Source organism: Crinia signifera, chromosome 2 (assembly GCF_055691185.1).
Source record: "Crinia signifera chromosome 2, ASM5569118v1, whole genome shotgun sequence".
NCBI classification, from domain to species: Eukaryota; Metazoa; Chordata; class Amphibia; order Anura; family Myobatrachidae; genus Crinia; species Crinia signifera.
Genome location: NC_139218.1, coordinates 136,879,042 through 137,167,399, shown reverse-complemented (window position 1 = coordinate 137,167,399; position 288,358 = coordinate 136,879,042). Strand labels below are relative to the sequence as shown.

The following is a 288,358-nucleotide window of genomic DNA, read 5'->3' as shown; positions in this document are numbered from 1 at the left end:
ATCTGAGGAATCTGGCCCAGAGAGAGTGAGGGCATCGGAGCTCTAACTCTGGTCTGTCATCAACTTAGAGACAATAAAACTTTCACACTACTTATCTACAAACTAATTTAGGACTCAATTTACAAGCTCATTCTGTTATTTTGTTTTGTTTTGATCTTAAGAATGTCCATCTATCACATCTTGTTCCTACTCTGCTGTGTATATATATATATGTGTTTCTTCACACACCTTGTTATACCATGCCTGAGGAAGAGACCTAAGTAGTCTCGAAAGCTTGCATTTTAACAACATTTATTTTTGTTAGCCATTAAAAGGTATCATATTTGCTAGATTGCTATTTTGTTTTTCTCACTGAGGAACAATAAAACTGTGTGCACTCCCTCGCTCATGTGGATCTAGAACAGGCAGGGACACACACGGCTCTGGCGCCAGAGACCGTGTCAGTGTACTGATTGGGGACCGTGTCCAACGGAAACCCCAATGTAGCCAACAACAAATATATATACAGTTTGTAAGTGGGGAGGGGAAAGTGGGGTATTAGACACACTAGGTGTGTAGTTAGTCGAGCGTACGCTTTCGCAAAAAAGCTTCCTCAGGACCTGAGGAAGCTTTTTTGCGAAAGCGTACGCTCGACTAACTACACACCTAGTGTGTCTAATACCCCACTTTCCCCTCCCCACTTACAAACTGTATATATATTTGTTGTTGGCTACATTGGGGTTTCCGTTGGACACGGTCCCCAATCAGTACACTGACACGGTCTCTGGCGCCAGAGCCGTGTGTGTCCCTGCCTGTTCTAGATCCACATGAGCGAGGGAGTGCACACAGGCACACCTCAGACTCAGCTCTGCGGTTGGAACGCAGGTTGTGGAACTACTGGCTCCAGCAAGCCTAACAGCAGCACTGAAACGGCATCACATCCGTGTTCAAGCGCGTGCTGGTGGCTGCACTAAGTGAGCCTCAGGACTATTGTGATACATTGTATATGATAAAGTTACAAACCTGACTTATCCACATTACATGACTTTGGTAATATAAACAAGTCTTCCGTGCCACACTATATCTATTATAAATAATAACGGTGATAACGGGTAGTGGGGTCCCGCTAGGTGAGGATTCTTATCCTTTTTAAAAATCACTATTTGTTGTCTTATGTGTTGTCCAGTCCTTTTTATATCTTCGCAACTATTTTAAATGAACTCAATAAAAGTGATGTTTTACTAAGTATTATTTCTCTAGGTGCACCAAGAAAAGGCACTCTTTTCTGTCCTCCTTAAAATATCCTGTCTGTGCCTCTGGTAGCACACCCTCGCATTTACATATATTCAATTAATCAATTATGCTATGAGGGTCCACCCGTTTGTTACAATAAATCTACCTCTGTGCGACTGACAAACCTTTCTCTAAACGTTCTCCCAACAGAAGCTCCCTGGGAGTCCTTTTACATGTGATAAATTGCAAGTAAAAATGGTACATCAAGTGCCAAATCAGATGTAAAGACTACTGTATGGTGGCCATTACTTTAATCATATTCTACTCCATACTTCTTTTGATGGCACCAAATCCTGCGTTCCTTAATCTAATATCATCTACTGATGAAGCTATGGTTAATGTAACTGGGTGCTACGAATCCCTTGTGGCACCATATACATAAAGGATAATAATAAGGATGTGCTTATGGGCCAGTGCTTTGGACTTGCACCCCAGACTGAAAGTTGCCAACCCCTGGTAGGGGAATAGATGGCAATGCGCCTAGCATCTACACAGTGTTGGGGGAAACTCTGGCACAATCCTGCATCTCCAGGACTGCTAGGCACACCCTCAGAGTGATGAAATGAAACAGTGGTGTGTTGTGAGGCCACCCCCCATACCACACACTATCCCATGAAGCCGCACACCATTTTTGGGATCAAAATTTCAGAAAGTCAGCATTTGGGTAATAAGGGGGGGATGCAGGGTATACCCCCCCCCCCCCCATTGTAATCTTAATTCCAGAACTTCCAGCCCTTGAGAATGGCATCGGTGGTGACCACCAGCCACTCCCACGACTGAAGAGAGCAACCCCACTGAAGCAAGTCCACTTCTGTCCACCAAAGCAACGCTGTCCTTGTTTCCAGAGTTAAGATCACTTTCTCTGATTTCATGGTCTTGGGATTTCCCGACCAACATGCCAGAATGTTCCACTGAAATGGTCGAGAATGGAATCTGGCATACTTTAGGGTCTCGAAAGTTGCCACCATCTTGCCCAATAACTTTAGACAATGCCATACCGATGGGCCGGGTGACCTCAGAATTGTCCAAACTAGTTGACAGATGTCCCTGGCCTTCATTTCCGGAAGGAATACCCAATGTAGATGTGTATCTAATATGACCCCCCAAAAACTAAAGTCTTTGCGTAGGACACAAGTGAGACTTTTGAAGATTCAGAATCCACTCATGTCCTGAAAAAAAAAACGAATGGCTACTGACAGGTTCTGTTGTAGTTTCGCCTCAGACTGTTTTGAACAGCAGGTCTTCCAAATATGGTATGACCACTATACCCTGTAGTCTGAGGGCAGCTGCCATGACTGCCATAATCTTTGTGAATACCCTTGGGGCTGTAGCCAACCCAAAGGGAAGCACTTGAAATTGCAGGTGTAAGTCCCCTACTGCAAAACGCAGTAAGGATTGATGTTCTCTGCAAATCTGCTCAAACAACATGATCAGCCAAATAGGAATGTGTAAATACGCGTCTTGAATGTCCATAGATGCCAGGAATTCCCCTTGTTCCAGGCTCAGCAGAACCGACCTCAAGGATTCCATCCTGAAATGGTCCACCAAAAGTGGCGATTTATTGACTTCAGATTCAAAATTGACCTGAATGAGTTGTCCGGCTTTGGTACTAGGAAAAGAATGGAGTAAAACCCCTTCTTTCTTTCCTCTTGCGGCACTGGAACTACCACGCCCTTCTCCAGGAGAGACTTCACCGCCCCCAAAAGGGCTGTTCTGAGGCAAGTCTCTCTGGGCAACGGTGTAGGTTAGAACCTTTTTGGAGGAACCCCTTTCAGGTGTATCCTGTTACCCTGGGACACCACATTGAGGACCCAAGGATCCTGACCTAACAAGGTCCAAGTGTCCTGGTACTGCAAGAGGCGACCTTCCCACCCTGTGTACAGATTGGGGAGTCTCCAACCCATCATGCTGAGGGCTTCTACTCACCCTTGGGAACCTGTTTCTTTGTAAAGGCTCTGAAGTGGGATTTTGTAGCTTTTCCTTTTCCAGCAGCAAAACGTCCTCTACTGACTGACCCCTGGATGACACAACTCCTATAAAGGAGGGCCAAAAGGAAGAACAAAAAGCAGCAAACCTAGACGAACCTTGTTTGGCTGTTGGTGTAGGAAGAAAAGTGCTCTTCCCACCTGTTGCTTGCTTAATAATGGCTTCCAATTCTGAGCCAAAAAGTAATTCTCTCTTAAAGGACAAGGCCTCAAAATTCTCCTCGCATTCACTGAAACAGCTGATACTTTTGATAGCATTTTTACTGCCTCTTGACCAGCCTCGCAATTATATTCTGCGGCTGCCTTTATCTTCTCTAGCCAAAGCCAAGGCCTCTGTCTCTGGTTGCAGGAAAGAGCACAGGGTATTTGCCCACACTATCATAGCTTTGGACACCCATGGATAAGCAATCACAGGTCTAAAAGCATAACCCACACCTTCAAATACTGCTTTTAAGCAACCCACCATTTGATTATCAACAGGCAGGGTTGGATTAACAATGGGACTGATGGAGCCTCAGCTCCAGGCCAACTCCAGGCCAACTCCAGGCTAATTTTGTAGCTGAGGGCCAGGGCTTTTTAACAAGCCAAGCCCCGCGTTGCTAGCCCCCCGGGAACCGAAGATACCGCTAGGCAAAGCTGTACATTTTCTCCATAGGATAACATGGGACCCGCTAATTCTGACCTCCACCCAGTTCCAGCGGCTGCCAGTTCCCCCTCCAGCCTCACAGAAGCTCTAGGTTGATCTCAGTCTAACTCAATTTGCTGGGCCTTCAATCTGATACCTGGTCCATATGGGTAATTGGTTCTAGAGATATTGCGGGTACACCAATTTTTTTTCATTTCTGAAATGTAATTTCATGGCTGATCATGTTGTTTGAGCAGATTTCTCTGGAACCAAACGGACCAGCTTCATGGGACCAAAATCATTTGAAGCCAACATGTAAATGGGTCAGTTGGTTCCGAAGATATAGCTGGTTGTTTAAAGGGGAGCGGGGGTGGTTTTCTCTCCCCCTCACACCAGAAATAGCATGGACTAGGCTGGTGTGAAAGAGGCCAGATCCTGGGACCATTTTCCCGGGTAAATCCCTGCATTTTCTGGTGTGAAAGGGGTATTATTTCAAACAGCCGGGACATGCAGTGCTCTGAATACTGCCAGGCAGCCCACTGCTCTCTGCCTGGCTGTCAATGGCAGTCATTTCTGCCCGGCGGTGGCTGTCCCCCAGTTACCGTGAGCATGTATTCCCCCTTGGCAATGAGCATGTAATCCCACATGGCAACGAGCATGGAACCCCTGGCAATGAACATGGAACCCCTGGCAATGAACATGGAACCCCTGGCAATGAACATGTAGGTAATCAACACTTATGTAGCATAATTTTTAATAGGCATTATGGTGTTTGGCATAATACGTAATGGAGATTATGGTGTGTGGCTTAACATGTAATGGGTATTATGGTGTAAATTTTACTGCGCGCCTTTGACACGCAATGTCCCTATTTATGAAGCATATTGTGCATTATTGCTCAATCTGTTTGGTATAGTGCAGGCATGTCCAAACTATGGCCCTCCAGCTGTTGTGAAACTACAAGTCCCATCATGCATTGCCACCGTTTTGCTATTAGGGAATGCTAAAACTATGTCAAGGCATGCTTGGACGTGTAGTTTCACAACAGCTGGAGGGCCACTGTTTGGACATGCCTGGTATAGTGTGTATTTTTCCTTAATCTGTGTGGCATATCGTGAATTGTGACTCAGGAGGTTATTCTGATCGTAGCGGCCAAACGTGCGTACGTTCCATATTAACGTACGCTATCCGTACGCGGCCGTTGGGGTTAAGTCCACCCACAACTCAGCCGCATACGTACGGCCAGAAACAACGTCAAAGGGGAGTGGCGTACAATTGAGCGTACGCCAACGTACACGGACGGGCCAGCCCTTACACTCCGACAACTGGCGTACAACAGAGCGTACGCCACCGTTTACGGACGTCTCTAGTCCGTCTTCCCACCGACTTCTTGCGGCTATCTGAGCGTACGCCAGCTTGCACGGACGGGTCCCTATTGTTTTCAATAGAAAACTCAGCTTATGTCACCGCTCGTGAGAGTGAGCGTACGTCCGTGCACGCTGGCATACCCTTCACATATATGGACCTGCAAATCTTGCCTTTCAACTACAAATCAGACAATTAATTAATTATTCTAATTGTTATTCAATTATTGTTTTCTATTAACTCAATTGTCTACCTTAATAAAGACCCTAATAAAACAATATTTTAACCCTCATTACATGTATATTTGTTATGTTCTAATGTGGCATTTTAATCACTATCTATGTGTCCCCCATATTGCTGTTACTTTTAAATCAAGTTATGTTGGTGTTTCTGTATATGTACTAAATTATGTCCATAATTACTTTGTCCAAAATGTGTAACATGTATACCTACCCTGATGTTATGTGTGATGTTTTAATCTAACAACATTAAACATTCATGCATTTTCACTATGTGTTATTTTACTCAAAAACACACACATTCACACATCAATCATTACCCCTCACCTCAAATTACAAATATAACTTACATTACACATCTGTATGTACCTACCCTTACAAGCCCTCTAACATATTTATTATTAAAAACACAGGCAATTTCTAACAGAATATAAACTTTTATTTTTAACAAACATAATAGGGGGGGGGAATAAAAATAAATTAAATGAGGGCCTCCAGTTGCCCAAAAAGAATACATAAATATAGGAGGGTCAGGAACATTTCCCTCATGATCCGTGCCACCTCCTCCTGGTGCTGTTCAGTGTCTGTAGTGAAGGGATAAAAAAAAAAATTAATATATAAAATACACAAATGTTTGTTGTATTTGTACATAATAAAAAGTTGTGAGTTATGTGTGAAGGCCACATACATTTTTAAACTACATTGAAGATGGGTCTGCTGTAAACACAGTACTAAAAAATAATATGTTAACACACACATACTGTACATAGTAAATAACATTAATTAAATTACTCCTTCTTGGATGAATGTATGCTGTATCCCAATTGGTAGTTTGGTTTTGGGGGACTCTCCTCTAACCTCACAATTAGGCTGTGCTATTTAAGGGTTATGACATTGTTGCGGCTTAAGCACTCCTTACTATTTTAAATTTAGGACATTGCTGTACAAATTATAGGCCTAAAGCTATGTTTGTAAAGCATGCATCCGCATGGCCTCACACACTATTAACAAAACAATCTCTAAATTTATGTTGCACATCATGCTGGGAACTGGAGTTACCCAACACCTGGACCCACATAACTACAACACCACTAATGTCGGATATCTCATTGGATGTACTGTTATGTCAATTATTCAAGGGGTGAGGCATGGCCACACTCCAAAAAACCACCAAGGGGACCCTTGTTCCTGGAGAAGGACAGGCCACACCTCATGGTCGCCCTGCAGTGATATGTTGCAACTAATGTTGATGTTGGATACACATATGTGGTTGTTGTGATTGTTTATGTGTAGAAATGTGTAGGTAAACATTAGACACATTATTTACTTACGGCTAGTTGAGCCATCCTGGTCACCGCTGGTTGGGTGTGCGGTGGTCGGGGGGGTCAGGAGCAAGGGGGATGGGATAGGACTTTGGATACTGGTAGTGGGTGTGAGTGGGGATTGGAGAGGTTTGGGGGTGGGTGGTGGAGAGGTGTAGGGGGGTTGGAAATGGGGTGGGGAGGGGGTGGGGGTAGGGGTGTGGGTGGGAGTTGGGGAGGGGGTGGGGGTTGGGGAGGGGGTGGGGGTTGGGGAGGGGGTTGGGGTTGGGGAGGGGGTGGGAGTTGGGGAGGGGGTGGGGGTTGGGGAGGGGGTGGTGGTGGGAGTTGGGGAGGGGGTGGGGGTTGGGGAGGGGGTGGGGGTGGGGGTTGGGGTTGGGGAGGGGGTGGGGGTTGGGGAGGGGGTGGGGGTTGGTGAGGGGGTGGGGGAAGGGGATGGCGAAATTTGGTGGGTCCCAGCTTGACCCATTGTCTCCTCCTCTTCCTCCTCCTCTTCCTCCTCCTCTTCCTCCTCCTCTTCCGGCTGCTCCGGGGCTGCCTGCTCCTGGGCTGCCTGGTCCCGGGCTTCTATGCGGGCTCTTGCCCGTGCTGAAATGTTCATGTTGATGGCATAGAAATCGAAGATTGGGTTTCATAAAAAAGGGGGAAAGAAAAATTCACATTAGTCATGCTCATAACCTTCCAAATTATCATTGCTGTTATATTTCAGACATTTATCATGCAAACTAATTGATATGCTACACCCAAAAACTGAGCAACTACTTAAACCCCCCCCTATACACCCCCTATACACCCCATATACACCCCCTATACACCCCCTATACACCCCATATACACCCATATACACCCCCTATACACCCCCTATACACCCCATATACACCCCCTATACACCCCCTATACACCCCCTATACACCCCCTATACACCCCTATACACCCCATATACACCCCCTATACACCCCCTATACACCCCATATACACCCCCTATACACCCCCTATACACCCCCTATACACCCCCTATACACCCCCTATACACCCACATACTCAGGAACATATTTATAAAAAGTACAGAAAACATTGCAAAAAAACGCAGACATACTAGTAAATAAAAACTTACACCGGGCAATATGGCGGCGAAGTGTCGAAAGCAACACTGGCTGCCGCCGGCGCAGGTCAGACCATCGCCGCTCAACTTGGGCCAGGCTCCTGCGGACGCCGGTCCGGGCGAAGATTAGCCGGCGGGCAGCAGTATACGCCCGCCGCTTGTCCATGTTGGACACATATGGGCCCCTGGGCCCCAGGTGACGGTCCATGACCTCAACCAAGGCCAACAGCTCCTGTGTCGAAAACGCCCTAGCCCTGGTTGAAGTCATAGTGGCAATGGCGCAGTTAATAATTGCAGGTACATATATCACTTTTGGTGCTTGCTGATTGGTGTAAAAAATTGTTTGTTTGGTATTAACTTTATTAATCCTTCTTACATTAACAAACTGGATGCGAATAGAAACTTACGCGGACCGTTCCGATATACACACACCATAACCAACAGCATGCATTCAATGTATAGAGAGGAACTGTATATACAGTGTGCGTAAAAGAATACACGCAACCGTCTACTAATAAATACGCTGCTAAAAGGGGCGCAATACACCGATTTCCATGGAGAGACGTACTGTATATACAGTGTGCGTAAAAGAATACACGCAACCGTCTACTAATAAATACGCTGCTAAAAGGGGCACAATGCAACATGTTGGTGTATGACAATTTCATACTCATTACATATGTAAGGAAAGCATTATAACGTGATGTTTTGAAATGTGACTCACAAAGCATACACGAACTCCAACAGATACCAGCTGACAACACTCATCATTGGAATGACAGGTGCACACATTTCACGATGTAGCACACAATGCTCCACAACCTGTGTATGTGCATATACAGGTGATTGATCAGGTGCGTGGAGACCTGCGTAATTTAAGCGGCAATTATCGGCGGGAAATATCGGCGTAAATTAGCAAGTACATTGCGGGGAAAAATATACGCCCCCTTGTTCATGGCGGGAGATTAACATATAAATATTCAGTCAGATGCAGGCCAGAATTGCTGCAAACATGTCTAACTCAGACGATTCCGCAGCTGAGGACGCTCTACAGAGAGCACAAGCAGAATCCCTGCTTGAAGCTTTACAGAAGAGGGAACAGGAGCGGAGAAGGAGGGCTCAAGAGAGAAGTAGCCTGCAAGACCAAGCGGGCCCCTCACTAACAGGCCCTGTTCAACCTCCACCAGCTCCACAAGGGCCAAGCAACCAGCCAGAACAAGAGGTTGCATCTCTCCAAACAGGTGTGACCCAGCAGGTGCATGGTGAGAGAACTGGGGCCACCAGAAAACGAGCTGCAACATCTAGGGTGAGGACTGAGCAGGATACCACCACCAAAAAGAGAAACCCTGCATTTGTAGAGGCAGAATTAAGAATTTTAGTGCCCAGAGCACGCGAATGGATAGAATTGCCAACCAGGAAGCCGGGTGCCAGTGCAAGAAGAAACCTTTGGGACAAGATCACAGAGGAAGTGAACCAGGTGTCACCAGTGGTCAGAGATTGGCAATCGGTGAAGAAAAGGCAAGTGTGTTTGTCCCCCTGATAATGTCATATGTGTGTACATATGTTACATGTATGTTTTGAGAATAATAGAAAGGTGTGTTTGTAGATAGTGCTACACTTCAATGTCACATGTGAACACAACCATGTCTAATAACCCACATTGATATATGAAACATGCACCATTGGTGTGATGTGAGGTTATGGGCACAGTTCTGCTCATGTGAAGTATGTGAAGTATGTGATGGGACAAGAGAAAGTGTGTTTTGGAAAGAGTTGTTGTAAAGGTGCCCATACACGTTACAATTATTGTATACAATATTGTATACAATATCGCATCTCATAGCATATCGGTTTAGCGATGAGTACAAAAAGTATGTGCAGCACATACTTTTTGTACTAGATCTCATCTCATCTGATCTCATCGCAAAACCGATATGCTATGAGATGCAATATTGTATACAATAATTGTAACGTGTATGGGCACCTTTACATGTTCCGTATGATGCAACTGAAACAAGAATGAGCAAACTGTGCACATGTAGCTGGTGAGAAACTACACATCCCAGTATGCCATCCCATAGTTAAATGACTCCATAATAACCACACTGCCAAGCTATGGTGGAATGTGTAGTTTCACAACAGGTGGAGGTGCCTAATTTGGCCATGGATGATGTCATTTCTGCATAGTGATCTATGTATGTGCATTTAGTGGCCTAATGAATGAGATGAGACACTGAAATGCCTCCTAATGGAGACATTAATGTGTGTGTGGGACACATATGGCTAAAAAACATAAGATCACCCACACTAGGAAATGTCACGTAGTCATGATGTTCACTATTTGTATTTTTAAACTTGTAGGTGGACAGACTTCAAAAGTACACTGAAGAGGAAGATGACTGACCGGTACAACCACAGCATGTCCACCGGGAGAGGTCCTATGCCCGATACTTTGGAGTATACCCCCCTGGAGCAGGACGCCTTGGACGTCATTGATGTGGCCGAGGTCAGGGGGATCTCCAATATGGACAGTGAGCTCCCGGCGGAGGTCTTTGATGCTGCTTTTGATGGTAAGTCACAGTAATGCATTGTATTTTGAAAGATATTTTTTAGTGCGTATGTGATGGTGACATTGTTTTCAATTATTATCCTAGCAGAAGCAGAAACCCAGGATGAACCGGCAGCATCTTCCTCTGCAGAGCCACAGGTGGAGCAAGTGGTCCAGCCTCCACCAAGAAGACACCCCCAGCCCCAGCCACAGGAGACATGGGATGAGAGCGTGATGGTGATGCTTGAGAGGATCGAGCAGCAAGGGGTGGATGCTGCGCTCCGTCAGCAGCAGATTGGGGAATTTTTGGAGGATTGGAAGGCCACAAACAGGCAGCAGTGTGAGGCCTTCAACCGCATGAATGACACTCTGGCGGCTGGCATGCAAAGCATTGGCCAACACCTCAGCCGCCTGAATGACAACTTCCTGAGTTGGCCATCGATCCATTTTCGTGCCATGGGCATTAAAGTTCTTATTTTGACCTCTACAAATGCAGGATAAATTTTTGGTGGTGTGTATCTTGCTTAGTATTCACCCTGGTTGTTGCAGTACGTATTCTGGTGTCCCCATTTCTTTCACCATTGCATTTGCAGGGTAACACATGTTTGGAGATATGCAACCTCTTGTTCTGGCTGTTTTTTTATTTTTGTGTCTATTTTATTTGTTTATTTGATTTATGACATGAAAGTGTCAAATAAGCTGTGATGCTGAACAGCAAATAAATTTATTTTACCAATTAAAACAAAATTGTTGTATGTGTAATTTCTTGTGTGAAACAAATACTAGATTTATGTGTACTTACTGACCAGGGTATTTTTGAACATTTGTTGAAGTGTGGTCGAAGTTTCCCATGTGTAACCCTCTCCATGGCCATTCCCATGTTCCTATCCAACTTTTCCCTGCTAATTAGTTTGTGTCAGCACATGTGCAGAGCAACTTAATAGGTGAGAAAGCAGTTTGTGTGCAGGTGAGGTAGCTCCTACAGTAGTAGGTACATAGGCGTGCGCACGGGGGGTGCCGGGGGTGCACAGGCACCTCCTAATGCCCGCCGGCACCCCCCACGCGATTGCACGCAAAATGTGCAGCAGCACCGTTACCCGGCGGTGGTCAGGACAGCCTTACTTACCTGCTGCCTGCCACCGCCGATCTCAAGCCCGCAGTACACATGTGGTACCCTGAAGCGGGTCCCACTACTCCGGACAAGTCCTAGTGGCCCCGCCGCAGAGAGGGGGTTAATGTCCCTCCCCATCACTGTGGGCGCTGGGAGCCAGAAGGCGGGACTACCCCGAGTGATAGACAGGGAGTTGGCCGGCCGGGATTGGTGGAGAGGATGGCGCGAAGCAAGGCAGGGGGCGACGAGGTCAGAGGGCGCAGGAGAGCGGAGTGGTGTGTGTGATACCCAGTACCTGAAGCTGGTGAGAAGAGGCGGATATGGCCGGAGAAGGTGCAGGATAGAGAGCACGGCAGCAGAAGTGAGGAGAGGCGTCCATCAGCTGCAGGGACGGAGGTGCGCGCTGCCTTGGGAGTGCGAGTGCGCGGCTAAAGAGAGTAGCTGTGAACGGAGGGGGAGCCGCGGGACCTGTACAGCGACAGCCTAGTGGCACATCATGTGGGAGAGTCCAGGCGGAGAGCTGCTGAAGGAAAAGCAGCAGCGTGCAGCCGGGACCGGAGTGAACAGAGCCCACTGCCGGGAGGCTAGCTGGTGGTGAGTTCAGAGACCTAACAAAAACCCCACGCTGGTGACACCAAAAGGGTGCCCGCTGTACCCTCACGTGCAAGAGCAGACCCATGCCCAGATCCTTAACCCCAGGTGGAAAGAAAAGGGAAGCGCAGGGAGATGACTCTGCGGAGATTATCTCCCATTCCTGATACAGCTCCCATGATAGACTGTGACCAATTAACCCCTCTACTACACCCTGACCATTTAACCAAGGATAGAGGGAGAGGAGGGAAGAGGCTGCTTAAGTACAACCACCCAAACCCGCACAAACACAGACCCCCTTCCATCCAAAGTCCCCTGTCATCCATGGTAGGCACCCTCCCCTCCGAGGAACAGCAGAGACTCTGAATTAGGCCACATTTGGCTTGCATCCAACAAGCCTTGTGTCATGGCAATTCTAACCTTGAGATAGAGTGGTCGGAATACTTAGTCCACGCAAAGTTTTCTTGGTGTTTTTTGTATTTGTAGCCAAACTGATATAAAGGAACAGGCTAATTTGTGATTCCCGTCTGTGCTGCCTGCAGTCACAGGGAGAAAGCAAGCTAGGTTAGGTTATTATTCATAGGAGAAAAATTAGCAATTAACCCCTTGAGTGGTGGGTTTTGCTGGGGCAGGACAAACCTACTAGGGCAGGTTTGTCCTGCCCCAGCAAAACCCACCACAGATATTAGGAAGCCGCCGCTCCCCCCCCCCCTCTCTGCCCGTCCACTGTCCCCGTACGGCACTTACAGTATGTGGGATAATATGTAATAGGCATTAAGACGTGTGTGGCATATGCTGTAATGGGCATCACAGCATTTTGCATACTATGTAATGGACATTACGGTTTTTGGTATAATTTGTAATAGGCATTACGGAGTGTAGCATAAAGTTTCATAGGCATTATGGATTGTGACCTAATGTGTAATGGGCATTATGGAGTGTGGCATAATGTGTAATGGGCATTACGGAGTGTGGCATAATGTGTAATGGGCATTATGATGTAAATTTTTGATGCGCGCCTGCCCAAACTGTTTAGTTTGTATTGATGCCCAGTAGGTGATGATAGACATGCCCAGTAGGCGGTGATAGACATGCCCAGTAGGCGGTGATAGACATGCCCTTCCAATGGTGCACCCCCTAATAAAATGGGCTGCGCACGCCTATGAGTAGGTACTGTAAAAGCAGGTCCAGAACAATGCTTTCCTCATGGAGTGGATGAGGCAGACAAACAAGGGTCAAAAGGTACATTTGTGTAGGAATGCATATGTGTCCTCCCTAAAAAAAGATGTGTGAATCGGCCAAACATGAGAAAATTGCTTGTGAACAAACATGTATAAGTTTTTAAATATATATGATTTTACAGTGTCATAAGCAGATGTAGGAATCCTTTGTTAGAGAGATGTGAGTGCAATAATGTGATTGGTGGCATCTTACATCCAGAGTGTAGTCAAATCCAATTCATAGCAGATCAGATAGTGGTACAGTTCTGTATTTTGGGTACTATACAAAGATTGTGTGCAAAATAGTGGGCATGGGCTTAAAACATTGCTGAAACATCCTTTGTAGGTGTTAGATGTGGTTTATGTTATTGTATCATAAATACAAAACCTATGTTTGTATTAGAGTGAACACGTTGACACATGTCGACTTGTGTAGATTGAGTGTGCTACTGTGTAAAGTCTATGAAAGCACGTAGTGAATGTGTATAACTGTTTAGCAAATACCTACCTTAGCATATATAAGCAGGTCTTAAAAAGATTCTTACCTTAAATTAAACAAACCTTTAAATGTAGAGAAGTATAGAAAGATAAGCTTCCAATGTGTTTGAGTGCTGTGTGTGGCTTGCAGGTAGTGAAATCATGGTTTGGACTTAATAGACTGCAGCATTGGTTATTACATTCAGGTGTATGTGTTTGAGTAGTAATCAGCGTAAATTAGCAAACCCAGGCGCACGCTGGCATGCGGTATCTGTAGGGGTGGTCTGAGATGGCGGTTGGCGGCCGCCTGTTTTGTGTCCGAAATGAACGGTGCTTTAGTCGATCGTGCGGTAGTAGCACCGCTCATTTTTGGTGCACACCCCCGTGTACGCCCATGTTTACGCCCATTTTCCCTCATTATTTCGGCCGCTCCCCTCAACACGCCCCTATGCCGCCCCCAATGCCCGTACTCTCGCGTTTTTTTTATGACTGAAGTGCCGCATCACCCCGCAAGTATTTTAGGACATCGGCATCCTGCGGGTGCACCTTTGGAGTGCACCCGCCAATATATCTCCCTGCATTTTTCTTATGCCAGCCCCCTGGCTTTTCCAGGCATATATAATTAGTTGAAAGTATTTGCACAAATACAGACACACCCTTGAGCAGACCCCCCAACCAGAACACTAGTCATGCCCCCACATTATTAGGTGATGGCCACAACCCCTATTATTAGGCCCTTCATCATTTTCAGCTCCAGGCCCATTTAGACCTTAATCTGGCTCTGTCAACAGGGTCTTTAAACGCAGCACCTCCTTGCACAGGTAAAACTGTAGCTTTTGACAATCTAGCGACCGAAGCATCTGCCAAAGGAACCATTTCCCACAGCTTCACATGCTCCTCTGGCATAGGATATAAGCTCCAAAACCTTTTAGGCATTAGTATCTTTTTATCGGGCGTTTTCCAAGCCCCTCCTAACAAGTCCTGCATGCCCTCATCCGAGGGAAAAGTGATTGCGTCTCTGCGCTGTCTCTTTAAAACTCCCTATATTGGAGTTTTATCCCCTTCAGACAGATTTAATGCCTGTTTCACCGCCAAAATTAAATCCTCTATACCAGGTACAGAAATATCCATATCCTCCTTCTGGTCCCAGTACATCTCAGGCCCACACTCCCCCTCCTCCTCTGAATCCACATTGAGGATAGGAAGAGAGGCTACAGAAAGTCAAGAAGATCCCTCAGGCTCCTTAGAAAACTGCTCCATGAGAGCATTAAACTTATGAATGCCCTGCGTAGTGTCCTGCATTACTTGTAAAAGGGCCGACTCCCCCTGTGATAGGGGAATGGAGCCAGTGGACTGTTGAGAGGATGACAATGGTCTAGGATATTTTACCAACTCATCCCTCTGTCTGCTTAAAACTTGCACCGAAGCAGAGGCAGACCTTCCCATGGCAGCAGCCCACGCAGGCTCAGGCTGTTCTACCCTCTAAGCTTGTGCTCCTCTGGGTACGGCTTCTCAAACAGGGCAAATATCCCCTTAAGAAATCTGTTCTGGAGTTAAATTAAGTCCACAAATTTTGCAGCAATTTAACAAGGCCAACGCTCCCTCCCCCATACCAGCCAAATGCCTTTCTGTCATGTTTAAATACACAGTGCAAAATGTCAGGCGACTGTACCAAGCCAAAGTATGCCAGAGTACTTATCTGTCTGCCGGGGACCCTTTCTGGTCAGTGGGGGTAGCGAGACCCAGGAGAAATCCAGGATTTCAGAAACCTCCCTTCAGCTCCGCACAACAAGTGCTTCCAAAGATGCCAAAACAGAGTGCAAGAAGAGACCAAAAATCCCTGCTACGGCGGGGTCCGTGGCTCTTTGGCACCATCTATCCCCTGTGAGCCGCTCCTGTCTTGTGCTTTCTCCACTGCCTAGTCTCTCCCCTCAGCCGGGGACCACTTGGAATTGCCCATCCTCTGGGCTCCTGTAACTGGCTGCAACCTCCTAGGAGTTCAGCCTGCAAGCCCAGTCAAAGATGGCAACCGCCATTGAAGAGGTGCCCGTCACCCACGACCCCCCCCCCCCCTGCGGGAAGCCGGCTTCGGGATCCCCCAGGGCCCAGGAAGCTTCTTCTCAATGAAGATGAAGAGCGCTGTGCAGAGAGACCAGACAGTGTCTCTGCACGCAGGGCGCTGACATGATGCGCATCTGTCAGCCCCTGCTGCACTGTCAGTGTGAGGATTCTCACAGAATCCTCACACTGTGCTTGTACCTAAGCATAAAAAAGTTAATAAAAAACAAACACCTAGCTATCTCTCTTCTGGCTGCAGCAGCAGCCCGTTCAGCATAGCACCCACTCCTGTGGGCACCTAAAACAAACTGAGGAATCATGGGATGCAGAAGGGAGGAGCCTGCCTCTCTCAAAGTTTAGCATAGGTGCCTGGCTCCTTCGGACCCCTCCACCATCCAAGGTCAAGCTGTGTCACCAGGATAGATGAAAGAGAAATAATGCCAACCTGAGAGTGATACTCTATAGTTGTTGGGAGAAGTCATTAGGAGGCTTGGGAAGATTCCATTTAGTTCAATGTTCAACATGTATCCACACCCACATAGAGGTGGAGGCTTCCCTTATAGATTGATAAATGGCCCCTGACTCGCTATTGATAAATAGACACCAAAGTTAGGCAGCTAAATTCTAACTATTTACATCAGAGGCATCATTAAAGCATACTTGCCTACTTTTGAAAGTTTCAGGGATATTATAGTTGGTAGTAGAATTTTGCACAGAGCCCCATTGAGGGGACGTGACGTACTCCACCCACAGGGCAGTCTAGTTCCATATATGGAGAGATTGTGAAAAGAGTTTGTGAATGTGGCACCTAGAAGCGTGGGTGTGTACTGCTACGTCTGAGAGGAGTCGTTAAAATCACTTATATCCAAATGTAGATGAGCCCCAAAGCAGTTAGTAAGAGCTATTATACTTGCTAAAGTGCTGGGATATAGTGCTGATGATTCAACTTCAATGTATCTTTTTCTAATTCCTTTTTTCCACAAAAATGTAACAGTGTCATGTGGGCTAGGTGAAATGAGGGAGATTGCTAGACTAATGAGGGAGAGAGGGAGATCGCTGTTATTTCAGGGCGTCTCCTGCAGAATGCAGGAGGGTAGGCAACTATGCATTAAAGGATTAACAAAGCTTTTTATAATAAATAGTTATGTCAAATTTGCCGTCTTTTACTTCATACAGTTATTTATTTAGTTATGAAATACTTTTGAAGTAACAAACTATACTATTTGTTATTGTATATATTCTTTGAAAGCAGTCAGTGGAGGGTCTCCTGCGGTACATATATTTATGCATAGCCATGGTACAACTTTAGTGTGTTGCTATTTCAATTACATTTCAGCAACTTGAGTAACTCCACCAGCATGTTTGTGACGAATAAGTACATTGGTGCTTCTACTATTTAGCAGGGGTTTGTTTTTTTATCTATCCCTTAGTTACTTTTCTACATTCGATGTCTCCGTTACTAAGCAGCCATGTGAGTAAAAGGGTCTCATTATTAAGCTTCTACCAATCTCACTTCACTCAAGATTCAAGTTATTAATGAGACGTCTCTCTTGGAGAGGGGGATGCAGTGTGTTAGAAGCTCAGCAGAGGCCCAGACTGGGAGGTCATAGGTCAAGGGGCAAACAGGGGCCATCATTCTTTGTAGCTCTGCACTGCAAGATTTAAGAGAAGATGTTTGTGCATTTATGTGTGTGGGCAGCATAAGACGGTGCTGTAAAACAATACATAATGTACAAAAAACTGGTAGCATTAAAGGACATATCATGGTTGCCAACTGCCCCTAATTTCCACATGACACAGTCATGCATTTGAAAGACTTGTCCCTGGAAATGTCTGCCCATGTAAATGTCCCTGTGTTTTAGTATTGACTAACCATACATTATCTGTCTAAATTTTACAATGTATTCAATTGTTAACATCCATTCCTACCAGTGGTGGCTCCTACTTCGGTGTAGGAGGGGTGCTGACGCTGGCCAAAATGCTGACCCCCTCCACTGCCGCCACTGCTGGTCCCGGCCAGTCCCCGCTGCTTCTGCCCCTGCTGGTCTCCACTGGTTCCACCGCAGCCACGGGAACTGAATATGCGCAGTAGCTTCCTTGGTACTGCGCATACGCTGGTCACAGCTTCTATAGACTGCTTCGGCAGCAGCCTATAGAAGATAAAATATGGTCATGGCACCTGTACACTGCAGGTGACAGGCACCGGGACCAGCGCATGTGCAGTATCAGCCTCAGTACTGCGCATGCGCAAACCCCAGATCTTATGGGCTGCAGCCACAGCAGCCCATAGAGGCATCCCAGAGGGAAGGAACACCTCCCAATTGGACTGCCTTGGGTGACTGGCAGGTGGAACTTCCAATAGGTAGTTACTGACAGTCACAGTTACAGCTAGTACATTCAGGTGACAGGATCGCATTTTACAATGTGATCCTGGGCAGTAATATTCTGCCCAGATCGTATTGTAAATGCAATCCTTCATAAATGGGCCAGTAAATGCCTTGCGCATAGGCACAGTATCTATTTATACCCTATTTTGCTTAGCAGAGCACTATGAGATACTGTGACTATGGGGCGGGAGGAATGGACAGCGTCCGAAAAATATTACTGTCTCAATAAATCAGTACAGTTCAGATGTATGCATATCATAATAAATATCCGTCGGCATCAGCACATTATATATGCACCTACATGTAGTTTATGAGAAGTCATTATCTTCAATGTGTATTTGCACCTGCTCATATGCACAGAAATGTTGGTCTACATGAGCCGCTGTAATAGGCATATGTCCTTACTGAACTTGCCCTATGTTAGCATGCCTCTTCTTTCTTTTCTTCTTTTCTTACTACCTTCCATCCATCCATCCCACATTTCCAGTGGTGTAAAGTTGTAAATGCCAGATAAAGGTCTGCAATTGCACATTTGCTTTCCCAAAATGCAAGTTGCTAAATAAAATATGCAGACAGGCACTGTACCCACTCAGCCTCAGTCCCACAGTGTGTACCTATACAGGACGTTATATTTATTATCACAATGACAGTGACTCATTTTTTTTTTACAAAGTTAATTAGTAAATTCACATTCATGTTCATTTACGTTATATCTGTAAGAAAGAGATCTGAATGGGATTGAATATTTAAATTAAATCCCTTTCAGTGTTTGATTGCATTTCCAATTAATGCACATTTGATTTTCAAATATATACTGTAAGTATTCAGTATGAAGAACCATACTTTTGAGGGTATACACTGCCACCTTGTGGCTGATTGGAAACATAACACAGTGTGGGAATCAGTGAAACAAAATACATAGTTGCAAAATATGTCTCTATTATCTGCTAGAAGGTGCTAAATAAATGAGAAGTAAAATCTGATTGGTTGCTATGGGCAACATGCCATCTTCAATATAAATCCCATCTTAGTAAAGCGCTGTACACACGGGGCGATATATAGCCGAGCGATATATTGTTGTTTTGCTGCTGTTAATATGATACCCATACCCTGAAAACTTCATCACATATTCATCTATATAAAACTTCTCTGCCAATTATATATTTTGTCAATCTGCCCTTAGTTCTCCATACACGTGGTCACACCTTGTGTTATCTCTCTAGGGGGCCCCATACATTAGGCCATTAGGATTTACCACATGTAACCCGGGGAAGCTGCAGACGGGGCAGCGACAGGAGAGCAGGGTCCGCGGTAGCGGCATGCGGGGAGCAGAGACAGTAGAGCAGGGTCTGGTGTAGCAGCAAGCAGTGGGAGAATTGAAAAAATATATACTCAAAAGCCTGGGCTGCTGCTGATTGGCTAAGCTCTCAGCTAATCAGCCGCCAGCCAGTCTTTTGACTAGGTTTTTTTCTATTCACCCGCCCGCCGCTACCCCAGACCCTGCTCTCCAATCCCCACTCCACGAATGCACACTGCTCTCCTCTGGTATCCCACCTGCAGCTCCCCTGGATTCTGCTCTCCGGTCCTCGCCAGCCGCACCAGGGCCCTGCTTCCCCGGACCTCACTCCCTGCCGCACTGACGGCTGCACATAATTACTGGGAGCTGCACATGTCTTATGTGTAGACCGTCTGACCTCCGGATCTGATCTGATGAGCACGGGACCACGCATCGGATCAGATCGGATGTCATACACCACAAAATTTGGGCTATTTCACCCAATTTCTTGGCCCGATTCTCCAGAATTGGGTGAAATCGGGCCCAAATCGCGTAGTATATGGGGGCCTTAACTCCACTCTTTCCTAAGTTGTAAGCGCCTAGGAGCAGGGTATTACTCCTGTTCCTCTTATCTAGCAATTTATTGATAGCCTTTACCTACACAGCAGCCATTTAGGGCCTTATTCTGGTTGAGTCGGTAAGATGTTTACCAACACCAGTGAGCCCGCCCTGCCAAATACCTGCCCGCCCCCCTGCTGCCATTTCCCCTCGCAACCCTGCCAGGGGATGTCTAAAGAAAAGACATCCCCTTGCAAATGGGGAGTTGCTGAAAATCTTATAGAAATGAATTGATAATATTAAATATGTTAAATAATTACTCTACACAGAAGTGCATTTGAATTTTTTTTTCATAAGTACTAATGGCCAGGGACATTTCTAAATGTAAAGCTGTTTCTGCTGTTTCTATTCGCTTATGCGCATGTGCGAACAGACATGGCGTTAAGTCGCTGGCCCATTTGCACAGAGCAGTAAGGGTGCGGGGCATAAGGCGGCGGACATGATTCACACCCGTGGGAATGCCCAGCGTTTCATGGGCTTCTCCATGAAAATGCTAGCTGTTCCTATGGTGATTCACCCCTGACGCAGCTGCCAGGGACAGGCAGCTGACATCACCGAATGTCAGCTGCCCGCCCTCTTCCTGTACCAAGGCGCCGAAACTCTGAGACACCAGAGAGTGTCTAAGATTTGCAAACACCTTAGAAATCATTCAATGGTCGGCGAACATCGAATGATTTAATCCCCACACACAAAACATCCTTTCGCATGCATGCAGGGAAAATCGGAATACATGTGGGCAGTGTTTGGTTGGCACAGAGCTTTGCGAGTCAATCAGAATGACCTCCTATGTGTATAAGGGGTGCTAATACTGTGCGAAAATGTGTATAATATACCCTGCCAATCTTCATGCTAGTTTACTGGAATGGCACCTTCGGATTTATATGCTACTTTGTCTATCCTTTGTGCGGGTTATTATATTATGTTACAAACTCCATTGTATATTCGTATATGATACCTACTATACTGTATTATTGTATACTCAATGTGTGCTATCTTCAATAATTATATCATTTATGTATCACTATATATGCTCTGTCTTGCTACTCAAGGTTTTTGTGTTATCTAAAAAATAAAATAAAAAAACACTTAATTTAAAAAAAAAATCCTGCTACTTTTTTAACTGTCCATTTGCAAGTTGATTGAAAGGAAGCTGTCGCTTCAGGGTGGTAACTGGGCATTTTCTGGGAGTGTCAGGGAAAGCACAGGCATGCCCAGGCATATTAGGCAAAGGCGTGTGACAATAGAAACAGGCCAAACAGCCTGTTTCTATCGCAGCCACTGAAAAAGTCCTGGGCTATGCACAAACTGCACAGTGGAAAAATCGTGAGCAGCTTGCGAATGGATTTGCAGCTATTCCCCCGATACAGACTAGGAACTGACTGTAATGGTCCATGATTGTCAAAGCATACTGAAAGCCAGGAACTTGGCTCAAGTTTGGCCTGATCTAGCACTACCAACTCAGCTGAATGGCTACTTGGAATTGGGTGAAGAGGGTCTTTCTGAGAGGATTCAGCTGGGCATTTTAAGTTGCAGCTCACACAATTGCGACACCATTTCTCCACATCGGCCCACATTCCAATCCAGAAGTACCGCCTCCTCAGCGTCGCTTCTGTCTTCTGGGTCCCTGAAGTGGCCAGACTGGTTGTGATAAGCGTTGAGTAGGAAGTTGGCTCACTCTCTTGGTACCACAATCTAGTGGATGGACTGGTGGGTCCCAGGATCAGGGCTAGGGCGAATGACAAGACCTTGGCAAAGGTCTAGACCAGGCCTGGCCAACCTGTGGCTCTTCAGATGTTGTCAAAATACAAATCCCCTCATGCCTTGCCACAGTTTTTCTATAAGGGAGTTTTAAAACTGTGGCAAGGCATGCTGGGATTTGTAGTTTCACAACATGTGGAGAGCCACAGGTTGGCCTGTCCTGGTCTAGACGGTTGCGGTGTCTCAAAAGTTTGACCAGCTCTGGATCCGCTTTGGTTCTCTGTTTCTTAGTCAACCAGCCGTTTTGGTGTAGAAGGTCTTTGAGGCTTCAGATCACCGGATCTTTGCTCTGGATCATTTCCCAATTGAACCTTAACTGGTGTTGAGGGCTTGTCCCTCTGGAAGGTGGCAGGGGTGTTGCAGCGAGTTCTGGCTGAACTCAAACAGAGCCATGGGGGTGGTGAACCCTGTTTTCTTCAGTACCCACTGGTCAAATCCAAGGTTAAGAAGTAGACGACAGTCTTCAGGGCAGTCTGGGACTCCTCAAACCTTCTGTAGTCGACACAGAATCTTACATTGCCAACAGACGGGTCTTCTCTGAGCGTCAATCTGACCAGTGGGGCATTGTCCTGACCCCCGTGGGGCATCCTTCTGTCAGCTGCCTCTTTCTGCTGAGGCACAATGCCATCCTCCGTGCTTAGCTTCTGTCCGTTGCCGATGCATATCTCATAGCTCCTTCATTATCTCCATGACAGCACTGGTGAGAACCTCGATTAGATCTGGTGTAGCTTGAACTTGCTGTGTTACTGTACTTTTGGCTTTCCTGGATTCAGGCACTGGGTACAACTGGGTCTCTTCATACTCCTCATTGTCAATCTGCGCTGCAGCGGCTCCATATTTTGTGTTGTTAGTTTGGTTCATTCCCAGTATTTCCATAGTGGCCACCTTAAATTCAGGGGAGGTGCAACAATGACTAGTATTGATGGTAAGATGTGGAATCAGACAACCTATCACAATGAAATATTAATAATATATATATATATATATATATAGCAAATGAGTGTCAAAAGACACAGATGGGGCGGCACTCCAACGGAATTCAGTATAGAATGAAACACAGAGCCACAATGTAGTGATCTAACGTTTCGGCAACTTAATGCCTTTATCAAAGACACAGAGAAGCATACAGAAACACTTACTTATAGGAGGTGACATCCATGCTGATTCCGGAGTTCCCACGCTCGCAGCCAGGTTTGGCGCCCAAGACTGACGTCATCGGATTCCCCTCCGTGCAGTCAGCTGCTCAGCTTAGCGCGTTGCTATGGGAACCCTCCGGAGCCTGCAAAAACCAAGTGACAAATGTGCAATATTAAATGTAACATAGCAACATGTTAAGAGCAAAATTGGAATGGAAACATGGTAAAATCGACATAGCCAGGCTGACGACATGAAACCAAGTCGGCAGCGGACAGAAACAAGGCATAGATACGGATCCATGAGCATAAATGCAAATAAATGTAGCCTATATGCTGTTAGAGACAGTGCATCATATATCAAAAAGCGGAAACATGTAGCAATTTAGCGGAGGGACAAAGGTAAAGTACATGTAAAATAGAAACATTTAAAAATAGGAGATGGAGAAACGGACACATGAGCCATATGAGCTAAATTGAAAGAGGAAACATATAATAACAGGGTAAATTGCCTGTAATTAGAGAAAGCAATTGAGGGAGGAATACTCATTGAGTCCAGCTGGTGCGATAACGTTCAATTTAAAAATCCATTTGGCCTCTAATTGAAGCAGTCTCTTATCACGATCGCCACCACGCACATTGGCAGCCACCTGGTCGATCATTTTGTACTTGAGTGTTGGCAATGTGTGGCATTTGTCCCTGAAGTGACGCGCCACAGGCTGTTCGGCTGGCTGTCCCTCAAGGGCTTGCTTAATTGAAGAACGATGGAGCCCCATACGCTCTTTAAACGTTCTGCTGGTCTTGCCCACGTAAACCAGTCCACATGGGCATCTTATAATGTAGACGACGTACCGGCTCATACATGTAAAGATGTGCTTAATCTTGTATCTGTGTCCAGTATGAGGGTGCGTAAATGAGTCACCCCGTTCTAGATAGCCACATGTAACACAGCCTGTACAGCGATAGTTGCCAGGCTTACGTGAGAGGAAATGGGATGCTTTAGCAGTGGAACCCAGTCCAGTCACGTCTGCTTTCACAAGTTTATCACGTAGACTGGTTCCTCTTTTGTAGCACGGCATCACAGATACATTTTTGAGTACCGGTAATTCAGGGTCCTGGCAGACCAATGGCCATATCTGCTTGACTGTTTTTACCAATACAGAGCTAGCCGTCGTATATGTATTGATAAAGGGCAACTTTGCTGGCAACTTAGAGGGGACCTTGCTCCGTAGGGTATCCTCTCTGGGGATTGCAAGGGCTTTGGCTTTAGATTGTAGGAGCATCTCACGATCGTAGCCTCGATTTTCAAATTTATTAATCATCATGTCCATTTGCTCTGCCGCTACTGCTGGTGCGCTGCATATTCTTCTGACGCGCAGCATCTGCGAAAACGGCAGGCCACGTTTAGCAGCAGGGGGGTGATGGCTAGTGGCTTCAAGGAGCGTGTTCCTATCTGTGGCTTTTTTGAACACAGACGTTGACAGACCGCAGCCATCAATGGTGATTTGGACGTCAAGGTAGCTTATGGTTGATGCACTGTAGGTTGAAGTGAATTTGATATGTGGGTCTGCTGTATTGGCGTACAGCAGTACATCATCCAGTGATGCCGCAGGACCAGTCCATATCAGCAGGATATCGTCGATGTAACGAACGTAGAGGGCGGTATGCGCCACTGCTGCTGGATGTGATAGGATGAGTTTCTTCTCCATGGCAAACATGTATGCATTGGCATACGTCGGGGCTACGCAAGATCCCATCGCGCAGCCCCGACGTTGCAGGTAGTGGGCACCATCGAAGTAGAAATAGTTTCTAGTGAGCGTGAGCTCTAACAGATGCATGTAGAAGCTCACCTCCGGACCAATGAATGCTGGATTGTTGCTGATTAACTCCTTAGTAGCCTCAAGACCCTCACGGTGGGGGATGTTCGTGTATAGACTAACCACGTCTATGGTACACAGGATCGTGGTCTCAGGGAGGTTAGTCAATTGGTTCAGCCTTATGATGAGGTCCGTAGTGTCCTTCAGGAAGGTGCTTTGTGCTTGCACTACTGGTTGCAAATAGGCATCCAGATATTGGGATATGCCATAATACAACGATCCTCTAGCCGATATAATTGGGCGACCCGGCGGCTTCTGTGGATCTTTGTGGATCTTTGGCAGCGTGTAAAGCAGGGGCGTTAGTGGGTAGTGGGTAACCAGAGCCTCCATACATTTTTTTGAAATGGTTTTGTTTTTCATTGCTGCTTTGAGCAGGCTGTCAATCTCCAGTTTGAATTTAGGGGTAGGGTCAGCGGAGAGACATTCATATACTTCGCTGTTGGACAGCTGTAGGTAAATATCCTTTTTGTAGAAGTCAATGTCGAGGATTACCACGGCACCCCCCTTGTCTGCCATCCTTATGACGATGTCATCGTAGTTTTGTAGTTGCTTGAGTGCTGCACTTTGCCGCTTAGACAGGTTGTTGCGAACATGGTCTGTTCTACGCTGCTGGACAGTGCTTTCTTGGTCCAGCATTCGTGACAGGTACAGTATGTTCCTACTCCCATCCTTGCTGGCGGGTCGCCAGAACGTACGCGCTGGCGACCCGCCAGCAGCCACGCCAGCGAGGAGACTGAGACGCGCGTGCGTCTCACGCGCACGCGCGTCTCAGTCTCCGTCGCCAGCGCGACGGAAACCCTGTCCGTCTCCGCCTCAGGGAGACGGGCAGGGTTAGGGGGGTTAGGGGGGGGTGCGGGCAGGCGGCGGGGACCCCGGGTTACCGCCGGCAAGCCGGCGGGGACCCGGGGGAACGGATGGAAGCGCCGTCGGAAGGGGACGCGCGCGCCTCTCGTGCGCGCGCGTCCCCTTCTCACCATCGCCATGGCGCTGGCGGGGGATGGCGGCTGGCAACGCCAGCGCCATCCCCTGCCAAGATGGGAGAAGACCCATCTGTATTTGATGCTGGCATTGCTGGAGCTGGGATCAAAGTTAGATGTTGCTCTAACTGGCAGCATTTCAGGCTGCGCTTGGGTCTTACTGATGCCAAAGTATTCTTTGAGACGTAGTGAGCGGGTGAATTTGAAATGTTCCACCTTCCCTTGGAAGGCATCATAGTAGGTGGTTGGGACGTAGGATAAGCCCAGATTGAGGACCGAAAGTTCATCTGGGGAGAGGGACCTCTTGGAGAGGTTAAAAGTTACTTGTTCCCTTTCCTCCCTCGCCTTCGTTCGTTGCCACTGATGCCCTCTCCGGGTGCGATGCCCAGGGCGCCTAGCTGCGCCCTGGTATGAACCCCTAAAGGGGGCCTCTGCGATTGGGATGATGAATGAGCGCCTTGCTCCCTGTCACTGGCTGAGGAATTGCCTGTGCTGGATCCATCTCGATATCCCCGGTCTCTGCCTCTGGCTTGGAATCTCCTCCGACCACGCATATTCTGCGTCCGACCTGTGGGGTTGTTAGCCCATTCGTATACTCGATTTTCTGAGTAATCACGGTTAACTGTTTCAACTTTGTCGCGCTTGAACTGTATCAGTTCTCTTCTATATTTCTCTACTTGCGTCGACAGTTTGCTGGGCCAATCCTCCGATTTGTCTACTGCAATGGTCGGCATGTGTGTAGCCTGGAATGCCGAAATTTTTTCTTTGGCTAGTTCCATCTCTCTGGTGGCCTCTTGGATGACCAGTAGCATGAGGTCAAAAGATGCTTTATTCAGAATGGCGGCCCACTTGTGGCAAAATTCCACATTATGCCGCCCAATTGTGGGGGCATTCTTAATGCGAAAGCCTCGCGGAATTTTTTTATCCCTATAGTAATCCGACAAGGAAATACTATGGAGAAGGAAGTCAATTTCCCTTTTCTTCAAACGCAATAATTGGGCATATAAACGTTCTACTGATTCTTCGCCACCTGCTACTGACATACTTTGTTGGACCAGGATGCTTTCGGCCTCAGAGTCAGAGAAGGTATGCATCCTTCCACTCTGGAATACGATTCTTCCCAGGCCATCTGCATCTTGATGCTCCATGTTTGTGAGGGTGGCTGATGCCAGTGAGTAACACCCGGGAGTGAGGGTATCGTGAGGTATAGTGCAGGGGATGCGGTCCTTTCCTTTTGATAAATAGGACGGTGCCTTGACAGGATGATGGCAGCTGTGGCTGTGGTTCCCAGCTCCAGTATCAATACAAGTCGAGATTGGGTCCGGCACTTGGATAAGCAGCAACAACCGGGGTGCCCTCCCAAAGGGATGTATAGCAAATGAGTGTCAAAAGACACAGATGGGGCGGCACTCCAACGGAATTCAGTATAGAATGAAAAACAGAGTGACTCATTTACGCACCCTCATACTGGACACAGATACAAGATTAAGCACATCTTTACATGTATGAGCCGGTACGTCGTCTACATTATAAGATGCCCATGTGGACTGGTTTACGTGGGCAAGACCAGCAGAACGTTTAAAGAGCGTATGGGGCTCCATCGTTCTTCAATTAAGCAAGCCCTTGAGGGACAGCCAGCCGAACAGCCTGTGGCGCGTCACTTCAGGGACAAATGCCACACATTGCCAACACTCAAGTACAAAATGATCGACCAGGTGGCTGCCAATGTGCGTGGTGGCGATCGTGATAAGAGACTGTTTCAATTAGAGGCCAAATGGATTTTTAAATTGAACGTTATCGCACCAGCTGGACTCAATGAGTATTCCTCCCTCAATTGCTTTCTCTAATTACAGGCAATTTACCCTGTTATTATATGTTTCCTCTTTCAATTTAGCTCATATGGCTCATGTGTCCGTTTCTCCATCTCCTATTTTTAAATGTTTCTATTTTACATGTACTTTACCTTTGTCCCTCCGCTAAATTGCTACATGTTTCCGCTTTTTGATATATGATGCACTGTCTCTAACAGCATATAGGCTACATTTATTTGCATTTATGCTCATGGATCCGTATCTATGCCTTGTTTCTGTCCGCTGCCGACTTGGTTTCATGTCGTCAGCCTGGCTATGTCGATTTTACCATGTTTCCATTCCAATTTTGCTCTTAACATGTTGCTATGTTACATTTAATATTGCACATTTGTCACTTGGTTTTTGCAGGCTCCGGAGGGTTCCCATAGCAACGCGCTAAGCTGAGCAGCTGACTGCACGGAGGGGAATCCGATGACGTCAGTCTTGGGCGCCAAACCTGGCTGCGAGCGTGGGAACTCCGGAATCAGCATGGATGTCACCTCCTATAAGTAAGTGTTTCTGTATGCTTCTCTGTGTCTTTGATAAAGGCATTAAGTTGCCGAAACGTTAGATCACTACATTGTGGCTCTGTTTTTCATTCTATACTGAATTCCGTTGGAGTGCCGCCCCATCTGTGTCTTTTGACACTCATTTGCTATACATCCCTTTGGGAGGGCACCCCGGTTGTTGCTGCTTATCCGAGTGCCGGACCCAATCTCGACTTGTATTGATACTGGAGCTGGGAACCACAGCCACAGCTGCCATCATCCTGTCAAGGCACCGTCCTATTTATCAAAAGGAAAGGACCGCATCCCCTGCACTATACCTCACGATACCCTCACTCCCGGGTGTTACTCACTGGCATCAGCCACCCTCACAAACATGGAGCATCAAGATGCAGATGGCCTGGGAAGAATCGTATTCCAGAGTGGAAGGATGCATACCTTCTCTGACTCTGAGGCCGAAAGCATCCTGGTCCAACAAAGTATGTCAGTAGCAGGTGGCGAAGAATCAGTAGAACGTTTATATGCCCAATTATTGCGTTTGAAGAAAAGGGAAATTGACTTCCTTCTCCATAGTATTTCCTTGTCGGATTACTATAGGGATAAAAAAATTCTGCGAGGCTTTCGCATTAAGAATGCCCCCACAATTGGGCGGCATAATGTGGAATTTTGCCACAAGTGGGCCGCCATTCTGAATAAAGCATCTTTTGACCTCATGCTACTGGTCATCCAAGAGGCCACCAGAGAGATGGAACTAGCCAAAGAAAAAATTTCGGCATTCCAGGCTACACACATGCCGACCATTGCAGCAGACAAATCGGAGGATTGGCCCAGCAAACTGTCGACGCAAGTAGAGAAATATAGAAGAGAACTGATACAGTTCAAGCGCGACAAAGTTGAAACAGTTAACCGTGATTACTCAGAAAATCGAGTATACGAATGGGCTAACAACCCCACAGGTCGGACGCAGAATATGCGTGGTCGGAGGAGATTCCAAGCCAGAGGCAGAGACCGGGGTATCGAGATGGATCCAGCACAGGCAATTCCTCAGCCAGTGACAGGGAGCAAGGCGCTCATTCATCATCCCAATCGCAGAGGCCCCCTTTAGGGGTTCATACCAGGGCGCAGCTAGGCGCCCTGGGCATCGCACCCGGAGAGGGCATCAGTGGCAACGAACGAAGGCGAGGGAGGAAAGGGAACAAGTAACTTTTAACCTCTCCAAGAGGTCCCTCTCCCCAGATGAACTTTCGGTCCTCAATCTGGGCTTATCCTACGTCCCAACCACCTACTATGATGCCTTCCAAGGGAAGGTGGAACATTTCAAATTCACCCGCTCACTACGTCTCAAAGAATACTTTGGCATCAGTAAGACCCAAGCGCAGCCTGAAATGCTGCCAGTTAAAGCAACATCTAACTTTGATCCAAGCTCCAGCAATGCCAGCATCAAATACAGATGGGTCTTCTCCCATCTTGGCAGGGGATGGCGCTGGCGTCGCCAGCCGCCATCCCCCGCCAGCGCCATGGCGATGGTGAGAAGGGGACGCGCGTGCACGAGAGGCGCGCGCGTCCCCTTCCGACGGCGCTTCCATCCGTTCCCCCGGGTCCCCGCCGGCTTGCCGGCGGTAACCCGGGGTCCCCGCCGCCTGCCCGCACCCCCCCCTAACCCTGCCCGTCTCCCTGAGGCGGAGACGGACAGGGTTTCCGTCGCGCTGGCGACGGAGACGCGCGTGCGCGTGAGACGCACGCGCGTCTCAGTCTCCTCGCTGGCGTGGCTGCTGGCGGGTCGCCAGCACGTACGTTCTGGCGACCCGCCAGCAAGGATGGGAGTAGGAACATACTGTACCTGTCACGAATGCTGGACCAAGAAAGCGCTGTCCAGCAGCGTAGAACAGACCATGTTCGCAACAACCTGTCTAAGCGGCAAAGTGCAGCACTCAAGCAACTACAAAACTACGATGACATCGTCATAAGGATGGCAGACAAGGGGGGTGCCGTGGTAATCCTCGACATTGACTTCTACAAAAAGGATATTTACCTACAGCTGTCCAACAGCGAAGTATATGAATGTCTCTCCGCTGACCCTACCCCTAAATTCAAACTGGAGATTGACAGCCTGCTCAAAGCAGCAATGGAAAACAAAACCATTTCAAAAAAATGTATGGAGGCTCTGGTTACCCACTACCCACTAACGCCCCTGCTTTACATGCTGCCAAAGATCCACAAAGATCCACAGAAGTCGCCGGGTCGCCCAATTATATCGGCTAGAGGATCGTTGTATTATGGCATATCCCAATATCTGGATGCCTATTTGCAACCAGTAGTGCAAGCACAAAGCACCTTCCTGAAGGACACTACGGACCTCATCATAAGGCTGAACCAATTGACTAACCTCCCTGAGACCACGATCCTGTGTACCATAGACGTGGTTAGTCTATACACGAACATCCCCCACCGTGAGGGTCTTGAGGCTACTAAGGAGTTAATCAGCAACAATCCAGCATTCATTGGTCCGGAGGTGAGCTTCTACATGCATCTGTTAGAGCTCACGCTCACTAGAAACTATTTCTACTTCGATGGTGCCCACTACCTGCAACGTCGGGGCTGCGCGATGGGATCTTGCGTAGCCCCGACGTATGCCAATGCATACATGTTTGCCATGGAGAAGAAACTCATCCTATCACATCCAGCAGCAGTGGCGCATACCGCCCTCTACGTTCGTTACATCGACGATATCCTGCTGATATGGACTGGTCCTGCGGCATCACTGGATGATGTACTGCTGTACGCCAATACAGCAGACCCACATATCAAATTCACTTCAACCTACAGTGCATCAACCATAAGCTACCTTGACGTCCAAATCACCATTGATGGCTGCGGTCTGTCAACGTCTGTGTTCAAAAAAGCCACAGATAGGAACACGCTCCTTGAAGCCACTAGCCATCACCCCCCTGCTGCTAAACGTGGCCTGCCGTTTTCGCAGATGCTGCGCGTCAGAAGAATATGCAGCGCACCAGCAGTAGCGGCAGAGCAAATGGACATGATGATTAATAAATTTGAAAATCGAGGCTACGATCGTGAGATGCTCCTACAATCTAAAGCCAAAGCCCTTGCAATCCCCAGAGAGGATACCCTACGGAGCAAGGTCCCCTCTAAGTTGCCAGCAAAGTTGCCCTTTATCAATACATATACGACGGCTAGCTCTGTATTGGTAAAAACAGTCAAGCAGATATGGCCATTGGTCTGCCAGGACCCTGAATTACCGGTACTCAAAAATGTATCTGTGATGCCGTGCTACAAAAGAGGAACCAGTCTACGTGATAAACTTGTGAAAGCAGACGTGACTGGACTGGGTTCCACTGCTAAAGCATCCCATTTCCTCTCACGTAAGCCTGGTAACTATCGCTGCACAGGCTGTGTTACATGTGGCTACCTAGAACGGGGTGATTCATTCACGCACCCACATACTGGCCACAGATACAAGATCAAGCACATCTTCACATGTATGAGCCGGTACGTCGTCTACATTATAAGATGCCCATGTGGACTGGTTTACGTGGGCAAGACCAGCAGAACGTTTAAAGAGCGTATGGGGCTCCATCGTTCTTCAATTAAGCAAGCCCTTGAGGGACAGCCAGCCGAACAGCCTGTGGCGTGTCACTTCAGGGACAAATGCCACACATTGCCAACACTCAAGTACAAAATGATCGACCAGGTGGCTGCCAATGTGCGTGGTGGCGATCGTGATAAGAGACTGCTTCAATTAGAGGCCAAATGGATTTTTAAATTGAACGTTATCGCACCAGCTGGACTCAATGAGTATTCCTCCCTCAATTGCTTTCTCTAATTACAGGCAATTTACCCTGTTATTATATGTTTCCTCTTTCAATTTAGCTCATATGGCTCATGTGTCCGTTTCTCCATCTCCTATTTTTAAATGTTTCTATTTTACATGTACTTTACCTTTGTCCCTCCGCTAAATTGCTACATGTTTCCGCTTTTTGATATATGATGCACTGTCTCTAACAGCATATAGGCTACATTTATTTGCATTTATGCTCATGGATCCGTATCTATGCCTTGTTTCTGTCCGCTGCCGACTTGGTTTCATGTCGTCAGCCTGGCTATGTCGATTTTACCATGTTTCCATTCCAATTTTGCTCTTAACATGTTGCTATGTTACATTTAATATTGCACATTTGTCACTTGGTTTTTGCAGGCTCCGGAGGGTTCCCATAGCAACGCGCTAAGCTGAGCAGCTGACTGCACGGAGGGGAATCCGATGACGTCAGTCTTGGGCGCCAAACCTGGCTGCGAGCGTGGGAACTCCGGAATCAGCATGGATGTCACCTCCTATAAGTAAGTGTTTCTGTATGCTTCTCTGTGTCTTTGATAAAGGCATTAAGTTGCCGAAACGTTAGATCACTACATTGTGGCTCTGTGTTTCATTCTATACTGAATTCCGTTGGAGTGCCGCCCCATCTGTGTCTTTTGACACTCATTTGCTATACATCCCTTTGGGAGGGCACCCCGGTTGTTGCTGCTTATCCGAGTGCCGGACCCAATCTCGACTTATATATATATATATATAAACAGTCTGTAATGATCAGCATTCAAGTGGTTAATCTCAAAATTACGGGCCTGGGTGCCTGCCTATGTGCAAGCGCACAGCGTATATAGTAGCAGAGACTGGAGGCACTCCGAGGACTTGTATGAAATGAAGACACAGACACGGGGGTCTGGGGGTGACGTTTCAGTCTTTTAATGACCATTTCCGAGCTCAAATAAACATAGAAAAGGTACATACCTAAATAGCCTTCACCAACACTGTGACCAGGTCGTCAGCTCCCCGCCGCGCATCGGGTCCAATGACGGCACTATCCAGCGACGCACACCAGCCGGCATGCCCGAATTAGGCTAGGTTGCTAGGTGACCTGTGTAACAAAAATTAGCATAAGTGCATCTGCTAAACCTGCATAAATACATTTTTAAAGACCTTATTAGTACTGTAATATCATTTTAAGGAAAAAACAGGCATGTATGCACTGGCAAATCACAGAAAGGGCAAAAAGCTGCATGCTTCATTCAGTCCTGATGGAGCAACCGTATTGAGACGGTTAATCCACCATGTCTCTCTTTGCAATAATTTTTTGTCCCCTTAGGGACTTGGGGATATGGTCGATTATTTTATACAGCAATGTGGCAAGCCCATGTTGAAATTCGCAAAAATCCTGTGGGACAGGTTGTTCCGAGGGACCGATCTTGCCCTCTAGGGCCTGTCTGATGTGAGATCTGTGCCCTGCAATGCGCTCCTTGAACTGTCCTGTGGTTTTACCCATGTAAAGGAGCCCACATGGACAGCGAATTATGTAGATGGCATGAGTTGTACTACACGTTAATACATGACGGATGGGGATACGAACTCCCGTATGTGGATGTGAAAAGCTGTTCCCAGTCTCAAGGAAACTCCAGGTAGTGCAGTTAATACACTTATAACAACCCGGTTTCCTAACTAAAAAGTTCTGTGGGGGGAACCTGTTTTGATACATCATTATGGACCAGCCAATCTTTTAAATTACGAGGTCTTTGATAACTGCATAGAATGGTGGTATGTGAAAACATCTTTAAGTCTGGGTCTGCAGGAATCATCGGCCACAATTTTTTAGTAATTTTGACTATGGCATTGCTTGAAGAATTACATTTTTGTACAAAGGCAATTTAATCCCCAAATGGAGTGGCAGTTTTAGCTGTGAGGGTATCTTCTCGGGGAAAGGCCAAAACTTTAGCCTTCGCTTTAATCAGATCTTTCCATGCATATCCTCTGTTGAGAAACTTAGTCATCATGAGGTCCATCTCCCTCTCAGCTTTCACAGGATCTTTGACGCAGTTACGGGCGGTAACATTGGAGGGATCCGTGAGTGCACTGTAGAGGCCGGCGGCCATGATATTTGCCAGTGTGGAAATTGCTGTGAAATCTTGTGGTAATCTGCTGATAAAAACTGTGGTACGCAGATTGTATTTATACTGCTGTTTTTAGCATGTCTTTTAAACATTAAAAAAATGATAATGCACTATAAGGCGCCCTTTCTATTCCTTGTAGTGTGGTGTTTTGGGTCCTGCAGGAATCAGGACGAAGAAAGGAGCTGCGGTCTGAAAAACAAAGACAAGTGCTTTTTAAACAATCAGTATACTCACCACATGGTGGATTTTTAAAGCCTGTACCAGCGCACCTAATCTTGTACAAACGGACAGCTGTTCACCTGACAGCTGTTTCAACTGCATGGCAGCAGTTTTCATCCTCTGATGAAAACTGCTGCCATGCAGTTGAAACAGCTGTCAGGTGAATAGCTGTCTATTTGTGCAACTATGTTTGTACAATAAAATCAATTTATTTCTTCTACTACATACCCGTGTGCCGGTTCCAATCCTTTCCTGTAAAAGGGGGTAAGTGCATTTATATATATATATATATTTATATATATATATATATATATATATATATATATATATATATATATATATATATATATATATATACGGTATATAAATAAGGGCAACCAATATAATATAGTGATCCCAAATATATGTGTATAAAGATACAATGTAAAACTTGGAGAGGCACTCCTTAAGACATTCAATAGCAGTGCACGCCCATCGCTCCCATGTTGGGGACAAATACACAAACGTCCATGGCGGCACTCGGTCAACAACAAAATTCACATAGACTGTTCAGTGAAGTCAAGTTTCAAAGCTATTTATTTCAGCTTCTTCATTGGTAACTAATACTATTCAGTGAGCTGGGGGAAAAATGTCTTGTTTTACTTACCCAGTATTAACCCCTCCCTCATGCACCTGAGTAATATTACTGAACTAATTGAGCATCTACCACTATCTGTATGTATGTTGTGAGAGGCAGAAGTGAGCTCATATTGGGAGGAGATATGGGTCCTGATATGCCACATGGAGTAGTCTGGGGTTGCTCCAAGGTAGGTAGCTCTTAGTTTGGATATATCAAGTAAGGAGCCATTATCATGTGGCTCCTTGCTGGTTAATCGTAGACCCAATTTAGGGTAACGGTGGTGTGGGGTGCGGTGCCCCTGGACTGGATGGGCTGGGTGGCTTTAGTGCGGCATGCCCTTACATTCTATTAACACTTTCCCCTCACTAACACTATCTCTCTCTTATTTTAATTACATTTTATCTCTCTCTTTATATATAGCCTCGGCTTCCTATCACTAATTATTAACACTTAGTATCTCACTGGCATGCCGCACTGGGCCTCCTAGCTTATGATAGTTTTTTTTGGGAGGGGGCCACACCCTGCACCTAGATATAGCGCTAGGGACCCCCAATATACAGAGAAGCCTTGACGTGGCTTGGGGGCATAGCATACATCTGCGGAGGTATATGTAACCAATATCTCTGAATTCTATTATCATGTAGTGTTCAAGATTGGTTACTAATACTATCCAGTGAGCTGGGGGAAAAAATGTCTTGTTTTACTTACCCAGTATTAACCCCTTCCTCATGCACCTGAGTAATATTACTGAACTAATTGAGCATCTACCACTATCTGTATGTAGCTTCTTCATCAGGACAGGAATCACCTGTTCTGATGACAGGTGATTTCTGTCCTGATGAAGAAGCTGAAATAAATAGCTTCGAAACGTTGACTTCACTGAACAGTCTATGTGAATTTTGTTGTTGACCGAGTGCCGCCATGGACGTTTGTTTTATAAAGATACATGCATGAAAAAATATAAACAATCATGAAAAATAATAATACAAATACATAAAAATAGAATATAAATAAAAACAAAATATATAATAACCATGATCATGACAATATTACATTTTAGTAATAGCTATTATTAATAGCAAAGACCACATTATTATAATCATGGTAAAGGGTGGCCTCTAGTGGCTCAAAGTCAAAATTACATATAACAATTTCATCTCAATTCATAACTAGATATTATATCTACAGATATGGATTTTGTTTTTATTTCTGTATGTTAATTATCTGCATTTTTCTCATTTTTGATTAAAACTTTATTTCTATTTAAGCGCAGTTCTTTTTTATACTTAGAATTTCAATATGGATTAAGTAACCACATCTAAATTGTGGCTTGAATAGAAAGTTTAGATACACCACAGTTCAGTAGCGCACAGCAGCCATTTTGTTTCTATAGGTTTCTGACACCTCAACATCCTTAGTTGGGCCCTGGTTGCTTCTCCTCTGGCCCCTTCAATGAATAAGTGAATCAGTGCTTCATTCACCTGTTCCACCTCCCGTGGAGCTCTGGCTTGAATGGCCCGCATCGCTAATCCTAAAGCAAACTCCCACACGGTTTCCTGTGACTGTTGCTTACAGGCAATTGCCATTTTAGTTTCACGATCAACTGTGCATTTAAGATATCAGATAGTTTTTTCAATATTTCTTTGGCCGATTTTCGTTCAGTATCCGACCAGGACCTGAATTGCCATAGTGCTTGCCCTTTTAATTGGCTGGAGACAATCTCTGCACATTGCTCCACACTCAGTGGGTATAACCTGAACATTGAGCGTAGCTTTTCTTTGAGAGAGCTTGTTCCTGGTGTACAGGAGTCTCCTGAGTATGTTGGTAGCCACGGGGCCCCAAAGTAGTAGGGCATAGTGTGTGGTGCAGTTGGAATTGCTGCTGCTGTTTGTAAGGGTCGGGGACCACCTTGCCTGCCCTACCTCTGTTGCCTCGAACTGATGTTGGCAGACGTGTGCGGAACTAGGCTTCGCCAATAATAGCCGCGTCCGAAGGAGCCGGTTAGTCCAGCTCCATCCCCAATGCCACCTGGTCTTGAGATATACAACACGCCCACCAAGGCCAGGGGAGAGCAAGGGGACCGCTACCTACAGCCCACAGTCGGCAAGGGGCCCCGGATTCCCAAAGGGAATGTCCCCTGGGAGAGGACTGATGGTTTGCCTGCAACAATGCGAAATGGTGGTATATAAATAAATATATAAACAACAGCAACAATGCTCAGCAGATGTTATATAATGCACAATGGCAACAATGCTCAAAGATGTTAAGAAATACACAATGGCAACAATGCTCAGAAGATGGTATGAGATAAAGACAAATGGCAACAATGCACAGAAGATGATATGTAATAAAGATCAAGATAGGAAAACAGGAAAACCTTTCAGCAGGCCCCAGGACCAGGAACACGACAAGCTCTAGCAGGGCAAGACGCTATAACCGGCGTCAGATGGAAGCCTCAGCTGGCTTTTATTTGAAAACGCCGCCTCTTCAGGCGGAAGTGACGCCTGGAGCCGCGTCCCCTTGCTGCAGAGTGTGCGGCAGAAGTTCGGGGCGTTGCTAGGCAACAACCCGCCGCTTCCGCCCCACCACGCCGGAGCTTCGCCGGAACATGGCCGCGGACCTGACGCCTGCAGCGCAGTAGCTGACAGGTGAGTCAGGGAGCGGCACTGCTGCCGGCGCCTAACACTGTTGGTGCTTCAGGTAATCCTCTGTGGTTTGGAGTAGAGTCTACGGGCTATTTTTTGTCGCCTGCATCTGGTGTGTCTTGTGGCTGCAGCATATAGCCGTTCACAGGGGTATCTGCAATCCTATTCAGAGACACCAAGTTGTAATAGACCTCCTGTGATGAGGAGATATCATACCTGTATTCCTTCCTGGTTGATGGCTGGTGAGGCGCTTCTCACACATTCTTAGCATCATTGATGTGTTTAGTAAAAGGTGAGCGGATTCCTTACCACCCCATCGAAGTTAGGACTGCCCAATTGAACTTTTACCTAACAAATCTCTCCCAGAGGATGAATATTTCCTATATCTGTTATATTGCTGAAAATATCAGTACGGGGTTTATTCGACCATCCTTCTCACCAGCTGGTGCTGGGTTGCAGGGGTTTTTTGTAAAGAAAAAGGATGGAAGTTTACGTCCATGCATTGATTACTTGGGCTTAAATGAGATCACTGTAAAGAATAGGCACTCCTTACCCTTAATTCCTGAGTTGTTCGACAGAGTGAGGGCTCCACCATCTTCATGAAACTAGATCTTCCAGGTGCCTACAACTTGATTTGTATCCGCTCTGGAGACGATGGAAAAATGCATTTAATACCCAAAACAGACATTATGAATATCTGATCATGCCCTTTGGCCTTTGTAATAGTCCAGCAGTCTTCTTAGAGTTGAAACCCTTTTTGAGCTAAATTTGGTTTTTCTCCTTTTTTACCTTTTTTCACCTTTCTTCCCCCTTTTGGTGCTGGCATAATAATATTATGTATTGTATTTTAACTTTATTTTATTTCTCTTGCAGATCTCTTTTGTGAAATGAAGATTTTTGTACACAATATCTGCTTTCCCTGTGAACAAGCAATATAAATACATTAATCTGCCCTGAGCTTTGAGGTATCGCTACAATGAATGAAGTGGAACGCAAGCGCGAGCTGGCTGGAACGCATAGCTACGTTCAAACTACTGAGCCGCGATCAATTCCGGCCATTGGAAAGCATGGGGTGACGTACTTCCGCTATATGGAATGCACCGCCATTTTGGTTTCGCATGGAATCCGGATATTGTATGCCGATTAGCGGCACATGTTATGTATTGTTTTAATGATAGGGGTATATATGCCTTCCTGTGGACATTTTAAACATGCTTCTGAAGAAGGAACTTGTTTTTCCGAAAAGCGTTAAGCATGTTTTATTGGCGTGTGGACTTTTGGTTTCCTGGTAGCAGTTACCAACGGCCGAGGAGGATCCTGGACTGAGCCCCCCCTTGATTCCGGACCAAGGGACCCAGAACAAGAGGCTGCTCCGAACATCTTCATGCCTGTTGTTTTCCCTGGAACCATTATTTTTACGCTTTTAATAACGTCAACACTTTGTAAGTGTATCTTCCAGATTAAAACCTTTTATACCTGATTGATCTGCACTATGTCTCTTACTATTATGTCTTCCCTTTATGCATATTAGGGGAGAACGTTTTTGGATCTGATTGGAATATTGAAACCATCCACAGTCTTCCACAAGAAAATTTCCGACCATGGCTCTCAATTTGTAGCAAAATTCGAGAGGGCGCTATGCTTCACATTGGGAGTGAAATTACATTTCTCCTCTTCTTATCATCCACAGAGCAATGGTCAAACTGAGAGAGTCAACCAAGACTTAGAGACCTTTTTGAGAATCTTCATTTCCTCCTCTCGAGATGATTGGTCAGATTATCAACCCTTTGCAGAATTCGCCCAGTGCCAGTTGCAGATTCCACTTTACGACAATTCTCAAATGTGGAGGCATATCCACAAATCTTTACACAAGACCTCACAAAGATATAAGTCTTTTGCTGCTAGAAAAAGGAGAGTTGTTCCTAGCCTATTTCATTACTAAAGCCTTTCGTATTAAATCGCTTTCAAACAGCCCTACCAAAACCTCCTAAGATTCAAGTTTCCCAGAAAGAAGAATTTGAGATACGTAAAATCATGTAACTATCTCTGCACATGTTACATCAGCCCCACCTGCAGTGCATATGGTTTTGTCCATTAAAGAAGGAGTTTGCTTTTGCAAACCAAACTGAATCAGCCACTAAGCTGCAATTCTTCAAACATTGGACTGCATATTTTCAATATTAAATCCTGAACCACAAGACTGAAAATTAAAGACCAGTCAGCCTTACATCCATTGTGGTGAAAATATTAGAAGGAATAATAAGAGATTTTCCAAAATTTCTTAGAACAGAAGAAGGTGATAAGTATGGCTCAGCATGGGTTCATCAATAATAGATCATGTCAGACTAATTTAATTAGCTTTTATGAGGAAGTCAGTAGGGGGCTGGACTTAGGGAAATCTTTTGACGCGGTGCCTCATAAAAGGTTATTAATGAAACTAGGTAATTCTGGTTTAGGAGATAACATTTGTAATTGGTTTAAAAAGAGGTTGCACAATTGGGGAAATAGAGTGATGTAAATGGCATACATTCCAACTGGGGTAAGGTCCAACGTGGAGTTCAATATTGGGACCCACCTTGTTTAATATATTCATTAATGATATAGGAAGTGACATAGTGAGTAAAATTGCAATATTTGTAGACGACACAAAATTGGGTAAGGAAATTAACTCAGGAGAGCATGTGGATACACTACAAAGTGACTTAATAAAAGTGTAAATGTGGGTGGAAATGTGGAAAATGCAGTTGAACATTGATAAATGTAAAGTAATTCATTATAGGAACAAAAATGAACAAGCTACTTATAGGCTAAATTGAGTTATTATAGAGAATTCTGATGTAGAGAAGGACTTGGGGGTCATTATAGATGAAAAATTGTGTAATAGTGCACAATGCTCAAGTGCGACAGGAAAAGCACTGCATGCATTAAATAGAATCAAATTCCTTTATTCGTCTCACAATGGAGAACTTTGCATTGATACAGCAAGGTTCAAAGTGCAGATAAGAGTAAAATAGCATAATAAGAACACACATGATAAGAAGTCCAGACAATATAAAATCTAGAATCTAATGGGCCCTACACGGAGCGAAATTCAGCCACTTTCTGAGCGATTTTACTAAACCACTCAGAAAGTGGCTGAATATCGATGTGTGTGTAACCCACACAGAGATATGGATGTGCGGCCCTGTGGGTCCCAATTGCAGACATGCTGATAATTTCATAGTGGTCACTCGGAAGGCCCTGTACATCTCTGCTGTGTGGTGGCCTTCTGAGCAATTACTGAAGGGGCCAGTCCGGCCGGTCACACAGGCACCTCATCCCTATATTGCCAGATACCTGGCCTCCCAACTCTCTCTCAGATAAGCTGCGGCAGCTTGTGTGTATTGCTGTTTTCCCTGTCGAATACTGAGCAATCCAGGCTCACGGCATCACATGGAAATAAAACAGCATTCATCTCACTCCCGCCGCCAATTATATATGTTATCCATACCCATATCTGCTAATTAAATTATTTCCGGATCAGAGATGCCGACATACTGTGTCAACACTACCATATACCTATAGCATGGGTCCTCAAACTGCGGCCCTCCAGATGTGGTGAAACTACAAATCCCAGCATGCCTTGCCACAGTTTTCCTATAAGGGAGTGGCAAGGCATGCTGGGAATTGTAGTTTTACAACATCTGGAGGGCCGCAGTTTGAGGACCCATGACCTATAGGGTTAAGATAGCAGTTCTAAAAAAAACACATACTTATCAGCTAACTACCATACTGAAGGGAGACATACCCTGGAGCCCCACGGTGTGAGGATTCTATATCCTTTTTATATGTCATTGTTTTGTTTAATGTGTATATGTGTTTTATATGTGTATTATATTTTTATATTATATAAAAGTTAAATTTTAGAAATTCTCTAGGTGCACAACACAGAGACATTCTTTTCTTTCTTGTGTGCCAGTAACCCTGTGTTCTGTGGTAGCACACCCCTTATCAGATATATGTCAAGCTGAATTAGATCTATTTAGGAGGGGTCCACCATAAAATTTACCCCAGATATTTTCTGTGCGACAAGTCACCCCCCAAAAAATTCTCCATCTGTGCACAGTATGTGTGTGTGTGCTGTTAGTGAGAGTGTGTGTGTTCCTTTTGACCATATTGACCATATGTGCTCATCTACAAAGTGAATGATTTCTTGTATAGTGGGTGAGGGGATATAGAGTCTTCTATAGGGTTTTGGACCTGTTGGAGTAGTGCCAACACAGAGAAAAAGGGAGTTGTCATAGCTTTTGTATATTGGGGATCCCTGGTCTCCTGCTCCCAGCCCCTTATACCTTAAATGTGTAAATACAGAAGCGCTGACAAGCAAATCCGCATTATTAAAATATAAATTGTAAATATGTTTGATACAGTGCCGTCTTTCCCATTGGGCACGATGGGCAGTTGCCTAGGGCCCTAGGTCCTAGGGGCCCAGCCCAATGGGAAAGACAGTGGCCGGGGTCCGGGGATCCGATCACCCTCGCTGGGGGATCCGGGCAGCGGCGGTAGCTAGGAGCCTGAATCGGCGAAGCGCTATTTGTCGGAGGGGCGGGAAGCGCTGTTGCATTTGAAAAGATTGTCGGGAAGCTGATTTCAGCCAATAAGCATCCGGCCAGTCTTTTCAAATGCAGCAGCGCTTCCCGCCCCGCCGGCAAATAGCGATTCGCCACCTAGCTACCAGTGAATTAGTTTCAGGGGTACGGGAGCCGGGGATCCGATCACCCTCGCTGGGGGATCCGGGCAGGGGGATCAGGGAGGTTGCGACGGTAGCTAGGAGCCCGAAGCACTATTTGCCGGCAGGGGGGGCGGGAAGCGATGCTGCATTTGAAAAGACTGCCGAACGCTGATTGGCTCAATTCAGCGACCTCAGTCTTTTCAAATTCAACAGCGCTTCCCGCCCCGGCCGCCGCCCTGACCCCCTGCCCGGATCCCCCAGCGAGGATGGTCGGATCCCCACCACCCGGCCACCGTCTTTCCCATTAGTGCTATTTGCCGGTGGGGTGGGAAGCGCTGCTGCATTTTAAAAGACTGGCCAGACGCTGATTGACTGAATTCAGCCAATCAGCGTCCAGCCAGTTTTTTCAAATGCAGCAGCACTTCCAGTGAATTAGGTTGCCCAGGAGCCATTCCTAATGTTAAGACGGCCCTGGTTTGATATATGTAATATCATAATTATTTACATTGAGATAGGAATGCCCCTATACACCAGGAAATTAACTTGCAATTTGGGCTATTTTCCTGCAATTGCAGTTATGAATCGCAGAAAAAGTGCCCAAATTGCAGGTGAATGACAGCAGGTCTGGTGCAATGTGCCATCCTGTGCACATTGCATTAGAGCCCCCAAATGGCACGAGCAATCTCTTGGATTGCTTCTGAGCCGGGCATGCTTGGCTGGGATCGCATGTGATATATCCCATGCAAAAGGACCAAATGTGATATATCACATGTGATCCTGCTGCCCGGAAAGGTCATGGACAGCTCAAGGTGGGATGGCTGGCGACTTCCCCCCTCGGGTAGTAGTAGTAGTAGTAGCAGTGTATTGCCACCTTTACTGGTTTATACCCAGTTGCACTTACCAGTACTTATTAAGTATTGGATATACCTTCTGATATATTTTATTAAGGATATGTGTAATAACATAATGACCAATGTTTGGGGGGGGGGGAGACAACACGATAGCACCAACGTTTATAAGTGAATTTGAATACTTTTTTTATTCCCCTGAAGTCGCCTAAACCATGCATGTGCAGCCACTGTGTCACCACCCCATCCTAGTGTTCTCTCCCAGTCACCCCCACCCCTGTGTTCACTTCACATGGGTGTAGGTCGACATGGGTCAAGGTCAACATTTGTCTAGGTCGACATGGGTCTAGGTCAACAGGTCAATAGGTCGACAGAAGCATTAGGTTGACATGGGGTTTTTCACTGTTTTCGAGCTGACATGTGCCGACAGGCGGTATTTCATGCCCTACCATCCACTAGGGCAGGGCTGGGCAATTGCGGCCCTCCAGATGTTGATGAACTACACATCCCAGGATGCTTTGCATTAGTTTTGCTATGTGGCCATGCTGAAACTAATGCAAGGCATGCTGGGATGTGTAGTTCATCAACATCTGGAGGGCCGCAATTGCCCAGCCCTGCACTAGGGCGTGGTGGGAGAATAAAATAGTGTGCCTAGCGTATCGAGGCACCATGCTCGAAGCATTGCAAACAAAGCAAGAGATGCAAGGGGATGTGGTGCACTTCAAACTGTGTCCATGTCAACTGTGTCGACATTCGGGTAAAAAAACTGTGAAAAACCTCATGTTGAACTTTTGACTGTCGACCTTGTGAGGCAACCGTTCATATGCAGCAGCTGGAGTGTACGACGGATTGTATGATGGATTGTGAATTCATTGTGCTTCCAAAAACCACCAATGACTGCCGTGGAGTTAAAGGGAAAGTTGGACACAATCATGATTGTAAGACAGATCTTTCTGATGTATGGCCACCTTAAATCTCAGGAGTGTGGCCAGATTGCCCAGTAATTCAAAGTCTGTATGTTCATTTTATATATTGTTGAAGTCAGAGCAGGGCAGACAGTAAATAGTTACTTTGTTGATCGACCCCGCAGTGCGCACAGGCAGCCAGCATGGCATCTCTCTCCCATTCGGGGTCTGTGACCGCATGTGTGTGTATTGGGCAATACGGAGTGTTCGATAATGTGTTGTGGGCATTATGGAGTGTCTGATAACGTGTAGTGGGCATTATGTAGTGCGCCAAAAGGTGTAGTAGGCATTACGGAGTGTACCATAAGGTGTAGTGGGCATTACGGAGTGTACCATAAGGTGTAGTGGGTATTACGGAGTGTACCATAAGGTGTAGTGGGCATTACGGAGTGTGCCATAATGTGTAGTGGGCATTACAGACTGTGGCATAATGTGTAGTGGATATTACGGTGTGTGGCATTATGTAGCCATGCCACTATTGTTATGTAGCCACTCCTATAGTTTCATTTGACCACACCCCTCATGACACATGGCCATGCCCACTTTTGCCGTGTACTAATAGTGCCACTAAGAAATTATTTCTACTTGTGCCACTGGGTACAGCATTCCCTTTTGCGGACATAACCATGTTTTACTAGGCCGTACACCCTTTTATAGAAACCACACAACAACACCCCTTATTAATTGTGGTGCCTTGTAATTTTTTTCCAGGATCTGCCCCTGTTCCAATGTATTCCAAACTGTACATCCCACTATATAGCAGGCCCGCCCGTTACGTGGAGTACGCAGCTGCATACCTCCCAACTGTCCTGTTTTTCACAGGAACATCCTGGTTTTTAGGACGTTTCTGTGTCCCTCCCGGGGACGGTAGTGTCCCACGGTGGGGAGGGGGAGCAGTTGGTAGTCCACCCCTGCCCTCTGTGAATAGACACTGTGCTTATGCGCACAGCGTCTATTCATGCAGCCTGACGGTCTGGGGACATAGCCAGCAGCTCCCAGAACCGCTAGTCATGCCCCCACAGTGGCAAAAATGGGGCGTGGCCTTTCGGCAATAGGCCACACCCCACAAAATTTTGGACGCACGTCTCTGTCGCTCGAAGCATCCTGCCTCCCTGTTCCTCAATGTTGGGAGGTATGCAGCTGAGTAAGGTGCCATATTGATCAAGGGGATGACTGTGTCTTCTTCATTGCTGTCAGTACCCTGCTTACTATAGCGGCTTAATCAGCTGCAGCTCTCGTTAATGTATTCAGAGCAGGTCCGAGGCTATTTGAAATCTCACGTCGACTCACAAGCCAATCAGGAGCCACCACTAGCGCTCCTGATCATGTATGAATCAGTATTGCAGTGTGAGTCTGTTGACCGGTCCATGCGGAAGGCTGGCCGAACTCAGAAGATTTTTCGGTACTTGCGTAGTTTCAAGGCGCCACCTTAAGCTACGCTGTCAGAGTAGGCCAACGGCAGCCTAACGCAGTCAGCGTAGTGTCCCCGTGGCAGCCCTGCGTAGTCAGCGTAGTGTCCCCATCAGGCAGTGTAGTCACCATACTGTCTCTGCGAGCTGCAGCTGTCCCCTGTGTCCCTGGCAAGCCTAGTGAACGCCTCTCACACAGCGCCGGTAACCACCAGATCCCCTGTGCTGGTGGACGGCGGTGGAGAGGCGATCATGCAGGTGCCTGAGACAGTGGCGTAAGTTAGTCCATGCAGCCCGGAGGCAAGATAAAAGTTAGTGCCCCCCCCCCCCCCCCCCGAGAGAGATAGAGATAGATAAAGATATATCAGAGAAAGAAAGAATGTTAGGGAGAGAGAGGATTTCACAGACTCACCGTCTGCCGCTGCAGCGCCTCCCACTCAGATCCCGGCTCTTAGTTTGCGCGTGGACTCCCAGCTCTTCATCACTGTTCCACAGTGACATTGTTGGCAGGCCGACTTCCACCCCAGCTAAGTGACAGGGTGGAGTGGTGACGTTGCCGCAGCCTCATACACGCAATGGTACAGGGGAGGGGGCGGGGCGCCAGCACGCACGCACCACTGCACTGCACACAAGGGTACGGGGAGCAGGGGGGATCGCTTACCCGCACCAAACAAGGTTACGGGGAGGGGGCCACACGTCCGCACCACTGCGCACAAGGCTACGGAGGAGGGGGGCCGTGCTGTGCTGCATATGCATAATATAGCCGCATGTCGCTGAATAAGATAAGTGCGACAAGCGGCAGCACCTATGTTATGCAATACAGCGCGGGCCCCCCCTCCCCCGTAGCCTTGTGCGCAGTGGTGCTGAAGACCTTTAAAAACTGTTCTGGAATCTGGTGTATGTTCTGGTCTTCTCCCTAATGTAATCAGGTCGGAACATCGGAGGCAATGGAGCCACTGCCCCCTTTAAGCCTGGCGCCCGGCGGCAGATGACTCCACTGCCTCCGGGAGTTCCGCCACTGGCCTGAGACACACAAACATCTCATACGCTTGTGCGTCTCAGTAATTTGTGCGGCAGGGTACGGCAACCCTGCCCGTGTACGCTTCAGGGAGACGGTCAGGTTTAGGGGTTCGGTAGAGCGTGTGTCTCATGCACAAAGGAGGGGTGCGGTGCACAAGTGCGTCTCATGCACAATAAAGGACACATTTGCCAGTGCTCCATGTTACATACATGCAAATGCCTCCATTTCAAACCCCCACCATCCATGTCAGGCCAAAGTGTGGTGAGGGTATGCGGTACGCATCCTCCCGACCTGTTCATACCCTTACTATCCACACTGGCGTGGAACAGATTTTAATTGTGGTGAGCGCAGCGAGCCACCGAGCCCGAAGCATGGTGAGCGCAAAGAGCCCCGCGAGGGTACCGTGTAAATTGAGCCTGAAGCATGACGAGCGCAGCAAGCCCTGCGAGGGGATGTAGAATACACGTCAAGCAATCCGCATCCCCGTACGGGGCTCGCTGCATTTGCCACGCTTCGGGCTCGTTTTACGCGTCCCCTCGCGGGTCTCGTTGCACTCCCCATGCTTCGGGCTAGGTGGCTCGTTGTGCTCGCCACTCTTTAGAAAATCAACTCGACGTGGATAGTGGGGGTATGAACAGGTCGGGAGGACGCATACCGCGTCCCCTTGCCATGCTTCGGGCTGACGTGGATAGTGGGGGTGTTTAAAAATGGTCACTGGTTCCCACACAATGTAATAAGCGCTGATACAACGCTGACTGACTACGTTAAATGCGTAATGCTGACTAACTATACTAACTGCGTAAGCTCTGGTCAGACGCGAATGTACACACAGTCGCAGAGACAACTGACTACACTGACCACGCGCTGACTATGCTGGCTGCGGGAACACGACGCGGAGGCTGACTACACTAACTACGCTAACATACCTCCCAACTTCTGTGTTGGGGAAATAGGGACACTCGTGCGGCGAGGCCGCGCGAGAGCCCGAAAAGGGGGCGGGCGTATGCAAATGAGGGTGCGGTTTATGCTAATTAGCCGCAACCTCATTTTCATACGAGAATAGACGCTGTGCGCATGCGCACAGCGTCTATTCTATTAGATTGGGGGGTCTCCCAACTGCCACCCCCCGCAGCGGAACAATGCCTGCCGCGGGTGGGACAGCAGGACAGCACCCGAAAATCGGGACTGTCCCGCTGTAATCGTGACAGTTGGGAGGTATGCGCTAACTACGCTGGCCGCAGGAACATGACGCTGATGCTGACAGGGACACTACGCTGACTACGTAAGTCCAGAGTTGCCCACCCTTCCGGAATGGTGGGCAGCCCTCCCAGATTCTAGGGGACCCTATCGCGATCGCGGCATCTTCCCCCTGACCTCTGCATTTAAATGCCTCAATCCGCGGGCCTCAGAGGAGGGGGCGGGGCTAAAATGTCCACAATCGCGTCATTTTAGCCGTGCCTCCTATACGGAGATCCGTGAATTATGTTATTTTACATCCTGGGGGTGGGGCTTAATGAAGTCACACTCAAGACCCATCCCCTGAACTATTGCTGGAAGTCTCGTGGAGATTGAAAAAGTTTGAAAATCTGCGTAAGTACCGATTTTTCAAATGGGCAATCGTTTACAAGACAAAACCATGCACAAATTATTACTGCCCTATGTATTATATCTGCCTTCATATTATTTACCTATGGCATACCTCCCAACTGTCACGCTTTCCGCGGGAACGTCCCGATATTCGGGGACGTTCCCGCGTCCCGTCCGGGGCTGCCATTGTCCCGCGGTGGGGGGGACAGTTGGGAGCCCCCCCAGCTTCCCGAGAATAGACGCTTCAAAAGTTGGGAGGTATGCCTATGGTTCTTATCAAAACACTTGTATTCTAATGAAAACAGACAAGCCCAGGCAATTCTCTGCACATGCAATATATATATGTAACCACCTGAGGGAACTATTGGTCTACTACAGGAAAGAAACAAGTAATAATTATAACGTCACAACTAAGCTCCCTGCATAGCAACAACATAGCAACATCAAGTAAACAAAACTGCAGAGCATGGAGAGCATGGAGAATTCACAAGGTAATACAGGAGAGTGGCAGGATAACTGCTAAGGAAAATGTACAGAATACCCTGACATACATGTTACAAATATAGTGCATTTATTTAAGATTTCAGGAATATTTAATAATAACAAGCATAATAAAAATTAAAATACCATTAGAGACTGATAAATTGCAATTATCTTTTGAACTGTATCAGTTTTAATAGAAGCATCTTTTACATTATTTGTTACTATAAATAAATAGAACCATAAATGTAAATGATTGGTACATCAGGTATGCGGTCGATAGTTTGACAGCAGTTAGGTTAACACTATTGGTCGACAGGCAAAGGGCATATTTGTCGACTTTGTTTTCTCCCCTCCGGGAGAAGCCTGGAGAGGAGACTTTCAGCGTGCTTGAGGCTGCTGTCATCAAGCCCTGTCCCCATCCTCTAGAACTGTCGCGATTTTGCGGGTGTGCGTGGAGGGGCTAAAATGTCACAATTTGAATATCTTAGCCACTCCGTGTACACCCGCGAATGCCGTCATTTAATCAGCAGGGTAGGAGGAGGCTGGGGGGAATGCGCAAGGATTGCCCTCCCTTCCGGGGGGCCAGGAGGGGGACCCAAGTTTCGGGAGCCTCCCAGCCTTTCCAGAAGGGTAGGCAAGTATGGCAAAATGTCGACCCATGAAAAAGGCCAACATGCATTAGGTCGACATGGTCAAAAGGTCAACACAAGCAATAGGTTGACATGGAAAAGGTCAACATGAAAAAATGTCTACATGACTTTTTATTTCATACTTAACTATCCATAAAGGGAGAATATAATAGTGTGCCGAACGTAGCAAAGCAAGCCATACGAGGGGAGGTGGTACGCTTATATGATGTTTTTTTCGACTTAGGTAGACACCATAAGACATGAAAAACTCATGTCGACCCATTTTTAAGAGGACATAATGCTCGCGTCGACTTTTGACCATGTAGACACAATGCATGTCGACCCTCTCCATGTGTCAACCTTTTGCCTGTTGACCAATAGCGGTCAACCGATTGGCTGTCAACCTCCTCCTGCTCCTCCCCCTCTTACTGTTGACCATACTCGTACATCATGCACTGACTAATCTATACCATTTTCTCTGTCATTTTGCAAAGTTTTCTGTATGTTCTACAGTCCTGGTTCCCAAATTTTATAGAATCCCAGCCCTTTTTCCCCATGGCGTTCTCAGGCTGATAGTTGCTTATTGATAAAGTAATAAAAAAATTATTAAATTGAGCAAATTGTGCTTAGGTGTTATCCTTCAGGAATAGGAATAGGTTGGCATGTTCTAGTACAGTGATGGGTAACCTTTACACTCCAGCTGTTGCTGAACTACACATCCCAGCATGCATCCGGGGCAGCACGGATGGTGTAATTGTTAGCATTACTGCCTCACAGTACTGAGGTCATGGGTTCAATTCCCACCATGGCTCTAACTGTGCGGAGTTTGTATATTCTCCCCGTACTTGCGTGGGTTTACTCCGGGTACTCCGGTTTCCTCCCACAATCCAAAAATGGTAGGGCTATTGGCTTCCAACAAAAATTAACCCTAGAATGTCTGTATGTGTGTGTACATGTGGTAGGGAATATAGATTGTAAGCTCCACTGGGGCAGGGACTGATGTGAATGAGCAACTATACTCTGTAAAGCGCTGCAGAATATGTATGCGCTATATAAGAAACTGTTAATAAATAAATAATGCCCTGCTACAGTTTTACTATTTGGCCATGCTAAAACGGATGCAGGACATGCTGGGATGTGTAGTTCAACAACAGCTGGAGTGTCAAGTTTAGCCATCACTGGTCTAGGAGGACAGTCAGTATAGATGAGTCCTTTTAGGCTTGCAGCGTGGCACAGCATGTGGATTTCCGGGCACTTGCCCAACAGAGCACACCACACTGTGGCACTGTATGCACCATGCAATCCGGTGGGAACCCATATGATCAACATACATTAGGTTGACATGTTCAATAGGTTGGCAGGTAAAAGGTAGATAGTGCTTACGGTTGACAGGTATAAAAAGGTCAACACACATATGGTCGACACAAGTTTTTGAATGTTTTTACATGTTTTTGAGCTTCTGCTTGATTTACCATCCACATGGACTATGGTTATTAACTCCTTGAGTGGTGGGTTTTGCTGGGGCAGGACAAAGCTACCATCAACCAGGGCAGGTTTGTCCTGCCCCAGCAAAACCCACCACAGAACGTAGGGCAGCCACCCCCCCTTCTTTGTCGCTCCCCCCCTCCTGTTGCTCCCCCCGCCCCCTCATTTCCACTCCAGTCGATCGTACGCCGACGCTTCCCTGCCGCTGCCCCTGCAGCCATTCACAGCAGACAGTGACCAGGTAGCAGGCTCAGGGATGTTTGGGGTGGCTCGGGAGGATTCGGGCGCCCAAACTCCCGAGCCCCCCTGAAACGCACCGAACATCCTCGAGCCTGCCTTCTGCTCATTGCAACTACTGGCGGTGGGGGCAGGGGAGCTCCAGCATAGCTGGAGCATTGGAGTGAGGGGGAGCGTCAGGAGGGGAGGGGGGAGCGACCACTGTGGGGGGTGCCCAGAGAGGTGATGCACCAGTGGTGCACAGCTGCAGGCTCACTGGCGCACACCTTCGTATTGGTGGTATGCCCGGAAATTCTCCGGGACATCCCGCTGCGGCAGCGCAGCTGAGTCTGGAAAATTTCCGGCCATGCCACTAAAGAGGTTAATAAACCTTGCCCATGAGTCAGCAGATCAAGGCAGGCCATGATCATACACATTTACATATGATCATGAAACATACAGAATGGCAGCTTGCGTTGACCTTTTCTGTGTCAACAACTGTCTTGTCAACCTTTTGATCGGGTCGATCTATTGCAGGTCGACCATACTGGGTTGATTTAATGACTAGTTACTGTAGATCTTCTTTACAAGACCTCTGTTAGGTGGTGGTAAACAGAGTACTGGGCCACATATTTATGTCTAGCAGTCACCAGTACTGGTTTAGCATCACATTGAAGTTAATAGTTGAACACATGGCACCCTGGACAGAATTTTTTGTTTAGTTGTAATTTTATTTTTAAATCTTCAGGACCGGTGAAGAGAGTCTGCTTTGGTAGCACACAGGAAAGGCAATGTTACCCATATTACTGTGCCCCAGACCGCATGGGTCATAGCTTATCTCCTGTTATGGGAGCTCAACATCTCGGCCCTGGATGCTACAATAATGAAGAGGTGAGTGTCATAAGGCTGTAGAAAAAGTAAAATGGGAAGAGGCATAAACTGATTAAGGAAGAATACCTTTGGTGATACATTAACATACCTCCCAACTTCTCCCGAAAAAGTGGAGCGGCCCTGTGAAAAGGGGGCGTGGCATCGCAGGATGACATGTCCTCCGGCCGCGCCCCCGTTTTCCGCCGGTCGTCGGCACTGAATAGACGCTGTGCGCAAGCGCACAGCGTCTATTCTTGGCAGGTTGGGGGGACTCCCAACTGCCCCCCCCCCCCCCCCCCCACCGCGGGACAATGACGGCCCCGGGCGGGACGCGGGAATGTCCCCGAATATCGGTAAGCGGGACAGTTGGGAGGTATGCATTAATAACACTTTTACAAATAGGCGTGCACACATTGAGTGTTGCTGTGCACACCTTATGAACACCTTCCTGCCACTAGCAATACTAGCAATACCTGTTACCAAAGACTTTTGCTTTTTAGAAATATATTCCATTAAAAGAGGCACCTATCCAGGGGTGGACTGGGCCGGGTGGCAGGGTGCCACATGCCCCCCGGGCCGGTATGTACTGGCTGGGCCTGGGCCGGCTGTGTGCAACTTGCACATCCCTGCTGCCGCACGCAGCCGACAGGTCCAGCAGCACACAGGCTTCCTGGCCGCCCGAATGTAAGGCGACGGCCCCTCCAAAAATGGGCGCGGCCTGGGAGGAGACAGACTAGTGTCTGTCAGAAGAGAACAGCGCGGCCAGCGCTACCCGGAAGTGCGGATTCGGGTAGCACTGGCGCACTGTTTAAATTGAACCCCTTGGCAATGAGCATGTACCCTGTCTCACCCCTGTCAAAAAAATATTTCACTCCCTCTGGAGTGCTACATGCCCTTCCTCCAGCAATGAGCACGTAGCACTCAATAGCAACAATCATGTAATTTCCCCTAGCAGTGGCATAACTATATTTTGCTCCCCCCGGCCAAAAATGTTTGTGCCCCCGCCCCCACCCCCACACCATTTTAAAGCCCATTACATCTTATACAACATGCCGCCCTGCAGCGCCCCTTGCACGGCTTGTACCCCTGTAAAAACGGCCCTGCATGCAGTGCCTGCCTCTCCCTGCAGCAGCTAATCATCCTCTTAATTTGCAATGTGCCCACCGCAGACCGCAGCGGCGCTGGCTCCTCCAAGCTACTGCGGGGTCTGCGTGGCGCTATAGTTACACCACTGCAAATACACATGTATAGAACACAGACATACACATCACATATACATGTAGTGCACTTACACTGACATCTTGGGGGAGGCTGAGGGAGGATGCCACAGCAGCCAGTAATTGCTGCCAAATCTGGCCAGCAGCACATTTCCTCTTTAAACCCCCCATCCATGGCATAACCCCACGATTCGGGGGTCGTGGTGAGGGGGTGGGGCTAATATGACACAATTACATGACAGGTAGTGTCATATTTGCTCCACTCCCTCGCCGCCAACTCACGAATTGTGGCAAAAAGCCGCGAGGGGGCGGGGCTATGGACGCTCTCACTGTAGAATGATAGATGTCAGTAATTAAAGGGGCAGCAAAGTGGGGCGCTGAGTGCCCAGGGAAGCAGAGCTGGGGGGCTGGGCAGCTGGCTTTGGGACCACTAGGATGGTGAGGACCGTGACGGCTCTCTCCAGCAGGCAGTACAGAAGGGGGAGTGGCAGCCACAGTGGATGGAAGGGCAGGGTGGAAGTGGGAGCTCTGGCTGTCTGTGTTAGGAGGCTCATGGGTTGGGTCACTGAGCATCCTCACACAGACAGCCAGAGGCGGAGAAGTATACTTATTGCCTTCCTGCTGCAGCAGAGCTTGAACAGGACTGACGCCTGTCTCCGGCTCTGAGAGCGCCGTGACCCAAGACCCAAGAGAGCTGGGGAGCCCTAATTAAACCACTATCCCCTAGCAATGAGCATGTAACGTCTCCCCTGGCAATGAATATGTAAATCCCCCATGGCAACATGAATGAAACCCCTGGCAAGATGCATGTAACCCATGGCAATGAGCAACGAGCAATATTCCTCTGACAATGAGCATGTAGGTATGTATCAGTTATATGGTATAATATGTAATAGCATTATTATGTTTAATGGGCATTACAGTGTGTGTTATTATATTTAATTGGAATTGCAGTGTGTGGCATTATGTTTAATGGGAATTATGTTATTGGCTTTATCTGTAATGGACATTATGGTGTGTGGCATTATGTTTAATGGGCATTTTGGTGTTGGCATTATGTGTAATGGGCACTACGGTGTGGCATGTGTAATAGGCATTACAGTGTGGCATTATGTTTGATGGGCATTATGGTGTGTGGCATTATGTTTGATGGGCATTATGGTGTGTGGCATTATGTTTAATGGGCATTACAGTTTTGGCTTTATGTTTAATGGGCATTACGGTGTGTGCCATGTGTAATGGGCATTACGGTGTAAATTTTTACAACACGCCTTCGACGCGCACTGTCCCCATTTCTGGTGTATAAGTGTGTGGGGGAATGATTGTTTAATCCTTCCTGCATACTAGAGGGGAGAGGGTAGGGTGGTGAAACGATGTTGATGGTGCTGGGCCACTTGCTTGTGTTGCCCCCCAAGCTGAAAATTGCCAGCCAGCCCCTGCACCCATCCATCAATTACTGGATATGTGTTTTGTATTGTTAATTGTACTAGACCAGGGGTGGCCAACCGGTCAGAGGTAAAGAGCCGAAAATATCGGTAGTCAAGCTAAAGAGCCGACATCATGCGTGCGCCGAAGGCGCATGCGCCAAATTAATGGGGCGTAGCCTATTTTGACCCCTTGGGTGGGTGTGATACAAATATGCCTCCAATAGTGCAGATACACATATGCCCCCAACGGTGCCAGGTATGCACCACACGGTGCCGGGTATGCCCCCACAGTGCCAAAAAGCTGCTATGCCCCCACAGTGCCACAAACTGCTATGCCCCCACAGTGCCACAAACTGCTATGCCCCTAAAGTGCAAATTTCCCAGCAGCAACACTCACCGTTGTTGCTAATGCTGCCAGGCGGGGAGAGGACAGTCTGGTGTCCCCCTGCAGTCCTCCTGTCATGTCACCGATGGGAGGAGAGCACAGCACACCGCACGTCTCCTTCCCCCTCACTTCCCTGTGACTGGGCCACCCACCAATCAAAGCTCACTGGCCGGCTCCTGATTGGCTGCTGGCCCACGAGCTCTGATTGGCGGACGGCCCAGTCACAAGGATGTACAGTAAGGGGTAGGAGAGATGCGCGATGCGCGCTCTCCTCCCCTCAGAAGGAGAAGGGATTCAGGGAACCGGCAGCAGGGGGGACTGGGACAGACGGTGGGCGGCAGGCAGCAGTGGGAGCAGGAGCCGCACTTTACAAGGGGAAGAGCCGCATGAGGCTCTAGAGCCACAGGTTGGCCACCACTGTACTAGACCATTGTCATATCACTACATACAGTACCCCCATCATCCATATATTTTTTTACTTTATGTTCATGTAATGTTACACTGGGTAAATAGAAGATTAAAACTGAAGTAGGCAGGAGATTATGGTGTGGCAGAGAGATGTTTTATATTGTAGCGAGTGCCAATACATGATAGTAGACACGCCTGATTGGCAGTGTTAGACACACCCAATGGGCGGTGTTAGAGATGCCCAATAGGTGGTGCTAGACACACCCCTTTGATGGTGCACCCCCTAATAAAATGTGCTGTGCACGCCTATGATTTTACACCAAAAATGCCGGTTCGCACCTGGGATTTTGGACTCAGGAAAACTGCTGGGCTGCCCCAGCCTCCATGCATAGGCATCCATTCACCTCCTCCCCAGCTCCGCTGCTGTCTACATAGTACAACCTGCCTAACCTCTGGACTGACCGCAAGAAACTGTAATCCAGAGGTATGGGCTCCCCCATTCATGGGGGTATGAGTATGCGCACCGCCGCCCCTCGCGGGCTCGCTGCGCTCGCCACGCTGGCGCCGTGCTAGGAAACAAGTACCGAAAAAACTTCTTTACAATCAGAGCAGTCAAACTTTGGAACTCTCTTCCTGGAGAAGTGGTGTCGGCAGACACTATAAATACGTTTAAAATAAGGTTGGATAAACATTTATTGGTTAAAAACATCCATGGGTACGAATAAGTAACAATCTGTCTTAAAAATATCAGAATATACTATACAACAAGGGATAAGCTACTATAAACATAGGTTGAACTAGATGGATGCAAGTCTTTATTCAGCCTCACCTACTATGTATGTAACAAAACAAACGGTACTTGTGTATTATTTGGGCGCCCAAGATTTCCATTGGGTCCCATCGTACAATCAAAAATCGGGTCCCATCGCATCGCATGCGATATGATCGCATGCGATGCGACCCGATTTTTAATTGTACAGGCACCCTGATGCCTGATTCCTATGTTAAATGCCCCCCAGACCCGATTTTTAATTGTACACCCACCCTGATGGGTCATTACTATGTTAAATGCCCCCCCCCATTGTTAATGCCACCCCACTATCAACGCCAACCCGAAGCGTGGCGAGCTCAGCGAGCCGGCGAGGGGAGGCGGTACGTGTCCTCCGACCTTTTCCTACCCCCACTATCCACGTCGGCATGGAGTTGATTTTAAATAGTGTGGCAAGCACAGTGAGCCACCTAGCCCGGAGAGTAGCGAGCGCAGCGAGCCCCGTGAAGGGACGTGGATTACTTCACATGTACGCCACACTTCGGGCTCGGTGGCTCGCTGCTCTCGCCACACTATCTAAATTCAACTCCACGCCGACGTGGATAGTGGGGGTCCTCTGAAAAGGTCAGAGGACGCGTACCGCCACCCCTCGCGGGCTCGCTTCGGGTTGGCGTTGATAGTGGGGTGGCGTTAACAATGGGGGCCATTTAACATAGTAATGACCCATCAGGGTGGGTGTAAAATTAAAAATCGGGTCTGGGGGGGGCATTTCACATAGGAATAAGCCCAAATCGGCTATGATCGCTTCGCATCGCATGCCATTATAATGGCATGCGATGCGACGCGATATAAAAATTGTACAGTCGGGTTTTAAAAACCCTGAAATCGGGTCCTATCGGGTCCCATCGCATACCTTAATTAGAGGTATGCGATGCGATGGGCGCCCAGATAATACACAAGTACCATACAAACAAACGCTCACCTACTCGGAACAAAGCCAGTCCCATGCTGATAGCACTATGGCTCATCCCAACTCTTGGACAATGGATGATGGGGTTATAAAAAGTAGAAATGTGTTGTTTACTTGCACAAAACTATCTATGACAAAGCTTACTGCGGACCTCTGTCATAGCTAGTTCTAATGTTATCCAGGGATATATCTCAAGGGGCATAGGTAGTAGGGTCCGATTTTGCCGGAGGTTTGAAATGGCGGCTCAACTTGGAGGTTTTTTTTTAAAGCTGTAATAATTTCCAAGGCATGGTTTGACTCTGAAAATTCGCGGCCAGCATTGAGGTTTGAATGGGGACCTAAATCCCGATGGTGTTGTGATGATTTACTAAGGCCAAAACTACCAAAAAACTGCAGAGAAAGCACATTTTAGAATAGAATTGAATATCAAAGCATCATCAGTGTCTTATACCATTGAAAGAATAGAATAGAAACCCCAGATTTAACAAGCAATGTTTTTGAAAACCAATTAATGAATTAAAGAAAAGGTAAATCAATTGATTTTGACATGCAAGACTGCTTGACAGGAATATGATCCAACTGAGCTAAATATGATCCAAATGGGCTAAACAAAACTATAAAAAATGTTAAACATAAAATAAACAAAACAAAACCACACCACACTGTCACAAAAAAAAAACATGAAAATACAGATTATATGGAAAACACGCCTCAAATATACAATAAACAGAAATTATACAAGACAGTTGTTTAAAAAACATCACAATTAGCAATTATTTCATATTTTTCTCCTACTTTTCTACAACTTTCTCCTTAAGCTTCAACTCAAAAGTAGCCGGCTGTCTGTTCCTATGACATCAACTGAATGGTGCTTTCTATAACAAATAGAGTACTACAAGTAAATGCATATGAATAAAATAGCTTCTGAACCACAGTGGTCTGTTTCTATTATGTAAATTTATATGAAATCACCATTAAATGAATATAAATGGAGTAGTTTCTAATCCACAATGGTTTCAATAGAATTCTTTACCATATAGAGCACTCCATGGCGGGTTGTCATAATCTGACAGTGAGTGACGGCAGATTATGTTTAGACATCAAAATCACCCTTTGTGTAAATTTGGTCCATTATGTTAATTTATCAAGAAGTTACTATCACAGTGCACATTCTAATATGTAGTTAGCAATGCCGTTAGGTCTGCTGGTAGAGAGTGACGGAATCGGACACATATATAAAAAAAGCTTGATATATTTGGAACCCAGACCTCCCTCAGAGCATTGTATCTGTACTGTAACCATTGCTATTTAAGTTTTTTTTTTTCATCATTCCAAATAAATTTGGAAAAGGCTGGTATACATAAAGCTATCTTGGCCATGGTCAAATATAGGCAACATTTGCATACATACAAAAGCTTGTCAAAGATAAAAAAAATTACAAAAGCAATCTTGCCAATTAAAAAAATATATATAAACTAGTAAGCCGGCTTGAAGCAAATGCTTTGATCACTAGTCTGCTACCTTGTGATTACCTCTGTGTTTGTGCCTTTGTGAGAGAGAAGGAGATGTAGTTTCACTCGCTGCCAACAGATGGTAGTGTTTCGGAGACACACAAATAGACATTAGACATATACAGTATATAGATGATCAACTAATCGCGGTGTAATAAATATTCCAACATATTTAATCTGGGAAATAGCTATACGAAAAGAAGAAAGAGGGGAGCTAAAAAAAAAGCATTTAAGAAATGCCTGGTAAAGGTAGCAACTCAGCTTTATCTATTTGAATGCAATAGCCCAGAAAAATATCCTTATTGTGCATTCAGGGTAAGAATTGCAGGTACCAAATAAACCAGATCAGAAGACTGATGTTTTTGATATGTAAAAAGAAAGCCATGAACAATAAAACTATAAAATTAAAAGTCATGTAGAAAATTTCAACGTTAGTTGTAAAAAATATTACACAACTTTGAAGCATCTGTTTGAAAAATAATGTCGGAAGACTTCTGCCACTCTGATGAACTCTTTTTATAAAAAGCAATAACATTATTATTATCATCCTTTATTTATATGGTGCCACAAGGGATCCACAGTGTCCAATTACAGAGTACATAAATGAATTGACAAAACATGAAAATAGTGACTTACAGTTAAATACAATAGAGGACAAGTACAGGGTGCATAACCATAGCTGCATCAGCTGCATCAGCAGAGGACACTGGCAAAAAGCGTGGCAAAAATTAAAACCACTTGATTTGGTGCCATCAAAGATAGCTTAAGTAAGGCAAGGAAAAGCTTATGAGGAAAGAGGGCCCTGGCTCATGAGAGCTTACATGCTAAAGGCATATACATATTTCATCCTAAACTTATAAGATGGGAGCAAATAGTAAATAATTCTTTAAGACCTTTGGCTTCCTCCATGGAATATCCTTGAAAAAGAAATAGTCTAATATAATTCTAGTGCAAATTGTAGATTTTTCAAGACTCTACCCAAGTAACCTCTTTGTGTACACAGTTCAGGCATCTCAAAATAACAATACACGATGATCCACACATTGAACCTACTCTGTGCACATGTTCAATAACAATATAGAACTTAAGTCAGATATTTGTGACAATTCCAAAAGTAAAAAGTTTAAGGGGAAAATTGACTAAGATGTGTATTCTACTTCACATGTGATGTTGCTATGGGCAACCAATCAGAATATACTTCTTATTTATTTAGCACCCTTTAGAAGATAGTAGACAGGATCTGATTGGTTGCCCATAGCAACATCACTTGTGAAGTAGAATACACATCTTAGTAATTTCCCCCCTAAGAAAGAAAGAACAGTAGCTCTGGCCCTTTCAGAGATTTGGGAAGATTTAAAGGGCCCTCTGGATCTGTTCTTCAAGTCTAGCTTGATCTAGATTTGCAGCTGCAAATTTATCACAATGAATAGTGTCAGAATTCAATTTAGAAATGTCTTGAAAGGCATCTCCCAAATGAAGCTCTGAATCCTGAAGCTCTTGCACATGTTTTTTAGCCTCAGCCAAACACCGGTCTGCATGATTTTTTTCACAAGAAAACTGAATAGTGACTCTATTGCAGATTTATATTCTGAATTCAATATGTGATTAGAATCTTTCCATTAGGCATAGTGTGTTTGTGACAGTTAAGGTGCCCATACACCGTGTGATGATCGCACCCGTTATGGGCTGGATCACATTGCATCGCAACGCATGCGTTTTGCATGCGATTTGCATATGGTGCGATGCGAGGGCAGTACAAAAAGGATGTACTTTTTTTTTGTACTGTGTGATGAGATGCCTGTGGGAGCGCACATCACATCGCACAGTGCAAACGCACCATGTATGGGCACCTTTCACTGCCTTTGGACATTAGAAAGCAATGACCTAAACATGAATCTCTTATTCCTGAACAGAAAAAGTGTATTTATCTCCACTGCATATTAAACTGGGACTGGTAAAACAATGTGTAAAAGCAATTAATAAAAAACTCTGCTGCATTTATGCATTTAAAATCTACATTTTTAAAACTAAGTGATGCAAAAAAAAAATTGCAGCAACTGTCAACCCACTGGACAAAGCTACCTGGATGTTAATCCACAATATCTGTTCTTGTTTTCTTGGAAATCATAAACTACAGTATTTAATGCAGTGAATTCATACAAAGCTATGGGATGCAACATTTCTTTAAAACTTCACTTCTTGGAGGGAATACAATTAGCTGAAGATATAGCCGGTTAAACGAGATAGCCGGTTAAAGGGAGGGGGGGGGGTTTCTCCCCCTCACACCAGAAAGTCCAGGGACTAGGCTGGTGTAAAAGGGGCCATCCCGGTAATGTCCCTGCATGATCCTGGGACCATATTCCCGGGTACATCCCCTTTTTTTTATTTCTTTGATAATGAGAGAGTTAGTGTACAAATTTAATATTAGTCTAACTTTCTGGAATATCAATCTGGGACACTTCTGGTCTATCCAGGTTATTTATAGACGGAATCTTCTGACCATGATGAGCAAGGCTATCTCTTCCATTAGGCTCAGTGGGCAATTGCCCAGGGGCCCCAGTATTCAAAGTACTCATGGCTGATAAACCTTACATCCCTACCCAGCAGGACTGACAGTTTATAGGTTTCCTTACTGTGTCATAATATGAATTGGGATTACTATTGTGTGTCCATTCCCCTTCCCAGTGAGACAATGCTCCTTGTTGTGGGGGAGGGACACCCTAGCTCTTTTTGAAATAGGGCTTCAAAATATCTAGTTATTGCTCTTGATGGGCATTTTAATAGAAGAGAGAAGACCTGCGTGCATCCTCGCCCTTTTAGGCCCTCTACTTTTTACTGGCAGCAGCAAAGCGCTACAGAGTATGAGCCCTCGTATCAGACCCTAGATATTATTAATTTATTTTCTTATTTATTAACAGTTTCTTATATAACGCACACATATTACGCAGCACTTTACAGAGCATAGTTATGAGCAAAAACACAGTACAAGACAGTTCAGAACAAGTACATGGTAAATATGGATAGTTGCATCAGGGGACAGGACACTGAAGCAATCATCAGGGTGGCAGTGGTTTATATATTTCTAAGAAAGGCACATGAGGAGAGAGGGCCCTGCTCGTGAGAGCTTACATTCTCACATTCTACATTCTGGACATAATGTATTCCCAGATGATATTGCTCCAGCCTCTTCAGGTAAAATCCGCCACTGTTCTCTGCCTAAGTGAAGCCAGATGCAGTCTTTGAGACTGCTCTGGCTTCACTATGCCTGGCAGTGACTTCCTATTGCAAGTCCGACCTGCCATTCACCCAAGGCAGTATTATTGGAAGGTGTTCCCTCCGTCTGGGATGCCTCTATATGGGTTGCTGAGAGGCAGCCCATAAAAAACGGGTTCTGCACATGAGCAGTACGAGGATGATACTGTGAATGGCTGGACCAGGACCCTGAATATGCCTCTGTGGACTGCAGCAAAAGCAGCCCATAGAGCCTGGGGCCAGCACATGCACAGTACCGAAGCAGCTACTGCGCATAGGCTGGCCCCACGGAGAGACTGACACCGGCGACGGGGAACGAGACTGGCAGGGGCGGTGACCGGGATCAGCAGAGGTAAGAACCGCTGCTGACCATAACATATTGCTTAAATACATAAAACATTTTCTACTATCACAGCCATGACCCTGGTGTACATGATATTTTCCAGCCATTTAGAGATGGGGTGGTACTGGTGGTGAGGTAATATCATACCTCCCAACTTCTTGACTGCTGGAATAGGGACACTCGCGCGGCTAAGCCGTGCGTGTGCCCGGAAAGGGGCGGGTCTATGCAAAATGAGGGCATGGCTTATGCAAATTAGCCGCAACCCCATTTTTCGGTCGCGAATAGACGCTGTGCGCATGCGCACAGCATCTATTCAATCAGCTTGGGGGGGCTCCCAACTGCCACCCCCCGCAGCGGGACAATGCCGGCCGCGGGTAGGACAGCGGGACAGGACCCGAAAATCGTGACTGTCCCGCTGAAATCGTGACATTTGGGTGGTATGTAATATGGTCAGTCTCCTATGTTGGTTACTGGGGGATGTACGAATACAGTTTTAAAACATAGCATGGCACTTTGTAGATGTGCCAAGTTAAGCCCTCTTAAGGCCTATGCACAATAAGTGATTTTGATCCTACCTTGTTTTCCCGTTTTGAGCTACTTTGAGTGCAAAATCTCCTAGTGTGTATAGGCATGCGATGAGTGGGGAGTGCAGATGCGCGCACTTGCATCATCGCCAGCCATTGGGCGGTATTCAATGAGTGTATGTTCTTAAACCATTTTGCGCTGCTAGATGGATTATAGCGATTAAGTATACCACTGGACAGATGGACACTGGACACACTGTTATGTAATTCAGGAAATTATTTTATACATAAGAAATAAAAAATAATATACACAAGCATATAAAAATGACAATATTAAAACAGGCAACAAGTAATCATATAGCTTAAATGGCCATCAAGAGAAATAAGAGGGTCACGTTTGCAAACTTTTAGTAGGAGCTCCTGGGAATGGTTAATGGTTAGTAACAGTCATGTGAATGGTGATGATAAAGTTTATGGAATGAAATGGAGTATGGAATGGATGGGAGTAAACAGCCAATAGCACTGTCAGTTAGCTGGTTAGTATGGCAGTCACTTGCCGTGGATAAACGCTGGGTATAAGAAATAAGTTGAAATACTTCACCCTCCGTTGATAATAGGATAGGGGAGCTTCTGATGGGATGCAGGCTCACCCAGTTATAGATTGAAGCTGGGACGGGGAGCGGGTGGCAAGCTCAACCCGATTGCAGGGTCCTGGTGACGCGGGGAGCAACGCTCTACCCGTGATGTTGTAGATGAAAGTGGGAAATATGACATCCACTTAGTAGTCGGCTTGTAGTAACACCGCACAGCGGGAGTGGGATCTCGACCGCTGACTTGAACTCAGTGGCTGCTGCCAGATGACGGTGGATCAGCGTGTTGTAGACCGCGGCAGACCAGCCCAGGTGGGAGTCAGTTGGAGGAGGAGGACCACGTGGGTTTGCAGACGTGACGTAACCTGTGACGTCGACGCGTTTCGTCTCGGAGGCGGAGACTTTTTCAAGACGGAAAAAGTCCGTCTTGAAAAAGTCTCCGCCTCCGAGACGAAACGCGTCGACGTCACAGGTTACGTCACGTCTGCAAACCCACGTGGTCCTCCTCCTCCAACTGACTCCCACCTGGGCTGGTCTGCCGCGGTCTACAACACGCTGATCCACCGTCATCTGGCAGCAGCCACTGAGTTCAAGTCAGCGGTCGAGATCCCACTCCCGCTGTGCGGTGTTACTACAAGCCGACTACTAAGTGGATGTCATATTTCCCACTTTCATCTACAACATCACGGGTAGAGCGTTGCTCCCCGCGTCACCAGGACCCTGCAATCGGGTTGAGCTTGCCACCCGCTCCCCGTCCCAGCTTCAATCTATAACTGGGTGAGCCTGCATCCCATCAGAAGCTCCCCTATCCTATTATCAACGGAGGGTGAAGTATTTCAACTTATTTCTTATACCCAGCGTTTATCCACGGCAAGTGACTGCCATACTAACCAGCTAACTGACAGTGCTATTGGCTGTTTACTCCCATCCATTCCATACTCCATTTCATTCCATAAACTTTATCATCACCATTCACATGACTGTTACTAACCATTAACCATTCCCAGGAGCTCCTACTAAAAGTTTGCAAACGTGACCCTCTTATTTCTCTTGATGGCCATTTAAGCTATATGATTACTTGTTGCCTGTTTTAATATTGTCATTTTTATATGCTTGTGTATATTATTTTTTATTTCTTATGTATAAAATAATTTCCTGAATTACATAACAGTGTGTCCAGTGTCCATCTGTCCAGTGGTATACTTAATCGCTATAATCCATCTAGCAGCGCAAAATGGTTTAAGAACATACACTCCTTTGTACTTTATGAGTTCTAGCCAACTCATATAAACCATCTGCAAGCAGCAGTGGATTTATTATACTATATATATACTCTATACGCATTGTTTTTAACAGCGCCAGATAATTGTGCAGTACGGTGCTCGCACCTACCTGCATAACCCACCCCTCCCCTTTTTTGCGGTATTCAATGAGCCTGATTCACCATGTTTTTATGGCGAATTTGTGCTGTTGGGGAATTTTTGACTAAAACGGTGAATCACCCTATTCAATGACCACATGGCGAATACATTTGAAGGTTTTTTTCGCCATGATTCACCGAGTAGCAATCGCTATCTTTTTATGGAGAAGTGGAATGTGAACTTTTAAAATAAAGTGTTTTGTTTTTTTACATTTGGTGTAAAAAAATCAGGAATTTTATTCTGAGGAGGGGCATGCTATTTTTATTCATGTGCTGTAAGCACATGAATATATATTTAATTTTAAAACAAATATATTTTTTTTTTACACAGCAGCCAGCAGGGGGCGCCGGAGCCGAGCCGCTCATTAGATATTCATTCGTTACGATCGGGTGTAGTGAATATACGCGGTCCCCTGCTGGCACCCCCGGGGGGCAGCCTGTGCTGCCTGGCACCCAGGGAGCCCACCTCCCACCCAGGGGAGCCGAGAGAGGGGGGGAGTGGGTACTAATTACCCGGGCCCAGGCTTGCTGAAGGGGCCCCGCAGGGGCCCTGGTCTGACCCCTCCCTTTCCCCTCCATTCCTCCCGGGTAGCAACAGTAGCACACACTTCTACAGCATGTGCTGTGCTGACAGCAGGCTCAGCATGAGCATCTCACTGACAGCGTGAGAGGTCATGCTGAGCCTGCTGTCAGCACAGCACATGCTGTAGGTGTGTGCTGCTTCTGAGATTACAGTTTTTAGAGTTTTCTTTCACTCTCCTCTAAACATTTTGGGGGCGTGGCCTAAGTGTGGGAGGTTCCCACAACACACACACTTAGGCCACGCCCCCAACATTTTACCGGGGCCCGGCATTCCTCTCGGCTGCCCTGCTCCCACCACATACGCTCTGGGGCAGGCAGAGAGACTTCCATCTCCCTGCCTGCCACCGTCCTCAGGCTCCCTGCGGCGTTCACCGCAGGAGCTCATATTCGCCAGTCAGGGGCAGCGAGCCCCTGACTCGTTGAATACCGGAGCCGCCGAGGCTCCGGAACGTGGCGAATGTGCAGCGAATCCTAAACAGGATTCGCTGCACCTCGCCGGTATTCACATTGAATACCGCCCATTGCCTTGTATTACAGGACGAGCAAAACACTTATCATAGTCTCCTACTATGGAAAGTGGTTCACCTCCCCCCCCCCCCCTGGAAAATCGCTGGGCAATGTGAAAATAGCTCAGTGTGTATGCAATGAGTGAATTATCAGCGGTTTTCAACACATTGTTCATGGGTAAAATCGCCCAGTGTGTACCCAACTTTTACTGTTCTGTATTTGTTTTATTTAGAAAAATATTTCTTCCATGACTAAAGTTGGAATTTGTTGTGTTCTCCTAGTTTACCAACTTCAAGCATCTTCAAGAAAAGAAACTACTGAGTAAGAAAGGCTACTGTGTGGGAGCCAGGACAGCACCACGCTTTCCCTTAGTTAATAAGGTATTTATTCTAATTAGTGTAAATTCACAATATAGCTAGCCCTAAATATTAATATTAACTTAATTTCTCTTACAGACAAAAAACAGCTACTGTACAACTGTAATATTTCCTGTTTGTGCCAGTTCACATTTTCTGTGAAACTTGTGTTTTCCAGACATTAAGTCCTGGTCCAGCGGAGTATCAGCAATACTGGTCCAAAGAGCGCACATTCTCAGAAGGCCATGCACCTTTCAATGTAAATGCAATACGGTTTCCAGGAAAAGCAGCAGAAGTTTCACTTTATCCTAGGTAATATCTGCCTCCATTAGTTGCAAACTAAAGACCTTATTCTAGTTCACAGGTCTTCAACCTGTGGCCCTCCAGATGTTGTGGAACTACATTTCCCAGCATGCCCTGACAGTTTTGGCATGCTCTTGTAGGAAAAAATGTGGCAATGCATGCTGGAACATGTAGTTTCACAACATCTGGAGGGCCATAGGTTGAAGACCCATGTTCTAGTTGATTCGCAGCCTTGCGAGTCCACCAGATGCCGCCCTGCAAATGCTGATACACATGCTCCACCCACGCACACTGCGTTCGTACACACGGGCTGCAAAGTTGATGTTAAAGGTTACTCTGATGTAACATTAAATGTGCGTGGGCATTCAGAGGGAAGTGGACGGGCAGCTGACATCCGGTGATGTCAGCTGCATGCCTTCGGCACCCACATCACCAGACGATTTCTATGGGAACACCCAGCATTTTCATGGGAACGCCCATGAAACGCTGGGTGTACCCATGAGCACAACTATACACCACTGCCGCCCCCCCCCCCCCCCCAACCGCAGCCTGTTTGCAGTGCCGCACGCACTTGGCGGATTCACATGCAAAGAAATGCGGCTGCGCATAAGCAAAACATTGGACCCCGTGCGAACGTACGGTCCTTGCAAACTGACCAGAATAAACCACTAAAGGTGCATACACACTGGGCGGTTTTGGCCAGCATGTACTGTATGCAGAGCAATGATTGGGAAATCGATGGGCTGAAAATCTCTCAGTGCAAACACATGAGCAATTTTCCCGGGGGTGGACGACTTTCCATAGCAGGACTCTATGGAAAGCCAGCAGATGAGCAGCGACTGCCGGTGATGATGCGTAAGTGTGAATCAGTGCTCACTGCTCATCGCTGGGTTGTACACACTGGGCAGATTTTGAGCTGAAAGCAGCTCAAACAACAAAACTGAGCTGCTTTCAGCTCAAAATTGCCCAGTGTGTATGGGCCTTACGGTGATCATTTTACTTTCAGTACAGCATTATAAGACACAGAAACCCATCACAAATCATGCAGCAGTGAATTCCCCTTCAGTAGCTACTAAGCAATCAGCTCAATTCTGCATTATGTCAATTATTGTACAAAAAAATAGGCAAGATCCAACTTGGAAATCATTGACACAAAAATTATCTGCATTGATGAACTGAGGATTTTTAACATGTAGTATTATTGGAGAATCTGGTATCAGGCAATAGATGCATGCATGGACCTCATAACTTTTTTTTTAGCATATGTGCAAATCAGTGGCGTAAGTTCGTTCCAGATGACCGGAGGCAAGATATATATTGGTGCCCCCCCCACACACACACACACACACACATATATACACAACACAACACAATAAAACCTTATATAAAATATATATTTATGTTAAGAAATATAGATAGATAACACATATATTTCTCAGAACTCAGCCACAGAAGCAATATTGTTGGATTTATACTTGCATGCAGGAGAGGTGCCCCCTCGGGAGCAGGAGCCCGGCGGCAGATGACTCCATTGCCTCCCAGACTTCTGCCTCTGGTGCAAATCCTGTAAGCCAATGGTTGCTCGAACGCTCTGCAGCCGTCCACCCATCCCTTTATTGCCCGCCGCCGCTGCTTCCCTTCTGAGGGGAGGAGAGTGCATTTCACGTCTCTCCTTCCACTCACTGTATCCCTGTGACTGGGCCAATCAGGAGCCGGCCTGCGAGCTTTGATTGGCTGGCGGCCCAGTCACAGGGAAGTGAGGGGAAGGAGAGACGCGCAATATGCTGCACTCTTCTCCCCTCAGAAGGGAAGTGGCGGAGGAGGAGACAGTAGGGATGGCCATCGTTGATATTGCCATTGATGGCAATAGTGCAACTGGCCATCGATAGTTTTAAACTATGCAAAGGATGACCATCACTATTTTTACCTATTAGTAGTCATCCATTGTGTATAACTGATTGGCCCGTGGGCCAATGAAAACACAAGGGTGTGGCTTCACGGTTGTCGGGGGCGGAGATATGCTCGGTGCCCAGGCACTTTGAAAAGAAAAAAAAAGAAAAACATAATTTTGCTGTGCCATCGATGGAGGAAAACCATCTGGTTCTCCCCCATTGATGGCAAAAGTATTTGCCATCGGCCATAAATCATTAATGATTTTGAATCGATGGCCATCCCTAGGAGACAGACAGAAAACCAGCAGGAGGACACCAGACTCTCCTCTCCCTGGCAGAAGCAGGAGCAACAACAATGAGTTGTGCTGCTGCTGGGGGCATACCTGGCACCGTGGGGGCATACCAGGCACCGTGGGGACACCACGGTGAGCCATGGGAAAACCCAGCATTTCATGGGCATCCCCATGCAGATGCTAGATGTTCCCATGTAAATACGACCGAGTGTCAGCTGCCCGCCCTGTCTTCTCCACTCACTTATATATGTGAGTCCAGAAGAAATCATACGATGGCTGGGGACCATTGAATGATTTCTTCTGCCACAACTATACGGCGGTGGGGAGTCGTGTGTATTCGCCAAGGTGGCCTTTCTGGGACTCGGTAAGCTGTGAGCTTCGCAGCTTACCGAGTCAACCAGGAATGAGGGCCTATCTCCCCTGCAATTTTTCTCACTATTTCCCTCTCCCCTACTGCCTCTCTCACTATGGGGTCAATTCAGACATGATTACACACCCACAAATTCTCAGCAGCCAGCATTCAGTCAAGCCAGCGCCCATCTAGAGTGAAATCCTGCTTTTCAAATGAATGTGATCACAATGGGTATGGATATGTACAGCTACTAATCTATTTGCAGCCATGTGAATATATCCAAAATCAATTGTAAGAGGCTCACCATCTCCCCTGTGCCCTCTCTCACTATCTACTCTGCAGCCTCTCTCACTTTCTCTCATGCAGCCTAATTTGCTATCTCCCCTGTGGCCTCTCTTACTATCTTCCTTTCCCCTGCTGTCTCTCTCACTATCTCCACTGCTGTCTATGACCCATGCAGCCTCTCTCGCTATCTCCTCCACAGTGGTCTTATTTGCTAACTGTCCTGCGACCACTCTTGATATCTCTCTCTCCCCTACAGTCTTTCTATCTCCCCTGCAGCCTATCTCACCCCTCCACTGCTGTCTCCAAATTTCCCCTGTGGTCTGTGTCTCCCTCGCTATCTCCCCTGCAGCCTTATTTGCTATCACCCTGCATCCTCTCTCACTATCTCCCTCTCCCCTGTGGCCTCTCTCGCTATTTATGCTGTCTCTTTATCTGCCCTGCAGGCTATCTCACTATCACTGAGGGCCTTATTTTGGTTCATTCTTTCTGACAAAATCCTTCTTAGATGGGCAAAACCATGTGCACTGCAGGTGGGGCAGGTGTTACTTGTGCAGAGAGAATTAGATTTGGGTGGGGTTTTACTTCAAAGTGAGATCTATATTGCAGTGTAAAAATAAAGCAGTCAGTATTTTCCCTGCACAGAAACAAAATTACTCACCCAAATCTAATTCTCTCTGCACATGTTACATCTGCCCCCCCTGCAGTGCACATGGTTTTGTCCATCTAAGAAGGTATTTGTCAGAAAGAATGAACCAAAATAAGGCCCAGAGTGAGAAAATAACTACATATTAATCAGATAATACAGAGATCTTGGTTGCATATATCTGCAGATATAGGGCTAAGCCCCCAGGCCGTACGTCAAGGCCTCTCTGTCACTGGGGGTCCCTAATACTGGGTATGGGTCTGGGGTGTGGGCCCCAAACATGCCGACACAGGCTGAGTACTCCAGGGCAGCACACAAATGAAAATTATTAAGGGTTAATAAGAAGCACATAAGTGCTATGTAGGGAAGTGAAGGTGGGATTAAAATACAAAATATATACAATGTGATAGGAAAAATAAGAGTTAATAAAGTGTTAGGGTGTGCTACCCTGGAGCAGACCAGCCCTACCAACACAGGGGGCACCACACTCCCAAACCCATCCCATTTACAATAACATATATGTCTGGGCTTAATAGCCCAGTGTAAGGCCACGTATTAGGGACCCCCAGTGACAGAGAGGCCTTGACGTGCGGCCTGGGGGCTTAGCCCTATATCTGCAGATATATGCAACCAAGATCTCTGTATTATCTGATTAATATGTAGTTATTTTCTCACTCAGTGTGCAATTGGGATACAAAATGTTTTTTTTTCCTAGACAGAATTACCCCTCCCTTTTGGCACCTGAATGACACACCTCTGATTGAGCAGCTTACCAACAAAAGTATTTCACTATCACCCCTGTGGCCTCTCTCGCTATCCCATCTCTTGTGCTGTCGCTCTCACTATGGCCCTTATTCTGGTTGGTGCGGTCAGAGCCGCACACGGGGCTCCAGCCGCACAAACCAATCCCCGCCCACCCTACGGATCGCCACGGCCGTCCGTACACGGACGGCTGGCGATCCGCATAAAAATGGTGGAGGCTACGCCTCCACCATGGTGGGAGCTGCCCCCTGCATTCGATGGTCGTCGACCATCGAAGGCAGGTCCGCACGCCGCGGCAGCTCCCGCAAGCTGAGACCACACGGACAATCGTCCGTGTGGTAGCTTGTATGGGGGCTGAAAGCTGACATCCGGCGACGTCAGCTTTCCGCCCCCATGAGCTGCGTCATGCCCTCATTTCCATGCATACGCCCCGCGTTTGCATGGGAACGCCCATGAAACGCGGGGCGTACACATAGGGAAATGAGGGGATGAAGCCCCTCACTCCCCTATACGCCCCCTTTGCGGCGTAGTAAATTTATGTGCGGCGAATTCGCCTGCACATGCGCAGATTGACCTCTGCGCATGTGCAGACGGAAAACATCGGCGGTACGGCCGCACGCGGGCCGTACCGCTCGAATCGGAATAAGGGCCTATATGCTCTTTGGACTCTTGCTCCCCTGTGGCTTCTCTCTCTATCTCTCTATCTCCCATGCTGTCTCTGTCACTATCTCCCTAGTGGTTTCTATCTCCCCTGCTGTCTTTCTCACTATCTCTCGTGTGAGCTTTATCTCCATGCTGTCTTCCTCACTATCCCCTTGCCCACTTCAGTCTCTTTCACTATACCTCTTTCCCCTTCAATCCCACTCACTTTCTCCCCTGCAGTTTCTCACTATCTCCCACTCCTCCGCTGTCTCTCTTACTATTTCCATGCCCCCTGCAGTCTCTCTCATCATTGACTTCACTGCAGTCTCTTTCACAATCTCCCTATTCCCTGCTCTGTTTCACTATCTCTGCTGTGGGCACTCACTATCTCCCTCTCCCCTGCGTCTCTTTTTCTATTTTCCTCTCCAATGCAGTCTCTCACTATCTCCCCTACGGTCTCTCTCACTATCTCTCCACCCTCTCCCCTGCAATCTCCCTCTCCTCACTATCTTCTCAGCGGTCTCTATCTCCCCTGCGGCCTCTATCTCCCCTGTGGCCTCACTTGCTATCTCCCCTGTGGACTCTGTCTCTCCCCTGCTGCTTTTCTGTGTCTCACTCTCTCTCTTCCCTGCTCTGTCTTGGTATCTCTCTCCACTGTGCTCTCTCTTTACTCTGTAAGTTCTCTCTACCCCCCCCCTCGTGCTATCTCTCTCCCCTGCGCTCTCTCTCCTGTGCTCCCTATCTCTATCCCCTGCACTATCTCTCGCTTTCTCTCTCCCCTGCGCTCTCTTGCTATCTCCCTCTACCCTCTCTTTCGCTATCTTTCTGTCCACTGCAGCTTCTCTCACGTTGTATATGCAAAGTGATCTGTGCACCAGACCACCAGCATTCTCATACCCAACCCTTTGAATCTGTATTGAAGAGATATACTACATTAAATACATTAAATTGTACAGAAATTAAAATAAGAACATTGATAAATACGCCACTTAGATTTTATCTCAAAGTTATGAAAAAGTGATGCTGCAGCTTCATTAGCACAAAACTCATTGGGGGAAATTTACTAAGATGGGAGTTCTATTCCATATGGTATGTTGCTCTGGGCAACCAATCAGAATGTACTTCTTATTTATTTAGCACCCTCTAGAACAGTGATGGCTAACTTTGACACTCCAGCTGTTGTTGAACTACACAACCCAATATGCCCTGCATCAGTTTAAGGGCCAGATTCTCTAAGCTTCAAAAGTGATAAAATGGAGAGTGATAAACAGCCAGCCAATCAGCTCCTGTCTGACATTTTTCAAACACAGTCTGTGACATGGCAGGTAGGAGCTAATTGGCTGGCTGTTTATCACTCTCCATTTTATCACTTTTGAAGCTTAGAGAATCTGGCCCTTAATATGGCCAAATAGCAAAACTGTAGCAGGGCATGCTGAGGTGTGTAGTTCCCCTCCACCCTCCTGTTCCCACAGCACTCTTCTTGTATTTCAACTACAGATCTCTTACTCATCTACAATCTATACCTGCATCTATTCTCATTCACTTCCTTATATCTCAGCTGTATTGTGTACTGAAAATTGTGCTTTAATTTTGTTATGTCTAGTTCTGTGTACCCTGTACTGTTCTTTTGTGTTCTATATGTACAGTACTGGCTGGTGCAATCACCATGTGGCGCCGCTGATTGTCTGCCTGGGTGCTGCACAGCTCAGTAATTATATGTTCCCCATGTCTGTGTCCCTCATTAGAGTACATCTAGTATATATATATATATATATATATATATATATATATATATATGTATCAGTACTGTTACTGGCTACCTAGCTGGCTGTGCAATCACCATGTGGCGCCACTGAATGGCTGCCTGGGTACTGCACAGCTCAGTAATTATATTTTCCCCATGTCTGTTTCCCTCATTAGAGTACATCTAGTACATATATCAGTACTGTTACTGGCTGTGCATTCATCATGTGGCGCCGCTGAATGGCTGCCTGGGTACTGCACAGCTCGGTAAATATGTTCCCCATGTCTGTGTCCCTTTATTAGAATGCGTCTTGTGCATATCTGTATGTGTGATGTACATCTGTACTGCCATTGTTGCCTGTTCCTTGTACTGATAACCCTTTCTATTGCAGTATGTGCACTGTTATTTTTAATGTCTGTAAAGCGCCTTGAGTCCTGTTGGAGAAAGTGCGCTATATAAATAAAACTTACTTACTTACAGTACTTACATCAGGAGTGTCAAGGTTAGCTATTACTGCTCTAGAGGATAATAGACGGGATCTGATTGGTTGCCAATAGCAACATTGCATGTGAAATAGAACACCCATCTTAGTAAATTTCCCCCATTGTCTCTGTATGTAGTGACAGGCAACTGTAGGAAATTGTTATCAGAATATATATTTTCCTGTATCAATATTAATTCACATCATTCTAGTCCTGGATCATATGAGCATCAAACAGAGCAGGGCAGAAAAGTATCCTGGCCTGGAAAATTTGGATCCCCAGATTGGTCAGCTGTGCCAGCTCCTAAGAAGAAGACGGTTCGTGTAGAAGTAAGAGTTACAATTCAGTCTTTTTTTTAATACAAGATAATATAGTCTGTAATCACTGCAGAAAAATGATTCATAGTTAGGGGGGTATTTAGTGCCTGCCGATATTTCTGACAGGGGAATTAGCAGCGGGCACTTATTCAATGCTGTTGTTCCCGACAGCATTGAAGAGGCAGCTCAACAGAACGGACCCAACTTTAAAAGCAGTCGGGTTCGTTTTGCCGAAAACGTCTAGATCTCGACAATTCATGGCCGTTTTCGCCGATATGCCCCCTTTTCACCACTTGCCAGACGGGACATTGAATCACGTCTGCTGATAATGTGGCGAGCGAACCAAAAATAAGCCAGGATTCCGACAGTCGGAACCCAGGATTGAATACCCCCCTTAATCTCTGCTTATTTACACAAAATGTCTTTCCAAGTACAGGAATCACCTGCTAATCCTGTACATAGCCAGGGATAGAGGAAAGACTGAAACCCTGACCCTTTTTCAATCTATCATAAACATTTGTATTAATGTGATGTAACTCATACAATAGTGTCAGTTTCTTAATTGTTTCTCAAATGTTAGATAATTAATATAGTGATTTTCTCTGAAATTATAACCAGAGCTTGTATGCCATTTAATCAACTAACAGATAAGTATATGTATGAGGGTATGTAACAATATAGCCATGCTCTAAACATAGCTAGCACAATGTAAACCTGCAAACTCATTCTACACTAATATCATATCATAGAAACCTAGAAATTGACTGGTTCATCTAGTTATGTTTTTTGGGATTTATTTATTTATTTAGTTACTTCTTCTAAGGGCTCCTTTTAACAACAAGGCATAACTCATAAGTACTCACTAAATGGGCTATGTCCTCCTTCCAGAATATAACAAACAGCAGTCGGTAAACTAAGATCACCACTGGTTTCATTGTACTGTTTATACCATCTATAGATGGTGATAACGATACAGCTCTTATTGCTGGCAATAACAACCCAGCAACAGGCTTTCTGTCTTCAAGCAAAGCCTCCCATGCATTTCCAAGACTCTGTCAGGTGAAGTGTCATTCATGTATACAGAATTGCCGTCTCATTCGAGCATGTCAAATGGATACTGCAAAAGAGGGGAGTGTCACTGGACCTTGCCAGAGCTGTATGTTATATTATATACCAATTGTCAGGATCTGGACTTGCTGTTTGCCTGGCAATGACTCTGGTGGGCCAGTGGAGGGCGCTGGAAACTGGAATACAGGTGGTTTTATGTAGCGAGAGTTCATGCACAGATAATTGTTAACTGGTAGCACTAGAGCACAGTCACTGTGGTACTCTGGAGCTGGAAGGTGCTGGGATGCTGGAAGAACTTTAGAACGATGGACGAACCGATGTTATGACTAGAGAGTGGTAAGAACAGGTAGCTATATAAATCACAGTCTTGGAACTTAAGGTGCAATACCGGTTGGTGATCTGATATATCAGGTCTCGGTCTGGGAACCGAGGGTAACTGAATTGGCCTTGGAGCCAATAGTAGCAGAGTCGGCCTGGGAGCAAATGGCAGTAGGATGGGCCTGGGAGCCACATCTTGCACAAGGTATTCCTGGACTGGGCACAGAGGATAGTAAAACACCCTGGAGATAGTGGCAGCAGATGAAATAACCAGGGAGCAGGTAACAGCGGGGCCCAGGTATCCGGATAGCTAGAACAAGCCTGGAACCTTGGGAGCTGATACTGGAGATTATCACTGGAATGGACAATTGTCCGAGGCACTGGAAGACTCTGGAAGGCATGCTTATATTGCCCAAAGTGGGTACTGGTTGCCTGCTGGCCACAGCAGCAGTTTGGACAGAATCAGAAAGAAGTCTTACTTGGTTTTACCTGAGTCATATGATCACTGGGAAAAGTGCTGGAGATGCTGGATAACTGTTCAGGAGTCAGCTGACTACAGGTGTCATGGCATCGCCCATGTTCCTCAGGGCCCGCAGGGAATATCAGGTGAAAGTGGCCACATGGGGAAGTCTCAGGGACATCATGATAGCCAATCTGCGGTGTAATGCTGGGTACACACCAGGACGACTAGGGCCCGATCCCCTCAATCTAGATCCAATTCCGACGAATTGGATGTAGATTGTGTGGTGATTGGGCCCTTTTCTGTCCTGGTGTGGACCGATACCAATCCGATGCGCGGTCCCGCGGGTCGGTCGGTCGTTATTGAGATCCTACCTGCTGCAGGTAGGATCTGAATGACGACCATACAGCCGGGTGCGGGTCGCAATCGGATCGGACCCGCTCACGGTGCACATCGTGAGTGGGTCGTGCCCCCCCACGTCACCGTGAGCGGGTCGAACGAGACACTGATGACCCACTCACGATGTGCATCGTGAGCGGGTCGTCCTGGTGTGTACCCTACATTAGACACACCAGCGTGCAGGTAAGTGGTGTGCGCAAACAGCGCTATCACTGCGGTTCCTGACACCAATAGCATATCTATTAGTATCAGCTGCAGCTGCATCTTACCTGAGTTGCTGGCAATATACCCAGTCGAGTTTCACAAATACTGTCACCCTTGTCGAAAAAGCCGATAACCATCCCTTTTTGCAACTTGAATAAATCACCCTTTTTACTATGACAGCAGCAAGTGATATGTGTGGAGACGGCACACCTTATATACACCACAAGTCAGTGCATGACACATGATGTACTGTACTTCATGGGCTATACGCTGCCAATGTCAAATGTAGGAGGTGGTCATTATAATGTGACTGAACTGTGCAGTATTGTTTTTTTAGTATGAAGAGTAGAATAAATGGACTTTAGTACAAATAGCTGTTTAGTTGATGCAGGAAGATATTTACTAGATTGTAAGCTCCTCCGAGCAGGGCCCTCTTCGCTCCTCTTGTCAAAGCCCTCTTCTCTTCACATTTCACTCACAACTCTCCTATACTCAAACACTCAGTGACCATCTTTGTCCGCATACTCATCTCCATCATTGGCCTCAAGCCTCTAGTTGTATGTTGATTGAGTCCTCACTACTTATATTTAAGCTGTAATGTGTATTGAACTGTGGCTCTCTTTATTTGTACTCCTAGTTTTGTTATTTATTCGGTGTTATGCCAAGTTTTGTCTCCCTGTACTGTTCCTTTCTACGGCGCTGCGAAACACTTGTGGCGCCTTATAAATAAAATTGTAATAATAATAATAATTTGGAGTAGTCCCACGCAGCAACAGGACGGTAGGCGGCTCTCTCGCATCCTGCCGCTACCTAGTGAAGCAGCAGGATGAAGTTATATGCAACCAAAATCCAGTTATGATGTCACGGGGGGGGGGGGGGGCTAAAAGTACCATCTTACATCATTTATGTCCCACCCCTACTTGTGAACCAACCAGTCACGGGCATTTGTCCTCATTGGAGGTGGGGCCTAATGACACTACAGTGCAGTCTCTTGCTGCGCCTCTCAGGACCTCTTCCTGATAGGAGACAAACAAAGTAGATACGTATGCACATAGTGGGCCAAAATGCAATAGGGTGCGAAAATCAGAAAGTGAGGGATTTTGGAAGTTTCCCTATTTTTTTAAAGCAGCAATCAATTACATGGCAAAATCAACCTGCTTTTTTCACTGTCAATGATTGCTGCTTTAAAAAAAAATAGAAAAACCCTCCCAAAATCTCCCACTTTCTGATTCTCACACGTACTGCTGTAATTGGTTGTTTTGCATTTGATTTTCATCTTTGGTTTTGCTGTACAACAATGAATTTACATGGTCAGATTATTTTTTGATATATAGATTTTCACTGTGTTTATTCTCCTTTTCAGCTGATAACAGACAGAGAATTGCGGAAGAACAGGAATCGAGTGGCATATCTGAATTTATTTTATTGCTAAATGAATAAAAAAAATTGTAAAAACAGGTTGAGTATCCCTTATCCAGATATCTGTTATCCAAATTATTCCGAAAACCATACGTTGCAGAAAGTGAGTTTTCTAAAAACCTACTGGGGACACCTGTACCAGCACTACTGGGGACATGATATATAACTGGCACTAAATATGTACAAGAAAATGATTGCTTGGCAGTGGAGGAAGTACCGGAGACAACGGAGTTGGTTGCCGCCGGGCGTTTGAACTTAAGGGGGCACATGACTGTCTCCATTGCCTCTGGTGCCCCAGTCACTTACATCAAGAAGCGCTGCAGTGACATCAGGACACGGAGCAGCGGTGGCGCATTTGATCGAGCAGTAGGACTTAGCAGTCGGAGAGAAAGTCCTACTGTCCGTGCCTGTCATCCACGCTGCAGCTGCTCAGGTTGAGACTGGAAGACAGATGTGCCAGGGCAGTGACAGAGTGCACACACCTGTATCACTTTTCAGTGTGTGGCTGTGTATGTGTGCAGCGGTGTAGGGTGCAGCCAGCGCACCCGGAGCAGGCTTATGTCACAGCGGCCCCCCTCACTCCCCCCCCCCTATCCACCCACACATTGCAGTGTACTGGCTGAAGTGAACTCATCACTGTGCAGCCATCACTGTGCAGCCATTAGCCCGCTGTTACCTGGAGGAGACGGGGTTCCCTTTCATCTGTCGGTCAGCTGAGGAAGTGAACTCCTCACTGTGCAGCCAACAGACCACTGTTACCTGGAGGAGGGGGGGTTCCCTTTCATCTGTCGGTCAGCTGAGGTCAGAGACCTGCGCACAGGCAGCCGCGGGGTTGAGCAGCGATGACTCACTACAAGCTCGCCCTGGCCGGCACATACACACAACGGCGCACAGGACACAGCAGGGGGGCACCCTGCAAAACCTTTGGCGCTCGGAGCACAAGCTCCACCGGCACCACCCTAGCTACGCCTCTGTATGTGTGCGCCTATGTGGCTTTGAGTGTGTGGGGAGTGTTTGCCTGCGCATTTGTGGCTGTGTGTAATCATGTATGTGGCTGTGTGTGTGTGTGTATATGAGGCTGTGTAAGTGGCTATGCATGTGTTCATACTGTATGTGGCCATATGATCCTTAATTTGGCCCCGCTGCAGGGGTGTTATTTTGCCTCCGGGCTCCTGGTGAACTTACACCACTGTTGCTTGGCATTCAAATTCAGTGCCTAAGATAGTATACAAACTTTGTTTCATGTTTTGAAATCTTGCTTTATGCACAAATAAAATATATTTGTGTGTATTTCATGTGTTTGTACAACATAAATGCAAGATACCTCAAGATACATCATAATCATACATATAAAATATTCTGAAATATGGAATAATCCCTTATCCAAAATTCTTCTGGTCCCAAGCATTTTGGATAAGGGATATTACACCTGTAGTTTTATACAGTATAATAAAACAAATTTATGGAGGAATATTTGTATTTCATAGTTTTACAATGTCTTGTATAAATGTTAAATATGACATTTTTTTTTATTTTGTTTTCCCCATTGCTGATCAAATCTCCATGTTTGCTTATACAGCCAATCGCAACCTACTGTATCTAGCTGATGTAACAGGACGTCAGCCGCTCACCCAGTTCTCGGACCCGGTGCCCGGCCCAGACTGACCCACAACAAAACATAATAGTTTTGATCTTACTTTTACACTAAATCCATCAGCCCGGTGCCCACCGCCCATGGGCACTGGGGACAGCACCGGGCTTCAGCCCGATCAGGGTTAATTCTTGAGGGGGGGACACCATTTTTTTGGGGGTGGGTCCCCACTCCCTAGGGTCTCTGTCTGGGCTGAACAGTCAGGGGGATTAATGCTTTGGCCTGATGGGTCCTTACAATGTTAAATGGCCCCCCATAGTCAACGCCACCCCAAGGATCAACGCCAACCCGAAGCGTGGCGAGCGCAGCGGTACGCGTCCTCCGACCTTTTCATACCCCCCCCTATACACGTTGGCGTGGAGTTGATTTTATATAGTGTGGCGAGCGCAGTGAGTTCGAAGTGTGCAGAGCGCAGCGAGCCCGCTAGGGGACGCGGAATAAGAGCCAGAAGCGTGCCGAGTGCAGCAAGCCCCGCTAGGGGACGCGCAATACATGTAAAGTAATCCGTGTCCCCTCGCGGGGCTCGCTGCGTTCGCCACGCTTCGGGCTTGGTGGCCCTTGCTGAAATCAACTCCACGCCGGCGTGGATAGTGGGGGTATGAAAATGTCGGATAATGCGTACCGCCGCCCCTCGCGCGCTTGCTGTGCTCGCCATGCTTTGGGTTGGCGTTGATAGTGGGGGTGGCGTTGCCAATGGTGGTGCATTTCACATTAAAAGCACCCAACAGGGTGCTTGTACAATTAAAAATCGGATCACATTGCATGCCGCTATATTGCATGCGATTCGATTGTATAACATGTAATACAATCAAAATCGGGGGCGCCGTGCTAGGAAACAAGTACCAAAAAAACTAACTTTTTAGAAAAAAAATCATATTATTGTAAAGTATTTAGTCCTACCCAGACAAGTTCTGTCTGTGTTCACATATTGAAAAAAACATGCTTTGTGGAGACATATGACACACAATGGTATGGTACACAATACAGTTCCTTCTGGGGACCAATTTGGTCTACATTTCTACACACGATTTGTATTACAACACTGACTGAAGGTGTTTTGTGGGGACATCGTGAGAGTCAGGTGGTGATAATTTACCAGGAAAAATATAAGCCCTAAATATTTAATTTATGCCATTGGGATCTATACATTTTAAACGTCTTTATTTCTTCCTTCCTCATAATTCGGTCTAATTTGTTTTCTAGATCTCTTTTTATGTAGTATTTAGAACTAAGATTTATCAGAAGCCTAATTTAAATGCTACTTTAATATGTATTTGATTTTTCATCTTTCCCCCCTATTCCCCTTCCCCTTCTTTTTGTTTTCTGTATCCCAACCCTTTCCACAGGTAACAGAACAAAACTCTCAATAAAAAATATTGATGCAAAAAATAAATAAATTTGACCTTGCAGTACATACAATGCTTCATACAATTTCAGTTCATGGTGAATGCTTGGACAATGGGACGTCCCAAAGCAGTCCCTCTTTACCAGTGGGAACACTCCCGAGCCGCACTTAAGGCCCCTCGCCTGAAGGCAGCATCTGTCAAACCTATAGAATTTAATGAAGGAATGTGCAGAGGACCAGGTATCAGCTTCGCTGAGACCAGCACTGGTTGCCTAGCCAATAGATAGGCTTGATGGATTGCAAATGGAAGCAATACTATGAACATAAATCTGTAGTGTTCTAACCACATCTAACAATTGTTAGGAATCCACAGTGGAAGAAGAAGATGGGTTTGGAACAAATGCTGGCACAACAATCTCTTGTGAGGTAATCCATTCTCGTGCATAGCACTGCTCTATCTTCATAGAACACTATGAAAGGAGCACAATGAGACAAAGCCCCGTCAGAAAACCTACGGGCTAATGCGATTGACAGAAGGAAAACAGATTTACAAGTGAGTCATTGAAGATCTACTGAATCCAAAGGCTCAAATTGAGCACCCTGAAGCTTCCGAAGAACTAGGGGTAAATCCCAGGGATGCACTGGAGGAACAACTGGAGGTTGAAGATGTAGCACTCCCTGTAAGAAGCTGCAGATTGTAGAAGATGCCACATGCCACTGAAATAGCCCTGAGAGGGTTGAAACGTGCACCTTTAATGAGGGAAAATGTAGGCCCAATCTAAACCACTTTGCAGGAATGCCAGGACTCGATAAAGATGGAAAACTCTAGGGTCATAATGGTGTAGAACACACCACTGGAAATATTTTTGCCAGCATCGTCTGATCGACCCTTGAAGAAAAACCTCTGGAACTCCCAATAGCCACCCTGTCAAACTGAGCTTGACCAGATTGGGTTAATGACACAGTCCCAGCAACATCATGTCTGGTTGGAGAAGGAGATGCCAGGGAGGAGTGATGGATATTCTGTGAAGGTCCTCGTACCAGTCCCATCTGAGCCAATTTGGGGCATCTAAAATTGCTGTCACCCATTCCTTTGTCACTGGAGGGAATATGTACACTAGCTTGAACAGCTAAGGGGCCGTGAGGGCATCCACAAGACATGCCGCTTCCCAGTTTAGTACCCCTGGGATGTACACCACTGACAGGGAAGGCAGTAACTGTTCGGCCTAATGGAGGATTGCAGAGACATCCCACATGGCAGCTCGACTTTTGACACTGCCCTGTTGATTTATATATACAACAGCCTTCGTCTGCCATGGAGCTTCATTCCCAACTGACAGACAGCACAAAAGATCGCTCGTAGCTCCAAGATGTTGATGGGCAGACGAGCTTCAAAGTTCGTCCATGGACTCAACTCCACCGACTAAAGCTCAAATCAGCCCAATCCTGACTTACCATACAGCAATCCCACTGAGAAACCAACAAAATAAATGAACTGCACTAAGTAGGAGATATCAGAGGATTTTATATTGAATATTCTTGCAAAAGTGCACAAAAAGTGATGCCCATCGGCAAGTCAGACATGTAGGGGTAAATTTCCTAAGATACAAGTTTTTAAAGATAGGATGTTGCCCATAGCAACCAACCAGATTCTTCTTAATTAATTAGCACCTTCTAGAAGATAATAGATAGAATCTGATTTGCTGCTATATTCAATAGAACTCCCATCTTAGTTAATGTACCCCTTAGTGATTTTACCCACTAGTGTACATTAGTCATTAGTCATGCCAATTGGGCAGATATCATGGCATAGTCTGTCACCAGTCAACAAGAGGACCATATATAGATGATCACAAATACAGTGTTTGTAGTTATTTTAACACTTTAACTGTACCTCTATACTATACTATATTAGTATTGGCCAAAGAATCATGCGGTTGTTAAAAGTAAACACAGATACTCATTGAAACATATCTTTAATTACCATGCAAATTCCAAGATCTGAATAATTACATGTGGTAGCATTTGTAAGAGAACAACAGACCTGTAAATGAAAGTATAGTGCAGATACACAGATATTAACAAACAGCATGCAGGGAACACAATAGTATAACCACAGTGATACTATCACAAACGAATACACATTATAACTAGCTGTGCCTGCCTGTTCCTGTATTTTTAAATATAGGCATCACATCATTATATTGTTGTCCAGTAATTCCAATTCTAAATATAATCTTAAACACAAGTATAGCAAACTTTCGAAAATAGAATGATATGTTAGTACACACACACACACAAAAAATTACTAATTCTTGCTGGTGTGTTGGTCACATCAATGAAAAAACTATAGTCCTGAGATATGGACAGATTAAAATGAAATATACTGTAGTTCATGCTTTGTCATTTTCATACTACTATTTATAAGTGAATTTTCACTGGCTCAGTGACAAGTTGTCAGACAATAAAAAACTATAGCAATGTGTCATAAAACAGTGAAAATATTTTACTAATAGTGTAGCTTTAATAAAATCAGTGACAAGCCAATGCCTTTATTTTGTGTCAACACACTACTTGAGTGTTGCTAGTTATTAATATACCTGTTTGCTGTTTCTACTCATTTTCTCTGCTATAAGAAAAATATATCTTTAATATAAAGTGGCTAGTGGACATACAGTATATAAAAATTTATATGGCAATTCACTGTGGACAAGCAGTGTGAACCATACTCATTCTCTATCATTCTGCAATTACACCCTGCCTAGACATGCAAAGCTAGACCCCTCTGCATCTCTCAGCGTATCTTTTGCAAACACAATACAAAAGTAAACAGCATTTCTTTTGTCATGCACTTTTCCCTAGAAGTATTTTCTATATCCCTTCACTCAATGTGGCTAGTATTTGTGTACCTTATCATCCACTGCACAAAGTGCCAATGCCAGTCTCCTCTTGTTTAAGTTAATAATTGGAAGTAATTTCCAAAGCATAAGATGTCTGCTGTGAGACATACTATAGAACCATATCAGGAGCTGTCATGCTCCTTAATTTGTGCAAATATGCCTGGATTTCCATCTAAGTGTACTTGGGTTATACAGCAAAATGTGGTGTGCATTGTGGTGTGCATGGGGGAGGGGGGGGGGGGGGGGGGGGGGGGTGTGTGTTACTGAAATTCGATAAAGGGATGAAAAGAGTGCATTTTTAGAGGAGGTCCTTCCAGTCCTGAAGGGTGCATGGCCATCTGCCCACTGCAAGGTAACTTATATTAGGTACCAGTTTAGAGTGAGAGGCTTTGGCCTTTGTGCTATGTCTTATAGGCCCTTATTCTGGTCGGTGCGGATATATCCGCGTGCGTTCGGGCCGCCGATGTTTTGTATCTGCGCATGTGCAGAGGCGTCTCTGCGCATGTGCGAGCGGGGCGTACGGCCAAATCCCGCATGATATGTGAACACTCCGAACAGGGGGTGGAGAGGGCCGTGAAGGGCTATTTGGCCTCATTACCATATGCATACGCCCCGCGTTTCATGGGCGTTCCCATGCAAACGCTGGGCGTACGTATGGTAATGCAGTCGTGACGCACGTGTAGGGGGCGGACATATGACATCGCCGGATGTCAGCTGCCCGCCCAGATCCCTGCTTTTGCACGGAAACATGTCCGTGTGGTCTGAGGTTGCGGGAGCTGGTGGAGCACTCGGTCCTGCATTCGATGGTCTGCGGGGGGAGGTTCCCTTAGATGGAGGAGGCGTATTCCGTGAAAAATACAGTTGGCGATCCGTATGGAAGGCGGGGTTTCGCACGCATGGTCCTGGCCGCATATTCGGATCCGGCCGCACCGACCAGAATAAGGCCCATAGAGACATCCATTTTGCACTTTAGGGGAGAATATTTATAGGTTTGCTCTGAGCAATGTATTAGAAAGCTGCATACATATATGCTATAAATGATGTTGGCCATAAAAAAAAAGACTAATCTAGCATTACTTTAAAGAAAACTTGTATTTTATTGAACGGGGTGGTAGTAAAGTGGTAGAATTTTGCGATGATTACAGTATTGCACAGGTTGTTTCTGTAGTTTTCTGTTTTTTTCTGTGCACATTGTAAATGACCTCCATATTATTTTCTTTTTATTTTCATTGTTTTTTAATAATATGTATTTTTTACTGAGAATGAGTGTTATCTGCAGATGGATTCTCATGATGCTCCTTCACCCAACTCACTGTAACTGCCTCAAATGTTCCTATTACTCAGTGCATCTGTTCTTATCTTCCAGCCTAGCAATGATCAGTCTCCTCTTTGTTTTGATAAAATTTGATATAACTTTACCTCATGTTATGCCATATAATATTCTTCTTGTGTTACATCACCCTTTCCTCTAATGCTTGTGGCTCTACTCTACCTGTCCTTAAAGTTCCTCTCCACTACTGCTTTCTTATTCTCAAGATCTCCACCCTTCCCCTAATGCTCTTTTGTCATCCACATATAGTGAACCCCATGCGCTTGGTCATTCACAACCCTGACTCTTCTCCCCATACAGAGTTCCTTCGTTAGTCAGGGTCCCTTTTTCTCTTCTCTTTAGACATCTTCTTCCTCTGTGTTCTTGCCCAGTCTACTTCCCATAGACAGGATTTCCTCTGGGATGGTCTCAAGCTCCTCAATCTGCAGAGCCTGTATGATCAGCATCAGCTCCTCGCACAGGGTCTCATAACGATACCTAACACGGATGTCTGGCACATTGGTTCTGCGGATATCATTTGCCTCTGGACCATCACGCACGTAATTAGGACCAAGCCAGTAGCTCTTCACCTGTCACACAGGAAATATTAGAGTAAATTATTTAGCAGGACCATCTCTCAATGCATCTGAGTTTGAACACACCAGATAGATAGATATATATCTGAATTAGTATTAAAGGGGCAGCTGTCACAGGTTTCAGGTAAATGAGCTTATCTAGGGTGCATGATAAAGCTATGATCACAGTAACAGAGGTTAATTAAAAATCAACCAAAATATATAGATACAGAAGTACCAACACACTCGCCATTTATTTAAATAATTAAATAAAGAATGGGGTTTGTATGTGTGTATATACACACATACAAACCCCATTATTTAATTGATTATTTGAATGTTAAGGTGAGTCAGTTTGTTGTAGCGAGTGCTGGGCCCCCTGTCTTTGACTAGACTAGTTATACAGCTAGTGATGTCGGGCTCGTTCTGCCGAGATACCATGCTCAATGCTGTCGGGGAAGACAGCATTGAATAGGGCCAGGCGGGCATCTCCCCGATGGGAGGTGCTCGCCGGAGATTGAATATCCCCTTATTCTGAAGAACGGACATTAATACTTCCTCAAAATTCTGATGAATTGTGTCAGCTGAATGGACTAACTGTACGAATTGGCTAGTTGGTACTTGTTAGAAGCGCACTCCGATAACCCCCATCTGTTTCTTTGTACACCCCAGGCTCTCACTAACAGGAGAACCTTATCGGAGGAGCTGCTACCTTTTTTAAATTTAGCGCACTACGGAGGTTAACACATTTGTTCATATACATATATATATATATATATATATATATATACAATAATTCTGTATTGCCTACTTTCCCATTTTGATACTTATTTATGGAGTTTATGATATTAAGTACAGTACATTGGTTTATTTGCACTCTACCTCAAACAAAGTAAATCTTGTTTACTTTAAGAACGCCAAAAACAACCCAATGTAAAATAGCAGTTTACACAACTTCAGCACTTACATTGACTATAAATTAGAGAACTAGAAATTGTACCAATTATCGAATGACTGCGTATGCATGCCATACGCTTTGCACAAATGCGTATGGATTGTAAACGCAAGGGAGCCGCAGTTTGATAGAAAGCTGGCATTTGGGCTGGAAAATCTGCCATTTCTGGGTGTTTTGAAAAAATGTAGGCGTGTCTAGTAATTTTCGAGGAGGGTATGTGATGTCAGAGATGACCAATTCCAGCCTATCTCAGTCGCAGATTAGTTCAAGTCTTATACCTACTCACATTTGATGTTTCGGGGATTGTAAATGGCAAGGAAAGTTTTTTGGTACTTCCTCATCTCTGCGGCCACCGCTATGCCAGTTACATTAGCTGCTACTTAACTGCTACCGTAAGGATTTTCGGCGAGGGAACTGTTACAAATCTGCTCTAGAGGCATTTTTTGAGGTAAAAGATCTTTACTATATTTAATTTACCGCAAACTGAGGAGGATGTGGTGACTTTTTTGCAGCAGACATTTTACCCCTCCGACAACTAAAGGTACTTTCACACCACCCTCCTGTGTCAACGCCACCCTCCTGTGTCCACAACATCATCTATTACCTTTAGTAAAGTTGTGGCAAGTGAAGCAAGCCACCGAGCCCGAAGCGTGGCAAGCGAAGCAAGCCTGCAAGAGGACGATGATGCTTAACGTAAGTTCCGTAGCGTAAGCGGTGGCCGAAAAGATGAGGAAGTTATTTCTTTCTTTCTGGGCAGCGGATTTTTCTTTGCAGTCCACTACAAATTCTCTATTTAGCAATCCATGCTGAATTAGGGCCCAAACAGGTAGGCTTTTAACACTGCAAATACTTTTCCTAACCACAAAATATAGGGAAAGACTTCATATTTGCTATGTTGTATACTACTAATCTGTTTGCAAAAATATTAGAGTCTGTTTTTGCTTCATGGCTGATGCTATCATTCTACATAATGCCCAGATACACAACACTTTTGTTGGTAAGCTGCTCAATCAGAGGTGTGTCACTCAGGTGCCAAAAGGGAGGGGTAATTCTGTCTAGGAAAAAAAAAAAACAATTTGTATCCAAATTGCACACTGAGCGAAAAATAACTACATAATAATCAGATAATACAGAGATCTTGGTTGCATATATCTGTAGATATAGGGCTAAGCCCCCAGGCCGTACGTCAATTGCCCAGATACCCTGATCCTCTTTTTGATACGGATGATGGTTATGAAACTATGCATTTGGATAGGAGCAGTGCAGTCACATAAATGCATACAACTCAGTATATGGTTATTCAGACATGGCTTCAGGCGATAACCGAGGCGTTCTTAGGTGTTTGAAGAGAAATCATGTGACCTCAGCTATTACCCCATTTAGACTGTTTCTATCGCTCACACTAAGTGACTCCTGTGCTATCCACAGACTGCGCACACTTGAAAAATCATTAGATGGCAAGTGAGTTGCAAATGGATTTACAGCTATAAGCCTGTTTTGATGGGACATTCTATTAATATTGAGTAAGTATTTATTGTGTCACCTTGTGAGGAAAGCCGCTCATTAAAACACTGTTTCTTGCAAGCTCACACATGTCACAGGAGCTCAGTTTCCATACTTGGGTTGCAATGCTGTATTCTTCCATTAGAGGCTCCTGTAGAATTTATGAGATGGTATCAGACATGTGCACAAATCTACAAACATCATGCATTGGGCAGAACAAAAAAGCCTTTATATCCCCTCCACCCACAATACCTTTGTGAAATGAAATTGTAGTGGGTCATCTGTAGAAAGTGACACAATAAGGCCACGTGACAGGAAATCAGGGAGCGGATTCCGGTGATAACTCAGGAACAGACTGTTATTACTTAAAGGAGACATGGCAATGCCAATTTGTGCCAGGTAATACAGATACTGCAAAACTGGGGCCTGAAAAAGAATAAACAAACATAGTGAGAAGCAATGAAGGGAGGGTAATAGAGGCTATTGGGAATGAAAACTAAACAAATAGCACACATCACCAGTAAGAATACATTGTGGGGGTACTATTGTTATATGGAAACAGGTTAATACAATGCACTGAGTGGAGTTTGGAAGTTTACTGCATGTGTTTTGGTGTTGTCCAGTTGTGTACTTCCTGTGGTTGGAGGGTTTTGAAATGACAGAACAGGTTGTAAGGGTTGAAGTTCCTATCTGAAAGTCATGGGTTCAATTCCCACCATGGTTCTACGGTCCAAAAATCCTCTGGTTGGTTAACTAGTTAAATGGAGCCCATGATTTATATAATGAGCACCTTAACCAATCCTGTTCCTCCTTCAGTCTGTAGCTGGGAAATGTCTGTATCCCTTTTTTTTTTTTTAAGCCTACACTATAGTTGTATGTCTCAATACTATATTGACCTGCTATAATGTTTTTGTTAAACTACTTTAATGCTGTTATCGTGTGCTCCCCTCCCTACCCACTTCATTGCTTTCCCTGGTTGGATGTTTATTAATTACTAATTCATAGTGCACCGTATACTGCAGACAATAAGGCATAGCTAAGCAAAAGTGTGTGTCAGTGTCTTTTTTTTTTTAACACAGTTTATTGGGTGAATCACATAAAATGACAAGCATAACCAAGTACAATGACAGTAACAAGTCAGCAAATTAGTTTATAGCACTGAAGTGTTTTAAATGAAGAGATAAAAGAAAGGAGCCTCACGACGGCGGTGTGGTAGACCGCCTGTTAGAGCATTCTAGCGAGGTAATTGGGAAAACAGAGAGAACAACAGAAAAATAGCAAGAATAGTAAGAAAGAAATCAGATAGGAAAGAGAGGGAATGAGAAAGAGAAGGAAAGGGATAGAGAAAGACAGAGGGAATGAGGGAAGGGGTGACCTCCGATTTGAAAAATAAAATGGGGGGGGGGGGGGGGGGGGATTTTGAGAAGACAACCAAGGAGTCCAGATTTTATTAAATGTTTTAAGGGTATGACGTATAATGGCTGTTATCTACTCCATTTTATATTCATATCAAGTACGGGAAATAATCGCTTGTAAAGGGACTGGGGAGGGTTTTTTCCAATCAACAGCAATTTGACATGTCATTGCAGATATTATATGGCGAAATAATTTATTCTGGTGATGAGTAAGAGTGGGAAGAGTTAAGGGAAGCATGAAGTATTTGGGATCAGGGGAGATAGTCATATCAAATAAACTCGAGATTAGAGTAATAACTTTCCTCCACGTATTAGCAATCATCAGGCAAGCCCACCAGATATGTATAAACGTACCCTCAGCGGTACAACCCCTCCAGCACCTATCCGAAGTATCCGGGAACATTGTTTTTAAATGGGTTTAGTCAGTGTCTTTTGTAAGCAGCACATACTAGGTGCACCAATGCCTCCATTGTTATGAAACAGTACAGAAACAAGATTTTTCTTTGCTGGCCAAGAGTATTATTATCATAGGGGTTATTCTAGTTCATTCTTTCTGACAAAATCCTTCTTAGATGGACAAAACCATGTGCACTGCAGGAGGGGCAGATGTAACTTGTGTAGAGAGAATAAGATTTGGGTGGGGTTTTTCTTCAAAGTGAGATCTATATTGCAGTGTAAAATAAAGCAGTCAGTATTTTCCCTGCACAGAAACAAAATAACTCACCCAAATCTTATTCTATCGGCACATGTTACATCTGCCCCCCTGCAGTGCACATGGTTTTGTCCATCTAAGAAGGATTTTGTCAGAAAGAATGAACTAGAATAAACCCCATAGAGACAAGATGATATTTTAAGGATATTCAATGCTGTAAAAGGGCCATCTCATTACTTGTATTCTTCAGGCATTGTCCTATACCTGTATTGTGAACCCGCCTATGCCTTTATGCTGCAAGTTGACAATGCAAAACTGCCAAATGTAGTGAAGATAGACTTGATGTGTCCTCGCTTTTATGACACATATGTGTCCTCATACATAAAGCCTCAAATACACCATGACATGTAAGATGCCAGGTTCTGTGCAGCTCTGCATCTTATTTTCAACAACTGGCCTGAGCAAGGTTTCTCAAGAGCAGAAGGAGGCTCAGGTGAATTGTTGCCGCAATATGCTGGCCAGGTTTGATGGAGGTCACTAAAACTCTGTCTGGGAGATCATCATTGTTGATGATTCCTGGCTCTTCAATTTTGACCTAAGATCAAACAACAACAGTTGGCCCAGTGGACTGCAGTTGGAGGTGCATTGCCACAGAAGTCTTGACATGAAGGCAGTGCAGCCAAGCAGATGGTGGCTGTTTTTGTGGCGAAGACTGGTCATGCACAATAGCTACCTTACCACTCGTGCAGCAGTGTACAGTCACTGGTAACTGGTACGTTAAATGCTGGAAGCCATTTCTGGGTGCCAACCAAGAAGTCACAGGAAGCGGCAGTGGAGACCTTCATCAGACTGGGCAGGCTGTTTCAACAAGTGGTTTGAGTGCATACAATTTTTATAGACTACTCTGGTGAACACTTTGATCAAATGTAACATTCACTTTGTTTATACATTTAATACTTTTTGTGCATTCAGAGACTTATTAAACCCCTGGTATGCCATTTATTTTACCCAAGATGCAACAGTGTGTTCTGTACTTTACTTGTTTTTATACAATTTATTTTCTCTTACTGGGACAAATGTATCAAAGGTTGGAAAGAGGTCAAGTGGAGAATGATAAAGTAACAACCAAAAAGCTTCTGTCATTTTTCAAAGACAATTAGTACAATGACAGTTGGAAACTGATTGATTGGTACTTTATACTGTATCCTCCAAGATTTGATAAATCCCCCGTATCTTGAACATCTGAAAACACTTTGTTACTTCCTGTTATAATTGCCTAAGAACTTCACCTTGACTACTACTGATAATGACCTCTAACACCATCCTAAAATACATCTCCTTTTCCACTACCCATCTGTGAAATTCTTTCCGCCTAAAAACTATCTATAAATAAGCTTGTCTCTTAATTGAAGCTTAGGCCACTCTAAACTTTCACATTACTTTGAGGAAAACAATAAAATATATTGCGCATAAAACAGTTGTCGGTAAAAAGGTTCCTTTGACTCTCACCTACACTAAGGGGGCAATTTATGTCATGATTTAAATTAGACTAATAAACCAAAATGAAAATTGAGATCCATTGATTCATTCTTAACTGTAACAAAGCAAAAATTAAGACTGCAAGTAAGGTTTTACATTTTTAAAGAACAATGATATGTTCTAGATATTTGCAGAAACTAAATATGGCTGCTATGAAGATGTATGATATTGTATTGTACTTGTTTGTTCTAAAAAACTTTAGGTTTTAATTTTATATGATATATAAAGAGCACTACAGTAACTTAGTACCACATTATCTATAAATAATAAAGCCTACTGAGCCCAGATTACTAAACACATAATTAAAGGTATGCAAGCTTCTTATATACTAGACTTTTATTTAACCATCAAACTAGTTGGTTGGATAGAATGCAAATCTGGTCTGGATGGAACAAATGTAATTTGTAATTCAGTAATTTTTTTCCAAAATATGGAAAAAGGACAAAAACTGTCCTTCAGACAAGGTACTATAGTTGAATATGTTTGATTTAAACAATTTGACTGAATATTTTTGTTTATTTTCCTGGGTTTGTGAACAAATTGCTTATTGTTATTTGATCCCATAGAGTATTAAATTTTCAGTCCAACCAACAAACTAGATGAAAATTGGTCTAGTGTATGGCCAGCATAGGAACATTGCTTACCTCAAACTATCCTTTTTTAGAAATAAATATGCAGCAATATCGGTATCAATCAAGCTGGTGCAAAAAAAATCCATACTGGAAAAATCATTGGATGGCAAACACCTTGGGACTGCATTTGCAGCAATTCCCCAATCTAGCTAATTTTCACAAGCCGTGCAAAGCAATTTGCAGACTTGTATGGGGTAGGATTTCACTCAGACTGGGCAGCGGCTATCTAGCGGTATCAGGGGAGATTAGGGTACAAAAAGGGATATTACCAAATCATATTTCTGACTATGCACTTACACAGAAGGATTACAGTGTAATTATTGTGTCAGTCCAGAGATTCATAAACTATAAAACAAAATCTCTAAAAAGCATCACCTTGCGCAACAGGAGCCCATGTGAGATGTTTTGGGAAAGCATGAATGCAGACACTAGGTGGTGTATAGGTCCAGCTTCTCCACAGTGCGGCCGGAGGACAAACGTATGGAATCCACGCTGCCTGTTACCAAAGAGATGGAAGGAGAATTGAAATTGAAAAGTAAACACTGAAGCACAAATATATTACATAGAACAATCAAATGATTCACATGATGGTATCACAGATAAAGGGTGGGATGTAATAGGGTGAGATCCTGTTGGCGTTACAAGATGACAATCTTTTCCCAAATAACCAATAGAGTGTGTCAGGAAATGAGGCTGGACATGTACAAATCCCCAAACATTCTTCTTTTCCTTAATCACCTGCCTCATTTGTTCAGATACTTTCTCCCACCCACCTTGCACTGCCACAGAGTGCCGCCTCACCTATTCTTTGATCACCTGTTCCCACTCCTACCTTCAGGTTGTCTCAAAACTTTTGCAAAGTGTGAGTATATCTGTTACATTTATGACAATTTAATTCATTTTGATAGCTACTTGATTAAAAAGGAACAGTAAAATATTAAATAGGGTTGCTATAAATCAGGGGTAGCCAACTCCAGTCCTCGAGAGCTACAACACGTCTCCTCACAAAATCACAAGTGAGGTAATTAGCTCCACCTGTGGATCTTTTAAAATGTGTTAGCCAGTAATGACCTGTGAGGTGAGCTGGAAAACGTGAACTGTTGGTAGCTCTCAGGGACTGGAGTTGGCTACCACTGCTATAAGCCACCAAGATATAACGTACACCTCCGTCTAGCATGTTAATATGATACACAGTGAACACACAAACTGAAATTATACTGAAGATCTTGCTTTAAAAGTGATCTTTCTATTGATGGATATGCTTATACCTGCGCAGGTGGTTGAGCACAGTCATGTTGGCATACATATAGTACAGATAGTAGGAATATGGTGGGTTTTCGTCTTCCTTCCAGTTCTCAGGCAGCGGGCTATCCATATTAAAAATATGATGTTCTGGCTTTGATTCATCATCTACGCTGTCAAAACCATCCATCTAAAGAAGATACATAAACATGGCAAGTATAAGCAAATGAAGTTAGTATGTCACAGACACAATATACTTTCTTTCATGTAAGAAGCCGTTCTTGAAAGCTGCAAGGAAATAAATCACCAGTTTTTTGAGCACGCCGACACTGCAGACTAGCGTTCTTCTGCATGCTGGAAGACACCGCAGGAAATCCATCAATTCTGAGAGATAACTGATCGCAGGAAAAGAGCCCACATTCCATGTGACTTGCACAGTATATGTGGGCCTTAACACAGGCTTCCTTTCTCTGTATGCATGACTCAGAATGGTACACCAGAGAATACATTCATAACAATCTCATGTTCACTCCCACATGGCAGAAAAGTCCCATGCAACTGCATAGTTGCTACTCAGATCCTGTCACTGCATGCAGCGGGCGGCGGCTGATGGACTTGCAAAGCAGCGAATTTCGCAACCTTGGTCCATTGTCGGAATGATGACCCGGTCAAAATGCCGACATTTAAAATGTCGACATTTTTAAAAAAAATGTACTTTTTGTTTGTGGGAAGGGGGGGGGGTGACTATGTTGACATTGGATGACATGGACACCGTATAAGTGTACACGCCCCCTTGCCAAGCTTTGGACATGCTTTTATGATCTAACTCTGTGCCTACTTGGATTCTGAAGTAGTTGGTTTAAAAAAAAATCATGAAAACCCATGTTGACTTTTTGACAAGTCGACATTTTAAATGTCGGAAATTTTGTCTGTCAGTAAATTGACTGCATCCCTCTGGAACCTGTCTGGTCAGGATAACATTTATGGGTTTATGAGAAAGAAATTTCAGTTAAGACTGTCATGGGCCCTTTACATTAATTGTGACAATTCTGAGATATGGAGATGATTGCCACAATTAATTTTAGATGTGTGGGCTCCCCCTTTTGGCAATCCCAATCAAAAATGAATAGGGATCGCCAATCGATTGCTTAATCAGATTTTTAAACATGTTTAATAATCTGGTATTATCGGCAGATCTTTTCTATATGTGTGGGCATTCCCAATTCATCTTCTTTATCTATTTACATTATGAACAGCTGAAATGACAATCGATTGGGCAATTTCCTGATATGAAGATGCAATCTTTAGATGAAAAAATCTGCCGATCACTGGAATAAATCTGTAATGTGTGGGCAAGTCAAATAGATTGTAGAATACATTTATCTGGCAAAAAAATCCCTGGATCTGGAAATCCATTAATTGTGATTGCTGATGTATGGGGCCCATAACTGCTATTTCACACGCTCTGGCTCCTGCCGGACAGCGAAACCCCGCACGGTCAAAAGCCGTGCCACACACTGTAGTTATTAATGGACACAATTGTGTCCATTCACATGGCTGGTTGCAGCCGGATCCCACCACTGGAAGGGACGGCTGCCGGGCTGTGGCCATCCCCTCCATTGTAAACTACTGTGTGCTGCATGGCTTCTTGGCCGTGCAGGGTTTCGCCGCCCAGCAGGAGCTGGAGCGTGTGAAATAGCCCTAAGGGCAGATATTTTCCTGACTTCTTGTAAGTCATCTGACTGATGGATACTGCAATCACACACTCTTTTGCCGACAATGGTAGCCTTCCTGTCAGTAATCCATCTGGCAAACAACAGTATACTGTATATAGTACTCACATGCTCCAGAAAGAGGTGTAGTTCTGGGTGACTGGCTGGATTCACAGTGACTTCAAACAGTGGCATGAAAATATTCTCCAGGATCTCTTGAAAACTATTCACTTGCTTCTTACTACGAAACACATCGCTGAAAGAGGTGGGGGAAAAAAAAACCATTATATGCATTGTAAAGAACAAAGAGCAAATGTACTATGCTTTTTTTGTGTTTTGGCACCATCTGTTCCAAACTACAAGATGGGCCTGATTCAGCTTGGATAGATACTCACTGCAGCTTATCACATGCAATCCTTAAGAAATGCAAATGCAGAATGCATTAGCGATCCCAGTTTAGAGGAACAGCACAACCATTGGTCTTGGTCACAGGGTCCCTCTGCAACCGCAGAGTAAAGGTGCCCATACACTAGTGCGATCTGGGCCCTTTTTACCCAATTCTGAAGCATCTAGCCAAGAAATCGGGTGAAAAGTGTCAAATCGCATGTCTTTCTTCTCCGATTCTGATCCGATGCGCAGTCCAGTGCGCATCGGATCAGAGCCGGAGATCGCAAGGGCTGTCATCAAGATTTATCATATTCGTCAGTTCTTGATGGGATCGCATACAATGCACTGCATGCAAAAGGACATGATTCCATGTACCCTATGCGATCCTGCCTCTCAAAAAGCTGCCAGGGAGTTCAAGGGAGATCGTATGTGACTTCTCCCCTCTGAGAAGTAGCATAAGTGTATGGGGGCGTTAAGTCTAACCTTACTCAGGCTGCCTGTCACAGCCATGCTTGGGTGGTCAAGGAATCTGTGCCTTGTGGCGCAGTCCTTGGCCTGGCAACTCATGGTAAATGGGAAAGGCAGGCCCCCGTTTCAGAAAATGCCAGCTGCCTCAATTACTGACACTACTTATATTATCAAATTTAAATAGGGGCAACAAAATGTATGTAGTTGAAAAAAGGGACCCCACAAGTAGCTATGTATTAATCTAGGAACCCACCAGCTCCTTGTACAGGAGGGGTCTACTGCTATTTAGCTTTGTGCCACCCTCTCTAGTTGCAGAAGCCCAGTTATTTCCTCCCATGTGTTTGTCTTTATTAGAAGCATGCAACCTTCCACTAGGAGGTAGGTAGGAAATATGGAAAATGTCTGTATATCATTGGTCACATCTGAGATTAAATAAAAACTACTTACTAGAGTCGTGGGATCTGCACAAGCCATCGTACATTGTTAGAATGCACTTTATGATTGACAGCCCAACTAGCTAAACTGTCCCATTCTGTGCGAGAACGACCGTATATTGAAAGACGCAGTTCTGCATTCTGATATTTACTCTCTTCCAGATCTGACATCACTTCCTACAAAACAAGGACAAGACAGCTGACTATACAGATCGCCACGTCTCAGAAGATCATCAACAAGGGAAAAAATATGAAAGGTACATACAGAAAGAATGTAAATATTTTCATTTTTATTAGGCGTTATGTACGAAAAATAATTTTTAAGTGCTTTTTGCAGATGACATGGCTTTATTCAGGTGTGTGGATGATAATAAATAACACCCTCTCAGAGAAAGGGAATGATGATTTGATGTCTGCTTTGACTAAGAAACCAGCCAACTGGCTAGGTATCCATTTTCAGGGTCAAGATTGTAAAGGTAACTAAACCACTGTAATCAAGCCATTCAGATATTGATCCAGTTTCAATGTGCTCAAAATGTATATAAAATTTCATGAATGACCTTCTATTTTCCTAATTAGAGGGATATGACCATAAGACATTATGGGGGTAATTTACTAAGATAAAATGGGTACGAATGCACCCATTCGTACCCATTCAATTTTAAATACGGCAGGGACCCGCACATTTACTACCGGCCGAACTCAGCTGATTTGGTTAGAATCCGTGCAGGCTTCTCTGTGTAAACCCCACCCCCTCACCGGTATTACCAGCCCTGGGCTCTTTGAGACTATGCTGGTTGCAGAAATACAGGGGAACAAATTGCATAGGGGTCCCCCTGTACTTTTTTAACAGGTTTATTTATAGTTTTAAGTACTTGTGTACTTTCACGGCTCCCACGATGTGCATCATACAGTGAAAAATCGCATTGCGATCTGATGCGATGCCATTTTTCGCAGAAATTATGGACATGAGTTGACATCATGTAAAATGCACCCCAAATGTCATTTTTCACACTGTACCACCCCCACTATCAACGCCAACCCGAAACGTGGCGAGCGGCGGCGGTACGCATCCTATGACCTTTTCATACTCCCACTATCCACGTCGGCGTGGAGTTGAGAATAGAAAGTGTGATGAGCGCAGCGAGCCACCGAGCCGAAGCGTGGCGAGCCCCGCGAGGGGACACGGATACCTGTGAAGCCCGCGAGGGGACACGGATACCTGTGAAGGTATCCGCGTCCCCTCGCGGGGCTCGCTGCGCTCACCACGCTTCGGGCTCGCCACACTTTCTATTCTCAACTCCACGCCGACGTGGATAGTGGGGGTATGAAAAGGTCGTAGGACGCGTACCGCCGCCCCTCGCGGGCTCGCTGCGCTCACCACGCTTCGGGTTGGCGTTGATAGTGGGGGTGGTAAAGTGTGAAAAATGACATTTGGGGTGCATTTTACATGATGTCAACTCATGTCCATAATTTCTGTGAAAAATGAATCTCATGCGATCGCATGCGATTTTAAAAAATGCACAAAACCATGGGAAAATCGCATCGCATGCCACTACATATGGCATGCGATGGGAGCCGTGAAAGTACACAAGTACCGTGTTTTATAATAAAGAAAAAAATACAAATAAACATGTATGCAAATGATCCATGAAAAGAAACAGGAAGAAAAAGAAATAGCATACATAAAATGTAGGGATTTCCGTAACTGCTCCCCCAAATGTGATGAAGTACATTAGCTTGAGTAAAATAAGACAATTGACATGGTAATCAAAGGACTAATGTAGCAAGAGATCAATAAATCTATATCTAAAAAAAAAAGGAATATAGAGTCAAGATAAGGAAGAGGGAAAAAAAGAGCAAGAAGAGCAAGAGAAAGAGGTGTATGGGGGGGGAGGAGGAGGAGGCTGAGTCCGTGGCCAAATTATAGGTATAAAAGAAAAATAAATCAGAATAAAAATGGCTACTCTTAATGTGAAGCAGGGGAAGGGTATGGATCATAGGATAGACAAGAACTAGGTCGACACCACTTGGTCGACATGGCTGAATGTCGACATTCAGCTAGGTCGACATGGGTTAGGTCGACCGGGTCATTGTGTCGACACAAACATTAGGCGGTCAGTCAAAAGGTCGACATGGGGTTTTTCACTTTTTTGTCCCGAATGTCGACACAGTCCGCAAGGACACTGAAACGTAGCACAGCGTCTGCTCACCATGCTTCGGGCACTATTTTATTCTTTAACCATGCCCCAGTGGATGGTAGGGCATTAAATACCGCGTGGCTCAAAAAAAAAAGAACTGTGGAAAAACACCATGTTGACCTTTTGACTGTCAACTTTCCTTATGTCGACCTAATGACCCTGTCGACCTAACCAACGTTGATCTTCAGTCATGTGTAACCTTCCTGCATGGTGACCTTCAGTCATTTCGACCTTCATGCATGTCCACATAGTGGTGTTGACCTAATGCTTGTTGACCTAATACTTGTAGACCTAGTGACTGTATCCCCATGGGAAAGGTGTATCTAAGTATTAGCAAAGGGTCTAAAAAACCAGATGGGAGGGCACCATGAGGGGTAGTTTTATTACACAGGGACCAATCACACCATACTGCAAGGAATTTATGGAAGGTATTGTGAAGATAACACGATATTTTCTCTATGGCTGCCACATGCCATATATTCTGTATATAAGTTGCTGGCGAGGGGGTCAATTCATTTTCATGGTTTGGCACTTAAACGATGGGACTCATTCAGTCTGTGCATAGATAACTTGTCTGCAGCCTTATCTAGACTCTCTATAGGACAGCCTAGGAGAAAAGACCAGGGTGACTTGATTATACGTATGAACCTCGGGGAGTAGATGGGGAAACTTCATCCCAGAAACTAGCAATTTTTTAGCAAGACCACCAAATATGTACAGATAGAGCCAGCTTCATTCATCCCTACAGCATGCCGTGTGTTTCCGTCTTGGCGTGTGAGAAATGGCCGCCTGCGAGGATGAGATGCTCGTGCTCACACGCTCGAGCGGGCCACTGCCGCGAATGGGGTGTGCGTGCGTCTTACACGCACATACGTTCCATTCTTGGCAAATAGCATGCCAAGATGGAAAGACGCGTCTCGCTGCCGGGATGAATGAAGCTGGCTCCATCTGTAGGTGCCCTCCGAACCGCAACCTCTCCAACAGCGATCAGAAGCAGCAGTATACTCTTTACGTAGACAGGTAGGTATTAGATGCGTCAGTCATTGGGACTTCCCTCAGCCCAGGGGAGCGCCACCTCTGGCTGTGCAAGGCTCCATAGACGCGCATGTTATGAATTTAACATGGGTTTCTATGGCCGATTCCTATCATAGAAGCCTATGTTAAAGTTTTAACATAGGCGTCTATGGTGGGTGGCAATTCAGGCTGACCGCAAAGTCAATTTGGTAATGCTCTCATTCTCGGGGAGGAGCTGCAAGTGTAACTTCTTCAGTCAGGTTTTTGCAGGGTTTTTTTTCAAACCCTAGATGCCTACAGTACTCTGGACCGAAAAGGATGCGATTTTTTTACAGGTACCCTTAAGATTCTACAGGAGAAATGGATTAAACCTATGTGTCAAGATAGGTAAGTATGTATGTATGTATGGTGTCTGTAATAAGATTATAATTGAGTATGTGTGTTTTATTTGGGTATTGGTTCCGTTGTGGGATTATAAGTCCCAGTGGGCCCATTAATGCCCCGCATGCTGGGACTTGTAGTTTTATCTTTTTTTAACACTTTATTTTACACTATCAGCCAGGCGCCCACCGCCCAGGCGACAGCCTAAGGCTTTAGCCCAAGCCCGGGATGTCCTGGGGGAGGGGGGGGGGCTTTATTGGTCTATTTTTTGTCCCCTGTATTTTTGTAACCAGGATCGGGTCAAGAGCCAGGTGTATTGATGCCCCTGTCGTAAGTGCTACTGCCCGTTTGTAGATAGGTATAATGGCGCACCTGTAGTTTCATCTCATCCTTTATACATGGGGAGCAGTATAAGCACTCATAATGTGTGCTGATACCACCTCTTCCCTGTATCGAACCTTAATACATCTACCCCACATTCTGTAGCATGGCAGTTAGGAGCTGATTGGTTGGTAATTTTTCTCTCTCCACTCTCCATAATGGATGAGTGCTGTGTGACTCGGTAGTGCCAAGTGTCTTTTACTGCAACTTTTTTCAATCAAAATATGTCTTAATCGCAAAGCGTAATTAAAAGCTAGCGATTTCACCAGGTTGACCGTGAAGCATGGACGACCTCAGTAGGGACTGCAGGAACCTGCAAAATCAGGGGTACACACTGGATAACCCGGCCAAAATTTAGTTCTGATTCAGCAGGAAACAACATATTGTGTTCCAGTGAATTAAATCAGATTGCCTGTCACTGCCAGGAAATATTCATTACATTTTTACAGAAGAAATTTGCATTTAAAATCCAAATTTCTCAAATGAACTTTTGTTTTTAGATTTAGAGTTTTTCTTCTATTTGCATGTGAATAGCCACTGTGCTTTTATGTATTACTGATGTTCAGGGGAAATTTCATGGGGTTGAGTTGGAGAGACTTTACATATAAAAACCAAAATCTTGTTTTCTATGTAACTAGTTACAAAGAGTACAGGCTTAGGGCGATATTTAACTCAAGATTCCAACTGTCGGAATGACCCGACAGTTGAAATTTTGGGTAGGTTTTGTTCTGCTTGACAGATACTCAACATGCGGAATTCAATATTCTGCTTGTCGAGTATTGAGAAGTGGGAGTGTCTGTGAAAATGGCCACGATTTGTTGAAAATCGGACGTGAATTCGACAATCTACAGCCATTTCTGACAAAACAGATCAGACTTGTTTGAAAGTTGGATCTGTTTGTCAGACTCCACCTTCAATGCTTTCAGAAATGGCAGCATTGAATAGGCCAGGCTTTCCCAACCACGGTCCTCAAGGCACACCAACAGTGCAGGTTTTGGTAATATCCAGGCTTCAGCACAGATGGTTTAATCAGAATCACTCAGGTACTAATTAAGTCACCTGTGCTCTAGCATGGATATCACTAAAACCTGCACTGTTGGTGTGCCTTGAGGACCGTGGTTGGGAATGCCTGGAATAGGCGGTAGCTGCTATTTCCCCTGTCAGAAATAATGGCCAACATTGTAGTCTCCCAAAATATGAAATATTCCAAATAACAGAATTTTTGGTACTTGTTTCCTAGCACGGCCACAACGATCATAATCGCGGTCATCGGGGGTAAAATCGGGGCCATCGCGGGCATCGCATGCGCAAAAAAATCGGGTGCAATGGGCCAGACGCGATGCCCGCGATTTCCCTATAGAGAACAATGTTAAATGCCTCAATTTACCCGCGATGACCACGATTTCCCATAGGAAACAATGTGAAATGGCTCAATTTACCCAAATTATCATAGGAACAATGGTAAATGGGCCAAAAACACCCCTGAACATTGAAATGTCCCCCCAAAAGTAGTTTACGCCACCACGTGATCAACGTGAACCCGAAGCGTGGCGAGCGCAGCGAGCCCGCGAGGGGCGGCGGTACGCGTCCTCCGACCTTTTCATACCCCTACTATCCACTAGGGCGTCGAGTTGAGAATAGAATAGTGTGGCGAGCGCAGCGAGCCACCGAGCCCGAAGCGTGGCGAGCGCAGCGAGCCCCGCGAGGGGACGCGGATACCTGTGAAGCCCGCGAAGGGACGCGTTTACCTGTGAAGGTATCCGCGTCCCCTCGCTGCGCTCACCACGCTTCGGGCTCGGTGGCTCGCTGCGTTTGCCACACTATTCTATTCTCACTCCACGCCCTAGTGGATAGTGGGGGTATGAAAAGGTCGGAGGACGCGTACCGCCGCCCCTCGCGGACTCGCTGCGCTCGCCACGCTTCGGGTTCACGTTCATCGCGGGTGGCGTGAACTACTTTTGGGGGAACTTTTCACTGGTCAGGGGGGTTTTTTGGGCTTTCTGGCCCATTTACCATTCTTCCCTATGATGATTTGGGTAAATTGACCCATTTAACATTGTTTCCTATGGGAAATCGGGGTCATCGCGGGTAAATTGAGGCATTTAACATTGTTCCCTATGGGGAAATCGCGACCGACCCGATTTTTTACTGTTTTCAATGCATTTCAATGGAAAAATCGGGGGCATCGCGTCGGTCGCGTCGCAGGCCACTAAAATTACCCCCGATGGCCAAGATTTGTGGCCGTGCTAGGAAACAAGTACCGAATTTTTTAGCACAATTGAGATTGACAACTTTAATTTCTGATGGTCCAATGCACACACACTAGGGCAGATGTATTAAGCCTAAAAATAGATAAACGTGAGGGTGAGAAAAGAATGATAAATGTCCAGCCAATAAGCTCCGAACTGTTATCTTGTAGACTGTTTGACAATGGCAGTTAGGATCAAATTTGCTGGACATTTATCACTCTTTATCACCCTTGTGTTTATCTCTTTTTAGGGCTTAACCCATGTGTCCCACTCTGTTTATGCACACAATTATTACAAATATTGTATAAAATAAGTTTCAGGTTATGTGTACAAGGTTAATATGATACATAAATGAATTTTGGGTACTTGTGTATTATCACGGCACCCACCTTTTCCATCGTAGGGCATTGTACAACCAAAAAAATCACATCGCATCGCATGCGATGTAATCGCATGTGATGCAATGCGACGCGATTGGACCCGATTTTTAATCGCTTAGGCACCCAGATGCCTGATTCCTATGTTAAATGCCCCCCCCCCCGACCCGATTTTTAATTATATACCCACCCTGATGGGTAATGACTATGTTAAATGCCCCCCCCCCCCCCCCCATTTTAACGCCACCACACTATCAACGCCAACCCGAAGCGTGGCGAGCGCAGCGAGCCCGCGAGGGGCGGCGGTACGCGTCCTCCGACCTTTTCATACCCCCACTATCCACGTCGGCGTGGAGTTGATTTTATATAGTGTGGCGAGCGCAGCGAGCCACGTGTTGGGACGCGGATGACTTCACATATATTCCGCGTCCCCGAAGCTCACCACGCTTCGGGCTCGGTGGCTCGCTACACTATTTAAGATCAACTCCACGCCAATGTGGATAGTGGGGGTATGAAAAGGTCGGAGGACACGTACCGCCGCCGCTCGCCACGTTTCGGGTTGGCGTTGATAGTGGGGTGGCAATAACAATGGGGGGGGGGGGCATTTAACATAGTCATTACCCATCAGGGTGGGTATACAATTAAAAATCGGGTCTGGGGGGGGGGGGGGGGGGCATTTAACATGGGAATAAGCCCAAATCGGGCATGATCGCGTCGCATCGCATGCCATTATAATGCGACGCGATATTAAAATTATATCACTTAATTAGTGACATGCGATGCAAAGCGATGGGCTCCGTGATAATACACAAGTACCGAATTTTGGGTATTTACATAAACTTTGTTTCATGCACAAAATTAATAAAAAATATTGTATAAAATTACCCTAAAGGCCCCCTTACACTTGTCCAACTTATCTGAGGGACAACTTGGACCTGATTGACTTGAGATTTATCCTATGTGCAGAAGGATCAATCTCTTGGTTAGACCCAATGCGCATTGGGTCCTACACATCAAGCACATCAGGGGCCAAATGTAATAGGGTGAGAGTTTCAGAAAGTGAGAGATTTTGGGAGAGTTTTCCCATGTTTTTTAACCCCTTCTTGACAGAGCTAGTTTTGGCGTTCCTGACAGAGCCATTTTTTTCGAATCTGACATGTCTCACTTAAGTGGGGATAACTTTTTTTGCTTTTACTTATCCCAGTGATTTTGAGATTGTTTTTTCGTGACACATTGTACTTCAAATTAGTGGTAAATTTGGGTCGATACAGTCTGTGTTTTTTTGTGAAAAATACCAAAATGTCGTGAAAAAATGGAAAATTTAGCGATTTGCAAAATGTAAAATTTTCTGCTTGTGAGACAAATAATCATACCACTCAAAATAGTTAATAACTAACATAGACCATATGTCTACTTTATATTTCCATCATTATTTCAACTTCCTTTTAATTTTTTTGGACACTAGGAGGCTTACAATATGAATAGCAAATTCTCAAATTTTCAAGAAAATTTCAAACACTGATTTTTTTAGGGACCAGTTCAGTTCTGATGTGACTTTGAGGGACTTGTATGCGAGACACCCCCATAAATGATGCCATTTCAAAAACTGCACCCCTCACAGTATTCAAAACAGCATTTTGGAAGTTTGTTAACCCTTTAGGTGTTTCACAGGAATTAAAACAAAGTGTAGGTGAAATTTCAAAATTTCATTTTTTTTGCAGATTTGCAAATTTAATACATTTTTCTAAGGAACACAGTAGATTTTACTAGAGAAATGTGACTAAAAATTGATTCCCCCAATTCTTTGGTTTTCATAAATATCCTATATGTGGCCCTAGTGTGCACGGTGACCAAACCACAGGCTTCATAATAGAAGGAGCACCTACTTGATTTTGGAGCCTCCTTTTTATGAGATTATTTTTTAGGCACCATGTAGGTTTCTAGGCACCATAAGATGCTAAAAGTTAGGTACCCCCCCACAAATGACCCCATTTTGCAAAACTACACCCTTCAGGGAATTCATCTAGGGGTATAGTGTACATTTCAAACCCCCAGGGGTTTCACCAATTGTGGTACAACTGGGCAGTGAAAATGAAAAAAATTAATTTTTCATTTTCACAGCTCAGTTGTATCAAAATTGGTGAAACCCCGGGGGGTTTGAAATGTACACTATACCCCTAGATGAATTCCCTGAAGGGTGTAGTTTGCAAAATGGGGTCACTTGTGGGGGGGTTCCACTGTATGGGTGTTTCGGGGGTCATTCAACCAGAATCTGTGCTGCAAAATCCAAAAATCACTCCTTCCCTTCTGAGTCCTGCCATGCACCCAACTGGTATTTTTTGGTCACACATGAGGCATTGCCGGACTCGGGAGAAATTGGGGCACAGATTTTGGGGTGCTTTGTCTCCTTCATTCCTTGTGAAAATGAAAAATTTTGAGCCAGATCTGCATTTTTGTGTAAAAAAATGTAATTTTTTACACAAAAATGCAGTTCTGGCTCAAAAATTTTTATTTTCACAAGGAATGAAGGAGACAAAGCACCCCAAAATCTGTGCCCCAATTTCTCCCGAGTACGGCAATGCCTCACGTGTGACCAAAAAATACCAGTTGGGTGCATGGCAGGACTCAGAAGGGAAGGAGTGATTTTTGGTGGTGGAATGAATGGTGGGTGCTATGTCGCATTAGCAAGACCCCCGAAGCACCAATACAGTGGAACCCCCCCACAAGTGACCCCATTTTAGTCACCAGCTTTGGGAGGGGGGCTGGCGCTGCGGCTGGCGGGGGGGTGGGAGGGGTGCTGGCGCTGCGGCAGCCGGGTGGGTGGGAGGGAGGGGGGCTGCCGGGTGGGAGGGGGGGGGGGCTGGCGATCGGTGGTAAATGGTGCGGTATATACACACACACACACACACATATATATATATATATATGTGTGTATATATATGTATATATATATATATATATATTTATATATATACATATATATACACACACACACACACACACACATATATATATATATATATATATATATGTGTGTATATATATATATATATATATATATATAAATATATTTTTTCAGTGCTTATATTGATTTTTATTACTTTTCCTGCAGCTTGATGCTGCTGCTGCTGCTGCGGGGGGAGGGGGGAGGAGGGAGGAGGGAGGAGGGCAGCGCTGCTGCGCTGAGCTGCCGGGATAGCCGGGGAAGCTGCTGCTGCTGCCGCCGGGTGAGTGCCCGGCGGGTGCTAGGGGGTGGCTGCACATCGGTGGTGATCGGTGCTGTACTTGACAGCACCGATCACCACCGATCCCTGTGTTACCGAGCGGCTTAGCCGCCGGTAACACAGGAAACGCTGTGAATGGCTGTTCAGATTTGAACAGCCAATCACAGCGATCGCCGACCGGGGGGGGCACCCCTGCCCCCCCTGGGCGGCGAGGGGGGATGTCTGCTGTCAGGGACAGCAGACATCACCTAACTGTCACTGCGTCTCTAGACGCAGTGACAGTTTGAAGTCATGACGTACATGTACGTCAAATGTCGGGAAGTACTTCCCGACCATGACGTACATGTACGTCAAATGTCGGGAAGGGGTTAAAGCAGCAATCAATTACACTGCAAAACCAGTTTGATTTTGCCATGTAATTGATTGCTGCTTTAAAAAACATGGGAAAACTCTCCCAAAATCTCTCACTTTCTGAAACTCTCACCCTATTACATTTGGCCCCAGATTTTGTCAGACATTCCAAATTACGGGAAACTCCAATATGCAAAATACCTCTGGCCCTGAGAATTTTGGATATTGGAGACCCAACCTGTTATTTACCTTGCTGTCATTTAGCAACAGACAGGGTATATCACACAAAGACGCAAATTTATTTTCTTAACAAAATCAACAAAGAGAATTTTTTTTTCAAATTAATGACAGGCTAAAATATGAATATGCTTTTCCATAATTATTCTTTGACTACAATTAAACAACTCACAGAACTTCTGCAAAGGCTTAATCGACTGTTAATCTTAATATGTAAAATTCTGACACAGTTACCTGCAGGGCCGGCGCCACCACTAGGCAGCCTTAGGCATTTGCCTAGGGCGCCGGCCACAGGGGGGCGGTGCAGAGCTGCAGATTAAAAGCAGAAAACTAGGTACCTGACTGACGCGCGAGGAGCAGGAGGAACAGGAAGAAAGCAGTCACCAACCCTACCTTCTGGGAAACAGCAGGTGAGTCCGCAGCCCCCCCACCCCCACACCTGGAGGCTGGTCAGTGTCATCAGCGGGAGGCAGCGCCTGCATCGCCCGCCCCCTGAAGCTGTTCAATTTCATCGGCGGGAGGTAGCGCACGCACCCCCCCCCCCCCCGCCCCCTGGAGATGATCAATGCCATTGGTGGGTGGCAGCGCCGGCATAACACCCCCACTGCCCCGTCCGTGTATCTGAATCTGCGGGTGGCACCGCCCGCATAACTCCCCCACCCCCTGTCCATGGATCTGGATCAGTGGGTGACAGCGGCAAATCTCTCAACACCATTTAAAAAAAATTACTTGGTTTGGGAAGGCAGTAAGGGGACCGCGGCGCTGTAACAGTACTGGGCGGCGCTGTAACCAGGGGCGGATTGGCCATTTAAATCACCGGGAACTTTCCCGGGAGGCCGGCCGCATGTGAGGTCAAAATTTGCATTTACCCACCCCCAAACATGAGAGAGGTGCCTGTGTGTAGCTGTGTGGCATGCCCTGCTGGCTGCCTTAGCCTGCGCCTGTCATCATCATAACTGTATGACAGGGCAGGCTGCAGCAGCGCTGGCAGCAGGATCCCCTCACCACTCGTTCCCTCTCTCATGCACTTGGCTGCCCCTGTCAGTGTCAGCTAGCTACAGGCAGGCAGCGTCCCTCACTCCCCGTGTGTCCCCGACTTCCTGATCTAAACAGGAAGTCACATGCACACGATGTAACTGTGCACTGGAGGAGCCCTGCTGCTCAGCCAGCCTCAGCCCAGCAGTAAGGAGAAGAGCTGCAGCAGCCACCCATCAGAGCAGAGACCAGGCAAGTTCTGCTAAATATAATCGGGGGTGGGGGGTGCCACATTAAGGATTGAGGAGGGCTGAGAGTGACATATTAAGCTTTTTTTTTTTTGAGGGGGGGGTGTCACATTAAGGTTTAGAGTGGGGGGGGTGTCACATTAAGGTTTAGGGGGAGGGAGGGGGGAGAGTGCACATTAAGGTTTGGGGGGAGCGGGGCACATTAATGTTTGTGGGGAAAGAGTCACAGTAATATATGCTGAGGGCAAGAGGGAGAATATCACAGGTAATGCTGCCTGGGGGGGGGAGTGTCAAAGTAATGTGCCCCATATATATACTATAGCCCTGTCCTCAGCACCACCGGTAACCCTGCCGGGTGTATGTATGTATATATGTATGAGAGCGGCAGGATGTATGTATGTATGTATGTATATATGTATGAGAGCGGCAGGGTGTATGTATGTATGTATGAGAGCGGCAGGGTGTATGTATGTATGTATGAGAGCGGCAGGGTGTATGTATGTATGAGAGCGGCAGGGTGTATGTATGTATGAGAGCGGCAGGGTGTATGTATGTATTACAGTGATGTTGTATGTATGTATGTATGTATGTATGTATGTACTGTATGAGAGCGGCAGGGTGTATGTATGTATATATGTATGAGAGCGGCAGGGTGTATGTATGTATGTATGTATATATGTATGAGAGCGGCAGGGTGTATGTATTTATGTATGAGAGCGGCAGGGTCATGTATGTATGAGAGCGGCAGGGTGTATGTACAGTATGTATTACAGTGATGTTGTATGTATGTATGAGAGCAGCAGGGTGTATGTATGTATATATGTATGAGAGCGGCAGGGTGTATGTATGTATGTATGTATATATGTATGAGAGCGGCAGGGTGTATGTATGTATGTATGAGAGCGGCAGGGTCATGTATGTATGAGAGCGGCAGGGTGTATGTATGTATGAGAGCGGCAGGGTGTATGTATGTATGAGAGCGGCAGGGTGTATGTATGTATGAGAGCGGCAGGGTGTATGTATGTATGAGAGCGGCAGGGAACATGTGCATGTATGAGAGCGGCAGGGACTGGGTGTGTGCATGTATGTATATGTGAGAGTGGCAGGGTGTATGTATGAGAATGGCAGGGACCATGTATGTATGTATGTATGTATGTATGAGAGCGGCAGTGACCGGGTGTAAGTATGTATGTATGTATGTATAAGAGCGACCGGGTGTATGTATGTATGTATGTATGAGAGCGGCAGGGTGTATGTATGTATGAGAGCGGCAGGGTGTATGTATGTATGAGAGCGGCAGGGTGTATGTATGTATGAGAGCGGCAGGGTGTATGTATGTATGAGAGCGGCAGGGTGTATGTATGTATGAGAGCGGCAGGGTGTATGTATGTATGAGAGCGGCAGGGTGTATGTATGTATGTATGTATGAGAGTGGCAGGGTGTATGTATGTATGAGAGCGGCAGGGTGTATGTATGTATGAGAGCGGCAGGGAACATGTGCATGTATGAGAGCGGCAGGGACTGGGTGTGTGCATGTATGTATATGTGAGAGTGGCAGGGTGTATGTATGAGAATGGCAGGGACCATGTATGTATGTATGTATGTATAAGAGCGGCAGTGACCGGGTGTAAGTATGTATGTATGTATGTATAAGAGCGACCGGGTGTATGTATGTATGTATGAGAGCGGCAGGGTGTATGTATGTATGAGAGCGGCAGGGAACAGGTGTATGTATGAGAGCGGCAGGGTGTATGTGTGTATGATAGCAGCAGGGTGTATGTATGTATGAGAGTGGCAGGGTGTATGTATGTATGAGAGCGGCAGGGTGTATGTATGTATGTATGTATGTATGAGAGCGGCCATAATTAAATGGTTGCCGCTCACATGAAGCCACTGCCAGAAATTTTCCAGGGCCACTTTTAGTCTCCAATCCGCCCCTGGCTGTAACAGTACTGGGGCATCAATCAAAGAGCAGCCTTCCCCCCCACCAATGTTCAGCTTCTTCTTGTTAAGGTATGGCACATTGGCACTTGCAGTAGTGGATGCCTGGGGGAGGGGATTATAATATATTTGTGTATGATATATATATATATATATATATATACACACACACATGTATATGTATATACACACATGTCTAAAATATCTATCATCTGAAATATACACACAGAAGATTTGGAATGTTTCCTGTTTGCAGCAGGGCCCTCCTTCCTCCATGAATGTCTGTTTTACCCAGTTTGTTCTTGCAGAGTTCTCAACATTTGTAAAACGCAACGGAATCTGCTGCGCTATATAAGAAACTTTAAATAAATAAATAATGCCTCTTTCTTAAGGGTTAATGGGGGGGGGGGGGAGTCAGAAGAGGTTTTGCCTAGGGTGCCAAAAACTCTTGCACCGGCCCTGGTTACCTGGGCACAGAACACTAGGGGGGTACATTCAAAAACAATCATTTTGTTTTGTGTGCTTTGCAAACCTTCACAAACTGGAAGTAGTTTTTAGCGTAAGCATACATTAGTGCATGCTGCAACTCATTATACCACAGTACCAATCCCTATAATGGAACAATTTTACGCTCGTGGAATGCATACCAGTTATACTATATCAAGCATTGGGCTGGCCTCTGTTATTGCCAAAACGTCAGCCACCATCTATTGTACCAAGGCTGATATTGAGTGCTGCGGGTCTATTATACATTGAGGGGGGGGGGGGGGGGACGACATTACATACATTCTATTGAGACATTATACACATTACATTGAGAGCATTAAGACATTACATGTGGGGATCACATGCCCGCCGAGCTGCACAGTGCCTAGGCAGCCATCAGCAGCACCACTGGTCATTGCAGCAGGCAGGTAGGTAGCAATGGGAAGCGGTCATCTATTAGAATGAACTTAGGTCTACAGTCATTATGTCGACCCCACTAGGTCGACTGGCAGGAAGGTCGACCTGACTTAAGGTCGACATGGGCCAAGGTCGACATGACTTAAGGTCGAATTTGCATAAAGGTCGACATGAGGAAGGTCGACTGGTCATAAGGTCGACATGGGGTTTTTCACTGTTTTCTGAGCCGACATGTGCCGACAGGCGGTATTTCATGCCCTACCATCCACTAGGGCGTGGAGGAGGTTATTAAAGCTGTGGCGAGCGAAGCGAGCCACCGTGCCCGAAGCATGGCGAGCGAAGCGAGCGATGCGAGGGTCCGATTCTCATTGCCAACTGTGTCCATGTCGACTGTGTCGACATTCGGATAAAAAAACAGTGAAAAACCCATGTCGACCTTATGACGTCGACCTTCCTCATGTCGACCTTTATGCAAATTCGACCTTAAGTCATGTCGACCTTGGCCCATGTCGACCTTAAATCAGGTCGACCTTCCTGCCAGTCGACCTAGTGGGGTCGACCTAATGACTGTAGACCTAAGTTCATTCTGATAGATGTACCGATTCCGTAGCAATATAAGCAGGGACAGTACAGTTATCACACCGGGCACACATACCCGCCGAGCTGCACAGCGCCCAGGGTATTTAGGAATAAAACTGATCCAATATACTGATGGAGAAAAGATACATACATATGGTGAGCTAAAAACATATCCAATTACAAAACACATGATAAAAAGCCATCTCACATACAATCATCTGATGTGTTTTGAGCAGTGGGATGATTCAGGCGAGCCAAAATGTAATCCTAGTAACTGCCTATTACATTCCAATAGCAGTAACTGTGTACGACAGGCCCATAAATAGGTCATCATCACACAATCATTCTTCTAAAAGAAACTGGATGATGGTGGTGCACTTTCAGTACTCACTGAATAACTCAGTCTGAATAATTCATATCTACAGGAGTTCCGAAAAAGCAAGCAGAAGTTAGAAACAAACTTATTGATCTGATGAAATGTTGGATTTAACTTTTTCAAACTCAGAAACTTTTTATTTTTTTAACTATAGTTAGAGATCAAATTGTTGGTGGTTGCTGCAAAGTCGCAAAAATGTAAAAACAAAAACATTTGATTTCAAAATGAAACCTTAAATACACAAAAGCAATACATACCATAAACAAAAAGTCATGGATGCAATCCATCACGCCGCAGGCTTGCGTTCTATCACACTGATGCACTCCCTGACCTTGCAAACTGTGCTCCTTTACACTGACGCAATCTCTCACCCCATGGCCTGTGTTCTATCGCAATGACAAAATCCCTCACCTCCCCCCCCCCTGTCCTGCGCTCTATTACACTGATGGGTACTTGTGAGTTATCCGGGCTGCCGATTTTGTCCTTAAGTTTGGTTAACTTAAGGACACCCGACCGACGCGATGCCCACGATTTAGCTCCAAATCGGGGGCATCGCGTCGGTCGTGGCCGTTATAAGGGGCCGCGACGCGATGCCCCCGATTTCCCATAGACAGTAATGTTAAAAGACACGATATCGGGGGCATCGCGTCGGTCGTGGCCGTTATAAGGGGCCGCGACGCGATGCCCACGATTTCCCATAGACAGTAATGTTAAAAGACACGATGGACCCGATTTCCCATAGACAGTAATGTTAAAAGACGCGATGGACCCGATTTCCCATAGACAGCAATGTTAAAATAAAATTACAATGTGAAATTGGGCAATATGTTTTAAAAAAAAAAATTTCATGGCCCCCCACCACCGTTAACGCCACCCCGCTATTGACGCCAACCCGAAGCGTGGCGAGGGGACGCAGACACCTGTGAAGCCCGCAAGGGCTCGCGGGGCTCGCTGCGCTCGCCACGCTTCGGGCTTGGTGGCTCGCTGCGCTCGCCACACTATTCTATTCTCACTCCACGCCCTAGTGGATAGTAGGGCATGAAAAGGTCGGAGGACGCGTATCGCCGCCCCTCGCGGGCTCGCTGCGCTCGCCACGCTTCGGGTTGGCGTCAATAGCGGGGTGGCGTTAACGGTGGTGGGGGGCCATGAAACATTTTTTTTTAAAACATATTGGCCAATTTCACATTGTAATTTTATTTTAACATTGCTGTCTATGGGAAATCGGGTCCATCGCGTCTTTTAACATTACTGTCTATGGGAAATCGTGTCGGAAATCGGGTCCATCGTGTCTTTTAACATTACTGTCTATGGGAAATCGTGGGCATCGCGTCGCGGCTCCTTATAACAGCCACGACCGACGCGATGCCCACGATTTCGGGCGCGATGAAAAAATCGGCAGCCCGGATAACTCACAAGTACCCACTGATGCATTCCCTTACCCCACGTTCTGTGCTCTATCGCACTGACACACTCCCTCACCGTGCACAGTCTGCACTCTATCACACTGACCGGCTTCCTCACCATGCAATCTGTGCTCTATCACACTGATGCAATTCCTAACCTCACAGCCTGGGCTGTATAACACTGACACACTCACTCACCTTGTGGCCTGTGCTCTATTACACTGGGGTGCTCCCCAATCCCGCAGTCTAATCCTGGCCCTCCTCACTATTGCCTAAACCCCTTACCCTACTACCTAACCCCCTGCCCGGCGCCTGACCCCTCCCTCCCCCACAGCTTAACCTTCTCTCCCTAAGGTCTTTTAACATGCACACACACACGTCACACATGCAACACGCACACACACTCACTCTTACCTTCCAAACAGGTAGTACAGAATGTCACTGGGTAGGCCCCTGAACTGCAGCAGCCTTTACTCTCACTTTTGCTCCCTCAGAAGCAGCAGCCTGAGTCCCCATGTAGCCCCGCCCCCTGCCGAGTCTCATGTCTAGCTCCCCCCGCGAGTCCCTGTAAAGTCGGAAGCAGCAGGATGATGAATAGGGAGCACCCATCTCCTGCCCAGTACTTCCCTGCTCTGCAGACTAGGTGTGTTCCAGGAGGTGCGCCCACAGTGCAGATGCGAGGTGGGCAAGGCACCACTGGCACACACCTAGTTACTGCCCTGCTCAGAGGTATAGATAGCAGCTTTCCTATGGTATGATGGTGTGGTCTGACTGAGCTGCGCTTACCGCTTGGTCAATGCATTTTAACCGGACACTGCAAATAGTGCCCAATGCACACGCATTCACTGCAAACCTTGGACAGATATGGACACTGAATGCTGCCTTGCAGTAATGTAGGGGTTTTAAGATGCATTGGGCGGTATTCAATGTGAATACCTGCGAGGTGCAGCGAATCCTTTTTAGGATTCGCTGCACATTCGCCACGTTCCGGAGCCAGCGGGCTCCGGTATTCAACGTGTCAGGGGCTCGCTGCCCCTGACAGGCGAATATGAGCTCCTGCGGCGATTGCCGCAGGGAGCCTGAAGGAGGGTGCCAGGCAGAGAGATGGAAGTCTCTCTGCCTGCCCCTGAACGTTTGTGGGGGGCAGGTGGGCTCCCCAGGTGCCAGTCAGCACAGGCTGCCCCCCGGGGGTGCCAGCAGGGGAGCGTATATTCACTACACACGATCGTAACGATCGGGTGCAGTGAATATATGAATATGTAATGAGCGGCTCGGCTCCGGCGCCCCCTGCTGGATGCTGTGTAAAAAAAATAAAAAAAAAATAATAAAAATAGCATGCCCCTCCTCAGATTAAAATTCCTGATTTTTTGACACCAAATGTAAAAAACAAAACACTTTATTTTAAAAGTTCACATTCCACTTCACCATAAAAAGATAGCGATTGCTACTCGGTGAATCATGGCGAAAAAAACCTTGAAATGTATTCGCCATGTGGTCATTGAATAGGGTGATTCACCGTTTTAGTCAGAAATTCGCCAGACAGCACAAATTCGCCATAAAAACATGGCGAATCAGGCTCATTGAATACCGCCCATTGTGTTGTAAAATTCAGAGATTCTGATCGCATTTATGCCCAATATTTAAGATGGAATGCTTTCACTACAAAGGCACAGCCAGTGAAATCAATGACCTTTTAAATATTGGGTATAAGCACAATCAGATGCATTGTGTTTTATAGCCAGACTCTCTAAAATAATCCCAGTTCTGTCCTGCGTTCATTCTGTATGCTTCTCTTGTGTGCTGTTGGCAGGTTCTTTATATAGTTCAATGGGTAGATGTATGAAGCAGTGATAAGGGCAGCAAGGGATTGACCCCCACCATGGCCCTAACTGTGCAGAGTTTGTATATTCTCCCTATACTTGCGTGGGTTTCCTCTGGGTACTCTGGTTCCCTTCCTCACTCCAAAAATATACTGGTAGGTTAATTGGTCCTTACAAAATAAACCCTAGAGTGAATGTGTGTGTGTGTGTGTGTGTGTGTGTGTGTACATGTGGTAGGGAATATAGATTGTAAGCTCCACTGGGGCAGGGACAGATGTGAATGTTCAAGTATTCTCTGTAAAAGCGCTGATGGAGTGGAGAAGTGTGCCATGGCATGCTGTATAATTTTATAGAATGCACTTGATTAATGTTACTTGGAAGCTGTTTGCTTACCATGGCACATTTCTTTACTCTTATCATTGCCTCATACATCTAGCCCACTGTTCAGTGAAGCTGCATTCACTAAACCACAGCTCACAGTGGACTATTCATAGAGCTAGGATAGTTCCAGTTTGTATAAGCCTTAACAAAGGCTCTCCCTTAACTTCTGCTACAGATTAAGTACACATTAAATATTTGTATCATGGGTTGCATTTTATCACAGAACTTCAAAATAGTGTAGCACAACTATGCTAATTATTCTTAGCAAATGCCAACAAACATAACCAATATTCTATGAATAATATGGAAATATAACTATTTCTGCTAGAGGGAGCTATTTTGATTTAAGTAGTAAATCATTTAAGATTAGCCAAATAATTTGTCAAACCATTATTTTAACCTGACAATGTTGGCGTTTGCTGTTATCCATTCCATGCAATAATTTAGAGGTACTGCTAATGTATTACAGGAAAAGATCTATGTATTAGAGGAAAACAACACCCCTACCTGCAGATACTTCTTAACCATCAAATCTAGGGATGCCAATCCCCGGGCATTTTTTAAATCCCAGGTTTACAGCCCCCTCTAGTCACTGGCACTCACACTAGGCATGGGGCTGGGCAATGGTGGCACTGTGGCAGGCAGCAGGAGTCCTCTTTTGGTCTTCCTCTTAAGCATAGTGTAGCTGGCAGGAGCGATGTGGCGGGTGGGAGCGATGCAGTGGGATGTACAGCGTAACCTCTGACATCACACCATGCTACACACTGCCACACAGCTGGGGCCAGTGGCAGCCGGGCAGCCTCGGAGCAATGTAGTGCAAGTGCTAAGTGCTGCCTTGCATTTAAAAAAAATGTGTGCATGCGCTAACTTATATATCCCAGTATACAAATCCTGCCAATTTGAAACCACAATCCCAGGATTCGGCTGATCCCGGGATCCCATTGTTTCTGTACCACAATTTAGATTTCATATGGCTCCTGGTTCACCCATTGCCGGCTGTGAACAGCACAATCACACATTTGTAGCAAGAACCTAATGAACTCTGCAAAGACAGCCCTGTGCATTCTAACTTAGTTCTGCATTTACAAATTCCAGCAGGCAAAGGCATGGAAAGTGCACTTGGCTACAGGTCACTGTAAATACTTCTATCCCATGCATGTCATTATATCAACCACAGATTATCACAGTTTCACAGTTTGGGGAAGAGCTAGTGCTTTACTTACTCCTGGTAGCGGACAATAATCCAGTCATGTTGTCATAAACACTGATTTACTGTAAATTCCAGATATCAACAGTGAAGTATGAAGGTCTAATTATAGTCCTAAATTAAAAAATAATTTGAATACATGGTTCAAACATGTGTCCTGGTTTTTAAATATTTGCAAATAGCATTTCCCTGTGACCAATCAGTTATAGGTAATATTAGGTCCATTTTACACTTGCACTGAGCTAGCATTAGCTTTTACCTTGATAATGTGGGCAAAGTATTTTCCAGATACTTTATTATCTGTCTTGATGAATATTTCTCTCAGAGTGGACTCGCCTATTGGATTGTATTTGGCATTAAATTTGTCAAAGCGATGGAAGGTATTTCTATCCTGTAATAAGACATAGGAATCATATTTTAGATATAGGAGACATATTTTTACATATTTACTGCAGGCTTATCTTGACAATCATTTTCTTTATCTAATGACAGTAAAATGTTTGTTTATAAAGGGATTTTTGTAAGAACTTACCGTTCGAATCCCTTTCTCTGATATGGTCCTGGTGACACAGCTCAACACTGGGATGTAGGAGGGTCCGAAGGAGCCAGGCACCTATCCTAAAGTTTTCAGAGGGTAGGCTCCTCCCCTACTGCATCCCGGACTCTTCAGTTCAATCTTTCAAAGCCACTGGAATACATTAACTCAGTACAAAGGCCTGCACATATTATATGCACATTTTTTAACAATAACTGTTTCTTTAACCAATTTAACATGAACATCATGAACACTGGCATACTTACTGAGCGTAAGGGAGGGATCGCTGTGTCACCAGGACCATATCAGAGAAAGGGATTCGAACGGTAAGTTCTTACAAAAATCCCTTTTTCTCTTTCAATGGTCCTGGTGACACAGCTCAACACTGGGACGTTCCAGAGCCGGTCCTTTGGGTGGGTACGCTCAGGTCTGCAGCTCTCAGCACTGCTCGCCCGAATGATGCGTCCTCCGACGCGAACTCATGGAATCTATAGAATTTGGCAAAGGTATGAACAGATGACCAAGTGGCAGCCCTGCAAACCTGCTCAGCTGTCGCCCCATGTCGAACCGCCCAAGAGGTGGCAACTGACCTGGTGGTATGCGCATTTATTCTGGCCGGCACAGGCCTTCCAACTTTAGTGTATGCAAATGCTATAACAGAGCGCAACCACCTAGCAATGGTCTGCTTAGATGCAGGCCAACCAATTTTGTGTATGTCTTACAACACTAACAAGGTGTCAGTCTTTCTGACACTCTTAACTCTGTCCACATAAATGCGTAAGGCACGCACAACATCCAAATTTCTCAATCTGTCCCTTTTTCTAGAACCCTCTGGGGGTTGAAACACAGGTAGAATTATCTCCTGATTTAGATGGAAAGCAGAGACTACTTTTGGCAAAAACTGAGGTACCGTCCGAAGAACTGCCCTATCCTCGTGAAATATCAGGAAAGGAGACTTGCATGACAATGCTCCCAACTCTGACAATCTTTTAGCCGAAGCCACTGCCAACAAGAATACCAGCTTCCATGTGAGGAACTTAAGGTCCGCCGACCTTAAAGGTTCAAAAGGTGCCTTCTGAAGGCATTCCAAAACCAGCGACAAATCCCAAGGCGCTACTGGTTGTTTGTATGGAGGTTTCAACCGAGACACCCCTTGTAGAAAAGTCTGAATTTCCGGTAAGATAGCAATCCTTTTCTGGAAGTAGATGGACAAGGCCGAGATCTGCACCTTTAATGATTGAAGGCTTAACCCAGAGGAGAAACCATCCTGTAAAAATTCCATCATTTTTGCCAACTTAAAACGAGATGTGTGTGACTTCCGTCTCTCACACCATTGAATGTAAGTCTTCCAGACCCTATAATAATTTGCCGAAGATACTGACTTCCTGGCTTTTATCATGGTGTGAACCACTGCCTCAGAGAATCCTTTATTTCTCAGAATGGCGGTCTCAACAGCCAGGCCGTCAAAATTAATCGAGCTGAATCCAGATGATTGAATGGTCCTTGTCTTAGAAGGTCTGGCCTCAGAGGTAGACGCCACGAGTCCACAGACAATCTCTGAAGCCTCGAGTACCAGGACCTCCTTGGCCAATCTGGGGCCACTAAGATCACCGGAATCGCCTGGGCCTGTATTTTCTTTAAGAGTCTCGCCAGCATTGGGACAGGCGGAAAAACATAAAGGAGATTCCCCTCCCAGGGGATAGTCATGGCATCCACTGCTTCTGCCAGTGGATCCCTCGTTCTGGCATAAAACCTGGGCACCTGATGGTTGAACCTGGATGCCATCAGGTCCACATCCGGAGTTCCCCACTTCAAGGTGATCTGATGAAATACTTGAGGGTTTAAACTCTATTCCCCTTCCTTGAGCTCCTCCCTTCTCAGGAAGTCGGCCTCTATATTCTCCACTCCTGGTATGAATATAGCTGATACTGCTAGAACATTCTGTTCCGCCCACAGGAGGATTCTGGACACCTCCCACATGGCTAGTTTGCTGCGTGTACCTCCCTGGTGATTCAGATACGCCACAGCTGTGGCATTGTCGGTCTGAATCCTTAAAGGGAGGTTCTGTAACCTGTTTCCCGCCAGAGAAATCACTTTACAGACAGCCCTCAGCTCCAAAATGTTGATCGGTAGAGCAGACTCCTCTGGAGTCCACAAGCCCTGCAGCCGCAGGTCCAAGACTACTGCCCCCCAGCCCCTCAGGCTGGCGTCGGTAGTTACTACCAGCCAGTTCCAAGTCCGCAGTGACCGACCCCACTGAAGGGAATCCACGTCTGTCCACCATTTCAAAGAGTCTCGAGTATCCGAAGACAGCACTATCTGCTCTGACTTCATGGTCTGTGTGTTTCCTGACCAAACCGTCAAGATGTTCCACTGGAACACCCGAGAGTGGAACCTGGCAAACTGCAGCGTCTCGAACGACGCCACCATTTTCCCCAGCAGCTTGAGGCACCTCCACACTGATGTGCTCCGAGAGCTGAGAATCTCCTGGACTAAGGCGACCAGATCCCTGGCCTTTGCCTCCGGGAGAAATACCCGATGTAGATGGGTATCCAGAATGACTCCCAAGAATTGGAGTCTCTGTGACGGCACCAACTGAGACTTTTGTAAGTTTAACAGCCAGCCGTGAGCCTGCAAAAAACTGATGGCTTCTACTAAATGACTCTGCAACCTGTCTGCTGACTCTGCTTTGAACAGCAGGTCGTCCAAATAAGGTATCACTGTGATTCCCCTGGGCCGCAGCACAGCCGCCATCACAGACATTATTTTTGTGAATACCCTCGGCGCAGTGGCCAGACCAAAGGGCAACGCCTGAAACTGTAAATGCAGGTCTCCTATAGCAAACCTCAACAGGGCCTGATGTTCTGGATGTATAGGAACATGAAGATATGCGTCCTGGACATCCATGGACGCCAAAAATTCTCCCTGGTCCAGGCTTAGGAGCACTGACCGTAGAGACTCCATTTTGAAATGGTCTACCCATAAATGGACATTCAGAGACTTCAAATTTAGTATTGGTCTGAAAGACCCGTCTGGTTTGGGCACCAGAAACAGAGTGGAATAAAAGCCTTTCTTCCACTCTGCCCTGGGAACCAGAATTACCACCCCCTTCTCTAACAGGGAGTGAGCTGCTCTTAAAAGAGCTGTACGGAGCCGAGCTTCCTTTGGTAAAGACGTGGGGATAAATCTTCTCGGAGGAAGACCTTTGAAGGGAATTTTGTAGCCCTGGGCTATAATGTCTAACACCCAGGCATCCTGGTCTAGAGAAGCCCATGCGTCTTTGAAATGTGATAGACGCCCCCCCACCTTTGCCGGGCAAATCCCCTGACAGTCATGCGGAGGGTTTGTCCTCCCCTTTGGTGACAGGTTTCTTGTGAAAGGAGCCAAACTTAGACTTCGGGGCCTTGCCCCTGGAAGACTGAAACTTTCCCCTAAATGACTGTCCTCGAAAGGACGCACCACCTCTAGGGGAGGGCCGAAAGAACGGCCTAAAGGCAGAAAATTTGGATGTCTGCTTAGCCGTGGGGGCAGGCAGGAATGTACTTTTGCCACCCGTGGCCTGTTTAATGATCTCTTCTAATTCAGATCCAAATAACAACTTTCCTTTGAAAGCTAATGTTTCTAAGGCCTTCTTAGACTCATTGTCTGCTTCCCAGGCCTTAAGCCAGAGTACTCTCCTGGCATTAATAGATACTGTGGACACTCTGGTCGCTATTTTGAGCGCTTCCTCCTCCGCTTCCAACACATACTCTGCAGCTGCCTTAAGCTTCTCCGCCAGCAGCAAAACACCAGGGTCCGCATGTAAAATGGTGCAGAAATCATTAGCCCACTCAATCATGGCCTTAGAGACCCAGGCTGAAGCAATAAGAGGACGTAGGGTAAATCCCACCCCTTCAAATATAGCTTTGAGGTTACCCTCCAGCTTTTTGTCCACAGGATCTTTGAAAGCTGCACCCCCTTGTACTGGTAATACAGTAGCCTTAGACAGACGCGCCACAGAGGCATCCACAACTGGCACTTTTTCCCAGAGCTCCGCATGAGACTCTGGCATGGGGTACAGACTTAGGAATCTCTTAGGCATCTGCAGCCTTTAATCAGGGGTTTTCCAAGCCCCTTCCAACAATTCCTGTAAGCCTTCATCAGAAGGAAATGTAACAGCCTCCTTACGCTGTCGCTTAAACACCCCTTTAGCAGGAGTCTTATCCTCCACTGACAGTTTTAAAGCCTGTTTTACAGCTGTAATAAGATCCTCTACCCCTGCAGATGAGGCATCTTCCAAATCATCACCCTGGTCCCAGGGAATGTCAGTATACGCTCCCTCCTCTTCATCTACCATGAAAGGCACTGAGTAAGACCTTTTAGGGGTCCCAACAACATCAACATCAATTTTGTCTAGTATTTCACTAAACCTGTTGATCCCTTTTGCAGTATCCTGCATCACCTGTATTAAGGCAGGATCTGCCTGGGTAAGAGGCAAGGAGCCAGAGGACTGCTGAGATGATGGCATAGGTCTCTGAGATTCTACCAAGACATCACTCTGTCTGTCCAATAACTGCACCAAAGCGTTCACTGACCTGCCCAGGGCACTAGCCCACGCGGGTTCAATCTGCTCTGCCCTCTGGGGTTCACTCCCCATGGGTCTCACAGCAGCGCAAGCAATACATAAGCCCCCCTTGGCCATCTGCTCAGGGACAAATTTCTGTGTACACACATTACAAGCGCTCAGTGTAATAAGGGCTCCCTCCCCCAAAACCACAGCTTGTTGCTCAGACATGATGTAAAGTAACCTACACAGTGCATACAATGTACAACTAGCGATTATACCTGGGTCAATGCACGCAGTCACTTAGCTGTCTGTCGGTTTCAGATGCGGGGAAACGATGCCCAGGAAATCCAAACACTCTGCCAGGATCTGTAAGCCAGCTCAGCTCCGCTGCAAGCGTTCTGAAAGGCGCCAAAAACAGAGTGAGGGAAGAGACCAAGTCCCTGCTGCTGCAGGGTCCGTGACTTTTTGGCGCCAACCACCCCCAGTCAGCCGCTCCCTTAGTAGGATTTCCTAGTTCCAGTATCTCCCCCTCGGCTGGGGACCACTTGGAACATGCCTGTAACAACACTGCTGTCCTCTCATATCAGGAGCTCAGTGTGTAAGCTCCGCAGAAAATGGCCGCCGCCATCACGGAGCGCCTGTCCCCCATGATCCCCACCTAAACGTAAAGCCGGTTTCAGGACGCTCCGGAGCCCAGGCAGCTTCTTAAAAGAAGCTGTAAGCGCTGCACAGGGAGGCCAGACAGCGTCTCCCTAGTGCACAGCGAGCTGACAGGACGCGCTTCTGTCAGCTCCTGCTGCGCTAGCAGTGTGAGGATTCACTATGAGAATCCTCACACTGTGCCTACCTAGCTAGAGTAAAATTAATAAAATAATAAAAATCCCCTAACTACTCTATTTCTTCAGCTGCTCCCGCAGCCCTTTAGAATAGCACCCACTCCAGTGGGCACCTAACACGAACTGAAGTGTCCGGGATGCAGTAGGGGAGGAGCCTACCCTCTGAAAACTTTAGGATAGGTGCCTGGCTCCTTCGGACCCTCCTACATCCCAGTGTTGAGCTGTGTCACCAGGACCATTGAAAGAGAAATTGTTTTATTGAAATACATATTTCCCTGTTTATTTTTTATGTTTATTATTGAAATATATTACAGGTGGAGTATCCATTATCCGGGTATTTGAAAACCTAAATATTTCCCGGCAACGTTTTTCATACTCCCCTGGTCCCGCAACGTCCAAGGCAGCCATCGTGTTCATCTTCAGAGGCATCCCCGGTCCCAAGGATGTATTAAACAGGTGCGATGGTGACGTCACGGCGTCACCCATGCAATGCATCCTTGGGACCGGCAATGCCTCTGAAGACAAACACGATGGCTGCTGTGGGGGACCACTTGGGAACCAAATTAGTATGTAAAATCTGTGGTCCTGAGCATTTTGTATAAGGGATACTTGACCTGTATATACTTTTAGACATCTAATATATACTTTTCTCTCGTTTAGAATATGGTATAGGGCAGAGTTTGCCAAACTGCACAAGTATAGTTCAGGTTTTAAGAATATTCATGATTGAGCAGAGGTGATTTAATTAGTACCTCAATCAATATTCTAAACCATCTTTACTTAAGCATGGATATCTTTAAGATAGGAGGGAGAGCCGACTGTAAGCATACTCACAGCGTCTTCTCCAGTTCGGGGTTTCGGTTTTTGCTGGAGGCCTACTGGAGAAGAGGACAGACCTGTGGGACAGTGTGTGGGGAGGTGAGTATGTATGTTTGCATGTGTGAAGCAGTGTCTGTATGTAGGTATGTTAATAAAGCTCTAATGTTCTAGGTGTCGTGTATTTATTGTAACATTGTTTATGCAGTGGGACTACAAGTCCCAGCGGGCCTTTTAATGCCCCGCATGCTGGGACTTGTGGTTCTCCGAGTCCATGCATGCAGGGGAGGCTTGCTGGGACAAAACTTTTATAAAGCTATCTAAAAAACACATATAACTTAAAGTTGTACTAACCAGATGATCAAAAAACAGACATAAAACACTGTGCCTATGCCACTACACAATGCATCAGGTGCAAACAATTTACAACTTTTAAACAGCATTTTATATATATATATATATATAAGCAAGCAAAGAATCCGGCACTCCACAGCTTAACTTAGATAATACTTGCTCCGGTGCCTTCCCAGGTCAGCGACCAAAAGTACTGTGGATGGCAATAAGGCGTCACTCGGAGACTGGATACAACTTCAAAATTTATTGTGTGGTGACCGACACCAGTGTTTCGAGACAACAGCTCGTCCTCAGGAACCCTGAGGACGAGCTGTTGTCTCGAAACACTGGTGTCGGTCACCACACAATACATTTTGAAGTTGTATCCAGTCTCCGAGTGACGCCTTATTGCCATCCACAGTATATATATATATATATATATATATATATATATATACTTTCATAAAAGAAGTCTGGTGTAAAAGAAACCTTAGCTCACTGGCTCAGACATAAAAGTAATGTTTGCAACAGGTTAAACATGCCACTGACTACAAGTAATGAGAGACTAGATCGGGGGCATTTTGACAACACAAATACCAACCAATGGGGCAGATGTATTAAGCCTTAACAAGAGATAAATGCAAGGGTGATAAGGAGAGATAAACGTCCAGCCAATCACATCCTTACTGACTTTTTTCAAACACAGCCTGTAACATGGCAGTTAGCAGATGATTGGCTGGATGTTTATCTCTCTTTATCACCCTCACGTTTGTCTCTTGTTAAGGCTTAATACATCTGCCCCAATAAGACTACTGTCCAGCATCACTGGAGTCTGTTAGTGTGCCGGGGATGGTTGCATGTACACACTGGCCACTAGCAGCCACAATCTAACAGCATTTACCAATGGACAATGATCAAACAAGTTTCAATCTGATTACTACTGAACATTGGATGCCCCATGCTTGAACATTAGTTAAATACCACTTATGATATCACCCTCTTTGTAGCCAGTTTGTGTCTCACCGCATGCATATCCAGAGTGTCCACACTGAGGTCATACGCTGTTATATTCATGTTCTGAAAGACTTGGCGTAGTGTCTGCTCTTTGCCTCCCTCCTCATACACAATCTCTTTACTATTCTTTTTCATAGCACGCTTGATAAATCGCAGCAAATGCTTCTGGTTCATACAGGATGCTGCATGAATATGTGTGTCCACCTGCATGAGAAGAATGACAGTTAAGCACAACACTATAAGAACAGCAGGCATTGGCCAGATGTTGTTAAATTACACACCTTACGTATGTTGTAAAAGTCTCTGTGTGGCACCTTCTTCTGAGCTGCTAATTCCTTCATCTCATTGAGCAGAACATGCATCTGGAAGCGGGAGCTCAGGTATTGCAGCCGGCGGTAGCAAAATGACTTACTGTTGGCATTTAAGAGCAAAACAAAAAGGAAGGAGATGACAATGGCAAAGCAGGGGAAAGTTTGATGGCAAAGCACAAAGCAAAAAGACTCAAAAAGACGAAGGGTATCAGAAGGATACCAAAAAGGCAAATAGAATTGGTGTTAGCCAGTGGGGGCACAAATCTTATCAGCTGTGTTTCCTAATAGCACATGACACACTTTCCAGGAAGAAGAAAAAATTATATTGTTAATGAATCATGTGTTGGATCCATCAGTGCTGTAAGCTACTCACATGGGGCCATTGATAATAAGAGACATCAGGACATTCATATCAGCTACAAATTCCTGGAGATCCGGATATGGGAGATCCAGCTCTGTGCTCCTGAAAGAGAAAGCATGGCAGGAAAATGGCATGACATATCAAACAAGGCAGAAATAGCAGAGCAAGAAAGGGGACTGAAGGCTTAAGGTGGCCATACACTGCTGCATGTCTCGCAGCAGTGTACAGGGCAGCCGATACCCCGCGGCAGGGACGCATGCGATCCATTATAATTTGTTGTGATGGATCGCATGCGAATCTGCTCCCCACCCGGCCCGCCGGCGGGAGGTCCGAGGTCGGGTTGTCAGACCGGCAGCAGGTTCGACCACGAGTCAGCTCCGATGCACATGGAACCAAGCATCGGACCTGCGGGGACATCAAACTGACCCGATTTGGGCCGATTTGACGACCTGATTCGTCGGAATCAGCCCAAACCTGGCCCAGTGTATGGGGGAATCTACTGTATGGGCCAAAGGTTAAGATAGTGTCATGAGTCTACAGTAGTGTAGCAACATAGAATACTGTACAAAGAGATGACTTGTTCTAATGACAATAGAAGCCTCTACCCTTTTAAAAATGCATATCTAATGATAACTGGAAGTGAAAAGACTGAAAATCGTTCTCTTTGCAGAAAGAGGGGAATAGTAAGCAGCGCCCTTCTTAATTAAGCTCCACATAATCATCAATAGTTTGATAAAAAAAAGATCAGCGCAAACATTAGAAACCAACAATAAAGATTCGTACATGTCAGTGACATCGCGCTTTGTGTACACATAAACCACGCCATCTACCATCTTCAGCCCAAACCCCAAATCAGGAGGCATTGTGCTGGGGTCACACACTTCATAGGGATGCTGATCAGAGAACGGAGGGTGCACAGAAGCATCTATAATAAAGGATAAATTGGATTAATATAAAAAGCAACAGCATATGAAAATTCATTAAATATATAGACGGTGCCGCTGCTGTTGTTGATTTGATGTGTACACATAACACAGGTATGCAATTCGCTGCAATGGAAACTGGCATGCACAAATGCACCCATACAAATTGCCCACTGACGTCGGTGCGGGGCAATTCGCAGCCTTGCGAGTCAACCAGAATAACCCCCTAAATTACATGAATTTTTACCTGGAGCCACAGGGGTGTCAGCACTTTCTTCCTGTATTGGGCTGTCCAAAATATTGTCACTAAGTTTCTTTAAGTGTTGGACAGTGGTCTTGCAAAAGCTTTGCATGGAAAGGTTCATGTACTTGTGACGAATAAACAAAGCCTTTACCACACTTTTGCTAGCATCCAGCAGATCTGTGAATGGCACCTGCAAATAAAGGAACAGGACACACTATGACTCCGAGGCCAAGTGAATGTTAGAATAAACAAAGACAAATTACAGATGAAGCAATTGCTTATTTTTGTGAATATTTTTAGTACTCCTATTAGTCGTGATGATTTTGCAAGCGCGGATCATTGCAGCCGGAATTTTCACCAAAGTACACATAGGGCAGCAAGTAATTTTGTGTAAATTTGGGCTGAAAATGAACGGTGCGAGAACAGGTGCCATTGCCGGCATTTCAACGCTGTGGCAACGACACAGCGCACCCATTGCATTTAATAGCAGCATGGACAGTGTAATGGTTAGCATTATTGTCTCATAGCACCAGAGGTCATGGGTTCCATTCCCATCATGGTAGTAACTGTGCATTATCTCCTTTACTCTATCCCCACTTAATCTCTTCACCAGGCTTAATACATCTGCCCCAATGCTTGTAATTTAGCTAGTGTCTGATCACCAGTGCAGTGTTAAGGACAGTCCCAAAAACTTACCCCACACTTTTCATCCCCCGAGATGGCCACTCTCAAATATTCAAGCGTAACCTCATTAGAGAAATGATCCACTAAATCCTCATGTTCCTCTTTGTATAACCTGAGAAAATAGCAGGGGCGGAAAGAGAAGAGAGGACATAAAAATAATAAATTGGATGACATTGACAGATAAATTGGTTAAAATAATACATGACACAAATGAGTTTGAAAATTAGAGAGAAAGTAAAAGGAGATACGGTCACTAGGTCGACAAGGGTAATGTTGACATGCATTGGATCGACCACTGAAGGTCGACATGCATGAAGGTCGACATGCGGTTAGGTTGACAGGGACAATAGGTTCACAGGCTAGGTTACATTCAAAAGGGCAACATGGGGTTTTTCACTTTTTTTGGAGCATGTGCCGACAGGCGGTATTTCATGCCATACCATCCACTAGGGCGTGGTGGGAGAATAAAACAGTGTGCCGCGCGTATTGGAGTAACGTGCCCGAAGCATGGCGAGCGCAGTTTCCATGTCGACTGTGTTGACATTCAGGATAAAAAAGTGAAAAACACCATTTTGACCTTCTGACTGTTGACCTTGCCCATGTCGACCTAATGCTTGTGTCGACCTAATGACCCTGTCAACCTAACCCCATGTTGACATTGATGCATGTCGACCTTCAGTGGTCGACCCAATGCATGTCGACCCTATGACCAGTAAAAGATAGAGGGGAAATTTAATAGGATGAGAGATTCGGTAAGAAATCTCCAGTTTCTTTGAAGCGGCAATCATTTACACTGCAAAACCTGTTTTTATTTTGCAGTGTAAATGATTGCCGCTTTTAAACTGGAGACTTCATACCAAATCTCTCACTTTCTGAAACACTCATCCTATTAAATTTCACCTAGAGACTGATTAAGTTTTGGTTTAGGAAAACAAAAAATGGAGTAACTCACTGTAAGTCTGAGCTGCTGTCAATTTTCAGAAAGTCCTGTTTAGCTCTAAGTAAAATATCAGGTTCAAGTCTATGGAAAAATCAACAATGAAAAAAAGAAAAGATAGATTGGGACAGTTAGAAAAAGGAGAAAAACTGAATGGGAAATCACATTAAGTGGGCTGAAATAACATAGAAATATAATTGTGCTATTATTCCATTAACTTCTAGGGCCCTTATTCAGATCTGATCGCAGTACAAATTTGTTCTCAAAATGGGCAAATCCATGTGCACTGCAGGTGGGGCAGGTGTAACATGTGCAGAGAGAGTTAAATTTGGGTGGGGTGTGTTGAAACTGAAATCTAAATTGCAGTGTAAAAATAATGCAGCCAGTATTTATCCTGCACATAAACAAAAGAACTCACACAAATCTAACTCTCTCTATACATGTTACATTTCCCTACCTGCAGTGCACATGGTTTTGTCCATTTTGTTAACAAATTTGTACTGCAATCAGATCTGAATAAGGGCCTATTACGCATTGATTCTCTATATAGCACTGAATATGTCTTACAGTTTCCTTGTTGTTCAACTCATATGCAATACACGTTTCCACTACTTTTCTGGCTAATCCATGAACATCTTTTGTAGGGTGGAAAGTTTGAACTCATCAATTGGCGCGAGAACATGTAACCTCACATCAAACTCACTAAAGATATTCTCTCCCCAGCATAAGGCGCCATTCACATGTTGCCCATATACTGTAAAACTTGAAACTTACCCACTCTCTATCACCTCCCAAACTCCCCCCCACAAACACAACCAGCCCTGGGCTCTCTGAGCCGGCCCTGGTTCAAAAAGAACAGGAAATAAAACCTGTATTGGTCCACACATTTAATTAACCAGGGCCGGCTTCAAAAGCCTGGTGCTGATTTATTAAATACAAAGGTAACCCTACACTTTTTGTTCCATTTATTTTTCAACCATGGGCAGGGACTTAAGGTACAGATGTGTCCATATACATCTATCCTCCATGCAAGACAAGTCACGTTATACATAATGCTTGTGCTCCATATGACTTTGTAGCTTCAGGCTCTATTTTTTTCAACTTTTCCTCTGTTAAGTAGCAACCTTTTCGACAAATGGTCCGAACAAGCAGCTTCTGTTGATTAAAATGATAATGCGGCATACTCAGTGTGTAACTGCCACTGTATCTGCACAAGAAATAGAACAGTGTTTCGTATTTCGTATGCAGGTACAGCCACAGTCACACACTGAATATAGACATGCCGCAGATCATTTTAATCAGCATAAGCTGCGTGTGTCCCATTTGCTCCATTTTGCCAATAAGGTGCTATATCATGGAATAAGTCACATAAAAGACGCCCAGCACTACTGAGTTGCCACATGACATGGTGCGACTAGGGCTGTTTAATGCCAAAGGAGGCTAGATGTGCGTGGTCACATCTGTAGGAGAAAGGTCAGGGGCTAAGGCAGACATATTTTTTCTGATTTAAAAAATTGTATTTACATTTAAGCACAGAGAAGCACTGTACAGTTTGTATTGATCTGTGTAGGCTTCTTGCAAACGCGCATCTTGTAATGAACTCGCAGTGAGATGATTTCATACCCACAAAAACTCAACTTCTATTACATTTCGGAAAAAGGAAAAGAAGATTGAGCAGCGCACATGTAATGAGAACCAATGAAAAATAATAATTGATTGGATAATCTTTGACACAATTTTAATTAATAACCATATACAAGTAAAATATCAAAGAATGTCAAAAATAATAAATAAAAACAATTGAGGAGAACCCCCTTTGGGTTGTAAATGTGCCGGAGAGTCCGTTCCTATAGTACCCCTAAGAAATTACAATATAAGTAGAACAATTACCACCCTTAATAGGGTACGTGTGTCCTCCGCCGAGTTTCCACTGGGTCGGTCCAAGATGGCACAAATTAATGACAGTTTACTAAGTGTAGTGCTTGGTTGACCCCAAGATTAGATGACAGGTGATGTGGTACCACTTGGGTAAAACACACTGAGGTAAAGTCCTTGATGGAAATAATTTTGTAAATCCAGAGGTTGGTTCGGAGGGCTGAATTTATATACCCTAGTGTACAGGTCACATGACTCATTAGCCGCAGCCCTCACATGGACAGCTAACCACCTTTGATAAAGCCACCTTGAGTGGTGAAATGCTTCAAGAAGCTGCTGGGATACCCCCTATTCTATGCTTTTAACCCCAGATAGCAGTCCGAACCAACCTCTGGATTTACAAAATTATTTCCATCAAGGACTCTACCTCAGCGTGTTTTACCCAAGTGACACTCCTCTGGTACCACATCACCTGTCATCTACTTTTGGGGACCAACGAGCACTACACTTAGCAAACTGTCTGTAATTTGTGACATCTTGGACCGACCCAGTAGAAACTCGGTGGAGGACACACGTACCCTATTAAGGGTGGTAATTATTCTACTTACAGGTATACTGAGATTTCTTAGGGGTACTATAGGAACGGACTCTCCGGCTCATTTGCAACCCGAAGGGGGTTTCCATCAATTGTTTTTATTTATTATTTTTTACATTCTTTGATATTTTACTTGTATTGTTCTTAATGGTTATTAATTAAAATTGATCATCCAATCGATTATTAGTTTTCATTGGTTCTCATTACATGTGCGTTGCTTAAACTTCTTTTCTGATTTTACACGGCACTAACTACCCCGTAAATCGAGCAGCTGCCGGAACGTCCACTCTTGGCAGGCTCCCCCAAGTTCTGCCCCCCCAAGGGACAGTCCTAGTTTTTTTACCCATTTCTATTACATTTCACCCAATACATGTATGACCTGACTAGCTCTATCTCTTGGGTCATCGCTCATGGTAGTACATTATTTTGGAGCTGTATTTCACATGTCTTCATCCAAATGAGATGCCTCATAGTTTTTTCTATTACCTGTAGAACGTTTATTGGACTTACTTAATGTCTTGGCTTATCTGCCGCTCAAGCCGCTGTCTTCTTTCCTCAAGCTTCTCAATGGGGCTCTCTTCTGGAAACTCATATGGTGCAGAACGCATCTCGCTGTCAGCGAGGGAACGACTGAAGAGCTCCTATGGGGTAACAAAATACTAGGTCTAGGTCGCACTGGTTAAGTGGCATAAGGAGGAAGCGGAAAGAGAAATTAATACAGGAAATATTATCATCAGCATTATTATTATTATTATTGATACCTCTGCTATTTCCTTATATTTCCCCTCCATGGATGTTTTTATTTCCCGGTTCAGCTGCTTTAAACTATGAGGAGTACCAGAAAAGGACTTTGCAGACTGCAGCAGATGGAACTGAGGTCCCCGAAAATCTAAAAGAGAAAGCTGAGGTTAATTTATCAATCTCGTTACACAAACATTAAATTCTGGTTTTGCATTGTCCCGCAAATCCAATGTATATTTCCTAATAAAAAGTCCTTCTCTTAGTCAATCAATGCAATAGTCTGCTGCTCTACAAATTCTGACATCTTGCTCCACACATACTGTACAAGCACTTAGGTATAATTCTGGGTGTACATGTGCTAATCAAGGCAAGATGCAGAACTAAGCACATTTGGCGCTGCCCCTCAGCCAGTTTGCCTCCTACAGTGCTCTAACAATCTAAATTGCTTTTGGAAAGGTCTCAGGACATATTTCTGTGTCAACAGCAATCAAAGGGGACAAATCAATTAAATGTGAGTTTCCCTGCACCACGAGCCAGCACAGCAACAGCCACATTTTAAAGCACGGATGGTGTAATGGTTAGCATTGCTGCCTCACAGCGCTGGGGTCATGGGTTCGATTCCCACCATGGCCCTAACTGTGCAGAGTTTGTATATTCTCCCCGTACTTGTGTGGATTTCCTCTAGGTACTCCGTTTTCCTCCCACAATCCAAAAATATACTGGTAGGCTAATTGGCTGCCAATAAAATGAACCCAAGAGTGTGTGTGTGTGTGTGTGTGTGTGTGTGTGTACATGTGGTAGGGAATATACATTGTAAGCTCCACTGGGGCAGGGACTGATGTGAATGTTCAAATATTCTCTGCGCTGCGGAATATGTGTGCACTACATAAATAACTGGTAATAAATAATAAATAAATGAAAGCACCTCAAACCTGACAAAAGTGCTCCCAACCAAATAGGGCTTTTTGAGAGCAAGCTGCTCGATCCATCGAGAGATATATTGCAGAACAAATGATCTGCAGATATATCTATTAGTGTGTACCCTATCTAAAGGATCATACACACAGGAATGATGGGGGAAATTACTGGGCTGAAAATCAGCGATTTGCACCTGTCTAGGCGATTTTCCCAGGATGGCAGGACGCTATGGAAAGCCATCCACCCCGTTGCTAATATGCTGGTTATACCAGCAGATGAGCGCTGGCAGCTGGCGATGACGCTGGAGCGCGCCTCAGCACTCACTGCTCATCGCCTACCCATACACATTGAGGCACCATCCACATGGACACTGATTGGGAACGATAATGTGTGTTGAGTGCAGCAGTACAGGAGCGATGTGTCTGGCCGAGGCATTGCGAGTGAAGTAAGCCATACAAGGGGACACAGTAGACTAATTGGGAGCCCATGGTGTCAACATTGATACCAAAATAACACGAAAAATGCATGTCAACCTTTTAATGTGTCAATCTTTTCCGTGTCTATTTTTTTGCTTGTGTCTACCTTTTCAGTGTAAACATAGTGCATGTTGACCTTTTGGTGTCGACCTAATACACCCCACACCCATAACTGTTCATAATCATTGTAATTTCAGGCAGGATGTGTTCTTTTCTTTAGAATACACAAGTTTTCTAACAAACATGGAAATTATAACATAAATGATCACTGGTTAGAAATGTAATAAATTATAGTTACTACATATATATTAGGACCGTTGTTTGTTGTATGGCCCATATATATATATATATATATATATATATATATATATATATAAAGTGAGTCTCAGAACGGCACTCAATATGGTTCAGCAGAATGTAGCAGCGGTGCAAGGTCCATATAGTTTAAGATATAGCACTTACCCAACCTCAATAGGAAAGGACCAGACCAGCACTCAGTTCGTGGTGAAAAAAAACGTGTGTATTCAAATGAAGTACAACATGGTTAGACAGACAACAGGGCTGACCCGACAGCCGTTTCAACCGGAACCCTGTCCGGTTTTTTTCACCCCTGAAGAAAACCGGACAGGGTTCCGGGTTGAAACGGCTGTCGGGTCAGCCCTGTTGTCTGTCTAACCATGTTGTACTTCATTTGAATACACACGTTTTTTTTCACCACGAACTGAGTGCTGGTCTGGTCCTTTCCTATTGAGGTTGGGTAAGTGCTATATATATATATATATATATATATATATATATATATATATATATATATATTTACTTTACATGCCTGCTTTTAGAACGCTGATCACGCCAACTAGGTGTTCAAGGCAGCTAATCCCGACCATAATGGTTGCAAGGAGACCCATTACATGCCCAAATGGGTGACTTTTCTCATCATTTCAGCTTGCCACACCCATTGGCAGAAACATTTGAATACCATCAAAGGATGCGCACGAATGCCAGCAAGCATTTGATTCGAACCCTATATGTTCATCATGTGGGAATATAGACAAAATGTAATCTTCTTTCCCTTAATAATTAAACGTACAGCAGTAAAGTTGAATTTGCTCTTGCGTATAAAACTCCAAGATGTAACACCCTGTTCCTATTCCATAAGATCATATTTTTCTGAAATTATTTCCCGTTTCCAATGTGTACTGTTTCTTCCGTCAATTCAATAAAAAAAAAAATAGTAGTCCCTCACGCACAGGGATATGGTTGCTCAGTGACCATATCCTGGCTATTCTAGCTGCCCATACACAGTGCAGTGTGCTGTAGGTGCGATTTGAACTATACAATGGTGCTGTAGAATTTGAATTTCAGTGCTATGCAATTTTGCTATGCAATGCCATTGGAGCAGGGACTGATGTGAATGTTCTACTATATTCTGTAAAGCGCTGCGGAATATGTATGCGGTATATAAGAAACTGTTAATAAATAAATAAATTGTACATTATATAATTAGCTCATATGTGCTGCAACAGTGATGCGATGCGATTTAGTACAAAAAGTATTGTCTGCACATCAGTGGCGTAACTAGAAAGTTTGCTTCCCCCTGCCAAAATGTTTGTGCCCCCCCCCCCCCCCCCCTGGCATAATGGAGAAGCTGAAGCTGGTGAGAGGAAGAGAGACCAGCAGACACTGCTGCTTCCCTTGGCTCCAATGCATCCCAGGCCACCCTAGAACGCTCATCCTGTACACAGTAGCCAATAGCCGTCTCTGTGTACAGTCAATTGAATCAGTGGGGGCATTTGTCGTCTCTGCCATGGCCGCACCTGCGCTGTGACTGACTCGCCTCCAGTGCTCGGCAAGTGGGCTGCGGCAGGCAGCAGCATGTCAGTGCGTCAAGCGGGGTGCCGGCGCCCACACAGACCCTGCTGCCACTTGCTCCCCCAAGCGGCAGCTGGGGCTGCCTTACATTAGTTACGCCACTGCGGCACATACTTTTTGTACTATACAATTTAAAGTACACAGGAGCGTGCCTCGCATAGCATAGCATCGCAAGCCCCACAGAAATGGTGCGATTTGAACTACATGCGATGCGTTTTGAACTTAAAAGTTCAAAGTGCATAAAATAATTGCACCGTGTATGGGCACCTGACTATCACTTTCTACTAACACATCAGTGCCCATTGCTTCTCCTACCTACTGTATGCACATCACTGTGTCTTACTTTCCATACCATGAGCCCTCTTGCCATACCCAGCCTCACTCATGTTTCTAATAAAACTATAATGAAAATGTTTAATTCTTGCCAACATTCTAATTGATCTTTTTTCTAAAACTTATTTTCATTCCTTGAGTCTGTTATGTGACCATCCCCACACCTGTCAGCCCTGCTTCCTAGTCTGTGGGCCTGTACAGTGACCGTGCCTCATACTATTGTGCAGTTACCTCTTCACCTATCCCAGTTGCTGCCACACTGTATTTTCACACTGTAACCTGCTGTATGACGGCTACACTGACCTGCGGACCCCTGTCATATTTTCCTCCTGCAGAGCCCATCTCTCTGTGACAGCTCTGCCCTCTCCTCCATAGTACTCTTCTCTGGGCTACTCTTAACTATCTGCTGTACAGCCTTCCCTCTGCATCTTCCTCGCCTAACCTTTACTCTTCAAGCGGCCCTAGGCTTCCCCTCTGACATGTAACCCTCCTCTCTATCCCTTTTCCCCGCACCGGCCCCATCCTTCCCCGGTTATTGGGACTAACCGTACAGCTGTTCCAGAACTGCTGCATAAAGCCGGCTGTCTCCCCCTCAGCGCTGCCAATCTGTGGAACTGCCCAAGCCGCAGTCCGGGAGGGACCGGCTGCATAACCAGAAGGGACTGTACCAAGTGACGGATCAGAGGGGGGAGAAGCTGCATATGCAAGATCAGCTGCTTGAGCTGCTGTGACGGAGGAAAGGAAGCAGTCACACGGGGGAGAGACAGCCGCGGTCTCTCTGAGAGAAAGGAGGCACGGAGAGAGAGGATGGGGCACACGCACAGACACGGGGGTAAAAAAAGGAAGTGATAAAAGCAACGGATTCATTTACACAGTGACACGCAGCAGCAATTACAGCCCTGGGCGGCGTATTATACACAGCAGCCAGGCACACACAAGGTGCTTGTTGTGTAATAGGCAGCGCAGGAGACTGACGCTTGGTACAGTATGTACAGATCAGATCTCTGTGTATAATATAATACAGCCTCTGTGATGCTGTGTACACTGGCTGCACTGCACATGAAGATGCAGTTGTGCAGATGAGGAATTAGGGTTAGCAGCGGCAGGAGGGGTGTGAGGGAAAGATTGGGGTTTATATAAGAGAAGACGTGAGGTCAGTGTGCCACATAAGAGGAGAAGGCCAGCAGTTCAGCAGCAGGGGAGATTAAAGATACAACAGGCGGGGATGAGAGGGGGGCTCAGCTCTATACAAGAATAGTGTTACAAAACCTAAAATAATAGCGTTGTGCTACAGCAGACCGTGGGAGGAAAGGACATGCCTGGGAGGGAGAGCAGCTGTTGGCTTTATTTTAGGGTGGATTATAATACTTGCCCAGTTTATTGTTGTCTGTATGGCAGGTAGCTTGTTTGATCATGAACTAGTGAGCAAGGGAAAATAAGTTTGACAGTATGCATACATACAATATAATCCCCCATATCTACAGTGAGACGTCTTCATAGACAGCAAGGAGTACATTACTCAGGGGAGCAGGTACTATTTACCAGGGCCCCCCCATTCCCCCTCCGTCCCTCCTGGGCAGCAGCACGCACCACCACTAGGCAGCTTTAGGCATTTGCCTGGAGGGCGGCAGTTGGGAGCAGGTCTTTCCCCCCGTGAAGCTACTCGGCGTCCGCCGCTGCATCACACACACACATCCCCCCTCTGGAGTGACTCAGCGGCCCTCTCAACATCACCCGCTCCCCAGGTGGAGAGATGTGGTGGCCCGCCCCTCATCGCCCGCCACCCCATCCCCCATGGAGTGACGCCGCGGCAGCAGCCGCGTCACACCAGTCCTGTCTACAGCATGTGCTGTGCCTGTCAGCACAGCACATGCTCTAGGTGTGTGCTGCTGAGTATACTTTTTTATCACCCCCCTCTAAACATTTTGGGGGCATGGCCTAAGTGTGGGAGGTGGCCACACCTTCTGCACATAGGCCACGCCCACAAAATGTTACCAGGCCCAGCATACCTCTCGGCTGCCCTGACATGGGCCAAGACAAACTATAATAAATATTTGTTATGGACACACACATAAAAAAAAATCCCCACAGGAAAACTGTTAGTAATTATGTGCAACATGACCTAAATTAGCAGTGATCTGTCTGCATTCACTGCTGTTACAAGCAAAGCAACCAGAGGCCTACTGTACATGAAAACAGAAGGTCATTTTCATCCCAGAGCCAAACTGGTATGAAGATTATCTATGATTAGAAGCCATCAATAGGTGCCCACCAATGGTATATGGTTTTATCATTTATGGCAAATTCTTTCCCTCCATCGATAGTTGTCATGGGCACAATACTTCAATTGTCATGCTTGCACTTCAGTGCAGCAGACCACCTATACTTTCAGACAGTAGCTCTGCATGGCCGCCCCTGGCTACAAGTGCAATGGCTTATAGTTGAACAACACACACTAAAGGCCCCCATCCACTAGGACAGTGGTCAGGGAACTCGGTCCTCATTACCCCACGCAGTGCATGTTTTGCAGGTCTCCTCACAGAATCACAAGTGAAATAATTAACTCCACCTGTGGACCTTATAATACGTGTCTATGAGTAATAAGTACACCTGTGCACCTGCTGGGTTACCAGCAAAACATGCACTGTGTGGGGTAATGAGGACTGAGTTCCCTGACCACTGCACTAGGGCGAGGTATTGCATGTTGTACCTTGCATCCAATAACCCGTGATCTCAACCGACAGCTGCCGGGAGGCATGATCGCATATGATACGTTGTATGCGGTCCTTTTGCAAACAATGTATGTTATGCATTCCTAGAAGGATCTGCGATGCAAGGCACCTTACATCACAATCGCTAGTAAATGACATGTGATTTGTCACTTTTTATGCAATCTGCCACAGCAATGCATCAGAATCACATAAAAAGTGGCCATATAGCACTAGTGTATGGGGGCCTTAACACAGACAGCATGTTTGAAATGTGCAACATGGGTCCACCTCACTGTTCTGACACTGGCTGTATTGAGCAGTCTGTATATAAATATATATATATATATATATATATATATATATATATATATATATATATATATATATATAGTCCAAAATTAATGGCACTCCGGAGGCAGTTTTTCAGCATATAAAAAGATTGTATTTATGGAACAAGCTTTCGGGGTTCTACCCCCTTCGTCAGGTTAAACAATCCTACAGCCAAGGATTGTATGTATGTAGGATGTAGGATTGTTTAACCTGACGAAGAGGGTAGAACCCCGAAAGCTTGTTCCATAAATACAATCTTTTTATATGCTGAAAAACTGCCTCCGGAGTGCCATTTATTTTGGACTGTATGTATGACTGTATCTGGGCACCGGGGCTTGCTGATTATTCTGGATAGGAGTGCCGGCTGATTTTGGATTACTAATGGTAAACTTTGTAACTGTGGTCCCAGCTCTCCTGAGGTCATTGACCAGGTTCTCCCATGTATTTCTGGGCTCATTCAGCACCATTTTCAAGATCATTGATACCCCATGAGTTGAGATCTTGCATGGAGCCCCAGGTCGAGGGAGTTAGTGATCTTGTATTTCTTCCATTTTTTTTATAATTGTGCCAACAGTTGATCAGAGAGATGTCTAAGGACACCAGGGACAAAATTATGGAGCTGCACAAGGCTGGGATGAACTACTCGACAATATGCACGCAGCTTGGTGAGAAGACACCAACTGCTTGCATATTGTCGAGTAGCTCATCCCAGCCTTGTGCAGCTCCACAATTTTGTCCATGGTGTCCTTAGACAGCTCTCTGGTCTTGGCCATGGTGGAGAGGTTGCAGTCTGACTGTTTCAGGGTGTGGACAGGAGTCTTATACAGATAACCAGTTCAAACAGGTGCCATTAATACAGGTAACGTGTAGGGATGGCCATCGTTGTCATTGCCATAGATGGCAATTCTGCAACTGGCCATCGATAGTGCTAAACTATGCAATGGATGACCATCAATATTTTTACATATCGATGGTCATCCATTGTGTTTGATTGATTGGCATGTGGGCCAATCAAAACACGGGGGCGGGGCTTCGAGGGTGCTCCATGTCCCAGCACTTTGACAAAAAATAGCAAAACGTCGTTTTGCTGTTCCATCGATGGAGGGAAACCATCTGGTTCTCCCCCATCGATGGCAAATGTATTTGACATCGGCCATGAACCATCGATGATTTAAAATCATCGATGGTCGATGGCCATACCTAGTAACGAGAAGAAGTAACAGGTCTGCGAGAGCCAGAAATCTTGCTGGTTGGTACTGTAGGTGTCCAAATATTTATTTTCCGCAAGAATATACAAATAAATTGTTTAAAAATCATACAATGTGATTTCCTGTTTTTTTCCCACATTCTGTCTCTCACAGTAGAAGTGTACCTATGATGGAAATTACAGACCTCTCTCATCTTTTTAACTGGGTCAACTTGCATCAGTGGCTGTCCAAATACTTTTTTGCCCCACTGTATATGTCTAGTGACCATTTGTGTCTCTGAAACACTGCCATCTGTTGGCAGCGAGTGAAACTACATCTCTTTCTCACACATGCACAAACACAGAGGCAATCACAAGGCAGCAGGCTAGCTTTCGAAACATTTGCTTCGAGCAGGCTTACTGGAGTGTATGTATGTATATATATATATATATATATATATATATATATATATATATGAAACCACTTCTTCTGTACCCTATACCATTCCATAATGAGAGACAATATTCCAAGTAAAACCATATGATGCACCCTACAAGCCAAAGAAGGTGCCATAGGCCATTGGCTCTGCAACCTGGGAGGCTGCACTGCATCTTGTTATTCCCCTGATTATACTTCTACTATTTTAAATTAAAGGAGAAGTTATATGCCATTGAATTCAACATAAGCCATAGATATACACTACAGATAATATTGTTTATGCATTCTCATTGTACATTATTTGTACATTTAGCAGTGTGTCATGTGTTCTCCTGTGTAAAGTGCCTAGAGCTATTCTATTACAGACCTGCAATCAATACAAGGCAGCAGTTAATGCTGATTTCTGCTCACACCCTCCAGAGACCAGAGGTTGGGAGCAGAAAACAGCGTTAACTGCTGCTTTAAGGATTCCCACAGGTTGATTGCAGGTTTCCACTTGAATATATCTGTCATTTTATCTAGAAAAAGAGAAGGATAATGCAGCCCTCAGCTAACTGAATTTGTTTTATATAGTATCTATCCAAAGAAAAAATCATGCAGGTACTCAAAAAAAGAGAAATAAGGTGATACCCCACAACTTGTACAAATATAAAAATGTGCAACTGGTGGAGCAATTCCAACGTTTCGTATTTTATTAAACTTTTTCCAGGGTCCCAAGATGCAAATATTCAACAAATCGTTTTTTTAAAGAATTCTTTAAAAACAATGGAAATATAAATTATGCAAAAGGACTCTTTCGACTACTGGAATAAAAATTTATTTTAAATGAAAATTTATTTTTTTCTCCTAAAATACTCATATTTGGTACCTCAATCAGTCACAAGGGGGGTTATTATAGTTCACTCTTTCTGACAAATTCCTTCTTAGATGGACAAAACCATGTGCACTGCAGGGGGGGCAGATGTAAAATGTGCAGAGAGAATTAGATTTGGGTGAGTTATTTTGTTTCTGTGCAGGGTAAATACTGACTGCTTTTTTTTTACACTGCAATATAGATCTCACTTTGAAGTAAAACCCCACCCAAATCTAATTCTCTCTGCACATGTCACATCTGCTCCACCTGCAGTGCACATGGTTTTGTCCATCTAAGAAGGATTTTGTCAGAAAGAGTGAACTAGAATAACCCCCCTAGAGGTGACATCTGCCCTCTGAAGTTCATAAGGATATCTTTTCTCACAAAACATAAGGTGACATTCTATGGGATGAGAGTTTTTCGCACGTCAGTTTTTCGCCCATTATCGCACTTTTTTTAAATCGCATTTTTGCCTTGGATTCGCATATTTAATGAGGTGCGTGTTCCGGCAAGAAAAGTGCGATTGAGTGCGATAATGGGCGAAATTTCGGCATGAAAATGTGCGATTTTTAGGCATGAAAATGTGCGAATTTGAGCTTATGTGCGATTTTGGGTTTGTATAAAAAAAAAAAAAAATTGCGTGGGGTCCCCCCTCCTGAGCATAACAGGCCCTGGGCTCATTGAGCCGGACCTGGTTCCAAAAATACGGGGGTCAAAAAGCGTAGGGCTCCACCGTATTTTGAAACCAGCACCGGGCTACAACAGCCCGCAGTGTCATGCCACAGCCGGGGGACACTTTTTACATAAGGTCCCCCGGCCGTACCATGAGCACCGTGGCTGGTTAGCCTTGGACGGGGTACCTGGAGGAGTGGGGACCCCCCAATAAAGGGGTCCCCGCCCCCCCAGGCTTCACCCGTCCAGGGCTGAAGCCCGGGGCTGTCACCGGCGTCCCTGGCCAGTGGACGCCGGCTTGATGGGGTTAAATCTTTCAATCCTAACATTGCTTTATACAGGAGGACTACAAGTACCAGCAGACCTCCCCCGCAGGCTGGGACTTGGAGAACCACAAGTCCCAGCATGCGGGACATTAATGGGCCCGCTGGGACTTGTAGTCCACCTGTAAAAAGAATGTTAAAAGAAAACACACACACAGACGGGTGAAGCCTGGGGGGGGGGAAACCCCTTTATTGGCGGGGTCTCCACTCCTCCAGGTACCCCGTCCAAGGCTGATCAGCCACGGTGCTCATGGTACGGTCGGGGGACCTTATGTAAAAAGTGTCCTCCGGCTGTGGCATGACACTGCGGGCTGTTGGAGCCCGGTGCTGGTTTCAAAATACGGCGGACCCCCAGATTTTTTGTCCCCCGTATTTTTGGAACCAGGTCCGGCTCAATGAGCCCGGGGCTGGTTATGCTCAGGAGGGGGGACCCCACGCAATTTTTTTATAAAAAAAACAAACATTTATTACCACAGAACCATGCACAGATCTCAATGATCTGTGCAGGGTTCTGGCCAACTCGCATATCAGAACCTGGTCTGATTTTTTGCCGAATTTAAGACACATTTCCCAAATTCGCATCTCATTAAATATGCGATTTGTATACTTTTCAATGGGAAAACATCTGGATGCGAGTTCAGGCGCGAGTTAAAATCGCACTTTGTAAAAGTGCGATTTTGCGGCAAAATCTAAGATTTTTGCAGTTTTTCGCAAAATATGCGAAAACGGGATTTCGGCCGTTTTTTGTGCAAATTTCGCCAAAAAACACAAATCTCATCCCATAGAATGTCACCCAAAATGTCATTTTTGTGCAATGCTGCTGAGATGATTGTGGTAAGTAGTGTATTTTCATGGAACCATCCAAAAACATCAAAAAGGTCAATCTATTTTTATTTACATAAAAAAAAATATGAGGGGCAGGGTTTGGTTCTCCTGTAGAACCAGCATTTAACACCATGCATTAATAGCGACAGCTGTGTTCTTCTTTGCTAAAAAATCATCATCTGCAGCTCCACTGTGTCAGTCCCCTCCTCATTGTTACCTCTATTCTACTGTTTTTTAATATAAAATACTTTAACTTACACATAATGCTATTAACCAACTACAGCAACCTACATAATTTGCTTCTCGCTCAATCTCGCAACCCAACCTCTCCGCTCTGCAAAAGATCTGCGTCTCTCATTTACACACAATACTTGTTCCCATTCACAGGTTACAAGACTTTTTTTGAGCTGCATTTCCCTCCCACACACAATAAGACTTTCCTCTAGTCTCCAAACCCTCAAGTGTTTCTTGAAAATCCCTCTTCAGACAAGCTTATCAAATTACAGAACATCCCACTACCTACTTACATCCCCTCTAGTCTACACCATTGGTTGCCAACCTGTCGCAGTAGCTCGTGGTAGCAATCCAGGTGGCTCGACCAGTCACCCACCCATCCTCCATCGCCCGCCGCCACCTCCCCCCGAGACATGCTACAGGTAATATTTCACCTGTAGCGTCTGACAGGGAGCACGGCGCTAAGCGCTACCGGCACTTATGAGTAACGCTGCAGCTCTGTGCTGCCAGTCAGACACTAGAGGTGAAATATGACCTGAAATCTGTCTCCAAAGCGAGGGCAGCCGGCAATGGCAGGAAGGCAGACAGAGATCATTAACCCCTGGCAACAAGCATTAATCCCGGCAATGAGTATTGACCCCCCGTAATGAACAGGTACTTTAAAATGCATTTGAAGCCTTATGGGACACAGTGGGGTAGATGTATGAAGCAGTGGTAAGGGATAAGAAGTGATAATGTGCCTGGGACTTTATCACCAGCCAATCAGCTCCTGACTGAAGGTTTTTTAAGGGCTCTTCCACCTTGGGCCAGCATTGTCCTGCGGTGGAACAGGGGTGAATAGACGCTGTGCACATGCGCACAGCGTCTATTCAGAGAGGTTGAGGGCATGGCCAGTAACTCTCAAGAGGGATAAACGCAGGATTTGCAAGGGGTTTCCAGAGAGGGGTGATCTTGACGTCAGTATACAGACATCGGAATCCCGCCCGCCGGTACTACCCCCCGGCAGAGGGGCAATCACAAAAAATCCCCTTGCAGGCTCTGCTGCTCACTGAGCTTGCCACAGGTTCTATTCTGCCTCTATGGGGGTCTTGGATCCCACGAGAGAGAATAGCACCTGTTGGTTGGGATCCTGACTGTCGGCCAGTCGGGATTTGGACGTCAGGATTTCCACATTGGTATACTTACCGTTGGTATCCCAACCGATGGTCTGGGCAACGAATCCAATCTTTTAATGTGATTAATCGCATGTTTTTTTGCGATTAATTGCATTGTTGTTGGTGCTGCTTACCTACATGCTCATTGTAAGGGGTTCCAGTTCGATGCCAGGGGCATTACATGCTTGTTGTCAAGGGGATTACATGCTTGTTGCCAGGGATTCCATGCTCATTGCCATAGGGCGATATATGCTCATTGCCCAGGGGGAGGTAAATACTCGTTGCCCAGTGAGAGGTGAATGCTCATTGCCCAGGGGGAGTTAATTGTTTTTATTGTGGGCAGGAGCGGTGCCTCGGCGTTGACGTGATAATAGCCTGTTATTCTGCCCAGCAATCATAAATATATAATTAAATATATACACACACATACATATACACTGTATTTACATGCATACATTAACTAAATAAACTAAATAAAGCCTCTTACAAGAGCCTCTAGGCAGTGGCCAGCAGCAGCATCAAGTTCTTGAAGTTCTTCTTCAAGACAGCACTGCAGGAATCACAGCAGCAGCTGTGTGTTCATTTGGCAGGTTATCTGTTTTCTTCACAACCTGCTATTTGCAGGTGTTTGAAAGGGGGGGGGGGGCTAATTCCCAGGGGCATGGCTTAATTGCAGGCCACGGCAATGGGTTTAAAATGTGTCTGGGGGGTTTCTGGGGTTTTGTCTGTCAGGGGGTTTCTGGGTACTCAAACAACCCTGCTGCACGCGCCACTGCTCAGAGCACTTGCCATACCCACATAGTGTAAAAAATGGGAGACGTGGCCTTGCAGGAGTATCAAGACAGAAGGTCATGCCCCCTAATTTCATGCACATGCAGATGTCCCTTCTTTTCTGTCTCCCGTGTTGGGAGGTATGTATGCAGCATATTGGACATTGCAGTGTGTGGCATATTGTGTCAGGGGCATTACGTGTGTGGCATAATGTGTAAAGGGCATATTTCGGTTATTAGGCAGGTTTCTTTTCTTTTAGTAGCTCTTCAGGCGGTTTATTTTGTCTTGAGTAGCTAACGCCCCAAAAAAGGTTGGAGACCACTTGTCTATACAAGTCTCTTGTCTCTTCCTTCACTCTCACGTCCTTCTGGCCCTTGCCCAACATTTCTGTGTGTGTGACTGGATCATACAGATCACCAAGATAGGTAGTATATGGACCCCCAGATTGTTTTGTCCCCCGTATTTTTGGAACCAGGACCGGTCCAAGAGTCCGGGGCTGGTTTCAGAAATACAGGGGACCCCTATACTTTTTGTCCCCTGTATTTTTGGAACCAGGTCTGGTTATGCTCAGGAAGGGGGACCTCACGCCGTTTAAAAAAAAAATAAAAAAAACTTTCACACATATTTTTACACAGGACCAAGCACAGATCTCAATGATCTGTGCAGGGTTCTGGCCAATTCGCATATCAGAACCTGGTCTACATGTTTGGGGATTTTTAGACACATTTTCCCAAATTTGCATCTAATTAAATATGCGAATTGTATACTTTTCAATGGGAAAACATTTGGATGTGAGTTCAGGCGCGACTAAAAATCGTACTTTCAGAATGTGCGATTTTGTGGCAAAATCTGCGGTTTTTGCCGTTTTTCACATCTCATTAAATATGCGAATTCGGGAAAAAGTGCGTTTTCATCAGTTTTTGTCGAAAAAAAAAAGCAAAAATCTAATTTTCGCATCTCATTTAATGTCACCCCAACTCTCTCCCTAGTTCCTGTCCTTTCTAGTACTTTCACTTGTGATCTGTCATGATTCTGACCATTGGGATCCTTCTGTGGAGTTTGGACTATGCAATAAGTACTGTAGCTTTCAGTCCAAGTGTACTGTACAGTATGTTGCAGATGGCTGTCAGGTGGGGTGCCTGGGCAGATGTGGGAAGGTTCCTTAATATGTGGAGGGCATGTGGCATTGCAATAAGTGGTGCTAATTCAATGAATTATGTGGTTTCCAGTTTGCGGTGTTTCTCTATACTGCTCTCTCTCTTCGCAAACTACCTTAAACCTGCTGTAAGCTGGCAGCTGCATCACCACACTACATACAGTATATTCACAGTCTATCATTGACCTAGAGAAGCAACAAGATATGCAAAACCAAAAACATCTGTTCCACTGTCTGCCGCTTAATTGACTTAAATAATGATAAAGGAGGATGATTAAAGGAGAGGAACATGCCACTGATACCCCTTTCACATCGCACAAATAACCCGGGTCCGACCCGGGTCACGGTGCGGTGTGAAAGTGCCAACAGGAAAAACCTGGGTCCGGCAACCCGGCATTCCGACCCGGGTTAAAAGAAGGGTTTTACCCGGGTCGAACCTGGGATGCTGGGCAGTGTGAACGGGTAAACCGGCACTATAGGGAGGAAGTCACTGAGGGGAGCTTCACCTCGCAAATGCCGGGTCGCTCCCGGGACGGACCCATGACCCAGCATTTGCGATGTAAAAGGGGTAAAAGTGTAAGCTCTCACAAACGGGCCCTTTTCGTCATGTGGTTTTCCTTCTCTTACTTAAACCATCTTTGAAGGCAACAAATCCCATGGGTTTCTGCCACGCTGGTACTTATTTCAGTGCCGTCTGCTGATGCAGATATGTTTAGGTACCCAACTACAGGTATGTTTATGTATTCAACTGTAAAGGTGCATACACACTGTACAATTTGTTTTGACCAATTTTGTTGAAAGACATTTCCCTTGAACCCAATGTCCTGGATGAAAGATGTTGATGAAAGATATTGACGACAGACAAAAGATGAAAGATCCAGCTACAGTTTATAGGCTCTTTTTGAAAGATATCCAAGTTGAGCTGCATGCACAGTTGACAAACAACCTTGATGAACAACTGGCGGGTATGGGCATCATCATTTGTCGTTCGTCGCAAATGCACGGAAAGATATTTTGACCAATTTCATTGAGAATGGCCGAAATGAACAAAATTGGTCAAAAAAGTTGGTCGAAAAAATTGTACAGTGTGTATGGACCTTAAGTCACTATTTCCTGTTTTTCTTACTCATTTATGTACATTGTCAACTTTGTAATTGGCCGCCACAAGGATACCTTGTGGTGCCATATAAATAAAAAATAATAATAATAACATATAACATAACAATAATGGAAGCTATAATATTCACATTCGTGTATACAAAATTGCTAAAATTATTTTATGCTCTTGTGGGTATATGGTCGACACATATTAGTTCGACATGCATTGGCATAGCTTAGGTCGACACATGAAATAGGTAGACTTGACACGGGCACGGTCGAAAGTCAATAGGTTGACATGAGTTTTTCACTTTTTTGGTGAGCTGACATGGGCCGACAGGCGGTATTCCATGCCCCACCATCTACTAGGACTTGAAGGGAAAAAGAATAGTGTGCCGAGCACAGCAAGGCACCATGCCCGAAGCATGGCGAGCCATGCGAGGTGACGCGGTACACATTGACTCTATATATCAACTATATAGACAAAAAAAAGGTGAAAAACTCATGTCGACCTTTTGACTGTCGACCTTGCCATTGTCAGCCTAATGCTTGTGTTGACCTTCCAACCCTGTCATCCTTAGCTATGTCGACCTATTCCATGTGTTGACCTAAACCATGTTGACTTTCAATGGTCGACCCAATGCATGTCGGCCTGATATGGGTTGACCTAATGACCCACACCCCTCTGATGGCCGGTTTGCTGGATAAGTGTTCTACAAAACCTAAAATACTGTATTGTATAAGGTACATATCTAACAATTTGAGATGCATATGGGCGACCGCACTGGTTATAGACCTTATCTGTGTTGATGTGCAGTGAACCTGTTGTCTGGGCAGTTAGAATACAATAGGTTAATACTGGCATCTCCAGATGTCCATGTGTCATTGGGGGTGATTCACACCTGGTCACCGGGCTGCAAATTCACGGGCCGGATGATTATTCATAGACTGTACACCATACTTGCCTACCTGACCCTCTCCATGCGGGAGAAAATGCTCTGCTCCTGGACTTCCCTGGTAATGTATGATTGCCATCGCCTGTGGTGAAACACCTTTACCTAGCTCCCCACAGGGGCTGGCAATCATACATTACCAGGGAAGTCCAGGAACAGAGCATGGAGAGGGTCAGGTAGGCAAGTATGCTGCCCATATGAATCGTATGAACCGCAGCGCACATCTACGAGGCCATCCAGTGTAAAACCCAGCATCTTTTTTAACCCTTTGAGTGCCAACATCTCTGTGAGAGGTGTTCAAAATACCCGCAAAAAATGCCAGTGTCGCTCACGTTTACGTTGTGTAAAAAAAAAGATTATATTTCCTATATAAGGTACACATTACAGGTCATTATGATGAATAAAAATGTTTGCTTGGCAATTTTCAGACCTATTTTGGCAAAATCACTTGGCACTCAAAGGGTTAATCGCAAGACGTTTGCAACTTGACTGACAGGAAGCAGGCATTTGTGGGTGTCAACTGGCTGTTTACTGGGAGCGTCAGGAAAAACGTAGGCAAGCCCAAAAGTTTTCAAGGAAGGCATACCTCCCAAAATTACCCTCTCCAGGAGGGACAGAATGCTCTGTTTCTGGACTTCTCCTCTTAATTTATGACTACTATCACCTTTGTTGAAGCACCTTTCTTATCGGTCAACCTGTTTAGAATAGGTGATGGCAATTAGACATTAAGGGGGAGATTCTCTAAACTAAAAATGTGGTAAAAAGCCTGTCATCTGGGTTTTTACCGCATTTTGGGATGCTCTAAACATCCCCCGCCGGGTTACCGCGATGGGGGACATCAGCAGAAAAATCTGGCGATGCCCCATAGAAGCCTATGGGCTTCTACCGCGACCCACTGCCGGCCCACATTGACCGCCACCGCGGCGGAGCTGGGCTGCGGATGTTAGAACATCCCGCCCTAAGGCCCTTATTCTAGTTGAATCGGACGGATGCGTATTTCAGACAGGAACCGAGTGTTCTTAGCCCCGCCTACCTTACGGATCACTCACACCATCCAAATGCGGTAAGATGCCGAGCAAATGGCCCGCATTGGATGTTTCATGCGAACACCTCCCCCATCTGTGGGAACCTCCCCCATTCTCCGATGGTCGCCGACCATCGAATGATGGACTGAGCAGTCAGGCAGCACCGAGTGCTCCAGACCACTCAGACATTTTTCCATATGAAAGCAGGGATAAGGGGGGCGGGCACCTAGCATCCGGCTATGTCAGTTGTCCTCCCCCCTCCCACACGTGCGTCACGGCCGGATTACCATACGTACGCCCAGCGTTTTCATGGGAACACCCACTAAGGGTGTACGCATATGGTAATGAGCCCAAACATCCCTTCACGCCCCTCTCCACCCCCTGCTCGGATGGTTCTGACCGATCGTTTTCTGCACAGAACTCACGCCATGTTCGGACAAGCGAGGCGTTCGCACATGCGCAGAAACACCTCTGCACATGCGCAAACATCAGCCGTCTGACTCAATCAGAAAAAGGGCCTAAGAGGAATGTCCAGAAACAGAGCATTGTGTCCTCCTGGAATGGGGCATGTTGGGAGGAATGAATGAGGGTGTGTGACATCAGCTCCGGCCCTGATAAGTCTGTCTCTATTGCACTGTTCGAGTAGAGCCTGGGTTATGCACAGACTGCACACACTGGAAAAAAGTCATTACATGGTGAGTGAGTTGTGATATTTGCACAGGGTGGGGTTTCACTCTGGTGGGGCAATACCTATCTGATCGCAGGGCTCTGCAATTAGCAGAGAAGGGACCAGGTCTGAATAACCCCCCCAAATACAGGGTGCTACAACAATCTGAAAGGGGATGTAAATGACTGGGGTTTTCCTTTGAAACTTTTGTCTTCAATGAAATTAGTGCCAAACTACATACACAAATAGGGCCAGATGTACTAAGCTTGAAAAGTGATCAAATTGAGATAAACCTCCAGCCAATCAGCTGCGAACTACCATGTCACAGGCAGTGTTTGAAAAATAAAAGGTAGGAGCTGATTGGTTGGTGGTTTATCACTCTCCATTTTATCACTTTTCAATGCTTAGTACATCTCGCCCATGGGGAGAACATGCACATACCAAACTGAGAGGAACTGGTTAGAATCAAACACATGCAATCTGAGACAGCGATGCTAACCACTATGTCACTGTTATTACATAGCTAACTATTACATAACCCAAAAAAGAGATTCTAGGACCCCAACTAATTTTACCTCACGTTTAGGTTTATTTTTGATGTATATTAATAATGTGCCAGTAGCAACATTAGCCACCTGAAATACCGCTTTCGCACTGCCAAAACGTTTTAAAAACCGGTATTTTGAAACGTTATTTAAAACGGGTCTGAGCCTTTACATTGCAGTAGATTACTGTTTTGGTACTTGTTTCCTAGCACGGCAACCATTGCATACCTTACTTAATGGTGTGCGATGCGATATTCCAGATAAATTAACAGGAGTGCTTGTACAATGAAATATCGCATAGCATTGCATGGCAGCAAATGGCATGTGATGCGATTTTTAATTGTACAAGCAGCCTGATGGGTGCTTACAATGTTAAATGCACCCCCATTGTCAACGCCACCCCCACTATCAACGCCAATCCGAAGCGTGGCGAGCCCGTGCGGGGCAGCGATACACGTCTTCCGAACTTTTCATACCCCCACTATCCACGTCAACGTGGAGTAGATTGTAGATAGTGTGGCGAGCCACCGAGCCCGAAGCGTGGTGAGCGCAGCGAGCCCCGCGAGGGGATGCGGAATACATGTAAAGTAATCCGTGTCCACTCGCCACGCTTGGGGCTTGGTGGCTCTCTGCGCTCGCCACACTATCTACAATCAACTCCACGCCGACGTGGATAGTGGGTCGGAGGAGCGGAGGACACAAACCGCCGCCCCTCGCGGGCTCGCTGCGCTCGCCACACTTCGGGTTGGCATTGATAGTGGGGGTGGCGTTGACAATGGGGGTGCATTTAACATTGTAAGCACCTATCAGGGTGCTTGTACAATAAAAAATCGAATCGAATTGTATACGATCAAAATCGGGGGCGCCGCGCTAGGAAACAAGTACCACCATTTTAAATACTGTTTAAATACCATTCACATCAGTCAACCTGTTTAATCCCCTGAACACGTTTCAAGGCAGAACGCAGGGGCCAGCCTATCACAGGTTTGTAGTCTGTTGTTTTTACTAAATACCGTTTCAGAGCCATTCTCACTGCATAAAAAACGGCTCTGAAACGTGTAGGACTCTGCTTTTTAAACGTTTTGAAATACCGGTTATCTTTAACCGGTAAATGAACTCTGGCGTTTTCCCACTGCAGCCTTAAATGTTTTGAAATGGAAAAAAAAGTAAATATACCGTTTAACAAGGGGTATACTGTAAGTTTTGATAAAACTGTCAGTAGAAAATGTTAAGTAGGGTTTGCAACATTATTGCTGTGCAGTTTTAGCAGATGAAGAGTGGGTGGTATGCTGCTGTAATGACACCAGTATAATTTAACCCCTTCACAACATTTGACGTATATATACGTCATGGCCGGGAAGTACTTCCCGACACATGACGTATATATACGTCATGACTTTAAACTGTCACTGCGTCTCGAGACGCAGTGACAGAGGGACGATGTCTGCTGTCCCTGACAGCAGACATGTCCCTGCATGCCCAGGGGGGGCTGCGATGTCGCCCCCCCGTCGGCGATCGCTGTGATTGGCTGTTCAGTGTGAACAGCCATTCACAGCGTTTTCCTGTGTTACCAGCGAATCAGACGCTTGGTAACACAGGTGTCAATCACCGCTGGGCGTCAGGGGGCATGAGGGGGTCATCGGTGACGATGACACCTCACCCCACCCTCACCCCACCTGCCCCCAAGGCTGTGATTGGTCCGTGGGACCCACGGACCAATCACAGCCAAGGCGCGACATTTAAACTACCGGTGACTGCGCTGCAGACGCCATTCCGGTCTGGAATAGCGTGCAGAGCGGTCACCGTGCCTATCTGCCGTGATACTGACCTGATCCTTGCTAATACTTACCTGATCCTTGCAAATACCTTACCTGATCACTTGATCACTGCTTGTAGCGTGCTGGACGCTTCCTGGATCTGACTTCCTGAGACTTCCTGCTGCTGCTGCAGTGTGATAGAGAGATAGAGAGATAGAGAGAGAGAGATAGAGAGAGATAGAGAGATAGTGACAGAGAGAGCTATATTGTGTGTCTGCTACCCCCCCCTTTTTGGGGGTGCAGGTTTTTTTTATATATAAATAACTGTCACTGCTGCTGCTGCAGTGTCATAGTGATAGATAGTGATAGATAGTGATAGATAGTGATAGATAGTGATAGATAGTGAGAGATAGAGAGATTTGTGTCTGCTACCCCCCCTTTTTGGGGGTGCAGGTTTTTTTTTTATATATATAACTGTCAGTGCTGCTGCTGCAGTGTCATAGTGATAGATAGTGATAGATAGTGAGAGATAGAGAGATAGAGAGAGATAGTGACATAGAGTGATAGAGAGTGTATATTTTGTGTCTGCTACCCCCCCCCCTTTTTGGGGGTGCAGGTTTTTTTTTATACATATAACTGTCAGTGCTGCTGCTGCAGTGTGATAGATAGTGATAGATAGTGATAGATAGTGATAGATAGTGAGAGATAGTGAGAGATAGAGAGAGATAGTGACAGAGAGTGATAGAGAGTGTATATTTTGTGTCTGCTACCCCCGCCTTTTGTGCTGATCACTATATCTGAGGTGATCAGCAACTTTTTGGGGGCGCAGAGGTTTTTTTTTTATATATATACCTGCCAGTTGCACCAAAGGTTGTGCACCTGCTGCCCCTCACTGGTAATCAGTGTCGCATCACTGATCACCTTTTTTTTTTTTTTTGTGGGTGCTGTGTGGTCTTTTTTTAATTTTTTTTTTACACACACTGTGATTTTGTGGGTGTCCTGTGGCCACTGTGCGCTGATCAGTGACGTACATCACTGATCAGCTTTTTCGGCACAGGGTTGATCTATTTTTTTTTTTTTGGATCAAATTCCTGTTGCCTTTGAGCGCTGTTCAGTGACGGACGTTACTGACCAACATCTGTGCTCAATTTTTGGCGCAGGACCTTTTTTTTTGTTTTTTTAACCCCTTCAATTTTTTTTTTTTTTAACCCCTTCAATTTTTTTTTTTTTTAACCCCTTCAATTTTTTTTTTTTTGTATAAAGTATTTTTTTTTTCTGCACTACATACACACTACACACTACATACCCCCCGGGTTGAAATAAAGTTTGTACCCCCCCCCTACACTATACACGTGTTGAAACATTTCACTACCAGTAACACAAAAATAAAAATGTCATCCCAAATTTCATCCCAAATGTCATCCCAGTCATCCAGAAGAATGTATTCAGTGGAGGAGGCATATGCCATGCTTGCTTCTGATTCTGACACAGCCAGTGAGGCAAGCGGGGAATTTGAAGGATTCGTCTTAAGCTCCTCTTCCTCCTCTGGTGATGAGGGACCCCCTCAAAGACGCCCCCGTAGAGCAGCTGAGACCCCCCCCCCCCAATAATTGATCTCGTATGGACCCCACCACCAGACAATTTTGAGCCCCAGGTTCCTGAGTTTTTGGCCATCCCAGGAATCCAATTTGATTCCACAGGTCTCAGAGAAATTGACTTTTTCAAATTATTTTTATCAGATGATTTTATAAATTTAATGGTGGACCAAACTAATTTATATGCCCAGCAGTTTATTGCTCAAAACCCCACGTCATCATTTGCTAGGTGGACACCTGTAGATGCAGTAGAGATGATGACGTTTTGGGGTCTGGTGTTACATATGGGCATAGTAAAAAAGCCACAAATTAGGCAATATTGGAGTACAGATGTTCTGTACAGCACCCCATTTTACCGTATGGCCATGACTCGGACTCGTTTTGAGGCAATCCATAAATTTATACATTACACCGATAATGCACAGTGCCCACCCAGAGATGATCCCACCTTTGACAGGCTATTCAAAGTCAGGCCGGTCATTGATCATTTCAGTGCCAAATTTGCAGAGCTATACATCCCTGATAAATGTATTAGCATCGACGAGTCCCTTATACATTTTAAAGGAAGGGTTAAATTCCGCCAGTACCTTCCCAGTAAGAGGGCAAGGTATGGCATAAAAATGTATAAGCTGTGTGAAAGCACCACAGGGTACACCCACAAGTTTAGGGTATATGAAGGGAAGGATTCAAGAATTGAACCGCCAGAATGCCCCCCCTCCCTCGTAGGTGTTAGTGGAAAAATTGTCTGGGATTTAATGCACCCCTTCCTGGATAAGGGTTATCACCTCTATGTGGATAACTTTTACACCAGCATCCCCCTGTTTAAGGCCCTTGGTTCAAGAGGTACAGCAGCTTGCGGTACTGTGCGTAAGAACCAAAGAGGCCTCCCAAAAACGCACATTGCCCAAGTAATGAGAAGGGGTGAAAGCAGGGGAATATGCACCGAAAATATGTTGTTGGTCAAATATAAGGACAAGAGGGATGTCCTTATACTGACAACAATTCATGGAGACAGTACCACCTCCATCCCTGTACGAGGTACCAGTACCCACACCTCAAAACCAAATTGTATCCTAGATTACAATAAGTACATGGGCGGAGTGGATCTTTCAGATCAGGTACTGAAGCCGTACAGTGCCCTGCGGAAAACAAATATCTGGTACAAGAAGCTGGCCATGTATATCATCCAGATGGCACTATATAACGCTTACGTGCTATTCCGTTCTACCGGCCAGAGGGGGACATTTATGCACTTTCAAGAGGAAGTCATAAAGGGCCTAATATTTGGGAACCAGCAGGCAGAGGGCCCCAGTACTTCTAGTACTGGCCCCCGTATTGTACCAGGGCAGCATTTTCCCAACGAAATTCCCTCCACTGCAAGAAAGGGCAGGACACAAAAAAGGTGCAAAGTTTGCTATAAAAAGGGAATAAGAAAGGAAACTATTTTCCACTGTAAAACTTGCCCCGACAAACCCGGCCTATGTATAAAGGAGTGTTTCAAAATATACCACACATCTATGGATTATTAGGTTCATCATTTCACCGTGCTTCGGGGGTCTTGCTAATGCCACATAGCACCCACCATTCATTCCACCAGAATCTGAGCTGCAAAATCCAAAAATCACTCCTTCCCTTCTGAGTCCTGCCATGCACCCAACTTGTATTTTTTGGTCACATGTGAGGCATTGCCGTACTCTGGAGAAATGGGGGCACAGATTTTGGGGTGCTTTGTCTCCTTCATTCCTTGTGAAAATGAAAAATTTTGAGCCAGAACTGCATTTTTGTGTAAAAAAATGTAATTTTTCATTTTCACTGCCCAGTTGTATCAAAATTGGTGAAACCCCTGGGGGTTTGAAATGTACACTATACCCCTAGATGAATTCCCTGAGGAGTGTAGTTTGCAAAATGGGGTCACTTGTGGGGGGGTTCCACTGTATTGGTAATGCAACATAGCACCCACCATTCATTCCACCAAAATCTGTGCTCCAAAATCCAAAAATCACTCCTTCCCTTCTGAGTCCTGCCATGCACCCAACTGGTATTTTTTGGTCACATGTGAGGCATTGCCGTACTCTGGAGAAATTGGGGCACAGATTTTGGGGTGCTTTTTCTCCTTCATTCCTTGTGAAAATGAAAAATTTTGAGCCAGAACTGCATTTTTGTGTAAAAAAATGTAATTTTTCATTTTCACTGCCCAGTTGTATCAAAATTGGTGAAACCCCTGGGGGTTTGAAATGTACACTATACCCCTAGATGAATTCCCTGAGGAGTGTAGTTTGCAAAATGGGGTCACTTGTGGGGGTGTTCCACTGTATTGGTAATGCAACATAGCACCCACCATTCATTCCACCAAAATCTGTGCTCCAAAATCCAAAAATCACTCCTTCCCTTCTGAGTCCTGCCATGCACCCAACTGGTATTTTTTGGTCACATGTGAGGCATTGCCGTACTCTGGAGAAATTGGGGCACAGATTTTGGGGTGCTTTTTCTCCTTCATTCCTTGTGAAAATGAAAAATTTTGAGCCAGAACTGCATTTTTGTGTAAAAAAATGTAATTTTTCATTTTCACTGCCCAGTTGTATCAAAATTGGTGAAACCCCTGGGGGTTTGAAATGTACACTATACCCCTAGATAAATTCCCTGAGGAGTGTAGTTTGCAAAATGGGGTCACTTGTGGGGGGGTTCCACTGTATTGGTAATGCAACATAGCACCCACCATTCATTCCACCAAAATCTGTGCTCCAAAATCCAAAAATCACTCCTTCCCTTCTGAGTCCTGCCATGCACCCAACTGGCATTTTTTGGTCACATGTGAGGCATTGCCGTACTCTGGAGAAATGGGGGCACAGATTTTGGGGTGCTTTGTCTCCTTCATTCCTTGTGAAAATGAAAAATTTTGAGCCAGAAATACATTTTTGTGTAAAAAAATGTAATTTTTCATTTTCACTGCCCAGTTGTATCAAAATTGGTGAAACCCCTGGGGGTTTGAAATGTACACTATACCCCTAGATGAATTCCCTGAGGGGTGTACTTTGCAAAATGGGGTGACTTGTGGGGGGGTTCCACTGTATTGGTGCTTTGGGAGTCTTGCTAATGCAACATGGCACCCACCATTCATTCCACCAAAATCTGTGCTGCCAAATCCAAAAATCACTCCTTCCCTTCTGAGTCCTGCCATGCGCCCAACTGGTATTTTTTGGTCACATGTGAGGCATTGCCGTACTCGGGAGAAATTGGGGCACAGATTTTGGGGTGCTTTGTCTCCTTCATTCCTTGTGAAAATGAAAAATTTTGAGCCAGAACTGCATTTTTGTGTAAAAAAATGTAATTTTTCATTTTCACTGCCCAGTTGTATCAAAATTGGTGAAACCCCTGGGGGTTTGAAATGTACACTATACCCCTAGATGAATTCCCTGAGGGGTGTACTTTGCAAAATGGGGTGACTTGTGGGGGGGTTCCACTGTATTGGTGCTTTGGGAGTCTTGCTAATGCAACATGGCACCCACCATTCATTCCACCAAAATCTGTGCTGCCAAATCCAAAAATCACTCCTTCCCTTCTGAGTCCTGCCATGCGCCCAACTGGTATTTTTTGGTCACATGTGAGGCATTGCCGTACTCGGGAGAAATTGGGGCACAGATTTTGGGGTGCTTTGTCTCCTTCATTCCTTGTGAAAATGAAAAATTTTGAGCCAGAACTGCATTTTTGTGTAAAAAAATGTAATTTTTCATTTTCACTGCCCAGTTGTATCAAAATTGGTGAAACCCCTGGGGGTTTGAAATGTACACTATACCCCTAGATGAATTCCCTGAGGGGTGTACTTTGCAAAATGGGGTGACTTGTGGGGGGGTTCCACTGTATTGGTGCTTTGGGAGTCTTGCTAATGCAACATGGCACCCACCATTCATTCCACCAAAATCTGTGCTGCCAAATCCAAAAATCACTCCTTCCCTTCTGAGTCCTGCCATGCGCCCAACTGGTATTTTTTGGTCACATGTGAGGCATTGCCGTACTCGGGAGAAATTGGGGCACAGATTTTGGGGTGCTTTGTCTCCTTCATTCCTTGTGAAAATGAAAAATTTTGAGCCAGAACTGCATTTTTGTGTAAAAAAATGTAATTTTTCATTTTCACTGCCCAGTTGTATCAAAATTGGTGAAACCCCTGGGGGTTTGAAATGTACACTATACCCCTAGATGAATTCCCTAAGGGGTGTACTTTGCAAAATGGGGTGACTTGTGGGGGGGTTCCACTGTATTGGTGCTTTGGGAGTCTTGCTAATGCAACATGGCACCCACCATTCATTCCACCAAAATCTGTGCTGCCAAATCCAAAAATCACTCCTTCCCTTCTGAGTCCTGCCATGCACCCAACTGGTATTTTTTGGTCACATGTGAGGCATTGCCGTACTCGGGAGAAATTGGGGCACAGATTTTGGGGTGCTTTGTCTCCTTCATTCCTTGTGAAAATGAAAAATTTTGAGCCAGAACTGCATTTTTGTGTAAAAAAATGTAATTTTTCATTTTCACTGCCCAGTTGTATCAAAATTGGTGAAACCCCTGGGGGTTTGAAATGTACACTATACCCCTAGATGAATTCCCTGAGGGGTGTACTTTGCAAAATGGGGTGACTTGTGGGGGGGTTCCACTGTATTGGTGCTTTGGGAGTCTTGCTAATGCAACATGGCACCCACCATTCATTCCACCAAAATCTGTGCTGCCAAATCCAAAAATCACTCCTTCCCTTCTGAGTCCTGCCATGCGCCCAACTGGTATTTTTTGGTCACATGTGAGGCATTGCCGTACTCGGGAGAAATTGGGGCACAGATTTTGGGGTGCTTTGTCTCCTTCATTCCTTGTGAAAATGAAAAATTTTGAGCCAGAACTGCATTTTTGTGTAAAAAAATGTAATTTTTCATTTTCACTGCCCAGTTGTATCAAAATTGGTGAAACCCCTGGGGGTTTGAAATGTACACTATACCCCTAGATGAATTCCCTGAGGGGTGTACTTTGCAAAATGGGGTGACTTGTGGGGGGGTTCCACTGTATTGGTGCTTTGGGAGTCTTGCTAATGCAACATGGCACCCACCATTCATTCCACCAAAATCTGTGCTGCCAAATCCAAAAATCACTCCTTCCCTTCTGAGTCCTGCCATGCGCCCAACTGGTATTTTTTGGTCACATGTGAGGCATTGCCGTACTCGGGAGAAATTGGGGCACAGATTTTGGGGTGCTTTGTCTCCTTCATTCCTTGTGAAAATGAAAAATTTTGAGCCAGAACTGCATTTTTGTGTAAAAAAATGTAATTTTTCATTTTCACTGCCCAGTTGTACCAAAATTGGTGAAACCCCTGGGGGTTTGAAATGTACACTATACCCCTAGATGAATTCCCTGAGGGGTGTACTTTGCAAAATGGGGTGACTTGTGGGGGGGTTCCACTGTATTGGTGCAACATAGCACCCACCATTTATTCCACCAAAATCTGTGCTGCAAAATCCAAAAATCACTCCTTCCCTTCTGAGTCCTGCCATGCGCCCAACTGGTATTTTTTGGTCACATGTGAGGCATTGCCGTACTCTGGAGAAATTGGGGCACAGATTTTGGGGTGCTTTGTCTCCTTCATTCCTTGTGAAAATGAAAAATTTTGAGCCAGAACTGCATGTTTGTGTAAAAAAATGTAATTTTCCATTTTCACATCCCAGTTGTACCAAAATTGGTGAAACCCCTGGGGGTTTGAAATGTACACTATACCCCTAGATGAATTCCCTGAGGGGTGTAGATTGCAAAATGGGGTGACTTGTGGGGGAGGTTCCTAACTTTTAGCACTTATGGTGCCTAGAAACCTACATGGTGCCTAAAAAAAAATCTCATAAAAAGGAGGCTCCAAAATCAAGTAGGTGCTCCTTCTATTATGAAGCCTGTGGTTTGGTCAACGTGCACACTAGGGCCACATATAGGATATTTTTGAAAACAAAAGAATTGGGGGAATCAATTTTTAGTCACATTTCTCTAGTAAAATCTACTGTATTCGTTAGAAAAATGTATTAAAATTGAAACTCTGCAAAAAAAAAGAAATTTTGAAATTTCACCTACACTTTGTTTTAATTCCTGTGAAACACCTAAAGGGTTAACAAACTTCCAAAATGCTGTTTTGAATACTGTGAGGGGTGCAGTTTTTGAAATGGCATCATTTATGGGGGTGTCTCACATACAAGTCCCTCAAAGTCACATCAGAACTGAACTGGTCCCTAAAAAAATCAGTGTTTGAAATTTTCTTGAAAATTTGAGAATTTGCTAGTCATATCTGAAGCCTCCAAAGTGTCCAAAAAAATGAAAAGGAGGTTGAAATAATGATTGCAACATAAAGTAGACATATGGTCTTTGTTAGTTATTAACTATTTTGAGTGGTATGATTATTTGTCTCACAAGCAGAAAATGTGACATTTTGCATATTGCTAAATTTTCCATTTTTTCACGATATTTTGGTATTTTTCACAAAAAAACACAGACTGTATCGACCAAAATTTACCACTAACTTGAAGTACAATGTGTCACGAGAAAATAATCTCAAAATCACTGGGATAAGTAAAAGCAAAAAAAAGTTATCCCCACTTAAGTGAGACATGTCAGATTTGAAAAAAAAGGGCTCTGTCATGAAGGCACAAACTGGCTCTGTCATGAAGGGGTTAAGGATGCAGTATAACAGGCAAAAGAGCACTGTTGCAATGGGACACAAAAATGCCAAAGCAGTGAATACAGTAGTCGCAGAGGTGCCATTAGATTTTACATTTTAGGTACTTGTTTCCTAGCACGGCACCCACAATTTTAATATTGTTACATAGTTTTGATCGCATTGATCACATCGCATGCGACCAGATCGCATGCGATGCGACTGATGCGATCAAAACGATTATTTCATTGTACAATCACCCTGATGGGTGATAAGTATGTTATATGCACCCCCATTGTTAACGCCACCGCCACTATTAACGCCAACCCGAAGCGTGGTGAGCGCAGCGAACCCGCGAGGGGCGACGGTACGCGTCATCCGACCTTTTCATAGCCCCACTATCCACGTCGGCGTGGAGTTGATTTAATATAGTGTGGCGAGCGCAGCGAGCCATGCGAGGGGACATGGATAACTTCACATGTATTACGCGTCCCCTCGCGGGCCTGCTATGCTCACCACGCTTCGGGTTGGCTTTAATAGCGGCGGTGGCGTTAACGATGGGGGTGCATATAACATACTAATCACCCATCAGGGTGCATGTACAATGAAATCATCATTTTGATCACATCGATCGCATCACATGCCATTTTAATGGCATGCGATGCGATTTTAAAATTGTACAGTGCGGCTCTTAGAACCCGAAAATCGGATCCCATCGCATACCATGCTCCATATATCTCTAACCTCATCTCCATTCATACACCCTCCCGCCCTCTACAGTCGGCTGACGACTGTCGTCTCTCCTCCACCCTGATCACTGCTTCCCACGCTAGAGTACAGGACTTTGCCCGTGCTGCACCCCTTCAGTGGAACGCACTCCCTCGCTCCATTAGACTCTCCCCGACCTTGCAAAGCTTCAAACGGGCACTTAAAACTCACCTATTCATCAAAGCATACCCTTCCACTGCATAAACCAGATGGTTCTCCGACCCCTTGCCTGTTTACATCCTGCTATCTAACCACCACCCACTTGCTTACACCTCTTGTAATCTGTCTGTCTCCCCTTCCTACTAGATTGTAAGCTCCTCCGAGCAGGGCCCTCTTCCCTCCTGTTGTCAAAGCCCTCTTCTCTTCACATTTCACTCACAGCTCTCCTATACTCCAACACTCAGGGCCTTATTTTGGTTCATTCTTTCTGACAAAATCCTTCTTAGATGGGCAAAACCATGTGCACTGCAGGTGGGGCAGGTGTTACTTGTGCAGAGAGAATTAGATTTGGGTGGGGTTTTACTTCAAAGTGAGATCTATATTGCAGTGTAAAAATAAAGCAATCAGTATTTTCCCTGCACAGAAACAAAATTACTCACCCAAATCTAATTCTCTCTGCACATGTTACATCTGCCCCCCCCCCACCCCTGCAGTGCACATGGTTTTGTCCATCTAAGAAGGATTTTGTCAGAAAGAATGAACCAAAATAAGGCCCTTCAGTGACCATCTTTGTCCGCATACTCATCTCCATCATTGGCATCTAGCCTCTAGTTGTATGTTGATTGATTCCTCACTACTTATATCCAAGCTGAAATGTGTATTGAACTGTGGCGCTCTTTATTTGTACTGTATTTTTGTTATTTATTCAATGTTATGCCAAGCTTTGTCTCCCTGTATTGTTCCTTTGTACGGCGCTGCGAAACACTTGTGGCGCCTTATAAATAAAATTATAATAATATAATAATACCATTGCTTACCACTAATTAAGGCATGCGATGGTATGCGATGGGCGCCGTGCTAGGAAACAAGTACCACATTTTTAAATAAAAATAAATTTAACAACACAGGATGAAAAAACTATTCTGAACCCATAAATGGCAAAATGACAAATTCTTTGATTCTGTTACCCTGACAACCTCCTCTAAATTAGCTAAAGTTAAACATTTCTTAGAAAAAGCATTTTCAATGTTATATTTTGTATGTGAATTTTCCATCACTGCATTACTTAGTAAGAAGTCACAGCTTAGCTGCTTTTACAGTAAAGAATCCTGTGCTATGCTGATGCTGAAACATGACTTCTTACATCTGCAACGAATGGGGACTTATTCTGGTAAAATTAACTCCTTGGCATGGTTGGAAAATATTAATGCTTTAATGAAAAAAATTGAAATCATGTATTAGAAACCTAGATCAGCCATGCTTTAATGCTTTCTAATATTATTTTGGGGTTCTTACCGCATAACTGGATGCACTAAAGCCCTGCCGCTGGAGATCCAATGTGGGGGATAACACCAGCTATAGCTGTAGGCCTTAGTCCATATTTATTATTATCTATTAACAGTTTCTTATATAGCGCAGCATATTCCGTTGCGCTTTACAAAAGGAGACATATAAACCTATAGTCTTCTGTAAACGGTGCTGTTTGAAAGATTTGACAGAAATCCCTCCCAGCATGCACAGACGGACTCCTGGGTCACAGACCCAAAAGTTCAGGGACCAATGAACATCGCAAAGTGCAGCGCTGATCAGGAGAGCTGCCCTTGCGTTGGTACATCAAACCCTGATAGTGTTATACCCCTTTCACACCGCACTTGTTAAACGGTATATTGCCGTTTTTTTCACATTTCAAAACATTTAAGGCTGCAGTGGGAAAGCGTCAGAGTTGATTTACCAGTTAAAGATAACCGGTATTTCAAAACGTTTAAAAAGCAGAGTCCTACACGTTTCAGAGACGTTTTTTTGCAGTGAGAATGGCTCTGAAACGTTTTTTTAGTAAAATCAACAGATTACAGACCTGTGGTAGGCTGGCCCCTGCGTTCTGCCTTGAAACGTGTTCAGGGCATTAAACGGGTTGACTGATGTGAATGGTACTTAAATGGTATTTAAAACGGTAATCTACTGCAATGTGAAGACTCAGACCTGTTTTAAATACCATTTAAAAATACCGGTTTTTGAAACATTTTGGCAGTGTGAGAGCGGTATTATTAGGTTTGATTTTATTTATTTATATCTTTTAAAAAACTCATTTTTTACAGCTTATTATTTCTATTACATCTGAATATATGTAGATTGACTAAACATATTAACACAGTCGCTTGTGACTAATTTTTATAGCAAATCCTGTCAAATACGTTGTTTTTCATTTGTCTCCTTTTGTACTTTGCAATCCATTCCATCTGCCCCTCAATGTGACTGCTTATTTTGTGCTATTCCTTCTCTTACTTAAAGCTGGGTACAAATTATATGACTATATGATTTCGACAGGTTCTGAATGACAAATAATGTAAATCATCCAGTGTGTATGCTCTATCACAATGACAATGTGCGTTCCCATTGGTCGTTTGATGCTTCTGCTGATCTTTTGAACATGTAGAAAGATTTGTTTGCATTGTTATCGACAGCATACTCCTTGATGTGGACACTGAAGATGTCTTTTGCAAGACAGCATAGTGTGTGTGTGCGTGTGTGCACTATTTTGTTTGTTCTGAAGTTCAAGGGAGTCCAAGGAACGACATTGCATAAGTTGTCTAATGTTTACCCAGCTTTAGACCATTTTCTACACTTTACTTTTTACAATGGCACCTAGCCCTCAATTTCAGCCACCCTGATGCTTATATCAGGGTCATATCCATTGATACAACTATGTTTATATACCTTGTACTTTTTAAATTATTATTAATATTATCCTTTATTAGATAACATTAGAGGACAAGTACAGGGTACATACATATAGCAGCATCAGCAGAGGACACTCAAATAAGTGTCAGAATGGCAAAAAAAAAACACAGGGGGGGGTTATTCTAGTCCATTCTTTCTGACAAAATCCTTCTTAGATGGACAAAACCATGTGCACTGCGGGTGGGGCAGATGTAACTTGTGCAGAGAGAATTAGATTTGGGTGGGGTTTTTCTTCAAAGTGAGATCTATATTGAAGTGTAAAATCATGCAGTCAGTATTTTCCCTGCACAGAAACAAAATAACTCACCCAAATCTAATTCTCTCTGCACATGTTACATCTGCCCCCCTGCAGTGCACATGGTTTTGTCCATCTAAGAAGGATTTTGTCAGAAAGAATGAACTAGAATAAACCCCAGGGTTAGGTGCCATCAAAGATGGTTAAATGAGAGAAGGGAAAGTACAGGAGGGAAGAGGGCCCTGCTCGTGAGAGCTTACATTGTAAATGGTACTTGTTCTATATGTTTTTACTGTAAAAGGGCATACACATGGGGCGATTTTCATCTCAGCTGTAAACATTCTGACCATTATTAGGTGTCAACTGAGTCACTGTCGACCTAGACATTATCAACTCAGTGACCAAATACCTCCAGCACAGTCTTGCCATGATCTGCGCACTTGTTTCCCTCCAGTAGTCAGCTTAGCCCCAATGGTCCAGAACACCTTATTAATAATAACTTTCATTTAAACCCACTGTATTTAAAACACACAATGCAGGGAACTTGAACTCACAACCTTAGCAGCCAAATGCATTAATCTTGAGCTATTTACTCTTCTGAATTACAAGTACTGTAATTCTGTGTGAACAGATGTATCCACGTGCACCTAGCCTCCTTCCACGTTAAACAGTCCTTCTAGTTGGGCCATGCCATTGCCCCATTGCAGTATTGGGCATCTTTTTTGCGAACATTAAATAGCATCTTTTTTTTATGTCACTTTTTATTTTATTTTTCAAAATCTTATCACTCAACAAAACAAACACATAAATCCACATTTAAGTTCAACATGTAAATAGCATCTTATTTGCAAATTGGTGCAGCTTCTGCTGATTAAAATGATATGTAAAATGTCTATATTCAGTGGCGACTGCCACTGTATCTGTATAAGAAATGCTATGTTACACTGTTTTCCAGGAATACATTATAATGCTTAATTTCTTATGTATTTCTTGGGTGTCTTATTTGCTCTGTTTTACAAATAAGACACTTTTTTAATAGAAATAGTCCCAAAAAAGAAGCCTGGAGTATAGATGTATGTGGACACGGTAGAAAACTAGTACGTTTCAATCCCTGCATGAATTTTCCATCCTCCTGACCCCTGGTCAAACTGCTGGGTCACCGTATCATCTAGCACACCAGGAACCTTTGCATTCTGGTGGAATTAATGCAATAAAGAATATCTATACTTGTGTATTAATGCCTATTTCCCTATAGATTGTAAGCTTGTAAGCAGGGCCCTCATACCTTTGACTGTCTGTAAATACCCAGTTTCTTGGATCACTGTCTCCTATTGTAAATTGCAACGGAATATACTGTGCTATATAATAAACTAGTAAATAATAAAAAAGAAATGTGTTGCGTTTGTGACTGTCCTATGAGGTTGTAAATTCAAGTCTTCTGCATGGCAATGTATTTTGAAAAGTACTTGCAAAGGGGGAATGAAATTATAGTTATTGTTGACTAGGTGCACAATTTACTATTGATAGCTCACAAGTTAAGTGTCTAACTGCGATATAGAAGGTTTGGTGTTCAAATCACTTGCTTAAAATGTTGTATATTAAATTATTGCTGTGTATTTCAATATACTGGGTTTAAGTCAGCTAAGTTTATCATTACCATGGGAAAAAAAAACATCATATAGGCCCTTATTCTAGTTGATTCAGACGGATGCGTATTTCGGACAGGAACTGAGTGTTCTTAGCCCCGCCTGCCATACGGATCGCTCACACCGTCCGAATGCGGTAAGACGCCGAGTGAACAGACTGCGAGTGGATGTTTCATGTGAACACCTCCCCCATCTGTGGGAACCCCCCCATCCTCCGATGGTCGCCGACCATTGAATGATGGACCGAGTTGTCAGACAGCACCGAGTGCTCCAGACCACTCTGACAATCAGAATAAGGGCCATAATTACAGATAGCTGTTAACTGTCTGAAAATCACAAATTCGTTTTTGGAGTTTGAATCGCTTGAAGCAAAAGTTATCACGTGCATTTTAACCCTTTGAGTGCCAACGTTGCTGTGAGAGATTCTCAAAATATCCGTTAAAATTGCCAGCCTTGCTCACAGCGACTGTTCTTTTTTTGGGGTGCAAAATTGAACTACCCTTCAATTAATTGACCTGGTTATAGTTGTTTTTATTTATACTAAAAGAACAGTCATTGTGAGCAATGCTGGCATTTTTAGCAGGTATTTTGAGGATTGCTCACAGCAACTCAAAGATAATACAGGGAATTATGTACATTTGTATGTTTATTTAATTATATAAGTAATATGAGTACACTCTAAGTATAGTATAAGAAGTTAAAGGAATCAGGAAAAGGAAAGTCTATATTAATTATCAAAATGACGTTCCTAATTTGAGTCGACAGTCGGATGTTGAACTGTTCAGAGGTCTTGCCCAGCAGATCTGCCTCCTAGCACATCACACTTCACATACTGAGGGAGTCAAGAGGAAGTTAGAAGATGCAAGAACCGAGATTACCATGTATGCTTTAAGTATTGACCCCTGCTTTACTTAAGTAGACTGAACATTTTCACAGAGTTGCAGTGATAACAACATGTCTACTCCAAGGAGTGTACACTCTGTTGAAAAAGGGGGGGGGGGGGAGTTGAAAAAGGCAGTGTTCTTAGAGCAACCGTTGATCAGTGAGTAGATGCTGTGCGAATTCATAAGTGTAGGGAGGGGAGTTGAAGGTGACCCATCAGCTCAGGGAGCACTGGGCATACCACCAAACTGCCAAAAATGGAGGGTCGCGGCTCTAGGTCACTCCACTCCACATGATGCCACGCCCCTCCCTTCCATTGCTCAATCCCTTTTCTGGTCAGATGCGCCTATTGATTGACGACCAAGACCTTTCCATCCACATCCTTGTGTAGACATTTCCACCATAACTGTGTGAATGAGTCAACAAAATGCATAACAATGTCTGATCTGCCCTTTTTTGCCAGTAGGCCATTTGTACCCAGAGAAACTTCAGCAACTATTGCCCATATTAAAGTACTGTTTGTAAATGTCATTAGTACCCATAACAGAAAAAAATAGGTTTAAAGCTGGGTATACACTGGGTTATATTTACTTAAGGATATGGATGATATCGATTTAGTTAACGATATTGAGAACGATGCGTGCGGCTGCATGTCCTTATTGTGCCCCCCCCTTGTTTTCTGCACATGCAGCTTAATCTGACAATTACGTCAACGACTATATGTAGGGAGCAAGGGGGCGGGTCACATCACTGACCGAGATCATGAACTATATCGGTCAGTGTGTATGGCCTATATTGTTCTCCCACGGCAACATCAAAATAGTTAACTATATCGTCAGCCTTGGGAATTGCTCCAGTGTGTACCCAGCATAAGTGGAATGAGGTGAACTTTGACCAAATACAAAGTTTTGTGTAACGTACAGTGGATTCATACATTCAAGAGGCTCTTTAAATCATCTAATGACAAAACCTGGAAATACTGTACTCCCCAATGGAAGCTGGCAAAACTCCCCTATATGTAGACTCAGTAGACTAATAGTCACTTGAAACGGAAGTATCTCCGCCTAGGAGCATTGAGGAAAATACACGTGACCTGTGTAGATCGCTTAGAAATTAAGCACAAATCGCGGGATGTATTAAAATACACCACTGCCCCTCGCCATGCCACTGCAGCGATGCTAGCACATATGTACTAACATATGCAACTGGCATTGCAATGTGACGGAGGCCCCTCACGTTACCTGTGATGTGGTGTGCGGGGGGGGGGGGCTCCGTAACATCCCTGGCTTCAGTGGCTGTCCCCGGCGCCTCCCCCAAGCAGGCGGAAGGACCTCTGGGGTAGATTTATTAACTAGCGATCAGGGGAATATGCGCTATTCCCGTGCCTTAAGGCAGGTGATAGCGCTTCCCCTGATCTATCACACCTGCTGGCCGGGTACTTTATCGGTGGTGGTGTGGGGCAGGAGGCATAGCACAGCTACGATATTTCATGCTGCGCGCCTGCCTCCTGCCTGATTTATGAACTGTCAGCATCGCTGACCGTTCCGCCACATGCAGCTATCGACTTCGACAGCTGCAGGCGGCGATGCCCTATGCCCACAGCAGGGACAGCGCTGTCCCTGCTGCTGGCTCTGAGCTGCGCTGGGATCTCGCGTGAGTAGTAGTTAACTGACGCGCTGTCAGCTGGAGAGGACATCTCCGGAGGGGGGAGTTAGGGGTATTCCGCTTTGGCGGGCAAGATCTTACTAGATCTTGTTGGTGTCCCCTCCTGCTTCGCTTCGCTACTGAGGCGAAGCAGGAACTGTTATAGCGGCGCTATTAGCGCCGCTATAATAAATCTACCCCTCTGTCTGTGACATGTGGCTAGGGGGAGGAGGAGTTTGACGGAGGATGGGACTGGGTCGGTGTCTGCAGTGTGCGGCGATAGAAGCCCATAGGGTTTACCACATTTTTCCAAAAGTACATCCCGCCCTCTATGTGTACATCCCATGGTGATGGTGATGCGCGGCCACGCGTGGCGCTATTACTGGCTCAGACCTTGTGTGTATGCAGGCACAATCTACTTAGACTGCTTAGCAGGGTTTGTTTGTTTTTTGTTTAGCACACATCACTATGTGTGTATGGGCGATCTAGACACCGGGAAATTCAACGGAAATCACCTACCCTATATCGCTTAGCACACATCACTAAGCACAAATGTCAGCCAATCTGACAAATGATTTTAATTAAAGCTTTATTTTTTAGTTTAAGTCACCAAATTCAATAAAAAACTAGAGTTACCCATTAACTACTTGTTTATTCCTCAAAAGCTAAAAAGAGGTGTGTCTCATTAATGTTTTATTGTAATTGATTTTAATCTCAACATTAACCTTTCTATTACATTGTTTTCCAGTGAGCACAAATTCACAACAAGCACTTTCTGTGCTTCCATTAAAAAAACTCAGTCTTTCAGTCTTACAGCCTTACGCTCGGCGTACAAATCCTGCCTGTTTCCACACTATAACGTCTTTAGACTTATGAAGGGAATAGCTCAAAGTTTACCCAGTCAACTACAATTTTTATATAAAGCACTAATTCATGGGTATAGGGGAAGCATGAGTGCTGCAGGAATGGCCCAGCCAGTGTCACGAAACTGGATGGGTGGGCCTGGCCACCTCTGTCATCAAAATTGGCAGTCCTGGCCGCCACTGTTGGGGTCATGCCCAGGACCTACGGAGGTGCTGGGAAAGCCCCCTAGTGCTCTAGTTAATGTGATTAGATGGCATCCACATGCACATGGCATATATTTAGGTGGCGACGGATGGGCCAGCTATATTACCAAGCAGGGCGCGGCACCCTCCTAAAACAGTTTAGTGCTTGTTACATCCCGCCCATTGAGTGCAGAGCCCCTGTGATGTCTGTTTAAACAATGTGGTCACATACCGCAATGCATACCAAATCTAGGACTTGCTTGGTGGTGGCAATGAAATTAGCCTGATCGAGGCCGGAGCTGGCGTCACACATCCTCCCCTAAAAAGCTTGGGCACGCCTGCTTTTTTTCTGGCACGCCTGCATTTTTTTCAATACGCCCATGACATGGCCTTATACCGCCCCCAAACACTGGCTTGCTGTCAATCAACTTGGGAATGACTAGCGATCAAAAAAGTAGCAGTATTTCTTCGCTGGCGGCATCGCATGCGTGCATTGTGGGCCCAAACGCATTCACATTCTAAAGATAATTGGCCGCTGTTCAAATTCACAAAGTAGGAATCATGTCTGAATGAGGCCCATGGGCCCATATTTATCAAAGCTTGGAGAGCGATAAAAAGGAGAAAAATGAACTATCAGTTCTTGTGTTATAGGCTGTGATTGAAAAATGACAGAAGCTGACTGGTCTGTACTTTATCTCTCTCCACATTATCTATCTTCAAGCTTTGAGCATGCATTTACGTCTCTTCAGTAAAATGTGCCTACTTAGAATGTATACAGTATATTGGGTTGGGTATGGGATTGTATAAGCAAACTATATATTACAGCACTTTCTTTTCCATGCCAAGACATTTTAATAATGATTCATTTGACAGAATGTGCCAATTATTTCTGCACATATATCCCATTTGTTATACAGTATGTGTGGTGTTAATGTATTTCCATTGACTTATCGATAAAAGTTGCAGGGTGTGTAGTGCACATGGACCCCTGGATCCAGGGGCCTGCCCTGCAGATGCATCACCGAAGATACGGTACTTATTTCCTAGCACGGCGCCCATCGCATAGATTGTATGCCTTACTTAAGGCATCCAATCAATACAATTGAAAGATTTTTTAATTGTATGGATCTCATCTTATGCATCTCATGGATCTTATATATCCATAAGATGCATAAGATCCATGAGATCCATAAGATGCTATAAGATAAAAATCGTGAGCCCCCAATAACCATTGTTAACGCCACCAGCACTATCAACGCCAACCCGAAACGTGGCGAGCGCAGGGAGCCCGCAAGGGGCGGCGGGACGCGTCCTCCGACCTTTTCATACCCCCACTATCCACGTCGGCGTGGAGTTGATTTTATATAGTGTGGCGAGCGCAGCGAGCAACCGAGCCCGATGCGTGGCGAGCGCAGCGAGCCCCGCGAGGGGACGCGGACTACTTCACATGTATTCCGCGTCCGCTCGCCACGTTTCAGGCTCGGTGGCTCGCTGCGCTTGCCACACTATATAAAATGAACTCCACGCCGACGTGGATAGTGGGGGTATGAAAAGGTCGAGGACGCGTACCGCCGCCCCTCGCGGGCTCGCCACGCTTCGGGTTGGCATCAATAGTGGGGAGGCGTTAACAATGGGGGGGCCATTTCACCCATGAGGGGGGGTTAGCAATTAAAATTGGGGTTTTGGGGGCTTTTTACATAGGAATAAATGTTAAATTGGGTCTCAGGGACCATTTCACATTGATTTCAATGTAAAAATCTCATCGCATGCATCTTATGCCGCACAAACACATAAGATGCATGCAATGCTTGCAATGTAAAAATCTAGTCGATCGCGTCGATTGCATCATCGCATGCATCTTATGCCGCACAAACACATAAGATGCATGCAATGCTTGAGATATCAGCCCGACACATACAATCGTGGACGCTGTGCTAGAAAATAAGTACTGAAGATACTTACCGTACCTCAAAAGACGCCTCCAAGAAAATGGCACCAAAACCATTTTCCGTGAGATATGTGTTTGTGCAATACAAAAACTGCACATGGGCCCGCTCCTCTTATAAGAGATCCCTAGTGTATTGGCACTCAAAGATTCTACTCAGTCACTTACTGAACTAATCATCAACAATTTCAATGAACAATTTGTCTATTTCCAGTTGAGTTGCAAGTTACAGGTCATATATCGTAAATCAAAAAGTAAAAAGGAAGTTTCCATCAGATCTGAGGTGGGATGCACCAAGCATTCTGCCCCAGATCTGATGGAATGGGATGCATCCAACGATGGGGTTGGAATGGAATTCATCTAAAGATTACTCGATGTATCTAAAGATGGCATCGCCCACCGCATCCAAGCGCAAATCACATTCCAAGGCTTGATGCATATGTGGTAAGTAGACAAATATCGTAAAACAGCCTTTTTAGAGGTTTGACCACATTTTAAGGTTTATATAGTACATACATGTGCTGAGAATGAGTAGTGGTACATATCACATATGCCCTTTGTACAAGACCCGGCCTATATATATGCAAAATATAAAAATAACTATTTCATTTTTCATTTTTCCTTTTGCATGAATGATATAAGGATTTTGAACCAACACTGAACATGGGGAGTGGGGACAGTACTGTCAGATCCATGTACTCAGCTATTATTGCTGCTAATGAAACATCTCCTGGAAATGTCCCTGATCTTGGCGCTATGTCAGCCAGGTCTCCTCCCACTAAATGCAGCCACACTGAACCACCAACCTGGTGACCTGTACCAGAAGGCACGCATCACCCGGCCGGGCAGCCAGCAGGCTCAGCTGCTGTGTACTGCCACTGCCAGCGCTTATTCCCAGCGCATCCCCCGGAGGGTTCTGTCCTATTATTTTAAGAACTTCCGAGATTCGCTGATGCTACCCTGAGGCTGCGCTGCGTACATTTTAGGAGCATGTATGATTATCAGCCATCTTCTGCAGAACATAGTCTTCATATTTGCTTACTACAGCCAAGCAGTGGGCAAAGTGCAGGAAAACCCCAGGGACATTACTCTCCCCACATTGATGTATAAGATCAAACATTATTCAGTCTCTCTCCCCCGCCCACATTTTTCTTTAACCCCAATTTTCTTTTTAACCCTCAAATGAACCCATGTAGCAACACCCTTATTTAGAATCCCCGACAGTGCCCCCAGCCCCATTGCTCACCTGCTGGGCTTGGAGTCTGCAAACTGGCTCTCTTTTTGAAAGGAGATTTGCTTCCTGACATGTTGCTTGCTTGGATATCAATCACAGTGGTTCACGGTGCACCTGTATTCCAATGTGACTGTACTGTGACTGAGTTTCTCCTTTATCTATGTGTTACCAGCAGCTTATGTGTATCTATGTGTATATATGTGTACGTGTGCAACAGCTACAGAGATGGGGGTGATGTGAGTCTGTGTGCATGGCATGCACTGCATAGTGGGTTGCAGCAGTAGGAAGCATCAGTGTGTAGAAATGTGTGTGTAGTTCTGTTCTGTGTATGTGCTTTGCAAGTGTTTTTCAGTTTTTTATAGCAAGCTCCTCCTCTCTGCAAGCAACAGTCTGAGGGGCTTCTAGCATAACACGATTTCACAATGCTTTTTGTCTCTAGGCATACACACTATACATGGTGCACCCCTGTGTGTGTACTCATGCAGAATTTTTCTTTTGAGAAATATATGTGACCATCAGGCAGACTGAATGGACACAGACATGGACCTCTAGTAAAAACAGTGTTGTTTGTATTCTGTCTATTATGTGTGGGGACTATTCATCTGTGAGAAGATCTCATTATTTCCCTCTGATCTACCAAATTATTTATGTGAACATCCTGGAAAATGACAGCATTTGGCCTGCCATGTACAAAGCATTTAAATACTGTGCTTCAAAGTAAATCAAATGGCCACCATATAAGGTTCCTGCTTGTATCATGTCCTAAAAACCTGATTGAATAAGTCTGCTGCACTTAGGGGCCCATTTATCATGTATCACATTTACAATGCGATCTGGGCGGAATGTTACTGCCCAGGATCGCACTGTAAAATGCAATCCTAATGCTTGCAAAGCACATATACAGTAACAGAACAGAACTACACACACATTTCTACACACTGATGATTCCTACTGCTGTAACCCACTATGCAGTGCAAGCACACAGACTCACATCACCCCCATCTCTGTAGCTGTTGCACACGTATGCATATATACACATAGATACACGAAAGGAGTCAGTCCCTGGGATGCGCTCAGCCGAAAACCGGAGGTTTATTGCTGACCTACACACACACACACACACACACATACATACACACACCACCACCCCACCCACCCCCCCCCCCCCCCCCCCCCCCCCCCCCCCCATTGACCGCACTGCTTCGACGGCAGTACGATCCGTAGCACATAGGCTACAATGGGCTATCGCCATCTCAGAGTGGCGGTAGCCCAGGGATGCGAAGCTGGGCTGCCCGATGTTGATACATAGGGCAGCTTCACATCCCCCATAGAAACCTATGGGGGATGCATGCAGGGGGGGATCGCAGCAGGGATCGGAGATTCCTGCTGCGGTCCCCCTTTGGTACATATGGGTGATACTTAATATTTGCGGCTAACCCCACAAATATTGTTTGATAAATGCGACGCTTAGGGCATAAATCAGACTCGATCGGAGGGGGGCATTTTATGAGCGTCCCCATGAAAACGCTGGGCGTTCCTCTGGGAACGTAGATGGGTCGATGCCTGTTCTTGGACATATCCCCTCACATGTTACCGAGGGGATGTGGATGGCACTGGGGGTGGGGGCATTCGTCTGGGCCCTTAGTGCACAAATTATTTAGAAAACCCAGACGGCGCATGCGTTCCACACAGCACATGTGTTATCTGAGTGTACAGTTCAGATAATTGCATTGGGGCTGCAAAGCCATGGTCAGTGACTATGAGGAGGTCTGAAGTGAAAAAGTAAATGGAGGGCATGTCAGTGAAAGTGACTGTGGGCCTTATTCTGGTTGGTGCGGTCCATTCTGATTTCTTTCGGACGGCGATTTTTAGCTACCTGCGCATGCGCAAGCAATGCACATGTGCAACGCAGTGTCTTCGCACTCGTTCTCACCAATACGTCTACAAATGTGCACCCGAACTCCCTCGGGAAATATGGGCGTCATGTGGGTGTACATAAGGGCGCGGTTTCAAAGTGGGCAAAACTGGGCATAAATCTGGGCGTACACGTGGGAGTGCACGAACAGTGGTAGGCGTGCATTCGGACCTGACATCAATCGCAAGCGAACAAACACGGCAGAAATCTGTGGAGTCCATAAGCAAGTTTAAGTTTTCGGAGAGCACTGGTTCATGCGCTAGGCATTCGGTACGCCCAATTAGTATGCCCGCACCTTAGACACTCGCAGCTGAGCACAATACAATCCACTCCTCTAGTCATTAGTGATTAATTAAACACTTTTCACAGGTTCAATTGGAAGCATTGCTTGCTAAATGGGCCAATACAAAATACTTGAATATATGCTGCAAACACAATTTATTTGTTGGTATCTGGCCCACATTTACACTGCAAGCAATGGACATATAGATTTTAAAATGTTACCCAAATCTATATGCAAATCTCCCTATTACATTAATGTGAAACCGCACACATGTTTCGGAAAAAATATATTTAATAAATAATAACGTGACATTATAACATTTTGACATATTGTATGGATCACAATATAAAATGTATACATGAATATCATTAGTAATGTTGAACCCCCTTTAACATGCCTACAGATTACCAGAGACAAGTCCAGGAGGGCGTCTGAGGGACACTTGACAGGATGAGGGAGCACCTCCTGATGTTGGCCCAGTATGTTCAGGACCTGAGCAACCTTTTATTTTAATTATTATTTAGTTTGTTTAAATAAATATTTGTTTACAGTCGGTGTCTTCTTGTGGAATGTAACAGTCTTTTTGTATATTGTGTAATATATTTATGTAACTTGCAAAAGGTACAGTATATACTGTATAGAGATGTGGGTACTTGTGTACTAGCACGGCGCCCATCGCATCGCAGACCATAAGGCATGCGATGGTATGCGATGTTGCGCGATGGCAGCCGATGTTATACCATTTTAAATTGTATACCATCGTATTGTATGGCATTGTATGCCATTCTATCGCATACACAATGGTATGGCGATTTAAAATTGTATAAGCACCCTAAAGGGTTTTCCCATGTTAAAAGTGGCCCCTATAAGTTAATTAAACGTATTGGGTGCTTACTATGTTAAAAGCATCCCTAACGGCACCCCCACTATCAACGCCAACCTGAAGGGTGGCGAGCGCAGCGAGCCCGCGAGGATCGGCGGTACGCGTCCTACGACCTTTTCATACCCCCACTATCCACTTTGGTGTGGAGATGATTTTATATAGTGTGGCAAGCGCAGCGAGCCACCGAGCCCAAAGCGTGGCGAGGGCAGCGAGCCCCGCGAGGGGACGCGGAATACATGTAAAGTAATACGCATCCCCTCGCGGGGCACGCTGCGCTCGCCACGCTTCGGGCTCGGTGGCTCGCTGCGCTCGCCACACTACATAAAATCAACTCCACGCCGACGTGGATAGGGGGGTATGAAAAGGTCGAAGGACGCATACCGCCGGCCCCTCGCGGGCTCGCTGCGCTCACCATGCTTCAGGTTGGCGTTCATAGTGTGGGTGGCGTGGGGGTGCATTTAACATTGTAAGCCCCCATTAGGGTGCTTATACAATTAAACATCGTATAGGATGCTTATACAATTTAATATCGCATCGCAATGCATCGGGTGTTTGCCATGGGATGGCATGCGATGCGATTATATGTCGTGCGACCTAATATCGTGGGCGCCATGCTAGTACACAAGTACCGAGATGTGTGTTTGAATAAAGTGTAAGAAAGTGAAGGGTAATGAATAAATGGTGTTGAAGGTGTGTTGGTGTGTATGTGTGTGTTTGCACAGTGATGTAGAGTACCTTTATTGTAGTGACCAATTCATTGCATGACACAAAATTCAAATATTTTTAATAAAAATAAAGTTAGCCGGTATGCATAATGATGTACACACACATACTATGTTTTAAACTGTAGGCATTTGACATTTATTATGTGTACAGTAAATTACAATTTGAACTTTTAGAATGATTGCATTTGCCTTGCAATAAATAAATAGTATGCATACATAAAACACAGGTAAAGGGACAACAATGAAGTTGTTAAACTTAACATGATGTAAGGGTTCATCTAAAGTGCAAGTAATGTGTTTAAGTGTCAATTAGGAAGTAATTGATTACATTAAAAATAAATATATATGTTATGAGGTACCCTAATTGGATAAGTGTGTCATATTGCTGAAGCATGACTTCCGAATAGATTACTAGATAGGTTTGCGCACATACACCAGCTCTGTGCGTACGGTCAGATTCCCTTCCGTTCGGACGCAGTAAGACCGTGCAGAATCTTAGAGTTCCCACTGCACACGCATATTTAGATGCAGTCCGAAGACACTCCCTCTTCTTAGAGAGTCAGTCCGAACAGATGCGGATGACCTGTGGGCGTGTGTTCTTAGAATGTCCGCCGTGCCTTCCGTTCGGGCATTTCCGAATGAATGCGCATATCCAAAGAGTCAACCAGAATAAGGCCATGTGTTCTCAAGTGCATGACTGCATCCATAGAGGCCTTGTTCAGATGCAAACACCACACCCTCCACAACAGTGGTGCAAGTGCCAATAGTGGCAGAGCCAGATTAAGGTCTCAATGGGTCTGGAGCTGAAATTATCAAGGGCCTATTATGCGCAATAATAGGGGTTGTGGCCAGCACCTAATAATGTGGGACCAGTGTTCTGGTTGGGTGGTCTGCTCATGGGTGTGTCTCTATTTGTGTAAATATTTTCAACTAATTATATGTGGCTGGCATAGGAAAAATGCAAAGTGTTTAGAATAGGGTGGAAAATGGCAAATAGGTTGGCATATGCAAGGGTCTGGCACAGAAAAGAGGGAAAATTGAAGCTGCAGATATACTTACCATCCAGTGGCGGCTGCAGACTTTGGGCTGCAGTGCCGACCGTGTATCGCCAGCACTGAGATGGTCCAGCCAAAGAGTTCAATGGCATATAGCAAAGGTAGAGGTGCGGCACTCAGACTAATAAAACAGGTCAGATAAAGGAGATGACTACTCCATCGGATGACATTTCAGTTTATTAACTGTTTTCAAGTCACTTATATACAGCATATGCACACAGACATACACATATATACAGATGGAGCCCCTGTCATCTTTGCCCTGAGCCTGCCAGAATATCCCCTCTGGCGAGCACCGGCAGACAGGGACTCCATTGAACTGGGACACGTGAGTGTCTCACTCACACGCACATCCCAGTCTCTCAGCCGCTGTGCAGCGGCACCCTGCCCGTCTCCACTTCAGGGAGACGGGCACGGTTTGGGAGGGGGGGTTTGGGCGGCAAGGGGGACTGGCAGCGGTGGCAGGGGAGGTAGCAGATGCCAGCGGTTAGCTACATTGCCATGGGGCACGCAAGCATCTCAGACACACGCGCCCCCTGGCGGGAGCTGGCGGGGGCTGGCAATAGTTTTGCCATCCCCTGCCTGAATGAGACAGGCTACATTTGAACACACACACACACTCCTTAGGGGTGAGTCCATTCTATACGGTCTCAGGAAAGTAGGCAGCACACAAAAGGATCCAAACTTATAAAGAAAAGTGCTGGTGCAGTTATATAAACATATTACAAATTCCGACACTCACGGGGTGCAGGGAGAAATCTTGCCGGATGCCCTCCAAAGGTGCACCCGCAGGTGCACCCGGTGTGAGGAGGCCCTCCAGTCATAAAAAAATATACTGAAAGCCAAAACTTGGTAGACAACATTTCAGCACCTTTTATGTGGTCACCTAAGTTTACCACACCATGTACCCCATATACGAATCATGCAACACAATAGTAACCCCCTTATACTGTACTTGCCTTACACATTGGGCCACATGGAATGAGACAAATTTCATACCGACTGAGCCAAAATTCACTATATGGCACATGGATTGAGTCAAAATTCACGTTATGCCACACAGATTAAAGCAAAATTCACATTTTGCCACATGGATTGAGCCAAAATACACACTATACGAAACGGATTCAGCAAAAAGTCACAATATGCTTCATAAACAGGGGCATTGCGCGCCAAAGGGCACGCATTCAAATTTACACCATAATGCCCATTACATGTTAAGCCACACACCCTAATATCCATTATGCATTATGCCAAACACCATAATGCCTATTCAAAATTATGCTACATAAGTGCTGCTTACCTACATGCTGATTACCAGGGGTTCCACGCTCATTGCCAGGGGTTCCATGCTCATTGCCAAGGGGGAATAGTTGCTCACGGTAACTGGGGGACAGCTGCTGCCGAGCAGAAGTGACAGCCATTGACAGCCGGCAGTGGTCCCGGCTATTTGAAATAATACCCCTTTCACACCAGAAAATGCAGGGACTTACCCAGGAATATGGTCCCATGATCATGCAGGGGCATTCCTGGGCTGGCCCCTTTTACACCAGCCTAGTCCCTGCATGGAAACAATTAACCCATATGGACCAGCCTGGTATCAGATAGAAGGCCCAGTGATTTGGGGTTGACTGAGATCAATATCGAGCTTTGTGATGCCAGAGGGGGAACTGGCAGCCATTGGAACTGGGTGGGGGTCGGAATTAACGGGTCCCATGTTGTTATCCTATCGGGAAAACGTTCCAGCTTTACCCAGAGATATCTCCGGTTCCCGGGGGCTAGCGACATGGGGCCAGGCTTGTTGGAAAGCCCCGGCCCTCAGCTACAAAATGCACCTATTTGGAGAGTGGGCCTGGAGCTACAGCTCCATCAGGCCCATTGTTAATCAGGCCCTGAATAGTGGTGTGTACAGAATAACGGATGGTGTTCCAACATGCAGAGATGCAAAAAGTGGGTGTCTACATATATGGTACTATACAAGGGAAAGGCTGAAGCTAGCATTCGCTCCTGTGACTACACAAGCAGACACAAGAGCTTATGCAGCAGCATTCGTCTCTGAATTAGGACCTTTTTCTTGTTCGCTCGCAGGCAAATTCCTTCTCAAATGCACAAAACCATATATATATAGTGCCAGGACGCAGAAGACATCACGCGGGTTTTGAAATGTGCACATTTTCATGACTTAAAATCGCCACAAATCGCACCATATCGCAAATTTTCCACGCTAATTCGCATTTCATTAAATATGCGAATTACAAGGGAAAAATGCGGGGGGAAAAAGTGTGATGTGCGGCGATATGGTGCGATTTAAAAAAAATTGCGAAAAACTCGCATTCTATTAAATGCCACCCAAGATTTCCTATATAAGGTAATAATTTCAGGTCATTATGATGAATGAATATATTTGCTTGGCAATTATCACACCTATTTTGACAAATTCACTTGACACTCAGGGTTAAGGCTGAATCGTATAAAAAGAATTCTCCCAAAGGGAATTCCAGAGATGGAGCGTGGTGTTTGAGGGGCTGCACCTCAAAAGTTATTGGAGGTACTGAAATGTGGCGCATAGATCTGTCACCTGGTGCTACAGTATGTGCCAAATTTCATGGCAAAAAAAATAGCAATTGGGAACAATCTAAAGTTTCTATTGGCAGTTTTAAATCATCCACTTCTTGTTCAGTCATAACGTGCACTTTTCTGCTGTACCCTACAAGAGATTTGTGGGAAGGCATAGCTCAGGGTAGAGGATTAATTAATTGTCTAAATTTGACAGGTGTTGGATGTAGATTGCAACAAAGAGCAAATATAAACAAAAAATTGTAGAATAAGGAACATACTGTAGTCATGGAATTTTGGATTAGGCATGGAAATGACTTGGTGTCAAAGAAAGTGAGTGTAATCAAATGGGTGTTTCTTCAGAGGATTCATTTTCTGTGATAATGGGTGTTCTGACATTCTCAGTCAGTGTCAGGGGTGGTGGAGGCAGGGCTGGCGCTACCCACTCAGCAGCTCCTGCAAAGCAGGGAGGCGCCATGCTGAATAGGCGCTGTCTCCCTCCCTGCTCTGCTAAAGCTGCCTCAGCCCTCACTGTCACTGCCTCCTGCACGCCGCCCGCAGCGCCTGTCTGACAGCGGGCGGGCAGCAGTATTAAGAGCTGCTCCCTGCACCGCGAGTGCACACAGCCTGCACGCCGCCCGCAGTGCCTGTCTGACAGCAGGTGGCAGTATGGAGAGGCTGAGCAGCTCCCTGCACCGCGCACACACTGTCCTCTTCCTGCGAACTGCCCCCTCTTCCTCACGGACACTTGCGCATAGGCATGTAGTGCTGGTCTGTGAATGCATGGATGACATGTCATGTCCGGATCCGCCCCCTACCCATTGCTCCCTGTGCCTGTCAGCTGTCAATCAAATGATGAACAGGCAGCAGCCCTGCCTCCCCTTCCTTCTCTCTTCTCAGTGTGCTGTGCCAGTGCCACTGCCAGTCCTCAACACTCCGCCCCCTCTATCTCCTCCCCTCTTCTTCCATTTCCTCCTTCTCTCCCCTCCTTTTCCCCTCAGTCATGAGAGGGGTGTAATAGCATCCTCAGTGTCCTGTCTACGCAGATAGAAGAGGAGGGACTGCACAAGAGTTAAACAGCAAAAGAACAGTGAGTCTTTTATTATACATGTTTATAACAAATTTTTTAATAATTGTAGATTTTTTTATATTAATTTAGACACTTTTAAATAATAGGCTGGGTTATGTGCCTAAAGGTGACCATACACGCTGCAATAGCAGCGTGCGATGCGATGGGCGCTCCTGCGGGCATCGCATCGCACAGTACAAAAAGTATGTGCTGCACATACTTTTTGTACTGCTTTCGGATCGCATCGCACACACATTGCATGCATGCCGTGCGATGCAATCTAGCCCATAACGTATGCAATTATATATTACGTGTATGGGCACCTTTAGTGCCTGCAACATTTTGCGGACACAGAACTGAGATGGTGTATGCATACATGTACATGCACCCCAGATCCTCCATAGGATCGCCTGTTGCATACGCTCCCACAATCGGGCTGCAGCTTGTTGCAATGGCATTGTGAAAGGGAGCAAAATTTATGGTTTGCAGGAGGGCGCTGGACGCCCTAACACCGGCCCTGGGTGGAGGTGTGACCTTACACACCTAGGAGTCGTCGCCTGTTGCAATCATACAAATCACATTGCACCACATAGCTATTGGAAGATTCCTGCACATTCCTGATTCTAGAACAAACAAGGATGAATCTGCACTGGATAAGGTATCATTTACATATATTACATAATTATATATGGGTCATATATACTGTATCTTCATTGGATGCAGGCATCAAGCTCCTTCTAGATTGGGACATTTCTGTCGACCCCCCCTCTGGATCGAAGAAACGTTCACCTCTTCAATCGGACTAGCCGGTTACCTGAACTGTACCCCTCAGCTGGACCAGTGTCCTCAAACTACAGGGCCTGATATTGACCCAGTTGAACCTTGTCTACAACTTTATACGTTGATTTGCTGTGATTCGTAAGTCAATATTTCTCCATGTCCTTGTTTTAATATGTGCTTATTAGCTTAATGGTTTGCAACTTGAGTACTTCTTTAAAGGTTTTGTATGTATCTTATGTGCTTCATATTTTACCTTACAGGTATGATAATTTGTTTTTTCTAGTTGGTTTCTTATCGTTATATTCATGGGTGGTGGCGCTAAGCCACATGGTTTCCCCCTTGAATGTACTACTGCACGTTCCCCCTTCCCCTGCAGTAGTCAACCTGTCCCAATGTACTGGGATGTTTTGGTTTTCCCCCTCCTTTAGTTACCTCCCTTTCAGTTCCCCCCTGATCACCCGCCTCCCTGAGCCAACAGTGTCCGAGTGCCTTCTACCCAATCTCTACATATTTTATCTGGTATATCGTTTGTCCCTATAGCTATTTCTTACTTTCCCCATGATTCAGCTACTGTCCCTTAATGTCAAAGGATTGAACTCCCCCAATAAATGGAGGTTAGCGTTAAATTATTTTTCTAAACAGAAAGCAGATATCGTCTCACTTCAGGAGACCCACTTCTCATCCCTTTGCCCCCATGTACTCAAAGACCGCCAGTATCCTACCGGCTATTTCGCTAATGGTCCCTTCAAAAGGAATGGGGTGGCCATATTATTTAACAACTCTGTCTCCTTCACCCTGCATTCCCAGGTTGCAGATAAAAATGACCGCTATCTCATTTTAATAGGATCTCTAGATGATTAATTGGTTACTTTAGTCTCTATCTATACCCCCAACTTGATCAAATACCCTTCCTCCGTAAATTATGCGTGGAAGTCCAGAGAGTCTGTAAAGGACCCCTACTCCTTATGGGTGACTTTAACCTTACTTTAGATCCTAAACTTGACAAGTCCGCTAAAGCTCCCTCCCCTGTCCTCCCCCCTTACTTCCACTTCTTTAGCTCTTCGGAACCTGTTAGAATATGATTTGAATGATATCTGGCGTGTGCATAACCCCTTTGGTCGAGAGTATACTTACCACTCTCCAGTACACAACACATATTCCCACATTGATTATATTCTCTCAAATAAATGGACCTTCCAACTGGCTAAATTCAGTGATATCCTCCCCATCACCTCATCGGACCATGCTCCGATTACCTTTCACTGGGACATACTTTGCCAATTTTCTTCCTTGGAGACTTTCCCCTCACTTACTGGCCGACCCAACATCCAAACAAATTCTCGCAGACTCCATCAAATTGTTTCAACAATGTAATTCACCCTCGGACACATATACCCTGAATTATTTGTGCTCCTTGAAGGCGGTTACCAGAGGCGCGGCTAAACAGGCAGGTGCTAGGCTTAAAAGATTACACCAAAAACTGGAAGCCGATCTCAAATCTAAATTAAAAGATCTTGAGACTCAAAACAAAGCTAAACCCTCAAAGCTTCTCCAGAAGCAGTTTTCTATGGTCAGATCCCAACACCAGAAACTCCTTTTAGCCCGCCCTAAATAGACTCAGGCAAAAGTTCTACCTGGTAGGCAATAGATCGGGTAAAATGCTTGCCCGTAAGTTGCGTGTTCAACAGGCTAGAAATAAGCAAAAATCCAAAATCTTAAGATTTTCTAAAAATGTTCAACCCATATGACATATCTAATCAATTCGCCTCTTTCTACTCCCAGCTCTACAACCTCTCTACTGACAATTCCACACCCCAACCTACTCTCATAACGATCAACTCCTTCTTAGCCGATCTAGACTTACCCTCCATTACTGATGACCAATTAGACACCCTGAACACCCCATCGACCCTGGCTGAAATATGCAATACTATTAAATCTCTCCCCAAAAATAAGGCACCTGGCCCGATGGTTTTATTAACGACTTCTACTCTTCCTTCCGCAACCTCCTTGCTCCTACACAACACCCGTAGGGCTTTCGATCTCATTGACTCCCTTTCAGGAGACCAGGGCCTTCTCTTGCTCTCTTTGGATGCGGAGAAGGCCTTCGACCGCCTCAACTGGACCTATATGCGGAAGTCTTGCAGAGATTTGGCCTGCGGGATCGAATGCTCTCCTCTGTACTTGCTCTCTATAGTTCCCCATCTGCTCGTGTCTATAGTAACGGCTTTCTATCCAACCCCTTTCCAATCCACAATGGAACTCGTCAGGGCTGCCCCTCTCCCCCCTTTTTTTATGCTGGCGATAGCAGCTAAGATTCAAGCACTTAATGGGGCTTTTGTTTGGTTCAACTTCCCATAAGCTCTGCATGTTTGCGGATGATGTCCTTTTACTGGTATCTAAACCGGTTGACGCCCTTCCCTACCTACATAACAATTTAAATGCATATTCCTTAGCATCCTACTATAAATTGAACACAAACAAAATCGATGCCCTTCCCATTAATCTAGACCATTCTATCTTTACTTTACACTCCCTATACCATTATAACTGGCAACCCTATAGGATTCGCTACCTAGGTGTTCGTATTCCCCCCCCCCTCCTCTTCTTGATCTCATCATTATCCAAATCCTGGCTCCATTACGATATATCCTGCTGGATAGCCGCCTTCAAGATGTCACTACTTCCAAAACTTATGTACCTCTTCCGTACAATCCCCTACACCTTTCCAAAAAGATATTTTGACAAAGCTAACTCTATTATGACATCATATGTATGGACATCCCGGCCCCCTAGGTTGGATCGTACCAAATTGTGTTCACCTAAGATACGTGGAGGCCTAAACCTGCCCAACCTGTCACTATACCAAGAGGCAGCTCTCCTGACTCAACTCAAGCCTTTCTTCGCCTGAATTGATACTGGTGGTTGGACAGGACTGGAGGAGTTGGCCTGCCCTAAATTTCCTTTGAAGGACCTATTTTGGCTACCTCCTAACCTACGCATTAAAACCTTAAATCTACTCCTGTCTACCCATGCTTCTCTGGTTGTTTGGGAAAGATTGACCCACTCCCTCACCGACAAACTTCACAACATGCCCTTTATTTCCCTACATATTGTGGCTTGTATCATTCCCAATTTCAATCCGACTAAATGGATCAAAAGGGGAATTAACTCACTTGGCGACTTATTGAATGGCCCTGTCCTCAGCTCTTTCCCAGAGTTACAGCAATGCTTTTCTCTCCCCGACGCTGATAGGCTACAATATTTTCAAATGAACCACTGGTGGAATAGCCTCTCCATCGACTCTGTTGTACTGACACCCAGCTTGGCGAGTATAGTCAATAGGCTTCTCAGAGGAGTATGCAGGGGGGAGATCTCTATTTTGTATAAAACCCTTATAAACCTGATATAAACCCTTTCCTTAAATTCAAGGCTCAATCCCGATGGGAGGCAGATCTTGGACAAGTGTTGCATGAGCCCGAGTGGAAGCAAATCTTTGCCTCCTCAAATACAATGTCCAGGTTCTTAAACCATTCTGAGATGCATATTAAATTGCTACATAGGTTGTACCTCACACCTGACAGACTACATACGATATGGGCCTCCTGCTCAAAATTCTGCTGGCGCCTCTGCATTGAGGTTGACCATCTATTCCATGTCTTTTGGTCCTGCCCTAATATCACTTTATTTTGGAAAGCAATCTTCGACCTTATAAAGAAAGTCCTAGCCCTATCCCTCTTGCCTTCGCCTCTCATTGCCCTCCTAAATTGTTTCCATAACTCAGGGGTATATTTATTAAGCTCAGTGAAGTGATAAAGTGTCTGTTTTTTATCACCGGCCAATCAGCTACTACCTGTCCTTTTTCAAACCAAGCCTGTAACTTCACAGTTAGCAGCTGATTGGCTGGTGATAAAAACCAGACACATTATCACTTCACCAAGTTTAATAAATCTGCCCCTCAGTTCCCTTCCACCTACACTCAGGGCCGGTGTAAGGCTCCTCAGCACCCTAGGCAAAACTTCAACCTACTGCCGCCATCCCCCCCCCCCCATACTGCCACCAATAACCATTTTCCAACCCCTTAATGCACACTTGTCTAACATTCTGGAATGGTAGAGAGCCTCCCAAAATTGAGTGATCCTCCTTGACCCCCAGATAGGTGGGAAAGACCCCTGATTTGTCTGGAGGCCCTAGAACCCTCCCCTTTGCCACCCACAACAGAGTACAGGAAGAGAGGGCAGCAAAATAGGATGCATCAAGATAAAGTATGGAGGTGAGTTTGTAGAGGTTCCACAGCATTAAGTACAACAAGGATCCTCACAGACATCCTTGATTTTTTGATAGGCAGACTTGGTGGCGCCCCCCTAGATCCCGGCGCCTTAGGCAGCTGCCTAAAGCTGCCTAGTGGTAGAGCCGGCCCTGCCTACACTACGTCCTAGGCCATATCTGCATTGCGGCCCATGCTTCTCTCGCACAGTGCTGGAAACAAGCAGCACCTCCTCCCTATCTCAGAGTGGTGCGTAAAATTCACTTGCACTTCTTAATGGAGACAGACTGTTCTTCCAACCACCCTTCTACACTGACTTCATCAGCTCGATGGAACCCCTGGAGAGTGTTCGTTGAGGTTGGTGAGGGTGCTGATGTTATAAAACAAAGTATGAACAACTCCTCCCCAGACCCAATCCCCTAGGCCTCACTCGCTATCTCTTTGCCTCCTCTATGTTTATTATACCCCTTTCAGACATACAGCACTACCCGGGATTTTAGTCCCGTTTCAAACCCCCGGGTAGACCCTTTCAGACATACCCTAGTCCCGGGATTGTGCGCGTGCACGTGAAAAATCCCGGGATTTTGCCGTATGTCTGAAAGGGGTATAAGTTGTACTCAGTATTTGGGTCTAAGCTGTTTTATGCCATCTCATGCTGTTATGTGACTGTGTTACTGTTGTGATGACCATTGCCCCCCCCCCCCCTGTTTTTTCCTTTCTGTCCCCCCCCCCTGTTTTGCATAATGCGAACATTTTAAATGAAAAATTATCGAACCGTGGAGGTTTTGGTTCTATCACAGAGTACCGTAATGCCTGTATAGCAATCTTTCTAGGGAATTAATTATTAACCCTTATTTACACAGGAAATTTTGCTGATATGTAATATAATTCAGCAAATAATAGCAATCTTTCTAGGGAACTAATTATTAACCCTTAAGCCCCAAACACACGGTGAGATATTGGCTAATGGACAATTTTGACTAGATACACAAGAGATTTTGGATAGATGCACTGGAGATTTTGGATAGATGAACTGGAGACTTTGACTAAGCGATTTTGTCTTGGTAATGATAGTTTTTGATCTAGTCAAAATTGCCTTGCCTGCACAGTCAATCTATGCTAATGCTGGCCACACATCAGACCAACTTTCCTAAAAACCATCCAACTAGTTGGTTGGATGGCATAAAAACCTGGTACTGGATAGGAGCAAGTGTAATTTGTAATTAAGTCATTTGTTTCCCAAATCAGAAACAACAACTGTCACTCAGGCAATGTACTATAGTTGGACCTATTTCATGTAAACAATTTCAGTTTGTGAGCAAATTGCTTATTGGGTACTTATATGTTAGCCGGGTGCCCGGCTACGCTACGCTGACAACGTAGCTTTGGCTACATTGTCAGTGTAGCCATTGCCGGGCACCTGGCTAATAGGTGCGGGCGGGCAGAGGGTAGGTGCTGCGGGCGGGCGAAGGGTAGGTGCGGCCGGGCGGAGGGGGGAGATGGCGGCCGCCCTGCTGTTACTTACGGGCAGGACGGCTGTCCACGGCGGTGTGTGCTGAAGGGCTGCTCGGCGGGGGCTGCGTAATGGTGGCAGAGGGGGAGATCCCAGCAGACACTGGGGGGCATCACATGGTTTCCCTGCTCCCCCAGCGGCACTACGCTAATAGACTAGGAAAGAGCAAGTGTCATGGCGGCCGCTATGTGGGGATCCGAGTCCCGGAGGCGGCAGGGACATGTGGATGGTAAGAATAATGACACACACACACACACTACACACACCACCCACTAACACTATCATATGCCCACTATCCACATCATACCCCCAGTGTCCACATGGGTGTGGAGTTAATTTTAGAAAGTGTGTTGAGTGCAGCTCATCATGGAGCCTGAAGCGTGGTGAGCGCAGCGAGCCCCTCCAGGGGACGCGTATCTGCGGCCCCTCGCCACGCTTTGGGCTTGGTGGCTCGCTGTGCTCACCACACTTTCAAGAATTGTCTCCTCGCCCACGTGGACACTGGGGGTATGACGTGGATAGTGGGCATATGATCCTTTATGTGTTAGCAGGGCTCCACTTGCGTAAGTTACATAATTTGCGTAAGTTACGTAGTTTACGTAGCCAGCATAGTGGTATATTGGTATTCTCAATACACCACTAAGCAAACTACGTTACGGGCGCCCAACTAACATATACCGGTAAGTACTGCTTATTGGCATTTGCCCCCATAAAGTACCAGATTTTCAATCCAACCAACCAACCAACCAACTAGTTGGATGGATGGAGGAAAGTTGGTCTGATGTGTGGCCAGCATAAGCAATCTATGCTAGACAATATTGAATAAGCAGGAGAAAAATAGGGAGATTTTGGCTAACTTTCTAACAGTGTGTACAACCCCTTAATTACATGGGAAATTTTTCTGAGATGTTGTTCTTTCAGTGTTGTCAACATTTGTAAAGGGCAACGGAATCTGCTGCACTATATAAAAAACTGTAAATAAATAAATAATTAAGCAAATGAAAGTTCCCTTTTAATGATACACAAATGTATCAAAAAGTTGTCCGGTATACACAAAGACTTTTGAATAAAAAACCATAATTCCGGCAGATCAATCGATTCTTAAAGATACTTTGTTCAGATACAAAGGTTAGTAACATGGTAATTAAGAATAATTGTGTACTTGTGTAGTTTTACTGTGCCACTTTCGTACTCAGCATAGTGTCCCTGTCAGCATCAGCGTTGTGTTCCCGCAGCCAGCGTAGTTAGCGTAGTCAGCTTGTGTCTGTGACTGTGTGTACGTTCGCGCCTAACCGGAGCTTACACAGTTACTGTAGTCAGTCAGCGTTGTGTCACCGCTTATTACATTGTGTGGGAACCATTGACCATTTTTAACCTGCCTGACATGACAGGTGTGCATGTGCATGTGTTCCTGAAACACCCCCACTATCCACCCCCACCTCCCGGCCTGTTCATACCCCCACTATCCACATCGGCGTGGAGTTGATTTTATAAAGTGTGGCAAGCCCGAAGCGTAGCGAGCCTCGCGAGGGGATGCGGAAAAAAGGAGCCCAAGGTGTGGCGCTCGCCACGCTTTGGGCTGCCATGGATAGTTTTTGTTTGAAATGGAGGCATGCGTCCTTTATTGTGCATGAGATGCACGCGTTACCAACTATGACCGTCTCCCTGAAGCGGACATGGGCAAGGTTGTTGTACCCTGCCGCACGAATTACTGAGACACACTTGCGCATGAGACGCTAGTGTGTCCCAGGCAGATGGCACCTCTCCACTGGCGTCTGTCGGTTATCAGCGCTGTGTGAGAGGTGCTCAATAGGCTTGCCAGGGATGCAGGGGACAGAGCTGCAGCTCGTGGGGACAGTACGGTGACTATGCTGCATCAGGAGGACACTACTCTCGGCCAGGGCTGCCGTGGGGATACTACGCTGACTACGCAGGGCTGCCGTGGGGATACTACGCTGACTACGCTGGACTACCTTGGGCCTTCGCTGACAATGTAGCTTGGCCTACACTGACATCGGAGCATAGCATGGCGCCGTGAAACTACACAAGTACCAATAATTGTAGCTAAACAATGTAGAATAATAGCCAGCGTTTAAGAGAGGAAACATGGTGTTTTCCGGATGTGTTTGGGGAAAAAGCAGGCATGCATAGGCGTTCAGTGGGAGCAGGGTCATCTTAACGCATGGGCTTACTGGGCAGCTGCTCTAGGGCCCCGCAATTCTACAGGCCTTCAAGCCAGGGGTTTGCTGGTGCCTCTGGAGTTTCTTGTGAGGCTAGTAGAGATTGCTGCCTGGCTGCTTTGTGAATTACAGAAAATCAGAGCTGGGAAACATTCTCTACCAGGCTGCAGCCAATCAGTTACTGGCTGCAAGCTGCTGATTGCTGGATGGCTGATAGCAGGTGGAGAGACACCGCAGGAAGTTATGGTTTTTAAAAATTTAGTAGGGGCCCCAATGCATTGCTTTGCCTAGGGCTCACAATGCCGTTAAGACAACCCTGAGTGGGAGGGCTTCTGAAGTCAAGATCAGTGGAATCCTAAACTGGGGCAGATGGAAAAAAAACTCGTCAATGTTTGGGTTTTGTGAAGGGATCTGTGTATGCATCGCTACTTGCGATGGATTCGCATATCTGCAATGGTAGTTTTTGCTTTCTTTCTGGGCACCGACCTTTTCAGAGCAGGCAACTGCTTTTTCTCTCATTTGAAATCCATGCTTCATAGATTCCATGTTAAATCCTGGATTGTATGGGTTTCCCAGAATATTAAACACAGAGGCATTTAACATAGATTTTACTTCATAGCATAATGCACAGGGATGCAGGGCCTCATTTAAAAGCTTCAGACTGTCAATAAGTCGCTAGGTTTACCCTTTAGGGTAGGGTTTGATTCCGACTGTCAGAACATTCCTGACGGTCAGTTTCACATACAATCCGACGGTCAGTATTCAATGTTCAAACTGTCTGAGGCGTTCCAACAGTCGGAATTTATGTGGATTGTCGAAATCTAGGTGTATCTGCTCGAAAACGTCTCTGGATTCAACAATTCAGTGTCCGTTTCCATCCATGCAGATTCCTCTTTTTAGAAAGTCGAATCTAACAGGCTTCAATGCGGTTGGAAATGGCTACATTGAATAGATAGATGTGTGCCAATATTTCAAACTGTCTGAAATATTGGAACATTGAATACCCCTCTGGGAGTGTGCACCTGCATTTCATATTTGCTTAATCTCCTGGAATGGCCGGGAGGCTCCATAAAATCAGAGGGCACTCCTGGAAGAGTGGAAAAGCCTCCCAGTTGGACACTACCTCCTTGCAACCCCTATGGCCAGGACAGCCGAGAGGTATGCTGGGCCACGGTAAAATCTTGGGGGCGTGGTCTAATCATGGGTGGCGATTACGCGCCCAATATATTTAGAGGGTTGATGAAAAACTCTAAAGTCGAGGGGGGGGGGGGGTGTTATTGCCCCCCCACCACCACCACCCTCAGCAGCAGCAGCACACCTACACATGTGCTGTGCTGACAGCAGGCTCAGCATGAGCTCTCACGTCAGTGAGACGCTCATGCTGAGCCTGCTGTCAGCACAGCACATGCTGTAGGTGTGTGCTGCTGCTGCCCAGGAGGAACGGAGGGGGAAGGGGGGACTGGGACAGAGGGGGGTAATTGGTAATTAGTACCCCCCCCCCCCCCCCCCGCCCAATTCGGCAGCCCTGCCCAAGGCTGCGACCTATGCTGTGTTTTTCTTGCATGGAAATAAAAGTCCATGCATACAAATTTTTATATGCACAGCCACAGGACTCGCATCGCATTACATCTGGCCCTATATTCCTACAGTACCTTTCATGGAGACCCAAAGCACGGGGTCAGCACACATGTCTAACTGTCAGTATTCTTAGTGCTTAGAGTGTGTGCCTGCATTTGTTTTCCTACTACAATATCTAAGGTAGTATACAGTATGTTGGAAATCTTTGCTACTTCCTGAAGCAGGTAAATAGGTTTCTATAGATGCCTTACATTATCAGGCATTCAATAGAAGAAGAAGAGCAGTTTCAGTGGACCAAGCAAGTGCCCACTCTTGTAGATATCTGGTTATTTAAATTATTATTACCCTAATTATACAATACAAAAACATAATTTAGACAAAACTAGTTGCTGATAGTCAAATCATAACCAGTTCTTGCAGATGACGATGTCTCTGCAGTTGATATTCTCTGATGAAATGTTTGTCTGTGCAGCCCTTGCTCTCACTGAGGTACCTGATCTCATTTCATGGTTCCAATTACCAATGTTTAATTTGAGCTTCTTAACTGGCAGACAGAAGGCATTACACATTTACTATTTTCCAGTGGAGAAATACAAGGTGCACATATAAATGTCCTTCAATTTCACATTCAATAAATACTTCACAAGAAATATATTGTTGTTTCTATTATATGACTGAAATTGTTAATATGCTATGCAGCTTAGGTTAATACTTTTGCCGGGGATAATGCATTAGATATTTTATCCAGAGCATTAACCCCAGCCACTGCATTATTATTCTAATGCTGCGTTTAGCCACAAGTTGCTATTTATCAGTGAAATAGTGCTGAAAATATTAAGCTGTTAGAAGCATGACTTTGGAGAGATGGCTCTGCAAATACACAGACAGTAACTTGTGCACCGATCTAAAGACACCCCTTCTCCACCCTTTATTTACATGAGACCCACCACAATGACAATGTTGACAAATTGTGCAAGATGGTTGATGTTGGGGAGTGGGTCATTCCATTATAACAAACGTTACATTTTGCCTAAAAAGACCATGTGCAATATATTTTTTGAGCATGTTTTTAGAAGTAAATGTTGTTTTTGTGGTACATGATATGCTTTAAATTTGATGCAAAGCTTGTCATGAAAACTGGTAACAAACGTTACATGAAAAGACCATTTTTATGGAATGACCCGAGTCATTGCTACTGCACCATAGTTGACTTTCGTCCGGTCATGGCTTAAAGTGGTCCTGGATGGAGAGGTGGGGGAACTCAGTTCCCTTTGCCATCTAAAATACCTCCCAACTTTTGAAAAATGAAAGTCGGGTCCCCCGCACGTCCCAAAGATGGGCATCTGAAATTGGGGAGCATGGCCTAGCGACCGGGGGCGTGAATTATACATTGTGTCACTCCAGCAAGGCCAAGCAATGTTTTTGCTGCTATGGGAGATTAGGCAGTGGCTCTGTGATCTGCTGGCCATGCCCTCAGCCCCTCTGTCTCCGAGGATGGATGCTGCATACAGCGTCTCTTCACCGCTACTCTGCTCAGTAGAGCAACGCCAGGCAAGGGGAGTCTCCCAACTGCGCCCACCGTGGAACACTGCCGGCCCTGGGTGCAACGCGGGGGCTGGGTATGATCTAATTATCCCCCCTCCTCTCATGCCAGAATCATGGCCAGGGGTAGGGTTTTTGGTGCCTCCTGCAAACTGTAATGCTTTCCTGTTATAATTAGTGTGCAGGGCCAAGGTGGAAGTTTAACTAGTTTCACCTCGCCATTCACAGGTGGTGGAACTCTGTTCACATAATGTACACATTATGCCACACACTGTAATGCCCATACCATATTATGCTGCACACCATAATGCCCATTACACAATATGCCACACACCATAATGACCATATAACATTATGCCACACCGTAATGCCCATATAACATTATGTTACACACTGTAATGTCCCTTACACATTATCAGGGGCGTAGGAAGGGTGGTTCCAGTGGAGCTTATGCTCTCAGCCTGAGAGGGGAGAGAGAGAGACCGAGGAGCAGTGCCATCACCGTGGCCAGCCTTTGTAAAGTGAGTGGGGGCTGAGGGGACAGCAGATCTAGTTGTTTGACTTACATGTGACATGTCTGCCCATGAAGGGGGGGGGGGGGGTGCTGTGCTGGAGGGGGGTGACTCAGATCCCCCTCCAGCTCAGCCTCCTCCCCCCCATAGACAGACATGTCACATAGTCACACACACACACACCACCCCCCTCCCCCCTTTATATGCAGAATATCAGACATTTTCAGGTTCTGAATATGTCTAACATGTCTGCCTATGCAGAGGGGGGGGGGGGGTGCTGCTGAAGGGAGGGCAAATATTGGACACAGCATTATATATTTATTATATATATTCCAAAGGCAATGTATGTATAATAATCATCCTATAGGCAGGGGGGTAGTGAGGGTGAAGCCGGGCGCCAGAGGATAACAGGGTGCCGGAGCCGTGCCCGCACCGCCAGCTCCCACGCCCACAGCTCCCCTGTCCGCTCCCGGCTGCGCGCTGTGTCTGGGAGACGTGCTGCTATTTTCAATGCACGTCTCCCGCTGGGGGGTGCGAAACATGCCCTTGCTCCGGGTGCCGTGGCACTTGGCTACACCACTGCACATTATGCAGCTCACCATAAAGCCCATTACACATTATTGGGGTTATTCTGATTCACTCGGAAATTCACAATCACTCTCTAATGGACAAAACCATATGCACTGCAGCTGGGGCTGATGAAACATCTGCAGATAGAGTTAGATTAGGTGGAGGGTGTACTTCAAACTGGTATCTATATTGCAGTGTAAAAATAAAGCAGCCAGTATTTACCCTGCACAGAAACAATAAAACACCCAAATCTAACTCTCTGCACATGTTACATGATCATCCCCACCTGCAGTGCACATGGTTTTGGCCATTAGAGAGTGATTGTGCCTTTCCGAGTGAATCAGAATAACCCCCTATGTTACACATAATGCCCCCAGTACTCCTGCTACAGCATGGGGGTCATTAATGAGGACCTCCCTTGTCTGTACATGCAGGACAAGGGAGGGGTCGTTAACGATATTGAGTATACACATTAGAAGTTATAGTAAAAGATATTGCTGAGAAAGCCCTTTCTTTTTTTTTTCTTTTTTTATAAAGTATTTATTTTTCTTTTTGTACATTGCACCCAGTGCCATATAAAAACATTAAACAGTATACATGTATAAAATATTCTCACATTCCATATACATCTTATTTCATCAATAGTTTCATCCACATCCTAATATTCTATACATTTCTAGTTTAGACTACGTATTTTACTCATTTCCCTATCCCGCCCCCTCTCCTGGTGCCCCCCCCCCCCCCAAGTGGGATTCGTCCTTATGCGTCATTTTCTTTTCTATTTCTCTCTTCTTTTACTTTCCTCTACTGTCCCATCCTGCTCTATGGTTATCTCTATATTGTCCTCCTCTTTTCCCTCCACATAGTGTTGCTTAGGTGTATGTGTGCGTTGTGTACTTTTGTGTATTTATTGTCCTCCTTTTACTCTTATATCCATTTAAGGTCCCCCACCTGTTCCACATCTGGTGGAGCTATCATGTGATCCTTTTTTTACTATACATCTTTGCTATGTATGTGCATTGTGTACTTGTGTATATTTTCCCCTTAATGCTTATATTATTAGAGGTCACCCATCTGTCCCACATTCAATGGAGATTTTCTGGGTTCCTTCATTCCTTCATGGAGAAAGCCCTTTCTGATTGATATATTTTACTATATCCTCTAGTGTGTATGGAGCTTTACAGGCTGTGTTTGATAAATGACAGTTATGAGCTGATTGGCTAGTACTTTATAACTCAGCACACAATAGTACAGTGACTTTCAACCTTTTTCAACTTGTGGCACAGCAAACAAGCTTTAAAAATTGTGAAGGCAGACCATTGGACCCCATCAAATTCATTGACCTCACATGAGAACAAATATCTCATATTGGACCCCCCCCCCCCACCCACCCACAGGCTCATCCAACCTGCAGAACACAGGAGAGACCATATGCCTGTTTGTATGTCAGACTGACGTATTGACGTATTCTGTAGGGAGGAACTCTATATCCGTTATTACGAGAGAGCTGGACCTATCCCAGCTGGGGCCATTAGTATTTTCCCCAGTCATTTATTTATTTTAATATCCTTCTTTTGGTGGGGGAGGGTGGAGTTTAGATATATAATCCCTGACTCTAGTTTGTTCAGTCCCCCACTCCTTCGCACAAACCATGACTTTGCCCTGTGCATGCGCATTATCAGTTAGGCAAGGCCTGTGTGCGGTCGGCGTGGCACTTGCACAAGGCGGGGGGGGGGGGGGGCAGGAGAGGGGTAGGGGGTGACGGTGCTCCGATATGGGAACATCCACCATTTCATGTGCGTCCCCATGCAAATGCTGGGCCATCCCCATGTAAATGCAGGCTGTGATGTGGTGCTCCGGGTACTTATATTTGCGAGTCCAGGACAAATAATTTGATGGTTAAAGATCTGGTGGCGGCAGTGGGGGAGGGGAGGGGGGGGTTTCTGTGGAGCAGGCATTTTCTATTTAGAATTAATCAAGGATTTGTATTGGTGGGGTTTAACTTTTTACATGTGTCATAATATTCAGAAATGATGGGGGAAATTTACTAAAGGAAATTTGTAAAAAAATAGGTGTATTTGTATCCAGAAATACACTTATTTTTGACATTTACTATCCCGAAAATACGGCAATTCGTAGTCGTATTGATGTGCTATCAATACGACTACGAATTGCCGTATTTTCGGGATAGTAAGGGGGACATTTACCAAAATAGATTCGTAGAAAAAAGGTGTATTCGTAGGGAGAAATACACCTTTTTTTTACGAATTTGTATTTTCGGGATTTACAATCCCAAAAATACAACAATTCGTAGTCCTAAAGATGGAACATTCGTATTTGTAGTTACAAATACAAATGTCTACACCATCGATAGAATACGACAGAAATCACCATTCAAAGAATGGTGGTTTCTGATTTACTAAGCAGCCGTACTGATAATACGGCTGCTTAGTGGTGTAAAACACCCACGCAAATACGACAGGAAAATAGAACACCATTTTCATGTCGTATTTGCGTTTTAGCCTGCACGGATCAGTCAGATCCGTGCAGGCTACAGTGTAAAAAAATAGAAAAATTAAATAAATTAAAAAAAAACCGGCGTGGGGTCCCCCCCACAGCCGAAACCAGCACCAGGCTGACAGAGCCTGGAGCCGGTAATTAAAAATCAGGGAACCCGACAAATAGGGGTTCCCCGATTTTTAACAACCAGCCCCAGGCTCCTGCTCTGGGGCTGGTTCCCAAAATACGGGGGACAAAATGACTAGGGGTCCCCCGTATTTTAAGAACCAGCCCCAGGCAAAACCAGCCAGCAGGCTAATGCCACAGCCGGGGGGAGACTTTTTATGCAAGTCCCCCCGGCCAAAGCATTAACACTACCGACCAGTCAGCCTGGCCAGGGGCCCTGGGGGAGTGGGGACCCCCCCCAATAAAGGGGTCCCCCCCCTCCAGGACTTACCTGACCAGGCTGAAGCCTGGTGCTGTCCTCGATGCCCCTGGGCGGTGGGCATCGAGCTGATGGTATGGTGTAAAAAATAGAATAAAAACCATTGTCTTTTACTGGTGAACTATGAGTCCCAGCAAGCCTCCCCCGCAAGCTGGGACTTGGAGAACCACAAGTCCCAGCCTGCGGGGCATTAAAGGGCCCGCTGGGTCTTGTAGTGCCACAGTAAAAGAAAGAGTTAAATAAACACACTGACACACGTGAAAAACAAAAGTTTAATACATACATAACACATACATACTGATACTTACCTTTCTTGATCCCGTAGGTAGCCCTGGTCCTGATGTCCTGTGTCGTCCATGTCGGCTGTCTGCGTCGTCCTCCAGGTCCATGTCGACGGTCCGTGTCGTCCTTCAGGTCCATGGCGGGGTCCGGGTCCGAAGAAATCCATGTTGGAGCTGTGGAAGGAAATCCTACTCACCTGTTCCTGCGCTGAAGAAGTCTTCTCTTGATCCGACGTAGTCCAGGTAATCTTCATGCTGTCGCCGGTCCCCGACTTTCTCGGCTCCTGATTGGCCCGCTAGGTGGCCAATAGAATTCAGTCTGAGGAGAGGCGCCGAATATGAAACTTCAGCATCTCTCCTCAGCGCGATGCAGAGACAGCGGAGACAGCGGGGAGCGCCGACAGCATGAAGATTACCTGGATTACGTCGGATCAAGAGAAGACTTCTTCAGCGCAGGAACAGGTGAGTAGGATTTCCTTCCACAGCTCCAACATGGATTTCTTCGGACCCGGACCCCGCCATGGACCTGGAGGACGACACGGACCGTCGACATGGACCTGGAGGACGACGCAGACAGCCGACATGGACGACACAGGACATCAGGACCAGGGCTACCTACGGGATCAAGAAAGGTAAGTATCAGTATGTATGTGTTATGTATGTATTAAACTTTTATTTTTCACGTGTGTCAGTGTGTTTATTTAACTCTTTCTTTTACTGTGGCACTACAAGACCCAGCGGGCCCTTTAATGCCCCGCAGGCTGGGACTTGTGGTTCTCCAAGTCCCAGCTTGCGGGGGAGGCTTGCTGGGACTCATAGTTCACCAGTAAAAGACAATGGTTTTTATTCTATTTTTTACACCATTTATCAGCTCGATGCCCACCGCCCAGGGGCATCGAGGACAGCACCAGGCTTCAGCCTGGTCAGGTAAGTCCTGGAGGGGGGGGACCCCTTCATTGGGGGGGTCCCCACTCCCCCAGGGCCCCTGGCCAGGCTGACTGGTCGGTAGGGTTAATGTTTTGGCCGCGGGACCTTATATTATAAGTGTCCCCCGGCTGTGACATTACCCTGCTGGCTTGTTTGGTCTGGGGCTGGTTCTTGAAATACGGGGGACCCCTAGTCATTTTGTCCCCCGTATTTTGGGAACCAGCCCCGGACCTGGAGCCTGGGGCTGGTTGTTAAAAATCGGGGAACCCCTATTTGTCTGGTTCCCTGATTTTTAATTACCGGCCCCGGCTCCTTCAGCCTGGTGCTGGTTTCGGCTGTGGGGGGGACCCCACGCCGTTTTTTTTTTTATTTATTTATTTTTTCTATTTTTTTTTACACACTGCAGCCTGCACGGATCTGACTGATCCGTGCAGACTGCTAGAAATAATTCGTATTAGCGGCCGTATATACGGCCGCTAATACGAATTGTTACACCATCGGAGGGTTACAAAGCAGTCGTATATGACTGCTTTGTAAATGACCCTCCGGAACACGACTTTGCATACGACTTAAACAGTCGTATGCAGTCGTAGGGAAAATACCAATACGAAAAACTAGGTTTTTCATATTGGTAAATTTCCCCCAAAATGTCAAAAATAAGTGTATTTCTGGATACAAATACACCTATTTTTTTACAAATTTCCTTTAGTAAATTTCCCCCGATGTTTCTTTTGATTTTGCCCGAATGGTGCCTTCGGATGATTGTGGTACACTAATAGCAAAATGGGAAGACTAATGTATATATGTTATATATCCTTATTATTATTTGCCTCACTGTAATATTTTTGTTATACACTTCATATATGCCTCGTGTGTATGTCATAGTATTATTGTTTGTTATAGGATGTTCTTTTTTTCTTTTAAAAAATCAATTAAAAATACTAAATTTAAAAAGGGGCTGTCGTCTAAATGGGCCGAATGGTTTATGGCGTCACATTCTATGTTTCTAACTTTTTCTAAACACACAGCATTCACAAGGTGATTGACATGAAGTAGGCATGTGGGAGTGGAAACAGGCCGTTTAGTGGGAGTGTTAAGGAAATCCCAGGTATGCCTAGAAAAAAATGTGGGAATTGTCCAGTAAAAAGCTGGGAGTGCCTGAGCACTTTAGGGGAGTGTTTGTGTTGTCAGCTCCAGCCTGGATATGCCTTTTTCCATCGCACTGCCCAGTAAATCTAGGGCTATGTAGCACCTGCGATGAGTTAGATCGAGATGGTGAGCCTGTTACGATGGCTTTTGGACATTTTCGTACAGCTGCCAGTGGATGTGTAGCCGTACACATCTATAAGTGTGCATATAAATTTGCAAGGCAGGATTACACTCGGAATGCTGTCCAGTGCAAATTCGCAGCCCAACGTTCAGGTCTGAATCAGGCCGATAATCTTTTGGGAGGTGAGTTTCTAAGCATTTGTGGGTGGCTGGGAGCTTAGGCCAGAGATATAAAGGGAGAGAATCGGGTGCAAGTGAGTCTTAAGGTGCCCATACATGGAGCGATGTTCTCCATTTTTTTCCACTTTTTCACATCGCATCTAGTACAAAGCACGTGATGTTCTACAGCAGTGTGCATTTTGTACCAGATGCGATGCAATCGTGCCGCACATACAAAAAAAGTGTATCGGCATCTTAAGAGACTTGAATTGTGTTCTGAAGGGAAAGGGGCCAGTGCAGGGCTTGTATAATTTCAGCCCAAGACTTTCCTGTGCAATATACCTCTCAATGTGCAGGAGCTACAGTATATTATCTACACACAGAGGTTAAAGTGAGGGGGAACGGGGTGGAACCTGTAATGGTGAGGTGGAACATTTTAACCTCCACATTGGCCCAGCACAGTAATTCTCCCAGAAAAGCATTCTAGTTTGCAGGGGGATGCCAAAATCCCTACCACTGGCCCTGTCTCTGCCTAATGAGGGGAGGGGGGTAATTAAGTGGCATAGAGAAATGAGTTCCCCCACCTCTGCATGACCACTTATGCCCTGCCTATACAATACCTTACATTTTTCATTATACAAAATGTTTCAGCATCCCTTATTATATAACCTCTTGTGGACATACAGCAGTAAGTGATTGAACTTTTTTCCAATGGATATTGCATTTATTATATATCATATGCTCATCACTAAAGTAAATGTGACTACTTACAGTTCTTTGGAGTGTCTGAAGCATTCATCGTGACTGGAATATGACAGACCCAGTAGCAGAGTACTGTGTAAATGAACTGTGGCTGTGCACTGTACAGTATGCCTATTGCCAATCTTCCTGTACAATTACCGCACAGCAGTCGTGGACACACCTGGGCAAAGGGCAGCTCTGTCCTGACAATAGGATATGCTAGTACAGCATGTGTAAAAGCATAGGGAGACACATGTTGCTTTAAAAACACATTTCAAAAAGATATGATAAATAAGAGCAAAGTAACTAAAAAATATATGGGGTTATTGGATGGAAAGGTGACATTGCACAGTTATACCCTTAGTTTGTTCAACGATAGGGAAAAGAAAATGATCAATTTAAATAAAGGGTATTATTTTTCTAAAACATGTGAGTAGAGGAGTTATACAGACCTAGAAAGAGGGACAGTACCCCTACTGCTCACTCTGGAGCAGCCAGGTGGACAAGGCGAAGAAAGGTCACCCACCCTTTGACAATACGAGACACAGAAACAATATTTTCACCTGTCGCACACCGCACTCACAACCTCAAATAGTAAGATGTTGATCAAATAAAATAAAAGAGTCCCTTTGTTCTGACACTTCATATGTTTCCAATAATTTGTCTGGTTGTTTATCTTCTCTTCTCCTCGGTGATCGAATATGTGAAAAGAAGAGAAAATACCATAAAGTGTAGTACATTTTATACAAAGAGTTAGCACTTCTAATGAAGTCCTGGGTATTTCAAAGAAGTTGTATCTAAATGGCGTACCATACTCACGCATGGGCGATGTATATTCCTCATATAAAGGTATCTTTTACAGTTATAGGTGATGGCGTACCATACTCACGCATGGGTGATGTATATTCCTCATATAAAGGTATATTTTACAGTTACAGGTGATGGCGTACCCAGACTCACATTTATTTAAGAGACCCACAGTGGTGATTCTGTCTTAGCACGCTGCTGTATGCTGTACTGTAGTTTGCTGGTTCAAGTGGCCGTTGTGTCCAGACACCATGCATTGTTGTGTTGTAATGTTTCATAAATGTTCTATAAACTGACGTGTGTTTGTACCGCTGCTCTTTCGCCTAGTAGTAACCAGTAAGTGGATGAAAACAATATTGTGAGCGGTGAGCAAATTAAATTGACTGGAAATGAGTGTCAATAAATGTTATTGAGGTTTATAACACTCTAGGAACAAACTAACGGCCAAATTATGTGATTTGAGCTTTTTGTATATATTTGGAAAAAATACAAAACCAGTCACAGACAAAATCCGAAACATGAGGACACCACAGAACTGCATGGAGAATAAAATTATCCCAGTGACAGCTAAGAAGCTAACAACCAGCTAAACTGGTTTCCAGAAACAACTACACACAATCAGCCAATTGTAGACTATAATAGCTCTAACAATATGGGACCATTTAATAGAGTAACAATGTATAATATAAATGCAGTGTCTCTAGAATCTGACATTATAGAAAGAGGTGGGGCCCACAATCAGTACACCCACCTAGGATTTCCTATATAACCCTGTGGACCAGTTCAACCCTAAGATCAGTTGTTGGTAAACATAGATGGTGAGAATAGGATATTGGTACTGGAAAATTCCCAAGCCCAACTCCCCCGTCTCTCCCAATAGTACAGGAAGTGGTTCTGCCGGCCGTAGAGAATACTTTAGTCAGTTTCACACCATGGGTGATCTGCTATAATACTGGGGCTGGATTGCAGCAAGTGCCAGGCTGAAATTTGCCCTGAGGTCGTTTGTTTTTATATGCACCTACTTTTGTATAACACATGATATTAGACAAGGATGCTTTTTATCACTCACCATTTTTATTTTGGTTAAAGAACCACTGGCCAGGAGATACATTGCAGACATCTCAGTCTGAACAATTCCTACTATATAAACCTCTCTTTTCATAGACAATGTTTAAGGCAGAGGATAAAAAATACACCATAGTCCTGATTCAGAGTTACATGCAGACGCTGAGTCGCATCTACTGCAACCATGGCTTATGCTAATGATCTTCCTTTTTTCTGAATGCTAAGATGCCCATTGCAGCATTGTGGTGCATTTCTCTGTCGGTGCATCTTTATATGCACTATTGGGCAGATCATCCAAACTAGCACCAGCCCTATGGCACACTTGCCCTTTAGTTTGGCGTAATCGCAGTTTAAGGCGGGCCACTCTAATGCAGGATGACCCTAGTAGCAGTTATACCGGGGTTAATAGTGTTTCACTAGTCTAAACAAAAGTGGGGGGAGCCGCCCTGAGCTGGGGTTCCCCTGATGAATGTAGTTCCCTAAAATGTAACTTTTAATCGTTTATTAATTAAGATAATAGACTAGACAGAACATACTGTATAGACAATGACACACATTACACATAAACATATATGACAGTGAGATGGTGTACCAGATAGAAACTGTATCACCTTGCAATCCTGGACACGGATACTAAATAGATACTGTGTCACAAATTGTTACATACAGTTAAATGCTTACCCTGTATAGTTACACTTATTACCAGGAAACCCTGGATGGGCAAATTTCAAGTGTACAGTATATGGAAAATCACAGTGCATAAGTACCTTTTTCATACACCACGGAGGACGTCAACATCACCATAACATTTTCATAGTGTAAAATCCTATAATCACTGGTGGAACAAGTATAGTATGCACATACACTTTTAGTCTGTGCCACGGAGGGCTTGTACACCATTAAACCAAATATATCACTGTCATAATGTGAAATTTTAAAACTTAAGAGCTAGGAAGTGCATCTCAACTCGTATTCAAACACTACACAAATGCACAATTTCAACAATAATTTGTTACACCGCTAGCAAGCAGATCACATATATAAGATATGTTCTTAGCAGTTCTAGACCCCCTAGGTGTCTATACAGGTATAGAGTGTGCCTCCCTCGTTCTCGCACACCGCACAGACTCCCTGAAGACTCTGTGGCCAGGAAACATGTATAGGGAGAGAGATAGAATAGGATATCAGAGTCCAACGTTCCTGAACGGGTACTTAGAGGTGTTCCCAAACCGACTTTATATACCCGGTATTAAAAGGGGTAGCAGGGTCTGGTTAGACAGGGAAGTCCCCTTTCCTGTCCCGCAGAGACCACTATTCTCACTGTCATATATGTTTATGTGTAATGTGTGTCATTGTCTATATGTTCTGTCTAGTCTATTATCTTAATTAATAAACGATTAAAAGTTACATTTTAGGGAACTACATTCATCAGGGGAACCCCAGCTCAGGGCGGCTCCCCCCACTTTTGTCGACTGGTCATAAGGTCGATATGGGTTTTTCACTGTTTTTTTATCCGAATGTTGACACAGTCGACATGGACACAGTTGGCAATGAGAATCGGACCCTCGCATCGCTCGCTTTGCTCGCAATGCTTCGGGCACGGTGCCTCGCTGGGCTCGGCACACTGTTTTATTCTCCCACCACGCCCTAGTGGATGGTAGGGCATGAAATACCGCCTGTCGGCACATGTCGGCTCAAAAAACAGTGAAAAACCCATGTCGACCTTATGACCAGTCGACCTTCCTCATGTCGACCTTTATGCAAATTCGACCTTAAGTCATGTCGACCTTGGCCCATGTCGACCTTAAGTCAGGTCGACCTTCCTGCCAGTCGACCTAGTGGGGTCGACCTAATGACTGTAGACCTAAGTTCATTCTAATAGATGACCGCATCCCGCTGTGTGGTAACAGCAGGTACACATTATGTGTCCATACCCTCCAACATGACCAATTCCACTCTGCTCCTGGACTTCTTTGTCACTTATGATCTCCTCACAATTGAGAATGCTAACGCAAATGTGAGCAACAAAGAGAGGATGCAGCCAATGGAAAATAATATGTTTAAAATTTAAAGTGACAGGCACCAATTTGTTTATTGTGGACGTAATCTTATTTACTGTGAAGTTCATGGTGATGGCATCAGTAGATGCTTAGGAAAGGCAGTTTCGGCCTCAATCCTACACCCAAAGATAACACGGAGGACATTGTTAAGGTGTTGCTGCAAACTAATTCGGCTCAGCTGGAAGCCACAAGAGCTCAGCAGTAATCTACCGCGGGGCCAGCAAGCCAATCATGAGCCCCCCCCCCAAAAAAAAACAACAACTGAGGCTTCTGAAAAACAAAAGAAACACAGTTTTACTGATGAATGCTGCAGGAAACAACATTTAGAAGTCCTTCCCTTTCGCTCCATACAGACCAGCCTTTTTCTGCAAAAGACAACCCTGAGTGACAATACTGAAGCTTATATAACCAATGAGCGAGAGAAATGGCCTATATATCAGGGGCATTCTTGTGGCACCCTTCCTGTCAGTAAAACCGCAAAAAGCCTATTTTGATTTTTGCCTGATTGATGCCAAAAAAACTAAAGGTACATAAACACGAAATGATGTTTGAAACGATCTGACATCATTACCGATGGTTTCAAATCGTTCATCGTGCGTACACGAAACGATTTGAAACACTTCGCAAAAGATTGGTCTATGATCTTCCTGCATGCATGAAAGATCATAGACCAATCGTAACGATCAGCAGGTATGCGCATCGTGAACGATACACAAAATGATCGATTGGTTTTTCCTGTCAATCAGAAACGTCCACATCTTGATTCAACTCTTTCTGAGTGTATGCACCTTAAATAAATTTTAAAAAATGTAACTCGGTTGGGGGTCACAGTTTTTCTTGCACAACAAGTTTATCTCTGGGAATATCAAATGGAAAGGGTCGTTATGGAATAATATCTTTGGTCCCTACCTACAATTCTGTGCAAATGGGTAAGCCATATGGGCCCTAAAACAGCAGACCAATTGGCAGAAATGGTACAGAGGTATGTGGTGGATGAGTGTACCCCACTGGGCCCCAGTCCCGGAACAGCAAACTCCAAGACTGTTAAGTGGAGAAAGGTTCTGGGCAGTGGAATGAACCAAAGACTGTGGGTTTGAAACCTGCAAGTAGGCCAGCAGTGTCAGGAAGGTTGCTGCATGTCTTTGGCCGATTGGGAACACCTAAGGAAGTCCTGACTGATCAGGGTTCTTAATTATGTAGAAAATCATGAAAGAATTGTGTTGCTTGTTTAAAATCATTCAGACAAGAGCCTCCGTGCATCATCCCCAGACTGATGGTTTAGTGGAATTTTTTTTAAAAAGTGGTGGCTAAAGATTGAAGAGATTGGGATTATTTGTAACCTTATTTATAACAGACCATTAGATGGGGTTACTCCTTAGGATGTTCACCTTTTGGTTTGTTTATAGGAAAAAAGTCTGGACACTGCGAAGGAGACATGGGAGAGGCAATCAAGTCCTTATAAAAATGTGACTGAGTGCGTTTCTCAGATGCAGGATACAATGGCTGCAATGGTCCCGATTGTTAGAGCAGTCACAGAAGAGGGTATACAATCACAATGCCCAGTTGTGCATCTTTGCTCATGGCGACATAGTGCTTGTTTTGGTTCTCGCAGTAAAAAGTAAACTTTTGGTTCAGTGGCAAGGACCCTAGAAAATTTGCAACATTAATTATAAAGTGTACCAGCCCAGGAAAAGAAAGCCAGAACAGATCTACCATGTAAATCTTAAGGCCACCCATACATTACTGAGATTTCTCTGAGGGGAGAAGTCACAGCTGATCCCCCTTGAACTGCCCAGAAACTTCCTGGGCAGTAGAATTGCATGCAATATATCGCATGCGGTCCTTTTGCATGCGTTCCCAGCATGGAGATCCTCATGAATAACTCTGCATCAGGCTCCGAACCGATGCACACGGGACCTTAAATGGTTTCTTCATCTTAATCAATTCCAGCCTGACTCTTGTTTTACTCCAGCCTGTTACCGTAAGGTAAAAAAGTTCAATAAAACCCACCTAATGTTATGACCGTAGACTGGGAACGAGGAGTCAGGCGTGAGCCCGTAGCCGTGACCGCCGGTTAGGACGGCCAGAGTGAAACCCTACACTCTGTTGAGTACCTTTGGCAGATGTCAAGCCCCTGCGAGCGCTAGTGTTCACCTGTGGCTGCTGCGTCCGAAGGAGCGAGTTAGGCCCGCTCCAACCCCGATGCAGCTAGGTCTTAGGATGGGACAAAGGGCTAGCGATCGTCAGAGGTATGCTCAAGAGGTAATCTGACTACTGGGCTGTGGGTTTGAAACCTGCAAGTAGGCCAGCAGTGTCAGGAAGGTTCCTGCATGTCTTTGGCAGATTGGGAACACCTAAGGAAGTCCTGACTGATCAGGAGATCAGGAGGACCAGTGGAGATGACACCCTGTCTAACGGCACCAGGCCAAGGACGGGAATGCGACCCAGTCGCAGACACAGGTGGAGTGATACGGGGAATCTCCACGATGCAGGTCAGAACACAAACAATTCCCCAAAACGACTGAAGCACTGAACAGAAATAACCTGCCTGACAGGGCTCTAGCGGAGGGAGAGAAAACGCAAGAGCAGTCCTGAATCAGCCCCACTGCTGACGGAGACCAGAAGGGCTAATGGGGACTGCAGGGACCTAACCCTAAACAAGGAATGGCTGGACAGCAAATAATATACTGACAAAAACGATTAGGCAATTTGCCAACAATAGAGAATAAGTAACTGAACCAAGCTCCAGGGGAGCACTCACGTGACCCCAGAAGAGGGAGCAGGGCAGGCTGGAAAAGGGAAGCAGGGTAGCAGACCAGGAACACTGAGGACCAGGACCTGTGAGCCGACCAGGATAGCAGTAGAACGGCTATAATCGGCGCCATCTTGCTCGCAGCCATCCCTTAAAAGGGATGGTGCAGCAAATGAACTGGCGCCGTAATGGACCGGCCCCCCAGCTCCTAACTACCATCAGGTGGCCGAGCGTGTGTCCCTCTGCGTCCCCTGTTGCCTGGCAACCGCTGAGCGGCTGCAGGGGAACACCGAGGACTTCTCCCCACGTCTGTCTAATGGGCAGACGCATCACTCCGCCGGGCGGAAGTGACGCACGAGCGTTCAGAGACGCCGGGCGGAAGTGCTGTGTGCAGCCCTCCAGCACCAGCCCCCCGGCGCCGGGCGCTCTTGCTGCTGACAGTACCCCCCCTGAGGAGAGGTCAACCAACCCCTGCCACCGGGTTTGTAAGGAAATTCCTGAAAAAATGCCCTTTTGAGGCTGGGTGCATGTACATCTTTATCAGGAACCCAAGATCTCTCCTCAGGCCCGAATCCTCTCCAATGGACCAAAAACTGCAGAGAGCCTCTAACGAACCTTGAGTCCAAAATCTTCTCCACACGGAACTCCCGCTGTCCCCGGACTACCACCGGAGATGATCCAGTGTTAATTCTACGAGGAAACCTCAGTGAGAAGAATACCGGTTTAAGCAGGGAGGAGTGAAAGGTATTATTGATCCTCAGGCATCGAGGCAGAGAGAGGCTAAAAGCCACTGGGTTGACTTTCTTGATAATCTGAAAGGGACCTATATATCTTGGCCCTAAGCTTGCCGAAAGTTGTCGAAGCGGAATGATATGCATTATTATACGCAAATTCTGCCAATGGTAGGAAGCTTACCCAATCGTTTTGCAATTTGGACACAAAACACTGAAGGTACAGATGGGGCACTTCCCATCCTGGCTGGCGGATCGCCAGAACGTCCCCGCTGGCGACCCGCCAGCAGCCTCGCCAGCGAATATACTGAGACGCGCGTGCGTCTCACACGCACGCGCGTCTCAGTCTCCGTCGCCAGCGCGACGGAAACCCTGTCCGTCTCCAGATAACATATAGTAGCTATGTCAACCACCCCAGTCCCCCAAGTAGTAACAATAGCTAAAACCGTTTCAACTCTTCAACAGTAGGATAATAAAATAATTTAACATAAGCAACAGAGTTTTGTTTTCAGACATATTGGGTAAAACAAGTCATTAATCATGACTGACCCTAATGGTAATGTTAACCTAAAGCCATATATAATACTAGAGGGCCAGTGGGAATCAGTAGCTACATTTTTTTTTTAAATGTTGGAGTTAGATGTAATTGGCAGCACAGACGGTGTAATGGTTAGCATTACTGCCTCACAGCACTGAGGTCATGGGTTCGATTTCCACCATGGCTCTAACGGTACGGAGTTTGTATATTCTCCCCGTGCTTGCGTGGGTTTCCTCACAGCACTCTGGATTCCTCCCACAATCCAAAAATATACTTGTAGGTTTATTGGCTTCAAAATTAACCCTACAATGTCTGTGTGTGCGTGTACATGTGGTAGGGAATATAGATTGTTAGCTCCACTGGGGCAGGGACTGATGTGAATGTTCAAATATTCTCTGTAAAGTGCTGCGTAATATGTATGCGCTATATAAGAAACTGTTAATAAATAAATAAAATAAATAATTGATCAGTCACATAGTAAGTCAGGCATGTCCAAACTATGGCCCTACAGCTGTTGTGAAATTACAAAGCCCCTCATGCCGTGCCACAGTTTTGCTGTAGGTAATGCTAAAAATATGGCAAGGCATGCTGGGATATGTAGTTTCACAACAGCTGGAGGGCCACAGTTTGACCAAGCCTGTAGTAAGTGGTCACTGTGCTCATTCTGAAACCTGATGGGAGTTTGCGCTTTTAAAATGATTTCCATAAGTTGAATAATGAATCTATGTTCGATGTCTACCCAATGCCAATTTATTTAATGATTAGGAACAGCAAAGTACTTAACAACTCTAAACTTAACCAATTGGTATTGGCAAGTGCCTTTAACAAAGAATTCCAAAGAAAATGCACTGGAATTGTTACAGTACAATATAATATGTTGACATTTAGGTTACAATGGACACCAGACACCTTTCAAGGGAGGATGTATAGAATTTTAAGGCCCCATAGAAAGTACTGCATGCTGTGCTTATCTGGATGATGTGGTTATATATAGTCCTGATTATCCTTACTTATCCAGGGTACAAGCAGTTTTGGATACCATCTGTAAAACAGTATTGACACCCAACTAAAAAAAAATGTTGTTTATGGATGGAAGAAGTAAGATATCTATTATAGACATTGGCAGATGTTCGCCCCAGATTAACAAAATTAAGGCAACATAAACTTGCCATGACCACTGGTATTATTGAAGGTTTTTCACCCAATTTTACAACCATTGTTTTCCCATTGTCACCACCCACCCACCTTACATGAAAGAAAATATGCCACTGCCATAAAAGAAGCATTGGCAATCAAGTGGGCTGTTATGATGGCCACCAGGTGGCACTAGGTGGTGCTATTGCTCTTACCCAGCAGTCCTTAAAGCCTCCTGCATGCTAAAACTTCACCCTTAACAGACACTTTTCCCTGCTACCGCAGTACAGAATTGGAGTCAGGCTGGGACACAAAGGAAAGACCTTTCAGACAAGACAACCCAGGAACAAGAATACACTACTGTGTGCGACTGGACCACTGCAGTGGATGGTGCACACTAGCATCAATGTACTGCAGATGTTAGCATAAGCACAGGGTAGTGGACCGCAATGGCCAAGGTGTAGTGTAGTGTAGTGATAGCATCTAAGTGCAGTATAGAGGAACTACACTGGTTAGTGGCAACTGTACCAGACTTTGGAGCATCGCAACTGCAATACGCTGACATACAGAGCCAGACTGCGGGAATAGCTGTAACAAGCAGCTAGTAACAGTAACACACTGATAGACAAACAACTAGCTACAGAATCAAGCGAGAGTGTAAAGGTGGTAGAGTGAGGGGAACAAGCAGCAGGCCTGTTGAGAGACACCCTGGTTACCAGAAGTGAGTATTGTGCTTATGGTTTGAGGGACATTAGGTCCTACTTCTCAGGAAGAGAACCCTTCTGTTAAGATAGAAGCCAAAATGGTAGAGGAATTATTTTTATGTTATGGTTAGACTGTACGAAAACGTGGGCTGGTATGCTATTTAATGGCCGTGTTTGGAACTGCCAGGAGATGATAATAATTATACCTGGATCATCTCACAAAGGTAGGTAGATAATAGTATTCAAAACACACATCACACTGGACCTTGACTTGGAAAGGTTACAGCAGTAGAAGACCACACCGGGTTCCACTCAGCTAATTACAGGAGAGTGGAGTTAGAATATGTTTTTTTTAGATCTGACTAATTAGCAGAGCCCTGCAATCAGGTATACGCTGCCCAGACAGGCATCCTGTGCCAGCCTGCCAATTGCTATGCATGGCTTGCAAAAATTAGCTAGATTGGCACCTGCATTTTCCTAGAAAACGGACGGGTACCACCCCAAATGGCAGCAATAAAAAAGTACCAGTATTTTATTGCAGGATGGCCTCGCGCATGTGCACTATGGGACGTATGCATGTACAGTCTATTGATAATTGCCCAGCCTGTGAATTCACAGTCATGCAATCAGGTCTGAATTAGGACCTCAGTATATTACATTGTTGAAATGAAACCATTTATATGTACACAGACATCCATTAGACTTTAGGTGCCCATACACGCACAGATTTTCCCGGTGCGATGTGTGCTATGAGATGCACGCTCCCGTGGCATTGCATCGAACAGTACAAAAAGTATGCACTGCACATTTTTTTTGTACTGTCTTTTGAGTGCATCACATGCACATTGCATACACAACGCATGCAATGCTATTTAGAACAAAACGCACGGCAAAATCGGTGCGTGTATGGGCACCTTTAGTCAACTCCATTATGGTGTGTGGTATAATGTTAGTCTGCGCCCCCTTTTTGCTGTGCAAGAGTCTTGCCTACTACAAATCAGATAAGGGACAGCCAGTGGTGTAGCTAGGTGCCATGGTGCTCCGGGCACCTAGCTACACCACTGACTGTCCCTTGTCCCCATCCTTATTTGCTCTAACAAACAAGAAACAGCTGCTAATGATGGTAGGATGAGAAACACGTCAGCCCACTCCTATTTGACATATCATGCACAGCTTTAGACAAGCTCTCCCTCACCAAGCTCCCAATCTATGGGCCAGATGTATCAAGCACCAAAAAGTAATCAAATGGAGAGTGATAAACAGCCAGCCAATCAGCTCCCACTTGCCTTGTTATAGGTTGTGTTTGAAAAATTACAGGTAGAAGCTGATTGGTTGATTGTTTATCACTCTCCACTTTATCACTTTTTGAAGCTTGATAAATATGGCCCTATGGGAGCAGGAGTCGCTATCAGTCCACAATCAGCTAACAGTATGCTGCTATCGCAAGCTTACCAGATGCAGCTAAAATTAGCTAACCGGATGCTCACGGATACATACAGATGCACACAAATGGCAGAACAATATCTGAGCTCAAGCAGGAGGAACGGATGCCATAACAGGCTTAAGTGCCCAAAGAACTAGGTAACTATCCTCAGCCAACCCAATGCTCTGAGTAAGCTCCCTCTCCGTCCTCAACAAAGACAGTCACCAGTTCTATTGCATAACAGCGGGGGGTTCAAAAGAATATCAAATGCAGAGTTAATTGTGCAAATCCATGTAAATATAATTGCTGCTAATTACATGAACCCTTTCGAGATCTTTGATATCACCAATTGCTGGTGGCTGGACTGATATTAACAACTTGATTTGGTTCTAGCTGCTGTGCCAAGTGAAAGGATTATCACTAATTGTAAGCTGAGTACATGTTGATTTGCAAATGCTGATGTGATATTGCTAAGATCATAGGTGCCGATTTATGTTTTTACTGGTGGATGCTCAAGCCAAAAATATAGGGGAGTGGCATCATGGGAAAGGGGCGTAGCCACAAAATAATACTGATTTAAATTATGCAGCACAATTGTCTCCAATATTCAAATGATGGCAACAGTGCAAAATACATAAATGCTCACACAGTGCAGGTACAAAAATATCACCCACAGTGCCAAATAAATAAATGCCCCCACAGTGCCAAATACATAAATGCCCACAGAGTGCAGGTACAAAAATCCCCCCCACAGTGCCAAATACATAAATTCCCACACAGTGCCAAATACATAAATGCCCACACAGTGCAGGTATATAAATGCCATGCAGTAGGACACGGGCGGGTGGGCCGTTGATGAGTGGGTGGGTGCTCATCAATTTCCATGGGTGCTTGGGCCCTCAAGCACCCACAGAATCGGCACTTATGGCTAAGATATGTATCTAAACAAATGAGTGGTTTTAGTATTGTTTTAAATGTTACAATTATTGTCACCTAAATTAGGTTGTTAATGTAGTTTGTAAAATAAATAACTTTGTACAGGCAGTGCTCCTACATTTGTGTTTGTTGCATACTGCCTAATCTTAAAGTATTTAGCGAAAAAGATCTAGGCCCCATTGCTGATTATTGGCATGTACTTCTATTAGAATCCACCAAATCCAGCTGTTAATCCTGCATAGAGTATTTTACACCCATTAAACTGTGAAGATTTGGGGGTCTTGTCTCTAATCTGGCACCATGCAATTACAAAGCTTATCTATGTGACTACCAGGCCAGAGCAATTTTTGTGTTTCAAGGCATGTACAATGCTGGCTGCGGGAGGCAAAGAGGAGCAGGGTTAGCAGAACACACTCAGCAGAGGATGCACAGCAGGGAGGCTCCAGGCAGTTGAGGCACTCTCTCCGCTCTGCATCCCTACTGCTGTGTGCTGCTGCTGCCGGCTGCCGCTACAACAGTCACACTTTTTGACAGACAGCGGTGCCAGCAATATAACAAGTCTACGCAGGCTACTGAGAACTTCCCATGGATTGAGCCACAATTCACGTAATGGCACATAGATTGAGCCCCCCCAAAAAATCACATTATGCCACACAAATTGAGCCAATATTCATGTTAAACCACACAGATTGAGATTGATTGAGACAGAGAGAGCTACTGCGGGGACAAAGGGACATGGAGAGTGACAATGGGAACGCTTGGAGAATGACACTGGGGACCAGTGACACCGGTGACCAGTGTCGTTTTTTACCTATAGGCTTCAGGACTACAGCCCCCAGGTAAAATCCGCCACTGTAGTGAAGCAAGATGCAGTCCGTGAGACTGCACTGACTTCACTGTGACTGGCAGTGACTTCCTATTGGAAGTCCGACCTGCCATTTACCCAACCAGTCCCATTGGGAGGTGTTCCCTCACTCTGGGGCTGCTTGGTTGGCTTCTACAGGGTGCAGCAGTTCATGGAACCAGGGACATGTGCAGCACCTAAGTCGGTACTGCTCATGTGTCAGTCCCAGTGCATGTCATCTGTATTGTACAGGTGCCAGGACAGTGATTTAACTTCTATGGGCTGCTGACAATGCAGGGATATGATCTTTACATGTAATCATTAAGACAGATAAATAGTCGGATGGGCAGAAACTGTTTTATAGTATTGTGTGTACACATAAATATCTGAGGTTTTCCTCACATAGACTAACTGAATTTATTGCAAGTAAAGTAAAAACTGGGATTCCTGGATACCTGGGATAGAGTTCATCAATGAAAATATTATTATTATTATTTATTTTACTACAGGTTGAGTATGCCTTATCCAAAATGCTCAGGAGCATAAGAATTTTGGATAACGGATTATTCCGTATTTCAGAATATTGTTAGATTTCAATGATGTATCGTGAGGTGTATTGCATTTATATTGTATAAACACATGAAATACACACAAATATATTTTACTTGTAACAAAGTTTGTGTACTATCTCAGGCACTGAATTTGAATGCTAAGCAAACATATTCTTGCACATGTTTAGAGCCAGCTACAAATCCTATTCCCAATAGTGCCAGATGTTCCCGAAGTGGTTTTAGCAAGAAAAATAGCACATTCTGGAAACTATGGTTTTCTGAATAATTTGGATAACTGATATCTGGAAAGGGATACTCAAGCTGTATTATGTACTTTTTCTAACATAAAAAATGAGTTACTACGGCCCATCTTCTCAGGCCCACACTACAGCTCCATACACACTGAGCAACATATTGCGGAGCTCAGTGCCCCTTTTTCATCAGTCACCAGAGATGGTCGTTGATGAAAAGGAGACACTGCCAGGGAAAACAGCTGATTGCCCGGGGAAGCCGCTGGTCGCAGGCTCCTGCAACCAGCTACCACCCCTGGGCTGGTTGCAGGAGCACGCTCCCGGTGACAGTCGCCCCGTACACACGGGAGATATGGTTGCTCAGCAACCATATCCCAGGCAATAATGGCTAAAATCTCACCGTGTGTATGGGGCTTAAGAAAAAACACACTGTGTGTCTGTGACAGTGTGTCACACGTTCATTTGACTCACCCTCCTTCAGTCCAGATTGAAGTACAGCAAACAGGCACTTAAGCAAGTTTTGTAAAGTGCAGAGTTTGCCTAAAGCCACAGCATTAGCAAGTAGCAGGTACTGACTCCCTACCAGAGTCCCGATTCCCACTGTAGTCCTTTCCAGTCCATCTCCTCAGGCCGTGAGTGTGTGAGAGACTGGTGTTGTTATGGTTAGCCATACGGCAGGCCTCTACTTAGCTATAGTTGGCTGCCCACAGCAGACATCCTGGTACTGGCAGGTTGGCGTGTGTGTGACCCCTATGACATCATATGCAACCACAGTATGGCCCTTATTCAGATCTGAGTGCAGTACAAATTTGTTTGGAAAATGAGCAAAACAATGTGCACTGCAGGTGGGGCAGATGTAACATGTGCAGAGAGAGTTAAATTTGGGTGGGGTGTGTTGAAACTGAAATCTAAATTGCAGTACATCTAAATTATATGTAACACACATTGCTCAACACTACATCACGGTACCTAAACTTACAACCTCCTGTATTGCACTTTAACACTTCATGTGAGGCATTTGCGGCTGTTAATAAAGCCCTACCCCACAAATGTCCCAATTACGATTAATTGCAGACTCCTGAGAGTCACATTGTCCCGTGCGCATGCATCTCTATACAGCAAGGAAGGCGGACGGGGGGCTGCCCAGCTTCTAAGGGAGCGCTGGGTATGCCCCCAAACAAAAATTACTGAAAAATGGGTCCAGATGCTAAGCCCCACCCCCTCAGCCAGAGTACCTCCCATTTGACTCTAAGACCCACCCCCTTTTTGGGTCCAGCGCACCTTAGGTGGCCGGTCCCGGATTACACAATGTAAAAAGTTAAGAGATATGATAAAGCTTGTAATTCTAGATATGGGATCATTTTGATCTGTTCAGACGGGGCCGAATTCAACCCAGTTCCAATGGTTTGGGGACTGCGCATGGTATATTATGCGCATGCGCCGCACCCCATTGCAAACTGCTTCAGTGACTTGCATAGTCGCCGAGCCATTTTCACAGATTGGGCCGGGCGGGGTCAGCCTTGGGAACAGCCAGTGTTTTATGGGCATCCCCATGAAAACTCTGGGCATTCCCATGGTAGCCATGGTACGCAGGTGGGCTGATGTCTGCCGGGGGCGGGGTCACAGTAAGTCAGCCCCTCAAGCAATCAAATGGAGGATCTCAGCTGGACCCAATCAACAAGGTGCTTTTATGTGCTTTAAATACCAGGGCAAAAATGTAGCCACAGTCTGGTCCTGACTGCTTCGTTATGCTGAAACGTGAAGAAATAGGAAAAACAATAAAATCAAGTCTTTTTTTTCCCCAACACATTCTCATCAAATCTTTCATTGCTCAACTAAATTCTGTAATGACTGCTCATGTTTATTCCACGACTTCTGTTTACAAGTCCAGTCAAAGAGCCATGCCATGAAAGATAGTCAAGAAGCCTGTCATCTCCTATTTAATACAGGTCAGCTTTGCTTTGATTGCTCATGAATTAACTAGTCAACTGTTAAATACAAAGCCGCTTTCCGATGATCTCACCAATCACAGCCAAGACGCTCTTTAATAAATAGAAGCTGACAGGGCTTATCTGTCATTTGCAGTACAGATCCAGCAAGGAGCAGTTCTCTTGTTGTCAATGTCACTTTTTTATCCTCTTTCATATGTGTTTTCTGAGAACTTTGGCTAGTCCAAAATTAAAACTATAATGATCTAATGTAAATAAAACTTTATCAATAAATTATATATAACTGAAAAAGTTTAAAACTAAAAAGAAACCATTTTTTCAGCTGGCCTCACATCTGCAAATCTGAACATTTAGCACAAATTGTGCTCTTAGTTGCATGTGGAATTAAAATCCATTGGATAATTAATAGGTATATAGATATAGGATAATAGATATATAGATAGGTATTCCTAGATCCGAGTGATTGGCTTGCAGTTTCCTAGGTAATGGCCATATTGTGTGAGGGTGAATTATCCATAATAACTAACAAACAGTTATAACTAGCTGTGACATTGCTGGCCCTACATAATGTACGACCAGATATTTCCCAGCTGGCTAGTGCTATTTGTTAATTATTTCTATAATTTTATCAATGTTAATCACAATCTATGACAGGGCAGAAAAATGAGCAAAAAAAGTAATTTCTTTTGCTATTATCACATCCCCAATTCCGTGCCACCACACCAGGCATTGCAAGACAACGGACATAATTAGTTCTGATTCGGAAAAATAGAAACATAGAATGTGATGGCAGATAAGAACCATTTGGCCCATCTACTCTGCCCCCTTTTTAACCATATTGATACCTCAAACCCTATTTGATTCTTATTTATTTGTAAGGAAATCCTTATGTCTATCCCATGTTTTTATTGCTCTATTGCCTTCTTCAGCGCTTTGTTAGATGTCTTTAAGTCACCTAAGCTATTGACTTCTAGATTCCTTTCCTCCTCAGTAGTTTCAAATATATTCCCATCAATAGTTGCTATATGTAGCCTTTGGATTTTTAAGAACTGCCAGGGCTCAACTTGTACTGTATTTAATACACGGAAATCAAGCTTGAAAGCAGATCTCAATTTGCACACTGTTGAATAAAGCCCTAAAGGGGCTTCTGATTGATAGCATTCACAATATCCTCTAGTGTGTACACCAGGGTTGCCGACCCTCCCGGAATTTCCGGGAATCTCCCGAAAATCGGGTACCCCCTCCCGGCCCCCCGGAAGGGTGGGCAACCCTCCCGGATTCAGGGGGGACCCCCGCTGACCCCCGGATCGCGGCATTAAAATGCCGCAATCCTCGGGTCTCAGAGGAGGGGGTGGAGCTAAAATGGCACAATCACGTCGTTTTAGCCCCGCCCCCTCCACTCGTAAGCCCCGCCCCCTGAGCGGCTGCTGAAACTCTCCTCTCCGGGCTTCTCCCAGAGAGGAGAATCTTAAAGTCGGCAACCCTGGTGTACACTCAATATTGTTAATTATGCATGCTCCTGTCTGTCGGTAACAATGATTGAGGTATGCAGAACACACAGGGCAATTTGGCTATATAGCTGTTCAGCGGGTCCCGATGACGTCACTGAACGATAGTGTTCACCGATATAGTTTAGTATGTATGCACAATATTGGTACCTGTGGCCGACATTGTTAATTATATCGGCCAAGGCCCCTATCGTTTAGTATGTATGGGGTATAACTTGTGCACAGAAATAAAGGAAGTTGTTCTATTTATACAGTTGAGATAAGCCTATTTGCTTGTTAAAAGGCCACAGAAAGTTCTTCTCGGCTTCTCACAATTTACCTATGGGTATATTTCTTTATGCCGTTTACTGCCTTGCTCTATGAAAATTTATCAGGTGCCAAAAAGTGTAGCTTTTGTAGTTAACACTATCTTAGGCGTACCTTTCTTTGCGCTGCATACCCACCATCCTCTATAAGGACTGCAGCCTTAAGCCCACCACACACTATGCGATTTAGGCCCAATTTTGCCCAATTTTACCCAATTCTGGCGGATAGGGCTGAGTAATCGGGTCAAATCATCCCAAATAGCATATGTCTGACGTCCGTTCCGATTCAATATGGGTTCCCGTGAGCATCGGATCGGACACAGAAATCATATGCGCTTTCCCGGCTACAGGGATTGCATGAGAAGGTGCCCATGCAATGTATCGCATGTAATCCTGCTGCCCGGGAGGATCCATGGCGGCTGAAGGGGTATTGTATAGGACTTCTTCGATGGGCACATTTAGTTAGTCGAACATAGTTCACCATTAACTACTGTTATCACAGGATAGCTTGAACAATACAAGAGGAACAATGAAGCTGGAGAGGATTTACTGGACATTAGTCACACATACGCTTGTCCCTAGCATTAGGCTCCTAATAAAGAGTGAGGTTTCTTTGTGCCCCAGCTTGTTAAATTGCAGCAATACTGTACATTGTGCAGGAGATGGTCAAATAGAACCCTTGGTTTTAACACAAACTCAGAGATGGTATTCCAAAGAAGGTGTGTACACACGGGGGGCGATTATTGCAAATATCGCTGGAAATATGGTCGCTGAGCGACCATATTGCCAGTAATGGGAGTGTGCACTTTTTGCGCTCCCGTTTTCTGCCCGTAGTGATCGCTGGTCGCAGGAGCTTGCTCCTGCGACCAGCTGATTTCCACTGCCGGGCTCCCCCCGGCAATTTCTTTTTCATCAGCGACTATTTCTGGTCGCTGATGCAAATAGTACACCGTGCGATATATATCGCTCAGCGTGAGCAATATATCGCTCAGCGATATATCGCCCCTTGTGTACAGGGCTACAGTTTAGTAACCACGGATTTAGGCAAGTTACAGATACTTCAGGCTGTTGGATTGAATAAAGTTTATTATGTAGTTTGCATGCAACACCTAAGCTCAATGCAAATACTACACAACAAGCATTAAGTCAGCGGTTTTCAATTACTTAAAACAGAGTAGATGAAGGCAGACGGAACCCAAGACCATTTGAATACATATAATTATTTTAAATGATGCTGGGACGGGCTCACCTGGACACTGTAGGCATAGTGCACATATCTAACAATGAATGTATACTCAGCAAGCAGACTGCATTCTGTAATTACATTGTAATGTGCTATATAGTGTTGTTCAGGGAACAGTTTCCAGATTAAATAAAAATAACTTAACCTAGTGAGAGTCCAGTTAGTGTTTGTTGCATCCCCAGGTCAATTGAATGGTTATTCTGAGCCTGTGTGTAAAAATTGGAAAGTGTATCTGCAAATCATTGCGTAGAAGCCAAAGCAAGGACAGAGCAAATCAGGATTAACTGTGAAATCCTCCACTTTATAGAGCTTAATACGGACGTCTGATTCCTATGTCAGGAGATCCTGGCAGCAAAGCTGTGGGATTAGAAGCAGTTGGTACCTGTCACTTTGAATCAGCATGACCTAGGGGATGGTACAGCAACTGTTATGTTGGCAGGGTGTTATGTGTGCCATGGAGGCACAAAATGGGCATTGCAAAAGATGTTATATGCAGGTTAGTCCAAGAGAGCTTGGAGTTTAATATGTGCTGCTGCTCCATATGTACATATTTCCTTTGGCATATGGTGTCACTCTCAACCTCCTGCTATTTATAGCAGGATTGACTTTAAGTAGCATAGGATGATCCAATGGCCCAGCTATTTAACTAAGTACCTGACCTTCCACCAGAACACTACATTGTTTAAGTTGTGATTTAACAATCAGTGAAACTCTAGACGGCTCCAATGTACATAACTTCGGTTTTCAATATTTAAGGGAGGATTGGATACAGTTTGCAATATTCTGATCACGATTCCCACGAGACCAATTCTCAAACTGATTTCTGCTCCCTACTTTAAGTCCAAAAGCTTCACCCTCCCCCATGCCTTTATCTTTAAGCTAAGAAGCCTCTAATTGGATTTTTTAGGTCAGGTGCTGACTGGAAACCTTTCAGCACATGAACTTTATCTAAGAGTATTCAGAAAAAGACAGAGAAGAGAACGAGGAGCAAGAAGTAGCCATAGAGGGACTTACAAGGAAGACCAAAGATCATCTCCACTTATGAGACTGCCTGAACCAGTAGTAATAAGAATCATCAAAAAAACAATGGAGAGAAGACAGTGAGACATAAAGTTGTCCAAGGGTTGCATACAAATTATAAGATTGTGGCACAGCTCAAATCTGGATCATTGGAAGTAACAAGTAAAAACCTTGATGAAGAATAATCACCAGTAAGAGAGACCCCAATATAATCTGCAAAGAACATAGGGGACACAAGCCCCTCAGGTACAGGCAACAGATTGCAAGACCTCTCGCACAAGGTGGAGGGCACAGAGGTACAAGACGGGAGGACGCAGACACCTGTATCACAGGCGCTGGAGGAGTCTGAGACGCTTGACTTAGAAGGTGGGGACACAGAGATGGGAAGTGGAGCGAGTGCAGAAGACAAGGAGTTGGCAAAAAGATCCAAGGAACTAGAGAAAAAACTGCAGGAAGATGCCGCAATGGATGCGAAGACCGTTAAACTATTGCTGCTTGGTAAGATATGAATGTATTGTTTATTAACGTTTTACATTACTGCACAGGAGAGATCTGTTCTCCCTTGGCTGTCAGGTATAATAGTTTGCACTAAACAAACTATTTTATCTGTCAGCCAAGGGAGAATAGAACCCTACTGTGCAGTAGAGGGCAGAAAGCATGCTTGTTTCTGATTCTCAGTATGGATGCAGACCGTGACAGCCTCACGATACTTTGTACATCTTGTGGTTTTAACCAGGAGCTGTCAAAAGTTAACATGTTCTGCTTAACGTAGCTAAGCATTATTACTCATGTGGCTGGCTGCATCAAGCAGAGGGAGAACAGAAGACACAATGGGATGACAATAAGTTACATAAACAACAACACAACGAAGACTAAAGCATTCACTGCATTCTATATATCACATCAGTAGTCATATAAAATAATTTAAATCAGGTTTTGTTGGTGTTATCATAATTGACTTCTATGCCACTAGCATACTTCACACTGCGATTGTAAAAAGGCACATATACTGTGACATGGATTTATCAAAGATCACAGCATTTTATGTGATCACAGATAAATATCCAAGTTTATGTAAATCAGCACTGACATAATATTAGTATGGACATTTACATATACTCCTGTACTTAGGACTCTACTATAGATGACCCTAATCCCATTCTATAATAAGAACAGCATCTGACAGTCATTAGCTGGATGACTTCTGAGTGTGATTAGTAGAAGAGTAAAGCTCACAAATCATTAGAAGTGTATCAAAGGGATCTTTCGTTCATCAAGTCAGTTTTTTTAATTGCTCAAACACCATTATTACAAACTCCTATGATTACATTGCTTCTAACAATACTTTGCTCTATGTTAGCTGGAAAATGTTGTATTTAAAGACCAAGCCCTCATCTCCATATTTCCATACCTTTTCTAAAAAAATATCTTGGGGTTCCTATGAATCCCATGCTGGCTGCAGACTGACCTGCACACCGCACTCTCCTTGTTGCCATGCACATTCCAGCAAAAGGGCAGTATTTAATGGCCACTCAAAGAGGGTCATTTTCACCTTTAATGCTACTGAATCATGTGTGTTGTTTTCATTAGAATTGTCACCAATCATGTTAATTGCCAACAGTAGATTTTATCCAGACTTCTTTAAAAATTAGAATAAAATGAAAATGTTAAGGACTGTATTTAATGACCACTATTCCAGGGATAAGCACACAGTGGTGTTCCATATGAAGCCTTAATGCATTATGAATACATCCTATTTTGCTTGCAGGAGTTCACAGTCAACAAAAATACACGTCAGCATACCCTCCAACATGACCCATTCCATTAGGTACAAAATGCTCTGTTCCTGGACTTCCCTGCAAGTGGCAGTTACAGAGGTTGGACCCCAGCACACTCCAAAATTCAAAGAGGGATGGTCACATCAACTGCCAGTGAGTCCAGGACAGTGATGTTTGGGGTGGCAGTAGGTGTGGCTCCCCTTTTTGAATATTGGACAGTGGTGCAGTCCCACCTCTGTAACTGCCACTGGCAGGGAAGTCCAGAAACAGAGCATTTTGTACCTAATGGAATGGGTCATGTTGGAGGGTATGCGTCAGCCAGCTCAGCTATAGGGTGAAATTGCAAGCATATAAAATACACAAAAAACAAATGGACACTGAAGCTGAGAATAAGTTATTTTGCGGATCCACATTTGTCAACTATTTTGTCAATTCAGACATGGGTTGTTCTGGAAATATTAATCCTGTAGCGTGGAGATTATTTTATACTCATGAGCAGGGGACATTCTTCCCTTGCGTGTTATCTCCTCCCCACTGCCCACAACAGCACCAAACCGGGTTCTGCTACCCGGCTGCTTATCTGGATTTTATGACAGCTGATGCAGCAATGTCCTGCTACAGTATGTTCTGTACTCAAAGTCACTTTTGCTTCATTCAAACTATTTAGGTTTATGGACATTGTAAGGCCATGTGAACCCCTTGTGATGCCTAAAGTGCCCAATCTCCTTTGTGTATTCGCTGATCATCACAAAAATGGCGCAGTGGCAATTTTTCCAGCAATCTCTGCAGCATTACTGCCTCCATTGCTGGACTCTAGAGGGTATTTTAAAAATAGCGGACGTATGTGCAGTGTGGGGCCTCTGGGACTCAGGGGCCTGTGTGCACTGTGCACACTGCACCCATTATAAATACACCACGCCAACTATATCATTATTTCACCAATTTGCCAAAAATGAGATGGTCAACCTGTTTAATTATATAGACTGTATGAATGATCACTATGGCATGTCACAATACTCTGGAGAAATCTTTGCCACAAACACACTCCTTCAATTATTAGACAAAATCATCTCAGTCACCCGATATCAAGCAGTGTGTGGGCATTTACATTAACCTGAACATACATCATTCCCTTTTTTATCCAGGCATATGCAAATTCAGTGTGGTTTGGCAGAAAATCCATGACCAAAACAACAGACCTTTTGTTGGTTATCAGCTAATCAGTCCATTGGTCTAGCGCAGTTTTTAAAAATTAAAGACACTGATTGGTTGGTTTGAGCAACTACTTCATTCATTTTCTCTCTCAGAGCCTTGATACATATCCCCCTTAATCATCAATGAAGACTTGTGTTGAGCAGGAGAGAATGCATGGACTGCAGTATCTGATTGAATGGATTTCATGTTTATCTAGTCATATGCTCCATCCTCAACACACACACACACACACACACACACACACACACACACACACACACACACACACACATCTTCCTAACAACTTGAGTAGCCTTAAACTGGCCACGCACCTAAATATATTTCTGGCTAGTTGGAAAGAAAATCTGCTAGTAAATGGGAGCAAATTACAATTGGCCCTTTGCTCCTAAACACCGGATGAAAATGGAAATTCAGCCAAGTGTCTATATGTTCATTTTCTAGCATTTGGAAGCAAATGGTCAATTGTCATTTGCTCCCACACATTACCAGTTTTTTGTAACAAGCAGCTATCTAGTTGACTGGTTGGAAAGGAATCAGAACTGCTCTTAAGTAGATCGGTGCCATCTCATGGTGGAGAAACTGCTGCATATAACAAGGTCCTTAATCATTTAAAAGGCCGGATGTAATGACACCCAAGTTGGCCAGAGTTGAAGATTCCCGGCAAAACTTGTATTTTTACAAGGCATGGTTTTAGATTTACCAGGTATCCGCACCTCCGGCCAACTTGGGCGTCATTACATACGGCCTTTTTAATGATTGTAGACCTGTTTATATGTAGCAGTTTCTCCACCATGAGATGGCACCGCTCTACTTAAGAGCAGTTTGTATTGCTTATTTGAGATATAGCTAATTAAGATTGAGATTGCCACTTTTAAAAAAAAATGTCTGAGTCCGGTTGGGAACCCGCAGCTCAGGCCAAGGTCGGAGATCATTAAATCCATCCCAAAATGTCTGTTTCTAATGAGTTGCTTTTTTAATATGGGTTAGGAGAGTCATAATAATACGGATTCAGTGAAATACACTGAGCTTATATGAGGGATAAGAGGCACAGGTACTTGCTGCAAGATGCAGACCCACTGGCCCACTGGTTCCAGGCTTCATTCCATGTAGATAGAACTGCATAGGAAAATGCTGTATGTTAACTTTGACATGCCAGTCACGCTGAATGTTGTGGCACATTTCCAATAGCCGTGTGTCAGTATGTATATTTACTACAGAGGTTATATAAATACTGGTCTCTCTGCAGGTGCTGGCGAGTCTGGGAAGAGCACAATTGTCAAGCAGATGAAGTAAGTAATACTTGGGGAAAAAATAGAATAAGTTATATTTATATATCAATACAACAGATCAGTGGTTTATTGCAGCAGCTGTTCATGTTTCAAATGTTTTCAAAAGACCGGTCAGCCGGCCCTGCTGCCGCTTACTGCCTTCCAATCACTGCGGCCTGGCTCTCCTGCACCCAGCCGCTGCTGCAGCTCCCCCGGGGTTTACATGGGATAAATCGCGTTCCAGTGGGTCGCAAGTCAATTCCTGGTAGGTGATAAGCAGGTGGACAAACGTGTTTTGGGCGTAGAAGCCCTTTATCAAGGATTAAACAAACCTGTGAGTGTCAAACATAGGGATTATCTTGGATACTTCCTTTGTTTACTACATCCCTCTCGACACTCACCACCTATTGACTCCTTTAATGTTTTATTCCTGCTGAATCTTGCAATATTTCTTATGCTTTTTTATTGTGTATTATTTATGCTACTTTACATGCTTAGTTTCTAATAAATGTCTTACTCAATGGGCCTTATTCAGATCTGAGCTCAGTAGAAATGTGATTGGGAAATGGGCAAAACCATGTGCACTGCAGGTGGGGCAGATGTAACATGTGCAGAGAGAGTTAGATTTGTGTGAGTTATTTTGTTTCTTTGCACGGTAAATGCTGACTGCATTATTTTTACACTGCAATTTAGATTTCAGTTTCAGCACACCCCACCCAAATGTAACTCTCTCTGCACATGTTACATCTGCCCCACCTGCAGTGCACATGGTTTTGCCCATTTTCCAAACAAATTTGTACTGAGCTCAGATCTGAATAAGGCCCATTGTGCACTGCATTGTTTGACCATTCAATTACAAAGCTGCTGAAAAGCGCAAATACACTTTTTTTTATTTATTTAATTGTATACTGGGCCAAAGGCATTTGTGCAAACTAATATACCCGTAAAATATTGGGGGTATTTTTGTAAGTGGGTGTTTTTTTTTCATTACAAATTATCAGAGCCCTAAATATTAGGTTTAGTCTACAAAATGTTTGCCTCAATTTCATGTATCCTGTATGCCACTTTAATTCATACAGATTTCTTGTTGGCCATTTCTGTTTCTTATTATTCAAGGATTATACACCAAAATGGATACTCAGAACAGGAATGCATTGAGTTTAGGGCCATCATCTATGGAAATATCCTACAGTCAATACTGTCCATTATTCGTGCTATGTCCACTCTTGGTATTGATTATGGCGACCCAAGCAAATCGGTTAGTATGAAATATATGAATCCATTGGCATTTACAATTTATCTGCATCATAAAATGTTATTTGCTCATAATACACATTACTTGTACTGTACAACATACCTATTTTAGCTGCCTAATGCCAGAAAATTTAATAAAATGCAAGGGTTTTGCACTTCCGTCCTCAAGTGCCTTTAACAAAACAGGTTTTCAGGATTAACTGATCTAATAATGTATTACATTAGAACATTAAATCACTAGTCGATAATATGTCGAAGGTGAAGTCCATCCTTACACCTAATGACATCTTAAACCTACCTAATATTTGTACTTGGGGTGAAATGTAATAGGAGATCTCTTACCAAATCTCTCACTTTCTGAATCTCTTATCCTATTAAATATCCCCAATGATATCCAAAGGCTAACATCATTGCTGTATCATGCCCTGTATCTTTTCTCAATATACAGTATATGAATATGGCGAGATTTAATTTTTATGGTGTGTATGAGTCTCAAAGGAATAAGCTTATATGGTGATACCCTAGTTGTTTACAATCAAACCACATCTTTCTATCACGGCATGGAAATGCGATTAAAAGATAGTATATATAAATGACAACATAATACACTGCTCTGTACAAAAAATTAAAGGTGCACAGACATGGTAAAATAAATATCATGCTGTGCAGTGAATATAGACCTGCTCATTAAGGCTTACATGCTGAAGCCAAAAGGAAACAAGAGAAACAAGGCTTGGGATCAAGGCCGGCAATTAAGTTACTAAGAGTCATCTGTGCTATGTTTATACAAATATATAATGGGACCCCTTCTACCATTTGATTTATTCATATCCGGCCTTCACGCACAGCATTGGGTAGATGCCAAATGTATTTAAGGACGCCCTTAAACGACCAAATAATATTGCATAATGCCTGAATTTAGAACATAGAAGTGTCATTATAAAGAATGTGAGACACCCTGCTGGCTAAAAGTTGAAATTACATGTATTTATAGAACTGCTACTTAACAACAAAGTGCATAACACTTATCATATGTTTTCACAGGATGATGGCCGTCTGCTTAGCCATCTGGCAGACTCCATTGAGGAAGGTACAATGCCTCCAGAACTTGTGGATGTGATCAAGAGACTCTGGAAGGATGATGGGGTGCAGGCATCCTTTGAGAGAGCCGCAGAATACCAACTCAATGACTCTGCCCCATAGTGAGTGTCACTAGATCTGGCAGAAAAGGCACAATGTACAAAGAGCCTGTGATATTGTCTATAACTGGGTAGGCACTGAGTGATATTTTAGCTACAGAAAGGATACTTTGTAAGTGGGTCAGCGTGTATATGCAGCAAATAGATCAGTGAAGGACGTTGTTGACAAACATTTCACATCAGCTCTTCAGCACAGCCGATGCCCAATATATTTGGTGCATCTGACTGTGTGTACAGCCTGTCAACCAACCGCTGGTTTGCTGCAGGGAATGATGTCACAGCTGGGCGGACATATTAAAATGCCTGCCCACTTGTGATGAGCAGCCTATAGGTGAGTGTATATGATTTGCTGAATCGGCCGTTTGGTCGTCAGATATATTGGACAGGTGTATGCCCAGTATTATGCAATCTCGCTCTTCACATTCCATCCATCCTCAACATGGCAATGAGCATTTTAATGATTGCAAATAAAAAAGTTATACTTGCAATAATTCACTCACCAGCCTTGTCCCTTATGCCATATAGCCCTCTGGTGCCCTAATTGTATTTTGTAGTTCAGTATTTATGTTTAAAAGACATGTGTTCATTAAGTCCAACTTAAGGGAGGGGTATTCACTTATCAGCACTGGATGCAAGGTGCTGGCATTCCAACCACCAATAGCAAAGCTTTCTTCTCACACCCTATATAGCTGCACAGAAAAATCTTCAATGTCGAGATACCATTCTTATTAGCCATGTGTGGTGGTTTCCAATTGGACGTTCCAATTCCCCAAGACGTACAATCACAATATTCAGCTGCACACAACACCCTCCACAAGGTGTTGGGAAACATTATTAATGTTATTGGCCACTAGATTATTTTGTCCAACCATTCCAGAGGCGCTTCGCAGCCCTCACAACTACAGCACAATAACAACTGTATATAGCTGAAAGTCACTGTGAAATTGAATATTTTGGGGTGTTTCTTTGCTTTTTTGTTCCAAATCTTCTCCAAACAATATTTTTCCAATACTGCTCTTCTCCTAAAATAGTTATCTCAACGAGCTGGACAGGATCACAGCAACTGATTATATCCCAAACGAGCAAGACGTCCTTCGGTCCCGTGTGAAAACCACAGGAATCATAGAGTCGCAGTTCTCTTTTAAAGATCTTCATTTCAGGTTTGTAGTTTTTGTGCGCAGAATTAATACATTGCAGAAAGAAAGCGACATGCATCACAAAGGAAGGCTATAAGCTAGTCAAAGCAAGGTATGCCCCACCAGAACCACTGCAAATGCATGCAGATGGGAATATAGAGTGGCAAATAATTGATGTATATAACGTAAGCAAGGGAGAAGAAATACAGGATTCTTGCTGTTGCTTGTTTACTGAATTATGATTTTTTTTTAAATTTGAAATACCCATCTGTGATTACTATGTTACACAAAAGAGTACATGGATTCTGCAATAACATTGATAAGGAAGCATAGGTATATAATCTGCAAATGGGCAGAACAGTCATATTGGCTAATGGTAGACATGTGTACCTCCAAAATCAAAAGATCTGAAAAAAAAAGCACATATAAATAGCATAAATACACCTATATATGCAGCATTGGATGCACCTCAAGATAACACAGTAGGATAGGCACACATTTTAACCCCTTCCTGACAGAGCCAGTTTTTGCGTTCCTGACAGAGCCCTTTTTTTCAAATCTGACATGTCTCACTTAAGTGGGGATAACTTTTTTTTGCTTTTACTTATCCCAGTGATTTTGAGATTGTTTTTTCGTGACACATTGTACTTCAAGTTAGTGGTAAATTTTCGTCGATACGGTCTGTGTTTTTTTGTGAAAAATACCAAAATATCGTGAAAAAATGGAAAATTTAGCGATTTGCAAAATGTTAAATTTTCTGCTTGTGAGACAAATAATCTTACCACTCAAAATAGTGAATAACTAACATAGACCATATGTCTACTTTATGTTGACATCATTATTTCAACTTCCTTTTAATTTTTTTGGACACTAGGAGGCTTACAATATGAATAGCAAATTCTCAATTTTTCAAGAAAATTTCAAACACTGATTTTTTTAGGGACCAGTTCAGTTCTGATGTGACTTTGAGGGACTTGTATGTGAGACACCCCCATAAATGATGCCATTTCAAAAACTGCACCCCTCACAGTATTCAAAACAGCATTTTGGAAGTTTGTTAACCCTTTAGGTGTTTCACAGGAATTAAAACAAAGTGTAGGTGAAATTTCAAAATTTCTTTTTTTTTGCAGATTTGCAATTTTAATACATTTTTCTAAGGAACACAGTACATTTTACTAGAGAAATGTGACTAAAAATTGATTCCCCCAATTCTTTTGTTTTCATAAATATCCTATATGTGGCCCTAGTGTGCACGGTGACCAAACCACAGGCTTCATAATAGAAGGAGCACCTACTTGATTTTGGAGCCTCCTTTTTATGAGATTATTTTTTAGGCACCATGTAGGTTTCTAGGCACCATAACATGCTAAAAGTTAGGAACCCCCCCACAAGTGACCCCATTTTGCAAACTACACCCCTCAGGGAATTCATCTAGGGGTATAGTGTACATTTCAAACCCGCAGGGGTTTCACCAATTGTGGTACAACTGGGCAGTGAAAATGAAAAATTATTTTTTTTACACAAAAATGCAGTTCTGGCTCCAAATTTGTCATTTTCAGAAGGTATGAAGGAGACAAAGCACCCCAAAATCTGTGCCCCAATTTCTCCCGAGTACGGCAATGCCTCACATGTGACCAAAAAATACCAGTTGGGTGCATGGCAGGACTCAAAAGGGAAGGAGTGATTTTTGGATTTTGCAGCTCAGATTCTGGTGGAATTTTGGTGGGTGCTATGTCGCATTAGCAAGACCCCCCAAGCACCAATACAGTGGAACCCCCCCACAAGTCACCCCATTTTGAAAACTACACCCCTCAGGGAATTCATCTAGGGGTATAGTGTACATTTCAAACCCCCAGGGGTTTCACCAATTTTGATACAAGTGGGCAGTGAAAATGAAAAATTACATTTTTTTACACAAAAATGCAGTTCTGGCTCAAAATTTTTCATTTTCAGAAGGTATGAAGGAGAAAAAGCACCCCAAAATCTGTGCCCCAATTTCTCCCGAGTACGGCAATGCCTCACATGTGACCAAAAAATACCAGTTGGGTGCATGGCAGGACTCAGAAGGGAAGGAGTGATTTTTGGATTTTGCAGCACAGATTCTGGTGGAATGAATGGTGGGTGCTATGTTGCACCAATACAGTGGAACCCCCCCACAAGTCACCCCATTTTGCAAACTACACCCCTCAGGGAATTCATCTAGGGGTATAGTGTACATTTCAAACCCCCAGGGGTTTCACCAATTTTGATACAAGTGGGCAGTGAAAATGAAAAATTACATTTTTTTACACAAAAATGCAGTTCTGGCTCACAATTTTTCATTTTCAGAAGGTATGAAGGAGAAAAAGCACCCCAAAATATGTGCCCCAATTTCTTCCGAGTACGGCAATGCCTCACATGTGACCAAAAAATACCAGTTGGGTGCATGGCAGGACTCAGAACGGAAGGAGTGATTTTTGGATTTTGCGGCTCAGATTCTGGTGGAATTTTGGTGGGTGCTATGTCGCATTAGCAAGACCCCCCAAGCACCAATACAGTGGAACCCCCCCACAAGTCACCCCATTTTGAAAACTACACCCTCAGGGAATTCATCTAGGGGTATAGTGTACATTTAAAACCCCCAGGGGTTTCACCAATTTTGATACAAGTGGGCAGTGAAAAAGAAAAATTACATTTTTTACACAAAAATGCAGTTCTGGCTCAAAATTTTTCATTTTCAGAAGGTATGAAGGAGAAAAAGCACCCCAAAATCTGTGCCCCAATTTCTCCCGAGTACGGCAATGCCTCACATGTGACCAAAAAATACCAGTTGGGTGCATGGCAGGACTCAGAAGGGAAGGAGTGATTTTTGGATTTTGCAGCTCAGATTCTGGTGGAATTTTGGTGGGTGCTATGTCGCATTAGCAAGACCCCCCAAGCACCAATACAGTGGAACCCCCCCACAAGTCACCCCATTTTGCAAACTACACCCCTCAGGGAATTCATCTAGGGGTATAGTGTACATTTCAAACCCCCAGGGGTTTCACCAATTTTGATACAAGTGGGCAGTGAAAATGAAAAATTACATTTTTTTACACAAAAATGCAGTTCTGGCTCACAATTTTTCATTTTCAGAAGGTATGAAGGAGAAAAAGCACCCCAAAATATGTGCCCCAATTTCTTCCGAGTACGGCAATGCCTCACATGTGACCAAAAAATACCAGTTGGGTGCATGGCAGGACTCAGAACGGAAGGAGTGATTTTTGGATTTTGCGGCTCAGATTCTGGTGGAATTTTGGTGGGTGCTATGTCGCATTAGCAAGACCCCCCAAGCACCAATACAGTGGAACCCCCCCACAAGTCACCCCATTTTGCAAACTACACCCCTCAGGGAATTCATCTAGGGGTATAGTGTACATTTAAAACCCCCAGGGGTTTCACCAATTTTGATACAAGTGGGCAGTGAACATGAAAAATTACATTTTTTACACAAAAATGCAGTTCTGGCTCAAAATTTTTCATTTTCAGAAGATATGAAGGAGAAAAAGCACCCCAAAATCTGTGCCCCAATTTCTCCCGAGTACGGCAATGCCTCACATGTGACCAAAAAATACCAGTTGGGTGCATGGCAGGACTCAAAAGGGAAGGAGTGATTTTTGGATTTTGCAGCTCAGATTCTGGTGGAATTTTGGTGGGTGCTATGTCGCATTAGCAAGACCCCCCAAGCACCAATACAGTAGAACCCCCCCACAAGTGACCCCATTTTGCAAACTACACCCCTCAGGGAATTCATCTAGGGGTATAGTGTACATTTAAAACCCCCAGGGGTTTCACCAATTTTGATACAAGTGGGCAGTGAAAAAGAAAAATTACATTTTTTACACAAAAATGCAGTTCTGGCTCAAAATTTTTCATTTTCAGAAGGTATGAAGGAGAAAAAGCACCCCAAAATCTGTGCCCCAATTTCTCCCGAGTACGGCAATGCCTCACATGTGACCAAAAAATACCAGTTGGGTGCATGGCAGGACTCAGAAGGGAAGGAGTGATTTTTGGATTTTGCAGCACAGATTCTGGTGGAATGAATGGTGGGTGCTATGTTGCACCAATACAGTGGAACCCCCCCACAAGTCACCCCATTTTGCAAACTACACCCCTCAGGGAATTCATCTAGGGGTATAGTGTACATTTCAAACCCCCAGGGGTTTCACCAATTTTGATACAAGTGGGCAGTGAAAATGAAAAATTACATTTTTTTACACAAAAATGCAGTTCTGGCTCAAAATATTTCATTTTCAGAAGGTATGAAGGAGAAAAAGCACCCCAAAATCTGTGCCCCAATTTCTCCCGAGTACGGCAATGCCTCATGTGTGACCAAAAAGTGGCAGGACTCAGAAGGGAAGGAGTGATATTTGGAGTTTGCAGCACAAATTCTGGTGGAATGATGGTGGGTGCTATGTCGCATTAGCAAGACCCCCCAAGCACCAATACAGTGGACCCCCCCCCACAAGTGACCCCATTTTGCAAACTACACCCCTCAGGGAATTCATCTAGGGGTATAGTGTACATTTCAAACCCCCAGGGGTTTCACCAATTTTGATAAAACTGGGCAGTGAACATGAAAAATTACATTTTTTTACACAAAAATGCAGTTCTGGCTCAAAATTTTTCATTTTCACAAGGAATGAAGGAGAAAAAGCACCCCAAAATCTGTGCCCCAATATCTCCCGAGTACGGCAATGCCTCACATGTGACCAAAAAATACCAGTTGGGTGCATGGCAGGACTCAGAAGGGAAGGAGTGATTTTTGGATTTTGCGGCTCAGATTCTGGTGGAATGAATGGTGGGTGCTATGTGGCATTAGCAAGACCCCCGAAGCACGGTGAAATGATGAACCTAATATTCCATAGATGTGTGGTATATTTTAAAACACTCCTTTATACATAGGCCGGGTTTGTCGGGGCAAGTGTCACACTGGAAAATAGTTTGCTTTCTTATTCCCTTTTTATAGCAAACTTTGCACCTTTTTTGTGTCCTGCCCTTTTTTCCAGTGGAGGGGATTTCATCAGGAAAATGCTGCCCTGGTACAATACGGGGGCCAGTACTAGAAGTACTGGGGCCCTCTGCCTGCTGGTTCCCAAATATTAGGCCCTTTATGACTTCCTCTTGAAAGTGCATAAATGTCCCCCTCTGGCCGGTAGAACGGAATAGCACGTAAGCGTTATACAGTGCCATCTGGATGATATACACGGCCACCTTCTTGTACCAGATTTTTGTTTTCCGCAGGGCACTGTACGGCTTCAGTACCTGATCTGAAAGATCCACTCCGCCCATGTACCTATTGTAATCCAGGATACAATTAGGTTTGGAGGTGTGGGTACTGGTACCTCGTACAGGGACGGAGGTGGTACTGTCTCCGTGAATTGTTGTCAGTATAAGGACATCCCTCTTGTCCTTATATTTGACCAACAACATATTTTCGGTGCATATTCCCCTGCTTTCACCCCTTCTCATTACTTGGGCAATGTGCGTTTTTGGGAGGCCTCTTTGGTTCTTGCGCACAGTACCGCAAGCTGCTGTACCTCTTGAACCAAGGGCCTTAAACAGGGGGATGCTAGTGTAAAAGTTATCCACATAGAGGTGATAACCTTTATCCAGGAAGGGGTGCACTAAATCCCAGACAATTTTCCCACTAACACCTACGAGGGAGGGGGGGCATTCTGGCGGTTGAATTCTTGAATCCTTCCCTTCATAAACCCTAAACCTGTGGGTGTACCCTGAGGTGCTTTCACACAGCTTATACATTTTTATGCCATACCTTGCCCTCTTACTGGGAAGGTACTGGCGGAATTTAACCCTTCCTTTAAAATGTATAAGGGACTCGTCGATACAAATAAATTTTTCAGGGATGTACACCTCTTCAAATTTGGCACTGAAATGATCAATGACCGGCCTGACTTTGAATAGCCGGTCAAAGGTGGGATCATCTCTGGGTGGGCACTGTGCATTATCGGTGTAATGTATAAATTTAAGAATTGTCTCAAATCGAGTCCGGGGCATGGCCATACGGTAAAATGGAGTACTGTACAGAACATCTGTACTCCAATATTGCCTAATTTCTGGCTTTTTTACTATGCCCATATGAAACACCAGACCCCAAAACGTCATCATCTCTACTGCATCTACAGGGGTCCACCTAGCAAATGATGACGTGGGGTTTTGAGCAATAAACTGCTGGGCATATAAATTAGTTTGGTCCACCATTAAATTTATAAAATCATCAGAGAAAAATAATTTGAAAAAGTCAATTTCTCTGAGACCTGTGGAATCAAATTGGATTCCTGGCATGGCCAAAAACTCAGGAACCTGGGGCTCAAAATTGTCTGGTGGTGGGGTCCATACTAGATCAATTATTGGGGGGGGAATCTCAGCTGATCTACGGGGGCGTCTTTGAGGGGGTCCCTCATCAGCAGAGGAGGAAGAGGAGCTTAAGGCAAATCCTTCAAATTCCCCGCTTGCATCACTGCCTGTGTCAGAGTCAGAAGCAAGCATGGCATATGCCTCCTCCACTGAATACATTCTCCTGGATGATTGGGAGGACATTTGGGAGGACATTTGGGAGGACATTTGGGAGGACATTTTTATTTTTGTGTTACCGGTAGTGAAATGTTTCAACACGTGTATAGTGTAGGGGGGGGCACAAACTTTATTTCAATCCGGGGGGTATGTAGTGTGTAGTGTGTATGTGGTGCAGAAAAAAAAAAAAATGCTTTATACCAATAAAAAAAAAAAAAAATGAAGGGGTTAAAAAAAAAAAAAAATGAAGGGGTTAAAAAAAAAAAAAAGGAAGGGGTTAAAAAAAAAAAAGGTCCTGCGCCAAAAATTGAGCACAGATGTTGGTCAGTAACGTCTGTCACTGAACAGCGCTCAAAGGCAACAGGAATTTGATCAAAAAAAAAAAAAAAATAGATCAACCCTGTGCCGAAAAAGATGATCAGTGATGTACGTCACTGATCAGCGCACAGCGGCCACAGGACACCCACAAAATCACAGTGTGTGTAAAAAAAAAAATTTAAAAAATACCCCACAGCACACACACAAAAAAAAAAGGTGATCAGTGATGCGACACTGATTACCAGTGAGGTGCAGCAGGTGCACAACCTTTGGTGCAACTGACAGGTATATATAAAAAAAAAAAAACCTCTGTACCCCCAAAAAAGTTGCTGATCACCTCAGATATAGTGATCAGCACAAAAGGCGGGGACAGCAGACACAAAATTTAGCACTCTCTATCACTATCTCTCTCTATCTCTCTATCTCTCACTATCTAACACTATCTAACACTCTATGACACTGCAGCAGCAGCACTCACAGGTATATCTATATATAAAAAAAAACCTGCGCCCCCAAAAAGTTACTGATCAGTTAATTTATACTGATCAGCACAAAAGGAGGGGGCAGCAGTCAGTTATATAAAAAATATATAGCACAATCTGTCACTATCTCTCTCTATCTCTCTCTATCTCTCTCTCTCTATCTCTCTATAACTATCACACTGCAGCAGCACAAAATATAGCACTCTGTCAGTAGGCCTCTCTCTCTATCTCTCTCTCTCTATCTCTCTCTCTCTATCTATAACTATATCACACTGCAGCAGCACAAAATATAGCACTCTCTGACACTATCTCTCTCTCTATCTCTCTCTATCTCTCTCTATCTCTCTCTATCTCTCTCTATCTCTCTCTTTCTATCTCTCTCTATCTCTCTCTATCTATCTCTATCTATCTCTCTATCTATCTAGCTAATACTAATACAGTGCAGCAGCACAATATCACAGTATGGCACAATTATTGCACAGGATCCAGGAAGCAATCAGCAGCGATCAGGTAAGTATTGCAGCAAGTATTTCTGGTCAGTATGGCGGCAGGGGGGTACGGTGACCGCACTGCACGCTTTCCAGACCGGAATGGCGTCTGCAGTGCAGTCACCGTTAGTTTAAATCTCCCTCCTTGGCTGTGATTGGTCCGTCGGTCCGACGGACCAATCACGGCCTTTGGGGGCGGGCGGGGTGAGGTGGGGTGACACCAGTGTCACCCTTACACCCCGCGGTGATTGGTGCTGTACTTTACAGCACCAATCACCTCTGATCCCGTGTCACCGGCGAACGTTATTCGCCGGTGACACAGGAAAACGCTGTGAATGGCTGTTCACACTGAACAGCCAATCACAGCGATCGCCGACGGGGGGGCGGCATCGCAGCCCCCCCGGGGCATGCACGGACATGTCTGCTGTCAGGGACAGCAGACATGTTGAAACTGTCACCGCGTCTATAGACGCGGTGACAGTTTAAATCCATGACGTACATTTACGCCATGTGTCGGGAAGTGCTTCCCGACCATGACGTAAATGTACGTCAAATGTCGGGAAGGGGTTAAATAAGTCATGCAATAGACCCAAGCAAATAAAAAAAAAATTGAATATCACCCAATGCGTTAAGTTACATAAGGCCCAGAATTTGCTATGTAGATATCACCAAAATATTGTACAGGTCTTGGAAAATTAATCAGATTTTACAGCAGCAACTGTTCAACTGAATGGTGGCCTAAATGTCAAACTATAATATTGTGGGTACTTGTGTAGTTTCACGGCGCCCGATATATCGATGCGATCCGAAGCGATTTTTGACATGTTCATAACCCCACTATCAACTACGCATGGAGTTGATTTTATATAGTGTGGCAAGAGCAGCAAGCCACCGAGCCCGAAGCGTGGCAAGCGGACACGGATTATTGCGCTTGCCACACTATATAAAATCAACTCCATACGTAGTGGATAGTGGGGTTATGAACAGGTCAAAAATCGCTTCGGATCGCATCGATATATCGGGCGCCGTGAAACTACACAAGTACCATATTGTGTTAATATGGCTTAAAAAAACCTTTGCAGGATGTTTGACGTGGGAGGACAGAGGTCAGAGCGAAAGAAGTGGATTCACTGTTTTGAAGGGGTGACCTGCATTATATTCTGTGGAGCGTTAAGTGCTTATGACATGGTTCTGGTGGAAGACGAAGAAGTGGTATGTAAGGATTATGCTGTATAAGACTAAAAACAGATGTCATAAAATATGCATGCATACATACATACATACATACACACACACACACACTATAAATATAGAACACATTTTGGAAAGCAAGTTTCCTTATTAGAAGAGCGCTTACAAGGGGATACGGTCATTTTGTCACCAGCAAGTAGGTCGACATGGGGTATTTCACTGTTTTTTTTGAGCCATGTGCCGACAGGCGGTATTTCATGCTCTCCCATACACCAGGGCATGGTGGGAGAATAGTGTGATGAACGCAGTAAGGCACAGTGGCCGAAGCATGGGGAGCCATGCAAGTGGACGCTGTGGTACGTTTTGGTGTCCATGTCGACAGGCATTCTTTCATGCCCTACCATCCACTAGGGCGTGGCGGGAGAATAAAATAGTGTGGCGAGCATAGCGAGACACCGTGCCCGAAGCATGGGACACAGTACCATGTTTTAGCGTTTATGTTCACCATGTCGACATTCAGGTAAACAACAAAAAAAGTCGACTTTTCAATGTCGACCTTCCCCATGTCAACCTAATAGCCCTGTCGACCTAACCCATGTTGACCTTCTTGCTTGTCAACCTAATGGTGTCGACCTACTTGCTGATGAGAGAATGATCCATACCCTTTACAAGTAATGCTCTGTTACGGTAACAGATTGTTGTTATATATATATTTTTTAGACTGTGGTGTATTTCATTAAGTTGGAGGTGCATAAATCTATGTAACTAAAACTTGTGGCCCGAATTTTTAACCATTTCACTTTAGTTTTCATACACAACATTGTGTTTGCACTTCTGCTGGATACACACAAAGCAATCAGGTCCATACAGACAAAAAAGGACATGTTAAGTGCAACTATCCATGTGTACAGAATGTTAGGTCTGTAAATGACTCACTTACAGACCTACATCAGAATACCATGCAGACATATAGGCGGAGGTAAACCTTCACATATACGCAAGAAAGGCGATCTCACCTATATAGATATATATTTGTTTTGTGCAGTCTGCAAGTATAACATGCATGTTCTAATTTATTGGTATTCCTGTAAGGTGGACAAGCTTTTTATAATAATAATAATAATTTTATTTACATACCACTTTTCTCCAGACGGAAAAATAAGCGAACACATTTAAACAAATAATTTTGTATTCCTTGGTTGGTTCAGTCATTTTGGGTCATAAATTCCATGGGCTATAAATATTCCACTAATGAAAGGAACCAGGTGGGGCAGCCATCTTGGTCGCACTACGTAGGATTACCCTGGGTGGAATATGTCGGTCTTAAAGTGGATTATACTAAATGTGTTGGTTGCAGCACTAATACTTGCAGTAGGGTCCTAACACAACAGTAAAGGCCCATGTATTTTTCATTCTATCCACGAGCTTACCTGGTGAGGCCGCCATGATGGTCGCACTACAAAAGGTTACACTGTGGGATATAAGTAGCAAGGCCTGCACCTCTCAGTATACCCTACCCAGGTAGCAACACCTACCTACCTGATTGGCACATCTGCCTGTATGTATGGCCGACCCGACAGCAAGCCAGCCACAGAAGCCATTGAATATGAGGTCACAAGTGGACAGCCATATTCAAATGGCTGTACTGCCTGACATCTTGATAAGATGATTGGTGAGTGTGTATGCACAAGATCAATTATTGCCTAAACCTTACCAATCATTAAGCAACTTGGGCAGTCAGGCAATTCATCAACTAAAGGTCCATACACACTGGGTGACTATGCCCAGCATGTATGGACAGCATTGATCTCGTTCATCGCTGTGGGGGAAGCCGCCCAGTGCCTACATACTGAGTGTCTTTCCCCCTGCCCGGCACCGACAGCGGGGGTGGGGGGCAGACAGCTTTGCATAGCACAGCGCTATGCAAAGCCATCCTTAAAGCCGATCACCTGCTGGTATTACCGGCAGATGAACGGCTTTCCCAGCAATGACACGCAGCATGCAGCAGCACTGACCGCTCATCGCCGGGCCATACACACTGGGTGGCTTTGAGCTGAAAGCAGCTCAAACTTGCCGTTTAGTCACCCAGTGTGTATGGGCCATAAGTGTGTACCTAACTTTAACCCCAGCATTCATTACTAAATGCAGATTGATTAAGTTTTTGTCCCTAAATAAAGATTCAGTAAAAACTTAATAACTGTATTATGTACAGTATAGAAATTCTGGAGTACTATGCAAAAAAAATGGTAATTTCTTTAAATACTGGATAATATTGTTACAAAATATGCACAAAATGTTTCTTTGCACAGAAGAACGACTAGTCAAAAAATTAATAAAAAATGACAGCATTAGAAATATATGAAGAGCGGTCTTTAGGAAAAAAAAATTCAAGAGGTGGAATGTATTGTTCTTTTTCAGAATCGGATGCACGAATCTCTCCATCTCTTCAACAGCATTTGCAATCATAAGTTCTTTGCAGCAACATCAATAGTCCTTTTCCTTAACAAAAAAGATCTTTTTGAACAGAAAATCAAGAAAGTTCATCTAAGTATCTGTTTCCCAGACTATGACGGTGAGTGTGATTTTTGCATCTCAATAGTTGCTGCATATTTTGGGCAAAAAAACCCTCATGTTTTAATGTACTATTCAACAGGACCCAACACATTTGAAGATGCAGGAAATTATATCAAGTTGCAGTTTCTGGATTTAAATATGAGAAAAGAGTCCAAGGAGATCTATGGTCACATGACTTGCGCCACAGACACGAAGAATGTTAAGTTTGTGTTCGATGCGGTGACAGATATAATCATCAAGGAGACACTGAAAGATTGTGGACTCTTTTGAATCTTTTTTTTTTTTAATATTATTACCAAATAATTACTGAGGAAAGCTCCTTTTCTGACCTAAGATCCTAACCCCAAAGGTCTGGCACGTTAGGGGTGCAAATAATGCCGAACAGAATAAGAAAATATCAATCCAAGGTGGTACATTATGTATAAGCATTTACATATATTAAAATATCTTGTAGCTGAAAGTGTGATTGAAGAAAACCGTTAGTAGACAGCGTTACCTTCAGTAATCCAACAAATGGTTACATTATGTACATATTGTCACTAACTGCGTGAGAAAGGCACTACGGAATATTTTCATGCAGTCAACGCCCTTTACAGCCTCATGTGGAGGAAAGTAAGAGACACCTGGCACAAAGGCAGACTGATAAAGAGGAACCAATGGTGCAGTGGTTCTTAAAGTCGGTCCTCAGGACCCCACACATTTCACGTTTTCCAGGTCACCCGAGAGGTGCACTCATTACTGACTGACACATTTTAAAAGATCCACAGGTGGAGCCAATTATTTCACTTGATTCTATGAGGAGACCTGGAAAACATGCACTGTGGGGTCCTGAGGTCCGACTATGAGAACCTGTGCAATAGTGCTTCAAATGTACAAAAATTACTGTAGGAGTGGATATAAATGAAAACCAATACAACTGCATGTCTCACCATTTTAATACTGTATACAAATAAAATTAAATGTTGTGGAGTGCAGAGAAATGAACAAAAAGTATGTGTGCATGTAACAAAAAAAAAAAAAAAAAAACCAACGAACATTAAAAAAAAGGAAGGAAAAAAAAAAAGTGTCAAATTTTGCATACACCTGACACGGACAGTTTTGTCTATAACAAAGAAATGTTAAAGGTAGTAGAAACGTTAAGAAAAAGGAAAAAACCTGTGACCCCTGGATTTGGCAGCAGAAGTAGAAAGGCAATTACTAGTGTAGGAGGTGGGATTACAAATCACAGGTTCCAATTAGAATGGTAGATGGGTGCAGCAGCAGAATTGGCACCAAATACTACATTACATAGAATTAGTGACAAGGACACAAAACACAGAAATAACAGTTGAAGGCAAAAAGTAAGGATTTGGAAAAGATGTACAGTACAGTGGTTTATGGCATAGCTAAACTAAAGGATTGTGCTGAAGTATGTGATAGAGGAGACACTGAGACTAGGCGCTAGGTGAAATACACTGTTCTAGTGCTGGGAGTGGTTCAGTATAAAATACAATGGCACAATTAAGGAATGGTTAACCAATCATGGTGAGAGCAAGAAAAGGTCATATTGTCCTCTATCTGCAACGAAGATATAACTTCTCAAGGCAAAAGGTGTGTCTCTCACAGTAACAGCTTTCTGCAACACTTAGAATGGCAAATGTCACAAGGTCAAAACAGCTGTGGCACACATTAAAAACTATTACATACATATATAAAAAAAATAAGTTGTTGTGCCGTAACACTGCTGTTTGTTTTTTTCATATTCACTAATCAGAAGACAAGGAGAGATAGTCCTGACAAGGACAGAATGGATCAGTAACAGTCCAGTTGTTCGTATGGATAGAACAGTTGAAATATCGAAATAGTGGTAACATCACTAGAGGGAGAGCAGCTCACAGGATCTCGGCCAACAGCTGCATATGCAAGATGGGAAGGTAGAGAACAGGAATGGCTTGTGCATAGAACGATGTCCCTGCCCTCAGGTAGCAGGGCCTCTAATCAGCTATGAGTCCCACTGTGGCATCTGCAAGATAAACAAAAAGTGAGAACTTAGTTATGCTGTATCATATGGATTTACACATCTATACTGCACACACAAGTCAGTCAAAAAATGAGCATATTATTTATAATACCCCTTTTACACCAAAAGATTTACGGCGTTTACATGGGCGCAGTCTTCATTGCCGGCGTGTGGAAAGATCATCTCCTGGTGCCAGGAAGTCCGCCGGCCGGGACCCCTGTGGTGTATTCTTCATGATAGGTTCAAGCCAAGCACTCGGGAAAGCTGCTGGGCTTCCTCCAGCCTCCCTCCATGAGGTAAATGGATGCCACACACAGGCATCCATTCACCACCTCCCTGGCTCTGTTGCTGTCTGCATAGTACAGCAGAGAGCAGCGGAGGCTGCATGTGCCCTGACCAAACCTCCATAGTGACCGCTGGCAAATGTGGTCGGGAGGTATGAGCTCTCCATCATTGATGTAAACGGGTAGCAGGTCGGATGACCCAGGTTACCAGTTTACACTGCCTCAACACGATTCTCTCGTTTTCATCCCGCCACATTTCCCGGCTTGGATTGTTGTGCCTTTGGACCCAGGTCAGAGGTCACAATTTACTGGAAGTATATATATATATATATATATATATATATATATATATATATATATATATATATGTCTTGATAAAAGGGACCAGATCCCTGAAACGTTGACCATCATCTGACTCATGTCGAATTATTTCTGAGTGCCATCCCCCCACTGGACTTGTATCATTCTTTCTTGGAAAGGCACCAGGACTGTTGTATTTGAGCGGCGAGTGCCGGTCCTTCAGGACTAAAATATATATATATATATATATAGATTTTTTTCAACATAAATACTCGTTCATAAGCTATCAAGACAGACATCACATTTCCATACAAAGGCCTCATCATAATAAAAAAGCTAAAATCAGAATACATGCAACTCTAACATCGCTGTGGAAGTGCCCTGCAATTCTTCCTCCAATGTTTTAACTTCAATAAATAAAAGACTACAATAATGTAATACATTAAATGACACACCTAATGTAGCGTTTTGAGGAAATCTTTTGCCACAACTTTCTTCTGTAGGGTTCAAGAGTGACACACTTAATACATAGGCGATTACATTACAAACGATGAGAAACGGCCTTTCCGTGGTATCTTTTCCTAGAGTTCTAGACAATTTCCTGAGAGATTCATCCTCTGCATTTGATCTTTGCGGATTCACTGAACCCACACAGAATGGCATTTATGCGGAAAAGCATTAAACTATGTTCCATGCTCATTATTTCTGTAAACAGGGAGGATAGAATTACATTTTATATAAGGAAGGCATGGCAGGGTTTGATGCCAGCTTCAAATCCACATGGGGAATCTCTCAGGAACCCTGTACAACACATGTAAAAGACCAGGACTGATCCTTGTGGTGGAATGATATGCCAATTATATTTGTGCATGGCAGTTAGATAATGCAGCCTTTCATTACAGTGGATTTCAACAGGTTCTATATACTCTTTCTAGACACAGAATTACATCTTGCTGTTCTTGAAGTTCACTTAAAGATACCACTAAAAAGCAAGCCTATCTTTTGTAGCTTCAGAGTTCTCAGGTGAACTGATATTTTTACATAATTGTAATAAGTCAGGTTACTAGGTTATTTAAAAGTACTGGAATATAAAAAGATTTCAAAGTAGTAATATTCCCCATGGGAAGATTTACACGTACCAGGAAAACACGGACTAAGAATATAGCCAAAACGGATCAATGTGCTCAGCTCCCACGCACCAAACCACCCCTGAACCATCCTTGAAACTGTCCAGGCACTACTGGGCAAATAGCAAGTAACTGGCACTAAATACATGCAAGAAAATGATTGCTTGGCATTCAAATTCAGTGCCTGAGATTGTACACAAACTTTGTTTCATGCTTTAAAACCTTGTTTCAAGCACAAATAATATATATTTGTGTGTATTTCATGTGTTTGTATGACATAAATGCAAAATACCTTAAGATACCTCATTCAAATATAAAAATATTCCAAAATAGGGAATAATTCTTTTGGTCCCGAGCATTTTGGATAAGGGATACTCAACCTGTAATACACTAGCAACCTGCCCTAGCTTCACATGGCTGCAATTGCAAATTTACAGCGATGGGCTTTTTTCAACCTAAAGCAATCTGGGATCATGGCTGTCGATCCCCACCGATAGCTGTGATCCTGGCCCGTTTGCGGTCAGATCGACCGCATAACGACAGACGGGATTCAATGTCTCCCCTGCCGATGGGCGCAAAGGGGGCGTGGCCACAAAACACCCATGGATTGTCGATCTGCGGCCTGGATCACGACAATCTATGGCCGTTATCGGCAGAACGGGCCCGACAGCTTCTGAAGTCAGGCCCGTTCTGCAGTGATCCCACATCAATGCTGTCATTAATGACAGCATTGAATAGGGAGCTGCCGCTATTTCCCACGTCGGAAATAGTGGCGGCACATTGCATATCCCCCTAAGTTTTCACAAGAACGATATAGGAATGAGAAAAAAAAAAAAAAAAAAGGAGGAGTTCTAGAGCTTAGCTCGGACAGACAAAAACCTACCGGGAACTTTATTTATACTATGTAGAAATTAATATCCAAGATTTCTTGGTTGTATTTCTGCCAATGTTTAGACTCTGTACGTTGTATTTCATCACAATTATTACTCAATGACCTTTATCTGCTCAACTTTATTTAACGGTTAAAATGTAACCAATTCACATGCTACAAAGACATGTTCTCTGAAAGTCATACAATCTTCAATACCATGGGTCTGATTCTGAGGTGGGAGTAAAGCAGAAAAGAGCGAGTAACTGCACATTGGTAAAACCATGCTGCACTGCAGGACAGATGGAAAGAAAATGTGCAAGCAGATGTATATATTTATATTTAAAGAGGGGTGTGTCCAAACGCTGTTTTGCTAAATTGCAGTGCAGAAATAAAGCTGCATTTGTGGGCTACATGTAAAATTATTTACCCTGTATTTGCATGGCTTGCATTAGAACATGATTTGTTCAGGTCAGAATGAGTGTGCAATATGCGATCTCAACCAAACACAAAAGTTATGAAGTCTGGAGAACCATCAGAATTGTTATTTTGCACTGTAACGGCACAGGAACTAGTAACACAATCACAGCTAGATCTGCGCATACAGAAAACAAACCCAATAAGAGTACAAACTGGGTACAAGAGACAATTCAAATATTCACAATGGACACAGGGCCCCATTCACTACAGTCTGCAGTTCTGCTGTTAACCCGCGGCAGCAATGTAGCAATGTAGCATAGCGGCAAATGCAGGCATTTTTGGAGTTGCAGCAGCTGCGTGTGACATCAAGCAACCGTCGCACCCTACCTCCCCAAACAGTCCGGACACTACTCTGTTGTCCCGACTGCACCACCACAATGGTCATCACCTACCCCATCACACCTTAGACTCGCGCTACAGTAACTGGTCAATATGTGAGCAGCCACACATCACTGTGACACCCTGCAGCCAAAAACATATAACTGAATTCTCTCCATGAAGAAATTAATTTTGTTTCATTTCCATGCGCATAAGTGCAAGCTTTCTATAAATGTTTGACAGCAGGCTTATATTGGTATATTGTTGAAATATCATGCTTGACATTAGAGCATAAGGCACATTGCGATAAGATACTGGGATGAGTCACGCTGCTATATGAATGTTGGTTGGGGAATGCAGGGGGGTGTGGATCATTAGGTTGACCAATCTAAGGTCGGCCACTGGAGGTTAACAGGCCTTAAGGTGGACAGGGTCGACATTCGGAAGGTCAATAGTCAAGAAGTCGACATGGGGTTTTTCATTTATTTGTCCTGAATGTCAACATAGCCGACTTGAACACCGAAAACGTGCACTGCATTCGCTCGCCATGCTTCGGGCTCAGCGCGCTCTTATATTCTCCCTCCACGCCAGAGAGCATGGTAAGGCATGAAATACCTCCTGGTGGCACATGTCTGTTCAAAAAAAAAAAGTGAAAAACCCCATGTTGACATTTTGACTGTCAACATTCCCAATGTCAACCTAATAGGTCGACACATGGAAAAGGTCAACATGGCTAAGGACTGTCAACTTTTTGACAATCATTCTAGTGACTGTATACCATACAGGGAACAGGATTACCATCTGGAGGAATACTGCCACCTGTAAGGTTTGGTGGAGGTGGAATATTGGTTTATGCCTAAGCATGTTAGAGAAGGGAAATCTGCGCGCTAACCATGACCCCATTACAGTGCTTGCAAAAAAAAAAAAAGCTACTTTGCAGCTTTGTAAACCTGTCCAGCATTTGTTCTATGCTTACATGCAAAAAGCCGATAGTTTTTATCTGGCAAGCATGAAAAAGAAATGCATTTGCAACCCCAGCGCTCAACCGTTCACTGCTACTTTTCAGGTTTTGCTCCTAAATTTCCAACAGCATCTCTGTGGCATCAGGTTGGAGAAGGCATCTTGGGTTTAGCAGCATTGTTCTGCATCAAATGGAATGACACCTAGACCAGGCGTTCTTACCCAATACCAGTGTCCAACTTCACTAATGCTCTTGTGGCTGATATACTTAAAATACTTACAGCCATGTTTTTGACACCATTCCATCAGCCCACCGCACAGGGGCATCGGGGACAGCACCAGGCTTCTGCCTGGTCAGGTAAGTCCTGGAGGGGGGGGGGGGTCCCCACTCCCCCAGGGCACCTGGCCAGGCTGACTGGTCAGTAGGGATGAATGCTTTGGCCGCGGTAACTTATATAATAAGTGTCCCCCGGCTGTGGCATTACCCTGCTTGCTGGTTTGGCCTGGGGCTGGTTCTTAAAATACGGGGGACCTCTACTTACTTTGTCCCCCATATTTTGGGAACCAGCTCCGGACCTGGAGCCTGGGGCTGGTTGTGAAAAAAAAAAATAATAAAAACAAATAAATCAGGGAACCCCTATTTGTCGGGTTTCCTGATTTTTTTTTTTATACCAGCCCCGGCTCCTTCAGCCTAGTGCTGGTTACGGCAGTGGGGGGGGACCCCGTGCCGGTTTTTTTGTAACGGGTATAAGGGCTACCCCTTTCCCACTGCCGAAAAAACGGCTTTTAATCGGGTAAAACACTGCTTTTTACCAGTTTAAAAAAACACTGTATTTTTAAACTGGTACAGCAACCTGGAGCATTCCCACTGCAGCTGTACCTGTTTAAAAAGCCTAAAAAAACGGCAAATTACCGTGTAAAGGCTGTAGTGGGAAAGGGGTATAATGGGATTACTCTGCTAATCCACTGCTCTCTTGTTCTATGTATTGTATTGCAGCTGAGAACAATAGGCCTTGGTTCAGCATGGCTCACCATGGCTACCCAGAGACTTCTAGATGAGGCTGGCTCCATCTGCACATGCTTCCCAAATGTCCTGACTTTGGTTGGACAGTCCCGGTTTGAGGGTTGTCCATTTTCCGAATGGGAACTGTATAGTTCAAATCACCACTGTTGCAAAGCAGTGAGAGGGATCAGTGTGTCAGAAGGGTTGGCCACACCATCATATTGAATAAGTCACACTGAAAGGTCAACATTTTGAGATTTCAATTTGAGCCTATACACGAAGCAAGAATGAAATACGGCACTACATTCTGATAAAAATGATTTACAGATGTTGCGCCTCTCTTCTTTGCCCGGCACCCGCCAGATCACTTTCACTGCGTCTCGTGCGGGCGCCCCTGGCGGTAGCCGGCCGCTGGCGATGGAATCGCCAGCCCCTGCAAAGATGAACAGAGCTACATCTGTATATTAAAGACCTGATTTAGACTTTAAATTACTGTATTCATTTGTGCTTTTATATAAGGATAACTTATGAAGTATCGTGTAGCACGCATTTAATAATATATCCTCTTACCTCCACGCTAATAGAGGCCACACTCCACAAGATTGCTCTTTATGATCACATCCGTCACTGCGTCAAACACAAACTGCACGTTCTTTGTGTCTGTGGCACATGTGAAATGTGTGTAGATCTCTTTTGTGTCTTTTCTTCGGTTTAAATCCTCAAACTGACATTGGATATAAGCAGCAGCCTCTTCATAAGTATTGGATCCTAGAGTAAGGAAGGGACAAGAAACACTTTGTTAGTTTTACTATTAGTGTAAGTAGCTTGATTAGGGTCTTATCATGAGTTTGTAAAATAATGGGGGGGGGTGTTCACTCTACAAATGAGCAGTAGCTATAAAGTCTACTGGGGGTAATTAACCATGGCCTAACTGATTCTCCAACTAGCCCCAAAATTCAGCCCGCAGTACTGCACATAACGCATATTTCACTTCCGGTCTGAGCAGACCCGTAAAGAAATAGGCATATATTAGCCTATTAAATGCAAGCAGAGAGGTAACACATAGGTCTGGAACCTCTTCCCAGATTCTGTGTGTTACCCAAGCATAAAAAATAATTTAATGGGCAAGAAAAAAAAAAAATGGGGGTGGGGGGGGGGCTGTAATTGAATAGCCCTGGGCGTTAAAGCCTGTGGCTGCCACCTCTTCTTATACCTGATAAATTAATACGGGGCTGAGAATGTAATCAATGTAGTCTGTATTATTTTCTACTACACATCTTCCCTGTCCATTTGAGATGTTGGTTATACCCCACCCTGCCCTAGCACAGGGTGTTTAGCCTGGGAACTTTGAGAGGCTCTGTATGCAGGCTAGACAGTGGTTTGTAATGGCTAATGTGCCGTCATAAAGCACTTATGCTTAATACAGATGCAAAGTTACACTGACTGACTACTATTAAGCTAAAACTGTTACACCATGCAAAGCATGTGATGTTATTGATGTTGGAGGTACACACACACACACACACACACACACACACACACACACACCCCCCTCTTTCAGCATTGCAACAATTCTGTCATACTGAACCTCAGAATAGATTTCTTAATGTCTTCATATGCTAATTAGTTTATTTACTGTATGTTGAAAAATGTAAATAAATAGAATGTTAAGGAATATTTTTGATCATTTAAAAATGGATTATTTAGAGAAATCACACCCAATATTAGCTATGAGATAGCTAAAGATTAATATGAATAATTTTTTAAACAAACTATAGTTGTTTCTTCGGGATACGGTCATTGGGTCACCAGCAAGTTGTTAGACAGTCATTCGGTCTACAGTCTACATGTAGGAAGGTCAAAAGTCAAAAGGATAACATGGGGTTTTTCACTGTTTTTTAGAGCCGACATGTGCCGACAGACGGCATTTCATGCCCTACCATCCACTAGGGCGTAGTGGGAGAAAAAAAAAATAGTGCACGAGGCACCATGCCCGAAGCATGTCGAGTGCAGCAAGCACTTTAACCTGTGTCCATGTCGACATTCGGGTAAAAAAAAAAAATGTCAAAAACCCATGTTGACCTTTTGACTGTCGACCTATACTTATGTCGACCTTCTTGCATGTCGACCTAGAAGCATGGAGAGCGTACCGAGCCATGAGAGGGGATGCGGTGCACTTTAACCTGTGTCCATGTCAACATTCGGGTAAAAAAAACTGAAACCCCCCCATGCCGACCTTATGACCCTGTCGACCTAGACACATGTCGCCCTAAATGCATGTCTAACAACTTGCTGGTGTCCAACTGATGACACCCGTTTCTTCATGATTATTCTTGTCACAGGCTCAGCTAATTTCGGTACTTGTTTCCTAGAACGGCCACACCGATTTTGATCGGGTCGGAAAAATCGCGTCGATCGCATCGCATGCGACCGACGCGATGGACCCGATTTTTACATTGATTCAAATGTGAATGGGGTCCCTGGGACCCTATTTTACATTGGATTCAATGTCAAATTGTCCCCAGACCCCAATTTTAACCCCCCTGATAGCTCAAATGCCCCCATTGTGAACGGCACCCCACGATTGACGCCAACCCGAAGCGTGGCGAGCGTAGCGAGCCCGCGAGGGGCAGAGGTACACGTCCGCCGACCTTTTCATACCCCTACTATCCACGTCGGCAAGGAGTTGAGAATATAAAGTGTGGCGAGCGCAGCGAGCCCCGCGAGGGGACGCGCATAATGGCTTATAATGGCACAAGACCGACGCGATCAACGCGATTGCAATGTTAAAAATATTTTAACACTGAACCCTATGGCAAAATCGCGTTGATCGCGTCGCGTACCATGTTAGTGCACGCGACCGACGCGATTTTGCCTTTGCCGGCAAAATGGACCTGATTTCAAAGGAAATCGGGTCCATAGCGTTAGTCGTGTACCTTAACTTAAGGAAACAAGTACCCTAATTTCTGTTACAAGTACAATAAATGTGTGTGGCAAACCTCGTAATAAAGGTCTGAAAAATATTCAGGGTGGGCTACAGTCACTACATACTGTACCTGTGTATTCTGGGTAGCAGATTGTCAGGGAGCTCCTGGTAATCTTTTCCTCAAATAGGTCCTTCTTGTTGAGGAAAAGGATTATGGATGTGTCAATAAACCACTTGTTGTTGCAAATACTGTCAAACAGCTTCATGCTCTCATGCATACGATTCTGTTGAAAGGAAAAAATAAAAAAATGACAATCTACCAGCTGGAAAAACAAAAACATTTTTTGTACTGGCACTCAAAACATAAGACTTTAGTATTCCCGGTCGCCATTAGAAAGCATACTGTAGGACAATAAGGAATAGTAAAGGCAGCAGACACTAAATCACAGTATGTTTAGAAGTAGAAGCAGATTGTGGTTTGCTTTCATACAGGTGTCTTACACATCATCCTCAAAACACCACGCAGCGTGGGATGCCTGGTGCAAGAGACCCGCAAGGTCCCGAGCAACTTTACTAGCGTCTGGTGTTTATGAACACACCTCTGTACATTTTAGATTTTCTGGGCTGGTTGTAATTATAGTCTTTAAATGTGTGGTCAGCTGCCTTCTTGAAAAAAATATACCAATAATCACTAATATGATTATAATCAAGTTATTTATATATCACACACACATTCCGGCTAAGCTTACAATTTATATTACCTACCATACCGTACACACACATATAAGTTTAATAAGGGAAGAGTACTGAGTACCAGGAGGAAACCCACACAAAATACAAACAAAAACGGTTTTTCAAGAAACCATTAAATAATAATATATATCAGCATATACCCAAAAAACGGTCATTAGGTCGACAAAAGGTCAAACTGGGGTCTTCACCTTCTTCGTTCTGAATGACGACAGTTCACGTGGATAGCGTTCATTTTAGCACCTGCTATCTTTGTAAACCCATGCAGATCCTCTTCCCTGCCTGAGGTGTCGCTGTCTGCTGTAGTGTTTCCAGCACAGTGTGGTCTGTTTATCAGCACTTTTATGCAAACCAGACCTGTGCTAGAAACACCACAGCAGACAGCAACACCACAGGCAGGGAAGAGGAACTGCATGGGTTTTTAAAGATGGCGGTTGCTAGTGCAAAAAAGTGCACTGCCAGAGTACCCGGAAAAACTCACGCAAACACGGGGTACATATACAAACTCCACAGGGCTAGAGCTATGGTGGGAATCAAACATATGACCTCAGTGCTGTGAGGCATTAATGGTGACCACTACACCGTCTGTGCTGTCCTGCATGGAGGCTAGATTTAGCCTCAATCTATAGGTGTTTTTACACAACTAAATTCACGATCACATTCCTTATTCTTGTAGTTTTAGTTTGCAGAACCTTCAATTGGACAGATAATGGGCAAGATAAAAGAAAAAAAATGGAATAAAGCATTTCATAATCAATATAGCCAGACATTAGGCTGGTCAGATCTAGGGAAATTATAGAGGGACAGAAAAGGAGTGCTCATTTACACATTCATGTCTAAAACCGCAACAAGACCAGATATTATAAATGTGCAGGGGCTCTATCTAGCCACATAGGTGGAAGTGGTGTCTAGAAAACAAGGTACTTTTTACCTAGAACGGCGCCCATCGCATGCCATTATAATGGCATGCGATGCGACCGATAAAATGTAAATCACGCCGGTCGCATCGCATGCGGCCGACACGATTACCGTGATTTTACATAGGGAACAATGTTAAATGGCCCACAGACCCCAAATAGCCACCCTGAAGTGTGAAATGGCCCCCCCAATTGTTAACGCCACCCCACGATCAACGTCAACCCGAAGCATGGCGAGCGCAGCAAGCCCACGAGGGGCGGCGGTACGCGTCCTCCGACCTTTTCATACCCCCACTATCCACGTCGGCGTGGAGTTGAGAATAGAAAGTGTGGCGAGCTCAGCAAGCCACCGAGCCCCGTGAGGGGACGCGGATACCTGTGAAGCCCGCGAGGGGACGCGGATACCTGTGAAGGTATATGCGTCCACTCGCCAAGCTTCGGGCTCGGTGGCTCGCTGCGCTCGCCACACTTTCTATTCTCAACTCCACGACGACGTCGATAGTGGGGGTATGAAAAGGTCGGAGGACGCGTACCGCTGCGCTCGCCACGCTTCGGGTTGACGTTGATCGTGGGGTGGCGTTAACAATAGGGGGGGGCCCATTTCACACTTCAGGGTGGCTATTTGGGGTCTGTGGGCCATTTAACATTGTTCCATATGTAAAATCGGGTCAATTGGGCCATCTTTGCAGGGGTGGACGGGTTTCTATAGCAGGACACTAGCTGTTCCCACAGTCTCTAACCAACCACACTTGCTGTCCGAAGAGGGTCATTGCTTAGGAGTGGGGGAACAGAGGTCCTGTTCTGAAGTGAATCCCATATTTTATTTGTATCCTATTCAAGCTATAGAGAAATGTCAAAGCTGCTATGCATTGTACTTCCCGCATGACAGCTTATAAAGACGCCACTGTTACCAGCAGACTTCAATGTTATGAACCGTATATAAACTTAATATCAATTTGTAAAAGACCATTAACAACATTAATAATAATAATAAATTATATTTATATAGCGCTTTTCTCCCAACAGCACTCAAAGTGCTTCACCATTGTCTTTACAGCTCAAAAGACACAACAAGCTTAACAGTAGATGTCAGTGAAATGCTTGAATAAACATTATAAACCTTAACTTAAATATAATGGTTGATATGCATCAAACCTTGGAGAGAGCTAAAGTACCAATCAGCTCCGTACTGCCATATTAAAGCGGCGTCTGACAGGAGCTGGTTTGTATAGTCAGCTCTCCACAAGGTTTGATACATCTCGCCCATAGTAATGTAATCTTAGTCTACAGATACACAACTGTATGTGTATTGCTATAGCTTCTCACTTGCATGAGTTACACATCTTTTATTCATTAACTCATAACCTCAGAGCATTGGTTACCATATTTTGTTTTTATTTATAGATTATGTAAAAGTTTAATGGTATGGACTCAAACATGTTCAAGCATCCTTTCTGGCCAATAGTTTTATTCCCAGTGCTGACCAAGCATGATGCCACAGCAATCAGGGGGATGTTTAAACAGAAGGAAACCCAAACACACAGCTGTGTGTACAGTATGAGGCCTGAGTCATTTACACAATGCAGATAAAAGATGTGCCAACCACTAACTTACCATTTCTTCATCTTCAGCCAATAGTAAATCATAATCACTGAGTGCCACACAAAAAATAATAGCCGTTACACCCTCAAAGCAGTGAATCCATTTCTTTCTCTCCGACCGCTGTCCTCCCACATCGAACATCCTGTGACAAAGCAAATTCTATTATAGCGGCTAATCAGGGACAGATGTTCTTAGGACATTATTCTATATGAGATCAGCAAAACACCCAATCCCCCCCAAAAAAAGATTGAGGATTTTTTGTAAAATGAGATCTTTATCCCACCAAATATGTACATATATGTAAATACCTCTTTGTAATCGTTAACAGACCATTATAAAAATGATCAGACCATCCTAAAGTATTCTTTTGTCTGCAAAATGTAGCATAAGGCCTTATACCATGGGTCCTCAAACTGCGGCCCCTTCAGATATTGTGAAACTACCAATCCCAGCATGCCTTGCCACAGTTTTAACACTCCCTTATAGCAAAACTGTGGCAAGGCATGCTGGGATTTGTAGTTTCACAACATCTGGAGGGCCGCAGTTTGAGGACCCATGCCTTATACACTATATCACTGACTCAGTGTTAATATAACATTTAAACATCCCACTACGGCTTCTCAGGTAAAAGTTAAGCTGTGGCCCTAGTATGAGACCCAGGGCTAGCATTGTGCATGGTACAGCGAGCTCAGAGTATGGAGTGCTCCTTTGTAATTTTAGAATAGGTCCCACTGCACAGAGTGATGGGAGCCCAGATGAGAGCAACCTTCTTAAGTGTCCAAGTTATATGTAAATGCAATGGGATAGATAAATCTCTGTTATCAGTTTTATGAAGCCTTGATAGTGCCCCAAATGATAGAATACTATTCTCCCCAATTGATTAATTCTCTGATTATATCAGCTTAGTGTTTGTGAGAGGATAACATACATTAACAATATTATGGAATACAGTCAAACAAGTGGTTCGCTAGTGAAAAAAATCTATACACTAAAAGGTAAGCTGTGTGAACACTTTTGCCATCACTTGGCTGATTGATTATTGGAAGTTTACCCAAAGTGCTGTAACCAAGCTTAACCCCCTGTGAACACTAGAATAGCTCAATGTGTACGGGACCAGGAGGTTTGGGTAAATACATATTACACAGTACATAACATATGACCTCACGATCCTGACTGCAGCATGAGCATTTAAGACATTTATAGGCCACGTACCTTCAACAGTCCTGTATACACAGCTACACAATCAGTGGTCATTCACTAGAGGTCAGGTGAATAGGCCAATAATTGTATTGGTGTGTAGCCAGTTTTACTGAATAAAATAACCTGTATGTAAGGCATGGTGAAAAATTTGTATTAGAATGCTACTGGTTTACACGAGGCAAGCACTAGAACATTTAGTTGCTTTTTATATTGAAGCCCTGACAAGGTTGACATAACAGGGCAGTGCCAGTAACTCACTTGAAGTAAAGGTCCTTAAAAGTGAAATGTGTCTCCACGATACCCGTAGTTTTGACACGCGTCCGAAGTACATCTTGCTGTGTAGGAATGTAATTAGCCTGTGAGATCCTGTCCAAATCATTTAGGTAGCTTTAAAGAGAAATAATTTAAATATAAAACATATTTTACAAACCGTCCCAGAAAGGTCATACATGCAACGGTTATACTGCTGCAACACTTTTTGCCTTGCATTTCCTAGATACCCCATGCCATGCACTTACTATGAGGCAGAGTCATTGAGTTGGTATTCGCGGGAACGACTGAAACACGCCTGCACTCCAGCATCTTTCCACAGCCTCCTAATAACACCTGCAAGCTCTGGGGATAGAATACCTTCCTCTGCAGTACTGGCTAACACAAAGAGCTGTCGTGCATCGTCCTATGGGGAAAGAAAAACAGCAATTTGCAAAAGGGAATAGTTGGCCATCGTAAAAAACAAAATATAAGAAACAATAGTTGTAGGCCAAATGGATCATAGCTTCCATGCTTTTACAGTGATCTCTCCAGGGCCTTTAGACAGGCATTCTGTCCGGCATTTTTCTTGCAATGTCTGGTGCACGGACCTGGACTTGCTCTTCCCTGCCCGGAGGCTGTTAGATGAGAGGGGATGGGCGGTGTTAGCAAACTCCAGGCTTTTGCATGAGGTGGCGGCTCTAGTAAGTAAGGCAGCACAGACACCCCCATTTACAATGCAAACCCCAGCCTCCTGTGATGGGGCTTGGTCTAGTGAGGTCCATGTTCTATCCACCTTCCTGACTTATGGTGCCCTCTAGCTTGGGGAATTTCTGGGGACGACACTTTTATCCTCAAGAACTAGCAATGCTACTGTACATACAACACTGTAAAAGACTTATCCCTCACAGCTCTGGTCGTGTCTCCGAAATCAATCTTCAGCCTTCCCATGGCTCGGATTATAGCAATTATGGACTGAATGGTGTTACTGTAGACAACCACTTTATACTGTTTGCACTCTTCTTCCGAATATCCGTCCTCATGAATAATTCTGAAATCACAACAAGTACATTAGCATGCTCACAATTGCAGTTTTTATTTTACATTGAACATTTGTCAGTGTTCTATGCGGCAGCAATGGGAGCTCTACTGGTGCACAGGGTAAGATGTGGAAACAATGACATGCTTTAGCCAATTAAAGATCATCAAGGAGTACTTTCCACCACAAAATAGCAAAACAGCCAATGGCTGTATACGACTACAAGCCTTAGCCTGCAAATCCAATCTAAATATATACAATTTTAAAGGAGGGAGAATTGACTGCAAAATGACTTCTACTACGTCTTGAGCAAAAGCACTTTGCAGAAAGCTTTTTTCCTGGCGTCCCATAAAGGTGCGCAGGAAAAATAGCATTGTATTACACAGTAATGTAAAAGGCCAAACATCACTATTAGACTATCCCCCCAGTTACCAATTGAGGCAAATATGCTATTGATCAATAAAACATTGCATAACGGGAGTAAATTGTGGAAACTAATCTCACTTGAGTAAATTTCATAAAAGGTGATGGAAGTAAACACCTCACTTAGAAGTCACGTTCCTGCCCAGTAGCACATCACTTCTAACTGAATTGTAATTATGGGCAATGTTGTAAAGCGGACCCAAAAAAATGGCCCAAGTTTTGAAGATATCACAGCTTAGTTAGAAGACAGTTGGGTGTGTCCCTAAGGAATAGGAAAGTTGCCTGTACAGTAATTGCTAAAGCTCAGTGAATCACCCCACAAACTAGTTTTATTCAAGCAAGAGACATCAAAGTGATTAGTGCAAACAATTGTCTAGAAAATGCCTTTAATAAAAAGCATCTGATCTCTCGCTCTCAAGAGCAAGTTGCCAGTATACTGTAGCAGCTAGAGAAAAATGCCAAGAAATTACTAACATCACACTAGCAGCATAACTTACTTCATCTGCTTCACAATTGTGCTTTTCCCAGACTCTCCAGCACCTGTAAGGCAAAGGGGGGGAATATTATGGTCAAAATTGGCTAAATGTTTGTGTTCAAATGGTAGTAATAATACAATATAACTGTTGCAGACAGGACCATTTTTTTTTTTTTTTAGTTTTCATAATTTATTATTTTTTTTTTTCATAGAAAAAGAAAATACAACATACAAAACGAAACAATAAACATGTAACATATAAATTTCCACCTTTTTATAGCATAAATACATAGTAGGCCCAGGTCAGACCGCACTTTGGAAATGGTATATTGCCGTTTTTTTACCGTTTTAAAACGGTAATCTGTGCGGTCTGAAAGGTGCAGATCCAATTAACTGGTTTGAAAATACAGTTTTTTCAAACCGGTTAAAATGCAAGGTCCTACCCGTTTCAGACCCGGTATTTTGGGATCAAAATCGGGTCTGAAACGGTATTTAGGACCCAGCCAATGAGCTGGGTCCTAAATTCAGCGCAGTGAATATTTAATGAGTGCTCATTAAATATTCACAGCACTGGAACCGCCCCACGCGTGTGTCGACCCCCCCGCGCGTGTCGACCCCCCCCCCGTGCAGCCGGTACCTCCGTTGTGGATCCCGGCAGTGCAGTATGGTCGGAAGCACTCGTAAAAAAAAGTGTCTTTCAGAAAATGGCTGCCCCATAGGAGAACCCGTTTAAAAAAAAAAAAACTGTCTTTCGTATGGGGGCAGACATTTTCCAAAAGTCACTTTTCTTATAAGAAAAATGACTTTCGGAAAATGGCTACCCCCATACGAAAGACAGTTTTTTAAAACAGGTTTTCCTATGGGGCAGCCATTTTCTGAAAGACACTTTTTTTCATAAGTGCTTCCAACCATACTGCAGTGCCGGGATCTGCAACCGAACTCAGGTACCGGCTGCACGGAGGGGAGGGGGGGACGAGGGGGCTGCATGGAGGGGAGGGGGGGGGAGGGAGGCGGCGCTGAAGGCTGCACTGGCTTTGACCCTGTATTTGGAAAGTTTCCAAAAACGGGTCTGCCAGTGCCAAAAAAATCGGCACTAAAAACGGTAATATACCATTTAAGAGGTGCGGTGTGAAAGGGGTTTTACCTGGCAGACCCGTTTTTTTAAACGTTTTCAAATACAGGGTCAAAGCCAGTTATGCGGTCTGAAAGCAGCATGACAGTGCTATTATAAAGGCACAAAGAGGGGGGAAATTTTTTTTTTTGTATATATATGTGCATATTAAATGTGTATGTGTACAAAAAATGTGTTTGTGTGTAGTGCTTGTACATAATAGTTTTAAATTCTAATAAATTTAATGTGATAATATGCATACATGCAGTGTGTGAACCATTTAGCCTAGAATTTATATTAAATTTGAATTATTTTATTTAAGTGAAGTGAATGTGCATGCTATGTGCCAAAATTTGATGCCCCTATTTATTTTATATGTGTCCCCCCCCTCTCTCTAACCTAGTTCCCAAATTGTTTTCCACTCTTCCTATCAGGACTGAAGCCAATACCAAACTCTGCCTCGCAGGGTTCATCAATATTACATAGTGGAAGAAGAAAAAAAAAAAAATTATGCCATCACACGGATTGTCATTGTTTATACATCACATATGCTAACAATAGTTCCTCTTGTCATCTCCTCACTTCATTTAATAATATAATCCAATTTGTACCAATAATCATCAGCAAAAAACAAAAAAATTCTTGTACATGCCATTACCCTCCATACTCTAGCCTCACCTAATCCTCTAGTACCCTACTTATGCTTGACGTGCACCATCTATCCCACTTTTCTTGGTATTTATGGGTGGCCCCGCGGATTTTAAACATATATCGTTCATGACTAGCAACCTGATTAACCAGCGCTCTCCACTTAAATATGCTAGGTGGATCTGATGAAAACCATACTCTTGCTATGACTACTTTAGCTAACGTCGTGAGGCATAGTACATATTCATATATAGTTACTGAATGTGACTTTTTCAAATCTACAGCATATAAACAAATCAATGGATTGATAATAGGTAGAGATGGAACAGTGGATTGTATATCTCCCCATACCACCTCCCAAAAACCATATATACTTGGACATGTCCATAGCATATGCCAGAACCCCGCATTATCACTCTTACACCTAGTACAGCTTGAATTATCCGCAAAGCCCACCCGTCGGAGAAATTCCGGAGTCCGGTAGGCTCCATGTAGGATGTAGAAGAAGATTTGTCTATATCTAATACATGGGGTAGTGTGACTTAATGACCCTAATATTTGTGCCCATTGTTCATTTGAGAGAGAACCTAGATCTATTTCCCATTTCAACCGCAACTTAGCAAACTGCTCTAGAATAACCTCATCGTTAATTAGTTCATAAAGTTTAGACATTTTTCCTTTCTGACCTAACTTAAGTAGTATTTTCTTTATAGGTGAACTACACAGCTCAGGCGGGCCTTGTGGAAATTGGGCTTCTATTGCATGTCTTAATTGAACATACCTATAGAAAATATCATTTGATATCCCATAGTTTTCCTTCAATTGTTGGAAAGACTTGAGCACACCTTGGCTATATAATTGCCCTATAGATATCAGGCCCTTAGTTATACAAATATTATCCTTTGAAATTTTTAATAATTCTGTGTACTTAGTATTAAACCATAGTGGAGTAGACTCATCCTGACCCGACCAATCAAATAGTTTATGAATAAATCTCCATATCATTATTATCTGTCGGAGCATATGTGGCAACTTAACCGTTGACCAGCCAGACAGCAAAAATTGGAGAGGGGAGAAAGAGAATGAGGGGGAGCACTTCGCCTGTTCAGCTATAAAACCAGTCATTGTTGGGTCAGTATTTCCATTCACCCATTCTGTAAGGTATGCTAATTGCGAAGCGGCATAGATTAACCTCATGTTTGATAGTCCTAACCCACCCAATAACTGCTTCTTATACAGAATTTTAATTGAGATTCTAGCTGGACCATTATTATAAATGATAACAGTACATTCTCTATTTTATCAAATATCCTCTTTGGGATATATAAGGGCGAGTTCTGTAACACGTATCAATTTAGGTTGGATAACCATTTTAAATAAATTGATTCTACCCATCACCGTTAAAGGTAGCTTTCTCCAAACCTGAGCTCTGTCTTTGAAATTCTTAATGATTGGATCAATATTTTGTGAGATGTAATCAGTAGCCTGTGGCACAATCCATACCCCAAGATACTTAAACCGAGTAGTCCATTGAATGGGTAAATCCACCTGTACATTATCTGGTATCTGACCTGATATTGGGAATATATGTGATTTCTGCCAATTAATCAGAAGACCGGAGAATACCCCAAATTTATCTATTATCTGAAAGGCAGCTTGTAGCAATCTTTCAGCGTCCTCTAAAAAGAGCAGTGTATCATCGGTGTATAACGCCACTACATCGGTCACTCCTCCTATTTTAATCCCTCTAACCTCCTTTGTATTTCGTAGCAGATATGCCAGGGGTTCAATGGCAACAGCAAATAATACTGGCGACAGGGGGCACCCCTGCCTAGTCCCCCTCTCCAGTGAAAATATACTTGATGCGTACCCATTTACTGTCACTCTTGCTTGAGGTGCAGTGTATAGAAGCTGGACTAATCTAATAAATCGTGGTCCAAACGCAAGTTTTCGAAGTACTCCCCACAGATACTTCCACTCTATGGAGTCGAAGGCCTTGGCGGCGTCCAACGACACCGCCACTGCCCCCGACTCCACAGAGGCCCCCCTCTGCAGATGACATTAGAGTCTGCAGAGATTCTGAGAGGTAGATTTCCCCGGCATAAACCCGGTTTGATCCAGGTGAATTATAGTCTTACTTTATTTAATCTTACTGCCAATACTTTTGCTAAAATTTTTACCGTGTGACCTCCCACACTCCCATTAATGCTGTGCCCGGCGGTACCGCACTTCTATTAGCCTTTCGGCAGGCGGTTAAATGACAAGCGGCTCAGCTAGTTGGGCAGCTTGTCATAATGACAGAGGTCAGTGCGGCGGGCCCAACCTGAGCGTCACGTGGGCCACCTGTTGCCCACCTCTGGTCTAGGGTCTGTGCCGCAGAAACTAAGGGGCATTTAAGTATGTTTTCATCCCCATTAGAAGCCTTGGAGTGTTTAGTACTAGTTCCACTTGTCCTTCAAATTGAAGGGCAGTGCCATTCAAACTATGGCACGCATGATAAACAGCCCACATCCTGCTGAAGACCAGCTGCCATTGTGGTGCTGCTTATCGCCATCAGGCAACTTCACTACAGGGCCAGAATTCTGTGCTGCATCACATCCAGTCCAAACCGCAGAATGGATGACAGCTGTAAAGGAGTACTTTGTTGGTGAAAGCAAGGCCATGTGGGGGACTCGTTGTTGGCACATATGGGCGTACACAGGCTTTGAGGCTGTTAGCAAAAGAGGAATAATTTTGGGCACTGTGGGCAGCATATCGGTTATACCGCTTTCACATCGCTATGCTAGGTTGGATCCCAGGATCTTGATTCCAGGTCCGAGCCGGGTTGCCCATTATGCACATGTTTAACCCTCCTATAATCAAAGTCGAATTGCTGGGTTGGTTGACACAGGTTATAAGCTTTGGTGGTTTATACCGCTTCTTGACCCAGCAACAACCCGGGTTTGGGCTGCAATGTGAAAGGGGTATTAGAGGCAATGCTGTGTTTCATATCAACAGTTGGGGGCAATACTGTATGATGTCAAATAATATGAACTAAGGGTCACTTCTAAGGTAGTAATTGGGTACATTACTGTGTGCCATTAAGAATCTCTTTGTAGCTAGCAATACTAAAATCTAAAAAAATCATTAACAAATATCTTTAAATGTATTTTGAGTTTTTTTTAATGTTTTTTTATGGTCAGCACCTGTCCATGTCTGACATTAGAAAAGGGATATACAAACTGATAATTTTCTACCTCAAATTATAGGTAAAGTTGTAGGGAAATGTACCTTTTTTTTCATGAAAGTGGTTATTTCAAACATAATGATACTGCATGTCGTGGAATTATCCCTTCAAACATGAGCATGTAACATTTTGAAGCACATCTAAATGAGAGTTCTATGGCATTGAATATCCTGTACTCCAAAATTGCTCACCACAAATGTAAATATGTGAACCTGTTCATAAATGAAACAACATCCTGGTATATGCTTCCTGGAGAATGGCGTCACCAGCAGTAAAATGCGTACTTAGTAAGGGGAGGGAGGTTTGACTACATGGCAGTGGCATATATTTTTGTTTGTGAAGAAGAAAAGCCTTATTGCAGTCATACAAAGCTGGTGTGTTGCAACACCTCTGCATCTGAAAAGAGGAAGGTGACCCATTACTCACTTCATGTTTCCAGACATTTAAGAAAAAGGTTTTAGATTTTCAGATTCCATACAGCCCACAAAGGAGAACTCAAAGTATTTTTCAACAGTGTTCAAACAAATAAATTTCAAGTTAAAACCAACTAAACATAACTTTCAAATGTACCGTAGCGGTTACAGACATAGTGATCCTGATTCTCACTGCCCAGCTGGGGCACATACATGGTTAAGTTGAGCAAATTCCAGCTGCCCCAGTTGAAATCATTTGAAGCATCACCAGGCAATGACCAACATGCCTGACAATTTTACTAAATTATAGAAGTAAAAACTTTGGACCCAACATAAGCTGTAAACTTGTCAGCCGTTATACACTTTATGGTGCCCATACAAGGTGCATTTTGGCCTTGCAATGCACGCTTCATCGCACATCACAACATGTGCAAAAAGTATGTGCTGCATGTACCTTTTGAAATCGATCACATCTTGTTCTAAATGCACACTGTTTTAGTGTATATCATGCAGTTTCAACTAGACGTGATGCAATCTAGTTCAAATTGCACGGAGCACAGTATACGGGCACCATTAGTGCGTGTTCGCCTTTTAAGCAATAGTATTTATTTATATTTGCTTGTAAGCTTGCGAACAGGGCCCTCCTACATTTTGACTGTCTGTAAATACCCTGTTTTGTTGTATCACTGTCCCCTTTGTAAAGCGCAACGGAATATGCTGCGCTATATAAGAAACTGTTAATAAATAAATAAATAAATTACATATTCCGTTGCGCTTTACAATTGGAATCAAGAGTGACCAGAAAAACTGGGTAATCAAAGAGACAGCGGTAGGAAGGCCCTGCTTGCAAGATTACAATCTATAGGAAAACCGAAAGGGTACGCAAAGATAGGCACTATGCATAGCATAGCAGTCCCACCAGATTACAAAGAACAGCCCTGATGGGATGTAATTAAGATGAAAGTTTTTGCAGGTTATGTGGGCAGTCTAGGAATTTGATAGGCTTGCAAGAAGAAGTGACTCTTTATGGAACGATTAAAAGTTTGGAGGCTGGGGGAGGGCATTCCATAGGGTGGAAAGTCCTGTAATAGTAATTGTGAATGAGATCTGGTAGTGAGTGTGGAGGAGAGATGCAGATCTTGTGAAGAGCACGGATGGTGTAATGGTTAGCATTACTGCCTCACAGCGCTGAGGTCATGGGTTCGATTCCCTCCGTGGCTCTAACTGTGCGGCGTTTGTATATTCTCCCCGTACTTGCGTGGGTTTCCTCCCACAATCCAAAAATATACTGGTAGGTTAATTGGCTCCCAACAAAATTAACCCTATAATGTCTGTATGTGGTAGGGAATATAGATTGTAAGCTCCACTGGGGCAGGGACTGATGTGAACGTTCAACTATACTGTGTAAAGCGCTGCGGAATATGTATGCGCTATATAAGAAACTGTTAATAAATAAATAATAAGAGCGGAGAGGGCGAGTTTGGAGTGATTTTGAGATAAGCAAAGAGATATATGTTGATGTAGTATGGTTACTAGCTTTAGCAAAGACATATAGGCTGGTGTAGTATGGTTAATAGCTTTATATGTGAGTAGAAGTATTGAATGCGGTAGAATATGGGCAACCAATGAAGGGACAGACAGAGCGGATCAGGAGATGGACGCCTTGCTAGGAATAGTATTCTTGAAGCTGCATCCAAAATAGATTGTAGTCGGGATAGTCTTTTCTTGGGAAGACCGGTGAGGAGACTATTGCAATAATCAATGCGGTGTCAAGCAGTGTCTTCCATAAGGTATGGTTATATTTTGGATAATTTTTTAGATTTAGAGACAGATTAAATGTGCGGAACAAAGGAGAGTTCAGAGTCAAGGATGACTCCTAGGCAGCGAGCTTGTGGGGCAGGGTGGATAGTCAAGTTGTCAATAGTTATGGAGACATCAGCTATTCTTGGCTGGCCGAAAAATAAGTAATCCAAGAGAACAGGCAGAAAGGCACGGACTAATACAGATGGTGACAAATCTGTAGGTAGTATAGAACTATATTTACTGCTTATTTTCTATAACACCTCCCTGAATCATAATCTATTTTACGTCAAATAATAAAATCTTTAAAAAGGCAATTGAACAATTAAATGAAAGGCAAATTAACAATTATACATCTTATTCTACATCAACTAAGTTGAAGTTTGTTTAGATGTCTTTGTATGTTATATCTACACATCTCATGTGATGTCGAACAGCCCTATTGAAAAAGTGATAAAGGAAAGTGTTAAATGCTATGTCACCTCCCTCTCAGCTGGCGGCTGGCACCCGGCAGTGCCTGGTGAGATGAGGAAGAGACGGTCCCTGGGCTTCTGTGCTATTGTTCTCAAACCACTAAACTTCCTTGTTGTGACAACTTAAAATCCCAGAACAGCTACAGGGAGTGATACAACTATAAGATGCTTGTGCACACACACATACAATCTATCTGTGTGGGCACATTGAAAAGATGAATGTGGAAGGAGAATAGAAAATGAGATACAAATAACTAATAAAGTGCTTATATTGCTAGGTAGATATTACTGTGCATGAAAGGTAAATGGACATGGTAGATGCATTCTGCAGGGGAGTTGGAGTGAAGCTCCATTCGTGTTACTGTCGTTTGTGCTCCTATAAGAGCTGGAGTAAGAACTCCAGCTCCAGATTTTTTGCCTTTTGCAATTCATTCTGCTCTAATTACTGTGGACAAGATAATAGAGTTCATACTCTAACTTTATAGTCGTCAGCTATTTACCATAATTATCATTTCTACTATAAAATAAATAAGAACATGCAATTAAATGTCAGGAGCTTCACAATAACAAAGAAAATAAAAAAGCCACAATTTTCACTGCCACATTTATACAGATAGTTTACTAGTTTGTACTGAAAACCACTTCATATTCTGCTGGAGATCCGAGTGTTTATTGAGGCCGTTTCCAAACCGGCGGCCAAGAGCTTTCAATCTTTCCATTTCAGTCTGGCACTTCGCACCTGTAATTTATCCATTCAACAGTTGTTGAAGTTTCAGGTGAAGGATAATAAGGAATATTATTTATATGGCACCACCATATAATGAAGCGCCGAACCTTAAACATTTAATTATTCAAACTCATTTGTGCATCCTTTTTTTTTTTTTTTTTTTTACAGAAGTCTATTAACCAGTATGTTTTTAACCCTTTGATTGCCAACATGTTACACTGTTCAAAATATCTGGCATCGTCGCTCACATTTGTAAATAAATTCAAATAAAAAAGGTTGAGATCATGATAATGAATAAAATGGTTTGCTTGGTACTTGGAGTTAAGAGTGAACCGGAAAATCCAGATGGGGATAATTATCACATTTTACAAAGATAATACACTGGTTAAAATAATAATGATGCCAGTGCTGCAAATCATACTTTCATAATCAGATATAGGCTGATTCTTTATCTGTGGATGCACAACAGCTGCAGTGCAGGTGGTTCTGGTCTTCTAATACAGCAGCGAATCAGAGAAGCTGGCAGTGGGCATCTTTTTACGCAAGGCTGTGGCAAATGCAAAGGCGCTGAGGTGGGGTCATTAGCATCCACTTCTGAATCCGCCCATAACATACATCAAGAATAATGCATTACTGAACAAAATCTAGAACTCATATTAAACCAGGTTCTCGATTTAAACCCTTTGCAGCATTAGCATATCTTAAAACAAACGTTATAAAAATACAATATAGATTTTCAGCTGAAAATCGCTCAAAATTAGTGATTTTCAGTATAGTGGCACAATGGCTAGTAATGTTGTATCAGTGCTGGAGATGTGTGTTCAACCTGTTCTAATCATATTTGCATTGATTTGCGCTAGCTGGATAGATGTTCATGGGAATGATTGTGCGGTACATCTTTTGTGAATAATACAGGATCCTATGGAAAGTGCCGTGCTACATGGTGGCAGAATGGAAAGCATCTCAATTCACTTGAACAGCTTCCAAAACATTTAAACTTCTATAGGTGTATTAAAAAGTAAAAGGGACAAAGGGGAGCTGGGCGGCGGTAATGTATGCTCCGTGTGGAGCAGGGGAAGGGATCCAGCGTCTGTGATGTATGCTCTGTGTGGAGCAGAGGAAGGGTGCTGGACAGTGGTAATGTATGCTCCATGTGCAGAAGGGGAAGGGAGCAAGGTGGTGGTAATGTATGCTCCATGTGCAGAAGGGGTAGGGAGCCAGGTGGTGGTAATGTATGCTCCGTGTGGAGAAGAGGAAGGGAGCCTGGCGGTGGTAATGTACACTCCCTGTGGAGCAGGGGAAGGGAGCCAGGTGGCGGTAATGTATGCTCCGTGTGGAGTAGGGGGAGGGAGCAGGGCAGTTGTGGTATGCCCGGCTGAAAGTGGCTAATCATTCAGCCCGGCGGCCGTGGTGGTGAATACACACAGTAATGATTGATGAAAAACCATCTATCATCACTAGACGTGCTGCTAAAACCAGCCGACGGGGAACTTTGCTAGTGATGATGCGGGAGCGGGCATCATTGCTAGTCGACCATCACTGCAGCATACACACTAGATGATTTTCAGCTAAAAATCGCTCAAAACGGCCAAAAATGGTTGATTTTCAGCTGAAAATCGCTTAGTGTGTATGGGCCATAAGTTTTGATAGGCTATGATCTAGTCAAAATTGCCTTACCTGCACAGTCAATCTATGCTAGACAATATTGACTTTTGGCTAACCTTCAAGGATATTTTGACTATCTACACAAAATCTCCTGCCAAAATCTCAGTGTGTACACCTCTTAACTGCAGCAAATGGGCCCCACTAAAATACCAGAGAAACAAAATTAATAAAGAGTCTCGAGTTATTGGGTTACGAGGAAAGGATGGCCAGGTAAGGTATGGTTACATTGGAGAAGAGGCATCTACATGGGGATATGAGTAGATTGATTTATAGGTTCTTATATAGCGCTGCATATTCTGCTGCACTTTACAATTAGAAACCGTGATAAATCAAACTGGGTAGTAACAAAACTGACCGAGGTAGTACAGCCCTGCTCGCAAGCTTACAATTATATATACAAATACATTAATACAGTGATCTATCAGGTGATGTGTTTACCAGAAGGAATGTACACAGGAAGTTTGTCATCCAGCGTAGGAAGGGCTTCTTTACAGTAAGGGCAGGTAAGATATGGAATACTCTGCCAGACTAGGTTGTGATGGCAGACTCCATGGATACATTCATAAAAGGGTTAGACAAATTTTGAGCAGAAAAAAAATCTAGGGTTATTAACCATACTTAATAAGCAGTGCTTACGCTAGGTTGTTTAAGCAGGGTGCCGCATCCTGCACGATATTTAAAAGGCAAAACGTGCCCCTCCCCTCTAGCAGCACCTTGCTAGAACAGTCTGCCGCCCGCCCTCGGAGGAAGCCACAGTAGATGACAGGCATGCCACCCACACTGACTCCACCAGGGCCAGCCCTCCCCAACAGTGACGTCGGCAGCCCAGCCAGCCCCTCATGCTGCCCCCGTAGCCCAGCACCCTGCCCCGAACCTAGAAGCATCATTACATTATGTATTATTGTGCACTTAGCCGTTAATAGGAACCATTTCAGATCATCAGAGATACCGATTTTTTTATACATAGCCAAGAGCTCAACAAATCACCTGGGCCAGGTCACCACTGCGACCAGATTCTGCTACCTGGTAACTATATTTTATTAGGGAGGAAGCAGAATCTGGTCTTGGCCGGGTGGGCTTGTGGTATGGTCGTCAACACCCCCCCTCTGGATGACCGATCTGCCCGGCTGTTGCCACGGATGGTAACGGCAGGGTGGAGAAGGCTGACAGTTAGCCCCTGGCAGAGCATGTAATCCCTTGGCAACGAGCAGGTTAACCCCTGGCAACAAGCATTTACCCCTGACAGACCATGGTAACCCCATAGAGGCAGACCATGTTAACCCCTGGCAGACCATGGTAACCCCATAGCAATAAGCATGTAGGTATGCGGAACTTATGTGGCATAATATGCAATTATTATGTTACCATGTTATAATATGTAATGAGCATTACAATGTTTGGTATAATGTGTGATGGACATTACGGCGTGTGGTATATGTAATTGGCATTATGCGTGTGTGTACTTTTGGGCTGCACCTTCGGCGCACACTGTTCCTATCATTTTATCTGGCTCCTCAATTTTCATCCTGGCTCCTAGTTATTAAAGAAATTTCTCGAGCCCTGGCATAGGCAATAACCTTATCCTGGTCTTTTGCATCGCAGGAGACCTAATAGGTTGAACTTGATGGACTTAGGGGTTTTTTTTAGCCTCAACAACTAGGTTACCAAAAAGAAAGCACAAAAGTAATTATCTAAAGGGAAAAAATAAAATGCAAACATTACAAAACTTTTTAACATGTAGGTATACTACATATAAAAGTTTATATCCGAGTATGAAATCCTGGCATTCCGATGCCAAGAATGCAATCTTCCGAGCAACTATTTTGGTCAGACAGGGTACCTGTTATTTTTATTTTAGCTATAAAACTAGCAACATAAGGAATGTCGTTGACGCTCAACGATAGTCCTGGTCAGCAACATCGATGGGCAGGCCGAGAAGACAGCCTTTCTGGTCTTAATACACAGACAGCAGTTTTCTTCCAACCAAATTAACCATCAAGTTAATTAATGACAATCATTTTGATCAGATTAGAAATTCTGGTACTTATGTAGTATCTGGGCGTCCGATTTAGAAATCGGATCGCATCGCATGCGACCAAATCGTATGCGATGCGATGGTCAAGATTTTTCCATAGGATTCAATGTTAAAATGGTCTGAGTCCCTTTTAACATAGAATTCAATGGGAAAAAGGGGTCCTTTTCCTTTCCCCACTATCCAAGTGGGCATGGAGTTGGATATAAACCTGTGGCGAGCGTAGCGAGCCACCGAGCCCGAAGCGTGGCGAGCGTAGCGTGCCCCGCGAGGGGACACAGAATACTTTTTAAGAAATATGCGTTCGCTCGCCACGCTTAGGGCTCGGTGGCTCGCCACGCTATATAAAATCAACTCTATGCCCACTTGGATAGTGGGGAAATGAACAGGACCTTCTTAACATTGAATCCTATGCAAAATCGCATCGAATCGCATCTGATTGTATGCCTTAAGGTAAGGCATACAATCCAGTGTTCGCGAAAACCACCCAAAAAAGTGGGTCCCGGGGACCCTTCACTTCTAAAAATTGGGGTCCTACCTGACCTTTTCTGGGTCCCAACGGAATAAAGCCTCCTCTCGCCTTCTCCCCAGCATGGCACATGTGGGTCGGGGGGGGGGGGGAGTATGAATTGGCCGACTCGCATAAAGATACATACAGTATACACTAGAAACTATATAAACCCGAAAAAAGGGACAGTGCGCGCCGAAGGCGCGCACTAAAAATTTAGGGCATGTTTTTTTACATGCACACACCGTTATGCCCAGTACACATTACAGCACACACCGTTATGCCCAGTACACATTACAGCACACACCGTTATGCCCAGCACACGCCGTTATGCCCAGTACACATTACAGCACATGCCGTTATGCCCAGTACACATTAGGGCATGTTTTTTTACATGCACACACCGTTATGCCCAGTACACATTACAGCACACACCGTTATGCCCAGTACACATTACAGCACACACCGTTATGCCCAGTACACATTACAGCACACACCGTTATGCCCAGCACACGCCGTTATGCCCAGTACACATTACAGCACATGCCGTTATGCCCAGTACACATTACAGCACACACCGTTATGCCCAGTACACATTACAGCACTACTGACCCCTCTATAGCCACCGCTACACTATGGATCCCTCTATACCCACCTCTACACTACTGACCCTACTATACCCACCGCTACACTATTGACCCTACTATACCCACCACTCCACTACGGACCCCTCTATACCCGCCGCTACACTATGGATCCCTCTATACCCACCTCTACACTACTGACCCTATTATACCCACCACTACACTACGGATCCCTCTATACCCACCACTACACTACGGATCCCTCTATACCCACCACTACACTACGGATCCCTCTATACCCACCACTACACTACTGACCCCCTCTAATAAATCTCCCTATATATAATTTTCACTATCCTCCCAGTTCCCTACAGACAATCCCCTCCCCCTCTTCACCATTTCTGTATGAGACACCTGCAGGCCAGTAACTCACCATAAGCAGCTGTGCCCTCGTCGGCTCCTCAGTATTCTGGTCTTCTCTGCTCCCTGCATGTCCTCCCAGTGTCCTAATTCTGTTATCCGGACAGCGCTGCAGCATCGCCGACATTTAGAGGTGCGGGATGCCAGGCAGCAACTGCAGGGCTCACCCAGGGGATCACTAAGAACCTTATGGTTCTGATGAAACAAAGTGCTGACATTACTGACCCCTGAAATAGCAGCGGGAAGGGGGGGGGGGGTGTGATGGAGTAGAAAATCAGCGGCTGCACAGTTGTATAGACGGGGGGGTGGGGTGTGGGGGTGCGGGGGGGGGTGCGCTAGGGTGCCAGGATGAAGAACCAGGGGCTGCCACTGCTAGAGTCAGACGGAGCAGCGCAGAGGCAGCTGTTAAATGAAAAAGTTAAGAAGGGAAGGTGGAGCTGGGACAGACCTGTGGGAGATTAGGAGAGCGGAATAGTGTATGGCCCCTTGCTGCACCCGCTCTAGTGCCAGCTCCTGCTGCGGGCCAAGGCCAGCTTCGTAAGCGCCTGTCAGCTATTCCAGGTGAGATCCCTCCTCCCCCCTGCGGCGCTGACACGCCGTTCATTTCAAGGAGGTGAGCGGCATGTCAGCGCTGCAGGGGGGAGGAGGGATCTCACCTGGAATAGCTGACAGCCGCTCACATACAAGGAGGTGAGCGGCATGTCAGCGCTGCAGGGCGGAGGAGGGTTCTCATCTGTAATAGCTGACAGCCGCTCACATACAAGGAGGTGAGCGGCATGTCAGCGCTGCAGGACGGAGGAGGGATCTCACCTGGAATAGCTGACAGCCGCTCACATACAAGGAGGTGAGCGGCATGTCAGCGCTGCAGGGGGGAGGAGGGATCTCACCTGGAATAGCTGACAGCCGCTCACATACGAGGAGGTGAGCGGCATGTCAGCGTGGCGTGGCAGGGGACGGACGGACTTGCTTTGTGGAATAGCTGACAGCCGCTCAAACCATAGGAGGTGAGCGGCATGTCAGCAGGGGGGGGGGGGAGACTTGCTCTGTGGAATGGCTGACAGCCGCTCAAACTCATAGGAGGTGAGCGGCATGTCAGACTTAAGGGGCGGGTGAGGGGGGAGTGACTGTCCACACGCTGCCGCGCTAGCAGTTTATACTGTCAGCAGGAGGAGACTTCTAGCGCGGCAGTGGCTAATAACTATGCAGGGCGCAGGGCGGGCATTAACGGGCAGGGCGGGAATCGGCAGCTATGAAAGGGGCAGGGCGCAGCGCCCTGTGAAAAAAGCCTAGCGTGAACACTAAGAATCTAAATCTGCACAGCGCGTCCTCGGGGACCCCTTTAGTTTTGACAGCTGAGTCCCCGGGGACTGTTTTGGGGTAAAATACGCGCTATAGCGCGTTTTTGCGAACCCTGCAATCACAAAATCGGCAGCCCAGATACTACATAAGTACCGAAATTCTGTACCAGCCTTATAGAAGTGTGCATGACCATAACAGGTATATAGGTGTCAGCAGTTTAAAAAAAAAAAAAAAAAAGAGAATGCAAGTGATATAATAGTATCACTAAAAATAATACTAAAACATGCAATCAGTTTTACCCAGAGAGAGGACGCAGTATTGCATTGGTTCTGAAACTCTGACCCCAAGCAGGACACCTATTAGGTACACAGGTGTATTCATTATTTGCTGACATTATAAAGGTCCATAGATGGAGCTCATTATTTCACTTGTGATTCTGGGGCAGATGTATTAAGCCTGGTGAAGTGCTAAAGTGGAAGGTGATAATGCACCAGCCAATCAGCTCCTAACTAACAAGTTACAGGCTGGGTTTGAAAAATCACAATTAGAAGCTGGCTGGCTGCCATCACCTTCTTATCACTTTACCAAGCTTAATACACCTTACCGTTTCTGAAAACATGAACAGTTCAGGGTCCATAAGACAGATTGGGAACCCATACAGTACTGTTGACAAAGAATGTCTTATGCCAATCAGTGTTCCCGCTAGAATGCAGGTCATAAGGGCATTGCATTTTTTAGCTAAAACAGGGTGAGGCCTCCTGGTGAGGGGTGTGGTCTGCCACCATCACTATTTGGGGAATTTTAAAGCAGAAGCAGCATCTGCTGATTAAAATTATATTATGCATGCCTATACACAGTGTGTATGTATGAGGACATATCTGTATGCAACACATCCAATACACTAGTAATAAGAGTGTGCTGGTGGAATTGTTGATGCCAATTCCCACGGCTCTTGCAGAAAGCTTGATGTGGTAATGACTTTTGCCAGAATTTAAGTAAATTTTTTTACTCAAACACCTATTCTCCTACAACTTTTTGCTTTCAAAACAATACTGCATTTATATCAGGCACAGCCAAATACAGTCATTTTAAGTAATTCATCTGAATTAGACAACAGTTGTGTAATGCTGGGTACAAACTGCACGAGGTGTGTTCCCAGTGAGTTCATTAGCTATAGGACTCAGCATTGCATTGGCACTTGCTGATGCCAGTAGAGATGGCCAGGGAGGTGGAATGAGGCCGGGGAAGTGTGCATTCAGCAGCCTAGTGTTGCTAGTGTCATCCCCTGATTGAACTGCATGTAGAGACAATAGGGGATGTCGATAGCACGCATCGGTACCAATGTAATGTGTACTCACTATAGAATGTGTCGTAACAAACTGTTGTTATTGGCATGTTTGTTTACAATATCAAAGACCAGAAAAAAAATGAAATAGTCCAAAGGTGCAGTCGCTATCCAACAGAGGACCACAGAAATGGCCCCACTAGCGTGAACTTTGAGTATGAAAAATCCAGCGTCGACGATCCCATCTGTTTTTCCCAATCTTCAATATAGGAACATATAATTCCTCAGCGATGGTAGGTATGCAGAGATGTATGCAAGGAAAATACAAAATAAAATTCTGTAAATAGAGGGAAACACTAATTTAATGTACTGTACATATATGAATAGGTCCAGGGGATGTTATACAAAACCGTACCCAACTCACAATGTAGCGGGTAAGAATATACACATTACGGTATCTTTTCTCCTTCCAATCCTGTATGATCACCACAGTGTGTATATACTAGGATGAGAATAAGCTGCGTATTGTATAAAGATACCATGATATGCTTTAAACCACAATTCCTTTGAGTATAGCACGCATTATATATAGAAAAACAAGACACCTTCTGGTACCTCGTGATTTCATATGTTTGACATGGTGACCCCTTAAAAAGACATTCCTATTTGTGCACGGCATCATATCCAGCAAAAGAAACCTTTATGTGTATATTCTTACCCGCTACATTGTGAGTTGGGTACAGTTTTGTATAACATCCCCTGGACCTCTTCATATATGTACAGTACATTAAATTAGTGTTTCCCTCTATTTACAGAATTTTATTTTGTATTATCCTTGCATACATCTCTGTATACCTACCATCGCTTTGGAATTATATGTTCCTATATTGAAGATTGAGTATGACAAACAAGTCCAGCGCCGACGATCCCATCTGTTTTTCCCATTGTTTACAATATCGTCTAGTGTGTATGTGGCACACGACTGCCAAAAGAATGGAATGGCCAGCAAGTAGAGCAGTTTTGAAGGTACTGGAAACTAGAATAGGTGTGGAAGCATTACAGGTGGTTTTTACATGCAAACATACAGCACTTTACAGATCATAATAAAATAAAACCCATCTCAAAGGAATAATTACAGTACCTTACCGTAACTCTTACATGCTTTAATTAATCATGAGAAGCCAGTCATGCACATACCTGGCTCTGTCAGCTTTTAAAGTGTATCTAGAATCTTAAAGTAGAAGCATGCCATTTTACTGGAAAGCTGCAAAAGTATCTGGTGCTAAAGGGCCACAGTCCTATGCAGATTAGAAGTACACACTTACGTACAGATAATGAAGCTGGAAAAGGTCTCCAGCAGGAAAAGGAAACGTCATTTTATTTTCAAAAACTGGACATAGTGGGTGAGTACTTGTTTCCTAGCACGGCGCCACTGATTTTGATTGTATTGATCGGGTCGGAAAAATCGCGTCGATCGCATCGCATGCCAACCAAATCGCAAGCGATGCGACAGACCCGATTTTTACATTGGAATCCATGTAAAATGGTCCCTGAGACCCGATTTTACATTGATTTCAATGCAAGAAGCTCCAAAACCCCCCATTTTAATAGCAAACCCCCCCTGATGGTTGAAATGGCCCCCCAGTGTTAACGCCACCCGGAAGCAAGGCGAGCGCAGCGGTACGCGTCCTCCGACCTTTTCATACCCCCACTATCCACATCGGGTGGAGTTGATTTTATATAGTGTGGCGAGCGCAGCGAGCCACCGAGCCCGAAGTGTGGCGAGCAAACCTTCGGGCTCACTGCGCACGCCACACTATATAAAATCAACTCCACGCCGACGTGGATAGTGGGGGTATGAAAAGGTCGGAGGACGCGTACCGCCGCCCCTCGCGGGCTTACTGCGCTCGCCACGCTTCGGGTTGGTGTCAATAGTGGGGTGGCGTTAACAATGGGGGGACATTAACCATACTTTCTAACCCTATACAATGAGAAATTGGCCATATTGGCCCATTTCCCATTGTTCCCTATGTAAAATCGGGTTGATCAAACCGATTTTAACTTAATTTAACATTATTCTCTGTGGGAAAAATCGGGTTGATCGCGTCGGTCTCATTGCGGCCCATTATAATGGGCCGCGATGGACCCGATTTTCTAATTTAACATTATTCTCTATGGGAAAATCGCATTGATCGCGTCGCGGCCCATTATAATGGCCCGCGATGGACCCGATCAACGAGATTTTGTCTTTCACGGCAAATACACTGGTGATTGACATAAAATCGGGTCCATCGGGTTGATCGCATGCCTTAAGTACCTTAAACTTAAGGCATGCGATCAACCCGACGGGCGCCGTGCTAGGAAACAAGTACCAGTGAGTGTAAATAAATGCTCTTCAATGTCCACGAAGCACAATTAGAACTCTAGCACCTTGTAGTCAGAAACAATTTAAGCTACCCTTGCATGGCATTCCAGGTACCAAGGAAATTCAACAAAGTGTTGCTGTATGACATTGACTTAGCATATATGGTTAAAGCAGTACGTTTTATTCAGCAGAGTTTCAATAATCACTTCACAGCAAAAGTGTAAGAAAATAGAGCAATGGGCGGTATGTAATGCGGAGCGAGTCAGATTGTCTTAAACCTCTTCTGGGAACAGAGTACGGGGCTCCGGATGCTGGTTAAGCTGTCTCGCTCCGCGGTATGTAATGCAGAGCAAGACAGCTTACCCAGCATCAGGAGCCACGTACTCTGTCCCTAAAAGAAGTTTAAGACAACCCAACAGGCACTACTATTAGCAGAGGGCTACAAAACCCAGACCAGACCTGCTTAACACATTACACCCAAGTTATCAGCTGATAGTTATCAGTCCTTCGAAATAGCTACCGCAGGTAGTGAAACGCGTTCGTTACTACTGCCTCATCTCCAGGAACTATCATCTATTTGAAGAACAGCAGCATTCCTTGTTGCCTCTGCCATCCAGGAGCGACCGCTTAAACATTACAATTCTGGACAACCTCCGGTGGCTTATCTGAACTCCAGCCACCTGTGTGAATGGACGCGTGGTTCTAGCTTTTGGTTTCACTAGGTTTTTACCACCTCCAACAGCCTACACCAGGGGTTCCCAATCTTTTTCTAATCAGGGCACCCCAGAGTATCAGAATTTTCCCACGGCACACCTAGGCCCCAAAAAATATATAGCAAATTAAGTAGATTGTGTTTATATGTGCTTCTTAGGTTCAGTTATGTGGTAAAGGGCAGGATTTGGTTCTGATTGTACACATTTTATGATTGGCAGCGACCAGCACTGGCTTTGTTCAGAAATGATTGATCATAAACAATTTTAATTGGTCCTGGACGACCAACCCGAGGCAAGTGTCCTGAGGCACCCCAGGGAGCCTAGGTGCACAGTTTGGGAACCACTCGCCTACACCATGGACACCGCATCATAGAGAGGACCTTTGCCCTAACATTCGGGTTAATCAGCCGTTCATTACCTCCAGAGGTTAGTTACAATGGACACCGTGTTCTAGAGAGGACTCAGACACCCATCATTGGGGTTTATGCTCCATTCCCACGGCAGTGAAATATTTTTAAGCAATTTATGGTAAACTGCCCTTGGATGCTTACCAATATTATACCTAGAGTGTGGCATTTTCATATTAGTTTTTTTTTATATTTTCTGGTGTCACTTACATTTTACATTTTTTATTTTCTATTTTGTGGCGTACCACCGATTTAAATTCTAGTAAAGTTTGTATTTTAATTATTAATAAATTTTGTGTCTTTCATTGTATTAATGGCACGGCTATTCTTTTTTGATGGTTTTCTTGCTATTTTCTAGTAGGGATTGACTACCCCTACCTTCTAGCAGCTGCTTATTGGGACTCAACTCATACCATAGGTGCCTTTTTTTTTGCTCCTAAACGAACAATAAACTTCAGGTAATATTGCCTGAACTGCGGCACCATGGCTTTCTTGCCACACATGGAATGCAGTGTTATTTTCTTTTTTAAAGTGTCATCTCCCACTGACCACCCGTCTATACAGCAGTGTAATCTCCTTCCAGTGTCTCCTGGTGGATGAAAGAGAAATCTTTGGAATGTTACCTTGCCCAACAATTCCACTGTTATTTTGGGGGATATTCAATCTCCGTCGAGCATCTCCCGTGGGGGAGATGCTCGACGGGCCCTATTCAATGCTGTCTTCCCCGACAGCATTGAACAGGGTTTCCTGTCAGAACGAGCCCGACAGCTCTAGCTGTCGGGCTCGTTCTGCCGAGAACAGCTGGGAAGTGACGAGCTGCCGGCTGCATCTCGTCACTTCCCGGCCGCAACTCGCGGCCACGCCCCCTTCTCGCCGCTCGGCGGCCGGGACATTGAATCCCGACTGCCGAGCTCCAGGCGAGCTCACCGAGAACGGGACAGGGGCACGGCTGTCACGCTAGCTCGACAGCCGTGCCCCAGACATTGAATACCCCCCTTAAGCTCTAATGTCCTTAACTATTTACAAAATCTGCTATCTTAATTGCTTGGTCAGTGGCTTAGCAGTAAGGACAAAGCCTTCAGCCAAAGCATGGTCATGTTGAAAGAACGAGAATTAGCAAAAGCAGAAAAAAGCGAAAACAAGTGTAAAGCCCCATACACATGGGGGTGACCTAAGCACCATGCTAAGTGATCTAGTTTAGCACACATTGCTGACACGCATGCTAAACACCAGCGAAGTGTGCTGCGCGATCTGTGCTGGCCAGTCTCAGCACAGATCATTGGCAATCTGACTAGATCTTGACTACATGTAGTAATGATCTAGTTAGGCGATGATGATGCGGAGGACTTCGCATCGCCGTTGCTCAGGGGCAAAACAGAGTGATCCGTGCTTCATTTCTAAGTGATCTAGACAGATTGCTTAGAAATACAGCTAAAATCGCCCCGTGTGCCTGGCCCCTAAAAGACCGAAAACATAAAAGAAACCTTAGAACATTTTATTGCAATCAATGGATGTATAATTGAAGCTACAACAAGACATGATGGCTGGAATCAGTTGCACTACAAAGGAAGCTACTGTTATCATGTGTTGCTCTGAAATACCCAATTAGAGCATTACTTCCATAAACGCTGGATTAATAATGGAAAAAGTAAAAACAACAACAACCGCAGCAAATAGTTCTGGACACATCTCTGCAGGCCAAAATGAGGTCGTATACTTGTGAAGACCATGTAGTGATGCAGAATGCAGCTGCTAGACTGGGTTGGATTTTAGGTACAGCCAAATATATATGGAGCATACACAGATATTTTTCCGATGAGAGCGGCTCCCGTCACGCTATCTGAAACCCTGCGCCAGAATGGGCTACTAGCTGGCCCCAGTCTCAGCAATGGACGCACGGGCGTGTGAGACGATCGCGCATCTATGTCCCGTCCACCAGATCGCCATCCGCCAGAAACCTGTGTATGGCAGTCTGGCGGCAATGCTGAGAGCGGCCCCAGCTGTAGCTCTGGATCCTAGTCAGATATGTATACAGAGAGCGGTAGCAGCACGTTATATCCCTGCTGCATTTCCATAAGTAGTCATAATGTGACTTAAATCAATTTTTCCTGGAAACCTCTCAAATTCGATCTAAACGATCGCATTCGTTCCTCATTTCACTGCAATAGTCGACATTTTAAGGCTTTCCCTGCTTATCCCTACAGATTGTATATAAAAACGGAGGTACTAATTAAGTCACCTGTGCCTTAGCATAGATCTCCATAAAAGATGGATTTTTGGGGTGCTGTGGGGACAGTGTTTAGGAACCACTGATGTATTTAGTCATTTTTATTGTTGGCAGATAGAACTAAAAATGGGAAAATTAACTTAACCAGTTGCAACCAAAACTCCAAATTTGTAAATATGTGATTTAATAACAATTCACCAAAAATGTAGTAAATATGTGATTTAATAACAATTCACCAAAAATGTAGCAAAACCACAAAAATCGATAGAAATATAAATAAAAAGCAGCTTTCAGCTGCTGGGACACTCATGTTTTCTGAGTAGCACTAGACTACTAGAGGAATTAAAGTGTTGACAGCCTATTACTGTGTATATTAGTAACCCTGACTACTGTACACTCATGTGCACACTATCTGCTGGATAGCTACAGTATGTAAACATTGCTACAACATTGTCTGCAGATTGAGCTTTTCCTTTTTTCAGCTTTAATACTTCTCAACAACACACTATCCACAATAAAATACAACTATTTCCTGTAGTGCTAGCTATTTCGCCATACATACGAAAATATACTGGAGAAAAACTGTGTCAAGGTGCTCCCCTCATCTTTATGTCAGTGGGTTATGGATCATACGGTAAAGTATCTGAATTTACACATGCAAAACGTTAATACGAGTTTTACGCTTTTTTCGTATCAGTGTCAACACCTGAGCAAAATTGAGCACCAAACATATACACACACATATACATATATTTATAGAGTGGCATATACTCAATTTGTTTAGTAATACCACTCAGGTGGATGAAAAGGAGCAGTAATACAGGTTGAGTGTTCCTTAACCAAAATGCTCAGGAGCATTTGGGATAAGGGATTATTGCGGATTTCAGAATAAAAATTTTTTTTCATACTTGTCTGGTCCCCCGACGGTGCCTCAACAGTCCCCAGATGTCCACAGTGTCCCCTGGTGTCCGCAGCTGCCTTCAAATTGCTCTTCAGTGGCGTCCCCTGTCCCAAGGATGCATTGCGCGGGTGCGCCCAGTGGCCGCCATGGACACCGGGGGAGGAGGTAAGTATAAAAAAAGATGCAAGGGGGGGTTGGGGGTCATCCAAAGAAAACCAGTAATATTCTGAAAAGCTACGTTTTTTTTTCGGAATATTTTGGATATGGGATATTCGGATCAATCTGTACTGGGTAAGAGAAAAGTACATTGTTTCCTTTCAGCACACTAAATGCCCCAAGAGGAGCACCATTAGTGTACTGCTTCACTCGCCATGTTTCCCAATCGAAGTCAACGTGGAAGTTAAAAAAAGTACCAAAAATTTTTTTGGGGAAAAACTCATGTCAACCTTACGCGTTGGCCATTGCATGCAGGCCTATAATCTAGATCCCATGTCAGCGAACTGAATCATGAAAGTCAAACCTACATTCCATATGATATTAAACTGCGAATATTGTGTTGTCATCATTTGTTATCCTTCCGGTAAAACCCATCTCAAGGTTTAGATACAGTAGATAAAGCCATAACTGGCACCTGTGCTTATAGCCTATTATCAGTAATGCAGGCATACTAACTGCATGGGTGTAGTATGTCAAGCTGGGTACACTAATGGGCCCCATACATCAGCAATCACAATTTATGGATTTTCAGATATTGGGATATTTTGGCCAGATAAATGGATTTTCAGATCTATCCGACTTTGCCCACACATTACAGATTCTTTCAGTGATCGGCAGATTTTTCCATCTAAAGATTGCATCTTCATATCTGGAAATTGCCCCAATCGATTGTCATTTCAGCTGTTCATAATGTAAATAGATGAAGAAAACTAATTGGGAATGCCCACACATCTAAAAAAGATCTGCAGATAATACCAGATTATTAAACATGTTTAAAAACCTGATTAAGCAATCGATTGGCGATTGTGATTGCCAAAAGGGGGAGCCCACACATCTAAAATTAATTGTGGCAATCATCTCCATATCTGAAAATTGTCACAATTAATTGCTGATGTATGGGGCCCTAAGTCTTTACCCAACCTGTGATCTCCTAGAGCAGTCACAGCCAAACTGTGGCTCTCCAGCTGTTGTGCAACAACACATCTCAGCATGCTTTGTTTTAACATTTTCTAACCGCAAAATTGTAGGAAGGTATGCTGGGACTTGTGATTTCCCAACTGCTGGAGAACCTCAAGTTGTCCAGGCCTGTCCTAGGGAGACATGACATCAGTGCAGCTCTGACCAACCTTCTTGAAATTATTTAATGAAGCCCACTGAACACATTAATACCCCATTCACATCGCAAATGATGGGGACGCACCTAAGATTTGGGTCCATCCCAGAGGCGAACCAGCATTTGCTAGGTTCAGCTCCCCCATAGTGACGGGGGTTGCTTGTCACCGGGGGCAGATGCAGCACTTGGAGCCGATGCCGTCTCCAAGCGCTGCCTCCTCCATTGTCGGAAAGCCAGGTTGCTGGACCGGGTAATTTGAAATTCCCCTTTCTCTTTGCACAGAGACCTGGTTCAACCTAGGTTAGTTTTGTAATGTGAGAGAGACTATACACAAATTGGCTTAAATATTCTGAAGCGGGCAGTTCAGCCTTGAAACACTACTGGTGTTAATACCAGGCCTATTCTGATACACTGTGGGGTAATTTCACCAAGATGGGAGTTTTATTTAAGATGGGATGTTGCCCATAGCAACCAATCAGATTCTACTTATTTAGCGCCTTCTAGAAGATGAATAGATAGAATCGGATTGGTCTCCGAGTAGCATTCCATCTTCAATGTTCCACAAAATTAAGATACTTAAGCATGGTGAAAAAAAAGAGAGGAAACCAGAAACTGCTCATATGAGGATTGCAAAACTGTTAAAGCAATAAGACAGATATTTAAGCAAGTTACCCTTCCGGTTGATAAGACACTTCCCTATTAGACTATGGCCTGCATTACCAAGGTTCTATAAAGCCAAGAAAATAGGAGACATTACAAAAGTCAGATTAAGTTTTAGAATTTTTTTTTCACAAATGCTATATCGTCACCTGTGCTGAACAGAAAATGTTTTCCTCACACAAAACCTGCAACACAACCTTCACAGAGGTCCCTACTTAAGGGTAGCTCAATAAGGTTGGTAACACAACCTCTATCATGTGTAATGTTCTCTATTTACTTCTAATTTTCCTTTCCAGGCCACAACAGGTAGACCGCCACTTCCCCTCATGGCCATTAGACTGGGCCTTACATTATGTTTATTTATTTACAGTTTCTTATATAGCGCAGCAGATTCTGTTGCGCTTTACAATAGTAGACAGTGATAAAACAAACTGGGTAACAACAGACAGACTTGGAGGTAGGAGGGCCCTGCTGCAAGGTTACAATCTACTATGTGGTCAGACATTGAGGAATGTAGTGTGATGTGCACCAAACCTGTTTCCATGACATAGCGTTGTCACTGGTCACCTTGACAAGTTGGCAATGAATTTCAGCTACTGATCTGCCCTTTAGATCAGGGCTTGACAAAACCCGGGGGCCAGGTCGCCATGGCGTCCAGATTTGAAGGAAGATCTCTCCGGGCAAAGTGGCGGCTTACGTTAATGGCAGCAGCAGAGCGGTGGACAACTCCCCCGGCTGCCGCTGTTTTAGAGCAGGTCTGTGGCACCTTTATTTGAAAACTCAAGGCAGATAGTGAGCCAACAGAAGCTCGCAGTCCGACAGCCAATCAGGAGCTACCACTGCCGCTCCTGATTGGCTGTCGAACTGTGAGCATCGGTTGGCTTGTGAGCTGCCTTGAGTTTTGAAATAGCTGCGATTCAGACCTGAACTGATGCAGCGGCAGCCAGGTGAGTTGTCCACCGCTCTGCCTGTGCATGATAACAGTGGTGTGGGAGGGAAGGGGAGGTGGAGTAATCCCCCGTGGCAACGAGCAAGAAACCCATAGCAACAAGCATGTAGGTTAACAGCACTTATGTGGGATAATATGTAGTAGGCCTTACGGCGTGGGGTATTATATGTAATGGGCATTACAGTGTGTAGCATAAGGTAACATAGTAATTAAGGCTGAAAAAACAAAGTGGTTTAAGGGGAATAGAAAATGTTATGAGTAGGTGGCGTAAGCCTGGAATACCGCTTTTACACTGCCGAAAAAATTCCAGGGTATTGCACATGAACGTGCAGCAACCTGGGATATTGTGTAGTATACAATGCATGAAGTTGAAAAATGCTGGGTCGAGTGACATGGCATTTCAACACAGGTAGCCAGCAGGGTTGAACACAGATTCAACTTGGGTCGGGTGCAGTTTAATTGGGTAACCCGCTCACTGCAATGAAATAACCAGCACTGGGAGATTATCTCCTCTCCAAGCAACAGTTCAGGACCTGCCTCCGGTGACATCCCCTTCCAGTATTATCCAGGGCAGGGATGGCAGTGGAAAAGCTCACAAACCAGGTTTAAGACGGTCACAAAACCCAGGGTGTGACACGGCTATATGGTAAAAATGCAGTATAAACAATAATAGGGTGATACTAACGTACTGAGAAGAAGCAAAGGGTACTCTCTTTACTTTCACGGCGCCAGCATGGCGCCGCGCTACTTCCGGGTTACGCTCGCCACAAACTAAGTAAAATAAACGAAGTTAACGCCATGCCAACATGGATAGTTCATATCTCCACTATCCATGTTGGCATGGAATTGATTTTAATTAGCGTGGCGAGCGTAGCGAGCCACCGAGCCCGCAGCGTGGGCGAGCGAAGCGAGCCCCGCAAGGGGACTCTGACGCGCGGCGCCATGCTGGCGCCGTGAAAGTAAAGAAGTACCAAGCAAAATACTAGATTTATAACTATTTGAACAAGAGACATGTGGGTCGATCCTATTAGACCAAGGGTGTGCGGTGCCGTTTAAACGCTGAATTTTTAAACAAATTCAGTAGTCCGCCGTAAAGTGCACCAGGTGCAGTGATGACTCGCGAATGCGAATCATCCGCACCTAATAGGACCGACCCCATAGTGTTACCCTTTTGTGGACAATAAGAGCTCTGACACAGTATTGTCACTGAATATGGTCCTATATGAGTAAACGAATATCCTTCCATGATTAATTACGGAGTACTACCTGGCAGCTCATGTTATCCTTCATGGGAGCTTATTTGCACGAAGCACGTCACCACTATGTGAAAATAGGGTAATGGCATTCGAAAATAAACCTTTTTGGTAAAACACCGGCTACTAGCACACATATACACCAAGGAGTACATGGGGGAAAGTGAGGTAAGTGATGCCACCACACAGAAGTACAACAACTTTTGGGTGGAAGCACCGGATGATCCCTACTTCGCAAACTCTAATGTACAGTATACAACCAGAGTTTTAACCAGCGAGCACACTCCCAATCGTTACACATGTGTTCCCTTCCACTACACAAGGGTGTAGTACGCGCAGAGGGCTATATGAATGCACTGACAATATACACTACATAAAGTGTGTGCTTGTGCTATAGGGCACAACTCCCGCACTGAGATGCACAGACATCCGCTACTGCGTCTCCGATGCCCCCTCACCTAGCAGCAGCAGCTTCACCTCCTTGGACGCCTTCTCCCCGTCGTCTCTTAGGTTGCGGTCAATCATCTTACTCCTCTCCGCGGCCGCCTTATCCTCGGCACTTAGTGTGCAGCCCATCTTGGAACCGGGGATCTCGCACCGGTCCCGGGCCGCCTGTCCTAGCTGGGTTGATCTCACAGGTTCTGCCCTACTGCCTCGCCCCGTTTCCTTTGCCGGCGCCTGCTGCTCGGCGTCACTACCGCTAACTCTGAGTCTGGCCAGAGGGAGGCCGGCCTGCTCTTACTGCACACGAAGTGCGCATGCGCCGGAGTTACGGAAATACAAATCGTCGCCTGTAGAGGTGTAGGCAGGGCAGGGTGTCCATGTTTGTGGTTAGAGTCACAGATCGTGACAGAGGTGGGCGCTATGCAGAGGTTTGTGCTGCTGAGTGCCTATGCATTACGCATGTTTTGCTATTGTATACAGACAGTGGTAATATTAGCTATTTAAATGAAATCTGACATTGGCTTTGGAACTTGAAGGTAAAAGGGGTAATAGTTACTCAAACGCATTTCGTTGCAACCATTTTGTGGGCGTGTCACAGCCTTCTGCTACCAGCAGCTTAGTTCCAAGGGACGAAAAGTCCCAGCATGCCTTGTCTAAGGGCAGTATTCAATGAGAAAATTCTCCGTGTTTTATGGCGAATTTTTGCTTTTTTCGCCTTGGACGGAGCATTTTGCTCTCCAAAAGCGAGCAACCCTATTCAATGTGAAATATACTCCGTCTTTCTAAGTGATTTTCTCCGTGTCTCTCCGTGTAGCAATTCTCCATCTTTTGATGGGGAGCTGGAATGTGAACTTTTAAACTAAAAGGTTTTTTTTTTTTATTTTGGTGTAAAAAAATCAGGATTTTTTTTCTGTGAAGGGGCATGTTATTATTATTCATGTGCTTATAGCACATGAATATATATTTTTTTTTTTACACAGTGCAGCCAGCAGGGGGCCGGAGCGCTCGAGCCGCTCATTAGATATTCATATATTCACTGCACCCGATCGTTAATATGCACGATCGGGTGCAGTGAATACTGGGTCCCCAGCTGGCTATAGGGGGGGGCAGCCTGTGCTGCCTGGGTCCTGGGGAGCTCCCCTCCCCACCACATTCCTCTGGAGCAGCCAGGGAGACTTTAATCTCTCTGGCTGCTTCCGTCCCCCGGCTCCCTGAAAGCTCCCTGCCGCGGACGCTCGTCCGCTGCAGGGGTTAAGACTCGCCGCGAGTGGCGGCGAGCATCAGCCACATTGAATAGTGGATAAAGTGCCGTGCTGAAGAATCTCCGCAAAAACACGGAAAGTGCATGGAGAGCGAAATAACACGCTCTCCATGCACTGAGAATTTTCTCATTGAATACTGCCCTAAGTGTTGCTATTAGGAATCTAAAACTATGGTAGGGCATGCTGGGATGTGTAACTTAGCCACCACTGTTGGAGAGCGACAGCATACCCTCCAACATGACCCATTCCAGATACATTGGCAGAGTGGAGCGTGTGTGGGCTGCATGGCTTTATAGGGCTGTGATTGAGCAGTCTCGTCATTATGTCCCTGTCCCCACTATACAATGCAGAGATTATCAGCATTGTAAAGAGGGCAGCATGGCAATGATGATGCAATTCAACTCGATGGAGACTCTGCAGCTCTGAGAGACTTGAATGGTCTTCTGGATTGCCTAAACCTTCCAATCATCCTGGAGAGTTGCTAAATATGATCATTAAATTAAAGCAGCATCACACTACCCATGGCTACCTCCTGTTTAATCTTCTTGTTTACGATGGATTGGCTTGAGACCTCCCAGTACTAAGAAACCTTGACACCTGCTTTATTTCGATGCTGGGATAAATTTATTCAGACCCTACCCCCAGCAACTAAACTTGCTCTTAGGCAATGTTTTCAATCTACAAGCTGGTACTCCTATCAACTCCTTGGCAATAAAGACCCTATTCCCATAAGATTACCATTTTTTTTATTTGATCCCCTTACTCTACGATTCCAATCCTCCCCCCCCCCCCCCTCTCTTTCCTCTTTTCTCATTCTTCACACGTTTCCTCTTCCTCTTCTTGCTCGAGCCTCTTTCATGGATGGATTGCCCTACGGATGGATCGACAGCCTTGGGGACCAGGTTGGCACCAATGGTTTGTTTTATTAATGTTGTCTATATTGTTTTGTCCTCTGTTTTGGACAAAATCCAGTTTTGTTATACACACATCTTTCTAGGCGAAACACAGATTATAGCATTTTATTGTTATAAGGAACCTATACTTTGTATGTATAGATTAATCTGTTGTGAACCGCACAATTTGTCTCATACAAGATAAACTCCTACTCTCGATGTGTGTGTATTGTTCCCGTGATTAGAATTGTTATAGAAAATTAGAAAAAGTTTTTTGAAGCTTCTCATTGCTTTAGACTATTACAAAACATACGTGTACAATTTATTGTTTGACCACTCTTGTGCATTGTATATATGTGCACTTTCACTGTATGTTGTTTCATCATTTAAGCTTCAATAAAATACATTTTGAAAAAATTAAAGCAGCATATTAGGGATGCCACCAGTGTCTAGGGATGGCCATTGAAGGGTAACCCTGATAGGTTAAGACCATCTGCAAGTGACTCATTGATGGTTTTAACCATCGATGGTCACCCCTGCTTTGAAATATAAAGGTTATGGGCCAATAAAGCCTGTGGGTGGAGCTTTGCATGAGTGTTGGGGGCTGAGCTAAGCTTAGTGTCCCGGCAGTTTGAAAACAAGAATATAAACATTTTCCTAGATCTGCATCATTGATGGTGGTAAATTATCTGATTCTTCCTTGATGGCAGAAGTATTAAAAATTGGGCGTAGACCATCTATGACTTTGAAACATACATGAACGATGATCAATGCTCCACAGATTACAGCTGAGGCAGCATTAGAATACTTTTGAAGCCCTGCTACTTGAGAGTGCTCAGTTGCAAATGCAATTGCACCTACTTCTGAATTAGGCCCACTGACCATTAAGATGCATGTTATCCTATTCCTATCTGCTGCAAAATTGATAACAAAAGGACAACTGAGACAAATAAGACAGCTAATTTAATATCAAGGATGTCTGGCAGATTCCAAGGCAATGAAGACATGGGGCGAAATGTAATAGGGTGCGTTTTTTTAGACTAAAAAAAAATCGCACCAAATCGCACCTTTAAAAATCGCGTTTTTTGCCGCGAATTCGCATATGTAATGAGATGCGAATTAGCGGCAAAAAATGCGATTTGCCGCGATTTCCAGTCATGAAAATGTGCGCATTTTCAGTCATGAAAATGTGCGCATTTTCATATATGCGATTTTGGGTAAAAAAATAAAATTAAAAAAAAAACGGCGTGGGGTCCCCCCTCCAGAGCATAACCAGCCCCGGGCTGAAAGAGCCGGTCCTGGTTTCATAAAATCACAGGAACAAACAAGTTGGGGTTCCGTGCATTTTATAAAACCAGCACCAGGCTCAAGGGCCGGTCCTGGTTCCCAAAATACGGGGGACAAAATGACTAGGGGTCCCCCGTATTTCAAGAACCAGCACCGGGCCCAACCAGCCAGCAGGGTAATGCCACAGCCGGGGGGAGACTTTTTATACAAGTCCCCCCGGCCAAAGCATTTAGCCCTCTGACCGGTCAGCATGGGCAGGGGTCCTGGGGGAGTGGGGACCCCCCCAAAGAAGGGGTCCCCCCCCTCCAGAACTTACCAGCCCATGCTGAAGCCCGGGGCTGTCCTCGATGCCCCTGGGCGGTGGGCATCGAGCTGATATTTGTTGTAAAAAAATAGATTAACTATTGTTTTTTACTGTGGCACTACAAGTGCCAGCAAGCCTCCCCAGCAAGCTGGGACTTGGAGAACCACAAGTCCCAGCCTGCTGGGCATTAAAGGGCCCGCTGGCACTTGTAGTTCCACAGTTAAAAAAATAGTGCACAAAACACACTGACACACATTTTAAATAAAACTTTAATACACACATTACACACATACTAATACTTACCTATCTTCTTCCCGTAGGTAGCCCTGGTCTTGATGTCCTCCGGTCCTGTGTCGGCGTTCCTCTTCATGTCGACGTCCTTCTTGAAGTCGACGTCCCTGTCGGCGATGGCGTCCGGTGTCCGGGTCCGACGAAATCCATGGAGGAAGCTGTGGAAGGAAACCATACTCACCTGTCCCAGCGCGACGTAGTCCAGGTAAGGGTCTTGGAAAAAAAACAAACCGACACCCGAATCCAAGCGGACACGACGGAGACGCACGGTGTTTACATCGTGCGGCTCCGCCTCCCGAATGCCGCTATTGGCCGCCTTGCGGCCTAGCGGCCAATCAGGAGCCGCTAGGCCGCAAGGCGGCCAATAGCGGCATTCGGGAGGCGGAGCCGCACGATGTAAACAAACACACGTGCGTCTCCGTCAGTCCGGTCTGGTTTCGGGGTGTCGGTTTGTTTTTTTTCCAAGACCCTTACCTGGACTACGTCGCGCTGGGACAGGTGAGTATGGTTTCCTTCCACAGCTTCCTCCATGGATTTCGTCGGACCCGGACACCGGA

The 288,358-nt window shown here is 44.7% G+C and overlaps 4 protein-coding genes across 6 annotated transcripts; 2 read left to right on the top strand and 2 right to left on the bottom strand.

Annotated features, from left to right (window-relative positions):
- Positions 1-48,702: 48,702 nt before the first annotated feature.
- On the top strand, positions 48,703-78,272 carry CIMAP3 (ciliary microtubule associated protein 3). The gene is made up of 6 exons (XM_083171080.1): positions 48,703-48,767; positions 51,838-51,980; positions 66,146-66,244; positions 66,399-66,532; positions 73,830-73,947; positions 77,748-78,272. The coding sequence occupies exons 1-6, from the start codon at positions 48,743-48,745 to the stop codon at positions 77,814-77,816; spliced, it is 588 nt and encodes a 195-aa protein (XP_083027206.1). The 5' UTR covers positions 48,703-48,742; the 3' UTR covers positions 77,817-78,272.
- Positions 78,273-82,758: 4,486 nt separating this feature from the next.
- Positions 82,759-172,720, bottom strand: AMPD2 (adenosine monophosphate deaminase 2). 2 transcript variants are annotated; one of them, XM_083172945.1, is made up of 18 exons: positions 172,392-172,720; positions 131,542-131,669; positions 131,291-131,421; positions 128,326-128,394; positions 127,386-127,485; positions 126,693-126,879; positions 126,306-126,447; positions 125,535-125,624; positions 125,132-125,261; positions 124,860-125,054; positions 117,030-117,161; positions 96,536-96,699; positions 95,363-95,489; positions 93,548-93,711; positions 92,655-92,775; positions 88,294-88,467; positions 88,082-88,192; positions 82,759-85,598 (listed from the first exon to the last, which is right to left on the bottom strand). In XM_083172945.1, the coding sequence occupies exons 1-18, from the start codon at positions 172,450-172,452 to the stop codon at positions 85,368-85,370; spliced, it is 2,457 nt and encodes an 818-aa protein (XP_083029071.1). In that variant the 5' UTR covers positions 172,453-172,720; the 3' UTR covers positions 82,759-85,367. The 2 variants fall into 2 exon arrangements, with proteins under 2 accessions (XP_083029071.1, XP_083029072.1); XM_083172946.1 differs by lacking the exon at positions 172,392-172,720 and adding an exon at positions 135,667-135,807.
- An 18,936-nt stretch (positions 172,721-191,656) lies between these two features.
- On the top strand, positions 191,657-240,431 carry GNAT2 (G protein subunit alpha transducin 2). Of its 2 annotated transcripts, none has more exons than XM_083172944.1 (8): positions 191,657-191,780; positions 224,189-224,231; positions 225,327-225,468; positions 226,509-226,666; positions 227,695-227,823; positions 236,722-236,851; positions 239,249-239,402; positions 239,484-240,431. In XM_083172944.1, the coding sequence occupies exons 2-8, from the start codon at positions 224,227-224,229 to the stop codon at positions 239,672-239,674; spliced, it is 909 nt and encodes a 302-aa protein (XP_083029070.1). In that variant the 5' UTR covers positions 191,657-191,780; positions 224,189-224,226; the 3' UTR covers positions 239,675-240,431. The 2 variants fall into 2 exon arrangements, with proteins under 2 accessions (XP_083029070.1, XP_083029069.1); XM_083172943.1 differs by lacking the exon at positions 191,657-191,780 and adding an exon at positions 219,911-220,447.
- Positions 240,322-284,066, bottom strand: GNAI3 (G protein subunit alpha i3). The gene is made up of 9 exons (XM_083172942.1): positions 283,779-284,066; positions 256,347-256,389; positions 255,297-255,438; positions 254,657-254,814; positions 254,397-254,525; positions 252,951-253,080; positions 249,800-249,953; positions 247,314-247,511; positions 240,322-241,406 (listed from the first exon to the last, which is right to left on the bottom strand). Exons 1-8 carry the CDS (start codon positions 283,894-283,896, stop codon positions 247,321-247,323), a joined length of 1,065 nt encoding a protein of 354 aa, XP_083029068.1. The 5' UTR covers positions 283,897-284,066; the 3' UTR covers positions 240,322-241,406; positions 247,314-247,320.
- Between the last annotated feature and the right edge of the window lie 4,292 nt (positions 284,067-288,358).

Coding starts and splice junctions, on each gene's coding strand:
- CIMAP3 (XM_083171080.1), top strand. CDS start 48,743: ATGGAGAGCATGGAGAATTCACAAG. Junction 66,533..73,829: donor GAAGTTTCACTTTATCCTAG/GTAATATCTGCC, acceptor ACATCATTCTAG/TCCTGGATCATATGAGCATC. Junction 73,948..77,747: donor AGAAGACGGTTCGTGTAGAA/GTAAGAGTTACA, acceptor TCTCCTTTTCAG/CTGATAACAGACAGAGAATT.
- AMPD2 (XM_083172945.1), bottom strand. CDS start 172,452: ATGTCAGGAAGCAAATCTCCTTTCAAAAAGAGAGCCAGTTTGCAGACT. Junction 125,262..125,534: donor CTTATTATCAATGGCCCCAT/GTGAGTAGCTTA, acceptor AAATGCCAACAG/TAAGTCATTTTGCTACCGCC. Junction 93,712..95,362: donor TACACCTCTTTCTGGAGCAT/GTGAGTACTATA, acceptor TATCTTCTTTAG/ATGGATGGTTTTGACAGCGT.
- GNAT2 (XM_083172943.1), top strand. CDS start 220,330: ATGGGAAGTGGAGCGAGTGCAGAAGACAAGGAGTTGGCAAAAAGATCC. Junction 220,448..224,188: donor CGTTAAACTATTGCTGCTTG/GTAAGATATGAA, acceptor GTCTCTCTGCAG/GTGCTGGCGAGTCTGGGAAG. Junction 227,824..236,721: donor TTTAAAGATCTTCATTTCAG/GTTTGTAGTTTT, acceptor AAACCTTTGCAG/GATGTTTGACGTGGGAGGAC.
- GNAI3 (XM_083172942.1), bottom strand. CDS start 283,896: ATGGGCTGCACACTAAGTGCCGAGGATAAGGCGGCCGCGGAGAGGAGT. Junction 254,526..254,656: donor CTCAATGACTCTGCCTCATA/GTAAGTGCATGG, acceptor TTCTCTTTAAAG/CTACCTAAATGATTTGGACA. Junction 253,081..254,396: donor TTTAAGGACCTTTACTTCAA/GTGAGTTACTGG, acceptor GCTTTGTCACAG/GATGTTCGATGTGGGAGGAC.